Source organism: Pongo pygmaeus, chromosome 6 (assembly GCF_028885625.2).
Source record: "Pongo pygmaeus isolate AG05252 chromosome 6, NHGRI_mPonPyg2-v2.0_pri, whole genome shotgun sequence".
Classification (NCBI taxonomy): Eukaryota; Metazoa; Chordata; class Mammalia; order Primates; family Hominidae; genus Pongo; species Pongo pygmaeus.
In genome coordinates this window covers 126,440,983-126,684,775 of record NC_072379.2, presented here as the reverse complement: position 1 = coordinate 126,684,775, position 243,793 = coordinate 126,440,983, and the positions used below count along the sequence as shown (strand labels likewise).

Sequence of the window (243,793 nt, the reverse complement as noted above, 5' to 3'; positions counted from 1 at the left end):
AATAAGCCTCACACAAAAGGACACATATTGTATGGTTTCATGCATATGTGGTACCTAGAATAGGCAAATTCACATAGACAGAGAGTAGAATAGAGTTTACGAAGGGCTGAGTGGAGGAAGGGTTGGGGAGTTACTATTCAATGGGTACAGAGTGTCTGCTTGGAATGATGAAAAACTTCTGGAGATGGATGGTGGTGATGGTTGTACAACATTGTGAATGCACTTAATAGCAATGAATTGTACATGTAAAAAATGGTTAAAGAGGCAAGTTTTACGCTATATATATTTTACCACAGTTAAAAAGAGGGGCCGGGCACGGTGGCTCACGCCTGTAGTCCCAGCACTTTGGGAGGCCGAGGTGGGCTGATCACGAGGTCAGGAGATCGAGACCAGCCTGGCCAACATGGTGAAACCCCATCTCTACTAAAAATATAAAAATTAGCAGGGCATGGTGGTGGGTGCCTGTAATCCCAGCTACTCGGGAGGCTGAGGCAGGAGAGTCGCTTGAGCCCAGGAGGCAGAGGTTGCAGTGAGCCGAGATCGCACCATTGCACTTCAGCCTGGGTGACAGAGCAAGACTCAGTCTCAAAAAAAAAAAAAAAAAAGAAGACAAGAAAATTCCAGAAATAAAATTATTGTTATTATTATTGTTATTATTTTGAGACAGGGTCTCATTCTGTCACCCAGGCTGGAGTGCAGTGATGCCATCCCAGCTCACTGCAGCCTTGACCTCCTGGGCTCTGGTGATTCTTCTACCTCAGACTCCCAAGTAGCTGGTACTATAGGTGTGCACCAACACTCTCAGCCAATTTTTTGTTTTTAGTTTTTTGTTGTTGTTTCTTTTTTTTTCTTGGCTTTTTTTTTTTTTTTTGTAGTTTGTGTACAGATGGGTCTGCCTAGGTTGCTAAGGCTGGTCTCAAACTCCTGGGCTCAAGTGAAAATTAGCATTCTTTACTACTGATCCAACATAATTGTTATTCCGAGTTACTAAGATTAGCAACTTTGGGCCGGGCACGGTGGCTCATGCCTGTAATCCCAGCACTTTGGGAGGCTGAGGCAGGTGGATCACTTGAGGTCAGGAGTTCAAGACCAGCCTGGCCAACATGGTGAAACCCCATCTCTACTAAAAATACAAAACAATTAGCAGGTGTGGTGGTGCATGCCTATAGTCCCACCTACTCAGGAGGCTGAGGCAGGAGAATCGCTTGAACATGGGAGGCAGAGGTTGCAGTGAGCTGAGATTTTGCCACTGCACTCCAGGGGACAGAGAAAGATCCATCTCAAAAAAAAAAAAAAAAAAAGAAAAGATTAGCACCTTAGGACAATCATGTTAGATAATTTGATTGATCTTTTTATCAGTTGTTTTAAAATAAATTCCTGATTTTTTCAAGAAGAAGAAGAAGCATTCCATTCTCAGACCCAGCTTCCTCCAACACCCAGAGAATCTAACTCTGTTGGGTTCCAGAGCCTGTCTTTTCAGTTACATCCCTAAAGAAAATCAGACACACAGTGCAGGGTGGGGGTGTCCGGAGATCCAGTGCCGGAGGGGAACTGGGACTTCAGAGCACTCGCTGCAGCTATCTCTTTCCCAAGTCTGCACGTCCTCTTGCCCTTTCAATGCTGTCTCCCCTTCCTGTCACACTGCTGAGGCTCTCGGGGAGAAGTGGCAATGAAGGGAGCCTGGGTTGCTGACAATTACTCTCAGGCTGTGTCCCTGCAAATGCAGAGCACTGGGCAGGCTGCAGGGGGAGCCCTGGTGCTGACCTGGTGGGTATCTGCCAGGACCCCGGGTGACTTATCCAGGTAAGGTCAAGCAGCTCTACAGAGCTTTCTTTCCAAACACTGGTTGAGACAATTATAATTATGCATTCAATTATAAAAATAGAATGCTGAAGAGAAACCAGCATAGGAGGTAAAGAAAGTGTTGCCATGAAAGGTCTAAATGCTGGAGAGTGGGAGAAGACAATAAAATCAGAGAGTAAAAACTTTCCTGTAAACATTAGTGTTGGGCTGTCTTCCAGAAAAAAAAGAGAAATGTGGAGCAGGCCAGGGAGGGCTAACATCATTGATTTCAGGTAGTGGAGACTTCAGAGAGTAAGAGCTGTTTTGATCCAGAACCAAGAAGTGGACCTGAGGACCAGTAAAGAGGAATTGGATGAGCGAGGATTAGCAGTGGAGGAGATGCCAGCTAGACTGATAATGAAACCTGGGACAATGGTTCCTTTCAAGTGTGGTTATCGCATTCAATGATGCCACGCTGAAAATAGTGATGAGACTTAATTTATAATCATCTGTCTTTACATAGCTTGTTCTCTGGGTAGTGTAATGCTTTTGTTGGGCTGAGCAGGTGTTGCTTTGGGGGCCTTTGTGGGCACAGTAAAGCTGAAGAGCTCTGGATTCCTGGCAGAGAGGTAGGACCCTTATCCTTAGGGAGTGAATTTTCTTTCCCATTTCCTCTGGGTCTTGCTAAGCAGTGGAAAGTTACCCAAGCTGGAATACTGAGTTTTCCTATGTGGGGCTTGACACAGCCTGATTTTCAGTGATGGCTAGAGAAAATACACCGCCCCCCGCCACTCTAACCTAGGCCAGGCCAAGACTCCACAACCTTCAGAAAGCACACAGGCAAAGACCTGGACTATTGGTGGCTTATGCTCCCTATCCCCTTCCCTTTAAAAAATGCAAAAGTTTGGGTATTTTTCTTTTCTTTTTATTTTTTCAGAGACAAGATCTCACTCTGTCATCCAGGCTAGAGTTCAGTGGTGCAAGCATTGCTCACTGTAGCCTCCACTTCCCAGGCCCAAGGAATTCTACCTCCTCAGCCTCCTCGGGAGGGGAGCTGGTACTACAGGTGTGTGCCACCATGCCTGGCTAGTTTTTATAGAGATGGGGTCTCACTATGTTGCCCAGGCTGGTCTTGAACTCCTGGGCTCAAGTGATCCTCCAGCTTCAGCCTCCTAAAGTGCTGGGATTACAGGCATGAGCCACTGCACCCAGCCATTTTTAAGAAAGCTTTACTGCAAGTAGACTGGCAAGGAGACAGGAGGCTAATGCTTAAATCTGTCTTCCTGATCTGGGGATGGGTCAAGCTTTTATGGCATTTCTAACTAGTCCAGGGTGATGCCAATGCAGCTCGTCTGCCAGGCTGCTGGTATTACAATTATCAGGGGTTTTTTGTTGTTAGCGTTCTTTGTTTCTCTCCTTCCTTCCTTCTTTCTTTCTTTCTTTCTTTCTTTCTTTCTTTCTTTCTTTCTTTCTTTCTTTTTTTCTTTCTTTCTTTCTTTCTTTTTCTTTCTTTCTCTCTTTCTTTCCTCTTTCTCTCTCTCTCTTTTTTGAGATGGGGTTCTCTACCAAAAAACTATGTTGTCCAGGCTGGTCTCGAACTCCTGCCCTCAAACAATCCTTCTGCCATAGCCTCTTAAAATGCTGGGATTATGGGAATGAGCCACCACGCCTGGCAAAGTTTTGGTAGTTTTCAAAAGCAGCAGAAAGATAGCCACCCAACTATCTCCTAGGCAAGATAAATCTAGGCCAGAGAAGGAGTTTCATATAATAGGCTAATGATCCCAAAGATAAAAAAGGCCAACTGAAGAAGCAGAGAGACAGAAATAACGGGAGCACAGAGTTAGAGCAGGGAGGATGGCCTGGGAGTCTCCTAGACTATAACTACTGAACTCAGTCAATAGATAATAATATTAACTGTTGGTGCACAATAGTAGTGTTAATAGTAATAATATAAAACACTTATATAGAATGTTCTACATTTGTTAATTGATATAATAGTCACAACAATCCTGTGATGTAGCTACTATTGTCATTTTTATTTTATACATGCAGAAAAATGAAGCACAGGAAGTTTTAAAATGTAAGCTTAAAAAAGGATGTGGGCTCCAAGAGGGCAGAGATTTCTGTCCTTTTTATTCACTGCTGTTATCCCAGTGCCTGGCGCATGTTCAATAATTATTTGTTGAATTAACAGTTAACTGATCCAAGATCATGCAGATGGCATGACAGGCCTGGGATAGGAACTGAGGTTTGATGTCTCTGCAATTCCCACTGTTAATTACTGAGCCATACTGTCCTAGATGCTGTTATAGGAGATGAACTTCATGTGTCTCTCAGCCTGAGTTACGTCTGCTTGATAAATCCTCACCCTCAAAGCTGGCTAGCTGAGGAAACACTTCCTAACTTGTTTTATGAGGCCAATATCACCCTAATACCAAGAGATAAAGACATTGCAAGAAAGGAAAACACAGACCAACATTGCTCATGAACCTAGATACAAAAATTCTGAACAAAATATTAGCATATCAAATCCAACACTGTATAAAAAGAATTTTACACCATGACCAAGTGAGATTTATTTCAGGTTTGCAAAGCTGGTTCCACATTAAAAACCATTCAATGTAATTCACCACATCAACAAGCTAAAGAAGAAAAAAAAATCATATAATCATATCAGCTGATGTAGAAAAAGCATTTAACAAAATCCAATATCCACTCATGATAAAAATGCTCAGCAAACTAGGAATGGAGGAGAACTTCCTCAATTTGATAAAGAAATCTACAAAAATTGCACAGCTTAGCTTCATCAGTTGTAACAAATGTACCACTCTACTCTGGTTGGGGATATCGATAACAGGGGGAGTTATGCATGTGTGGGACAAAGGGTATATGGGAAATCTCTGCACCTTGTGTTTAATTTTGCTGTGAACCTAAAACTGCTCTAAAAAGTAGTCTATTAAAAAATACATATTGCCTTGGACAGGGAGACTTGATATTTTGAAGATGACATTTCTCTCTAAATTAATATTATACGTACAATTTTTTTTTTTTTGAGACAGAGTCTCATTCTGTCACCCAGGCTGGAGTGCAGTGGCATGATGATAGCTCACTGCAGCCTCAACCTCTGGGGCTCAAGTTATCTTCCCACCTCAGCCTCCTGAGTAGCTGGGACTACAGGCAGGCTCCACCACGCCCGGCTAATTTTTTTTTCTTTTTTTGTAGAGATGGGGTTTGCCATGTTGCCTAGGCTGGTCTTTAACTCCTGGGCTCAAGCGATCCATCTACCTTGGCCTCCCAAATTGCTAGGATTACAGGTGTGAGTCACTGCACCTGGCTCAAAATTTTTAATTTGACAAAATGATACTATTGCTCAACTGAAAAATAAACTTGAACGGACGAATAAGAACAGTTCTGAATAAAGAGTAATGAAAAGGGTACTAGCTCTTCTAGCTATTATATTAAAGTGCATTATAAGCAGGGTGTAGTGGCTTAGGCCTGTAATCTCAACACTTTGGGAGGTTGATGCAGGAAGATCACTTGAAGTCAGCAGTTCGAGATGAGCCTGATCAATATAGTGAGGCCCCCATCTCTACAAAAAATAAAAAAGAAATAAAAAGAAATATAAAAAACAGAAAAAGATGAAAAATTAAAAAATAAAAAACAGAAATAGGCAAAATAAAAATAAAGTAAATAAGAGAAAGAATAAAGAATAAAATGCATTATAGCACAATTATAAGTTTGAAATAAGCAATGAGCAGAATAAAATTTCCAGAAGATAAAAAAAAAACTAAACTAAAGCTAGCATCATACTTGATGGTGAGTAACTGGACATTTACCCAAGATTGAGAACAAGGGAAAGATGTTCTCTCGCACCACTCCTATTCAACATCATATTGGAAGTCCCAGCTGGCGCAATAAGACAAGAAAGGGAAATGAAAGATACATAGTTTGGGAAGGAAGAAATACAACTGTCTTTGTTGACAAAAGACATGATTGTTTATATGTAAAATTCCAAAGAACCAACCAACCAAACAGAAACCTCCAGGAATTAATTAATAGTACTTGTCAGGATACAAGGATAATTTATAAAAGCCAGTTGCTTTCCTTTATATCAGCAATAAACAGTTGGAATTAGAATTTTTTAAATGATAGCATTTATCAAAATGAAGCACCAAAAAAGTAAAATACTTAGATATAAATCTAACAAAATATATACAGGATCTTTATGGGGAAAACTATAAAACTCTGATGAAATAAATCAAAGAAGATCTAAATAAATTAAGAGATAGTTCATGTTCATGGATTGGAAAACTCAATATTATTAAAATGTCAATTCTTCCCAACTTGATCTATAGACTCAATGAAATCCCTATCAAAATCCCAGCACACTATTTTATAGATCTTGACAAATTGATTCTAAAGTTTATATGAAAAGGCAAGGACACAGATTCCAATACAATGTGGAAGAAGAATAAAGTTAGAAGACTCACTTTACCCAATTTCAGGACTTACTATAAAGCTATGTAATCAAGACAGTGTGGTGTTGGTGAAAGTACAGACACATAGATCAAAGGAACAGAATAGAGAGCCCAGAAATTGATCCACACAAATACAGCCAGTTAATCTTTGATAAAGGTGCAAAGGCAATTCATTGGAGAAAGGGTGGTCTTTTCAACAAATGTTCAACAATTGGAACATATGCTAAAAAATGAACTTAGATACAGATCTTACACATTTCATAAAATTAACTCAAAATGGTTTATAAATCTAGATGTAAAATGCAAAACTTTAAAACTTCTAGAAGGGAACACAGAAGAAAATATAGATGACCTCAGATTTGGTGATGAGTTTTTAGATGTAAACCAAAAGCATGATCAATGAAAAAATTGATAAATTGGACTTTATTAAAATTAAAATTTTCTGCTCTGCAAAAAACATTGTTAAGAAAATCAAAAGACAAACCACAGACTTGGAGAAAATATTTGCAAAACATATATCTGACAAAGGACTTGTATCCAAATATACAAAGAACTCTTAAAACTCAACAATTAAAAAAATCCAATTAAAAAGTGGGCAGGCCAGGCGCGGTGGCTCACGCCTGTAATCCCAGCACTTTGGTAGGCCGAGGCGGGTGGATCACGATGTCAGGAGATCGAGACTGTCCTGGCTAACATGGTGAAACCTGGTTTCTACTAAAAATACAAAAAATTAGCCAGGCATGGTGGCAGGCACCTGTAGTCCCAGCTACTCGGGAGGCTGAAGCAAGAGAATGGCGTGAACCCGGGAGGCGGAGCTTGCAGTGAGCCAAGATCGCACCACTGCACTCCAGCCTGGGCGACAGAGTGAGACTCCATCTAAAAAAAAAAAAAAAAAAGTGGGCAAAGCTGGGCACAGTGGAGTATGTATGCTTGTAATCCCAGCTACCTGGGAGGCTGAGGTGGGAGGATCACTTGAGTCCAGAAGTTTGAATCCAACGTGGACAACATAGTAAGACTCCATCTCTTAAAAACAAACAAACAAAAATGGGTTAAATGTCTGAACTGAAACTTCACCAGAGAATGTGTACAGATGGCAAATAAGCATACGGAAAGATGCCCAAAATCATTTGTTGTTAGAGAATTACAAATTAAAACAACAATGAAATTCCATTATATCTTTTAGGATAGCTGAAATACAAAAAACTGGCAAAACCAATTGCTGGCAAGGATGCAAAGTGACAGGAACTATCATCCATGTTGCTAGGAATGCAAAATGGTGCAGTCACTTTGGAAAACAGTTTGGCAGTTTTTTGGTTTTTTTTTAACAAAGCTAAACATAGTCTTGCCATACAACCCATTGTGCTCCTTTGTATTTAATTGAATGGGTTGAAAATTTATGTTCACACAAAAACTTGCACACTTGCACATAAATGTTTATAGTAGCCTTATTTATAATTGCCAGAACTTGGAAGCAACCAAGGCGTCCTTCAGTAAGTGAGTGGATAAACTGTGGTACATCCATACAATAAAACATTACTCAGTACTAAAAAGAAATGAGCTCTCGAGCCATGAGTAGACATGGATAAAACTTAAGCACATATTGCTAAGTGAAAGAAGCCAGTCTGGAAATGCTATATGCTCTCTAATTCCATTATATGACATCCTGGAAAAGGCAAAAAAAAACCCCAAAAGACAAAAAAATCAGCAATGGTAAAAAGATCAGTGGTTACCAGGTGAAGCATCAGGGTTTCTTACAATGGTGAAAATATTCTGTATGATACTGTAGCGGTGGATACATAACATTATGCATTTGTCAAAAACTATAGAATTTTACAGCACAAAGAGTGAACCTTAATGTATGCAAATTTTTAAAAGTCATGTCGAAGGTCAGGGGATCCTAAAATAGAATGCAGAATGTGACAAAATAATCTAACTGTATTACAGATATATGAAACCACCTAATTGAAGGGAGTGGGGGTAAAGTTACTGATTTAAGTAACTTTGGGGATGAACAGAGTCTGTAAATTTAAGGTAAAATAAATTGTACAAAAGCATTGTACTCCAGTTGATAAAGTTGTTTCATTTTTCTATATGGTTTGTGTTAACAATTCAGATGCCACAATAATATATGCTGGAATTGGGCACTTAAGTAATAGATGGTGGATTATGGGAGCCAGGGGTCTCACTGTTGGAGTGCAAGCTTAAAGATAAGCAGGGTGGAAACCAGAATGACCCATGTAATAATGTATTAGAGTTGGAGACATCAGTATGAACTCATGAATAGTTTAATTTAGATACAAGTGGTTACATATAGAAATATTAAAGATATTTGTATATACGTGGGTCAGTATACACACATATATTTCTTTGCTTGTTCAACTGAGAGAACAGAGAAGCACTAACACCCCAGTAGCAACAAGCATACCTAGGGTCCAGATCTTGGTTTCTCATACCATTCTTCAATAGAAGGAACCAGGGCTCCTTGGAGAAATCGTTGATTCTAGGACTGGGGCAGGGAATATACAAGATAACCTGGAACATCTTGCAGTTGCAGAAAGTAAAGAAGTACAAAAAGAAAAAAAAATCCCCGAAGGACCCCAAACTCAAGAAACAAACAAAAAAATTCAAACCCTATAATAATGGGGGCATGCCAAAGGACACAGGAGTCAACTGAAAGGGTTCCCAATTGTCAAAGATGGAATAATTTGATCAACAAAATAAAGTAGTATATTGTATTATAACATCGCAAAGTAAAACACATTTCTTTAGAATAAAATAAGTCCATATTGATATAAATAAATGGGAGGAAAAAAAAGAGATCGCTCCAGCGGAAAAAATCCAAATGATTTATGCAGACACTCCACTCTCAAGTAAGTGGAGCGTAACTCCTCACTCATTAAGTGTGAGCTGTGCACAATGACTTCCTTCAGAAAAGTACCATTAGGAAAGGGGGGCATAGTAATGTTAGCGGACAGATCTGAAAAACACTAACTTAGCCAGGTGCTCAAGGTCACCATCAACAGTGATAGATACACCATGTTGACAGTATGTACCCTTAACATGATGTGATGACTCAGGATTTGACCCCAAAGCCCAGGTACGATGTGATGAAAATGGTACTTTACCTCTTTAGTCTTCTTCTCCCAAATCCATAACCCCAGCCTAATCATGAGAAAAGCATAGATCCCCATTGAGGGACATTCCACAAAATACCTGACTTCTCAAAACTGTCCAAGTCATCAAAAACAAGCAAAGTCTGAGAAACTGTCACAACCAAGACAAGCCACAGACATGATGGTTAATGGAAAGCGGGCTCCTGGATGGGATCCTGGAATAGAAAAAGAACATTCAGGTAAAACTGAGAAAATCTGAAGATAGTATGGGCTTTAGGTAATAATAACATATTTACCATTAGTTTATTAGTTATAATAAATGTGCCATACCAATGTAAGACGTTAATAATGAAGGGAATGCAGTGTGGGTCATATGGGAACTGTCTGTACTATCTTTGAAGTGTCTCTGTAAATCTAAAACTGTCCTAAAAAATAAGATTCATTGAAATAATGTTTACTTAAAAACAAACATCCCGGAGTCAAACCATAGAGGTCTTAAAAAAAAAAAAGAAAAAGAAGAAAGAAAGAGTGAAAGAAAAACAAACTGCAGCTGCCTCCCCAAATCTTCCACCCCATGCAAAGTGGGGCCCAGTGGGGTGAGGAAAGCTGGGAGCGCAGAGCTGGCAGATCTCATGGAACAGACGAACTTCAGGTTTCCAGTTTCCAATTATCAGCGTGGATGTGAACGCCGCAGCCCTGAAGCAGCACCTTCCCCACACTGGCAGGTTTGGTGCACAGGCAGACCCGAGGAGGAACTCTCCAAGGGCGGGCAGAGGCGCACGGTGGCTGCAGGTCCTGGTGGCTCTGGGCTGGGCCCTGCACAGCCTGCCCTTCACATCCCCCACAGGCTTCCTCCTGGCCGCCTTAGGCCCTAGGCTCTAGCCCCTGAACAACCCAGGTCTGTTGGGAGTTAGACTGGGGAAGTGCAGACTCAACATCCGGCCTCATCTACCCTAGCCCTGAGAGAAGCATGAGGCAAGGTTGAGCTCAGAGGTTAGAAGCTCATGGTGAAAAAAAGGGGAAAAGGGAGGGCTCTTCCGTGCCCCCAGTTCAAAGTCACAGTTGGGAGGCTGTGCGCCTTCCTCCCTCCCTGGGGCGTTCAGAGGGAGGGATCCGAGTGCCAGCCTCCCAGAAGCTGAGCAGGAGACTGCAGGGATTTTGCAGGGAGGGAGTTTTGGTGTCAGAGCAGGGGCTGGGCTGGGAGAGTAGGGTAACTGCATAAAGCTTTGCGGGGGTAGCGCGACTTTAGCGTGAGGGTCTCAAGTTCAGAATTTTCAGGGAACTCAAATAGCCTCCGTATTTTTGTAGCAAGAAAATCACTTTGACTTTAAAGTGGGAGGCACAGGCCGCCAGAGAGCGGTTTTGGACAGGTGGCGCGTGCGCTCTGGAAAGCTGAGGGCTGGCAGGAGATGGGGCTTTCCGGAGAAAGAGAAGAAGGGGCCCAGGACCCCACAGCCTACGAAAATGCACCATAGGGAGGGGTGGAAACAGCCTAGAGCTGGTGTTACCTCCCACAACAGGTGCCAAGAGCCCAAGACGAGGTGTCAGACCAACGCCAGCGGGTCTCTGCGCTGGCCGCGCCCAGTCCTCTCCAGCTTTACGCACGGGCTTGGCTCGCCCTCTGGTCCCTTGAGGAAGGCAGGGGAACTCCAGCCGCCTTTCCTGAGGACAGGATTTTCCCTACAGACACGGGCCTTTCTACCAAGGACTCCTAAGGGCAGAAGAAGCCAGAGATCAGGGCTCTACATCAGGGCGAGGGACGGGCTGGAATGGCCATGGTTGGCCCCGGAGAGGGGCGCACAGCCTGTTGGCGGGTGGCAAGACCTTTGAGTTAATGTATAATTGTGAGCAGATGGCGGGGGCTGGCGGCAGCCCGGGGCCTGGGCCCAGCTAATGAGGGACAATTAGCCCCAAACCCGGTGGGGGTGGTTGAGAGAGTCAGACAGTGAAGGCAGATATTTGCTCCTCAAACAGTCTAGCGCGCTGGGCAGAGGGCTGAGTGGCAGAGCCTTTGGGCTCTCTAGGCCCCCCTGCCAGGGCCCTTTACCACTTTTCCCTCCCCCGTCACCTCTGGGTCGAAAGCCTCTGTTTGTTCAGACCCAAGAGCGCGTCATAAAGGCGGAGGGAGAGGGTAGTTTATGGGGTAAATCGCTGCCACCACCATCTGCCAGGGCTTGTCCCTGCTCCCCCTGATACCCCTATCTCCACCCTCATGCAGCTGTCTATAGGAATAGCTGGTCAGGACATAAGCCTTGAGCCCCTAGAGGCAGGGGCAGATCTAGCGGGGAAGGATGAGGCAGGAATGGGGGACTAGGAGCAGGGCTACCACAGGCCTTACTGGGGACCTCCTCCCACCCAGGCATGGCTAAGTAGAGTGACCAGCAGTCCCCAGCTGCCCCGGGGATGGAATGGGCTATAAGGACGCTTGGGCAAATGCTATCCTGCCCCAAGTCCTGAAATCACCCTCTGCAGTCTCCCCTGTACCCCAAGACCAGCCTGAGGATGCTGGAGGAGGGTGGAAGAGGAAGACAGTATGTGTCAGGGTAAAGTGGAAAACTCACTTATGTGATATTTGGCCTTTGAGAGCAAGAGTTCCCAATCCTAGGATCAAGCTGAATGCACAACAACCACTTTCACCCCCAAAACCTCAAAACATTTACCAATGACATACATCTTCCATTCTCTGATTTCTAGGTCTAGTCTTATTGCCCTACACCCTGCTTACTTCCAGTCTAACTTTTGCAATGGTTTCACAGACTCTGAGGTGTGGAATGGACCCAAAGACCATCTGCCCAAGACCCTGATAACTGGCAACAAAACTTCCATGCACTAGAGGCAGTGTTTCACTTCCAGCATCCCACTCCACGGGCACCACCTGCCCAGCTACCGATGCCTCTGACCTCGCCAATGACCCAAATAACCTGTGGTGTCTTTTGTGGAAACAGCAGTGCCATTACTAACTTAGAGTCTAAAAGCATCAAATCCCTAACAGAATGGAGCCTGATAACGTCTAAAGATGGAAGAAGGAAAATCCTGCTGCAAGCCTCCTCATAAACACCCACATGCATCTCTGACTATCCTGAGGCTCATTTCCACCACCACTACCATTGTCAGTGTTCTGAAGTCCAGGATCCTTCCATTTCCAGGCAAGAATTCACCCTTGGTGTCACCTCAGTCAAGGAGTCAGTTGGAGAATTGGTGAGGACACTCTCTGGGGACAGCTGGTGCTAGGTGACACACACTCCACACTCTTCTCCATTCACTCTCATTATCTCAGAGTGCTAGGAGCCAACTCAGTCAGTATTTAGGCAACAGTCTGTATACTCGTTTATCTTTTATAGCAACACACACGACTCAGGAGTTGACCCCAAAGCCCATGCATGTGCATTCTGGCTGGGAAGCTGTGTTGGTGGTTCGGGAAGGCATCTTTTTGCTTCTGTGTATTCAAAGCCTTAAGGACACAACCTGAAGTTCCCCATCTTCCATGCTCAGCATGCCCTTCAGGAGTACTGGTGCTTGTGTGGGTACACTTTTGCCTGCATGAGAATGGCTCTGTCCCTGCTTCAGGGTGGTAGGTGGACACAAAGTGGGCTCTGAGGATTCCCCATGGAAGGACACAGTGGGTCATTGGCTGTGGTTTGCCCTGCCTCAGGGCTGGTGTCAGTCAGCCCATGCACACCTCCCTCCTCCTCTCTCCTCTGCTCATGGCCTGTGACATCATTGGCTACTCCCAGAAGGCTGCCCTCTGCTCTTGAGCACGGGCTCTCTGTAGCTCTGGACCCCCTGGCAGGACTGAAGCAGGAGCAGAGTGGAGGCTGTTACCAAGACCAGACCACCACCACCCCTGGAGTCTGCAGGGGTCTTAGCAGCTGAGACCTCCCACTGAAGCTCCCACCTCATTTCCTCCACACAGGTAGCTCACCTGCAGGCTCATTGTCTGCCCTGCCTCTCATGCTGTCTCCATGCCTCTGTGTGGCCAAACCCGACTTCTCTCCCACTCTGCCTTTGCAGCTACCACCCTCTTGCCCCTTCCACCCCCTTTCCTGTTTTTCCATCTTGCAAGCACCAGTTATTTTTTCAGACACGTCAATATGAATGTTGGGAATGTGTGGTGTGGCTATTGGGAATGGGGTTTCTGTTTGTGAGTTGGGGCATAATGATTTAGGTTTGGAGATTATTTAGGTTTGGTTACTGAACCTGCATCCCTACTGCTCCTTTGAATTCTGGTCACTTAGGAGAACTGAGTCCCATCAAGGATTTAGGGTTTGGCTGATATTTTGAGCTCCTTCACCCTGTCTTGGCACAGCCCTTTACAGTCCCTGCTTGACTCTCCTCTCTCCATTGTTTTTGTGGCAATTACACAAACATGAAGCAGGGGTGGGAGCGGAGAAAGAGAGCCCAGGATTAGGAGCCAGAAATTGTAGCTTCTGGTGAGGAACTGGCTTCTAAACCTTGAATTTTACTCTCTGGACAGCCCCTGACTTGTGGCAATACCAATCTGTGCCTCAGTTTTCTCTTTGGAAAACCTCTGCCTTCTTTCCCGACTTTTTGGAAAGTTGAGAATTTGAAGGGGTCTGTGCCTCTACCTACCTAGAAACAAGTGAGTAAAAGCCAATTTAGCTACTGAACTTAATAAGTAGACTCTGGATTCCAAACTCTTTGTAATTCTTTGTTTCACTGGTGCTAGTCTCCTTTCTCCAGTTGCTCTGTAATCTGTTGGAGAGCAAAGACTTTACCCTTTTCTGTTTACTGCCTTCATCCTGAACAGCCAGCAATGTGTTCATGCTTAATATCTTATTCAGCATATAACTGCAGATGAATTAACTAAGCCCAGATGGTACGCTTATTATAAGAAAGTTCTATGCATAAGCTGTTCCTTGGGGTGATCTCCAGCACTACCAGGGTTCCAGGCATGAAAGGAGGCATCTTCAACTCCCATTAATTACTAATGAAAGTAGAAGAGGTATGGTGGCCTGTGGGACCTGTGTCCCTTGCTGCTCAGAGACTCTCTTGGGCTCATGACGGTTTCTGTGTTGGTCAGTGGACAGTCCTCTCCTGCTTCTCATTCCCTTCAATATGCCTTCGATACATGTTAGTTGAATGAATGAGTGTCTGATACCAGAAAGATGGTCTCTCAAATTGAAGCTTCACTGTGAGATCTAGAACTCTTCAGAGAATGAACAGAATGAACAATCTCAGCAGGTTAGAGATGCTAAGAGATGTGTCTCCTAGGAGAAGCCGGCTCTTCAGGCGTGTTCATCTCTATGCCCAGTGTGTAGGACCAGAGCCTTAATGCCTGGTGGGTTAGAGCTGAGCCCCAGTTTCCCTAGAGCTTCCTGGAGAGTATAAAAAAACAGGAGCAAGCCTTTCTGAAGTGCAGCATTTGGCTGGCAGTTTGGAGAGCCCAACCGAGGACTGCCTAATAGTAAAGGTGGACCCCTGAACTTGAGACCCCAGAATCTCTGGCTCAGGTGTGTCATCCAGGGCTGAGAAGGCTTAGGAGCAGCTAGAGACAACAGCTGTCCGTTTGGAAAGGGGAAAGCTTGAGCATTTGAAAGCATCATCCCTTTCTACCTCCCCAACCTTTTGTAATGAATGTGTAGGAAATGAGAACCTTCTCAATCCTCCCAGCCCCTTATCAGTACTTCAAGAAAGATCCAGCCCTCAGCCAACCTGCAGTGTTTTAGTTTTTATCACACAAAGGTTTAAATAAAAGGAATTAGGATTTTTTGATTTTAGCCAACCCACTGGCAAATTTTAGAAACCTGACCCTCTATCACAAAACACTACCTCCCAGGACCATTTCAAGCAAAAGACCTCACCCAAATAACCCCCTGTTATTGCAGAGCCAGCCCCCAAGCTGGAAAAGGAGCTCCTAGAAGGAACTTCCCTTCCCAGGCTTCCCAGCCGGAGTCTCATCCTTCTGAGGAGGGTCAGCCTGGAGCATGCATCAGGATGGTGAGGAGCCTGGGGGAAGTGGGAAGACAGGGAGGACAACAGAGACAGGGGATGACCTCAGGGCTTTGCTTCCATCAACTGTTTCATCTGCCGTTGGCCAATGTTCTGGGGAAGCTTTTTCCAGCCCCTCCCTTCCTGCCCTGTCCTGCTTCCCTTAGATCAGGAGAGTCGGCAGGTATGGGCAAGGAACAAAGACTCACCCGTGAGCCAGCTCTCAAAGAAAGTGGCTTGCGTTGACAGCCTGGGTGCAGCAAGGATGCAGTCTCCCAGGAGAGGATGCACTCAGTGGTGGGAAGCCAGGCTGGAGGGGCCTGAGTGACCCTCTCCACAGGCGGGCAGGGCAGTGGGAGAGGTGGTGTGTGGATACCTCTGTCTCACGCCCAGGGATCAGCAGCATGAACCAGCTGGGGGGGCTCTTTGTGAATGGCCGGCCCCTGCCTCTGGATACCCGGCAGCAAATTGTGCAGCTAGCCGTCAGTGGAATGCGGCCCTGTGACATCTCACGGAGCCTTAAGGTAATGGGCCAGCACCTTTACCCAGTGATGGGGACAGGAAACAGGGAGAAAGGGCTCCTCTGAAGGCAAGAGCCTGGGGCTGTTGCAGGCTCCGAGGGCTTTTGGGACTTGGGTCACTTCCTGGGAGTTCCTCTTGGAGGTTGAAAAGGGGAGCTTCAGGCCCTCAAAGGTGAGGCTGTACTCCCAACTCCATGGCCTGGTCCAGTAAGTCCTGGCTTTGTCTTATAGCCTCCTCCTGTCCCAGGGACACTCTCCTTCCTTCTGCCCATCGTGCCTCACCTGTCCCTGCTTCTCACCTGACTCAGGTATCTAATGGCTGTGTGAGCAAGATCCTAGGGCGTTACTACCGCACAGGTGTCTTGGAGCCCAAGGGCATTGGGGGAAGCAAGCCACGGCTGGCTACACCTGCTGTGGTGGCTCGAATTGCCCAGCTGAAGGGTGAGTGTCCAGCCCTCTTTGCCTGGGAAATCCAACGCCAGCTTTGTGCTGAAGGGCTTTGCACCCAGGACAAGACTCCCAGTGTAAGTACCCTTCCCTCCCCACACTGGGGCTGGAAAAGAGGCTTTCTGGGGAGACAAGGAACCTTTCTTATTTGGCAATGTGGGCATCCCAAGCTGGTGACAGGGCTCCTGGGCTCTTCTGACCCATAAGTTTTTCTTTTGAAAAGTGGTGGTAATAAGAGAATTGGGAAGGAGAAAGCATAGAGAGAGAGAGAGGAGGCTGCCCTTGGGAATAATGTGTAGGTGGAGACAGACAGGAAAAAGGATATTAAGGGCAATGTCCTCAGGGTATAGCCCTGAGTCCGAGCACCATCTCTCCACTCAACACCCTGACACTCCCAGGTCTCCTCCATCAACCGAGTCCTGCGGGCATTACAGGAGGACCAGGGATTACCGTGGACACAGCTCAGGTCACCAGGTGGGTCTTGGAGTTGTCCCCAGGGCTAATCAGAGCAAAATCTCCAGCATTTTATAGTTCTCAAAGCCCTTTCTCGTTCTTTCTTGGATCACCCTCACAACAACCCAATACAGAGGACCAGGCAGGGAGTCTCATTCTCTCCCAGCAGAAGAAAATTGAGGTCCAGAAAACTGAAGTGACTTACCCAAGGTCACCAGCTAGTTGATGGCAGGCCCTGGAACAGAACCCAGGTCCACTAGCCCCTGGGTTCACAGGATCTATTGAAGAAGAGGCAGGACTGCATCTCATACCCTCCCTCTGCCCCGTGCATAGCTTCTTAGAGCATCATTCATGTTCTTCGGGATAACACACCCCTGGACCAAGCCTGCTACTGGTCCCTCCAAACACCTGCACATTAAGCATGCATTTCACCATGGTATTGAGCACCCTTTCCACCAAGTGACCCTGCAGTGACCTCTAAGTAACTATGAATGCCCCACCAGCTTGGCTCTGCTCTTTTACCCATGGTGTCTCCTGGCTGCAGCCCCAGAGACTCAGGGACCCCATCTGACCAGAGGAATCACCATCACAAACCACCACAAACTGTTGTCTTCCTTTTCAGCTGTTTTGGCTCCAGCTCTCCTCACTCCCCATAGTGGCTCTGAGACTCCCCGGGGTCCCCACCCAGGGACCGGCCACCGGAATCGGACTATCTTCTCTCCAAGCCAAGCAGAGGCACTGGAGAAAGGTGCTGGGCTGGGGCAGATGGAGGGTCAGAGAGTCCTCAGTGTGACACAGGGACAGCGGCCCTGAGGCCTGTGGGCAAAGGCTGAGAGGTGCAGGCTGTGAGTGGCCCAGCCTTGAGGAGGAAGGCAGTTTGGGGTTGTAGCAGGTGGGGAGTGTTGCCTGAGGGGAGACCCATGCCTTGCTCCTCTACTGGTGCCCTTACTTTGTGAGCCTCAATCTCCGCAGAGTTCCAGCGTGGGCAGTACCCTGATTCAGTGGCCCGTGGAAAGCTGGCTGCTGCCACCTCTCTGCCTGAGGACACAGTGAGGGTGAGTGAGCTCTGCAACACTGTGCACAAACCACAAGGAGGAAGAGTGTGGGCTGGCCATGGCTTTGGGTTCCAATGTGGTAGAGAGGGGAGGTGAGAAATTGGAAGCAAACTTATTTGGAGCAACAATCAAGAGATGAGATCCTCCTTGTTCACCTTCTGCTGACTGCTCTCCTCTCTTCCCCAATCCAAACTTTTGAGTTGAGGAAGGGGCCAGAGATCAAAAGCTAGAGCAGGGAGGGAGGATGTCAGGCCCAAGGAAGGGTCAACATTCTGAGTTCAGGCTAGGAACATGTGGTGAGATCAGCAGGTGACAGGCAGCATTAAGTACAGTCAGCTGCATTGTCCCTGTCCTCGTTCAGGTCTGGTTTTCCAACAGAAGAGCCAAATGGCGTCGGCAAGAGAAGCTCAAGTGGGAAATGCAGCTGCCAGGTGATTTCTCTGCACCATCATCCATCTGCCTGCTCAGTCATCTATCCATCCATCCATCCATCCATCCATCCATCCATCCATCCATCCATCTATCCATCCTCCATTCATCCATCCATTTATCCATCCACCCATGTATCCATCCATCCATTCATCCATTCATCTATCCATCCATCCATTCAACATCCATCCACCCCACCCATCCATCCACCCAGCTACCCATTTATCCACCCATCTATCCATGCATCCATCCCTCCATCCATCCATCCATTTATCCATCCACCCATCTATCCATCCATCCAGCCAGCCAGCCAGTCACCCACCCACCTGCTCACCCACCTATCTACCTATCCATTTATCCATCCATCCATCCATCCATTCATTCATGCATCTCCCCCTGCATCCATCCATGCATCTGCTTATGCATTCATCCATCCATCCACCCATGTATCCGCCCATGCATCCATGCAGCCACCCACGCACCCATGCATCCATCCATCCATCCATCTTTCCATTAATCTATGCATCCATCCACCCATCCATTCAACATTTACTCAGCATCTCCCAAGTGCCGGACCCTGTGCTAGATGCTGGGCACACACAGTCCCGGCTCTTAAGGCTGCACTGTCCCCAGTACCATCACTGGAATTTAATCATTCTTCTCCAGTTTCTCAAGGACCTGTCTTGGGGAAGAGGACAGTTTTGGGTTAAAATATCCATCTCTTCACACCCCTGCCAGAAGTGGCTGACTTTCCTAGAACCTCTTTGTATCCAACCTTCCTGCCTCTCACCACACTCCTCCCGTCCCCAACCCCAATTCCTCCTTCTGAGTGGATTCACTCTCATTTTATAGGTGCTTCCCAGGGGCTGACTGTACCAAGGGTTTCCCCAGGAATCATCTCTGCACAGGTACTTGGGAGGAGAGGGGAGTCTGTGCCCTGGGAAGACTGAAGGGCTCATGGGCTCTTCCATTTCTGGCCTGAGCCAGGATCTCCGGCTCTCCAGGGCCCCACAGTGTTCATGTCAAGAAAGTACTATCCCGAAGTCTACTATGTGAACGGTGCCCTCTGGAGTTGTGCAGGATAGTACTTGGGTGGCAGGCAGCTCTGGGGTCCTGGTGTTCTCTACAGGAGGCATCACTGGAAGCTAAGGTTCTTCTCTTGCTTTTTTTTTAGCAGTCCCCTGGCAGTGTGCCTACAGCAGCTCTGCCTGCCCTGGAACCACTGGGTCCCTCCTGCTATCAGCTGTGCTGGGCAACAGCACCAGAAAGGTGTTTGAGTGACAGCCCACCTAAAGCCTATCTCAAGCCCTGCTGGGGTAAGAATTCAGGCCAGGCCTCAGTCCTGCAGGATGTGGGGAGGGCCGACTGACTCATCCTCCAGGAGGGCATGGATCTCCATTGGGGGTCATCAAAGGAAACTCAATACAGCTTTCCTCATTCTTTGCATGGTCCACAAAGTTAAGGAGACTAGTAACCCCTGAGTCTATGGTATCACTGACAGCCATAGCAGGTAAAGGGTGTGAGGCTGGGATTCAAGTGTGTATATGCAGGGTGGGAAACTGATGTCTCAGCCTCTCTCCCATAGTGACTTTGAGAGGTGGGGTGGGAGCAATAACCCCAAGCTCTCTCTATTTGTCCCCACAGGCCACTTGCCCCCACAGCCGAATTCCCTGGACTCAGGACTGCTTTGCCTTCCTTGCCCTTCCTCCCACTGTCCCCTGGCCAGTCTTAGTGGCTCTCAGGCCCTGCTCTGGCCTGGCTGCCCACTACTGTACGGCTTGGAATGAGGCAGGAGTGGGAAGGAGATGGCATAGGGAGGATCTAACACCATCCTGCCCATTGTCCTTACTGTCCTGCCCATACAGACTGTGGCTCTTTCCTCCTTCCTGTGATTGCTCCCTCCTGTGTGGACCTTGCCGGCCCTGCCTTGACGCCTCTCCGGTGCATCACCTGATTGGAGGGGCTAGTAAAGCATCATCCACCCACTTCTCACACTGGCCTTAAGAGGCCTCCACTCAGCAGTAATAAAAGCAGTTTTTATTAGCAGTAGTTCTGTTGTCCATCATGTTTTCCCTATGAGCACCCCTATGCCCACTCTAATATTCCACAATTATAGACAGTTTGCCCTGTCATTTATTTACATCTATGTATCTACCATCTAATCTATGCATGTTTGTATGTATGTAGGCAATACATGTATCTAAACAATGTATTTGTCAATGCATCAATTTATCTACTCTATGTATGTATCCATATGTGTATTATGTATGTCTCTATCTTGGTGTTTGGGTGCTCATATGCCTACATGTATGCACATGTGTGTGCGTGTGCGCGCGCGCGCACACACACACACACACACACAGATATTATATCATGGCATTTTATTCCTAAATCTTCCAGCATGCCTCCCCAAAAAACAAGAAACTTGTCTTACATAATCACAATATTATATCCACATCTAAGGAAATTTACTGTAACTTCTTAATCTAAGAAAATAGACATTCATTCCCTAATTGTGTATGTATTTTTGTCATAGCAGCAAACAGAGTGAAATGCCATTTTTCATATTCTGCTTTCCATTTATATGTGCTTTATTTATACATGCTCCAGGGGCATGTTTGCTTCGTTCTTTTGGCAGTAAGTTCCAAACCTTCTCAATTCTGTTCCTTCAAATAAAGGTCTAGGCCCTTCCTGAGAAGTCTCAGGATGTGGAGAAAGGGAGGAATATGGGGGAAAGGGGGTGAAGAATGGGATATTCAGCAAGGAGGATAGGCTCATCCTTCCAAATTCATTCCCTTTTGAAAGGCAGGGGATGGATAATGATGGTGCAATGCTGGTCGGTGGGTGGGGAGGTGGGGGCATTGTTTACTCTTATCTGGGATAGGTACTGATCCAGAAGACATCATTCAAGAGGCCTCTTCATTATCAAATACTGTGCTGTGCTGAACTGTGCTGTTAAATAAGTAGCCACCAACCACATGTGACTATTTAAATGTAATTCACTTAAAAAAAAAAGAAGAATGCAGTTCTTCACTCACATTAGCCACATTTCAAATGCTCAGTAGTTACATGTGGCTTGTAAGGACCATCAAGCATTTCAGTCATTGCAGAAAGTTCTATGGGACTGCACAGCTCTAGAATGAAATTTCAAGGGTAATAGAGCACATCTTGCCCCTGCCTCTGCCTTGCCTTCTCTACTTTCAAGCCGGAGGTCCTGCTAGGCAGAACAGAAAGAGATGAGGTTTTATGGGGTGACAATCTGCCAGTGCAGTCTGAGAACAAGCATTCGTTCACTTCAGTGACAGGACTGACATCGGTCACGGAAGGAGCTGTCTCAGCTGCGGCCTCATGGTTGTGGTGGTAGTGGCAGCCCATCTTGAGCTGCTGCTGTGAAGATGCTGGCTGCAGATGGGGAGGCACGGTTGGGGTTGTGTGCTCTGCAAGGACAGTGGGAACCCAGAACAGGCAGGAGCCACGGGCCCAACAGAGTTGGCAGGGTGGGAGCGTGGTGCTCCTGGACACAGCTGCAGCTGCCTAGCTGTGGCTCCAGACCCAGGCATTCCTGCACTCTCAGGGGCACAGGAAGCCCCTGCCCCACAGGCTTAGAAGTGCCTGCTCCCACTCCCTGGCTTCTCCTTGCCCCCAGAGTCCACTTGGGTGTGGAATAAAGTTGTGGCTGCATGTGGGCACTGTCATGACCTGGCTGGATGTGTGCACGCTCTGGGCGGCACTGACACACCAGTCCCCCTACCACCTTGGCCCCGTCCAGACTTTGGGTGCCAACAAGTGCAGGAGAAAGGCCAGAGGGAGGGGACTGAGGGCATCTTGGTGTGGGCCTGCAGGCACCCCTCAGCACAAACAGCCTGGGTGCCGTGGATAGCATGTTGATAGTGGGAGGCAGACAGGTTCCTGGGCAGAAAGGGGCAATTCTGCAGAGAAACCCCACCTTTAAGCCAGGAATGGCCTGAAGCCTGGGGGCCAGACTGCCAGTTCTGGGTGAAGTAGGAGGCCCAGAGTGAGGACTTCATTGATGACCCTTTGGCCAATCGGATGGTGCTTTTTCCAGACCTACCCATGGCCACTTACGGACCAGTTAGCACACACTCTTTCCTTCTGAGGCCATGAAAACCCCAGGACTCAGCTAGAGTCATGCAGACATTGGGATCACCAGCTACGGGAAGGAGCTACCCACCTCAGGTGTCCTCGACTAGTTGAAATGACCTGCCGGCAGAAAGGACATACCTACTTCCGGTCTTCTGAGAGCTGTTCTGTTGCTCAGTGAAGCTCCTCTCTGCCTTGCTCACCCTGCAGTTGTCCACATACCTCATTCTTCCTGGACATGGGACAAAAACTCCAGATCCACCAATGGTGGGACTGAAAGAGCTGTAACACCAACAGAACTGAAACACTCGCACACACACACTCACCATGTTGTGGGTGATGAGAAAGACAGAAGAGCTATGGCCTTACAGGGACCCCAGACCTAGGGGTTCCCTGAGCCAGGGCTGTGATACCCTCTTTGGGGCCCTGTGGTTCCTGGCATCTCCAAGTTTCCAGGCACCACTGCATTCCCCAGCACCTGCAGTGGAAGCTTCTTGTGGTCCTGCTGAAGCCTTGCACAGAGCCGGCATCTGTACCAGCACCTGGAGCTGCCTGCCCCCCACAGCCGGCATGCCTGGCTGTGCACAGTGGCTAGACCCCATGCTTGTTTACACACCCCTCACTGCTCCACTCCTGGCTCGCTCTTGGCAGGTGAACCAGGACAGTAGCACGAGCTGAGTGCAGCCTGCCAGGCCGAGTGTGTGGAATGAGCCCAGCAGCCTGAGCAAAACTCAGGCAAAGGCATCACTAGCCACAGAAGTTTCCAGCTGGAAAAGCAACCCCTCAAGGATCCTGTGACAGTTGGTCATGTAGGGAACAGGGCATAAGATTGTGTGTGTGTGTGTGTGTGTGTGTGTGTGTGTGTGTGTGTGTGTGTGTGCGCGCGCGCATGCATGTGTGCACGTACATGCATGCCCATGCATCTGAGTGCAGTATTCCCCCCTTTGTCCATGGTTTTGCTTTTTGGGTTTCAGTTACTTGTGATTAACTGCAACCTGAAGATATTAAATGGAAAATTCCAGAAATAAGCAACTAATTGATTTTAAATTGCATGTCATTCTGAGTAGCTTGAGAAATCTTGCATCTCCATGTTGTCTATGCTACCTGCTCACTAGTCAGTAGCAGTCTTGATTATCAGATAACTATCTTGGCATTGCAGTGCTTGTGTTCAAGTAACCCTTATTTTACTTAATAATGGCCTCAAAGTGCAAGAGTAGTGATAGTGGCATTTGTGATAATCATCCTATTTTACTATTAGTATTATTTACTTCTCACTGTGTCTAATTTATAAATTAAACTTTACCCTAGGTGTGTATGTATAGGAAAAAAGAGTATATGTATGATATTGTACTATCTGTGGTTTCAGGTATCTGCTGGAAGTCTTAAATGCATCCCCTGCAGGTAGTTGGGGGGATTAGAATAGTGAGAGAGAGATTCGGCATCAAATGACCTCCAAGGTCCTATCTCTCTGAAGAGCATATCCCACTGCACATATGTGGATATGAAATTTCGAGGTTAGTAGAGCACTATCTTTTTTTTTTTTTTTTCAAACACGTTATTTCTCTGTTGCCCAGGCTGGAGTGCAGTGGTGCAACCTCAGCTCACTGCAGCCTCGACCTCCAGGCTCAAGCAATCCTTCTGCTTCAGCCTCCCAAGTAGCTGGGAGTACAGGTGCACACCACCATGCCCGGCTAATTGTTTTGTATTTTTAGTAGAGACAAAGTCTCACTGTGTTGCCCAGGCTGGTCTCGAATTCCTGGGCTCTAGTGATCCTCCTGCCTCGGCCTCCCAAGGCTTACAGGCATGAGCCACTGCAACCAGCAAGTGGCCTATTCTTAATGCTTTCTAAGAAAGGAGATGCCCTCATCTCCAGTGTTCTCACTTTTCACTTACCTCACCTATTACTGGACTGAAATTTTTAAAAAATTCTTTTATATCTCCCGAGGGGTGATATACTTACAAAAAATAAAGTCATTTTCCTCTATCCAAACTGAATCTCTCTTATGTTCCAGTTTCAGCCTTCTCTTGTCAACGGATTTAAAAATCAGACATTCATTATGGTATGGGGCAAATTTTCCAAAGTGGGGAATAGGCAGCACTGTTGGTATTTAAGAATGTTTTAGGAAGTGTGTGTATGTTGATTCAAATAATATTGAGTCAGAAGTGAGAAAATTATTCCCTTTTCAACTCCCTTTCAATTCTGATTGTATCAAGGAGAAAGTTTCATTTTGGTCCTAGTCTTTGGTGCCACTTTAACAGTTGTTGGCTGGGTGCGGTGGCTCATACCTGTAATCTCAACACTTTGGGAGGCTGAGGCGGGCCAATCACTTGAGGTCAGGAATTTGAGACCAGCCAGGCCAACATGGCGAAAACCCATGTCTACTAAAAATACAAAAATTAGCCAGGCGTGGTGGCAGGAGCCTGTGGTCCCAGCTACTCGGGAGGCTGAGACAGAAGAATTGCTTGAGTCTGGGAGGTGAAGGTTGTAGTGAGCCCAGATCATGCCACGGCACTCCAGCCTGGGCAGTAGAGCAAGACTCTGCCTAAATAAAAAAAAAAAAAAGTTGTTCATCTCCTTTATTAGTAAAGGGAAAGGGAACCTCACGCTCTGAGCCTTGGGCAGGGAAGAAAAGTTTAACTAGGATTTGATATCATCACTTTATTTTCATTATCCAGGTGCACCTCATTTTAGTGCACTTTGACTTTGCTTTAGTGCGTTTCACAGATACTGCTTTTTTTTTTGGTAAACAAATTGAAGGTTTGTGGCAAGTCTGTTGGTACCGCTTTTCTAAGAGCACGTGCTCACTTTCTGTCTCTGTGTCACATTTTGGTAATTTGGTAATTCTTGCAGTATTTCAAACTTTTTCATTGTTATCTGTTATGGTAACCTGTGATTAATGGTCTTTGATGTTACTATTGTAATTGTTTTGGGGCGGTGCAACTCACATCCATATAAAATGGTGAACTTGGCTGGGCTTGGTGGTTCACGCCTGCAATCCTAGCATTTTGGGAGGCCAAGGCAGGTAGATCACTTGAGGTCAGGAGTTTGAGACCAACCTGGCCAACATGGGGAAACCCTGTCTCTACTAAAAATACAAAAATTAGCTGGGTGCGGCGGCACATGCCTATAATCCCAGCTACTTGGGAGGCTGAGGCAGGAGAATTCCTTGAACCCGGGAGGCGGAGGTTGCAGTGAGCTGAGATTGCATCACTATACTCCAGTCTGGATGACAGAGCGAGACTTTGTCTAAAATAAAATAAAATAAAATAAAATAAAATAAAATGGTGAGCTTAATTGATGAATGTGATGTGTGTTCTGACTGCTCCACGGACTGGCCTTTCCCACTTCTCTCTCCCTCTCCTCAGACCTCCCTAATCCCTAAGACAACAATATTGAAATTAGGCCAATGAATAACCCTACAATTCCCTCTTAGTGTTCAAGAAAGGACAGTCACATGTCCCTCACTTTAAAGCAAAAGCTATAAATGATGAAACTTAGTAAGGAAGGCCTGTTGAGAGCTGAGATAGGTGGAAAGCGAGGCCTTTTTTGCCAAACAGTTATTAGCAAATTGTGAATGCAAAAGAAAAGTTCTTGAAGGAAATTAAAAGGGCTACTCCAGTGAACCTACAAATGATAAGAAAGTAAAATAGCATTATTGCTGACAGGAGAAAGTTTTAGTGGCCTGGATAGATCAAACCAGCCACAACACTCTCTTAAGCCAAAGCCTAATCCAGAGCAAGACCCTAACTCTCTTCAATTCTATGAAGCTGAGAGAAGTGAGGAAGCTGCAGAAGAAAAGTTTGAAGCTAACAGAAGTTGGTTCATGAGGCTTAAGGGAAGAAGCCATCTCCATAATATAAAAGTGCAAAGTGAAGCAGCAAGTGCTGATGTATTATAGAAGCTGCAGCAAGATCCAGAAGATCCAGCTAAGATCACCGATGAAGGTGGCTATACGAAACAACAGATTTCAATATAGATAAAACAGGCTTCTATTAGAGGATGTCATCTGGACTTTTATAACTACACAGGAGAAGTCAATGCCTGGTTTCAAAGTTTCAACAGACAGTCATTGACTCTCTTGTGAGGGGATACTGCAGCTGGTGACTTTAAGTGGAAGCCAGTGCTCATTTATCATTCTGAAAATCCTAGGGCCCTGAAGAATAATGCTACATCTACTCTGCCTGTGCTCTGTAAATGGAACAACAAATCTTGGATGACAGCACATCTGTTCATGGCGTGGTTTATGGAATATTTTAAGCCCACTATTGAGACCTACTGCTCAGAAAAAAAATATTGATTTTAAAATATTACTGCTCATTGACAATGCCTTAATTGAGAGTTAACCCAAGAGCTCTGATGGTGATGTATAAGGAGATTAATGTTGTTTTCATGCCTGCTAACCTAACATCCATTCTGCAGCCTGCAGATCAAGGAGTAATTTTGACTTTCAAGTCTTAGTATTTAAGAAATACATTTTACAAGGCTATACCTGTCTTACATTAGTGATTCCTCTGATGGATCCAAGCAAAGTAAATTGAAAACCTTCTGAAATGAATTCACTACTCTAGATGCCCATTAAGAACATTCATGATTCATGGGAGAAGGTCAAAATATTAATAGTAACAGGAGTTTGGAAGAAGTTTATTCCAACCCTCATGGATGAGTTTGAAGAATTCAACACTTCATTGGAGGAAATCACTGTAGATGTGGTGAAATAATAGCAAGAGAACTAGAATTGGAAGTGGAGCCTGAAGATGAGACTGAATTACTATAATCTTGTGATAAAACTTGAACCGATGAAGAGTTGTTTCTTATGGATAAGCAAATAAAGTGTTTTTTTGAGAGTCTTGCTCTGTCCCCCAGGCTGGAGTGCAGTGGTGCAAATAAAGTGTTTTTTTGAGAGTCTTGCTCTGTCCCGGGTTCACGCCATTCTCCTGCCTCAGCCTCCCGAGTAGCTGGGACTACAAGTGCCCGCCACCATGCCTGGCTAATTTTTTGTATTTTTAGTAGAGATAGGGTTTCACCGTGTTAGCCAGGATGGTCTTGATTTCCTGACCTCATGATCCGCCTGCCTTGGCCTCCCAAAGTGCTAGGATTACAGGCCTGAGCCACCGTGCCCGGCCAGAAAGTGGTTTCTTGAGATGGAATCTACTCCTACTGAAAATGCTGTGAACATTTCTGAAATGACAATGGAAGATTTAGAACATTACATAAACTTAATTGATAAAACAGCAACAGGGTTTGAGAGGATTGATTCCGACTTTTTAAGAAGTTCTGCCGTGGGTCAAATGCTATCAAACAGCACCACATACTACAGAGAAATCTTCTGTGAAAGAAAGAATCAATCAGTGCAGCAAACTTTATTGTCATATTTTAAGAAATCACCACAGCTACCCCAACCTTCAGCAGCCATCACCTTGATCAGTTAGCAGCCATCAACATTGAGGCAAGATCCTCCACTGGCAAAAAGATTATGACTCACTGAAGGTTCAAATGATCATTAGCATATATATATATTTTTTGAGATGGAGTCTTGCTCTTTTGCCCAGGTTGGAATGCAGTGGCGCCATCTCAGCTCAGTGCAACCTCCGCCTCCTGGGTTCAAGTGATTCTCTTGCCTCAGCCTCCTGAGTAGTTGGGATTACAGGCATCTGCCACCACACCCGGCTAATTTTTTGTATTTTTAGTAGAGACGGGGTTTCAACCATGTTGGCCAGGCTGGTTTTAAACTCCTGACCTTAAGTGATCTGCCTGCCTAGGCCTCACTAATGCCCAACGCTAGGATTACAGATGTGAGCCACTGCACCTGGCCAATCATTAGCATTTTTTAGCAATAAAGTATTTTAAAATTAAGGTATGTACATTGTTTTAAAGACATAATACTATTGCATACTTCATAGTATAGTGCAAGCATAATTTTTATATGTCTGGGGAAACAAAAAAATTTGTGTGACTTATTTTATTGCCATATTTGCTTTATCACAGTGGTCTGGAACTGAACCCACAATATCTCTGAGGTATACCTGTATTTATTTTTATAGTCATTTTCCACTTATGGTAAGTGATTCTGGCTTTCCATTTTATGATAGTGAAAAAATATTCCTTTCTAAATAAATGTATTTAAGAGTCTATGTCAATAAAAACATTAATACGGCAGATGGTAGGTAGATAAAGGCCAAAGTCACAAAGACAGTGTAAGAATGACAGACATTTTGGAAATCCTGCTTTGATTGGAAGAATGGTGGACATTAGAGTTGGATTTGAGTCAGAAGCCTAGCTGTGCTGTGATTAGTCATGAGATCTCGGGCAAATCACTTTCGCTGTCTGTGAAAGGTAAGAAGTCTGCCGGTCATGGTGGCTCACACCTGTAAGCCCAGCACTTTGGGACGCCGAGGCGGGTGGATCACCTGAGGTCAGGAATTCAAGACCAGGTTGGCCAACATGACGAAACCCCGTCTCTATTAAAAACACACACACACACACAAAAGTAGCTGGGGGTGGTGGCAGGCGCCTGTAATCCCAGCTACTTGGGAGACTGAGGCAGGAGAATTGCTTGAACCCGGGAGGCGGAGGTTGCAGTGGGCCAAGATCACACCACTGCCACTGCACTTCAGCCTGGGTGACTGAGCAAGACTCTGTCAAAAAAAAAAAAAAAAAAAGGTAAGAAGTGGTGGAGGAAGTACCCACTTCACTGGAAAAAAGGTAATGTTGGGTAGGGAAGTTGAATAAATCATGGTAGGAGGAGGTAAAGTGGCCTATCCAGGCATAAGGTGTTATTACCATTATCCTGTGCCCACAAGATTAACAATCTTTCCTTTTTTCTAAACCAAAAAGATATTTAAAGTCATAACTGGATTCTAAACCCTTCAGGGCAATGCTGGCTGCTCATGGGTTCACTGGAAAAAGTCTAGCAGTTCTGGACAGGGATGGGGAAGATCAGTGGAAGAACTGCTTGCCATTTGGTCTCTCCTGGATAGAACTTAGAGCAGCCTGGGGCCTCTGTTTCAACCCTCATCCAGACCCCTACTCTATACTGAGTCAGATGCACACAAGGATCTTGGGGGTGGCCTGTTGTGATGTATTGTTGCATAAAACAGGGGTGTTTTGCTAAACTGGGTAGGAAAAGTTGTAACAGATATTCTTCTCTTGGATCTTGACTCTGAGGTTCCTGTTCCATTTACTGTAGTATTTTTTCCTGGAGGATTTGGATTTGGTAGGTGACATCCCATTGACCTGGAGAGGAAAGAAGAAATATAAACTGTCAGCAATCAAGTCAGTCATTTGCTGATCTCTGGCTTTTAGAACACTGGGTAAGATCCTGTGGGAGGAAAGAGAATAAAGTGATTTATCCCATTCTTGATGAGGGATCCACCCTAGACATATGTGAAGTTAACATACAGGAAGAAGCTTAATAGCTCTTGATTCCAGGTCTGTGTGATGTCAAAAACAAAGCACTTTGCACAATAAGTCAGGAAAGCAAGGTCCATTAGGAAGGGACAGGACTAAGAGCAACAAGGTGCCTGAAGAGTGTGAACAGGGAATGATGGAAGGGAAACAGCACGTTATAAAAGCAAACAGTGTGGAGATGAGATTGGATGTCGGAGATGAGATTGGATGGATGGATCTGGCAGCAGGAAATGCTTCGGGGGAGCCCTAGAAGCAGTGCTTCTAGAGAAAAGCCTGGAGCCAAATGGTGGCAATGGTAATTAAGAAGGAGCAAGCACACAAGAGGCATTGTTAAAGAAGTAGCCAAGAATTTGCAGGGTTTGATGAAGGAAGTGAAAGAAATGGTGGAGAGATGGTGCTGAGCTCTTGAGCCTGAGCATTTGGGAGGAGGGAATGCCCAAGATGGCCCTGGGGAAGGCAGGAAAACAGGATCACCTTAGGAAGGGAAGATGAACAGGCTGATATCAGCTATGCTGATTTTTGGGAACTGGCAGGACGAAGTCAAGTCAACTGTCTATCAGGAGGTTGGAGAGACATTACATTAGAGGTCAGGAGAAGGGTTGGGGCTGGGGACAAATATTCAAGAGCCCCAGGGGTCCAAGAGGTAGGGATAGAAAGTGCAAAGGATAGAAAGCACATCTTTTTTTTCACCTACACACATGATCAAAGTCATCCGTTTTCCCTAAAAATAGAATGAAATTCTGCATCTTAATGGAGATAGAAATGTACAAGAACACCTCACCCTGTCCCCTCCAGGCGTGCTTCCAAGCCCACTTATCAGTGTGGCATAGCAGTGGGAAACTGTCTCCCCTTTCTAGCAAGCCCAGGTTTTTAAGCTCTCAAGAAATGGCACAGATTCGGAATAAATGTCTGGAGTTGATCAAATTATGGGACAGAAGTCAGCCTGGGAGTGCATTTTGGTCTTCCCATCACATGCCTCCCCACCCACCTCCCTTCTCCTCTTGCTCCATGGCTTCTGCTCCCCTAGCCCCTTACCTCTTCCTCTCCCTTACCTAAAATTCCCAGATACACTCTTTGGTAATGTCTTCGCTGTCTGCCAACAGGGTGCCGCTTTGGTCGGCTCGCATGTAGAAGCCATTGGGGGCCAGTACAGTGAGTAAGTTGCTCCCCTGAAGCTCGATACAGAAGTTGAGGGCAAACTTGCCCCAAGGGCGAAAGGTGCCAAAGGATGTTATTGACCAGAAGGATCCCCCCTGTGCTGGAGAAGGAAGAGCTCAGGTTAGTGGGCCATTCATAGAGGAGTCCTCCAGCGATCTGGCCTTGGAGGGGCTTCATGGAGGCATGCCACCCTCCCCTGGCTGCCCCATCCTGCCTGCATTGGCAGGTCCTTCTATGGAAATGCAGGAGCGCCAATAGGGATTCCAGTGTTTTCTGTTCTGCCAACCCACCCTGGGGCTTTGAAGTGTGAAAACAGAGGTCTTGTTTTTCCTTTTTTTTTTTTGGAAACAGAGTTTCGCTCTGTCGCCCAGGCTGGAGTGCTGTGGCGTGATCTTGGCTCACTGCAAGCTCCGCCTCCTGGGTTCACGCCATTCTCCTGCCTCAGCCTCCCCAGTAGCTGGGACTACAGGCGCCCACTACCACGCCCGGCTAATTTTTTGTATTTTTAGTAGAGACAGGGTTTCACCGTGTTAGCCAGGATGGTCTTGGTCTCCTGACCTCGTGATCTGCCCGTCTTGGCCTCCCAAAGTGCTGGGATTACAGGCGTGAGCCACCGCACCTGGCTTGTTTTTCCTTTTATAATGAGCAAGCCCTGAGTGGCAGGCCCTGAAGTCTGAGCTGGGGCTAAGGCAGGGACTAGACTGTGAACCCTCGGGCAGGGAAGAGGAGCCACTCACCCTGGAAGTGGTAGATACCCTGTCGGCAGGGTAGTAGATGAATGCGGTCGGGCTGATCCTGGTTGCACTGTATGAGGTCATGGCCTGACGAGGAGCCCACATAGCCATAACGACCTCGCAATACAAGGAAGGAGCGATTGGCAAATAAAATCCCAAATTCCTCATTTGGGCCTGAAAGAAATAGGAAGCAGTTATCTGGATGGGCTGCCTTTAGGTGTTTTCCCAAGTGGAAGCAGGAGGGGGGACACTAATTGCAGAAGGGTGTGGTCAATATTTTAACATTGAATGAACACCTAATATGTGTCAGGTCTTATGCTAGGTGCTTGTGAAATGTTTGTGAGAGTACCCAGCACATGCAAAACCCAAGAAGCTTTAATATTCTTCCTTCCTTTGAGATATGTTGATGTGTTTAATCCTCATGACAACTCTGTGAGGCTGCAGAGTTGTAGACAATGAAATGTCCATTTTTATAGACGACAAAACTGAGGCTCAAGGAGGTGCTTTGCTCAAGTGATGACAAAAATTCAGTGACTGAACGAGTACAGACCCAAATCTTCTGACCCCAACTCCAGTGCTTTTTTTTTGGAAATGGAGTCTCGTTCTGTCGCCCAGGCTGCAATGCAGTGGCAGGATCTTGGCTCACTGCAACCTCCAAGTCCCAGGTTCAAGCAATTCTCCTGCCTCAGCCTCCTAAGTAGCTGGGATTACAGGCACGCACCACCACGTCTGGCTAATTTTTGTATTTTTAGTAGAGACGGGGTTTCACGTGGTCAGGCTGGTCTCAAACTCCTAACCTCGTGATCCACCCACCTCAGCCTCCCAAAGTGCTGGGATTACAGGAGTGAGCCACCACGCCCGGCCTTCAGTGCTCTTTTTAACAATCATATTCCACCTCCCTCTATTCCACCTTCCGAGTCTCCCTGTCTCGGAATCATCTGGCAGGAAGGCTGCTTCACTCACCTGGAAGGATGGCATTGGCCATCAGCAGGCTGTTGGGTGCAATGCCCAGGAAGCGCCCCCTGCAGGACTGCAGGATGATCCTGCCACAGTTCCAGTGCATTCGGAAGAACGTGTCAGGCTCCAGGGGGTGCCCATCAGCCATTACTGCCCTGTGGCGCCTCTGGAAAGAATGTCAGAAACAGCGATGAGGAGTAAGGACTGACAATCTCAGCTTTCTTCCCACCAGTTTTATTCCTAGACCCGCTTCCCACATCCCACCCATCAGCCTTTTTCATGCTCCCAGAGTTGATGCTTTCAGAACCTTTTTGGAAGATGTGCTGTGGCCTCAGCTCTCCCCCTTCCCCCAGTCTGTGCTGTATCCCAGAGCACAGCGTAAAAACTATGCCACAATATCATAGGGAGAGAAATAAACCTCAGTCTTCACTTCAAAATCATTTTGAAGTAGATCATAGGCATAAAAGTGAAAGTTAAACTATGAAACATCTAGAAGAAAACATAAGAGAAGTTCTTTGCAACTTTGGGGTAGGCAATGATTTCTTGGGACATGAAAAGCAGTAACCATTTTAAAAAATTGATAAACTGAACTTCACTGAAATTAAAAACTTGCTTCTCAAAAGATCCATTAAACAAATAAAAAGGTAAGCCCCAGGTTTGGAGAAAACTTTTGCAATACATATATTTGGCAAAGGATTTGGATTTAGAACACATAAAGAACTCCTACAACTCATTAATAAGACAAACAACCCAGTAACAAATGGCAAAGCATCTGAACAGATATGTCACAGAGAAGATATACAAATGGCCAATGAGCACATGAAAACGGGCACGGTGGCTCACGCCTGTAATCCCAGCACTTTGGGAGGCTGACGCGGGCAGATCATGAGGTCAGGAGTTCGAGACCAGCCTGGCCAATGTAGTGAAACCCCATCTCTACTAAAAATACAAAAAATTAGCCAGGCATGGTGGCGCATGCCTGTAGTCCCAGCTACTTGGGAGGTTGAGGTAGGAGAATTTCTTGAACCCAGGAAGCGGAGGTTGTGGTGAGCCGAGACTGAGCCACTGCACTCCAGCCCAGGCAACAGAGCAAGACTTCATCTCAAAAAAAAAAAAAAAATTCTAAACCTTACTAATTATAAGGTAAATGTGAATTAAGTCCATAAATTACACACTCACTAGAGTGGCTAAAATAAAAAAGACAATCCAAAAGCTAGCTTTACTGTTGGTGAGGATATGGAATTCTTAGAATCCTCATACATTATTGACAAGAATGTAAAATAGTATAATCACTTTAGAAAACTGACACTTTCTTCCAAAGTTAAGCACATATCTATTATACAACCTAGTAATTCCACTCCTACATATTTACCCAAGATAAATGAAAATGTATGTTCACAAAAAGACTTGTACATGAATGCTTATAGCAACTTTATTCATAATAGCCCAGACTAGAAACAAGCCAAGTGTTCATCAACAAGTGAATAGATAAACAAATCATGTTTATGAGCAGCATTATAGAATACTACTCGGCAATAAAAAGGAATGAACTACTGACACACGAACATTATGAACGAATCTTAAAAATATTGTGCCAAGCAAAAGAAACATATGTACCATACATACTGTATGTTTCCATTGATCAGAAATGCTAAAGTAGGTAAGCAAATCTAATTCACGGAGACAGAATGCAGATCAGTGGTAGCCAGGAGAGGGAGGCAAGGGTGGAGGGAAACTGACTGCAAAGAAGCAAGAGGAAATTTTGTGGTGTTGGAAATATTTTCTCACTTGTGATATGCTTATGGCATGGTTGCGTGGATGGATACATTTGTCAAAACTTACTGAATTTTATACCTAATAGGTGCATTTTATTTATAAAACATACATAATATACTTATTTGTAAATAATATACATAATTTATACATATGTATATTATATAATTTACAAACTTTCAAATTATACCTTAATAAAGTTGATTTTTGTTTTTTTTTTAAAGGAGCCCCCATTGGGTGAAAATGAATGTTTATCAACAAGTGCCTCCACAGCCCACATCATCCTCTCATCATTTGCCTTGAAAAAGGAGAAGGAAGTCTAGGGAGGGAGAGCTCAGAGCTTAAGGTTTCTCTTGCTCAGGAAGCCAAGGTCTCACCTGGGCTAGGTAGTAGCCATTGGCTGAACGAAACTGCACAGTGGGGCTCTCACTGTCACATTCAAACTGGAACAAGGACATTGGGTTTAAGTGCTCAGAAGCAGCACGCACCTCACCATCTGCAGAGGAAGCGCATGTCAGTAAAAGCCTCCCCCTCAGTCTCAGCCCCTCCTCCATGTTTTATGACTGGGGCTTCTGTCCCTCCTCTTTCCCTCCTCAAACTTCATCACTTTCTGTTGGACCCTGGTAGTTCTGGAGAAGACCCAGGCAACTTTCCCCTAAATCCCATACCCATGCTTTTCTGTCCTTCTCAATGGCACAAAAGATCCCCTTGGGACCCCAGGATCTTCCTTATTAGCAGACTCAAAAATCTGTGCTGATCCCAAACCCATTTTCCTCTTTTCAACAGCCACCCCTCCCTCCCTCCATCGCTGTGTTGGGCCCAGCACTTGCCGTAGATGACTGAGATGAACCGCCGAGTCTTTGACCTGAGGCTGAGCCAGGTTGGGCAGTGCTGTAGGATGAACCACTCCTCACCCCTCATGGGGTTGCAGCCCAGGCCCAAGAGCAGATGCGTGCCCTGTGGATATAACATGCCTCCTTCTCCATCACACAGTGCCACAAGCCCTCCAGGCCGCACTTGCATGTGAAAAGCTGTCTGTGATGAGGGTTGGGAGAACAGCCGGTCTACATGGGACAAGAAGTGGTGTGTAGAGGTCTCCAAGTGGTAGCATCCATCTCGGAAATGCAACAGGAAGCCACACTCCTCCAGGCAGGGAACTGCTGCGTCCACCCAGATGCGGCCCATAGTGGGGTCGGCCCGGGCATAGCGGTGGTGGATGGGGCTGTAGAGGATCACGTGGACATGGAGGGCTGGTCGGGGGGTCCACATGTGGTAAGCTGAGAGGACCCGGGAAGTGCAAAACACGTCCTTGCCATTGGACTCCAAATAACGACCAGAGATTAGGCACTGGAGTGTCCACTTGCTGTTCCGGTGGAAACGCAGTAGAAAGCACCCGTGGTGGCTGGTCCTTGGGTGGCCATAACACACGGTGCCATCACACTCACACAGCAGGTAGAGGCCCTGCACGCTCTTTAGTCGCACCACGGCCTGTGTCTCATGCTCATTGCTTACCAGGATCTCCCAGGTCTGGAGGCATCAGGAGGGAGAAGAGGGAAATCAGTATCACGAAGTTACCAGACCAAGGAGCCCTGCAACTGTCACGGCTGGCATCACCCTGGCACCTTCATCAGCACCAACCACCTCCTCTTCCACATCAGCCCTGGTATCTCCTTGCTGTCAGCTCTTCCACTTTCCCACTCTCCCCTCATCAAGAGATCTCTGGGCCCTTCCACCCCTGCAGCCAGATAGATGGCAAGATCCAAAGAGAAGTTCTAGATGTCTACCTCCTCCAGATAACAGAAGGTAAACCTCTCTCCTTTCTTAATCCCACTCTTCAATACCTAATTTTTAAAGAAACGCTTTGGTGTAAGTCTTACATTTTCTTCCTCACTGTTGTCCGCAGAGAGCAACTTAGCCAATACCTCCATCCCCAAAGGTTGCCTTCCAGCATGGCAAGACAGAAGCAAAAGCTCTTATAGGCAGGCCCTGGCTCCAGGGATGAAGATGGGAGCACAAACAGTTCAGATGCAACTGCCTGGTTCAGCTGTGATCAACCTTGTTATAAGAGGAAGAACTTCGCCCCTGCCTCACTCTGGCACCCATCCCAGAGGTGCCTACATTCCTCTCTAGAATGAAGACTGACACTGCTAGGGCTTCTGGAGTTCCCCATTCTCAAACCACAACCAGAACAGAAACATAGGCTTTGCAATAACTCCACTGGTCCAACTTCCCCTGGATGCCCACAATTCTGCTTTCCCACCTGGGCTCTCCACTTCTCCTCTTTCTGACACAACCACCCTGTGCTCTCCACTTCTCCTCTTTCTGACACAACCACCCTGTGCTGGGATGGGGAATAGGGACAGTTAGAGCAGGACAAGGCAGCAAGGGCAAGGCTGAGGCTTCACCTTGTGGAATAAATTGAGAGGTGGGAGATGGGGCAATAGGGTCTGTGAACAAAAGCCTAGAGTAGAAAAGTCTCAGGCCTGGCACTGGCAGAACCTAGGAAAGTGATTAGGTTGAGAGTACACCCTGCTTTCATATACAGGCAAGTGCATACACACACACACACACACACACACAGCTTGGCCACTCAGAAAACTGGTTCCAGTATACTTTCATATAGAGGCAAGTACACACACACACACACACACCCACACACACCCACACACACACAGCTTGGCCACTCAGAAAACTGGTTCCAGTATACTTTCATATATAGGCAAGTACATACACACACACACACACACACACACACACACACAGAGCTTGGCCACTCAGAAAACTGGTTCCAGTATACTTTCATATACAGGCAAGTATACACACACACACACACACACACACACACACAGCTTGGCCACTCAGAAAACTGGTTCCAGCATGGGTTTGCTTTGTCACCTGTCTCCTGCCCAAACTCTTCGCAGTTGCAGTGACTGTATTCTTGCATGCCTCAAAGGTGAGGTAGGTTCCTGCCCAGCTGATGAGCCCAACCCTTAGGTCCTCAGCCTTGGGATGTCTGTGTATCCACTCAATCTCATCCATGGGGCCGACACCACAGGTGATGACTCTGTCTGGCCCAGCCCTCCCCCCCGTGGTGAGGTTCCACAGGCCATAGGGCCTGGAATAGGGCCTGTAGTACCCACCAGATGTTTCCAGAGAGAACTTCCCAGGCAGAGGCTGGCCTGGGCCCCAGCACCTCTGTGACCCGGGAGCATTGTGACTGTGAGGGCAACCTCTTATCCCACCACAGTGGGGAAAGGGCCCTGGCCCAGCAGCATTAATCCATGGCCTAGAAGAGGTGGGTGCAGAGCCTCTGGTGTTTGCCTTCCTATTCCCCTCTGGGCACCAAGGTACGCTGAGCTGAGACCAGGATCCGGAACTTCAACCTGTGAATTTAGGCAAGTTTTTTCCTTTCTTTACCTCCATTTCTCATTCTGATATCAGGATAGAAAGCAACCTCCTTCCTCCCAAGGAAGTGAGTTCTGCCTGGCTCCCTTGCAACTGAAGTATTTTGTTAAGTTCAAGATATCCAAGAAAAATCTATCAGCTTTTATGGCCTGTAGGAGGATATGGTCAAAATGTTCCAGATGTTACTTTGCAGGGAGTATGAGGAAACCCTAATCAGTTGACATCAAATTACTCATATTCATCAGGAAGGCTGGCTCAGGACCTGGGTAAGGAGAAGGGCCTAGGTGGAGAGAGCACCAAGCACCCCTCCTCAACCCCAGCTGCTCTGCCAGTGGGTAGGACATCTGGCTGGGCAGATAGTCAGAGCTCCTGCAAGGGTATCTTTCCCCTCCAAAGAATCTCTGAGTTATAGTCTCTTGGACTCACTTCCTGCAAAGCTTGAGGAGAAAACCCAGCTCAGAACCTGGAAGAAGTGACATGAAAGAAAAACAAAGGCAAAAAGAAGTGATGATGAGTTCTGCCTAAGCCTGGCTAGGATCCAAGGGAAAATGGGCAGTCGATCACACTTGGGGAATAGGCTACACCCCTGGTTCCTTTTTTTGAGTCAGGGTCTTGCTCTGCTAGCCAGGTTGGAGTGCATCTCAGTTGACTGCAGCCTTGATCTCCCAAGCTCAAGCGATCCTCCCGCCTCAGCCTCCTGAGGTGCTGGGACCACAGGTGTGCATCTCCACGCCCAGGTAATTTTTTATTTTTGTTTTTTGTAGAGATGGGGTCTTGCCATGTTGCCCAGGCTGGTCTTTAACTTCTGGGTTCAAGCAATCCTCCTACCTCAGCCTCCCAAAGTGCTAGGATTACAGGCATGAGCCACAGTGCCCAGCCACCCCTGGTTCCTTATACCTGCTTTCCTATTCCCCATAGGAGGGGTCTTCCCAAGTAGCAAGAGTCTCAGTGGTGTGCAGCAAGGAACTACAAGCCACAGACTCCACCGATGTTTTATAAAATAAGGGTAATAGACTATCAGTGGCAGAATCCTCTGGGTAATTTTATTTATTTATTTATTTTTTTTGAGACGGAGTCTCACTCTGTCACCCAGGCTGGAATGCAGTGGCACGATCTCAGCTCACTGCATGCTCCGCCTCCTGGGTTCACGCCATTCTCCTGCCTCAGCCTCCCGAGTAGCTGGGACTACAGGTGCCTGCCACCGCGCCTGGATAATTTTTTGTATTTTTTTTTTCTAGTAGAGATGGGGTTTCACCGTGGTCTTGATCTTCTGACCTCGTGATCCGCCCGCCTCAGCCTCCCAGAGTGCTGGGATTACAGGCGTGAGCCACGGCGCCCGGCCTCCTCTGGGTAATTTTAAAGATGCATATTGTTGGGCATCAGACTAGTCCTGATGAATCACATTTTATGAAATGTACCTCAGGATTCGTATTATTAACGCACATTCTCTCCCCCTCTAATTTTAACGTGCAAGGCAAACATTAAGAACTGCTCTAAGTAGCTACGAGAACGATGGGAGACAGTTACGTGGTTCACGGAACTATGAAGGGAGATCCTGTAATCATCAGCAAAGGCTCCTTGGAGCTGGGAAGGAATGAGATTTGCACCACTGGAAACCCTACAGTATTTCCAGGCCAAGAATAAGGAGGGAGAAGCTGAGCTGAGGGTATGTGTGGGTGGGGTTGCCCTGCAGCCTTAGCTGCTTTGATCCTCTCCCATGTTGTCTCTTGGTACCCAGTAACCCAGCCTCTCCCTTGCAGGCTACAGACAACACTGTGTACAAACCACAGCAAATTTATTACTCAAGATCCAGTGCCACATTATAGCACCACCTGGAGCCCTCACCTTCCCCCCTCCCCCAACCTGGCCCCTAGAGTACACCCAAAACAGAAAAAAAAAGGAAACCCAGATCCCTGCTCCTCCTCTGGAAGAGGGGGCCTTGGCCAGGAAGCCCCTTCCATAGGTCCCAGCAGGCAGGAGAGTGGACCCCTCTGTGCCCAGAGAGCAAGGCTCCAGGCTCCAACAACAGAGAGAACATGCAGGCAGGAGCAGGAGCAGAGGCCTGTGGCTGTGGGGGAGGAAAAGTGGGAGGAAAGGGCACTGCCTGAGGAGTCCGGGAGTCTGGTCATCCCGGGGATGCACGCAGGAGCTTCCGGGCATCAGGGGCCTGCCCCTGGCTGGTTAGCGCTTTGACAGCTCGTGGGACAGCCAGTCCAGACCATCGTACAGACCTGTGCCTTGGGTGGCACAGGTGGCCTGGACATACCACTGTGGGGAAAAGGAAAGAAAGAGGTCAGCAACCAGGAACAAAAGGGATGCCTTTATATCTCTGTCCCAGCCTGTAGCTTCCCTCAAGAGGCAGGATTCAGCACCAGGTGGGCAGGACCCCTACCGTGCGGCTGCGTAAGTGCTGTAGCCCCAGTTTGTCAGTCAGCTCGCTCACGGGCATGGCGTTGGGCATATCCTGCTTGTTGGCAAATACCAGCAGCACTGCATCCCGCAGCTCGTCCTCCTGCAGCTGAGAGAGGAGAAGAGAAGGTGGGACCCAGGCTGCGTCTCCTCTACTGTGTTGGGGAATTCCCTTTCTACCTCCTAGCATCTTGATTGGAAAAAAAAAGTATTGTGCAGTCTGCCATTGAAGACAAGACATAGTTGTAAATGAGCTTGAGGTGACCTGAGCCATAAGTCCAGAAAAGAAAGACCTTTTCCTAATTTGAGTACTTACCTAGGCAAAATAACAACATTTCCAAATGGAAAAAGCAGGAATGTAAAATGTTTCTCTTTAACACATGTAAGTCCCATCTCTCCCACAACTTCTCAGACTCAGATATAAAGACATGACAATGCGGCGGGGCGCGGTGGCTCACGCCTGTAATCCCAGCACTTTGGGAGGCCGAGACGGATCACCTGAGGTAAGGGGTTCGAGACCAGCCTGGCCAACATGGTGAAACCCCGTCTCTACTAAAAATACAAAAATTAACTGGGCATGGCAGCGGGCGCCTGTAATCCCAGCTACTTGGGAGGCTGAGACAGGAGAATTGCTTGAACCCGGGAGGCGGTGGTTGCAGTGAGCCGAGATTGTGCCATTGCACTCCAGCCTGGGCAACAACAGCAAAACTCCTGTCTCAAAAAAAAAAAAAAAAAAAAAAAAAAGACATGAGAATGCACAGAAAAAGTGAAAAAGTCACTCCCATCCAAAACAGGGTGAGATACACAATGTGTCTGTCCACAAAGAAAAACTTATATTCCTGGTCTTCAATGCCTGTGGGGGGCTCCCTGACTTCTATACCACTACAGAGATCACTCTGTCCCCAAGCTGAGGGCTCAGTTCCCAGGGCTCTGGGTACTCACCATCTTCTGGAGTTCATCAGCAGATTCTTGGACCCGCTCCCGGTCATTACTGTCCACCACAAAGATGAGGCCCTGGGCAGGAAGGAAGGAAGAAAGGAGAAGCAATCACTTCTGCCTGGGACATACCGTAGTGTGGCCCTTTCTGTTTTCTTCCCATCTGTAATTGTGTCAATCTTTCCATCTAGCAAACTCTACGGAAGTTTACAGAACTCTATAGAAGCTCTACAGGAGTCATGGCACAAACTAGACACCCCACTGCAAAGAGGAAGTAGTTTATCTAAAGATGTGCAAGGAAATAAAGACATGTGATGAGGGCTAAATCAGGCAGCTTGGCCCCACAATCCTGCTTCTAAAGAGAAGTCCATGCTGGGGAAGACTAAGGTGAGTTCTGAAGAGTGAGTAGGGGGTAGCCAAACAGAAGGGGTGGAAGTGGGGAAGGGTTTTTTCCTTGGCCTAGGGGCCCAGCCTAGGCCAACAATTCTGTACTCCTAGCCCTAACACCTTTTCCAGTGGGGTTAGAAAGTCCCCTCCCAACGCTCCACCTGAGTGTTCTGGAAGTAGTGCCGCCACAGAGGCCGAATCTTGTCCTGGCCTCCCACGTCCCAGACTGTGAAACAGATGTTCTTATATTCCACTGTTTCTACATTGAAGCCTGCAGATAATTGGAAAAAAAATATGAGAAAACTCCTGAAAGAAAGGAACTCACTAAAACTACTTAGATTTCAGCAAGGACACAAAACCAGAAGGCAATGATCAAGGCCCAGGGGAACAGAACCCCAGAACTGGCGGTCAACAGGGCGGAGCTAGGTCACATCCACCCTGCCTCCGGTATCCACGTAGAGATACCCTGACCCACTTCTCAAATAGCTGTATCTGGTGTCAGGGTCAGCTCCAGAAAAGTGGCAGAACTGGGAGCAGACCCCGCGAGGGCCCGCCGCGGCGCTCCCGCTCCCTGCTTCGTCCCCGGGCTCACCTATGGTTGGGATGGTGGTGACAATCTCCCCCAACTTCAGTTTGTACAGGATTGTGGTCTTGCCAGCTGCATCCAAGCCAACTGCAACGGAGAGGGGCACAGGGATGGAGATGGGAGCGAGGGAGCCCCCTAGAGACCAGGGAAAGGGAGAGGCCACAACAGCTGATGGTGACTGGGGCGGAGAGCGGGAGCGCCTCCAGGTGCGCGTCGTTATCTACCTTTGGGGCCTGGAGGGCAGTCGGGTGGCGTGAGCCAACTCCAAACAGGACGCGGAGCGGGAGAGGGCTGGGAGGCAAGGGGCACGGGGGGTAGGCCGCGCTCCTTTTAAAAGTCGTCTCCAAGGGCGGAATCCTCCCTTCTTACCAGCCAGGCTGGGGCGGAGGGAGCTTCACCCCACCCAGGCCCGCAGCTCCGGGTGTCAGGCCCCGGGGTCGGCGCTGCAGACCGGGACCCGCCCGAGAGCAGAGGCCCCGGGGCGTTAGGAGGTGGGTGACTCGGGGCCAGAGACCCAGGTGAGCGGGGCTGGAGGAACGCGGGGGCGGAAGGGCTGCGCCGGGGCCGGCGCCCCGGTCCGGGCCGCGCGCTCGATCTGCCTCACCCATGAGAATCCGCATCTGCTTCTTCCCGAAGATCCGCGAAAAGAGCGCGGACACGGTGAGGCCCATGGCGGGGCCCGGGGAGGGGGCGAGGGCACCGACGCGGGGTGCGGGCTGGAACTGGCCGGCCGCGGGGGGATGGGGCGCAGCAGCAGCAGGAGGAGGCTCCGCCGCCGCCTCCGCGCGTCGCTGCCCTCCCGACGTCACCGCGGGCCCGCCCCCGTCCGGGCCCCGCCCCCGGCTCTCGGCCCCGCCCCCCCCGGCTCTGGCTCCTCTGGGAGCCGAAGCTCCGCGAGTTGACGCTGCTGTTCTGGGTCCCGCGCGGCCCTTACTTGGGAACGGGTCTGGGTCTCTAACGCGCCTGCCAGGCCTGTGGCTGCCGAACCGGCAGCCCGAGCGCGGCTGAGGAAAGGATTCATCGCTCCGCAGCGGCCCCTGCCCCCATTTTCAGTGGCCGGCCGCTGGGCTTTGGTTTGTTGCGTCCAGGCCCCTAGGGGCTCCGGTTTTAGCCCTTGGGAACCAGTAGCACTGAACGTGTGCACCACTCTCCTTTGGGAAGTGGAAGCTGCGATTAGGGGTTTTGGTCCTCCCTTTACTGCCTCATCTTCCACCGAGGGACTTGCGCGTAGTAGGTGGTCGTGTGAAGAATGCGCGGGGGGTAAGGGAAGATGCCCGAGTGCTAGCTAGCTTCCATGGTTCCTCAAAACGCCTACTTCCTAATTCCCAATCCGCAGAACCAGTGTAAGATTCCCGGCCTTGGGCGGCGGGGTCGCAGACCCACTCCTGGGCTGTTGGAGAAGTCCACCTTCGTTTGGATCGCTCTGCGGGCCCCGCCTCTCAGTCCAGGCGCTGGCCGCTTTGCTGAAGTTCCTCACATTGCCACAGACTTGTGGACCTGGCTTATTCTTGCACACCCATTCAGGATTTTGTGAGGATCTTGACTCCGTAGACCCAAAGAGCTTCACATGTCATTTCCCTGCCTCATTTTAACATCTGAGAGGAGAATAGCAAAATAGGAATGAAATTCTTCTGCGGTGGAGACCGGCTCATTGCCAGGCATTATTAGGCCTAACAAATGCTTGTTCAGTTGAACTGGACTGATAGATTCTCAATGGAGCAAGGGCAGGTGTTTTGTTTACTCTGGATTTCCAGTGGGCTTCTAGGATCAATTGTTTATGGACGCGAGGTAAACTGAGCTGGGAATAAAAAAACCTTCACTCATTCATTTGCTTTTTCAGCAGATATTTACTGAGCACCCACCACGTGCCAGCACGTGATTTCAGGCTTTAGTTCAAACCTTAACTCTGCCATTTCTTGAGGATTTGGCTTCAGCACTCCTCATAACTCTTCCATTATTTCGTCATCTATAAAAGGAGACTTGTTCTAACTTAAGGGGTTATGGTGAATATTAAAATGATTTGATAATGTGACTGAATGTTATGTATAATACAGCTTGATGTTATTTGGGCCACTGAGAAACGGGGTCTGAACAGACCTCCAGGGCCTGCCCCATCCTGATCTGCCAAGTCTGTAACAAGGATAGACTTTGGGAAACAGGTATGAGTGAGTGCATGACTTTCCTTTTCTCTTCAGTCATAGACTTGCATCCCTAAGAAGGCTTTTAAGGCTGAAGAGTACATTTTAGAGAGTTTCAATATAATAACAGAACTAGTGTTCACCAAGTTAGATCAGTTCTACATTTAGCTCTTTTATCAGCCTCTTTGCTTCCATCTCTGTTGTCACTACCTTCTGTTCCCCATGACTGAAAGAGTCTCCTCACAGGTTTCCTGCCCCTTGTTCCCTCCAACATGTCATACAAGTCTTGATGACATCCCACTTTTCAGATTAAAATCCATTAGGGCCTTACTATAACCCAAGATAAAACTTAAATGCCATAAGTTGGGTCCCTACCTATTGTGCCAGCCCCTCTGTTGTCACCTCCTTCACATACCCTAAGCTACTGAATGCTTTCTGGGTGAGTCAAACTCTGATACCCTACAGGTCTTTGCATTTTTTTCCACCTGCCTGGAATGCTAGTTTCCCTGATCGCTGGTTAGGTGGACAATCACGACTCATCCTTCAAATCCCAAAGTATTATTCCCAAGAGCCTTCCATGCCTCAGCTAGACAGGCCTCTTTTCTCTTAACTTTCATACCACTTTGAATATACCCAGACATACTGGTGTGATAGCAGGACATATTTGTATGTCTGGTTCCTCACTAGATTGTGAGCTCCCTGAGGGCAAGGTCGTGTCTCTTAATTGTGTTACCATCTGGCACAGCACGTGATACGTTGAGAATCAGACTGATTAGAACTCCTAAACTTACTAGGTGTGTGACCTTGGGCATGTTACGTATAACCTTTCTGCCTCATGTTTTCATATCTGTAAAATAGTGCTAATGAGTATAGTGCTTACAAGAATTATTGTAAAGACTAAATAGCAAAACTCTTGTGAGCTCCTGGTATATAGCTGGCACTCAGGATAGACATGGCTATAGAGTGCCCTCCGTAAATATTTGTGGAATCAACTCAGCAGAACTAAGGAAGGGTACTATTACGCTGTATGCCTACTAGGTACCAAGCACTGTGCTATAGAGGACTGCAGTTTTCGTGGTCTAAATGGGAGTCTTAATTGTTGCCTTTTAGGGACCATGGGTCCTGTGCTCCCAAATCGTTGGATGCGTCGTTCACCTGGGTGTTTGGTAAGAATGCAGTGCGATGTTGCTCTCTGTCGCTCGCTGAGCGTAGCCCGAGGTTAAGCTTGGGCGCCCTCACAAAACCAGTACCACTCCGGTGTCTTCGACTTTGCCGGCTTCGCCTTTCCCAAGCCTGTTTTTTGCTGCTCGCGGCCCCACTGCGTTCTCAACAGGCCGCGTCCACCCACCGGCCGACGTGGCCCCGCCTACCTCGCGCCCACTGGGGGCGGAGCCTGCGGCGCCTCTCTGACGTCACTTCCAGCGGACACAGAAGCGCCGTTGTCGGCCGGTAGCTTTGGTTAGGGAGTCGTGATGGGACCGCGCTCAGCTTAACCCTCTGGCCGACGTGGGCCGAGGGGGCCGGCCCGGGCTGCTGTGGACCAGACGAGCGGAGAGTGCGGAGCGGCTTCTGGGCCAGCGCTAACGAGCCCTGGCAGTGCGCACCTCTGGTGCCAGTGTCGCCCCGCCTCTGGGATAGAATCCGCCCCAGCTCTCCGGGCCTGGGACCCGGCGGCCGCTTTCGCCAGTCCGTCCGGCCGATCCGCATTAGGTCCGGGATAACTAGGTGGAGTAGGTGTGCGGCCCGCCGCCTGACAGCCCGCTCGCTGTTTCTTTAAGCCTTCGCCTGCGTCTTCGCGGTCGTCTCCCGTTCTGCTGGAAAGCTGACGTGGGGCAATCCGTTCAGACCCTCCATGGAGAAGTTTGGGATGAATTTCGGGGGCGGCCCGAGCAAGAAAGACTTGCTGGAGACTATAGAGACGCAGAAGAAGCAGCTTCTCCAGTACCAGGCACGGCTCAAGGATGTGGTCCGTGCCTATAAAAGCCTGCTGAAGGAGAAAGAGGCATTAGAGGCCAGCATCAAGGTGCTGTCGGTATCCCACGAGGCAGATGTGGGCCTCGCAGGTGTCCAGCTCCCAGGCCTCACCTTGCCTGACTCTGTGGATGATCGGTGCTCCACTCACAGCGAGGATAGCACTGGGACCGCCACTAGCTTGGATACTGCGGCCAGTCTCACCAGCACCAAGGGTGAGTTTGGGGTAGAAGATGACAGACCGGCCCGTGGACCACCACCTCCAAAGTCCGAAGAGGCCAGTGGGTCCGAGAGTGGCGTTAGCAGTAGCAGTGGGGATGGGCCATTTGCAGGTGGGGAGGTGGACAAAAGACTGCACCAGCTGAAGACTCAGTTGGCTACTTTGACCAGTTCTTTGGCCACAGTCACTCAGGAGAAGTCCCGCATGGAGGCTTCTTACCTGGCTGACAAGAAGAAGATGAAACAGGACTTAGAGGATGCCAGTAACAAGGCGGAGGAGGAGAGGGCCCGCCTGGAGGGAGAATTGAAGGGGCTGCAGGAACAAATAGCAGAAACCAAAGCCCGGCTTATCACGCAGCAGCATGATCGGGCCCAAGAGCAGAGTGACCATGCCTTGATGTTGCGTGAGCTCCAGAAGCTGCTGCAGGAGGAGAGGACCCAGCGCCAGGACTTGGAGCTTAGGTTAGAAGAGACCCGAGAAGCTCTGGCAGGACGAGCATACGCAGCTGAACAGATGGAAGGATTTGAACTGCAGACCAAGCAGCTGACCCGTGAGGTGGAGGAGCTGAAAACTGAACTGCAGGCCATTCGAGATGAGAAGAATCAGCCAGACCCCCGGCTGCAAGAACTTCAGGAAGAGGCTGCCCGCCTTAAGAGCCATTTCCAGGCTCAGTTACAGCAGGAAATGAGAAAGGTAATTATCCACATCTCTTTCAAACATCAGTCATTGACCTGAAGTGAGAAATATTAGGGTTTTTTTCCTCCTCTGCTAGTTAGAGCTAAGTGTCTATAGTGTCATTTTTGATGCTACCTGAGAAGTTCCACTAGTGAACCTGGGAAGTCCTGTTTTATGTGGTGCTGACATGTGTTCTTCCAGGAGGATGTGGAGCTTCTCAGTGTAGGCTGGGTTGAAGCCAGACAGCTCTGCACTTCTGGGCATTGGCATCTTAACAGCTGTGCTCTATGAAGCAGTATAGTGGCAGCTGTACAGTAAAAGGTAGCGTGTCTTCTGTTGGTATGTGCCTCTAGGGAGGGTGGCTGAAGGCAAAGGGGATTTTCTCAGAAGTAACCTCTTGTCATTGCCTTTACTCAAGATTTGCCTGTTCTGGAGAAGTGCTATTTTCCAGAACAGGTATTGAAAGGGTGCCTCCTTTCAATGTGGAGAGGGAGATCCAGTGCAGTTTTGAACTTCCAGGAATATTGGATAAGGAAAAGAATGCTGTATGATTTCTTAATAGGATTTGAGGAAGCACCTGAGAAACAGCAGTAACACACATTATATATGGTTAGGTGGAAAGCAGAACAATAGCAGATGTACCAAGGTGCTTAATATTATTCGGTATAATATGTGTTTTGCAGAACCCAAGCAGGTAATAGGAACTTTTGTTAGCTCCTGAGTCAACCGAAAAATCCCTAGTTAGCATTTTTGCCAGGCCATCCCAAACCTGTGACCCTTTTGCTCCCCTCTCCTGCTTTCTCAGTTTGCTGTGGGGCTTTTGTGGATGCATTTTTGTCTGTTCCCTTGTTTTGCAGACAGCTCTTGCAGAGGATCAACTCCGTCAGCAATCTCAGGTGGAAGAACAGAGGGTGGCAGCCCTGGAGAATCAAATATCCGAGGTATCTGAGCTGCTAGGTACCTACGAGAAAGCCAAGCAGAAGGACCAGCTGGCCATTCAGAAGCTGAAGGAGCGCATTCTGCAGCTGGACCTGGAGAACAAGACACTGGCTCTAGCAGCCTCCAGCAGGTCCCCTTTAGACAGCCATGGAGAGGAGTCCAGTCTGGATGTCAATGTCCTGAAAGATAAGATGGAGAAGCTGAAGAGGCTGCTGCAGGTTGCGGCCAGGAAAAGCCAGGTGACCCTGGATGTGGAGAAGCTCTGTGACCTGGAGATAATGCCCAGCTCGGAGGCTGCTGATGGGGAGAAGGCTACTGCACTGTATTACCAACAGGAGCTGAAACAGCTGAAGGAAGAGTTTGAGAGGTACAAGATGAGAGCCCAGGTCGTCCTCAAAAGCAAGAATACCAAAGATGGTAACCTAGGAAAGGAGCTGGAGGCAGCCCAGGAACAGCTTGCAGAGCTGAAGGAGAAGTATATCTCCCTGCGGCTCTCCTGCGAGGAGCTGGAGCACCAACACCAGCAGGAGGCTGATGACTGGAAGCAGGAGCTGGCCCGGCTGCAGCAGCTCCACCGGCAGGAGCTGGAGCGGTGCCAGCTGGACTTCAGGGACCGCACACTGAAACTGGAGGAGGAGCTGCACAAGCAGCGGGATCGTGCCCTGGCTGTGCTGACGGAGAAGGACTTGGAACTGGAGCAACTGCGTTCTGTGGCCTTGGCCTCTGGGCTGCCAGGACGCAGAAGTCCTGTGGGTGGTGGCGGTCCTGGGGACCCAGCTGACACATCATCCTCTGATAGCCTGACCCAAGCATTACAACTTGCAGCGGCCAGCGAGCCCACTTTCTTTCTGTACGCTGAACAACTGGCCCGCAAGGAGGTGGAGATCACATCACTGAGGAAGCAGAAGCACAGGCTGGAGGTCGAGGTGCATCAGCTGCAGGATCGGCTGCTGGAGGAGGGCGAACGGCATCGCGAGGAGGTTGCAGCCCTGCAGAGCCACATCGAAAAGAACATCAGAGACCAGAGCAGGGAGGGAGCCAATCTGGAGTACCTCAAAAACATCATCTACCGCTTCCTGACCTTACCTGACTCCCTGGGCCGCCAGCAGACTCTCACAGCCATACTGACTATCTTGCACTTCAGTCCAGAGGAGAAACAAGTGATAATGCGACTCCCAACCAGTGCCAGCTGGTGGCCTTCTGGCAAGAGATGATGCCATTTTCACGAATTCCTGGAATTTCTGTGCCTCTTTTATGTGGGAAAGGGCAGGCTCTGGTTTCTGCTGCCTCTTCTCTTACATTGTCATTTATTTCTTCACTGTGTTGAGCTGGGAGGAGTCTTCAATGTGGGATGGGATTTTCTGCCAAATGCCGTTAATGCTGCTTTATCCTTAGGCCCTAGAGATACTGAAAGTCCTGGGGCAGTATCTTCTGATGGTGTGCATGTGAGGAGAAGATGAGGTTAGGACTGAGAAGTGCAAAAGTTGGAACAGTGGTAAGGCTGTTTTAAAATAAGATGTTTTGTTTTAATAATATGCTCCTAGCACAAAGCTAGGAGTAAATGTGACTCCAAAGGGAGTTCAGTTAATCTCTGAAATGCACAAAAACCAGCTATTTTCTCCCTCTCATCACAGTCTGAGTCTGGTCCATTGCTGCCTCAATTCTCTGGGGACATAAAGCCAGGCTGGAAAGGGACCAGGAAGTTTGAAATAGTGACATATCATCTTACTAGTCCCAAGGGCTAAGGAATAGTGAGTTTATTCTGGAAGGAACTGGGAAGCTTAGTCTAGTTAGTGCCTGGGGATGACCTATGCAATCACACTGCTTATGACCATCCTAGAGAGGGCCCTGAGCACCAGCTTGATCTTAGGGATTTCCTAAGTAACCTGCTTTTTGCCTGAATAGGGTTAAAATAGACCTCTCTTGCCTATCCCTGTCTTAACCTGTCTGCCTGAAGTTGGCCTGAGATTGTGAGTCAACGACTTTGCTATCGTTTCCTCAGTGTTGAACTTTCATTAAGAAATAAAGTCCTAGCTTCTTACAGAGAGGGGTCCAAATGGTGAACGCTCATCCTGCCTGGATTCAAGGAATTAGCTCAGAGATTTGCCCCTAGCTTTTCTGCCTTTGTAGGGACAGCAAAAGGGGAAAATTTGCTGCAGAAAATTCCAAAAGATTGCTGTAACTCTCACAGGGAAGTGGTAAAGATCAGCTAAACCTGGGTTGGGGTGCTTTCTGCCCAGTGGGTCTTGGCATAAGTAGATTAATCCTGCTTTTTTAAGGAAAGGCAGCTTATTCAGGCAGTCTGGAAAGGGGATTCTCAGAAAACTCAGTTTCTTTGTTCCTTCTTTTCTCCCAACTACTCTTACTGGTTATAGAGGTCTTCGGACTCTAAAGACCAATGTTTGGCCACTAACTGGACTAATATGTATCTTTCTGTGATTTCATCATAGAGGTCTGTTTTGTGAGGGTTTGGGGTGCAGAAAACTTTGATTAAATCTTAGTGGGAGGCTGGGTGACCTGGATTATCTACAATGAGCAGACTTAAATGGAACAGAAGTTTATGTGTCCAAATGATGGAATCATTAAACCTGAGTGACTTGACCTGTGTGGTTCCTTAATGGTATCTATATATCTAGACAAAAATAGATTGTGAATGTAAATGGTGAATGAAAAGGATGGAAATAATGTTTTCATATGTTAATCCATGAGCTTGAATCCAGGGAGGACTACTTCCGTGCTTTAACCACCTTAGTTATAACACACATTTCTTAGCCTGGAATTGTGTGTGTATATGTTTGTGTGTGGCCACCTATGCTGGAAAATGCTTTCTTATGGGTTTAGTGGGCAGGCTTAAAACTTCCATAATTACACTTCAACCTCTATAAGTAATCTGTTTATAAATGCTTTATTATCCTTAAAATCAGGATTCATAGTATCCCGAAAAAGTGTCTCAGGACATCAAGCTAAACTAAAAAATAGTAATAAACTTGCTTAATTTTCTTACCTTGTTCTCTCTAAATGTAGGATGTCTTGTAATTGTTATTTCTAGGTAGCTGTGGACAGAGTAGAAAGATCCATAGTCACAGTTGCTTTCCTAGCGCTAATAATCCCTGTGCTTTTGACTTTTGAGAAGATACCAAATAGGAAAAGAAGCAAGTCAATTTCTGATTAATAATTTTAAAAATTGGGAGATATGTAAAGCTGTGAAGACTCCCAACTGAAACTAAAAGACTTACTCCGTTCCTGCCCTTGACACAGTCTAGAGACAGACAAAATCAATGCAGACATGCTAAATTCAAAATTCCTTATCTCCCACACCCTTCCCTGAAACAAGTTTTCCAGTTATTTGGCTGGTTTGCCTGTGACAGATACTGTAAGGAAGGAAAGGGAGAGCGAGGGTGAAAGAACTGAGATCAGAATTAGAGAAAAACACATTTTCCTTGGGCCCTGGTCCCAGAATATCAGACAGTATATGAGATGTGTCAGTAAGGTAATGAGGCTGAGCCTTACGTGATTAACCATTACCACGCAAGTCAGAGGAGGATTGCTATGAAGAAGAAGAGATGGACAGAGAATGTGGAGGGAAGGCAGTCTGACTCCTTCTTGGGCACCTCCCATCTGGGGAATAAACGTGTCCGTGTATCATGCGCTGGCTGTTGTTAAATCCCTGTCTGTTACCTAGAACTCAAGCTCTCAACCTTGTTTTGTGAAGCTACTGCTACTAAGGATCATTTTTGCTCATTCTTGTAGAGTGTCCTGGTGTCATGTTGAGCCATTTATACCTATTTTTATCATTTACTCCTCCCATGGGCTATTATCCCCCCATCTTACAGATGTTAAATTTGTGGAAGATCATGTAACTAGTAAATGTCTATGTCAGGTCTGATTAGCCACAAAGCCTGCTTAATCTGGGTATGCTCCTGCCTCCTCAGCCCTTGGGAGGGTTAGAGCCTCTCCCTAGATTTCTAGGGGTGGGGAGACTGCTCTCTAGGCTGGACTGGACTGGCTCAAATGGAGAGAACGTCTCCAGCTATAAATTGCAGCCAAGCAAAGTTGCTACGCTATAGGGTTGAACAGGCAACAGTGCTTCCTCATAAGAGCCCTAAAGCTGCTGTCCCCAGTTTCCAGATCATTGCTAACTTTAGAACTTGGGTAATTCTAACACAATAAAAGAGGACTGGGTACTAGCTGGTGTTATAGTATGTTCCAACTATCACCTCTGGGAAAACTGGGAAACAGTTTTGGGAATTGGAAATAGAATCCTAATGAATGAATCACTTTCCTCTCCCCCCTCATCCCCCTTTTCCCCCAGGCAGTCTGGAGACCTCAGATGGATGGTTTTTGGAGCAAAAAAACCCCTAATTACATAAATAGCCAGCGTAGTAACTGAAACAAGGTAGGTGCTAAAACACTCTTTTTATCTCCACCAGGAATGTTAAGTAGCAGAATTAGAAATCAGACTGAGGCCTTCTGGATTTAAATCCAGTGTTTCTTTGTCACAAGTGTGGCTGTAAACAAAAGGAAAAATGACGACTGTCTTTTATCCAAGTGTCTGCTATGAGGGAGAGTACTAATGTTTCCCCTACCTTATTTAAATCACACAACGATCAGAAGCATATCTGTTTTGCAGATGAGTAAGTGGAGACTTGGCAAGATGGGATGAATTGGCCAAGGGCCAGGGCCAGTCATGGCAGAATCAGGAATCAGACATGTTTATATGGACCAAAAGGCTCAGGCCCTTTCTGATGTCTGTGCTGTCTCCCAGCAGAGGGCAACGTGGAACACTGAAGAAGTGTTGCTCACTAAGAAATTTAGTGGGTTGAGTTGCTGGCATGGGCTAAGGAAGAAGGGGTCTTTGTTCAGGTGGTCCTCTCTTCAGTGCCAAATGACTGCCTCCTAATTTCTCGGAAACCTGCTTTCCTAGGAGCAGAGCTGTTACACACTGAAATTTATGAAATGGACTCTTGTTATGAGTCAGTTTTATGAGAGTTTGAATAGTGACAGACTGTTTTTCCTGGGACCCAGATCTCCTGGATAACCTAAATATTGACAGTGCTGACAGACTTACACTGCAGGGAGCCCATAAAAGCAAAGGACGCCTGAAGAAAATGACCCTCCTAAGAAGAAATGCCCCGTCCCTTGACTTTAGCAAGGAAAGCATCTCTGGTTCAGTATAAATTCATCTATTGCCATGATCTCCTTCCATATCTCACAGAAGGAATCTGAATCCTGATACCACTTTACATGAATGAGTTTTTAAATGTAGGTTTACACATACATTTCATACTTTTTTTTTTTTTGAGTCTCCGTTTGTTGCCCACGCAATCTCAGCTCTTAGCTCACTGCCACCTCCGCCTCCCATGTTCAAATGATTCTCCTGCCTCAGCCTCCCGAGTAGCTGGGATTACAGGCATGCACCACCACGCTTGGCTAATTTTTGTATTTTTACTAGAGACGGGGTTTCACCATGTTGGCACGGCTATTCTTGACCTCCTGACCCCAAATGATCTGCCTGCCTCAGCCTCCCAAAATGTAGGGATTACAAGCGTGAACCACCACACCTGGCCCATACATTTTATATTAACTGAGGCTGTGCTGTCCACAGTCAAAATATATGAAAGGGTAGTATTTAGAGTAGAGTCCATTGTCTTTCCCTTAGTCCAACAGCTACCAGCCTTTTGAGCATGAGGGAAGCCTCAGTCTAGGCAATTTCACAGGCCCCTTGGGAGCATTCTGCCCAGGTATCCTGTTTACTCCACTGGAATAGCTGTCCAAAATGGAGGCTGAGCCAGCTGAGTTGAGATTTGAGATAAGTCTGGAGGCCAAGCTTCTTTGGTTTGGTGTTTTTGAGTGCCTGTATTGTATTACTTGGCAAGTTTAAATTTTTCACATCTAGAATCCTCAGGCACACTGTTCCCTCTGCCTTCAAAGTCCTTCCCCACCCCATCCCAAACCTTTGTAGTATGATCTTATCCTTTAAGACTCACCTGAAATGTCACTTCCTCCATCCTGACTTTTCTGATACCCAGGGACTTCATCCTCTGAGGTCCTCCAGCACTTTGCTCAGTGCTTGGACACAGAAGTGATTTCTTGTACTTTCATTATTCAAGTTACTTCTCTGTTTCCTTGACTGCCCTATAAATCCCTGAAGGTCACTCCCATGCCCCATTCATCTTTGTGCTCTCAGGACTTTTCATATCCTGGCACATAGTAAGTGTTCAATAAATAGCTGAATGAATCAAGAAGAGACTGAAAAATACTAATCTTGTACCTTCAGAATGAGCGATTTAATTTTTGTTAGTATTGCTTTCTCCCACTGGTCTGCTTTCCTGCTCATTTTATCTTTAGCCATATTAGTGAATGTGACTAGAATTGACTCTGGGAATATGACTATAATTGATGTTAAGTAAAATAGTTTCCTTTGGTTGTTAGAGGACTTGGGGAGCTAGTCCTGGTCCCATCAAGGAATTCTCTTCAGAGCTAATTGGAAGATCGCTGAGAAAAGGAGAAAATAAGATGTGACAAGGACTCTAGGCTCAGGCATATAGCCAAACTTTGGGTCTCAGGTCTTATTATTTTTTAAATTTTTATTTTTTACCCCCATACCTAGAGGATGATTTTTTTTTTTTTCCCCTGAGGCAGGGTCTTGCTCTGTTGCCTAGGCTGGAGTGCAGTGGCATGACCATAGCTCACTGCAGCCTTGAACTCTTGGGTTCATGTGATCCTCCTGCCTCAGCCTCCTAGGCAACTAGGACTTCAGGTGTGTACCACCATGGGTGGCTAAATTTTTTTTTTTTTTTTTTGAGACGGAGTCTCCACCTGTCCGCTAGGTTGGAGTGCAGTGGTGCTATCTCGGCTCACTGCAACCTCTGCCTCCCGAGTTCAAGCAGTTCTCCTGCCTTAGCCTCCTGAGTAACTGGGATTACAGGTGTGTGCCACTACACCAGGCTAATTTTTGTATATTTAGTAGAGACAGGGTTTCGTCATGTTTGCCAGACTGGTGTCGAACTCCTGACCTCAAGTGATCCGCCCACCTCAGCCTCCCAGAGTGCTGGGATTACAGGTGTGAGCCACCACACTTGGCCCTTGCCTGGCTAATTTTATTTTTTACAGATGGCATCCTGCTATGTTGCCCAGGCTGGTCTAGAAGTCCTGGGCTCAAGCAGTCCTCCCACCTTGGCCTCCCAAAGTGCTGCCATTACAAGTGTGAGCCACTGTGCCTGGCCTCTCAGGTCTTACCCTTGATGAAGACTCCAAGAATAAGCTTCCCTGTTGGGGAACCTGTATATCAGAGGCCCCTGGACTTGAGGGCTGCGTAGAATAAGCGCCTTCATTACCTGATCTCAAGGGGATTATGGATTGTCCTTTTTTGTCTTTCTGTGGCTGTGACAAACTTCTTGACCAATGGAATTTTGTTCTCTCTCTGATGCCCAGGCTCAGTCACAGACAAAAAAAGTTGGTATTTGTCTGTGAGCTGACATTTGCTCCTTCAGACCAGCACACCCAACTTCTGGAGAGGGACTAGGTGAGATATGCTTGCCTGGCATGAGGTAAAAGTCAACCGTGGTGTGCTCTTTCTCTTCTAAGTCTTACCAGGGCACTTTTGGGAGTGCTTCTAGTGCCTTGGTTAGTATTTGTGAATGGTTGGTGGTCAGTGAGTCCCCTGGGTACAGATGGAAATGGTATTTTCAGTGGTTAGTGAACCATACTTTTGAGACACCTGGGGCCCAAATCACTCAAGTCAGCAGCCCCTGGTCATTCAGCCCTGAGGATGACTCTGGCTGTATCTGGATGTATTTTTCAAGTTGTGGTGGCTGACTTGGCCGACAGGCCCAGAGAATCAGAGCCTGATTTCCCAACCAGAGGAGATTCGCTAACCCAGTATGAGTGATGCTGCTGTACCCATCTCTCCTCCTCTCTCCATTTCAGCCCTTTTGCTTCTCCAATATAAATCATAATTCCTTCCCTGAAGTTGTTTACAGTCTGTCAAGGGTCACAGCATGTACTTCCAGACTGCAAACCCAGGAGGACTCTGTATGCTGAGAGTGGTTGATCAATGGATCGTATGACGGTGAGGAGGCAGGGAGTGATCCAGGGCGATGAAGAAAGGCTTCAGGATATGAACCTGGCTGTGAGTGATGATCTGACCTGCATAATATGGCTTAGATAGGGAAGTGCATCCACCACAGCAGAAAAGCATGGACCAAAGGCCCAGACTGTGGAAGCCCATTGTATTAATAGATTGGATATTGAGGGAGAATAACATTTGTGGAATCACAGGATGTTAGATCTGAAAGGGATATTACAGCATGTTCAGTCATGCCCCTCTCTTAACAAAGGAGGAAACCAAGACCCACACAGGACAAATTGGCTCTATCACCAGTCTGGCTAAGGAGTAGAGTAGAAACTCTTGTCCAGAGTGATGGGTCATAGCTGGATGGCTAGCAGAGTAGGATGCCAGGTTCATGGGGGGTTTGTGCACTGTCAGCCTGGGTGAGCAGAGCAGCAGTAGGCACAGACGGAGGGGGACAGCAAGGCAGCAGCTCCATTGATGTGTCAGCCTTCCCTTTCCTCGCCTGCCACTGCTCCTGGGACTCTTAAAGAGACACAAGAAGAGAGGCCAGGCACGGTGGCTCATGCCTGTAATACCAGCACTTAGGGAGGTGGAGGCAGGTGGATCACCTGAGGCCAGGCATTTGAGACCAGCCTGGCCAACATGGTGAAACCTCGTCTCTACTAAAACTACAAAATTTAGCTGGGCGCAGTGGCGTGCACCTGTAGTTTCAGCTACTTGGGTGGCTGAGGCAGGAGAATCAGTTGAACTGGGGAAGCGGTGTGAGCCAAGATTGTGCCACTGCACTCCAGCTTGGGTGACAGAACGAGACTCCGTCTCAAAAACAAACAAAAAACAAAACAAAACAAAACAAACCAGAAGAGAAAGGGGAGACACCAGAAGGATGATTCTATTGATTTGGCCAACTAAGGGTAACCTACCCAGGAACTCCCACCTGTGAGGGCTAGTGTTTATGGACCAAAATTTTAACCCTATAGGTGGAGCCTGGAACATTTAGGTTACATAGTCATGTGTTGCTGAATGACTGGAATGTGTTCTGAGAAAGGTGTTGTTAGGCAATTTTGTCATTGTGTGAACATCATAGAGTGTACTTACACAGCCTAGATGGTATAGGCTACTGCACACCTAGACTATATGGACAACCTGGTGCTCCTAGGCTGCAAGCCTACATGGCATGTTACTGTACTGAATACTGTAGGCAATTTAACACAATTCTAAGTATTTGTATATCTAAACTTAAAAAACTTAAAAAAGGTACAGTAAAAAAATACAGTACTAAAGGAAAATAAATTTTTATAAGATAAAAATGGTACATGTGTATTGGGCACTCACCATGAATGGAGCTTATAGGACTGGAAGTTGCTGTGGGTGAGTAAGTGAGTGAGTGAATATGAAGGCCTAGGAATTATTGTACACTACCGTAGACTTTATAAACACTGTATACTTAGGCTACTCTTAATTTATAAAAATTATTATATATATTTTTTGAGATGGGGTCTCCCTTTGTGGCCCAGGTTGGAGTGCAGTGGCTTGATCTTAGCTCACTGCAACCTCTGCCTCCTGGGTTCAAGTGATTCTCCTGCCTCAGCCTCCTGAGTAGCTGGGGTTACAGATGTGTGTCACCATGTCCGGCTAATTTTTGTATTTTTAGTAGAGACGGGATTTCATCATGTTGACCAGGCTGGGCTTGAACTCCTGACCTCAAGTGATCTGCTTGCCTCGGCCTCCCAAAGTGCTGGGATTACAGGCATGAGCCACTGTGCCTAGCCTATTCTTTCTTTAATAATAAATTAATCTTAGTTTACTGTAACTTTTTTACTTTATGAACTTTTACATTTTAAAAACTTTTTGACTCTTTTATAATAATACTTAGCTTAAAACACAAACCCATTGTAGAGGTGTACAAAAACATTTTATTTATTTTTAGAGACAGGGTCTTGCTACGTTGCACAGGCTGGACTCAAATTCCTGGGCTCAAGCAATCCTTCCAAGTAGCTAGGACTGCAGGTGTGTACCGCTACACCTGGCCTTTTATTTCTTTATATCCTTATTCTAAGAGCTTTTTTCTATGTTAAAAATTACTTATTGTTTTTACTTTTTAAATGTTCTTGTTTAAAACTAAGACACAGGCCAGGTGCTGTGGCTTATGCCTGTAGTCTCAGCACTTTGGGAGGCTGAAGCAGGCAGATCACTTGAGGTCAGGCATTTGAGACCAGCCTGGCAACATGGTGAAACCCTGTCTCTGCTAACAATACAAAAATTAGTCAGGCATGGTGATGGGTGCCTGTAATCCCAGCTACTCGGGAGGCTGAGCCAGGAGAATAGCCTGAACCTGGGAGGTGGAGGTTGCAGTGAGCTGAGATCGCGCCACTGTACTCCAGCCTGGGTGACAGAGTGAGACTCTGTCTTAAAAAAAAAAAAAAAAAGACACAAGCACACACATTAGCCTAGGTCTATACAGGGTCAGGATCATCAAGATCACTGTCTCCCACCTCTGCATCTTTTCCCACTAGAAGGTCTTTGGAGCAATAACACGCATGGGGCTGTCATCTATGATAACAATGCCTTCTTCTGGAATACTACTTAAAGAATTGCTGGTGGCTGTTTTACAGTTAACTTAAAAAAATATAAGTAGAAGGGGTATACTCTAAAATAATGATAAAAAGTGTAGCATAATAAATACATAAACCAGTAACATAGTCATTTATTATTGTTATTCAGTGCTATGTGCTGTACATAATTGTGTGTGCTGTACTTTTATGTGACTGGCAGCACAGTGAGTTTGTTTATACCAGCATCACCACAAACGTACGTGGTGGTTTGGCATTGCAATGGCGGTAACATCACTGGGCAACAGGAGTTTTTCAGCTCCATTGTAATCTTATGGGACCACTGTTGTATAAGTGGTCTGTGGTTGACTGAAATTTCCTTATGTGGCACATGACTGTGTTACTGCTTATTCATCCTATTCTATCCCAGGCACTATTCTAGTCACTAGAAATGCATCCTGTCAATGTTTAGCCAAGGATATAGTCTCAAAGAGTAAGGATGACAATTCAATGTGGCAAGTGCTATAATGGAGGAATACAAAGAAGGGACAGGACATGAAATTCAGTCAGCAAGGAATCAAGAAACTCATGTGAAAGTGACACTTCACTTTGCAAGCTTTGTAAGACTAGGCCCAACTGGCATTAGCCACATGGACAGGCAGAGGTGGTGACAATGGGCAGGGGGGAATGTAGCAGATGGAGTAGATTAGCTCTTCCATTTGTTCCAGTGTCCTTGTGGTTCTGTTTTCCTGGATTGCAGAGACTAGCACATCAAAAACAATGTCAGTTGCTCTTGCAACTAGGATTCCTGAGGTAATTGAAGCTACATTGGAGATTAGAATCAAGAACTGATTTGAGTGGGAGAGAGTGGGTCACAAGCTAGGCTTCCATTTTTCTGGTGTGGCTCCAGTGTCTTCCTGTTCCCCAGATTGTGGCAAAGGGAGTGCAGCTCTCTTTGAGGAACCCAAGCAGCTGGGAGGAGAATGGTGCCCATTTCATAGAAGAAAGAAGATGCCTTTAGGATGTGGGTATGTTTCACCCAGGGCACATTTGCGTGGAGATGTCTAGAAGTGAGTTGAAAATAGAGTTTTGGAATTCAAGAGCACAGGTTGGAGTAGAGATAAAGATTGTCGTAGTGTGTGATGTAGGCATTAGTGTGGGTGAGATTACTCGAGGAATGTGTAGCATCTGGAGACAAGAGGGCCAAGAGTGGCACTTGCCCCCTTCGAGAAAAACTTTTTGGAAGTAATTTCACATTGACTGCAAAGTTTCAAAATACTACAAAGAACACTCATATATTCTTTACTCAGATTCATCTATTGTTAAAATTTTGTTCCATTTGCTTTATCGTTTGCTCCCTCTGTGCACATGTGTATATTTTTCTGAACCATTTGATAGTAAATTATATATGTCATGGCTCTCTGCCCTTTAAATCTTCAGTGAGTGTTTCCTAAGAACAAAGATATTCTCTTACATAACCACAGTGTAGTTATCAACTTCAGTAAATTTAATATTTACAATTGTATTGTAGCAGGACGAGCTGCCGACAAGAACCCCTCAGACACCAAGTTGTAGAAGGAAAGGGCTTTATTCAGCTGGGAGCATCGGCAGACTCACATCTCCAAAAACTGAGCTCCCCGAGTGAGCAATTCCTGTCCCTTTTAAGGGCTTACAAGGGGGTCCGCGTAAAGGGTTGTGATAGATTGAGCAAGCAGGGGGTACGTGACTGGGAGCTGCATGCACCGGTAATCAGAACGGAACAGAACAGGACGGGGATTTCCACGATGCTTTTCCATACAGTGTCTGAAATCTATAGATAACACAAGCAGTTAGGTCAGGGGTTGATTTTTTAACTACCAGGCCCAGGATGCGGTGCTGGGCTATCTGCCTCTCTTATTCGTATGATCTAATCTACCATCTGCATTCTAATTTGTTAATTAACCCAATAATGTCCTTTGCAGGATTATTTCCCTCTCTAGTACAGAATCCTGTCTAGGATTACATATCGCTTTTAGTTGTCATGTCTCTTTAGTTGCATTTAATGTGGAATAGTTTCTCACTTTTTCACTGTCTTTTATGATATTGACATTTTAAAAATAATACAGCTTCCCACTCCCTTTTAATAGAAGGTTCTTGATTTTGAGTTTGTCAGATGTTTCCTCATGATTAGATTCAGGTTATGTATTCCCTGCCAGAGACGTTGTGATCTTCTTAAGGTATCACATCCAGACGCAAAGTATATTCATCTGTTCCTCATTGGTATATTAACTTTGATCAGTTGAACAAGATGTCTGATTTCTTCACTATAGTTAATATATTCTGTTTTGCTACTAATAAGTAATCTGTGGGGAGACGCTTAAGTCCATGCAAATATTCTGCTCCTCATCAAAGTTCCCCCCCTAAATTTAACATCTACTGATGATAATCCAATCTTTGCTATGATGGTTGCAAAATGATGATTTTTCATCTTTAGCATTGCACTGCATTGACCTTTTAGTCCTTGACATCCTCTAAGCAAGAACTCTGCCCTCTCTACCATCTATCCGTCCATCCATCCATCTATCCATCCATCCATCCATCCATCCATCCATCCATCCATTTATCATAAGTATGGACTAATAGTTTCTCAGTGGTTTGCAGTTCGTTATTTTACGTAATTATTTTGTGCTCAAAATTCCCTTTCAAATTGGATTTGGGGAACAAGAGTCCCTTCAAACTCTTGTGTTCTTGTGATATACCTCCATTATTTTTTGGAGTACTATCTTACTTTCTTGCATAAAAACATGTTTCTGGGGCCAGGTGTGGTGGCTCACTCCTGTAATCCCAGCACTTGTGGAGAGACAGATGGATCACCTGAGGTCAGGAGTTCGAGACCAGCCTGGCCAATGTGGTGAAACCCCATCTCTACTAAAAAATATAAAAAATTAGCCAGGCGTGGTGGCAGATACCTGTAATCCCAGCTACTCAGGACGCTAAGGCAGGGTAATTTCTTGAACCCGGGAGGCAGAGGTTGCAGTGAGCCGAGATCATGCCATTGTATTCCAGCCTGGGCAAAACTCCATCCAAAAAAAAAAAAAAAAAAAAAAAATCCCAAACAAACAAAAACGTGTTTCTGGCTCATCTTACACCTTCTGTGTCCCAGTCCTAGAATCAGCTCTTTGCCCACAGATTTCTGGTTCCTTTTAGTGGTGACTAGTATTAGAGACCAGTATCTGGATGGTTATGTGAGCTCATGGCTACTGGGGTGTCTTGTTCCTACGTTCCTATAGCAGACAGAGGTAGGAAATGTCTGTGTGTATTGTATATAAGTATATAATACATATGTACACTTGTAACTATACATATACACATACGCATACACATTTTAGAAATCATGAATTTATACCAATATCTCTAATTCCAGTTCATGTTCACAGGGTTTTTCTTTACCACCCCCCATTCCATATTTGTATTTCTTTTCTTCTATTGCAAGAACCCTGGGATGGAGCTTTTTCAATCTTTCATTAGTGTTAAATGTCTCATTAACATTTAAAAAGTAGGCAGTGAGAAGAGCACACAGAGACAGACAAGAAACAACAAGGCCCAACCAGAAAAGGAAGAGAAAATCAGAAGAAGGATATTAAAGAAGTCCAGGGAGAAATGCATTTCAGCCCTATCAAATTTTATTTCGACTAAAATAAGGGACAGAGGAAGAAGGACACATTTTGGGGGAAGATTTTGGCCATATTGAGATCAATTTTGGATGTATCGAGTTTGAGTGTACTGAATTTAAGACCACTGTGGGGATCCAGGTGAAGTTGTCTAGAAATAATGCTGAAGGATAGATTTGAACTCAGGAGAGAGCTCATGGCCATGAATGAAAATTTTGGAGCCTTCATTTATTCTTTTCTTTTTTCTTTTTTTGAGATAGAGTCTTGCTCTGTCACCCAGGCTGGAGTGCAATGGCACAATCATGGCTCACTGAAGCCTCAATTTCCTGGGCTCAAGCAATCCTCCCATCTCAGCCTCCCAAGTAGCTGGGACTTCAGGCAAAATCATCACACCTGGCTAATTTTTAAGTTTTTTGTAAAGACATGGTCTCACTATGTTGCTCAGGCTGGTTTCAAACTCCCACCTGGAACAGGAACAGGCCTCAAGTGATCCTTCTGTCTTGGCCTTCCAAAGTGCTAGGATTACAGGCATGAGCCACCATTCCCAGCCTTTGTTCCTTCATTGGTCAAATATTTATTAAACATTCACTCTGAAGCCACTGTGCTGGACCTTGGTGACATGTCGAGTGGTAAATAAGGCAAAGACACTGGCTGTCATGGAGTTAATCTATTGCAAGGGATGGTCGTGGGACGGGCAGGGAAACAGACCATAAACGTATAGGTAAATATGTGAGATATAACTTTAGACAGTGATACTTACTGTGAAGAGAATAAAAAAGAACGTTTAGTAAGGGATAAATTAGGGATAAATGGGAGGATTGGGTTTTTTCTTAACTTGGTTAAGGATAAATTGTTTTTTGAAAAAATTTTTTATTTTTTACTGCTTTGTGTCCTGCCATGTGTGTGTGTGTGTGTGTGTGTGTGTGTTAGTACCATAGTTATTGAAAAAAATACTTACTGAGTATCTACCCTGTGCCAAAACTGTGCTGGGCACTGGGCATATAGCAGTGAAAAAAGGAGACAGAGTCTCTCTTAAGTTGACCATACAGTGTTATGGGAGACACATATATTAAACAAATTATACATAAGTGTATAATTATCATAGTGCTATTAAAGAGGACAAGTTGTTATGCAAACATTTAGTTGAGAAATTTCCTCCAGCCTGGGCAACAGAGCGACACTCCATCTCAAAAAAAAAAAAAGAAATTCCTGGTAGACATTTGTTGTTTGCCTCTCCAGGATTTATCCTCAGACTTCCTGTAATTCCGGTTGGGGTTTGGCAACCTCACCCCACACATAATCTATCAATCAGCATCAGGGAAGACCCAGTCCTGTTTTATCAGTCAGATCATTGCTTTTCCACAGCACCAATGGTTGGTTCTAAAACAGGACTATGCCCAGAGTCAAGTCACCCAAGCTAGTAAGAATAAGCTGTGGGGCTTTTTTTGGAACCCTCTTGGAGAAATAAATCCATTCTTCATGTTAGATTTGAATGTGAAGGAGAAAGCTGGAGACAAGGCAGTCATCTTACCACTATGGAGGGTGAGCTTCTCTGAGGATGGAGCCAACATGGAGGCAATGGGGCCAAGAGATGGAGAGATGAGTAGTCCTGGTAGCACTTCTTGAGGCCTGGATCAAGCCAGAAGCTAACTCTGGACTTTACAGTTACCTGAACCAGTTTGAGCTCTCACTTGTGAACAAGGCAATTTGGAACATAAATGAGTCAGGGAAGGTTTCCCTAGGGAAGGCATGTATAATCTGAGACCTGAGGGATGAGTAGGAATTAAGCTGTTCTGGAGAGTGAGCAGAGAATCAAAGCAGAGGAGACAGTACCACATGCCCAACGGGCATGAGCAGGTGAAGCAGCAGAAAGTAAGGAGAGCAAAGAGAAAGCCTGAGTGCAGGGAGGGGATGGATCCCTTAGAAGCCTTTTATACAGAAAACTTCAAATGTATTTAAAATAAAGAGAACAGAATAATGAACAGCCACATATCCATCATCTATCATTGACCATTATTATATCAGGGCCACATGTTGTTTCATTTACACCTGCATCTCTTACCCCTCCCTGGTTCTGGATGGATTATTTTTAAGTAAAATGGAAGGTATTTTTGAGAACATGACAATTGAATTAAAATGTAAATATTTGATGAGAAGGAAGCAGCCCTTTGAAGATTTTTCAGAAAGGAAAGATTTCCAGGCAGAAGAAAAAGTAGGTACAAAACCCTTGATATTGGAACAGACTTGATTTTTTTGTTGTTGTTGAGACAGATCTTGCTTTCTCACCCAGACTGGAGTGCAGTGGTGTGAACATGGCTCACTGGACCTCCTGGGCTCAAGAAATCCTCTAACCTCAGCCTCCTGAGTAGCTTGGATTACAGGTATGTGCCACCACACCAGGCTAATTTTTGTATTTTTTGTAGAGATGGGGTTTCACCATGTTGCCCAGACTGGTCTGGAGCTCCTGAGCTCAAGGGATCCACCCACCTCGGCCTCCCAAAGTGGCAGAATTACAAGCATGAGCCACTGTGCCTGGCGAAATTTTTTGAGAGACACAAAATTGGACCAGACTGGCCATAGTGGAAGGAAAGAGGAGGAAGGGAATAAGAGATGAGTCATATAAGTAGACTGTGTCAGATCATGGAGGCCTTGGGGTCATGGTAAGGAGTTTGGATTTTATTCAAATTACTGTATGAAGCCATTTAAAACAGAGGAGGCTGTATTCTGGTTTGTCCTTTGAGAAGTTCTCTCTGGCTACTATTTGGAGGATTGAGTGGAAGGAGTCCAACAGTGGAAGAAGGGTGGCCAATTAAGACACTATTGTAGCAGTCATGGAAGGAGTTGATGATGGTTTGAAATGGGGTTTTAGCAATGGAAGTCATGAGACTTGGGATATATTTTGGAGGGAGCCTGTATGATTGACTGAATGTTTGGATGTCACCTGTGAGGGAGAGAGAGAAAACAATAATGACTACCAAGGTTTTGGCCTGAGTAAGTAGGTGATGGTGGTACTATTTACAGAGATGGAGAAAACTAAGGAAAAAAAGCAGGTTTGAGGATGGAGGTGAATGTAGGGGGCAGCAAACCAAGAGTTCTGATTTGTCAAAAGTTAAGTTTGAGATGTTCTTAGATAGGCCAAGTTGGGGAGTTGGGTTAAAGGTTGGGCATAGGAGTTTGACTTCAGGGGAGAGGTCAAGACCAGAGACAGATTTGGGAGTTGTGCTGTGTGTCTTCAATTTGCCCCTCAGAACCACTCTCCACTCTTTTTTACCCTGCACTGAACCCTAATAATCTGACCTGTATTGACTCAACAGGCTATCTTGTCCTGTGGCTTCCCATTGTGTTTGGCCAGTGAAGAGCCCTGGAAGAAGATCTGGGGGAAGGGAGCAAGGAGAGTGAGGTCAGGCTATTTATTCCTCTAGCCCTCTGTTTATGTAGTATCACTTAGGGCTGACTGTGTCCTTCAACTGAAGATTACAGCTCCTGTCTCCAAGTTTCAAGAACTACTCCCTCCATTCCCCATCAAGCCTAGGGGTGATAATGTATCTCACTGTTATTAGCCCAGTAGGGCTGAACTGTCCTTTGTGGTTTCCCTAAATCCTGCCTTTTATTAAACTTGTCTCATGACCCAGGGAGGGTGCCATACACTTCTTGCTAGCATCCTGACTTACGCTGGAGCCATTGGCATATACCTGATAGTAAAGCTGTAGGCCTGGATGAAAGCCACTAAGGAGATCAGAGGACAGAGCTTGAGGCATATCAGTTTTTAGAGGTGGGCAGGGAAGGAGGAGCTGGCATAGGAGATATGAGGGGGGAAGCCCATTAAGTAGGGATTAAACCAGGTGAGCATGGAGTCACCAAAGCCCAAACAAGAAAGCACATCAAGAAGCAGGGGTTGCCGTGTCAAAAGCTACCTGCTGAGCGGTCAGGGGTTGTAGAAACAGAGAACCCACCATCAGATTTGGCCATCAGTGAACTTTAATGTGAATGGTATAGATTTTGCAGAGCTCAGCTGCTTAAATTTGTCAGAGTCCCACAGATTTGGCCATCAGTGAACTTTAATGTGAATGGTATAGACTTTATGGAGCTCAGCTGCTTAAATTTGTGAATCCCACACCTTCAATAGGATTTATGGGTTCTTGTGTGGTTGGCCCTTAGTTTAGTCCTCTGGCCTCTCCTCCTCCAACTCCCTGCCAATCACACTGCTCCTCAGCCCCTCAAAGTCTCTGCTCTGGCTGAGGCCTCCAGGGCTTTGCTCTTGCTGTTATTTTCTACCTGGGACACTCTTTCCCCTATCTGTCACTTCTGGCTCACTCCTACCTCAGGTCTCTTAGAACCTTCCTGACCCTTGAGTCTGGAGGAAGTGACCTCCTAAGTATAGTTGATTCTCATTATCCACAGTAGTTACATTCTAGAAAGTTGCCATGAGCACTGCATTAGCGAATACTGAGCTATGGTTCCTAGAGGTAATACAGAGTTAGGTTCCTGTAAGCTTCTGGTCAATGCATTGTCATCAACTGATTAAAGCATAATCTGTTCTACGTGTGTTTCTGTTTAAAGGCATAACCTTGTTCTGTGTGTATTTCTTTTTTAATATGTTGTCGATTCATTAACATTGAACCCATAGTGAACAGCACCATGAGTCACACCTGAATGAAGCTTATCCAAACACCTGTTTTGCTCCACAGGGCACATCACAGTTTTCTCATGCTTAGAAACACTAGACAGTGCTTCAGCACTAAGTGGGGGCCATTATAAACAGTGAAATCACCAAGAAAAAGCATAAGGATACAAAAAAATGTGGCACTAAATGGACCTTGAAAAGGGCACTTGTTTATAGTGTGAGAATGGAAATAAAAAGGCAAAATGTCACCTCGTTCAGTCTCATCGGGAATATGCACATGGGGTGACTCACATTTTTATTGCCACTTTGTGCGTGTTTGTGAATGACCTTGACAGCACTGGGAGTATGGACTTGGGGGTTACAAATACATGTTAGCAAGTAGGAGAATTTGCAAATACAGTATCCATGGATGAGGATAGGCTATTCTCAGTGCACCTGTTAATTACCTCACTAAGACCCTTTCTACACTATAATAGCAAAAGATCCATCACTTACTAGCTGTGTGACTTTGGGCTAGTTCACCTCTCTGTGCCTCAACAGTATCATCAATAGTATGACAGTAATAATAATACTTAGCTCTTAGAGTTGTTGCAAGAATTAAATTAGTAAGGCTGGGTGCAGTGGCTCATGCCTGTGATCCTAGCACTTTGGGAGGCCAAGGTGGGAGGAAGGCTTGAGGCCAGGAGTTTGAAATTGGCTTGGGTAACAGAGTGAGACCCTGTTTCTACAAACAATTTAAATATTATCCGGGCATGGTGGTGCACACCTGTAGTCCCAGCTGCTTGGGAGGCTGAGGTGGGAGGATCACTTGAGCCCAGGAGTTTGAGGCTATAGTGAGCTATGATTGTGCTACTTCACTCCGGCCAGGGCAACAGAGTGAGACCCTACCTTTCTTAAAAAAGAAAAGAGAAGAATTAAATGAGTGAATTCCTATGAATAACTTAATAAGTGTGTCACACATAGTAAGCCCTTAGTGTTAGGTGTTACTATTACTGTCATATGTTTGTCTCTCTCATTGGATTATAAGCCCTGTGATGTGTTCCAAGACATTGCTCTTTTGCTAGCTGCTGGGAATGATAACACTAAAAGCTCACGCTATATGTCAGGCACTGCTCTAAGTGTTTTACATTTATTACTTCAGTTAGTATTTATGAGAGCCTTTAGTGGTGGTAGTTTCTATTTGTGATGGTGAATATTAGGTGTCAACTTGATTGGTTTGAAGGATGCCTAGATAGCTGGTAAAGTATTGTTTCTGGGTGTGAGGATGTTGCCAGAGGTGGTTAACATTTGAGTCGGTGGACTGGGAGAGGAAGACCCACCCTCCGTGTGGGTGGGCGCCATCCAATCAGCTGCCAGCATGGCTAGGACAAAGCAGATGCAAGAAGGTGGGTTAAGCTGGCTTGCTGAGCCTTCTGGCTTTCATTTTTCTCCCATGCTGGATGCCTCCATCTGTTTCTCCTGCCCCTGGACATCAGACTCCAGGTTCTTTGACCTTTGGACTCTAGGACTTAACGCTAGTAGTTTACCGGGGGCTCTTGGGCTTTCGGCCACAGACTGAAGGCTGCACTGTCAGCTCCCCTTCCTATTGAGGCTTTTGGACTCAGACTGAGTCAGTATTGGCTTCTTTCTTCCTCAGCTTGCAGATGGCCTATCATGGGACTTCACCTTGTGACTGTATGGGCCAATTCTCCTTAATCAACTCCCTTTCATATATACATACATCCTATTAGTTCTGTCCCACTGGAGAATCCTGACTAATACACTATTCTTATCTTCAAGAAGAGGAAGCTGAAGCACAGAGAGGTAAGTTACTTGCCAAAGGCCACACAGATATGCAGCCCTAGAGTGGGGATTTGCACTCAGGCTTTCTAACTTCAGAATAAAGAGCAGCTGGTTCTTGCCCACACAGAGCATCAACAGACTCCAATTCCTCAGCCTATGCTTGCCTTCTTTTCATGAACACACTTCTTTACTTAAAAAAAAAAAAGCTATTTAAGCCACTTTACAACAGTATTGTAAAAAGCTTTTAAACATTTCCCCATATTCCTGGCATCTAATTCAGTGACTGTTTTCACTTCGATGTTCCCTTCAGATGTCTGTCCATAGAATATTTTTTTTGATGCTAATTGTAGCATTATGCATTATAACTGGGTGTTTTGCTTTTCACCTGAGATTATCTTGTAACACGTGTTCATTTTCCACTTGTCTGTGTCCCTTTCATTCTGGCCTGTTTTAATGGCTCTACTGATTAAAGACAGGGAAGAAACCTTCTTCTTCCTGCTTCTTATGGCCTCACTAGCTACTCATTCCTTTGCCCCTTGCATCTGCTCGCTCCCTCACCACCCTGCTGAAAAGCCAGTGATGAACATTTATATAGTGTTTGCTAAGATTAAAACATGGAGTTGCTGATGTCACTGTCAATTACTGACAACAGCAATTTCATATGATTTTCAATCCAATATATGTCAGGTACTGCATTTACATGTATTAACTAAATCATCAAAAACATCTAAAGTGTTGAGTGTTATTATTATCATCCCCATTTACATATGAAGAAACTGAGGCAAAGAGAAGTTAAATAACTTGCCCAAGATCACATAGCTAGCAAGTGATAGATTCAGGATTTGGGCCCAGGAAGTCTGGCTTTGGAGACTGGGTCCTTTAACCACTGCCTCTCTGGAATGGCATCTCTGAGCTCAAAATAACCAAATCCAATGTTGTTAAGGGAGTGGGAGCCAGCCTCCCTGCCAAGTGAGTGCCAGTGCCCAGTGCTTCTCCCTTTTGAGAAAGTATTGTTTTATATATATGTGCGTTCAATAGCTGTATGGCCCAGAGGCTAGGGAGTGGGCCTGTTCCTCACCACAACATCCCTAATTCACTGTACAGTGCATAAAATAAATATGCTCCTCAATATTTATTGACAGAAGAAAGGAAAGAGGGAAAGTGGAAGGTGGAAGGGGGAAGGTAGGGAATTGAGGACTGAGAAGGCAGGTGAGACAAATTATATTATAGAATGTATCTGTTTGACTTGTATGGGAATTAGGCTTTGAGGGGCCACAAACAGGGTGTATTTTCTATTTCAGGGGTCCAGAGTAGGACGGACTACAGGGATGAGTTTAAGCCAGACATGCTTCTTTTTTTTTTTTTTTTTTTTTTTTTTTTTATTTGAGACAGAGTCTTGCTCTGCAACCTCCACCTCCCAGGTTCAAGTGATTCTCTTGCTTCAGCCTCCTGAGTAGCTGGGATTACAGGTGCCCGTCGCCATGCCTGGCTAATTTTTGTATTTTTAGTAGAGACGGAGTTTTGCCATGTTGGCCATGCTGGTCTCGAATTCCTGATTTCAGGTGACCCACCTGCCTCTGCCTCCCAAAGTGCTGGAATTACCCCGCCTGACTTCAAGCCAGAGATTCTTGATGTCAGTCAAATGGTGAAGCCCCTGCCCACAGGGCTGGGACCAGAGTTCAGAAGAAGGTGGAGGCTGGGTGGAAGGAGCGGGAGAGTGAGGAGTAAATCCCTGCAGGAGAGAGTTTTTGGGTCTGACAGTTCCCTTCTGCCCTGGGAAGCATGTGTGGTGCAAATCTGTCTGGAATATGTAAGCCCTGCCTTTCTACCTGATTCCAGGCCATTGTCTAGAAGCCAGATGGTTAATACTTCACGTTAATTTGATGTCTTGGAACTCTTTCCCTAAGTGCCAGAGATGGCGGCAGCATACCTACAAATATACAGGTGTCCTCAGGAAGGTGGTTTTTTTTGTTTCTTGTGCTCTGGGACCCAAGTTCTTTGAAAGAGTAAGATATAAAAGGCTAAGACAAGTCCTGAAAGAGATAAAAACAAGGTGCTGATTCTGTCATCACCTGTCTCAGAGACCTTCTTTGTGACTCATTGTTTTCTACCTGTCAAAATGGGAAGCACTGTGTCTACACAGCTTCTCAAAGTTATTATCGTGATTGAATGAAACAATATGTTGAAGGTCCTTGGGGAAGTGTAAAATATCATAAAATGCAATTATTATTAATGCCTGATATAATACACATTAGATAACATAATGCAATTAACTATGTTGGTGAACTGTCACCTAATCCCCACCTCCACCCCTGACTCCCCCATCTCACCGTCTCCCTAAGAAGCAGGTTTCACACTTTCAAAATGAAATGGGAAAAACTTTGTTAGTATATGTATTAATTTTCTATTGCTGCCATAACAAATTATCACAAACAGTGGTTTTAAAACAATATAAATTTATTATCTTACAGTTCTGGAGGAAAGAAGCATGAAAGGGGTTTGATTGGGCTAAAATCAAGGTGTTGACAGGGCTGTATTCCATTCTGGAGGCCTCTTGCCTTTTCCAGCATCCAGAGACCACCTGCATTTCTTTCCTCATGGTCCCCTTTCTCCATCTTCAGAGCCAGCCACATGACATTGCTCTGTGCCTTTCTTCTGCAGTCACATCTTCCCCTCTCTTCTGCCTCTCTCTTCCAGTCTTAAGGACCGTTGTGATTACATTAGTGTATTAGTCTGTTTGCATGCTCCTAATAAAGACATACTTGAGACTGGGCAATTTATAAAGGAAAGAGGTTTAATGGACTCACAGTTCTACATGGCTGGGGAGGCCTCACAATCATGGAGAAAGACAAAGGAGAAGCAAAGGTACCTTTTACTTGGCAGCAGACAAGAGGGCTTGTGCAGTGGAACTTCCATTCATAAAACCATCAGATCTCATGAGACTTATTCACTATCACGAGAACAGTATTGGAAAGACTTTCCCCCATGATTCAATTACTTCCCATTGGGTCTCTCCCATGGCATACGTGGGAATTATGGGAGCTACAATTCATGATGAGATTTGGGTGGGGACATAGCCAAACCATATCAATTAGGCTCACCCAGATCATCCAGCATAATCTCCCTATTTTAAAATCAGTCAATTAGCAACTTTAATTCCCCTTTGCCCAGTAACCTAACATAGTCATAGGTTCTTGGGATTAGGACATGGATATCTATAGCGGGCCATTAGTTAACTACCCCAATATATATTTTGTGCACTTTCTATCTGGAAAGAACTTTGGCAAAAGCACAATGGAAAGCCAAAATTCTTCCTAATTTGCTTCAGGTACTGCTGAATGAATCCTAACAATATCCTTTTTATGGGTAACCAGCAACACCTAGTGTCTCTCCAAATAAATTTCAACAGCAAGTTTATTTAAAGTGTCCTGTAATTAAGCTCAGTGACTGATGGTGGAGAAAGGAAATTCTCACTATTCAAAGAGAGAGAAAGCTAGCAATTCTCTTTTCTGTATGTCCTTTTGATTTATTTTGAGCCCCCACATCTGTGCATCTATCCAGAAGCATTGAAATTAATTATGTTTGGGGCATGGCACCATACCGGGCTCTGTGGAAGAAGTGGAAAGATAAAAATGTAATCCCTGTCCTCAGATTGCTTCCAGTCTTATTGGGCAGATGAGACACACTCTAGTGATTAAAGCATATGTACTCATTTACAAAGCACTGAATATTTAAGGGCACTGAATACTTAAGTGTGCTAGTTATAATTAGGTTCAGTTGTGCATACAGCAACTATACAACAGCAAAACCCCAAAGAATAGTGAATTAAACAGCAAAAAAATTTATTTCTTGCTCTTGTGAAAGAACTGGTGCAGCTACTTTGGAAAACAGTTTGGCAGTTCCTCAAAAAGTTAAATATAGAGTTACTATGTGACCCAGCAATTCTACTCCTAGGTATATATCCAAGAGAATTGAAAATGTATGTCCACACAAAAACTTGTACATGAATGTTCATAGTAGAATTATTCATAAAATCCAAAAAGTAGAAACAACCCAAATGCCCATCAACTGATCAATGGATAAGCAAAATGTGGTATATCCATACAATAAAATATTATTCAACCATAAAAATTAATAAAGTATTGATACATGGTACAGCATGGATGAAAGTTGAAAACACTATACTAAGTGAAAAAAGTCAGTCATTAAAGGCCACATATTATATGATTCAATTTGTATGAAATGTCCAGAATAGGCAAAACCGTAGAGACAGAAAGCAGATTAGTGGATACTAGGACCTGGGAATTGGGGAAGGGAGAATTGGGAATAACTGCTAATGGGTACAGGGTTTATTTTGGAGGTGATGACAAAGTTCTGATATTAGATGGTGGTTGTTATTAGTCTGTTCTCATGTTGCTAATAAAGACATACCCAAGACTGGGTAATTTATAAAGAAAAAGAGGTTTAATGGACTCACAGTTCTACATGGCTGGGGAGGCCTCACAATCATGGTGGAAGGCAAAGGAGGAGCAAAGGCACATCTTACATGGTGGCAGGCCAGAGAGCATGTGCAGGGAAACTCCCCTTTATAAAATCATCAGATCTCAAGAGACTTATTGACTATCATGAGAACAGCATGGGAAAGACCCGTCCCCACGATTCAGTTATCTCCCACTGAATTCCTCCCGTGACATGTGGGAATTATGGGAGCTACAATTCAAGATGAGATTTGGATGGGGACACAGTCAAACCATATCAGTGGTGATGATTGCACAATTTTGTAGATGTAATAGGAACCCTAAAAACCATTTAATTGTACACTTTAAATGGGTGAATTGTTTTGTATGTGAATTATATCTCAATGAAATTACTAAAAAATACCAAAAGGATCAGGGAGACAAAAAGAGTGATAAGTAATTAGAGGACATGAAGGAGAGATTAGAAAAGTGCTTCCAATTAGTTTTTTGCTCCTTGGGTTCTTTCTTCAGATCTCAGAATGGTCCCTTTTTTTCCCATGTATTTCTTTCCCTCTCCTACACCCCTACTACAATCAGCAGAATGTTTACTATGTGAAGCTGACTCTGACCCCAGACAAGGAGAGAGTTGGCAGTTCTATTCCTTATGCAGAGAAAATGGAGAATGTACTGATGAAAATAGAGAATGGAATAGGATTTATGCCCCTTACTCTTAAGGGCATTCCCTCATGAGAGGCACCTCTGGACCTGGGGAGCAAATGCCCTTGGGATGCCAGGCCCTGTGAGCCTGCCACACAGTTTACGCATCTGTTTGGAGAGTGAGGAATCTTGGGGCGGGGAAGGCTCAAAGCTAACTGTGTTCCTAATCTCCACAGTGGAGAGCTAGTAGTGTGTCTGTCCTTGCTCCCTGGCTGGCCTGCACCCAGGGCCCTCCAGCTGTCTACCTTCTCTCTGTCACCTTTGATAGAGCAGTTCCTCATTAACACACATTCTGATGTCTCCTTCCCAGCCATGTGGCTTTTTCTTGATCTGTTTCCTGTTTCTCGTCTTGTGCTGTAGAAACCAAAGTACTGTTTCTTACAGGACAAGATACAACTCTTAACACCATTGTAAAATTTATTTCACTTGTTCTAGGAGGCCTTTAGAAACTGCAGTTTGGATCAGGCTCCATGCATCACCCTGAGTGACTTATTTTCCTCTATGACCTTCCTCCCTGTGCTCATGGGTTCCTGGGGTCTAGGTGGTGTGGAGATGCATGGAGGCTGAGTCTGAGATGGCAGAGACATTGTAAAAGATAGTGTCCCAACGGTTCCAGCTAAGAGAGGCCCAAGGAGAAGTGATGACTAAATGTATTATAGTATCAGAGGACAGAAAAAGGACATTGGGTAAAAACTAATGATATTTCAGGGCTGGATATTTGTATGAGTAAAGTATGGACTTTAATTAATAATAATGTTATCAACATTAATTGTGGCAATGTGCTATACGATTGTAAGATGTTCATCATGGGGATAGCTGGGCTTGGGTATATGGGCACTGTGTGCATTGTCTTTGAGTTTTTCCTGTAAATCTAAAATTATTCTAAAATATAAAATAAGAACTTCATTAACTCCCTTGTCCTCAACAAAAAGAACGTCCTCACCCACATCATAGCATTCATCTCTGCCCTGGCTGGACTGTTTAAAAGGTGAGTGTCATTCAATATGCCTTTCTTGATGGGTGGTAATCAGACATCACCTGTATCATCAGTGCTTTCTGGAAAGATTATATTTACCTGTCCAGAAAGAATAGTTTTAAAGTCCTGAGTGGGTGGCTAGAAAGATGGAAGTGATGGAGCAGAAGTGCACATTCTGGTTCTAGAGTGAGTGAAGCCCTTAAGGACACTGAATGGCAATGAGTGAGCCTGCAGTCAACCTGGCCCATGTCCACATAGCTGTTAGGGAATGACTGATCCGTGAAGACATCATCTCAGAGAGTCGAGGTAAGTTTTGCATCCAGAACACACAGCCAAATGTCAGGAACTGAAGGTGTACCCACACTACTGTCAAATATGAGAGTTAGTCTGAAAATGAGCAGGAGCTAAGGCTATACAAGCCAGAGCAACTGAGTCAATCAGGAGTGAATTCTGGGGCCCTGAGTCCCAGGACTCTGATTCTGAGCACAATGGGTAGCACACTTCCCATGACACACTGTTAAAGACAGGCAGTCAGGCCAAACAAGATGCTTCTGGAACTATTCCCTGGCCTAACAGGGGGCATTGATGAGAAAAAAGAGGGATTGAAGAGGTGGAAGGAGATGACTTGGCAGCCAGTCCTACTCTTCAAGCTGTGACTGGTTTTCCCAGGAGGCGCTTACACATTCAGTCTAGCAGGTTGAATCGTGTCCCTCAACATTCGTGTCTACCAAGACCTCAGAATGTGACCTTTTTTGGAATTAGGGTCTTGCAGATATAATTAGTTAAGATGAGGTCATACTGGATCAGAATGGACCTTAATCCAATGACTGCTGTCCTTATAAGAGGAGAGGACATGGACACTGACAGGGAAGAAAGCCATGTGAAGACAGAGGTAGAGGTTGGAGTGATGCAGAGGTTGGAGTGATGCAGCTATGAGTCAAGGAACACCAAGGATAGCTGGGAGCTACCATTGCTAGGAAGAAGCCTCCCTATGCCTTTAGAGGGAGCATGGCTCTGCCAACTTCTTGATCTTGGATTTCTAACCTCCATAATTTTGTGAGAATGAATTTCTGTTGTTTTAAGATACCTAGTTTCTGGTACTTTGTTATGGCAGCCCTGGGAAACTAATACATTTGATGAGGACAATGCTGGAAGGGTATGGGGTACTTAGCTCTATATGTCCTTTTGAGAGCCAGGGGTTATGGGCATTCCTGTTCCTTGGAAGATCTAAGGCCTAGAGCTTGTGCCTCATACTTGTGGGTGCTGATGTGATCCAAAAATCAATAAGTAATTAGTATAGGTAATAAAATAGATTACTCCTTCCTTCCTTCCACTTCCTATATTGAAGGCTCTCCCAAGGGGGATTTCTTTATGAAACCCTTGTGCTATTATCTGAAGGAACTAAAAGGTATAGATTCCTCCAGCAAAGACTGCCTCATGGTTCCATGGTTTGTGTCCACTTTTTCTTCTCTAGAGTTACCTCTCCTGCATCTCCATACAGAAGCACCTCTCCTTCAGATTCTTGACCCATTGGATCCCTGTGGCCTCTGACACTATTAACAAGCTCTTCTGGAAACTTTTCTTCTAGGCAGCAATACCTCTTTCTTCTTTCTCCTGTAACTTCTCCTCTTATATGTATGACTTAATTGCCTCTTCTTCCTCGACCTTGCTAAGAAACGTGTGTTTGCCTGAGTTCTGTCTTTGGTCCTCTTTTGACCGCTCTCTTGAGTAAGCATCCATTGTCCTTGCTTTAATTGCCGTCCACCACATGACTCCCAAATCTCTGCTCCAGTTCAGACCTTTCTCTTAAGCTTCATCTTCATGGATTCAATGCAATGTCTCCATCTAGGAGTGCCAGGCACTTCAGACTCAGTGTGTTCCAAGGCATTTACCAATTTAGCTCTTCCCTTGGCTGGAATTATAGACTCCCTTCTTTCAGAATGAATTCATGCAGAATTTTAAATTAAGATTAAAAAGATGGATATTGGGCAGTTTTGAAGAAAGTGAAAAAGAACAAAACTCCCAAACCACACAAAGAATTATGGCTGGTGGCAGTGCAGGAATTACCCAATTAATAAACTGTCAAAGCTTATCTGTACAAACTTTCTTTTTTTAAATTTTTATCATTATACTTTAAGTTCTAGGGTACATGTGCGCAACGTGCAGGTTTGTTACATATATATACATGTGCCATGTTGGTGTGCTGCACCCATTAACTCGTCATTTACATTAGGTATCTCTCCTAATGCTGTCCCTCCCCCCTCCCCCCATCCCACAGCAGGCCCCGGTGTGTGATGTTCCCCACCCTGTGTCCAAGTGTTCTCATTGTTCAATTCCCACCTATGAGTGACAACATGCGGTGTTTGGTTTTCTGTCCTTGTGATAGTTTGCTGAGAATGATGGTTTCCAGCTTCATCCATGTCCCTACAAAGGACATGAACTCATCCTTTTTTATGGCTGCATAGTATTCCATGGTGTATATGTGCCACGTTTTCTTAATCCAGTCTATCATTGATGGACATTTGGGTTGGTTCCAAGTCTTTGCTATTGTGAATAGTGCCACAGTAAGCATATGTGTGGATGTGTCTTTATAGCAGCATAATTTATAATCCTTTGGGTATATGCCCAGTAATGGGATGGCTGGGTCAAATGGTATTTCTAGTTCTTTGAGGAATCGCCACACTGTCTTCCACAATGGTTGATCTAGTTTTCTGTACAAACTTTCAATATGATACAAGGGGATTTTAGGACACAAAATATACACAGTTAAGGAAATTGAGGTCAAATTGTAACACATTTCACAGCTCCTTCCAGATCCTTTCATCTCTCTCCTTTTTGATTCTCAGACCTGAAGTAGGAGCCACTCTTTTTGGCCACCTTGTTTCACCCTCAGGCCAGGCTGAGCCCTTTGAAGTCTTCTGATGAAAAAGCAGTCTTTTCCTGTCCCCTCCTCAACCCTGCAGCTAGGTTCTACTGATCCTGTCTGTAATGACACATTCCTAGCCTTGCTTTTGGTACATACCAGCTGATGGATGAAACTAGAACCTCTTATCTGATCCATTATCCTGAGTCCTGTGCCTCAAGGCCACCACACTTCTCTCTCCACCCTCTTGCATCACAGTCCAGACCAGCAAACACATTCAGGAAATCATAAGAAAGATAAAAAGCCTACAATGCTCCGAGGATGAATTTTTCTTTTTTCTTTTTTTTTTGAGATGGAGTCTCGCTCTGTCGCCCAGGCTGGAGTGCAGTGGTGTGATCTCGGCTCACTGCAAGCTCCGCCTCCCAGGTTCACGCCATTCTCCTGCCTCAGCCTCTCGAGTAGCTGGGACTACATACAGGTGCCCACCACCACACCTGGCTAATTTTTTGTATTTTTAGTAGAGACGGGGTTTCACCGTGTTAGCCAGGATGGTCTCGATCTCCTGACCTCGTGATCCACCCACCTCGGCCTCCCAAAGTGCTGGGATTACAGGCGTGAGCCACTGTGCCCAGCCCAGTTTTTCTTTTTAGAGTGTTTATGGATCCAGAATTGAACTGGAGAGTTGAGTGGTGGGATCATTAGGGAAGCAAGAGCCTAGGAGAGCCAGAATGACAAGATTTTAGGTTCAGGGTCATCTTGAAACTAGCAAGACACATTCCTTGCCAGTCATCACCAACGGTCCTAAGATGTTTATAGTTGAGAAAACCTACAAGGACACATTCCTACAACAGAAAGTCCAGATGTCCTAATACCCATAACAATATATGCTTTCAAGATAATTATATTTATGCTTTGATGTACTCACCCAGTGAAATGTCAAAGATAGTTTTCTTTAAATCAATGTAATAATACATTTTGTTATGCTCTCTGCTCACCTGCATGTAGTCACAGCTTAGTTTAGTCTTTACATAGACAAGACCCCCATATAAGAAAAACTTAAAACAGAGATGATGTGTTCCTTGGCCTGCTTTCTGGAGATGCCCTACTCTGCAATGGAGTAGTTTCTAATAAATTTGCTTCTTTCACTGTGCTCTGAAACTTGCCTTGAATTTCTTCCTGTGTGAGATCCAAGAACCCTCTCTTAGGGTCTGGATCAAGACCCCTTTTTCCTGTAACTGGATGGAAACCCACATAATACAATTTATTTCCAAATATGGTGTAAAGTTATCTAATTCCAGCATTTCATTGCTAAATATGTTGAGGTTCTGACATTAGAGGCTCGGGAATGTACTGATGAAGATACTCAGATGGATAACACTGGCTACTTCCTCTGGTATATTAAGCACAGTTTGTTTTTGAGATATCCAGTAATGATTTGAAGTGTCCCCATGAGCAGCTTTGGGCTCAATTCTGGCATTCATGTCTTAATTAGGTGGGTTTTGACTCATCGTGATTTAGTTACCCGTTTTTCTTTAACAGAGCGCCTTATTTATTTTATGCAAGTAGAAGGGAAATGACAGAAAAGACCATTAACTCTACCTTACTGTACAAATCCCAGAAGTAATTAGGGACTTACATAAACAGCGCATCTTAAATTATTTATTTGACAATCTCTAATAACAATGCCAGCAGTGTTGTATACTTTATTCTTCATTAAAGTGAAAGTGATTATCCTGCTATATAACCTAATCATCTGAACAATTTAATTCCCATAACAACATTTGTTATTACTGTTTTGTAGAAGGGCAGATGAAAGACAGAATTTCGACACATCAAATTGGACTGCAGCACAAAAGCCAAAATAAGTGTTTCTTCCACTAGAGGGCTGGTGCTTGGTCTGTTTTGGAAAGTCCTCCCCCGGATGGTAGCAGGTGATGGAGTTGGGCAGAATCTAATTTTCAGCAAGTTTTAATTTTTTCACTGCCTGGATGAATTCTAGAAATAAATGTTGCATAAGCTAATTTTGGTGGGGTTGGAGGGTAGTCCTAGAAAGATGATTGATTTGATAAGATAATTTGAGAGGATTTTTACACTTCCATTGAGCAAACAATTCAACATTTACTGGAATCCTCAGATCTGTGCAGATGTGGGATAGATGATAGATACCAAGTTAGTAAGACATTGTTTCTGGCCTCAATGAGCCTGGGCTACTAGTCATCAATGTTTCCAGTTCTCCTTGGGCACTTGGTCACCTGCCTGAAGTTAGGCATGGTTATATCTTTTGCTTTGACTTGTAAGAACTGTTATGGACTAAATGTTTGTGTTTCCCCACCTTAAATTCATATGTTGAAATCCTAACACTCAATATGATGGTATGAGGAGGTAGAGCCTTTAGGAGGTAATTAGGTCATGAGGGTGGAGCCTTCATGAATGGGAGTAGTGCCCTTATAAGAAGAGTCACAAGACACCTGGCTTCTTCAACCCCCCACCTTTCTCCCTGCCATGTGGGGATACAACAAGAAGTCAGCCATCTCTAAACCAGGAAGAGAGCCCTCACCAGACATTAGATCTGCTGGCACCTTGATCTTGCACTTCTAGCTTCCAGAATTGTGAGCAATACATGTTTGTTGTTTAAGCCACCTAGGCTATGGTATTCTGTTATTGCAGCCTAAACTAAGACAGGGACCCTGGGGAAGATTCCCCTTCCTTCTTATCTCTCTCCTAACAAGTAACCAGTGAGTTTTCTTTTTACTGCATCAAATCTATCCCATCCTACTTATCACAGAAAGTAAGTTAGACTTCCCATCAAACCTGGTGATGGACAGTCAGTGATGGACAGATGCAAAGCACAATGATCAGCATGTAACAGGTCTCAGCAAAGGGTATTTTTCTTCCTACTTTCATTTAAAAAAAAATCTAATGAATTTTTAAAAAAGCTGAATCTGTGTGTATTTTTCCTACAGCAATGTCTAGAAATGTTTACACGAGAGAGTTCTTCATTTTAGAGTTGGGTAACAGCCAGTATAATTTTACAATTACAATATGTGATAGAGTCTGCTAATTGTTTCCCAGTATATATTCACCTCTTCTCCCTTAGCAATAGCATCTCAGGATTTAAGTGGGCATACTGCTGCCTCAAGCCAGAAGGCATTTGCCATGCTCCTTTGCATTACCAAGTGACTACTAGACAATGAGATATTGCAACAAAGTGTTGTATGGGATCTCTGTGAAGCCTCTTTTTAAGGGAGGGGGTACCTCTGTTTTTTCTTTTGCTCTCTTCTCTTTCCTGGGATGTAGATGCAGTGGATGAAGCTCTAGTAGCTGTTTTGGACCATGAGGATGAAGGCCCCATATGAGGGATGGTGGAGAGTTAGCTGGAAGGTTCCTGGGTCCTTGGTCACTTAGTGGAGTGCCTTATAAATCATGGACTGTCTACTTGTGGATTTCTTTGATGTAAGATAAATAAATTTCTAATTTGTTTCAGCCACTGTTTTTTAATTAAAATTTTTAATTTTATTAAATTTATTTTTTGTAGTAAAAATAATATAAAATTTACCATCTTAACCATTTTAAGTGTACAGTTCAGCAGTGTTAACTATATTCATATAAGCTACTGTAGTCTTTTTAATTATATGGAACCAAACCTAATCCTAACTAAAACACGGTGGTTTTTTTTAACTGATCTTCAATAAACTAGTTAAATTAACAGACTCTCCATCTCCTTGGTAAAGTGTGCTAATCATGGCCATCACATGCGTACTCCCAGCTATTAAACTGTTCTCTAGGACAGTGGATCTCGATTTACATGTGCATCAGAATTACCTCGAGATTTTCTGATTCTGTGGGTCTGGAGTGGGGCCTGAGAACTTGACATTTCTGATAAGTTCTCAGGACTTTGATGCTGCTGGTCTCGGGACATACTTGGGGAACTACTGATCTAGGACACCATAGCCTTTGGTTTTTATCAGCAGAGCTGAATGTTAATAGGAAGCAATTGTATTTGTTCTTACACTGATTATGTGTATTGTATTTCTGATTGTCATTGTGTAATTTAACTAAATACTACATTCATCTATGAGAATTTAGTTGAAAAAATAGTTGTTTCTATGAAAACTAAATCAAATACTTTGTAACAACTTAATGTAGGTATTCATTAAAATAAAGCTACCAAGTGAGATTGGTAGGGCCACTGTTAAATATCAGAATAAATATGTATCTATCTATCTAGATATATCTATGTATCTATATCTAAAGCAATTATACATTCAAGTTGCTTTAAAAAGAGACTTTAATTTATTGTTTTACTTTAAATAAATTGTCTATAAATTGTAAATGATGTGTTAATGCTGGAATGAGTTAAAACTTCGGTGGACTGTTGGGAAGGCATGATTGATTTTTGAAATGTGAAATGGAGATGAGATTTGGGAAGGGCCAGGGGCAGAATGATATGATTTAGTCAATAAAGACAATATAGAACTTTAATCAGTGGATCCAATCTTTAAAAAAACCCCTTTGGAAAGCTGGCAAATGAGTGCATACTTAAACATTTTAAATTAACATTCTAAGTTAAAATAAAATGTTTAAATTAAAATATGCCTGGTGTGTTCTTTGCTTCCTTATTTTTTCAGTTAACTGATTGCTTAGCCTGGGTTACTATAATAAAAATGCAGAGCATATGAAAATGGCTTATGTGCTATTACTTTAATGAGGAACCCTATTTAAACAGAATGAAGAAAAGGGGAGGGAGAGCTAACATGAGAATGCTGAATTGCTCTGGACTGCACTTAGATTCACATGATTGATTTATTGATCTTGTACAACTGTTTCTGATGTGGTTTGGCTCTGTGTCCCCAGCCAAATCTCATCTTGAATTGTAATCTGAATTGTAATCCCCAGGTGTAGAGGGAGAAACCTGGTGGGAGGTGATGGGATCATGAGGGTAGTTTTCCCCATACTGTTTTCATGACAGTGAGTTCTCATGAGATCTGATGGTTTTATAAGTGTTTGGAAGTTCCTCCTTCATTGCTCTCTCTCCTGCCCCCTTGTGAAGAGGTGCCTGCTTCCCCTTCTGCCATGATTGTAAGTTTCCTGAGGCCTCCCCAGCCATGTGGAATTGTGAGTCAATTAAACCTCTTTCGTTTATAAATTACCCAGTCTCAGGGAAGTTCTTTATAGCAGTGTGAGAACAGACTAATACAGTAAATTGGTATCTCAGAGAGTGGGGTACTGCTATAAAGATACTTGAAAATGTGGAAGAGACTTTGGAACTGGGTAACAGGCAGATGTTGGAACAGCTTGGAGGGCTTAGAAGAAGACAGGAAAATGTGGGGGAGTTTGGAGCTTCCTAGAGACTTGTTGATCATTTTGACCAAAATGCTGATAGTATATGGACAATGAAGTCCAGGCTGAGATGGTCTCAGATGGAGATGAGGAACTTCTTGGGAGCTAGAGCAAAGGTCAGTCTTGCTATGCTTTCGCAAAGAGACTGGCGGCATTTTGCCCTTGCCCTAGAGATCTGTTGAACTTTGAACTTGAGAGAGATGATCTGAAACTGGAGCTTACATTTAAAAGGGAAGCAGAGCATAAAAGTTTGGAAAATTTTCAGCCTGATGATACAATAGAAAAGAAAGACCCATTTTCTGGGGAGAAATTCAAGCTGGCTGTGGAAATTTGTATAAGTAAGAAGGAAACAAATGTTAATAACCAAGATAATGGGGAAAATTTCTCCAGGGCATGTCAAAAATCTTGCTGGCAGCCCGTCCCATCACAGACCCAGAGACCTAGGAGGAAAAAATGGTTTCATGGGCTGGGCCCAGGGCCCTGCCACTGTGTGTATCTTCAGTACTTGGTGCCTTGTGTTCCAGATGCTCCAGCTCCAGATGTGGCTAAAAGGGGCCAAGATACAGCTCAGGCCATTGCATCAGAGGGTGCAAGCCCCAAGCCTTGGTGGCTTCCATGTGGCGTTGGGCCTACAGGTGCACAGAAATCAAGAATTGAGGATTGGAAATCTCTACCTAGATTTCAGAGGATGTATGGAAATGCCTGGATGTCCAGGAAGTCTGCTTCAGGGTCAGAGCCATCATGAAGAACCTCTGCTAGGGCAGTGTTGAAGGAAAATGTGGGTTTGAAGCCCCACACAGAGTCCCCACTGGGGCACTGCCTAGTGGAGCTGTGAGAAGAGGGCCACCATCCTCAGATCGCAGAATGGTAGATCCATGGACAGCTTGCATCATGCACCGGGAAAAGCTGCAGGCACTCAATGCCATCCTGTGAGAACAGCTGCAGGGGCTGAACCCTGAAAAGTCACAGGAAGCAACAGGGGTGGAGCTGTCCAAGGCTGTGGGAATCCACCCTTTGAATCAGCATGCCCTGGATGTGAAATATGGATTCAAAGGAGATTATTTTGGAGCTTTAAGATTTAATGACTGCCCCACTGATTTCGTACTTGCATGGGGCCTGTAGCCCCTTTGTTTTGGCCAATTTCTCCCATTTAGAATGGGAGCATTTATCCAATTCCTGTACCCCCATTGTATCTTGGAAGTAACTAACTTGCTTTTGATTTTACAGGCTCATAGGTTGAAGGGACTTGCCTTGTCTCGGATGAGACTTTGGACTTGGAGTTTTGGGTTAATTCTGGAATGAGTTATAACTTTGGAGGACTGTTGGGAAGGCATGATTGATTTTTGAAATGTGAAATGGAGGTGAGATTTGGGAGGGGACAGGGGCAGAATGATATGGTTTGGCCCTGTGTCCCCACCCAAATCTCATCTTAAATTGTAATCTCCAGGTGTAGAGAGAGGGAACTGGTGGGAGGTAATTGGATCATCAAGGCAGTTTTCCCCATACTGTTCTTGTGATAGTGAGTTCTCACAAGATCTGATGGTTTTTTGAGTGTTTGGAAGTTCCTCCTTTGTTGCTCTCCTTCCTGCTGCCCTGTGAAGAAGGTGCCTGCTTCCCCGTCTACCATGATTGTAAGTTTCCTGAGGCCTTTTCATCCATGTGGAAATTTGAGTCAATTAAACCTCTTTCCTTTATAAATTACCGAGTCTAAAGGAAGTTCTTTACAGCAGTGTGAAAATGGACTAATACAGTTTCCAAGAGGCTATGTAAATAAGTGCTTCTTAGGATGGTACATACAGTAAGAACAAAGAAGCATTTACTTGCAGGCATCCATCTCCCATTGGTTAAAAGTTTACTCCATGGGGCATTAATTCCCTTACACTCACAGTTGGGCATGCATGAGGACCAGTGCCAGCTTCATGGGTGCTGGCCTGTGCAGTCATATGGGGCCCTGGGATCAGAAGAGGTCCCACTCTTGGGGTTTAATGCTTTGCAGTCACTGTTTTGAAATTCTTAATAATTTTATCTCTGAATATGTGTTTTGTAAGTGAAGTCTGAGGGACAAGAAAGTATGCGCTGGTGGGTTGGAGCCTGGGCTCACAGGTAGTCCTGTCTCCCCTGCTTCTCCCTGCCTTTCAGGAGGGTGCGTTCTCAGCAGCCTGCTCCCTTTCTCCTACTGCGTCAGCCCTCTTCCTCTGTGGGGATGTGGACTCCAGCATTGGGAGGGCTGTGTTGTGTGTGCTCAGTCATGGGGAGGGTTCCTTGACTCCTGGGAGTGTTTGCACTCATCCTGTGCTCCAGGGAGTGCAACACTAAATAGAAAATAAAATAGACCATGAGAGGTCAAGAGAGACACTGTGGAAGAAAGGAAAAAGCTTTTTCCTGCTTTTTGAACAAATGACTTCACATTTTTAGTTTGTACTAGGGCCTGAAAGTCATGCAGCTGGCTCTAATGGGCACTAAGTGGGTCTGTTTGTATCATATCTTGGTGTCAATAGGGATGCACTGAGGCAAGTGGTAGGAGTGTGCAGCACAGGCATGGGGCAAGATATTACCAGGTTTTCTTTGACTGAAGTTGGTCAGAGGCCACACAGAGGTCATTACAGTTGCAGCTATGTCTGAAACAAGCGGCCAAAGGCCCAGGGGTGAGGGAAGGCCAAGATCTGAACTGGCACGTAAGAGATATTGATAAAATTCTCCCCTTGCATCACTCAAATCAGCTCTGCCCCCCCTATTATATCTGGCTTTCACACTATAATATGTGGCCTTTATTTTTGTGATGTGAAGATGTCTTTATGTCTTCCCTGAGAAATGAAGTACAAGGTCAATAATTCAGAGTCATCTTCAAAAGTGTGGCCAGCTGCAGTTTCTGAAAAGATTTTTAGTGAGAGAGCAAAATGAACTACAGCCCCATCATCTCTCTCCTCTACCACTTATTCCAGATTTCCCTCTTCCTTGGCCAATACTTTGACTGGTCTGGGTTTCTTTGCTGGTGGAGTGACCCAGACCATCCTTGAGGGGCCTCGTCCTTAGTTGCCTTAGCTTGGTCAGGCACTGGTTGTTCAGTGGTCTATTTACTGATATCACTGGGCATGGAAGCACCAGGAAATGACCCAATGAGTCCCCTGGGGTTTCTGACATACTCCTTGATCCCATTGTGTAGCATCACCTAGCTTTTCATAATAATTAGAAATAAACTCATGCATCTGCCTGTTGATCTACTGGAAGAGATGAAAATGAACAAGGAGGAGGTGAGGCTTCAAGGCAGTAGAAATCCTACTCTGTTCCCTGATGGAAGTATCCCCACCCAGGACCAGGCACCCTAGTGCAAGCAGAGCCTAAGGCTTAGGGAATGGGAAGCACACATTATGCGAATCACTGGGAATTATGATGAAAAGAGTTAATCCTTCTTCTACTCACTGGTTCTTGGACTTGGATATTCTAGTTATTGGAGACACAGAACCATGTACTATGCTTGCTGGTTCAATGCCTAGATCACAAACTGGAAAAGAGCACAGTAAGTTTGCAGAGTGTTATTCTAGCACATTAAATGAGTCCTAACGGGTTATTACACTGTCTTATTAGCCTGGATGTTTCAGGGCGATGAAGTGTGTGGTAAGACAGTGGAGCTCATGGTCACATGTCCATTGTCGCCTTCCTTTGATGTAAAATGGGTCCCTTACACCAGGCAATATTATGTGTGATACAGTGTCAACAGAATAGGCATATGTAAACCTTGGATGGCTTGGATGGTGGAGGCATTATGGAGAGGAAAGGCAAACCTAATCTAAAGCAGCTATCAAACCTGAAAAGATCTCTTTTTTTTTTTTTTGAGATGGCATCTTGCTCTGTTGCCCAGGCTGGAGTGCAATGGTGTGATCTCGGCTCACTGCAATCTCTGCCTCCCAGGTTCAAGCGATTCTCCTGCCTCAGCCTCCGGAGTAGCTGGGACTACAGGTGCCTGCCACCATGCCCAGCTAATTTTTATACTTTTAATAGAGATGGGGTTTCACCATGTTGGCCAGGATGGTCTCGATCTCTTGACCTTGTGATCCACCCGCCTCGGCCTCCCAAAGTGCTGGGATTACAGGTGTGAGCCACCACGCCCAGCCTCTATCTGAGGTAGAAGGTGATATAAGTGTAATTCCTTGAGGAGTGGTGCCATATCAATATCTCAGGGTCAGTCTCTGCTATTTGAAGGTTGGACAGTCAGCAGTGGTATTAGCTATGCTGACCTTAGTGAGGAGCAATTTATGCTACTGGGTGCATCCTTGGCATGGCAACAAGGATGGAGGCTATGTATGAGCCAAATGGCATGGGTCTATTGCACCAGCACCGTGGTGACCAAAAATGTTCATAAGACAAGTCACCCTGTTCATCCAGATGGTGAGAGCCTTGTCTAGGAGGGATGCTCTCTGGTGGGACACAAAGATCTAGGCATTTAGTACCTATATCCATATGTCCAGCCACATGCCTCTTCCCCAGACCTCCTTATTTCCAACTTTGTAATCTTGTTTTTTTCAGGACCCTGACCAAATGATTAAACCATTTTTTTTTTGCCACTTCCTAGGAATCAATATATATCTTTACTTCAGACCATTCCATATAGAGTGAATCACCAAGTATACTGCTTACAGCTATGCCTACAGGTAGAATTTTCCTTATCACTGTCCTTTAGGCCTGCTCCTGGATAATGTGGCTGCAGCATAGTTTATTTTATTTTACCACCAATGTATTATATTGACCCATCTATTATATAAATCATGGCTCTTTCCTTCCTCTGTTAATTGGTATTAGGAAACCCTTTACAAGGCTGTGAAAGTGAGTTGTGGAAGAGGTGTTACTGCAATGGAGTTAGGTGAATGGGAATCTGGACTACCTATTCATGTGATTTATTCATTACTTCTGGACTTGCTCAGGCCCAATCCTGAATATACCATTTTCATCGTACAGTGAATTGCTGCTGTGCTTGCCTGAACTCATGATTCTGTAAGTCTGCTCATATCTGGCTTGATGGGCAATTTCAGTTGCATAGTCATTTGGTGTCCCAAGGTCACGTGCTCAATCTCTACTAGGTCTCAGTGGTATACCAGCAGCTGTTTTACAAATGGAAAATAGCTCTTGGCCACAGAAGCTGTGGCCTTGCTTTAGAACCCGAGCTAACCCTCCTATTGAGGATTTCCAGATGCTTCATGAATTATTCTTATCCACCACAGATACCAGATACTTCCAGCACCAGTAGATCTGCTAAGTGATAAGGTGGCAGAGCAGCTTGCACCCCTGAGTGGATTGCTGCCTTTTGAATGCAATCACGGGGAGAAGGGTGAGGGAAAAGTGGGAGTGAGTGGGAGAAGAGAATGAGAAAAGACAAATATGTTATTATTCAACTGGTCACCACTTGTATTTGAGAATGACAGACTTCTCAATCTTGTGGGATCATTTTTTTTTTTTCAGGGCAGTACATATGGAGGTAGAAGGGAGAAGAATTTTTCTGTCAGCTGTCATCATACCTCAAAGATGCACACCACAGGGCATGAATTTCCTTGCACTTCCCAAATGTAACTAGGTGGGGGCTGAGCAGGGCTACCTTAGCAGGAGGTCTTTGGTATATTAATAGGGAGTATCCCTGGAAAACTTGGGTGTTGGATGTGACAGATGTGCGATAAGGGCACGAAGGTAAGTGCTGTTGGTTTTGCAGCTGGGTACAAAGCAAGTGACCAAAATCCCTGGATTCAAGTGAGACTGACAGCCTCGAAGCAGCACAGAAGAGATGTCTGGCTTATCAATCAACTACAGGTCCTAGGTGAATTGGATCAGAGGGTTTCTGTGGCATTTATCTCCAAGATGAAGTGTCTTAATTAGAATTGACTGTGAGAATCATTCACCCTATTCTAATGATACACAAATCTCCTCTGCAACCCTGACTTGTCCTTGAAACTCCAAACTCATGTGTCCAACTGCCTACTTAATCTCTCTCCATGGACATTTAATAGGACATCTCAAACTTAACATGGCCATAATGGAACTCATTATTTCTCCCATTGCATCAGGCTTGCTTCTTCCCCATTGAGTTGCTCAATTCCAACATCTACAAGTTAACACTTGTTCTTCCCTTTCTTCTGGTATCCACCCTCCCCCGCCCCCACTTACCCCCATTACTCCAGTAACAACTCTCCCAAGATATATCTTGACGCCATTTGCTTTTCTCCATCTTTATGACTGCTTCCCAGACAAAGCCACATTCCTTTACTTGTACTATTGCAGTAACTTCCCAATACTTCTCCTTCCTTCTACACTTGCTCTGCCTGGAATCCATTCCTCACATAGCAGCAGGAGTAATGTTCTAAAAATGTGAAGTAGGCCGTGCGCGGTGGCTTCCGCCTGTAATCACTGCACTTTGGGAGGCTGAGGTGGGCGGATCACGAGGTCAGGAGATCGTGACCATCCTGGCTAACACGGTGAAACCCTGTCTCCACTAAAAATACAAAAAAAAAAAATTAGCTGGGCATGGTGTCAGGCGCCTGTAGTCCCAGCTACTCGGGAGGCTGAGGCAGGAGAATGGCGTGAACCCGGGAGGCGGAGCTTGCAGTGAGCCGAGATGGCGCCACTGCACTCCAGCCTGGGCGACAGAGCCAGACTCTGTCTCAAAAACAAACAAACAAACAAACAAACAAAAAACAACTGAAGTAGATTATGTCACTGTCCTGCTTAAAACTCTCTAATATGCTCCCTCCTGTAGTTAGCAGAAAATTGAGTGATGGACAGGGTCTGATTCCTGCTTTCCTCTCTAGCCACACTGGATTTCTGTCTTTTTATTTGTTTGTTTGTTTTTTTAGGACTTTCTGAAGTGGCGTCGTTGTCTGGGGTAAATACGTAAATACCTGCAGTTTGTCATCTTGTGCCAAGAAGATTAAGGACACGGACACACACAAGGAGTGAATTTAGGAGCAGAGGTTTAACAGGCAAAAGAAAGAGAAGGGAGAACAGCTCTCTCTTGTGCAAGAGAGAGCAGCGCCCAAAAGGGAAATCTGGCCCGAGGCAGTTGCACACCAGATTTTATAGGCAGGCTTGAGGAGATGGTGTCTGATTTATATAGGACCCACAGATTGGTTGGACCAGGTGTGATGTTTACACAGCATGAAGGAAGGCTGGCCATCCCACCCTAATCTTATTATGCAAATGGGCTTTCCACTTGGTCAGTGCCATCTTATCTGCTCCTTACTGTACATGTGGCTGACAAAGAGAAGGGAACGTGGAGCTGCCATTTTGAAGATGCCTAATCCCAGGTGGCCTTTTCCTATTGGCACAAATGCTAGCATTCATCCATGCAGGCTTCCAGCTTGCTTGTCTATGTCTGCAGTTCGATTTTACAGGCTGCTCTTTGTTAGAAAAGACAATGATTTTGGGGCTGCTTTTCATTAAAAGGAAAACCTTACCGAGGACTCCCATACCCTCACTATCTGCCTAAATAATTTCTTTTTAAATCTTATATCATTTGCACTAGCTGTTCCCTCTGCCCAGAATGCTCTTCTCCCCGATGTGTGCATGACTGGTTCTTGTGATGCGTAGCTTAGCCTAAAGGTCATCTCAAAGAGTCCACCCGGTATCTATCACATCTCCCTATCTCTAATTTTATCTTTGCTTGTTTATTTTCTTTGCCTCGCCCCCATTAGAGCATGAGCTCCGTGATAGCAGAGAACTTGTCATTCTTTTTTGCTCTTATATTTACTTACCTATAAATATAAGAAGAGTGCTTGGCACAAACTAGGCACTCAATAATAAATATTTATTGTCTGGGCGTGGTAACTTACGCCACCCAGCACTTTGGGAGGCTGGGATGGGTGAATCAGCAGTTCAAGACCAGCCTGGCCAACATGGTGAAACCCCATCTCTACTAAAAATACAAAAATTAGCCAGGCATGGTGGCACGCACCTGTAATCCCAGCTACTCGGGAGTCTGAGACAAGAGTATAGCTTGAACCCAGGAGGCGGAGGTCGCAGTGAGCCAAGACTGTACCATTGCACTCCAGCCTGGGTGACAAGAGTGAAACTCCATCTCAAAAATAAATAAATGAATAAATAAATATTTCTTGAATAAGTTCATGGATACTGATACTGGTAATGGAAGTATTTATAACTAAAGACTTCTTCTTTATAAATACAAAATGCCCAAGAGATGTATTTGTCAAATAATTTTTTTTTTAATGGCGTCCTGTTTTTCCATTTGACAGAAGAAGACATAAAGGCTGTTTCCAGAGGACTAACAGTTGGAGGCTGGTGGCCTTGATAGGTAATGCAGGATTTCCTAAGGAGGATTCGGATTTTGGGTCAGTTGGTTCAGTTAGTCGTGACTAACATGGCTGAAAATTTTAAATTGACCACATTCAAGTTAATTCATTTGTGTAGCATAGAGAAGACTGGAGCCTCTAAGAGGCTAAGAGAAAACCTTCAAATCTCCATACTGTGCCGGGAAGGTGCTTCTGTTATGTAGAAAGCACACAAAACAAGAAGCATATTCTAGAACCATTATATTACAATTATATGCACTCTCCAGAGGAATGCCCTCATCATTCTTTGATGTTATGTTTGGGGCTGTCCTTGGAAATCATCGAGTTTAGTTTTCTCATTTTATAGATGAGGAAAGTAAGGACTAGAGATAAAGTGACTAGTTCAAGGTCAATTCTGTTACTTAGAGGCAGAGCCAGGACTAGAATTCAGAGCTCCTAAGAAGACTTTTACAATATACCATGGCATCCTTTCTCTTATTCTCGCGTTCCCATGGAAAACAACAACAACAACAAAAAAAACAAAAAACAAACCTGCTTAGATTTGTCTTAAACAATGTCCTTATGAGTGCTGGTGGAATCACCTTGCTCTGTGAAGCCTGCAGTGGTGGTAATGAGGAAGGTGCTGATCTTCCTTTCTCATTTTGCTTAGAATATTCTTGACTCATCATCAAACAAATATTTATCATCAAAAGGAAATCATTGTATTTTCATCTAGGGCTCCAGTGAGACTTAAAAAGTCACAGCAAACATTCTCATTCTGACCAGTTAACATTCTATTGAAACTCACTAAAAATAAATTCCTTGGAGTGTATTTTCTCACAGTGACATAGTTTGTCTCCTAAGGAATCAACACATGTGGTTGCCTTTCTACCTTTGCTTGACAGGTTTAGGTTTGCAGAATTTCAGAAAGTTTATACAGCTCTCAAAAAATCAGAACTCTTTTTCTTTGTACTGTATTGCTGTAATTAATAGTTAGGACTATCAGGACTGCAAATAATTTAGAAGATTTGGGGAAAACTGAATATTTTCCATCGCTGAAAACAATTCAATTCCATATTCTCTTTCCTGTGTATGTGCTCACCACTGACTTCTTTCCCTGCCTTCCTGACTCCAGCGGTGGAGGTGGGGTAACATTTTCAGTTTGCAGAGTTTTGCATCCATATTTGTTTTCTCTAGATAATTCTCAAGATGATTAGAAGGATTTGGTGGCTGGGGGTGGTGAACACCTATGTGCAATTTGAATATCTTATTAGCTCTGTCAATTTCTAGCTAAGCATGTGACCAAGAAGTTTGGATCAGGGTATTAAGATTGGAGCCCCTTGTAATAGCGCCCTTTCTAAACATTTTGTGTGATGATTAGAGCAGCATCATGGTCTTTTGTTTCCAGAGTGGGTTTGGGGAGCAGCAGACAGTCCAGGATTTTGAGTTCATTTCTTCTGGTGCAAAAGATTGAGCCCAAAAAACTGGCGAAAATCATCCCTGGTTGCTCATTCCTGCAGATGACTTTCATATTTTCTGGAGCTGCCTATTTTCAGTGCTTTCTGGGTCCTGCTCAGTCCTTGAAGAGGCAATTGCACATCTTGCTGCACATGCCCTGTAGCCCTACCTTTGTGCAGCCGTTCCCTCCTCAGTAAAATGTTCTCAGCACACAAAAGCAGCCGTTGAAGGGTACAGCTTCGGCGCAGCATGCCGGCTGCAGCGCGCCGCTGCACCATCTTCAGTGGTGACAGACGCTGCAAACCCTGCCTAGGAAACTAATGGAGCGTCCCTAAGAAATCCAAACTCCAGCTTGGCTCACCCCAACCTTCTCCCCCACCTTCAGACCCCCAGGTGAGACTAAAACAAACAGCACACCACGCGACCAGCAGACAGCCCGGTCAGCGTTCCTGTGAGAACCTGGGCTTGCAGCACGCCGGATCATCGCGGAATTCGACCTGAATCCTAGCATGTTTTGTTTTGCTGAAAGAAATGGTGTCATCATTGTTTTCCAGCAATTTATTTTCTTGTGGTAACGTAAAACATTTCCTCTGGGATGGGCTGAGAAAAGTCAGATAGACATTTTTACAAGTGTAAAGTACTTTGGCTTGATTCAGAGTGTGAGATTTCAGAAATGCCTCCTACTAACCAGGTTACCCAGGCAGGGCTTCAAGCTGCCCCTGAGAGTGGTGGCTGAAAGCAAATGGGATGCTGCAATTTGTGGGGATCTGTTTCAGCATTTATATTTAAATACATTTCCCTCGAAGAATTCTTAATTGGAGATTGCGCCTTGAGATGCTCAAATAAATCAGGGAGCCAAACCTAGTTATTTCGCTTCGTAACCAAGCTTTATTTCAGGACTTTCTTTCCCCTGCGGTTCTTGCCCCAAAGCGATCTGTAAAGCGAACCCACTCTGATACAGTTTGAAAAGTGCATTTTGTACTTGGCTCTTTCTTTGATCGAATTAATCTGGGCTTTTTTGTAGTTCTAAATGAGGCCTATGGGCTGACAATGTAGCTGTTTAAAGGGGATTTTAGGGGATAATAGCCAATGCAAATAGTGCCATGAGAATGGCAACTTGCTTTTGCACTTTCAATCACATAATAACAGCAAAGAAAGCTTTTAAAATGAATTGAAATTTTGTGGCATGCCATCTGGGATTATTTGGGGAAACAGTTCTGAATACTGCAGTTGGGCAAAAGAATGGAGGTATGGTCTGCTCTTAAGCTGACATGTTTCAGATGGCAACCTTATGCTAACTGGTGCAAAGTTGGCTAGCATTTTTTTTTTCTTTCTCTTGGATTATCTGCAAAAATTCTCTTTGATTGCTGGTATTTGGGTCTGAAAAACTTTTCTATTGTTGAAGAATTCAATTCAACTCCTTGCAGCTGCTGATCCCCTTATTGTTCTACTGGTTATGTGTACGCGTCTCAGATGAATGTAGCCAAGCCTTTTAGTGCCTTAATAGGTGTCTACATAAAGGTCATTTATTCTGTCGTACTTGTTTCAACAAAAGTTTATACACAAACAACAACCACAGCTAAAACATTCACATTAATCAATTTCCTCCTGATGCAGAATGCAAAAACCGCCTCAAGCCATGTCTAGGCAAGAAAAATGTTTTCCGTATATGATGTTGTAAAGCAGCAAATAGTTTAAGCAATTTCATCAAGAGCAAAGCATAATTGTTTCAGCACAGTTTCTACCTGAGAGAGCCCATTCTGGTGCTTCTGTGTCTCTGCCACCACACTCAGGTTAGGGTTGAGGGCAGAGAGGGACTTAGGATGAAGTTTGTTGAGGTTTTAGCTCTTTCATCAATGTTTACCCTAGTTTGGGAGCTGTTCTCTATAAACTTGTGGTGGACATAAGCTATTGTCTCTGCAGGAAGGGATGCATAGATAATACTAGAATCTAGAGAAAATTGCATAAAGGAGTACAATCAGGTATCTAGAATTTGCAAAAAATAAATTATTTCCTTGCAGGTATAAGTGCCCCTGATGTACAAAATGACCACAGCCATCCCTTTTCATCGTCAAACTCCAGCAATGGCTGCTTTTAGAAAGAAGTAAGTGATGAAAATAATAAGCTCCCAATTGTAAACACTAGTGAGGATCCCGAAATGCTAACTAAAATGCTGGACGGGACAGAGACAAGCAAGGGTTTCTAAGGGGCCTTGTGCTGTGAGGGGACTGCCCAGCACAGCGGACGTCATGTGGGAGTTACAAAACTCTGGCCACGTGGGGGAGGGAGCGAGGAGGCCCACCCACCCTACCTCCCACAGCAACTCCAGGGAGCTTGCCTCTGCTGCCGGGTAATTCAGAGACACTGCCACGTTCTCCAGTCCATCTCAGGATGATACTTAGCCCTGTCATCACCCAAATCCTTCAGGAAATTAAAAACACACGACACGGCATCTGCAGGTTCTTCTTCTCTGCTGCGTCCATTTGCTTGCTCATGAATCTTCCAAGCTCAAGGCTTAGACTTGAAAGGTTAAGGATTCAAGTCCTAAGATGCCTCACAGGATTTTGTGAAGGCCAATAATGCTGTGATTTGACCTCTGTGTATGGCTCCACCCCTTTCTCTTTCCCCAACCTCATTGAGGGTCTCTTTCCTTCACAGGCTTGGTTGGGGCGAGGGATGCGGGGTCGTTGCTCTCCCAGGACAGCTACCTGATTCTCTCCCACGATCACTTCTCAGTCATTTGGTTTGGATGGGTGCTTCCCAAATTTTAGTGAGCATGTGGATGACTGGGGTTCTTGTTAAAATAGATTCTAATTCAGTTGGTCTGGAATGGGGTCTGACAATCTGCATTTCTAGCCAGCTCCCTGGTGAGGCTGATGCCGCCAGGGGCTCTGGATGCTAACTCACCTGGAGACGAGGTACACTCTCACTATCCCAGAGCCAAATATCCATTTGTAACATGATGGGAATAAAAATGCCCATTGATGCAATAAGGAATTTCTTGACTTTTCAACTCCAATAGCTTTTTTGGGAGATTAGGAAGGGTGTGGGGACAGTCTAGTTTTAGGTAGGCTTATCTTACAGTTTATCTTGCACCTGATTTGATTCTTCAGTTTCAAGCAGCAGAGACAAAGTAAGTGGTATTTGGTCCCAGTCTTTGATCATTTCTGTATTATTCACTCATTTAAAAAATTACCAAATATATATCAGAGGCCTACTACAGGTGGGCGCTGTACCAGGTGCTGTGGGTACAGTGGTAGCAGACAGATCTTATCCCTGCTCCCCCTCGGTTTACACTCCTAGAGCCTGGAGCAGGGAGGCTCAACCCTAACCACACACTGGAATCACTTGAGGAATTTTTACAATTGATAAATGCCTGGGCCCCACTCCCACTCCCAGGGAATCAAATTTAATTGGTTGGGGAGGAAGCCCAGTCATCAGCATTTTTGCAGAGCTACTCAGGGGATTCTGGTGTGCAGCCAGGATAGAGGACCCTGGCTCAAAGGATTGAACTACATGGGGGAGGTTGTGGGTGGGAATTGGGAGAAGAGCTGTCCCAGGTCCAGACTCCAGAATGGGGGGCGCAGGATCTAAGGGATGAGCATGTAAGTGAAGCTCTCTGTTTCCCTGCCAGCCCACCTTTCTAGAGCATCAAGCCCATTATAGTAAAGGAAGAAATGGCAAAGTTACCATTGCACATGGCATAACCTTGCAGCATCACAATATACTCATGTATAGTGATCTCATGTACTGGTTCTAAGTCACAGTATATGCTGTCTTCCTGTTCCTAAAAGTGAACTACCCCCTTCACTGTTGCTGTGGTGCAAAAGAGGGGCAGGTTCTAGTTTGGGTGATTGTCGTGGTTTCTCTGGAACTGAAGGGTTTCCCGGAATGTGAAACTTTCAGTGCTAAAATCAGGAAAGTCCTGGGGAAACCTGGATGAATAGGTCACCCTAGTTCTAATGTGATGACTATTACTGTGGGGTTCTAAATTTGACATCAAAAGCATAATTCATAAAAGGGAAAATTGATAAATTGGATCTTAAAAACTTTTGCTTTGAGAAAGTCTATGTCAAGGAGATGAGAAGATACGCTAGAGACTGGGAGAAGATGTTTTCAAACCACATATCTGATAAAGGACCAGTATTTAGAATATATAAAGAATTTCCAAAACATAGCAATAAAAACCAAATAATTCAATTAGAAAATGGGCAAAAGGCATGAACAAGTATTCACTGAAGAAACTACACAGATGTCAAATCAGCACATGAGAAGATGTTCAACATAACAAGGCATTAGAGGTATGCAAAGTAAAAACCACAATGAGATATCTCTACATGCCTATCAGAATGGCTAAAATGAAAAATAACAGTGATGAATGCTGGTGAGGATGTGGACAAAATGAATCATTCATGTATTGCTAGTGGCAATGTAAAATAGTAAAGCCTCCTCCACTCCCTCCCTCCTTCCCTTCCCTTCTCTCCCCTCCCCTCCCTTCCCCTTCCCCTTCCCTCCTTCCTTCCCACCTTCCCTCCTTCCCTCCTTCTCTCCTTCCCTCCCTCCCTCCTTCCCCCTTTCCCCCCTTCCTTCCTTCCTTCCTTCCTTCCTTAGTCTTGTTCTGTTGTTCAGGCTGGAATGCAATGGTGCAATCAGCTCACTGCAGCCTCAAACTCCTGGGCTCAAGTGATCCTCCTGTCTCAGCCCCCTGAGTAGCTAGGACTACAGGTGTGCATCACCACACTTAGCTAATTAAAAAATTTTTTTTTATGTTTGTATAGACAGGGTCTTGTTATGTTGCCCAAACTGGTCTTGAGCTCCTGGCCTCAAGTAATTCTTCTGTCTTGGCCTCCCAAAGCACTGGAATTACAGGCATGAGCCCCCAGCACCCAGCCAAGTTGTTATCTTTCTATGCATGCCTGTATCCCTATAATATGGTGATAACTATATTAGTCTGTTCTGGCACTGCTGTAAAGAACTATCTGAGACTGGGTAATTTATAAAGAAAAAAGGTTTAATTGGCTCACTGTTCCACAGGCTGTACAGGAAGCATGGCAGGGGAGGTCTCAGGAAACTTACAATTATGACGGAAGGCAAAGAGGAAGGAGGCACGTCTTACGTGGCCGGAGCAGGAGGAAGAGAGAGAAGAGGGAGGTGCCATATGCTTTTAAACAACCAGATCTCGTGAAAACTCACTCACTATCATGAGAACAGCAAGGGGGAAATCTGTCCCCATGAACCAATCACCTGCTACCAGGCCCCTCCTCTAACACTGGGGACTACAATCCGTCATGAGATTTGGGCAGGGACACAAATCCAAACCATATCAATAACTAATGCTCATAACAACAGTTCTGAAATATTATTGAATCTTGAAGTGCTTTTCAATTATCGAAAATGTTTTATAAGTGTTATTATCAGTAGACTCTACTGTATCACTCTTTTCTGCAAAGTGGTATCCATAGATGGTCTCTTAATGGTGTCTCTTCATTAATTACTGGCTGCTGATCCAGAGCATGCTCTTCTTCAGCACCTGGATGTTTAGGGTTGAAGGCATTTGGAGGAAAGAGAACTCCAAGCTCATTATGTTGCTAATAGAAGGGCTCATCTGTTAGCCTACATCATTAGCCCAGTTGGATCTTTGGGTTCAGGAATCCTGAAGTGCCAAGCCAAGGGACTTGTCTGTATTGGTCATGCTAAAATGGCACCCTACTGGAGCTCCTACCTCTAGTACCTGAGAAGTAAAAACAGCTGATTCCCATATAGTATTTACTATGTGCCAGACACTATTCTAAGTATTTTACACATGTTAGCTCACTTTTAGTTCTCCTTACAACCCTATGATATGTACTGCTCCTATCCCCACTTTACTAATGAAAAAACTGAGTCACAGAGAAGTTAAATTTTCCAGTGTCAAAGCTTAGTAGAACTTAGTTCATCTGGCTCTGGGGTCCAGTCCCTTTCAAAAAGTATACAAATATGTAGGCTTTATAACAGGTCATCTATTTGAATGCCAAATGTTTTAACATGCCCCAAATTTTCTGGAATTTGTCTTGGTTCCCTTTTCTAAATCAATTTATCCATTAAGTGTCTACATCACAAAGCCTTTGGACCTAAATGCAATATTCCAGTTTGACAAAATAGTAAAGTTACAGCAGGATGCATTAATTGTAGAGTCTTGCAGATGGCAAAACAGTATCAAGATAGAGTAATATGATTCTAAATGTCATTGTGCATGTTATCTGTTTTGAGAAATCCTGCATAATTTACTGGTACTATGGAATATATGTATTTTTCAACTTTTATTTTAGATTCAGGGGTACATATGCAGGTTTGTTGCCTGGATATATTGCATGATGCTGAAGTTTTGGGCAAGAATGATCCTGTCACCCAGGTACTGAACATGGTACCCAACAGTTAGTTTTTCAACCCTTGTCCCCCTCTTTCCCTTCCTGCTCCAGTAGTCCCCAGTGTCTATATTGTTGTCATCTTTATGTTCATGAGTACCCAATGTTTAACTCCTATTTATAAGTGAGAACATGTGGTATTTGGTTTTCTATTCCTGTGTTAATTTGCTTAGGGAAATGGCCTCCAGCTGCATCCATATTGCTGCAAATCACATACTTTCATTCTTCTGTATGGCTGTGTAGTATTCTATGGTGTATATATACCACATTTTCTTTATCCAATCCACCACTGAGGGGCACCTGTGTTGATTCCCTGTCTTTGCTATTGTGAAGAGTGCTGTGATGAACATGCGAGTACATGTGTCTTTTTGGTAGAATGATTTGTTTTCCTTTGGGTATATACCCAGTAATGGGATTGCTGCAAATGGAATTTCTGTTTTAAGTTCTTTGAGAAGTCTCTAAACTGCTTTCCATGGTGACTTAATTAATTTGCATTCCCATCAACAGTGTGTAAGCATTCCCTTTTCTCCATAACCTTGACAACATCTGTTGTTTTTTTGACGTTAATAATAGCTGCTCTGACTGGTGTGAGATGATATCTCATTGTGGTTTTGATTTGCATTTCTCTGATGATTAGTGATGTGGAGCATTTTTCATGTTTGTTGCTGGCTTGTATGTCTTCTTTTGAGAAGTATCTGTTCATATCCTTTGCCCATTTTTAAATAGGGTTTTCTGTGTTTTGCTTGTTGAATTAAATTCCTTATGGATTCTGGATAGTAGACCTTTGTTAGATGCATAGTTTGCAAATATTTTCTCCTATTCTGTAGGTTGTCTTTTTATTCTGTTAATAGTTTTTTTTTTTGCTCTGCAGAAGCTCTTTAGTTTAATTAGGTCCCACTTGTCATAATTTTTTTGTGATTGCTTTTGAGGACTTAGTCATAAATTCTTTCCCAAACTCAATGTCCAGAATGGTTTTTCCTAGGTTTTCTTCTAGGATTCTTATAGTTTGAGGTCTTACATTTAAATCTTTAATTCATTTTGAGTTAATTTTTGTATATGGTGGAGGTGAAAGTCAAGTTTCATTCTTCTGCATATGGCTAACCAGTTATCTCAGTATCATTTATTCAATAGGCAGTCTTTTCCTCATTGCTTATTTTTGTCAACTTTGTCAAAGATCAGATGGCTATAGGTGTATGGCTTTATTTTTTGATTCTCTCTTCTGTTCCACTGGTCTATGTGTCTGTTTTTGTACCAGTACCATGCTGTTTTGTTTACTGTAGCCTTATAGTATAGTTTGAAGGTGGGTAATGTGATGCCTCTGGCTTTGTTCTTTTTGCTTAAAATTGCTTTGGCTATCTGGGCTCTTTTGGTTCTGTATAAATTTTAGCATAGTTTTTTTTCCTAATTCTGTGAAAAATGACATTGGTAGTCTCATAGGAATAGCTTTGAATCTGTAGATTGTTTTGGGCAGTATGGCTATTTTAATAATATTGATTCTCCCAATTCACTAGCAGGGATGTCTTTCCATTTGTTCGTATCATCTATGATTTCTTTTAGCAGAGTTTTGTAGTTCTCCTTGTTGAGTTCTTTCACTCCCTTGGCTAGATGTGTTCCAAGGTATTTGTATGAGTGTGTGTGTGTGTGTGTGTGCGTGTGTGTGTGTGTGTGTGTGTGTGTGTGTGTGTGTGTGTGTGTGTATGTCAGCAGGGGGCACTATTGTAATTGGGTTTGCATTGTGGCTATTGTAAATGGGTTTGCATTCTTGATTTGATTCTCAGCTTGAACATTATTGGTGTATAGAAATGCTACTGTTTTTTGTACATTAATTTTATATCCTGAAACCTTACTAAAATGATCAGTTCTAATAGCCTTTTGGCAGAGTCCTTAGGGTTTTCTAAGTATAGAATTATATCGTCAGTGAAGAGAGATAATTTGACTTTTTATTTTCCTATTTGGATCCCTTTTATTTCTTTCTCTTGCCCAGTTGCTCTCGCCAGCAATTCCAGTACTATGTTGAATACAGGTGGTGAGAGTGGGCATCCTTGTCTTGTTCCAGTTCTCATGGGAAATGATTCTAGTTTTTGCCAATTTGGTGTGATGTTGGCTGTGAGTTTGTCATAGATGGCTCTTATTATTTTGAGGTATGTTCTTTGATGCCTAGTTTCTTGAGAGTTTTTGTCATGAAGGGATGTGGGATTTATCAAAAGCTTTTTCTGCATCTATTGAGATGATTTTATGGTTTTTATTTTTAATTCTGTTTATGTGGTCAATCACATTTATTGATTTGCATATGTTGAACCAACCTTGCATCCCAGGAAACAAGCCTACTTGATAATGGTGAGTTAACTTTTTGATGTGTTTTGAATTCAGTATTTTGTTGAGGCTTTTTGTGTCTATGTTCATCAGAAATATTGGCCTGTAGTTTTATTTTTTCATTGTGTCTTTGCCAGATTTTGATATCAGGGTGATGCTGCCTTTGTGGAATGAGTTAGGGAGGAGTCCCTCCTATTTGTTTTTTTGGAATAGTTTCAGTAGAATTGGTACCAGCTCTTCTTTGTACATCTGGTAGAATTCAGCAGTGAATCTGTCTGGTCCAGGGCTTTTTAGGATTGGTAGGTTTTTTATACTGATTCAATTTCGGAACTTGACATTAGTTTGTTCAGTGTTTCAATTTCTTCCTATTCAATCTTGGGACATTATGTGTTTTCAGAAATTTATTTTCTCTAGATTTTCTCGTTTGTGTGCATAGAGGTGTTCATAATAGTCTCTGAGGATCTTTTGTATTTCTGAGGGATGAGTTGTAATGTCACTTTTGTCATTTCTGATAGTGCTTGATTGGACCTTCTCTCTTTTTTTCTTTGTTAATCTAGCTAGCGGTCTGTCAATTCTGTTTATACTTTCGTAGAACCAACTTTTGGTTTTGTTGATTCTTTTTATGGATTTTTGGGTCTCGATTTTTCTGGTCTCGATTTCATTCACCTCAGCTCTGATTTTAGTTATTTCTTTTACCCTGCTAGCTTTCAGATTAGTTTGTGCTTGTTTTTTGCCAAGGAGAAACTGCAGCTGTAGTAGCCTCTTCCTGCCCCAGGCCTGTGACTGGAGAGAGCCCAATTCTAGCCCTACTGCTGAGGCACTTTCGACAGTTCTGGCTGTTGAGGCCCCTTCCATAGTTCAGAGTAGGTGCTTGAGACTAAAATGCCTGCATGGCCATGCTGCCGGGCTGCCTAAGAGTGGCTGATTGTTATGTGCTTGGATTAAGAATGGCATCCTGCTCTCAGTCCTGGGTCTAGAAAAATATCTGCAGCTTTTCCTGGTGTCTTTCCCTCACAGCATCTCCAGGCCTCTCCCCAACTTAGCTCCAGGGCTTGGGAGAAACAAAGTGGTCTCCCTCGGCCTGGGTTGCTCAGAGCCCCAGTGGAAAGGTGAGTCACAGAGAAGGGGGTCTCTGCTTCCTCATGTACTGGGGCTTCACTTATTTTTATCAACCAGACATTGTCACAGGGGCTGTTTGCTGGCGTTCTCCTTTCAGGGATCTGGGGTATCTTTTATAATTCTGGTGGATTCCCATTTTCCTTCTTGAATTAAAGCTCACAGACTTGATCTTTATGTACTGTCTTACTATTTGCAAGTGGCTGAGGCATGATGAAAGCCTCTAATCCACCATCTTAGGGAAACAATGGGAATAATTTGTTGTATTGTGTCATTTTCATTTATTTGACATTATAAGTTCATTAGAATGTGTCATTTGTTTACGTTCACTGATTGTTATTTTCCCATGGGACCTTTGATGATGAAGGAAAATCTTGATGTGGAAATCCTAATAAGTTTTAGAGGAATTATCTGAAGCATGTATCTGTTCTCTGTCTTCCCTAGTTAGCAAATTCACTACAGATGTGCTTACCTATGAATACCAGAATGTTTTTTATTTTATGGTATGTTCGTAGGCTTGGAGAGATTTGAGTGGCTCTAGATTTAACCACAAGCTGCTGTTTCTTCATATGGCATGTATTCACTTAATGAAATGAGGCTTCATTATCTCACGACTAAGTCTAAGTGTTGGTTTTTTTTTTGCAGGAATTGTTATTGTTGGCATTATTATTATTATTAATATTAATGAAATTAATAGTAATTTCTCCTTTAGTCATTTCTGTTTCTCTATTTTCTGAGAAAAATTGGTGGCTGCACTGGGGGTAAGTTGCATGATTTTCCTCTTTTTTCACTCTTTATTTAGACTACTGGGCTAGGTCCATGTGGAAACTAATGATCGGTAACTAACTTTTTGGTAAATTACCACTTGAAGTAAAGGGGAGACACCTTGAGAACAAGAAGTCAGTCTGTCAAAACAGTAAATAGAGACATCCCTGTAATTTTGTCATTTTTCAAATTATGCCAGTAATGTTTGCTTGATGATGTAAGAAATAGCATCTCAAGCACACAGGCATCAAAATTAGCTGGAAAAAAACCCGCTAGGCCATCATCAAAGTGTCTTCTGTCTGACTCGGAACATAAAGGGCAGAGACAACAGTGTCTGTTGCTGTGACTTGCCACAGACTCACATGTGCACATCCATCAATTTTGTGACCCACAGGAGCAATAAGAGAGTCGTGGCCCAGAATTTAGCTGCATTATAGAAAGAAAATGTTTCTGTATTCAGGGACAACTGAACTACACATCAAACCTTATTAGGCATTCTTTCTCATCTGAGAAATCTGGCAACTGGCAAAAGATGGAAAAAAGTACCGAGTACACACTGTCATAATGGAAGTGTTTGTGCAAAATGATCAGAAGACTTCTTCCACATTTTCTTATTAAGTTCTGCATTATGTCATCATAAGCTATTATTCTATGTTGATTACTATTTTTGTAATATATATGACTTAAATATAACTCTATTTGACATCTCAGAGAATTTTAGAACTGGAAGGGGCCTCTGAGATAATGGCTATAATTACAGAGTGTTCAATCCCTGTCAAGACCCCAATTAGTGCTCTGTAGATTGTTTCATTCTCTACAATGTGTGAGGTGGGTATAATTATCCGTCACATTACAGTGAGCATAAGTGAGGCTGGCAAGGTTAAATAACATGACCAGAGTCTCCCAGCTGGATGAGCTGAGATTAAAATAGTAGCCCTGCTGAGTCCATTGTGTGTGCTTAATATCTAGGTTACGACTCCCCTGGGTGAATACCTTAGAAAAGAAAACTGAGGTCAGAAGAAGTTAATTTACCTAAAGTAACATCAACACACCGCTGATTTTTTGAATTAAAAAGAGAAAGAGAGGGGAAGGCCAGGGTCAAGAACCTGGTGCTCTGAGAGGAATGATATTCTAACCCCTCCAGGGGTTAGGAGTCCCACTCCTATCTCTTTCTGGAGGGTCCTTCACTGATCAGAACACAATCCTCTTCCTATCTACAAGCATTTGCAGAGAAATAACAGCTTTTTTGAGATAATATTGACATACTATAATGTTCACACTTTTAAAGTATACAATCCAGTTGTTTTTAGTATGTTCATGGAGTTGTGCAACCATCACTGATTTCTAATTCCAGAGTATTTTAATTGCTCCAAAAATAAACTCCACACCCATTAGCAGTCAGTTTCCATTACCCAGCTTCCCTATCCCCTGGCAACTACTTTCTGTCTCTATGAATTTGTCTATTCTGGACATTTTGTGTAAATGGAATCACATAATATGCAGGTTCTTTTGTGTCTGGCTTCTTTCGCTTAGCATATTTTCAAGGTTTACCTATGTTGCAGCATGAATCAGTTGCTTTTTAAAGCTGAATAATATTCCATTGAATATACCACATTTTATTTATGTATTTATCAATCAATGGACATTTTTGGGTTATTTCCACTTTTTAGCTATTGTGAATAGTGCTGCTATGAACATTCATGTGCAAGTTTTTGTGTGGATGTGTGTTTTCAAATTTTTTTGTATATATATCTAGGATCGGAATAGCTGGGTAGTATGTAACTCTATGTTTAGCTTTTGAAGAGCTTTCAAACTGTTTTCCACAGTGGCTGCACCATTTTACATTCTCACCAGCAATGTATGAAGGTTTCAATTTTTCTGTATGCTTGCCAACACTTGTTATCATCTATCTTTTTTATTGTAACCATCCTACTGGGTGTGAAGTGGTATCTCATAAATGTTTTTATTTGTATTTTCCTTTTATTAGGAAAATACAATTTATGTTGAGCATATTTTCATGCGCTTATTGCTATTTGTATATAATCTTTGGAGCTATGTCTATTCAAATCATTTGCCCATTGTTAATTGGGATCACTTCCGAGAGTTCTTTATATATTCTGGATACTAGACCCTTACCAATTATGTGATTTGCAAGTATTTCTCCTATTCCGTGGGTTGTCTTTTCACTTTCTTGATAGTGTCCTTTAAAGCACAAAGTTTTTAATATTGATGAGGTCCAATTTATCTATTTTTTTCTTTTGTCACTTGCACTTTTAAAGTAATATCCAAGAAAATATTACCTAAAGTCACAAAGATTTATTCTTGTGTTTTCTTCTAAGAGTTTTGTTTGTAGTTTTAATTCTTACATTTAGGTCTATAATCCATTTTGAGCTAGTTTTTGTATATGCTGTGAGGTAATAAGCATTTTCTCTATTCACACTTTTTTTTTTTTTTTTTGAGACAGAGTCTCATTCTGTTGCCCAGGCTGGAGTGCAGTGGCGTGATCTCTTCTCACTGCAACCTCTGCCTCCCAGGTTCAAGCAATTCTCCTGCCTCAGCCTCTCAAGTAGCTGGGATTACAGGCGCATGCCACCACGCCGACTAATTTTTGTGTTTTTAGTAGAGACGGGGTTTTGCCATCTTGGGCAGGCTGATCTCAAACTCCTGACCTCAGGCAATCCTCCTGCCTTGGCCTCCCAAAGTGCTGGGATTACAGGCGTGAGCCACTGTGCCCAGCATCTCTGTGCAAATTTATGGGAGTTAATCATGCTGGCGGATATCACTTTGATTACTAAACTGATGTATATTAAACAATATAGTCAATTACTTGCAATTATGTTAATCTATTAATCTGATGTTCAAAAAGATAGAATTTTGACTCCAAATTTAGGATTGATCCTAGCTTTGTCTTTTTTAAGTTTAATTTTTCTAAAGCCAATAATAGTAAATGTTCTGATTCTTTGATTCACATCTATTAAACCGTTATGTTGGGGTGGGAAAGAATTTCTATCAAGGAGCTTTTGCTAATTCACAGGAAAAAAAAAGAAATTCAGAAGCCACAGAAATAAAATGAAACTTTATCATTTTATTATATTTTCCTACAAAAGACTAATTTTTTTTCAAATTATTTTATTTTATTTTTTCAACTTTTATTTTTGGTTCAGGGCGTACATGGGCAGGTTTGTTACACGAGTAAATTGTCTGTTGCCGAGGTTTGGTATATGAATGATTCCGTTACCCTCATAGTGAGCAGAGCACCCAATAGGTAGTTTTTCAACACTCAGCCCCCTTCCCCCTCCCCCCTCAGTAGTCCCCAGTGTGTATTTTTGCCATCTTTATGTCTGTGTATACTTGATGTTTAGCTCCCGCTTATAAACGAGAACATGTGGTATTTGTTCTTCTGTTTCTGCATTAATTGGCTTAGGATAATGGCCTCCAGGTGCATCCATGTTGCTGCAAAGGACATGCTTTTATTCTTTTTTATGGCTATGTAGTAGTCCATGGTTTGTATGGACCACATTTTCTTTATCCACTCCACCATTGATGGGCAAGTCAGAATGGCCATTAAAAAGTAAAAAAATAACAGCTGTTGATGAGGTTGCAGAGAAAAGGGAATGCTTATACACTGTTGGTGGGAATGTAAATTAGTTCAGCTACTATAGAAAGCAGTTTGGAAACTTCTCAAAGAACTTAAAACAGAACATCCATTTGACCCAGTAATTCCATTACTGGATATATACCCAAAGGAAAATAAATCATCCTACCAAAAAGACACACAAACTCGTATGCTCATTGCAGCACTACTCACAATAGCAGAGATATGGAATCAACCTAATTATCATTTAAGATAAGATTGAAAAAAAAAAAGAGTCCACCAATATAGGTCTTGAATTAGGAACAGGCAATTTAAATAACTGAGTACTTAAGTATTAAGTACTTTATTTTTTTTTTTTAACTTTTATGTTAGATTCAGGGGTACACTTGCAGGTTTGTCATATAGGTAAACTTGTGTCACAGGGGCTTATGGTAGAGATTATCTAGTCACCCAGGTACTAAGCCTTGTAACCAATTGTTGTTTTTCCTGTTCCTCTCCCTCCTCTCACCCTCCACCCTCAAGCAGGCCCCAGTGTCTGTTGTTTCTCTCATTTATCCATGTATTTTCATCATTTAGCTTCCACTTATAAATGAGAACATGCGGTATTTGGTTTTCTGTTCCTGTGTTAGTTTGCTAAGGATGATGGCCTCCAGCTCCATGTTCCATGTTCCTGAAAGGACATGATCTTATTCTTTTTTATGGCTATGCAGTATTCCAGAGTATATATGTACGTTTTCTTTATCCAGTCTGCCATTGATGGGCATTTAGGTTGATTCCATGTCTTTGCTATTGTGAATAGTGCTGCAATGAACATATGCGTGGATGTGTCTTTATGACAGAATCACTTATATACCTTTGGTATATACCCAGTGTTGGGGTTGCTGGGTCGAATGGTAGCTCTGTTTTCAGCTCTTTGAGAAATCACCACACTGCTTTCCACAATGGTTGAACTAATTTACACTTCCATCAATAGAATATAAGTGTTCCCTTTCTCTGCAACCTTGCCAGCATCTGTTGTTTTTTGACTTTTTATTAATAGTTATTCTGCCTGGTATGAGATGGTATCTCATTGTGGTTTTGATTTGCATTTCTCTAATGACCAGTGATGCTGAGATTTTTTCTTCATATGCTTTTTAGGAGAAGACATTTTTAGTTGAATGTCTTCTTTTGAAAAGTGTCTGTTCATGTCCTTTGCCCACTTTTTAATGGGGTTGTTTACTTTTATCTTATAAATTTGTTTAAGTTCCTTATAGATGCTGGATATTAGACCTTTGTCAGATGCATAGTTTGTGAATATTTTCTCCCATTCTGTAGGCTGTCTGTTTACTCTGTTGATAGTTTCTTTTTTTAAAAATTATACTTTAAGTTCTGGGATACATGAGCAGAACGTGCAGGTTTATTACATAGGTATACACATGCCATGGTGGTTTGTGGCACCCATCAACCTGTCATCTACATTAGGTATTTCTCCTAATGCTATCCCTCCCCTAGCCCCCCACCCCCTTGACAGGCCCTGGTGTGCTATGTTCCCCTGCCTGTGTCCATGTGTTCTCATTGTTCAACTCCTGCTTACGAGTGAGAACATGTGTGTTTGGTTTCCTGTTCCTGTGTTAGTTTGCTGAGAATGACAGTTTCCAGCTTCATCCATGTCCCTGCAAAGGACATGAACTCATCCTTTTTTTTATGGCTGCATAGTATTCCGTGCTGTATATGTGCCACATTTTCTTTATCCAGTGTGTAATTTGTGGGCATTTGGGTTGGTTCCAAGTCTTTGCTATTATGAATAGTGCTGCAATAAACATATGTGTGCATGTGTCAGAATAGTAGAATGATTTATAAATCCTTTGGTTATATACCCAGGAATACAACTTACAAGGGATGTGAAGGACCTCTTCAAGGAGAACTACACACCACTGCTCAAGGAAATAAGAGAGGACACAAACAAATGGAAAAACATTCTGTGCTCATGGAAAGGAAGAATTAATATTGTGAAAATGGATATACTGCCCAAAGTAATTTATAGATTCAATGCTATCCCCATCAAGCTACCATTGATTTTCTTCACTGAATTAGAAAAAACTACTTTAAATTTCACATGGAATGAAAAAAGAGCTCATATAGCCAAGATAATTTTAAGCAAAAAGAACAAAGCTGGGAGCATCACGCTACCTGACTTCAAACTATGCTACAAGGCTACAGTAACCAAAACAGCATGGTACTGGTATCAAAACAGATATATAGACCAATGGAACAGAACAGAGGCCTCAGAAATAATGCCACACATCTACAACCATCTGATCTTTGACAAACCTGACAAAAACAAGCAATGGGGAAAGGATTCCATATTTAATAAGTGGTGTTGGGAAAACTGGCTAGCCATATGCAGAAAACTGAAACTGGACCCCTTCCTTACACCTTATACAAAAATTAACTCAAGATGGATTAATGACTAAAATGTAAAACCGAAAACCATAAAAACCCAAGAAGAAAACCTAGGCAATACCATTCAGGAAATAAGCATGGGCAAAGACTTCATGACTAAAACACCAAAAGCAATGGCAACAAAAGCCAAAATTGACAAATGGGATCTAATTAAACTAAAGAACTTCTTCACAGCAAAAGAAACTCATCAGAGTGAACAGGCAACCTACATAATGGGAGAAAAATTTTGCAATCTATCCATCTGATGAAGGGCTAATATCCAGAATCTACAAGGAATTTAAACAAATTTACAAGAAAAAAAAACCCCATCAAAAAGTGGGTGAAGGATATGAACAGACACTTCTCAAAAGAAGACATTTATGTGGCCAACAAACATATGAAAAAAAGCTCATCATCACTGGTCATTAGAGGAATGCAAATCAAAACCACAATGAGATGCCATCTCATGCCAGTTAGAATGGCGATCATTAAAAAGTCGGGAAACAATAGACACTGGAGAGGATGAGGAGAAATAGGAACGCTTTCACACTGTTGGTGGGAATGTAAATTAGTTCGACCATTGTGGAAGACAGTGTGGTGATTCCTCAAGGATCTAGAACCAGAAATACCATTTGACCCAGCAATCCCATTACTGGGTATATACCCAAAGGATAGTTTCTTTTTCTGTGCAGAAGCTCGTAAGGTTAATTAGATCTTATTTGTCAATTTTTGCTTTTGTTGCGATTGCTTTTGGCATCTTTGGCAAGAAATCATTACCAGTTCCTAAGTCCAGGATGTATTGCCTAGTTTGTCTTCCAGAGTTTTAATAGTTTTGGGTTTTACATTTAAGTCATTAACCCATCTTGAGTTGATTTTTGCATCTGGTGCAAGGAAGGGGTCCAGTTTCAATCTTCTGCATATGGCTAGTCAGTTATCCCAGCATGGAAGTCTTTTCCCCATTGCTTGTTTTTGTCAGCTTTGTTGAAGATCAGATGGCTGTAGATGTGCAGCCTTATTTCTGGGCTGTCTTTTGGTCTATTTGTCTGTTTTTGTAGCAGTACCATGCTGCTTTGGTGACTGTGGCCCTGTAGTGTAGTTTGAAGTCAGGTAACATGATTCCTGCAGCTTTGTTCTTTTTGCTTAGGATTGCTTTGGGTATTTGGGCTCTTTTTTGGTTCCATCTAATTTTTTTTTTTTTGAGATGGAGTCTTGCTCTTTCGCCCAGGCCGGAGTGCAGTGGCGCTATCTCGGCTCACTGCAAGCTCCGCCTCCCGGGTTCATGCCTTTCTCCTGCCTCAGCCTCCTGAGTAGCTGGGACTACAGGCGCCCGCCACCGCGCCCGGCTAATTTTTTGTATTTTTAGTAGAGATGGGGTTTCACCGTGTTAGCCAGGATGGCCTCGATCTCCTGACCTTGTGATCCGCCTGCCTCGGCCTCCCAAAGTGCTGGGATTACAGGCATGAGCCACCGCACCCGGCCGGTGCCATCTAAATTTTAAAATATTTTTTTTCTAGTTCTGTGAAGAATGTTGTTGGTAGTTTGATAGGAATAGCATTGAATCTGTAAATTGCTTTGGGCAGTATGGCCATTTTAATGATATTGATTCTTTCTATCCATGAGCATGGAGTGTTTTTCCATGCGTTTGTGTCATCTCTGATTTCTTTGAGCAGTGTTTGGTAGCTCTTCTTGTAGAGATCTTTCACCTCCCTGCTTAGCTGTATTCCTAGGTGTGGCAATTGTGAATGGGATTGTGATTTGGCTCTCGGCTGGGCTGTTGTTGGTGTACAGGAATGCTAGTGATTTTTCTACATAGATTTTTGTATCCTGCACCTTTACTGAAGTTGTTTGTCAGCTGAAGAAGCTTTTGGGCTTAGACCATGGTGTTTTCTAGATATAGAATAATGTCATCTGCAAACAGGGATAGTTTGATTTCTTCTCTTCCTATTTGGATGCCCTTTATTGAAGTGCTGTAGTTCTATATTTTGACCAACTGCTGAGAAAAAAAGGATAGAAGGGATTGGGAGGGAAGGATGAGGTAAAATGAAAAAGAAGAGAAATGGATAGTCATTCCTGTCATGCAGATGGCAGTGCACATGGTTTGGGAGGCAACAAGGGGGTGAGCAATAGGGAGTGGGGGACTGTGGGCCCATCCTGATGAGTGGCACTTGATGGCAAACATGTAAACATTCCTGTGCTGTTAAAAATACAAAAGTAGACAATAAAGAGGAAAGAAAGAGACTGGAATAAACATAAGAATTATACACAGTGGTGAATAGAAAACCAAGTTTCATGAGTAATTAGCATTTTGGCATTTTAAAGGAGGGTTCTCTTTATACAGTCAAAAGAATAGTTACAGATACCCTATTTGGGTCCTGCCACCGTGGGTAGAATGATACTAAGAGCCAGGTCCAGCTCCATACCGTGCCTTTATCCTGGAAACGTCTCTCTCTTGCATGACAGCTAGACCACAGTGCAGAGGATAGAATTTCTTCTAGTTTTTAGGCATTATAGTTGTACATTATTCCACTTATTTAATATATTTCATGCAGCCTTAGCACATGAGACACTTAGGATCTTATATAAACAACCCCCCCATCCATTTTTTTTTTTTTTTTTTTTTTTTTTTTTTTTTTTTGCTTTCAAGAAACTCACAGTTATAATGCAGGTCAGTAGGCAAAAGATTCTAGGTCTTCAATACGTGTACAGCTGTAAACATGTAATATTACCATTGCAAACACTAATTCAGATTGTAAACTTACTAGAATTCAGTTGTACTGAATTGGTTTGGACTACAAGCTCTGCAATTTGATAAAGGGTGTGAAATGATTGAAACAAAATGTTGATAAATACCCAACAATGTGAGACTCTATCAGTGTGCGACAAGTTGTTAATTTAAGAACATTGCATTCTTTTATATCAAGTCCTTAGATAATATTAATTTTCAAGAACATTAAATTCTGTCTAGCGTAGTGAAGCTGATAATTATAATGCATAAAAATAGCTGAATAACCAGGGTAGTGCCAATTATTCTGTCACTCATGAGTAATCAATTATTTTTGTGCAGTACAATATAGATAATGCCTGCACACAAAGTAATAATGTGCAGCACATAAATGAAAAATAATTTTTCAAAAACAGGGTGAGGCATGCCTGAAAGCTTTAACAAATTTACTTGAGAGCTAGGTTACATCTCTTTGAGGAGGGCTAAATTGAATAGTTTGAAGACATTTTGGTCGTGGGCTGGCCTGTGTGTCAACATCCCAGGAATGTGGGGTGCACAGCTTCTGTGTGGTTAAGATGACCCATAACCATTGGGAAGACCAAATGTCAGACACTGGTATATAGAGTTGTGTGATGAGTGGAGCACAGGGACTGGGTGGATGGCAGTGGTGATGATGATGGCGGAATAGGTCTCACACTGCCAGGATTTCCTTGCTGCCCCAGCAGCTACCCTACAAAGACAGATGCATCTTCTCTGAGGCTGATCCCAGGTGCCTCTTCTTCAGCTGTTTTCTGGCATACTCTTTTTTTTTTTTTTGAGACAAGTCTGGCTCTCTCACCCAGGCTGGAGTGCAGTGGTGCAGTCTCGGCTCACTGCAGGCCATTCTCCTGCCTCAGCCTCCCTAGTAGCTGGGACTACAGGCGCCCGCCACCACGCCCGGCTAATTTTTTGTATTTTTATTAGAGATGGGGTTTCACCGTGTTAGCCAGGATTGTCTCGATCTCCTGACCTTGTGATCCGCCCACCTCGGCCTCCCAAAGTGCTGGGATTACAGGTGTGAGCCACCGCGCCCGGCCTCTGGCATACTCTTATCTTGGGAAGACCTAGGCAGTGAGCTTTTCAGATGTCTCAAGTGCAGCCCCCTTCCTCAGTGACGAGCTCTTTCAAGAAAGCAATCCCGGGAAAAGGCAGATAAAATTGAGGCCAGAAGGAAGACCATTTGACAGAGTTGTTGTTGGAATTAAATGAGATGTTTATAGAGTATTTACTATGTGCTAGGCACTGACTTAATAGACATTCAATTACTATTATTAATTGTCATTAATAATTATTATTAACTGTTAATAATAATTATACGGTATACCTAATTGCTTATTTCATGCTCTAACAATCGATTTCCCCTTTGTGGGAAACTACATAGCCACAAAGGAGGTAATAGAAAGATCCCTTTCTTTGTAAATACTGTGTTTCATTTTATATTTACGTATAATTTCCACTAAAATCCCTCACATTGAAGTATATTAAGAAAAGATTGGACCCAGAGGTACTCCAGAAGATGCCAGATAGAATAGTACACAAAGCAAAGTATTGGATTCAGTGGGTGACATTTATTGAGCATTCACAGAAGAGCTCTGTAAAGAGTGAACCTTGATGCTTTCCTCTGTGAGTGTGTAATACAGTGATGGAGGAAAGAACACACACCAGGCACAAAGGACTTATCACAAATGTAAGGAGAAGCCTAGGACAAGGTACATAAGGCAATGGGATAACTCAGTGTTAGAATAATCAGTTTTGGATGAAGTCAGGGAAAAGTTTATGGGCCTTGATAGGAAGGAATGAGAGGGGGCGGGATGTGAGGGAATCACCAGCAACTGGGACTAGAAGGAGGGCTCGAGTCAACCCGCCATGAATGCGTGTGTGCGTGCGTGTGTGTGTCTGTTGGGATAAGAGATAGGGAGAGAAACATTAGGTAGTAAAATCCAAGAGTGGAAGGTATGAGCTAGGAAGTAATTGAGAAGAAAGATCCTGGTTATTTTTATTGCGTATTAGCCTCTGTGCTGCATGATGGGGGTACACTGTGAACAAGGCAGATCCAGCCTCTGCCTTCTTAGAATTTACAATCTAGAGGAGGACATAGATAAGGACCAAAGGCACAGAGATCAACTGGGACCACCTGCAATTGTCTGGGGGAGAATGATAGTGGCCTGAACTAGGTAGTGTCAGAATGTTGTAGGCACTAACAGGTAAGCCCAAATTTCTCCATGGCTTGACATGATAAAGTTTGTTTTATGCTGTGTCATAGCCCAACATGGGTATTGCTTGTAGATGGCCTTCTAAGTACTCAGTCACAGACCCAGGCTCCTTCTATTGCATGGCCCTATGGTCCTCTGAGACTTCAGAGTCTGCTCCATTCAGCTGGTAGATGAAGAAACAGCCTGAGGAAGGCCCATCTGCTTCTTTAGTATTAAATAGTACAAGTAACATCAGCTACACTCCATGAGCGAGAACTACTCATATGCTCCCTTCTCCACCCCAGACACTAGTGATTTCCATGTAACAATTCCATACTACAGAAGAGGAGCACAAATCTTGGATGGTCAGACGGCAGTCTCTGCCACAGTTGGGTTGGTGAGCCACGAATGAAATAAAGTTACTCAGGAGCCGGAATCAACAGGCACATTAAACTTCTGTGATTGATTGGATATGATATCTGAAGGACAGGCAGGAGTTGTAGATGACTCCCAGGTTTCCAGCTTGGATAATAAATCACTGGTCCTTCCATTTACAGAGATAAAGAATGGGGGAGGTGCAGGGGGTAGGGAGGCAGGTTTGGAGGGGAAAGGGGAGAATAGAAATTTGATTCTGGATATGTAGAATTTCAGATATCCTGGGGTTATCCAAGAGAGGATGACCAATAACTGTTTGGATTATGTAGGTCTGACAGTTAGGTGAGAGGTCTGGGCTGGAGATGGGGATTTGGAAGTCATCAATCAGTACATCGTGATTGGTTTCTTGAAAGAAGATAAGCACTCCATTATTTCTGTCTAGGTGAAAGGCAGTGGGATTTGAGATTAGAACTCTTACTGTAGGAAGGGGTACAGGGGAAGAGAGGAGCCAGCCTCAGTATCCATGACAAGGCTGGGAAGGTTATTCTGCATTTGATGAAATAGGGGAGTTGGAAAGGGGTGATGATTCAGTAGGGAGAGAATTCTTAATTTTTAGCCATTAAAGCAATAGATATTGATAGGGTATAAAATTATTGCATCAAAGAAGGGACTGTGAAGGTAATCCTCTTATTCTAAGCCTTTGAAACATCAGGAGATATTGACTAGGAGAGAGAAGGGAAGGTCAGGACTGCGGGTATTGATTTGTGCATTCAGATTATATTGCAAATTAAACCATATGCTTAGACGCAGTCCCCTAGATACTAACTGTTGGAAGGGAACCTCTGAAGGCCTGGATAGGGGGTTTTTCTGCATCCGCAGAGTTAGTAGGCAGAGGAAAAAAAGGGGTGTAAGATCACAGAGAGGAGAACACTTAGTGGAGGATGGGGTAAAGAAAGGAGAATTAGAGGAGAGTCAAGGAGGAGAAAGTAGTCAGCAGCATGAATGGCAGGAAGTATTTATATGGGAACACATGATGTTTCAAAAAACGTGTGTGTAATCTTTCTCATAGGTTACCTTTTATAATTCTATCAGTAAAATGACAGCTCTCATTTGTGTAGCTTGTGCCTGAGTTAATGGGGTGTTGCATAGATGGGTGTTTGATTTTGGTTTAGAAAATAATTGACATGGCATAAAATCTTATTTCCTGAGAGAGTGAAAGGCTAACATGAGGAACCAAGAATATGAGTTTGTAATCTTTTAGGAATGAAGGACATAACACACATTAAATGGTTTAGGGTCAGTAGGAGATTTGATTTAGAAGGAGCTGTGAAAGCTGCAGAGAAAGAAGGGACAGGACACAAGGAGGATTTAGTACACTTGTAGCCAACAGATGTCAGTGTTGTGATACAATACACAGCAGGGTTTGGGAGTCTCATGCCATGCTTTAGGCTCTGATTTAATGTATGAATGTTGTCAGCTACCTCTCCCCCTTAAAAAGTGTCAACACAAGTTCATTATAATGAAAGCTTTTCAATATACAGAGAATAGCTTCTTACATTCTGGAAATTTCATCTGCTCATGAGAATGGAGGAGAGTTGATGCCATTTCAGTACATCTTTTTGCAACAAACTGCAGCATGAGAGCAGTTGGGTGAAATTGTCTGATAATGAATGTCTTGGAATGGACCAGGGTTTTGTGCAGGGAGGGGCTAGTTAATGGTAAAGAATAAATTGGCTAAATGTTAGCAAATATATGTTTTTTGGACACAGTCACTGGCACTTAAGAATGCCATATTTACCCTTTCATCAGGCTCCATTGTGTCCTTTGAAAATTTATGCTGACTTAAGAGATGCAATAGATCTATGGTATGTTCAGTTCTTCTTGCCTCATGCCTACAGGTTACAGGTCCTTGGGCCCAGTGGTTTTGTGGGATTTGTGCAGCTCTGAGAGTACCAAGAGTAGGATAAGCAGTTGATTTCTTTCATTGTGACTGCCTGATACCATGACCAAAAGCACATGTTAGAGGCTGATCTACATGTTATCACTAGGCTGCTGTTCTTTGGACCATTATGCAAAGTAGCGACCTGGATATTAAACTTTTTTTTTCTAAGATGGAGTCTCACTCTGTCTCCCAGGCTGGAGTGCAATGGTGTGATCTTGGCTCACTTCTACCTCCACCTCCTGGGTTCAAGCGATTCTCCTGCCTTAGCCTCCCAAGTAGCTGGGATTACAGGCACATGCCACCATGCCCGGCTAACTTTTGTATTTTTAGTAGAGACAGGGTTTCACCATGTTGGCCAGGCTGGTCTCGAACTCCTGACTTGTAATCTGCCTGCCTCAGCCTCCCAAAGTGCTGGGATTACAGGCGTGAGCCACTGCGCCCCGCGGATATTAAACTTTTAATTGAATGACGATAAGCTTGCAGACAGAATTATTTTTGGCTAAGTCCAGTTTCTTTTAGGCTTTGTTCCTGTGGCTATTGCTGACAGCATAAGAAACTGTCTGGTGAAAGTGCAGGAAAGAATTCAAGGATGAGCTGGTACTGCTAGCAACTTTTATTGAAGCAGCAGTGTACAGCAGCAGCGGCAGCAGCAGCAGCAGAGGTACTGTTCTTTGCACAGCAGGGCTACCCCACAGGCAGTGTGCCCAGAGTAGCAGTTCAGAGGCAGTTCTGCACTCATATTTATACCCACTTTTAATTTTTAATTTTTTGATTTTTTCTCTGTTCCCTGTAACTTTATAATAAATAATCCAGCACCCTCACCCCTCATGTGGGAGAACTCTGAGTCATGTTCTTCACTGTCTCCCAGAGGCCCCCAGTGGGATTGAGCCCCAGTTGCTCACACTCATAATCTGCTCATTTTTCCTTTCTTGTCTCCCTTCCCCATTCCCCTACTAGTTCTTTTTCTTTTTTTTTTTAATTACACTTTAAGTTCTGGGGTACATGTGCAGAACATGCAGGTTTGTTACATAGGTATACACGTGCCATGGTGGTTTGCTGTACCCATCAACCCGTCATCTACATTAGGTATTTCTCCTAATGTTATCCCTCCCCTAGTCCCCCACCCAATGACAGGCCCTGGTGTGTTATGTTCCCCTCCCTGTGTCCATGTGTTCTCATTGTTCAACTCTCACTTATGAATGAGAACATGCTGTGTTTATACCCGCTTTTTAGAATATGTAAATTAAAGGGCGGATTATGCAGAAATTTCTAGGAAAGGGGTGGTAACCTCTGGGTTGTCAGGTCATTGTCATGGAAAGGGGTGGTAACTCCCAGGTGTTGCCGTGGCAATGGTAAACTGACATGGCACTGTGGTAGGTGTGTCTTATGGTAAGCTGCTTCCACCCTGTCCCTATTTTAGCTAGTTCTCAATTTGATCCAAGCCCTGCCTAGAGTTGAGTCCCACCTCCTACTTCATTTTGGCCAACATTCTTCCAACTTCTGGTTGGAAGAAGTTCTACTCTCCGCTTCTGTGAGTTCATCTTTTTTAGATTCCACATATAGGTGAGATCATGCCATATCTGTGCTGGCTTATTTCACTTAACACAATGTCTTCCAGGTTAATCTACGTTGTTGCAAATGACAGGACTTCCTTTTTAATAAATGTCTCTTTTAATTGAAATTTTGAGATAATTATACATTCATATACATTTGTAAGAAATAATATAGAGAAATCCCATTTACCCTTTATTCAGTTTTCTCCAATGGTAGCATCCTGCAAAACTATAGTATAATATCACAAGCAAGACACTGATGTTGATAAAACCTACCTTTTTAAATTTTAATTTTTAATTTTTTTTTTAGAGACAAAGTTTTACTAGGTCACTCTGGCTGGAGTGCGGTGTTGCAATCACAGGTCACTGCAGCCTCAAGCTCCCAGACTCAAGCAATCCTGCTGCCTCAGTATCCTGAGTAGCCAGGACTATAGGCGTGTACCATGACACCTGGCTAATTAAAATTTTTTTTTTTTGTAGAGATGGGATCTTGCTATGTTGTCCAGGCTGGTTTCAAACTCCTGGCCTTAAATGATCCTCCCACATTGATATCTCAAAGCACTGGGGTTATAGGTGCAAGCCATTGTGCTTGGCCCTTCCTTTCTTTTTCAGATTTCTCCAGTTTTATTTGTACTTGTGTATGTGTGTATTTTGTTCTATATGATTTTATCACATGTGTTGGTTCACACACCCACCACTGCAGTCAAGATCCTGAACAATTCCATCACTGCAAGGATCCTTCATGTTGGCCTTTTATAACCACACCCACCTTTCTCCCTCCTGCCATACCTTCTATTCCTAATCTGTTATCCATTTCTATAATTTTGTAATTTCAAGAATGACAAATGGAATTATACAGTCTGTAAGCTTTTGGGATTGGCCTTTTTCATCAGCATAATTTTCTTGAGGTTCATTCAAGTTGCTGCATGTATCAATAGTTCATTCCTTTTTATTGCTGAGTAATATTCTCAGCAATAAAAGGTATGTAGGTATGATATATGTATGTACAGCTGTTTGTTTAACCCACCGGTTAAATGACATCTGGACTATTTGCAGCTTTGACTATTACAAAAAAGGCTGCTGTAACAATTTGTGCAAACATAAGTTTTTCTGGGATAAATGCCCAAGAGTACAATTACTGTGCTGTATGGGAGTTGTATATTTAGTTTTATAAGAACCTGCCTGTATTAGTTTCCCATTGTTGCTGCAAACTTGATGGCTTAAAGAAAACATAAATTTGTTCTCTTGAAGGTCTAGAGGTCAGAAGTCTGCAATGAGCCTTACAGGGTCAGTAGGGGCTAATTTTTTTTTCTGGAGGCTCCAGGGGAGAATCTATTCCTTGTCTCCTTTAGCTTCTAGAGGCTGTTTGTGGTTCCTTTCTCCGTGTTTAAAGCCAGGTTTGTAGCGTCTCCTCCTCTCTCTGACCTCCTGCCTTCCTCTTAGAAGGAGTCTTGTGATTATATTGCGCCTATATATCTACCTAGATAATCTCAAGATTTTAACTTAATTACATCTACAAAGTCTCTTTGGCCATATAAGGAAACATTTTCAAAGGTATAGGAGATTAGGACATGGACATCTTTGAGGGGGAAAAATTCAGCCTCCCACACTGCCAAACTGTTTTCCAGAGTAACCAAACCATTCTACATTTCCACCAGCAATGTATGAGTGATTTTTTTTCTGCATTTTCACTAGCATTATTTGATGTTGCCACCATTTTTCACTGTAGCCATTCTGATTAGATGTGTAGTGATATCACATTGTGGTTGGCTCTTATTTGCATTTTCCTGATGGCTAATAACATCAAACATTTTTTCATGCTCTTATTTACCACTGTGTGTCCTTTTCATTGAAATATCCATTCATGGCTTTTGCCCATTTTCTAACGGATTTTTAAAAAACAGAATTCGGAGAATTCTTTACAATTTTAAATACTAGCCTTTTGTCAGATATGTGGTTTGCAAATATTTTCTCGCAGACTGTAGCGTACTTTTCATCCTCTTCACATTATCTTTTGAAAGCAAAAGTTCTTAACTGGATAAAGTTCAATTTATCACATTTTCCTTATATATATCATGCTTTTTTGTGTCAAGTCTGAGAACCTTTTGCCTAGCCCTAGACCTGAAGTTTTTCTTCAATGTTCTTGTTTCTAAAGTTTTATAGTTTTATGTTTACATGGAAGTCCATAATCAATTTTGAGCTAATCTTTGTAGAAGAAATAGATACTTTTAATAGAAAAAATTAGGTGATATGTGCTGATGTTAATATCTTTTGGGTCCTGAAGACTGTATTGATGATGACACTAGTTTAGTAAGACTGTTAGTTGGTTCTGATGTAGCTATGTACTTTGCAGATAAACTGTGCCTGATGGCAGGTGTTTTTTTTTTTTCTTTTTTTTTTATGGAATCCCACTCTGTCACCCAGGCTGGAGTGCAGTGGCACGATCTCGGCTTATTGCAACCTCTGCCCCCCAGCTTCAAGCAATTCTCTGCCTCAGCCTCCCGAGTAGCTGGGACTACAGGTGCGCACCACCGCGCCTGGCTAATTTTTGTATTTTTAGTAGAGACGGAGTGTCACCATATTGGCCAGGCTGGTCTCGAACTCCTGACCTTGTGATCTGCCTGCCTTGGCCTCCCAAAGTGCTGATGGCAGGTTTTGACAGCAGAAAGAAATCCAAAATGTTCCTTATTACCCTGGGCATAGTCCTGGGCCCTTTTTCATGTGTACCTGTAACTTTGTAGTTCCTTTCTGAAGAAAACTAATGAAAAAGATTCTGTGACATTTTGAATCTATGACATCCAACTCAATTGGTTTCGCTATGGGCTTGAGTAATTTTAACTGATGTCTCATGAGAAAGCTCTGTGAACTGGTTTAATTTTCTTGGTACTGGTTGTTTCAGTACCCATTCTTCTGGTTTTGAAAGTGGGAAGTGCCCTTTTCAGTGGTTAAGCATCTAAGTTCCATGTCATATTGTTGGACTATGGCTAGAAGGTACTGCTGAGGCATGTGATAGAGTGAATTTTGGAAAGGGATCAGGAGGAGATTGTAAAAGCTTAAAGATATTATCTTGAAGGATAAGACAAAAACATAAGATTTACATATATTAATGCATATCAATATTAATGCATTATTATATTGTTATAATATAACATATAACCATATATTATATTGTTATAATATAACAATATATAACCATATATTATATTGTTATAACAATATATAACCATATATTATATTGTTATAACAATATAGAACCATATATTATATTGTTATAATATAACAATATAGAACCATATATTATATTGTTATAACAATATAGAACCATATATTATATTGTTATAACAATATAGAACCATATATTATATTGTTATAACAATATAGAACCATATATTATATTGTTATAACAATATAGAACCATATATTATATTGTTATAACAATATAGAACCATATATTATATTGTTATAACAATATAGAACCATATATTATATTGTTATAACAATATATAACAATATATAACAACATAATATAACAATATATAACAATATATAACAGACTGGTAGAGGTAATAACAGACTGGTAGAGGAAACAATCCGATGCCTTTGACTCCATCCCAGGTTACATAATAAAGAAGTAAACATAAACTTGTATCTTCCTCTGAAATATTCAGGAGCATTCACTGTCATCAATTCAGACAAATTCTTTTTCTGGTTATTTTATATTACAGATTTCATGATGGATTTTACATTCTGCATATGGGAGAAACAAATCCAATAGAATACAATGTATGTACTCTGAGTTTCAAAAAGCCAGTGTGGAAAGTGGAGTGGCTTTTGTAATAAATATAGCAACTGTATTGGTAAAGATAATTATGGAGCAATTCTACCCTTAGCCCTTGAAGATAGATTCCACTGAAATCAATGGAATTACATGCATGGATCAAAGATAGAATGTTGATGAATTTTCACAGGTCAAATTAAATCAGCTCACAAACTAGAAGCTACATGTGCTGGAAGAGCTGTTTTAAAATACTGTATATAATCATATCTTTATATTTTTGCAAAAATTATTAGTTTTAAAGAGAATATTTTATACATGTTATTTTGTTGTCAAAAATACGATAAAATAGTATGCATATTATTGCACACATATCTTGAAAACTATGAACGCATAATTTCAAGAACCTGAGTGATGTATCTATTCTCCATAATTGTAACTTGATTGTAGATCATCAAACAGGAATAAGCCTCCAAAAGTAATGAAGGTACTATTATAGTTAGCATTTTTCTTTCAAAGCAAAGAGGGGTTCTTGAGCTAACAGTGAAGTTTCCTCCTGTCACTTGGTCTCAACTTAATGTGCTAGTCATTCCTCATTCTCAGTCTTAGAGAGAGCACAGAAATGTTATATGACATGCAGACTCCTTCATTAAATGACAGCTCCGTAACACTATGTGTCCAGATTAGGTGGGACCAGATCACACCTTCTAAATATCCTACTTAAGACATGAATCTAGAGCTAAAGAACCCCAAATAAAATATCCTGTGTGACGTTAATTACTCCACCAGGGTCTCTGCTTTTGTCTTTTTGGATAACTCGATCATATTTTCTGAAGTTGCCTCACCATCTTTTGCTTGTAGACATTTCCATGATAGACATACCTTTATAATTTTATTTTTGTATAGTTTCTGCAAGCAGAGTTTGTATGAATGAAGTGGGACTGCGTCCGTGCCCAGTGATTGAGTGTGACAAATATTCACGTTAGCTTTAAAGGGCCCTTCCTGTGGCTTTGTATGGCCATTTGGTTGAGGGCAGTGTTTGACTTCCCCGATCCCTCCTTGCAAAAGTAGTAGCTCCCTTCTGTGAATTTCCTGAGCACTTTGATTCTCTCTTAGAGATTTTCTGAAGTTACCTTGATATAATAGCCATCTATACACAAGTCATCTTTCTTAGTAGACTGGAAACTTCTGAAGGGCTCATGCCTTGTCACAGTTACTTTTGCATTCTCACATGGCACCTGGTTGGGGCATAGAGCAGATTGGGCGCAGGATAACTGTGGACAGGTCATGTGTGTGTTTTCCACATATTCTGAAGTCTGAGTGAGGCATGTATGCTACTTAGCTGAGCTGTGTATGTTGTAACATTTTAATGATAAGAATTTTATTGGTCTAGATTATGGCTTTTAGATCAGTGTGTCTGCTATCCTTTTGACTAAATTCTCTGCATTTATGCCTTCGAAAAGAGAAATTCCTATCTTCTGTCTTTGCTCTCTTGTTTTTCTTAGGATACAAAACATGCTAATTGGTGCACTTCTTGCTAATCATTACTTTGTAACTAATCATCAGAGACCTTAAATTTAGAAGAAAATGTGTAAAATTCATGCCCTGAATTTGTTTTGAGGAGGTCACTCGGGTATTTTCCTAAAAAAATTGCAGTCTTAATCCTTTTATCATTAATATTAGATGATCCTTAGAATCAACATATTATATAGTGAGCATGAAGAAACAGCATAATATTCTTACAGAGAAATTATCGTACAAAAAAGAATGCCTCCAGTTTTCATGCACAAGTGTTGTATACATCCAAAGTATGATTATTATTATTTTATGTTTTTAATTATTATTAAAAGTGGGTCTATAAAGCCAGGAAGTTTTATGTTTTTCAGGAAAACAGGAAACAAATCTGGTTTTACTAATCATACCTAGAAGAAAGCTACTAATTTTCTTCCAAAAATAAAATAGAATTGCAAGTAGGTATTTAAAAAATGCATTAAAATGGCAATGTGCACATAATTTAAATGAGCCAAGAGCCTGCTAATTATTCTGGCATGTGTTCAGTTACTTTTGTACTATTTCTCCTCTAATGTAAACAAGAGAATTCCTCCTAATTGCCCAAAATAGCTTTCAGTAGATTTTTTTTCTATTTTTGTATAAAAACTACAGTTTGCATGTTTAATAACTAGACACAAAGTGTGATTATTTAGAATTTTTCTCTAAAAAGAATACACTATTACCTATATTTTTCAGCCTTTAAAATCAAATTAAGGTGCTAATTAAGCTATTAATTTACTAGAGCAGAAAATAACTATACAATGTGTATCTGGAGGAATAAATGGCCTCATGTGCATCCAAATGAGGTAGAAGTGGTCTCAGACATACTCATGTAACATAGTATATGAAGTACAACGTAATGAAGAAACCAGGCCCTTCTCTATAGTATTCTTGATCATTATTTTCTGGACATGACATCGATTTATGGTTACCCTCTTCCTCACAGCTCAGGGCCGTTAGCATAGGACTAAATAAACACTGCAGCCTTATTCCTTATTTTTATTTTTTAATTTTTTTGAGACAGAGTCTCGCTCTGTCACCAGGCTGGAGTGCAGTGGCGCAGTCTCAGCTCACTGCAATCTCTGCCTCCTGGGTTCAAGTGATTCTCCTGCCTCAGCCTCCCTAGTAGCTGGGACTACAGGCACATGCCACCACTCCTGTCTAATTTTTTGTATTTTTAGTGGAGATGGGGTTTCACCATGTTGGCCAGGATGGTCTTGATCTCCTGACCTCATGATCCGCCTGCCTCAGCCTCCCAAAGTCCTTATTTTTAAATCAGTTTGTCATATATTTATGAAACGTAAATGAGTTATTTCACATCAAGTTTATTAGAACAGTATTCTGCTTCCTCCAGTATGTTGAACTAAATACACAGCTACAGCATGGATTAAAACATATTTATGATGAGTAACAGGATGTTGGACTGAAATCCTTCCCCTTGAGGTTGACTGAAACACCAATATGATAGATACTAAAGAGAATGTGAATATTTGGAGAACCCACTCCATGACGTGGTAGACCAATAATATGAAATGGGGTTAGCGCAAGGAGAGATGAAAAGCATTTAGTGAGGAAGTATCTTTGGAGAAAACAGTAAAGTCCCACTTCCTCCCCCGACACAGAGGGAGATACTTTCTTCTTCATCTGAAGTCTACTGAGGAGGACTACCATGGTACCTGGAGAGCTTTGATATGTGTGGGCTGGGGCTTGACTCTGATTTTGGAAATCTAGAGGGCAAGAAAAGAGCTGACTAACCACTCTCTTGGCAGATGTGGGAAGGGGTTGGCCTAGGATTTCTTGTGTTTTGTTTTTTAGCAAAGGCTGTCTCATTGGTCTCATTGTTTCAAAGGGACTACATGTGTGTACTGAGAGCCAGCATGGGTTCTCTTAGAGCCTGCCACCTGGAAGAAAGGAGTGATTTCTGAAGATAGAAGCTGGTTACGTACTGCTGATGTACAAAAATGAAGAGAGGAATCATGCATGATCATTCAGGCTAGAAATGCACCTGCATGGGGCTAGATGTTGCAGGAGAAAGGAGTACAGAGATAGGAACCTTTGAAGAGCTCATGACCCTCAGGGCATGAAGATATCAGTTCATAGAATATTTTGTCCTTTTCCTGTCTACCATCTTCCTGCTTTGACTTTGAGGACACGAAAACAGCTGGGAGAGGGAAGGGGAAGGGGGAGAAGGGAAGCACAAGGCAGTAAATCAAGGAAGAAGCTAATCAGCCACTCTTTCTCATTGTAGGCTTTCAGCCTGAAGCAGAACCAAGCTGGGGGAGGAGGAGTTTTACTGTAAGTCAAGCCCAGAGTTATAATTATTATACAGAATTGGACAATCTAGTTTTTGAATCAAGATTGTTTTTCATCCAGGCTCAGGGAAACTTTACTCCTGCTAAATAAAGCCTAATGGAACAGTGGGAGGAAAAAATAAAGTTGTATTTTGATTGCATTATATCTGCTTGAGTAACATTGTAATTTCAAATGCAGTGCTAGGTTTGTAGGAAATGAGAGAAATATCCAAGGGTGTTAAAAAAAAAAAAAAGAGAGAGAGAGAATACTCGGTTGAAATCTGAAAAGGAGATGCAGTGAGCAGTAAGCAAATGCAATCAGGACACTAAGCTTTGGGCTCAACCCGAGGCCAGTGAATGGAACCTGGAAGGGAATAAGGCAGCTGGGGTCTGGCGCCCCCTGTCCCCCAGTGGAAGCAAGGATAAAGCTGCTCTGGAGGAAGTCAACCTCAATTAGCCCCTACCAAACATGGGCTCACCATTGAAGATCAACAACATGACAGAAGAAAAAGCCTCTGTCTCACCATGGGGAGAGTCAGCAGAAACAATAAACGAAGGATTTAGAGTCCTCATGAATTCTGATTTTGGAATGATCAAGATGTAGAATATCAAACAATTATGTATACCCAGGTATCTCACAGAAATGTAAAGCAATAAGGAACTACCCAAAATAAGCAGGAATATATAAAAGAAACCACACAGAATTTGCAAAATAGAAACAGGCTTGTTTGTGCTAAATTGTCTTTCACTTTTTCCATCTCCTTGTTTTCTCTGCTGTATTATGAGTACTTTTAAAAAAATCCATGTATCAATAATTCTCTCTTCAACTGTTTACTGTTTAATTAACCCATTAATTAAAACAATTTTAACTATTATACTTTTCTGTTTTGAAAATATCGATTCATTGAATTAGGTAGATCTTCCAAACATTTATGCCAAAATTACGTTCATTAACATCACCACTGATCTCATTAGAAAAGTCCAAGTATTGGGAAGTTGTCAGACCCATGGTGGCAAATACAAGTTTTCTAAAATTCTAATTTTTGCTTAAAAACTTGAATTTTATCATTGGCAACAAGTTCTGTTGGTTGTTTTTCTTGAAGTAACAGGCTCACTTCGTTCCATTTTGAGAAAATGTCTGCCAATTATCCAAGTCTGAATAGCCATAGTTCATCTGTCAGTCATCCTTTTAAGTAAAGATAGCGTTCCATGAAAAAAACGGTTACGTCAGCTTGCAACTCAATCACAGAAGTGTTTTTCCTTGAGAAAACGATCATACTTCAGTATTCAGAAGAAGTGCCTTTTGTAGTTCCCATTTTGTCACAGAGAATATTAAAAAGACATTGCTTAAAGGTCAAGATTTAATAAAATTAATATATATTTTTTCTGCGTCACCAAGCACATTGTTAAGCATAACTGATGTTTTAGAAATTTACTGTGAGTGTGTGGCAGTGAAGAATGCAAGATTACCAGCATCGTTTGGTGCCATTGTCTTGATTCATGCTAAGTCACCAGACGTTTGAACCCACCATTGCTTCTGCACCGCCAGTGTACGTGTCAACACAGTGAAAAAGACTAATAACATATTGGTATTATTATGAAAGTAGTTTTGACCTTGTGGGCCCCAGAAAGGGTCTCAGGGTCCCTACAGGTCCATAAACTACACCTTGAGATTACGATTCTGAAGGAATAAGAAAAATGCCTCCGGGAGTAAGGTCTGAAATAGAAGGTCTGGTGGGCAAAAACAGTTGGTAATCTAACAAATCTTATGTATCTAAAACAATAATGTCTTCTGTGGGGATTAAAAAATTAAAGTTAAATGATAGACAACAGTAACATAAATTGCAAAGGGTAAAAATAGCATGCGAGTTGGGGGGGTTGCCTAGGAGTGACACTTTAGAATTTAACTTAAATATGAAGGAAAAATTTTAAGGATGGAAAATGTCCAGTTACAGATTATGGATTGAATGTATGCATTCACTTCACTCCACTCCCTCCCCCAAATTATAAAAATGACAACCAATGGATGTTTTTTAAAAGATAAAAACCTATAAGAAAAGTGAGGAGACAATAGCAGTCAAAAGTAGGAAGGTGGAAAGCAGTTGGATGAGTGGTAACTGATTTTGACAACCTGGGAAAACTGAGCTCCAAGCTTGCAAGAGAAGTCAGCAGAAAACATATGACAAATTCAAAACCCATTCATAATTTTAAAAATTTGCATGAAGCTAAATATTGAAGGACAATTCCTTAACCAGGTAAAGGGTATCTAAACAAAACCAAATCAAACCTACAGTGAACATTATTCTTTTTTTTTTTAACTTTTTCTTTAGGTTTGGGGTACACATGCAGGTTTGTTGTATGGGTAAACTCATGTCACAGGGATTTGTTGTAGAGATTATTTCGTTACCAAGGTACTAAGCCCAGTGCCCAATTATTTTTTTTGCCTCTCTTCCTCCTCCAACTTTCTCCCCACTCAAATAGGCCCCAGTGTCTGTTGTCCTCGTCTTTGTGTCCATGTGTTCTCATCATTTAGCTCCCACTTATAAGTGAGAACATCTGGTATTTGGTTTTCTGTTACTCTGTTAGTTTGCTAAAGATAATGGCCTCCAGCTCCATACATTTTCCCAGGAAAGACATGATCTCGTTCTTTTTTATGGTGACATAGTATTCCATGGTGTATGTGTACCACATTTTCTTTATCCCATCTGTTGTCAATGGGCATTTAGGCTGATTTTTGTCTTTGCTATTGTGAATAGTGCTGCAATGAACATTTGCATGCATGTGTCTTTATGGCAGAATAATTTATATCCCTCTGGGTATACTTAGTAATGGGATTGCTGGGTCAAATGTTATTTCTGATTTTAGCTCTCTGAGGAATTACCACACTGCTTTCTACAATGGTTGAACTAATTTACACTTCCACCAATAGTGTATAAGTTTTCCCTTTTCTCTGAAACCTTGCCAGCATGTGTTATTTTTTGACTTTTTAATAACAGTGATTCTGACTGGTGTGAGATGGTATCTCATTGTGGTTTTCATTTGCATTTCTCTAATGATCATTGTTATTTGAGCTTTTTTTCACATGCTTTTTGGCTGCATATATGTCTTCTTTTGAAAAGTGTCTGTTCTTGTTTTTCACCCATTTTTTAACGAGGTTGTTTTTATCTTGTAGATTTGTTTAAGTTCCTTCTAGGTACTGGATTAATATCTTTGTCAGATATATAATTTGCAAATATTTTCTCCCATTCTGTATTAATTAATTAATTTAATTAATACATTAATATAGTAATGTATTTAATTAATACATTAATTAAATTAATTAATTAACATATCCCATGTCTGTTGATACTTTCTTTTGCTGTGCAGAAGCTCTAAGTTTAATTAGATCCCATTTGTCCATTTTTGTTCTTGTCACAATTGCTTTTGGCAGCTTCGTCATGAAATTGTTGCCAGTTCCTATGTCCAGGATGGTATTGCCTAGTTTATTTCCAGGGTTTTTATGGTTTTGGGTTTTACATTTAAATCATGAATCCATCTTGAGTTGACTTTGTATATGGTGTAAGGAAGGGGTCCTGTTTCAATCTTCTGCATATGGCTAGCCAGTTATCCCAGCACCATTTGTTGAATAGGGAGTCCTTTCCTTATTGCTTGTTTTTGTCAGCTTGGTTGAAGATTAGGTGGTTGTAGGTGTGCGGCCTTATTTCTGGGCTTTCTATTCTGTTCCATTGGTCTATGTGTCTGTTTTTGTAGCAGTACCATGCTGTTTTGGTTACTGTAGCCCTGTTGTATAGTTTGAAGTCAGTTGAAGATAACGTGATACCTCCAGCTTTGTTCTTTTTGCTTAGGACCTTGGCTATTTGGGCTCTTTTTTTGGTTCCATCTGAATTTTAAAATAGTTTTTTCTAGTTCTGTGAAAGTGCCATTGGTAATTTGATAGGAATAGCATTGTTTCTGTAAATTGCATTGGTCAGTATGGCCATTTTAATGATACTGATTCTTCCTATCTATGAGCATGGGGGATGTTTTTCCCTTTGTGTTATCTCTGATTTCCTTGAGCAGTGTTTTGTAATTCTCATTGGAGAGATCTTTCACCTCCCTGGTTAGCTGTATTCCTAGGTATTTTATTCTTTTTGTGGCAATTGTGAATAGGATTGTGTTCCTGATTTGGCTCTCAGCTTGGGTGTTGTTGGTGTATAGGAGTGCAAGTGATTATAGTACATTGATTTTGTGTCCTGAAACTTTGCTGAAGTTGTTTATCAGCTGAAGGAGCATTTGGGCCAACATTATGGGGTTTTCTAGGTGTAGAATCATGTCATCTGCAAACAAGGATAGTTTGACTTCTTATTTTTCTATATGGATGCACTTTATTTCTTTCTCTTGCCTGATTGCTCTGGCCAGGACTTCCAATACTAAAACATTATTCTTAGTGAATAATAGAACATTATTCTTGGTGAAATTTTAGAAGCATTCTTTTAAGAACAGGAAAAGGCAAAAACCTTCCACCACTGTCAGTTTTCATCAACATTTTATTGGATTTTCAGTAAGGCAAGAAATAAATGAGTCACAAAATGGTCATTGCAGATAATATGACTGTCTACCAAGAAAGTTCAAAGAATCTATTGGCTTCTTATGGAATTAATGAGAGGATGGTTGGATATCATATTGTTGTATAAACTTTTTTGCCATCAACAAATAGAAAGTGCAACAGAAGAAAGAAAATCTCATTTACAATAGCAACAAAAAATATGGTACTTAGGAATAAATCTACCAAAAGATGTATATGACCCCTTTGAAATAAATTATAAAAGTTTATAGAAAGACATTAAAGAAGATCTAAATGAGTAGAGATATATGTTGATATATTAGAAGACTCACTATCATGAGACATTGATTCCTTCCACAGTGATTTATAGCTTCAATGGAATTTTAATAAAAATTTTCAACAGGGTTTTTTTTGTTTCATTTTTGGTGGAACTTGAAAAACTGATTGTAGGCTGGGCACAGTGGCTCACACTTGTAATTCCAGCACTCTGAGAGGCCAAGGCGGGAGGATTTCTTGAGTCCAGGAGGTAGAGACCAGCCTGGGCAACATGGTGAAACCCTATTTCTACAAAATTAAAAAATTAGCTGGGCGTGGTGGCATGCGTGGTGGTGTATGGTGGTGGCACACACTTGTGGCTTCAGCTACTTGGGAGGCTGAAGCAGGAGGATTACTTGAAACCAGGAGGTTGAGGCTGCAGTGAGCCATGTTCATGCCATTACACTCCAGCCTAAGCAACAGAGTGAAACCCTGTCTAAAAAAAAGAAAGAAAAGGAAAAAGGAAAACTGAATGCAAATTTTATATGAAAGAGCCACAAACCAAAAATAGCCATGATACTATTGAAGAACAGCAAGATGAGGGACTTGTCCTATCAGATATCAGGACCATTTATAATTGTATAGTACAATTACAATTATTTAGAGCAGGAACTGATCCAGATTCAGTGCTCAATAAATGTTATTATTATTATGTTATTCACATATTTTCAATATTTATTTCCTTTGCAACATTCTAAGGATTGCTTATTTTCCCAGTGCTAGAATTTCAAAACACATACCCTGGAAATTTTTAGACTGTTTATAAGGCCTGGAGTATATATAGCTACTGTCCAAATTACATGGCTCCTAACAGTTATGGAACCAAGTTTCCCATTTCCCTTGCCTTTCCTGCCTGCTTCTTCCTCTTTTTTGAGTCTGAAGAGGGAGTGTATTGGGATGATGTCTATCTGCAAAAGAATAAGGAGGTAAGAAGTAGTATCCAGAGAACTGGTATCAAAAAGGGAAGAAATAAACTTGTATTCCTTGGGTGTGGAAGAGGCACACATAGTAGACCAAGCAAGATTGGTCAAAAGTGATAAACTGCTGAAAAAAGTTACACCATTTATTCAACAAAACTCTACTTATCTCCTATGTTTCAAACACTGTGGCTGGCACAAGAGATACAGACAGATGTAAGAGATGCATCAGACAGATTCCTAACTATGAAGCACTCATAAACTAGACAGCAGGGCATACCTGGAAATTATTAAGATATAGTATGTCAACTACTAGAATATAGTAGGTACCAAGCCTAGTGCTGCTAGAACAAGGAAAGCTGGAGCACAAACTCTGTAAGGGGAAGTGGAGGCCGTTTTTTCAAAGGGGGCATCATTTATGCTTGGTCTTGGTCATCTGTGGTGTTGATGGAGGAGATGGCAGAGGTATATGCCATAGAGATGGAGACAGGGAATTTTCCAAGCGTGCTTTAGTAATTAGACTCAACCTCCATCCTCTAAGCACGGTTAAAAGTTTGTAATGATTGTTTACACTGATTATGAGTTTTTAAATCCTGACTTTCTTTCCTCCTACTTGTTCCAGTAATTTGTAGCCAAATGACTAAAAATTGGGCCATGTTGGGGAGGAGGGGGAGGACCAGGGCCCCTGGTGATAGGCTGGCTCCTGGATGTGGAGTAAAGAAGAATTCAGTATTACAACTTCATTGATTTGTACCATGTAAATGTTTAGGGAATGATGTAATTTTGTAATTCTATGATTCTGTGACTTAGGGTGAGTTTTTTTTGTTGTTGTTGTTAAACTTTATGGTCCTAGTAAATGTCAGAGCATAGCAGCCTGAAAATTAGTACAAATTTTATAAGTGACCTTTTGTGAATTCTACTCTGGTTGGCATAGTTTTTCCTCATCTGATCATACACTCAACAGAGTGGAACTGAGACAGAGCAAGTGAATTACATGGATGGAAATAGCACTGCAATGAAAGAAACTTAATGACGAAAGGTAGAATCCTAAGATTTGAGTAAGCTTCATTTCTGGAAGGGACTGCTTTTACAGGGAGTGTTATAGGACACCTTAAGTGTGGGAAATAGGCTTTGGGCCAGGAAAAATTGGGGGAAGGACAGTCTAGGGGAACATGTACAAAGTAAGCAAAGTGCTTAAAGCCAAATGTTGAGAACTTAATGAAAGAGATTTCTCTCTTAGCTGTCTAATTCCATAAAGTCAAGAGTATCTCTCTAAGACAAACACCTTCCACCTGGAATTTAGGATGCCACAGGTCCCATAAGATTTGATGATATGGGCAGAGTGGTAAAGCTTTAGGTGCTCAGGGGTTCACCTGAGTTTCCCCACAGGTATACTCTACAAAGTGTACTTATTCTCTCTATAGCTCGAGTTCCTGCCTGGAGATTACAATGTGTGTGATGTTTCATTGTATTTGAGATCTCTAGACTTGGGAAGCAGTTGCTTGGTGAGCTGTGGCTCAGTTCAGGCTGTGATAATGTTTGCTTCAAAACCTGTGATAGCTTTTAATGATAACTGAGTCTCCTAGAGTTAAATGAAGAAACAGAAACCATATGGGAATAAGTAGAAAAATTTAACAGAAAGAGCTATAAGTATGCAAATACATTTTTATGAAAGTTGTTGAAATATTTTAAAATTTCCTCTTATATCCCTCTATGAAATCCTTCAGTTTCACTCCCACATTATTAATCTACAAGCCCCCCAACATGTGTGATAGTGGTCACGAATCACTATTGGTTTACAATCACCTTCACTGTCTTCGGGAATTCATCCACTCACTGGTTTATGTACTAGCTTACATAGGTAAATTGTATTTCTACATCTCTTGCCCCAATATCTTATATTCTCTGTCAACCAAGGATTCTGGATCTCTAAAGGACATTTCTGCGTGATTAAAATTCTGTTAAGTAAAATAAAAAGGTTAAATTGCTTTTTCCTATCAAAGAAATTGTACCAACAGGTCCCCAGTGCTATAGAACCATCCTACTGTGGAACTTTTAATTGACTTTATGTCTTCCTGATAATTCTTCGTCTAGAACTGTACTGCCTGCTATTACAGCCACGAGATAGCCACATGTGACTATTTAAATTTAAATTTAAATTAATTGAAAGCAATGCAATTAAAATTTAAGTTTCTCTGTCACACTAGCCACATTTCAAATGTTCAACAGCCTCATGTGTCTAGTGGCTACGGAATTGGATAGGGCAGATATAGAACATTTTCATCATTGCAGGAAGTTCTCTTGGACAGTGCTGATTTAAAACATTTCTCATATTTATCTTGAGCTTTTAATTTTCTCCACCAACTCATCTAGGCAATACTCACAATACGTCTAGACTTTTGCAACAAACTCTTTATGTTTTCTGTCTGATTCCTCAGTCCTTGCATCTACTTCCATGAATCATCCAGAATCTCAGGGTCATACCTGGGCTTGTCATCATCCAGAATCACTCTGCCTCTGGCACTTTAAATCTAAGAACTAGTTCTTAGCTCCTTTTTTCCTTCTAATACCTGCTACACCTATTCTTCAGTTACACTGAGACTGCAGTTCCTGGGCCTCTCCCTTTGTTCTCATATGACTTCTTTCTTATTCAGCCAGTGTCCATCTTTGTACATTTCTCTTGCTATTATCCTAGAATATATAAACCCTTGTCCTCATGCTACATCCTCCTTTAGATCTCTGGTCCCATGTCAGGTAGGTGGATCAGGAAAACTGAGAAAATTATATGCACCTGAAGTTAGGTGCTCTATACTAGTGTTTTTTGAACATTGGATCACAGCTCATTGATGGATCATGAACTAAATTTAGTGAATTTTCAAGAATTAACATTATTTTGAATTGACAAATCATACTTGTATACATTTATGGGGCACAATATAATGCTTTGATATATGTGTACAATGTGGAATAATTAAGTCAAACTAATTAACATATCCATCACCTTGCTTACCTATCATTTTTTGTGGTGAGGCATTTGAAATTTACTCTTTGTTATTTTGAGATATACAATGCACTATTATTGACTGTAGTCACTCTGCCGTGCAACAGATCTAAAAAATTATTCCTCTTTTCTGAAACTTTATATCCTTTCATAGAAATTCCCCATTTCTTCCCTCCCCAATCCCTTAGCCTCTGGTAACCATTTTTCTACTCTCTACTTCTGTGAGTTCAACTTTTTTAGATTTCATATAAAAGTGAGATCATGTGGTATTTGTCTTTCCATGCCTGGCTTATTTCATTTAGAATAATGGCCTCCAGGTTCATCCATGTTGTCACAAATGACAGAATTTCTTTCGTTTTTAAAGTGGAATAGCATTCCATTGTGTATATATACCACATTTTCTTTATCCGTTCATCCATTAATGGACACTTAGGTTGATACCATATCTTGGCTATTGTGAACAATACTGCAGTAAATATGGGAGGGCAGATATCCCTTTGAGATATGGATTTCAATTCCTTGGGGTATATATGCAGAAGTAGGATTAGTGGATCATATGGTAGATCTATTTTTAGTTGTTTGAGACACCTTCATACCATTTTTCATAATGGCTGTGCTAATTCACATTCCTACCTATAATCTGCAAAAGTTTCCTTTTCTTCACATCCTTACCAATACTTGTTATCTTTCATCATTTTGATAAAAGCTACTCTAACAGGTGAGAGGTGATATCTCATTGTGGTCTTAGTTTGCATTTCCCTAATGATTAGTGATGCTGAGCATTTTTGCATGTACCAAGTACCAATTAGCTCTTTGTATGTATTCTTTTTTTTTTTTTTTTTTTTTTTTTTTAGTAGGAGTTTCACTCTTGTTGCCTGGGCTGGAGAGCAATGGTGCGATTTTGGCTCACTGCAACCTCCACCTCCTGGGTTCAAGCAATTCTCCTGCCTCAGCCTCCCAAGTAGCTGGGATTACAGGAGTGTATCACCACGCCTAGCTAATTTTTTTTTTTTTTGTATTTTTAGTAGAGATGGAATTTCAACATATTGGTCAGGCTGGTCTCAAACTCCTGACCTCAAGTGATCCACCTGCCTTGGCCTCCTAAAGTACTGGGGTTACAGGCGTGAGCCACTGTGCCTGGCCTGTATGTATTCTTTTGAGAAATATCTATTCAGGCTTTTTGCCCATTTTTTCATTGGGCTATTTGCTTTCTTGCTAATGAGTTGTTTTAGTTCTTTATATGTTTTGGATATTAACCCCTTATTAGATGTATGATTTACACATATTTTCTCCCATTATGTTGGTTGTCTCTTCACTCTGTTAATAGTTTGTCTTGCTGTGCAGAAGGTTTTTAGTTTGATTCCGTCCCATTTGTCTACTTTTGGTTTTGTTTCCTGTGCTTTTAAGGTCATATACAAAAAATGTTATGGAACTTTTTTGCCTATGTTGTCTTCTGCTAGTTTTACAGCTTCAGGTCTTACATTTAAGTATAATTCATTTTGAGTTGATTTTTATATATGGTGTGAAATATAATCTAATTTTATTCTTTTGCGTGTTGATAGCCAGTTTTCCCAACACCATTTATTGACGAGAGTGTCCTTTCTGCATTGTGTGTTCTTGGCACCTCTGTTGAAAATCAATTGATCATAACTGTGGATTTATTTCTGGGCTTTCTATCCTGTTCCATTGGTCTATGTGTCTGTTTTTATGCCAGTACCATGCTGTTTTGATTACAGTTGCTTTATAGTAGGTTTTGAAATCAGAGAGTGTGATGCCTCAATCTTAGTTCTTTATGTTCAAGATTATTTTGGATATTAGGAGTCTTTTATACAAATTAAGGACTGTTTTTTCCTACTTCTGTGAAAAATGGCATTGAAATTTTGATAGAGATTGCATTGAATCTGTAGAAAGCTTTGGTAATATGTATATTTTCACAATGTTAATTCTTTCAGTCCATAAACATGGGATATTTTTCTATTTATTTGTGTTTTACAAATTTTCTTTCATTAGTGTCTTATAGTTTTCAATATACAAATCTTTTACCTCCTTGATTAAATTTACACTTAAGTATTTTTGTTGTTGTTTTTGATATTGTAAATTGTTTCTATTGTGAATTGTTTTCTTAATTTCCCTTTTAGATAGTTTATTATTAGTATATAGAAATGCTACTGATTTTTGTGTACGGATTTTGTATTGTGCAACTTTACTGAATTCATTTATCAGTTCTAATGGTTTTTGTGGTGGAGTCTTTAGGGTTTTCTATATATAGCATCATGTCATCAGCAAATAGAGACAATTTCACTTTTTCCTTTCCTATTAGGATGCCTTTCTTTCTTTCTTTCGCCTAATTGCTCTTGCTAAAACTTCTAGTAGTATGTTGAAAAGAAGTGGTGAGAGTGGGCTTCCTTATCTTGTTGCTGATCTTAGAGGAAAAGCTTTCAACTTTTGACTTTTGAAAATAATGTTAGTTATGGTTTTGTCACATGTGATCTTTATTGTGTTGAAATACATTCCCTCTATCCCTAATCTGTTGAGGGTTTTTATCATGAATCGTGAATTTTTTAAAAAGTAAATAGAATAGAGTAGAAAATATTCATTTCAGAAATTAAGTGTAAGTATTGTTTCATAATTTTTAAAATTAGTTATACACATATATATGTATGTATGTGCTGGGCCATAATATAAAATGTATGTCTTAATGTAGAATAAAAATGTTTGACAGCTAATGCTCTGTATTGTCTAGCAATTCTTCAGTGTGCCCAATGCCTTCCACAGCTATTTAAAAATTTCCCTTCAGTCTTTGACTCTGTTCTCTATTGCCTCCTTCACAACCCTCGGAGAGTTTGCCTTCATTTTGCATTGCAAATAGAGGCTATCAGGTGAAAACTCCCTGGAAAAATTCTTCTCCTTCACCAAGAAATACACATCAATCTGCCCTTGTTCTTTCTTCTTTTCTGTCTTAATGGGAGAGATGGTACCACTCTCCTATTGAATTGGAGCTCATCCTTTCCTTTTTCTTGGTGATTACCATGGGTTCAATATTCATGTCCACTTGAAATTGATGTGTTGAAATCCTAACCCCCAAGGTGATGGTATTAGGAGGTGGGGCCTTTGGGGAGTGATTAGATGACAAAGGTGGAGACCTCATACATGGCATTAGTGCCTTTATGAAAGAAGCTTGAGAGGGACCCCTTGCTCTTTCCACCATGTAAGGACACAACCAGAAGATGGCCATCTCTGAACCAGAGAGTGGGTCCTCACCAGATACTGAGTATCCCGGTACTTTGATCTTGGACTTCCCAGCCTGCAGAACTGTGAGCAATACATGTATGTTGTTTATAAGCTACCAATCTAAGGTATTTTATTATAGCAGCCATAACAAACTGAGGCAGGAATCCTGTTGTTGCCCTTTTCACAGCCATCCCCTTGAAAGCCTCTGTGGTCTGGTGTCAGCTCCTCCCTTTCACTGAAGCTGATCCTGTCCCTTACTAGTGACTTCTACATTTTCTGGTTCTTGCTTTTCCTCTTGATGATAAGTCCTGTTGCCCATTTCTTCCATGTTCAAATTCTCCCCTCATTTAACTTTTGTAACACCATTTTTCCTCAATTTTTCTCCATCCTCCACAGTCATGCCTTCTCAGTGTTTCTCATGATTTCCTCTTCCTTTGGTTGCCCCTTAAAGGTTAGTGTTTTCTCAGGCATTCTGCTTGGATTTCTTTTCGTTCTATGAAGCCCATTGCTTCAGGTACCATTTGCACACTAATTATTTGTGCCTATAGCTCCAACCTAATGTTTAAGAAACATCTCCACTTGAGTTCTCCACGGCATCCCAAAATATGACTAAAACTGAACTCATTATATTTTTCTCTAAACCTGCTTCTCTTCCAAGGCTTTTCTTTTCAGTATATGGTACCCTCCACCAATTAAATTACTTACATATCTTTTAGCATTCCTCCCTCTTCATGCCCATACCTGAATAATCACCATTTCCACTTTCCTATCTCTCTTGAATCCATGTCCTCTTTATCCCATTGCCACTCCCACCCTGGGCTCCCATCTTTTCCTTTTTGCATAATGACAGCATCCTTCTCATTGGTCTCCCTGTTTCTAATCTTACTCATCTTTAGTTTTTCCTACTCTGCCATTGGAATAATTTTTATTTTTTGAAATTTATAATAGGATCATACAAATAGACATTAGCATATTTTTGTTGTAAAAATATTAAACAAAACAGTTGAACAAGAAATGAAAGTCTCTTTTCCCCAATCCTGCTCTTCTCCAGAGGCAATCAGCATGAACAATTTGGTGTGCATCTTTCCACTCCTTTTCCTATGCATTTACATATACTTATTTCATAAACAAAAATACAGGATTAGATTTTACATAAATGGGATTATACTGTTCACTCAAGTTCACTTTTTCTCTTAATATATCATAGCACACTTTCCATATCAGTATAAACATATCCACATAATTCTTTCAAATGGCTGCATTTTATGTAGCATAGGCTTAATTTTCTTTCTCCTACTAATGGACATTTAGATTATTTTCTTTTTTTGGCCATTGCAGACAATGCTGATATAAAAATCTTTGTACATATATTGTATCAAAATTGAGAGTGTATTTCTGTTGGGTAGATACTTAGAAATGGAATTGCTGGGTCAAAGAGCATACGCATTTAAAATTTCAGCAGATACTGCCAAATTGACTGCCAAAAAGCTGTAGTCAATTTGTATTTCCATAAACTGTTTTGTGAAATTTTTATACCAACACCAAATATTTAATATTTGCAAATCCAATTGTAAAAATATTCAATTGTTGCTTTTATTTGCATTATTTTGATCAACAGTAATATTAAACATCTTTTCACATGTGTAGTGTGAAACATTTTGGTAAAATTCTTGTGTTATCCTTTGCCTATTTTCAAATTGGTTTGTCTTTTTCTTACTGATTTTTAGGAGCTCTTACAGATACTTTCTCACAGTCTGTTGCCCCTTTCCCCCCCTTTTAAAGGTACCTTTTATTATATAAAAGTTTAAAATTTTAATAAAGTCAAATGGTCAATATATAGCCTCTGGGTTTGATAAAAACCTTCCACTTCAAGATTATATTAAAATTGTCTTGTATAGTTTTGATTTTACATTTAGCTCTTTAATCTATGTGTATTTATTTTTGTGGAACATAGGTTGTAGGGATCTAATTTTGTTTCCAAATGGTCAGCCAATTTTACCCATGCCATTTGATTCACAACAGAAATTATGAATATGTGTCTATTTCTAGAATCTCTCTTGTCCTCTGTTGTCTATACTACATATTTTAAATATTAAAACTTTAGCTTTGAAGTCTGGTATAGAAAATGCTGCATGAATGTTCTTTTTCAAATGTTTTCTTGTATGTTTTCTCTTCCAGATGAACTTTGTAAAAAGCTTGTAAGTTTCATAAAATAATTATGCTTTCATCTTCATTGAGATTTATTGGATTTATAGATTTATTGGGTAGCTTTACTGTGTTGGGTTTTCCCATTCAGAAACATGGTATATTTCATTTACTTAGGCCTTCTTCAGAGTATCCTTCAGCAAATTTTTGTATTTTCATTTAGATGAGTTGTATGCATTTCTTGTTAAGATTGTTTCTGAGTATTTCCTAGGTTTTGCTGTTTCTGTAAATGGATTTTTTTCTCATTACATTTTCTACTTGGTGATTGTTGGTATATAAGAAATTTATTGAATTTTTGGTTTGATCTTGGATTCAGCCACTTAAGTGTACTTGTACTAATTGTGAATATAATTTATTAATAATTTTCAGTTTATTCTATTAGAATTTCCAACTTGACTATTATATTATCTTCAAATAATGAATGTTTAATTTATTCTCTTAAGATATTTACCACTTATTTCCTTTTTCTTTCTCTCTCTCTCTTTTTTTTTTTTTTTTTGCCTTATGATACAGGCTAGGAAGTTGTGCAAGAATTTTTGTTTGTTGGTTTGTATCCCAGCATCCTACAGTGCCTTCACCAATTGATTGATTTTTTTTTTTCAAATTATCTCTCCTCTATTGCAGGCAGTCATTGAAGAAAGGTAGATCCAGGGGACCCTGTTTTCCTATCATGGAAGGAAGGGATCTTGGACATTTCTTTTATTAGATCTTTTCCATCAGTGGTTCTGCACATCCAAAGGGAAGGCCCGTGATCTAAGCTTAGTCAATTGGAGTTACTGTCCTAGGACTTTGGCCCTTAAAGAAGGTAACTCATGTGTAAGCAAGCAAGAAAAACTAGAATTTATTATTTCCAGAAACCAGGTAATTCCATGTCTGCTTTTGAGCCTTTTCTCCAGCCTTCTGGTTGATTTTGTGAGCTTTCTAAAAGCTTTCCAATAAATCCTCCTTTTGGGGGGATTAAATTAGAATTGATTTCTGTTTTTGCCCATTCAGTATGACATTGGCTGTGGGTTTGTCATAAATAGCTCTTACTATTTTGAGATACGTCCCATCAATACCTAATTTATTGAGAGTTTTTAGCATGAAGGGCTGTTGAATTTTGTCGGAGGCCTTTTCTGCATCTATTGAGATAACCATGTGGTTTTTGTCTTTAGTTCTGTTATATGCTGGATTACGTTTATTGATTTGCGTATGTTGAACCAGCCTTGCATCGCAGGGATGAAGCCCACTTGATCATGGTGGATAAGCTTTTTGATGTGCTGCTGGATTCGGTTTGCCCTCTCTCACCACTCTTATTCAACATAGTGTTGGAAGTTCTGGCCAGGGCAATCAGGCAGGAGAAAGAAACGAAGGGTATTCAATTAGGAAAAGAGGAAGTCAAATTGTCCATGTTTGCAGATGACATGATTGTATATTTAGAAAACCCCATCGTCTCAGCCCAAAATCTCCTTAAGCTGATAAGCAACTTTAGCAAAGTCTCAGGATACAAAATCAATGTGCAAAAATCAAAAGCATTCTCATACACCAATAACAGACAAACAGAGAGCCAAATCATGAGTGAACTCCCATTCACAATTGCTTCAAAGAGAATAAAATACCTAGGAATCCAACTTACAAGAAATGTGAAGGACTTCTTCAAGGAGAACTACAAACCACTGCTCAATGAAATAAAAGAGGACACAAACAAATGGAAGAACATTCCATGCTCATGGGTAGGAAGAATCAATATCGTGAAAATGGCCATACTGCCCAAGGTAATTTATAGATTCAATGCCATCCCCATCAAGCTACCAATGACTTTCTTCACAGAATTGGAAAAAACTACTTTAAAGTTCATATGGAACCAAAAAAGAGCCCGCATTGCCAAGTCAATCCCAAGCCAAAAGAACAAAGCTGGAGGCATCACGCTACCTGACTCCAAACTATACTACAAGGCTACAGTAACCAAAACAGCATGGTACTGGTACCAAAACAGAGATATAGATCAATGGAACAGAACAGAGACCTCAGATATAATACCACACATCTACAACCATCTGATCTTTGACAAACCTGAGAAAAACAAGCAATGGGGAAAGGATTCCCTATTTAATAAATGGTGCTGGGAAAACTGGCTAGCCATATGTAGAAAGCTGAAACTGGATCCCTTCCTTCCACCTTATAGAAAAATTAATTCAAGATGGATTAAAGACTTAAATATTAGACCTAAAACCATAAAAACCATAGAAGAAAACCTAGGCAATACCATTCAGGACATAGGCATGGGCAAGGATTTCAGGTCTAAAACACCAAAAGCAATGGCAACAAAAGCCAAAATTGACAAATAGGATCTAATTAAACTAAAGAGCTTCTGCACAACAAAAGAAACTACCATCAGAGTGAATAGGCAACCTACAAAATGGGAGAAAATTTTTGCAATCGACTCATCTGACAAAGGGCTAATATCCAGAATCTACAATGAACTCAAACAAATTTACATGAAAAAACAAACCACCCCATCAAAAAGTGGACGAAGGATATGAACAGACACTTCTCAAAATAAGACATTTATGCAGCCAACAGACACAAGAAAAAATTCTCATAATCACTGGCCATCAGAGAAATGCAAATCAAAAGCACAATGAGATACCATCTCACACCAGTAAGAATGATGATCATTAAAAAGTCAGGAAACAACAGGTGCTGGAGAGGATGTGGAGAAATAGAACCACTTTTACACTGTTGGTGGGACTATAAACTAGTTCAACCATTGTGGAAGACAGTGTGGCGATTCCTTAGGGATCTAGAACTAGAAATACCATTTGACCCAGCCATCCCATTACTGGGTATATACTCAAAGGACTATAAATCATGCTGCTATAAAGACACATGCACAGGTATATTTATTGCGGCACTATTCACAATAGCAAAGACTTGGAACCAACCCAAATGTCCATCAATGATAGACTGGATGAAGAAAATGTGGGCCGGGTGTGGTGGCTCAAGCCTGTAATCCCAGCACTTTGGGAGGCCGAGGCAGGTGGATCACGAGGTCAGGAGATTGAGATCATCCTGGCTAACACACTGAAACCCTGTCTCTACTAAAAACACAAAATATTAGCCAGGCATGGTGGCAGGCGCCTGTAGTCCCAGCTACTCGGGAGGCTGAGGCAGGAGAATGGCATGAACCCAGGAGGTAGAGCTTGCAATGAGCCGAGATTGTGCCATTGCACTCCAGCCTGGGCGACAGAGCGAGACTCTGTCTCAAAAAAAAAAAAAAAAAAGAAAATGTGGCACAAATACACCATGGAATACTATGCAGCTGTGAAAAAGGATGAGTTCATATCCTTTGCAGGAACATGGATGAAGCTGGAAACCATCATTCTCAGCAAACTATTGCAAGGACAAAAAACCAAACGCTGCATGTTCTCACTCATAGGTGGGAATTGAACAATGAGAACACTTGGACACAGGAAGGGGAACATCACACACTGGGGCCTGTCGTGGGGTGGGAGTAGGGGGGAGGGATAGCATTAGGAAGTATACCAAATGTAAATGACGAGTTAATGGGTACAGCACACCAACATGGCACATGTATACATATGTAACAAACCTGCACGTTGTGCACATGTACCCTAGAACTTAAAGTATAATAATAATAAAAAAGAATTGATTTCTGTTGCTTGCAACCCAAGAACTCTTATTTGATACATTTTCTTTTTCCTGTTCAATTAGAATGCCTCCAATATTTCACCATCCAAAATGATTTATGTGTTTCTGATAGTTATTTAGCTTCTATCCAGAAACAAAATTTTCTTTCCATTCCTACCTCATAAAAAGTTTTTTAAAATGTAGAATGTTATTTTTAGTTCAAAAAGATTGCTATATTCACAATGCAGTTTGAATATTAATTATTATTAAAATGGGGAAATCCTGATATTTTCCGCTTTGTTAATGAGATTTCTTAATGCTGAATCATCTTTGCATTCCTGCAATAAGCCTTATTTCGTTATGATAAATTTTCCCTCCCTCCCTCCCTCCTATCTTCCTTTCTCTCTTTCTGGGTTGCACTCTGTCACCCAGGCTGGAATGCAGTGGTATGATCCTGGCTCATTGCAGCCTGACCTCCAGGGCTCAAGTGATACTCCCACCTCAGCTTCCTGAGTAGCTGGGACTACAGGCGTATGCTACCATGCCCAGCTAATTTTTTGTATTTTTTGTAGAGATGGGGTTTCACCATGTTTCCCAGGCTGATCTCAAACTCCTGGGCTCAACCAGTCCACCCACCTAAGCCCCACAAAGTGCTAGGATTATAGGTATCTCTATTTTCTTAATCGTTATCTTTAAAATTTTTATCCCATATATTTAAACAAAAATTGCTTTCAACCTACCTTTAGAGGAGCAACGTTGTCCAATAGAAATTTCTGCAATGATGAAAATGTTCTATATCTCTGACACTGTCTTGTACAGTAACCACTAGCTACATGTGGCTATTGAGTACTTGATGTGTGGCTAATATGAGGGAGAAACTGAAGTTTTACTTTTATTTAATTTTAATTAATGTAAATTAAATAGCCACATGTAGCCACTGACTACTATTGTATTAATTTTCTTGGGCTGCCATAACAAAATACTATAGACTGGGTGACTTAAACAACAGAAATTAATTTTCTCACAGTTCCGGAGACTGGAAGTCCAAGATCAAGGTGTCAGCAGGCCTGGTTTCTTCTGAAGCCTCTCTCCCTGCTTTGCAGATGCCTCCTTCTCACTGCGTCCTCACATGGTCTTTCCTCTGTGTGCTTGCATCCCTGGTATCTCCTTGTGAGTCTTAATCTCTTCTTCTAAGGACATCAGTCAGATTAGATCAGGGCTTATCCTAAGGGCCTCGTTTTAACATAATCAGCTCTTTAAAGGTCCTATCTCCAATTCGATTACATTCTGAGATGTAGAGTTAGGACTTCAACATAGGAATTTTGTGGGGACACAGTTCATTCCATAACAACCATATTGGATAGCACCACAACATATTGGTCCAGAATTAATCTGTATTTATTGCTTTCTCACCGGATACACTGCTACTAATGTTAGGACACTTTGATTTTTCTCTTTCCCGTCCTTCATCACTATCTGCCATATTGCAATCATCTGGGATTTTAGTTCCCCATTTTTTCTTGCATTCTGCATTATCAATTATTGGACTTCACTAGAAATTTTTCACATTTCTTTTTCATCATTTTTTCTTTTACGCCATACAGTCGTCTTTCTCGAATACATGTATCTTGTTGCCATAGTAGTGCCCTCCAGTAGTTCTTTCAGAGATGGGCTTGAGGGCTAGGTATAGGATTCTAAGTTCAAAGTAACCTATATTAATAATTTGAAGACATTTTATACACTGCTGGTGCCTCACTCAGATCCCCTTTACCACCCTATGTCATCCATCCTTCAACTGTTGTGAGCATTGGCTCACTCTTGCCCCTCTAAAGAATCGCTCTTTACTCAGTGAGAGCTAACTCATTTGGTGAATTACTCACCTATTCCCCCTAGTGGCAGGCTCCAGCCAATTGCTGGCTGATAGAATGAGTACAAAAGGCTTTTCCCTTTGCTTCAACATGGGAACTACCTGGGCGAATGTTCATGCTCTAGGGCTCTCTGTGGGATAGACTGAAGCTAGACACCTGTGGATACCACTTAGTTACTTCCCCTGCCCTATTCCATTTTCCTTATTCCCTCTCTCAGAGCACTGCCTTAATAGCCATGTATACCCAAATTCCTGTCTCAGGCTCTGCTTCTAGGGAAGATGACTCAAGACAACATTATTTCATTGTCAGTTCTATTATTTCATTATTTCATTGTCAATTCTATTATTTCATTATTTCATTGACAATTTCTATTGTCCCATGCCCTCATGCTTGGCCCAGGACACAAAGCCTGCTATGCCTTCAGAAAATGTTCACCAAATGAACATATAAAGTAATCTTCCTTGGGCAGCATGCTGATCATATTACACTTTATCTCCAGTCCTGACTTCTAGTTATGAAATTAAAATTCCTGATTTTGGCTTTAAATCTTTTTCCAGTCATTGTTCATATCAAGCCCATCTGTTTTTGTTTGTATACTTTGATTTTTGTTCACTGCTTTTATGATCTCAAACACAAATTTTTACACCCCAATTACATATGAACAGTAACATACTGCTTGTACATTGTGTCATGCATCTTATTTCCTTAGCTAAAATACAATTTCTTGGTCTTTGTCTTCTCTGTTTTGATTAGGACCTAGCACCTTTCTAGTTGCACTGTGCTCAACCAATAATTGTATGATTTTATATGACAGCTTAACTAAAAGGGATTATATTTGGAAACAAATTTTCTCTTAGAGAATACCTTTTTTCTTTCTTTATTATCCCTGGATCATTAATCCGTGTTTGGAAACTCTATTTCCATAGCAACAGATTATCGTAAAAGAAAGAGGATGATATAGTCTTTACTTTTAACAATGAGAAAGAGAAGGATTCTGAGAAGAAAAGTTGTAATTGCAAAATTATAAATAAAATGAATGAATCAAGCAGAGGGTAACAGCATGGAGAAGGATAAATCATTTCTAACAATGTTAATAGTATTGTTTTACTTCAAGATGATTAAACTAGCCAGCTAGATTAGAGACCCAAACATTAGTAATGTGATAAGCTTCAGAAGCTGAAGGCGAAAAGCATTAGGTCAGTCCCGTGGGTCCTTGCTGGCTTCAAAGGAGTGGCCTCTATTTGATCAGTGAGGGCAGGGGTACAGAACCTAAGTTCTTTAATGATTTGCAGTATCATCAAGTCCCCAATAAGCCTCTATTTGAAAGTTGCCTGAGGTGACTTTCTCTTTAATTTGCAAAAAGTGTTCAATATCCAAGTAGTGACAAATTGAATCTGGCCCATAAAGAGGGGAGAAAATAATGTGACATAAAACAAGCTTGTCTTTGGAGACCATAAAGAAAGGGCAGAACAACCTTCAGCAGTTGGAATTCAGTGGGTATTCCTTTAAGCTTTTTGTGGTATGGTTTATGCTTTATGTGGCAAATTTATAGATTACCATCAAACAGACTTTCTTGTCATTGAACATGCTCATCTTTTTTTTTTTGAAGCTGAGAACTTTTGGTTGGAAAAAAGAAGTGCCAAAGGGATGAGACCACGCCTGAAGCTCAAAACTGAACCAGACTTGGGGGTGCAGAGATTCAGAAGAGGAAGCAGTGTGATTGGGGCACAGGGCATGCCGTGCAGCCTGCCCTGGGCTCCTTGGTTCTTGGCGTGCTCAGCTGTGAAATAAAGAGATTGGGTAGTTAGCATGATGATCTCTAAATAGCACTGAGTTTGGCGATTCCACAGTTCTAATAAAACCGAAAGCTGTTATTCTCCATATTACTAGTTGGAATTTTTCTTAATTTCATTATTCTTCCTGTCAACTATAGTGCTTTGTATATTCTGGATACTAGTCCTTCACTGGTTACGTATGATGCAAATATCTTTTCCTGCTCTGTGGCTGCTTTCATTTTCTTATGGTGTCTTTCATGAACAGAAGTTCTTATTTAATGTAGCATAATTTATTATTCTCTGTTGTTACAGTTTCTGCTTTTTATGTCTTGTTTAAGGAACACTTCTTTATCCTGAGGTCATAAATATATTCTCTTTTGTTGTTTATATGATGTTATGGGGTTTTTCCTTACCACACTTAGATCTTTAATCCATCTGGAATTGATTCTTATATATCATGTGATATAGAGGTGCAATTTAATATTTTTCATTTGAATAACTTATTGTCCCATTTTTTGAAGACCTACTTGTCTTTTCCTAATTAAACTGCCATACTACCTCTCTTCATTATAAATTGTCTATATATTAGTGTATCCTTTTACGGACTCTCTCATTTTTTGTATTTGGCTATTTCTGTGCAAATACTACATCATCTTTGTATTAGTCCATTTTCACACTGCTGATAAAGACGTACCTGAGACTGGATCATTTATAAAGAAAAAGAGGTTTAATGGACTCACAGTTGCATGTGGCTGGGGAGGCCTTACACTCATGACGGAAGGCAAAAGGCACATCTTACGTGGTGGCAGACAAGAGAGAATGAGAACCAACAGAAAGGCGTTTCCTCTTATAAAACCATCAGATCTTGTGAGACTTATTCACTACCACCAGAACAGTATGGGGAAAACCGCCTCCATGATTCAATTATCTCCCACCAGGTCCCTCCCACAACACCTGGGAATTATGGGAGCTACAATTCAAGATGAAATTTGGCTGTATGGGAACACAGCCAAACCATACCAATCTGACTTGCTATAGTTTCATAATAGGTACACATCTGTTGGAGCAAGCTCTCCTAGTCCTAATATTTTTAACCATCACAAATGAATGTTAAATGTTATCAAATGATATTTTTCAGTACCTACTGAGATGTTCACATTGCTTCTTTTACTCTAATAATATAGTAAATTATACCAATAGATTTTTTTTTGATGGAGTCTCGCTGTGTCACCCAGGCTGGAGTGCGGTGGTACGATCTTGGCTCACTGCAACCTCCGGGTTCAAGTAATTCTTGTGCCTCAGCCTCCTGAGTAGCTGGGACTACAGGTGTATGCCACCATGCCTGGTTAATTTTTCATATATATATATATATATATTTTTAGTAGAGACAGGGTTTTGCCATGTTGCCCAGGCCAGTTTTGAACTCCTGAGCTCAGGCAATCCGCCTGCCTCCACCTCCCAAAGTACTAGGATTACAGGCCTGAGCCACCGCAACTGGACCAATTGATTTTTCTAAGGTTAAAATAAATTTTCTTCCTGGAATAATCTAACTTTGTCATTGTATCAGTTACTGATTGCGGCAAAATAGACAACCCCGAATCTCAATGTCATGTATATCCGTATTTATTCCGAGGAATCTTGAGTCATCTAGGTGCTGGCTGATCTAGGCTGGGTGTCTTTGTTTCAGGCTGTGGCAGCAGGGACACCTCAGCCTCTCACTGCATACATGTGGCTGTACTGGGGCAACTATACTCTGCATGTCCCTCACCCTTCTTGGATCAGGAGACTAGAAAGGGCACGTTCTTCTCATGGCATGGTAAGGCACTATCAGGAAATAAACACTGATCTAGTACTATTACGTAATATTCAGACTTTATCTACATATCACCATGGCTCTCTAGTAGCCTATATTTCAAAGGAGAAATATTTTTCTGGTTTAGGATCCAATTTAGGACTCGGTTTTACATTTACTTGTCATATTTCTTCAGTCTTTTTGACCAGGAACATTTGCTCAGTCTTTCTTTCATGTTCTTAATATTTATGAGTGGTACACGCCATTTCTTTTTTATATACTCTTTTGTGGATATCTTGTAGATAATCCATTTATTTTTTTTAAAATACAGTTGAAAAATATATTTCTTCCACTTAGATATCTCATCCATTGACATTTATTTTTGTAATTATTAATATGTTTGGATTTATTTTTACCATCTTATCGTGGGCTTTTTATTTGTCCTGCCTTTTCTGTTTCTTTTTCATTTTTTTCCTTGGATTCTCTTGGATAGAGTATTTGTTTTTCTTATTCTATTTTCCTCTTTTACTAATTTAGAAGCTATATACTTTGTTTCTATTCTTTTAATTGTTATGCTAGACATTTTAGCATACATATTTGGCTTCTCAAGTGCTAAAGTCAATCACATTGTCACCCTCTTCTCTAGCAATACAATTATCTTAAAATGCGTGAACTCTAATTATTCCGTTCCTGAAATGTATTATTTTTGTCATGCATTGTAGGTTTATTTTATTTTTATTTTAATCCCACCAGATAATAGTATTATTTTATCTCTATATTTATTTTAGCTATATATTTATCTCAATGTTTATTTGGTTTTATCTATATACTTACTGTTTTCTTTATTGATCATTTCTTTTTGCATCTTAGATCTTTCATCTGGGATCAATTTCCTTCTGCATAAAATATATTCTTTAGAATTTCTCTTACTTAGTATTTATAGCAGTCAATTAGGATATTTTTGTTTAAATATATCTTTCTTTGTCCCACTTTTTGAAAGATGTTTAAAATAATTAAAATTTTTTTTTTTTTTCCTCAGCCCTTTGAACACATTGCTCTGCATTCTTCTGGCTTTCATTGTGTCTGACTTTGTCCTTCAGCTAAAGTTTAGTTATCTTTTCTCTCTGGCTGTTTTTCAGATATTTCTTTTGTCTTTGTTATTTACAGATTCCCTATGATGTGTTTAGCCATGAGTTTGTTTTTATTATTAAGCTTGGAATTCACTGGGCTTCTTCAATCTGTGGAGAAGTGTTCTATTATTTCTGAAAAATTTTCAGTAACCATTAATCCAAATATTATTTCATGTATCCTTTTTCTCTCTTGCCGTTTTGGAGCTCGGTTTGACATGTCTTTCGATCTCCGTTTTATAATTTCTATCGTGATCATTCTATGCTGCATTCTGGACGATTTATTTGGATCTATCTTTCGATTTCACATGTCAGCTTTTTCTAATCTGTCTATTGAGTTTTAAGCTTTCTTTATTGTATTTTTAAATTTTTAGAATTATATTTGTTTTTTTAAAATCTGCTTCATTTCTATGGTGTCTTTCCCTTTCCTTATATTTTAAATCACTTTTAAATTTATTTAGACATAAAGTCTTTTAGACATTTTCTTTTTATTATTATTATTATTATTATTATTATTATACCTTAGGTTTTATGGTACATGTGCACAATGTGCAGGTTAGTTACATATGTATACATGTGCCATGCTGGTGCGCTGCACCCACTAACTCGTCATCTAGCATTAGGTATATCTCCCAATGCTATCCCTCCCCCCTCTCCCCACCCCACAACAGTCCCCGAAGTGTGATGTTCCCCTTCCTGTGTCCATGTGTTCTCATTGTTCAATTCCCACCTATGAGTGAGAATATGCGGTGTTTGGTTTTTTGTTCTTGCGATAGTTTACTGAGAATGATGATTTCCAATTTCATCCATGTCCCTAGAAAGGACATGAACTCATCATTTTTTATGGCTGCATAGTATTCCATGGTGTATATGTGCCACATTTTCTTAATCCAGTCTATCATTGTTGGATATTTGGGTTGGTTCCAAGTCTTTGCTATTGTGAATAATGCCGCAATAAACATACGTGTGCATGTGTCTTTATAGCAGCATGATTTATAGTCCTTTGGGTATATACCCAGTAATGGGATGGCTGGGTCGAATGGAATTTCTAGTTCTAGATCCCTGAGGAATCACCACACGGACTTCCACAATGGTTGAACTAGTTTACAATCCCACCAACAGTGTAAAAGTGTTCCTATTTCTCCACATCCTCTCCAGCACCTGTTGTTTCCTGACTTTTGAATGATTGCCATTCTAACTGGTGTGAGATGGTATCTCATTGTGGTTTTGATTTGCATTTCTCTGATGGCCAGTGATGGTGAGCATTTTTTCATGTGTTTTTTGGCTGCATAAATATCTTCTTTTGAGAAGTGTCTGTTCATGTCCCCTTTTTGATGGGGTTGTTTGTTTTTTTCTTGTCAATTTGTTGGAGTTCATTGTAGATTCTGGATATTAGCCTTTGTCAGATGAGTAGGTTGCGAAAATTTTCTCCCATTTTGTAGGTTGCCTGTTCACTCTGATGGTAGTTTCTTTTGCTGTGCAGAAGCTCTTTAGTTTAATTAGATCCTATTTGTCAATTTTGGCTTTTGTTGCCATTGCTTTTGGTGTTTTAGACATGAAGTCCTTGCCCATGCCTATGTCCTGAATGGTAATGCCTAGGTTTTCTTCTAGGGTTTTTATGGTTTTAGGTCTAACATGTAAGTCTTTAATCCATCTTGAATTGATTTTTGTATAAGGTGTAAGGAAGGGATCCAGTTTCAGCTTTCTCCATATGGCTAGCCAGTTTTCCCAGCACCATTTATTAAATAGGGAATCCTTTCCCCATTTCTTGTTTTTCTCAGGTTTGTCAAAGATCAGATAGTTGTAGATATGTGGCATTATTTCTGACGGCTCTGTTCTGTTCCATTGATCTATATCTCTGTTTTGGTACCAGTAACATGCTGTTTTGGTTACTGTAGCCTTGTGGTATAGTTTGAAGTCAGGTAGCGTGATGCCTCCAGCTTTGTTCTTTTGGCTTAGGATTGACTTGGCGATGCGGGCTCTTTTTTGGTTCCATATGAACTTTAAAGTAGTTTTTTCCAATTCTGTGAAGAAAGTCATTGGTAGCTTGATGGGGATGGCATTGAATCTGTAAATTACCTTGGGCAGTATGGCCATTTTCATGATATTGATTCTTCCTACCCATGAGCATGGAATGTTCTTCCATTTGTTTGTATCCTCTTTTATTTCCTTGAGCAGTGGTTTGTAGTTCTCCTTGAAGAGGTCCTTCACATCCATTGTAAGTTGGATTCCTAGGTATTTTATTCTCTTTGAAGCAATTGTGAATGGGAGTTCACTCATGATTTGGCTCTCTGTTTGTCTGTTATTGGTGTACAAGAATGCTTGTGATTTTTGTACATTGATTTTGTATTCTGAGACTTTGCTGAAGTTGCTTATCAGCTTAAGGAGATTTTGGGCTGAGACAGTGGGGTTTTCTAGATATACAATCATGTCATCTGCAAACAGGGAGAATTTGACTTCCTCTTTTCCTAATTGAATACCCTTTATTTCCTTCTCCTGCCTAATTGCCCTGGCCAGAACTTCCAACACTATGTTGAATAGAAGTGGTGAGAGAGGGCATCCCTGTCTTGTGCCAGTTTTCAAAGGGAATGCTTCCAGTTTTTGCCCATTCAGTATGATATTGGCTGTGGGTTTGTCATAGATAGCTCTTATTATTTTGAGTTATGTCCCATCAATACCTAATTTATTGAGAGTTTTTAGCATGAAGGGTTGTTGAATTTTGTCAAAGGCCTTTTCTGCATCTATTGAGATAATCATGTGGTTTTTGTCTTTGGTTCTGTTTATATGCTGGATTACATTTATTGATTTGCATATATTGAACCAGCCTTGCATCCCAGGGATGAAGCCCACTTGATCATGGTGGATAAGCTTTTTGATGTGCTGCTGGATTCTGTTTGCCAGTATTTTATTGAGGATTTTTGCATCAATGTTCATCAAGGATATTGGTCTAAAATTCTCTTTTTTGATTGTGTCTCTGCCTGGCTTTGGTATCAGGATGATGCTGGCCTCATAAAATGAGTTAGGGAGGATTCCCTCTTTTTCTGTTGATTGGAATAGTTTCAGAAGGAATGGTACCAGTTCCTCCTTGTACCTCTGGTAGAATTCGGCTGTAAACCCATCTGGTCCTGGACTTTTTTTGGTTGGTAAGCTATTGATTATTGCCACAATTTCAGCTCCTGTTATTGGTCTATTCAGAGATTCAACTTCTTCCTGGTTTAGTCTTGGGAGGGTGTATGTGTTGAGGAATTTATCCATTTCTTCTAGATTTTCTAGTTTATTTGCGTAGGGGTGTTTGTAGTATTCTCTGATGGTAGTTTGTATTTCTGTGGGATCGGTGGTGATATCCCCTTTATCATTTTTTATTGCATCTATTTGATTCTTCTCTCTTTTTTTCTTTATTAATCTTGCTAGCGGTCTATCAATTTTGTTGATCCTTTCAAAAAACCAGCTCCTGGATTCATTAATTTTTTGAAGGGTTTTTTGTGTCTCTATTTCCTTCAGTTCTGCTCTGATTTTAGTTATTTCTTGCCTTCTGCTAGCTTTTGAATGTGTTTGCTCTTGCTTTTCTAGTTCTTTTAATTGTGATGTTAGGGTGTCAATTTTGGATCTTTCCTGCTTTCTCTTATGGGCATTTAGTGCTATACATTTCCCTCTACACACTGCTTTGTATGCATCCCAGAGATTCTGGTATGTTGTGTCTTGGTTCTCGTTGGTTTCAAAGAACATCTTTATTTCTGCCTTCATTTCATTATGTACCCAGTAGTCATTCAGGAGCAGGTTGTTCAGTTTCCATGTAGTTGAGCGGTTTTGAGTGAGATTCTTAATCCTGAGTTCTAGCTTGATTGCACTGTGATCTGAGAGATAGTTTGTTATAATTTCTGTTCTTTTACATTTATTGAGTAGAGCTTTACTTCCAAGTATGTGGTCAATTTTGGAATAGGTGTGGTGTGGTGCTGAAAAAAATGTATATTCTGTTGATTTGGGGTGGAGAGTTCTGTAGATGTCTATTAGGTCCGCTTGGTGCAGAGCTGAGTTCAATTCCTGGGTATCCTTGTTGAATTTCTGTCTCGTTGATCTGTCTAATGTTGACAGTGGGGTGTTAAAGTCTCCCATTATTAATGTATGGGAGTCTAAGTCTCTTTGTAGGTCACTCAGGACTTGCTTTATGAATCTGGGTGCTCCTGTATTGGGTGCATATATATTTAGGAGAGTTAGCTCTTCTTGTTGAATTGATCCCTTTACCATTATGTAATGGCCTTCTTTGTCTCTTTTGATCTTTGTTGGTTTAAAGTCTGTTTTATCAGAGACTAGGATTGCAACCCCTGCCTTTTTTTGTTTTCCATTTGCTTGGTAGATCTTCCTCCATCCTTTTATTTTGAGCCTATGTGTGTCTCTGCACGTGAGATGGGTTTCCTGAATACAGCACACTGATGGGTCTTGAGTCTTTATCCAATTTGCCAGTCTGTGTCTTTTAATTGGAGCATTTAGTCCATTTACATTTAAAGTTAATATTGTTATGTGTGAATTTGATCCTGTCATTATGATGTTAGCTGGTTATTTTGCTCATTAGTTGATGCAGTCTCTTACTAGTCTCGATGGTCTTTACATTTTGGCATGATTTTGCAGTGGCTGGTACCGGTTGTGCCTTTCCATGTTTAGCACTTCCTTCAGGAGCTCTTTTAGGGCAGGCCTGGTGGTGACAAAATCTCTCAGCATTTGCTTGTCTGTAAAATATTTTATTTCTCCTTCACTTATGAAGCTTAGTTTGGCTGGATATGAAATTCTGGGTTGAAAATTCTTTTCTTTAAGAATGTTGAATATTGGCCCCCACTCTCTTCTGGCTTGTAGGGTTTCTGCCGAGAGATCCGCTGTTAGTCTGATAGGCTTCCCTTTGAGGGTAACCCGACCTTTCTCTCTGGCTGCCCTTAACATTTTTTCCTTCATTTCAACTTTGGTGAATCTGACAATTATGTGTCTTGGAGTTGCTCTTCTCAAGGAGTATCTTTGTGGCGTTCTCTGTATTTCCTGAATCTGAATGTTAGCCTGCCTTGCTAGATTGGGGAAGTTCTCCTGGATAATATCCTGCAGAGTGTTTTCCAACTTGGTTCCATTCTCCCCATCACTTTCAGGTACACCAATCAGACGTAGATTTGGTCTTTTCACATAGTCCCATATTTCTTGGAGGCTTTGCTCGTTTCTTTTTATTCTTTTTTCTCTAAACTTCCCCTCTCGCTTCATTTCATTCATTTCATCTTCCAGGGCTGATACCCTTTCTTCCATTTGATTGCATCGGCTCCTGAGGCTTCTGCATTCTTCACGTAGTTCTCGAGCCTTGGTTTTCAGCTCCATCAGCTCCTTTAAGCACTTCTCTGTATTGGTTATTCTAGTTATACATTCTTCTAAATTTTTTTCAAAGTTTTCAACTTCTTTGCCTTTGGTTTGAATATCCTCCCGTAGCTCGGAGTAATTTGATCGTCTGAAGCCTTCTTCTCTCAGCTCGTCAAAGTCATTCTCCGTCCAGCTTTGTTCCGTTGCTGGTGAGGAACTGCGTTCCTTTGGAGGAGGAGAGGTACTCTGCTTTTTAGAGTTTCCAGTTTTTCTGCTCTGTTTTTTCCCCATCTTTGTGGTTTTATCTACTTTTGGTCTTTGATGATGGTGATGTACAGATGGGTTTTTGGTGTGGATGTCCTTTCTGTTAGTTTTCCTTCTAACAGACAGGACCCTCAGCTGCAGGTCTGTTGGAGTACCCGGCCGGCCGTGTGAGGTGTCAGTCTGCCCCTGCTGGGGGGTGCGTCCCAGTTAGGCTGCTCGGGGGTCAGGGGTCAGGGGCCCACTTGAGGAGGCAGTCTGCCCATTCTCAGATCTCCAGCTGCGTGCTGGGAGAACCACTGCTCTCCTCAAAGCTGTCAGACAGGGACATTTAAGTCTGCAGAGGTTACTGCTGTCTTTTTGTTTGTCTGTGCCCTGCCCCCAGAGGTGGAGCCTACAGAGGCAGGCAGGCCTCCTTGAGCTGTGGTGGGCTCCACCAAGTTTAAGCTTCCAGGCTGCTTTGTTTACCTAAGCGAGCCTGGGTAATGGCGGGCGCCCCTCCCCCAGCCTTGCTGCCGACTTGCTGTTTGATCTCAGACTGCTGTGCTAGCAATCAGCGAGACTCCGTGGGTGTAGGACCCTCTGAGCCAGGTGCGGGCTATAATCTCCTGGTGCACCGTTTCCTAAGCCCGTCAGAAAAGCACAGTATTCGGGTGGGAGTGGCCCAATTTTCCAGGTGCCGTCTGTCACCCCTGGAAAGGGAACTCCCTGACCCCTTGCGCTTCCTGAGTGAGGCAATGCCTCGCCCCTGCTTTGGCTGGCGCATGGTGCACTCACCCACTGACCTGCGCCCACTGTCTGGCACTCCCTAGTGAGATGAACACGGTACCTCAGATGGAAATGCAGAAATCACTCATCTTCTGCGTCGCTCACGCTGGGAGCTGTAGACCGGAGCTGTTCCTATTCAGCCATCTTGGCTCCTCCCCCAGACATTTTCAAAAAGGTCTGTTCTATTGGCTTTTGCTCTTCATACTGTTCTCTCTCTCTCTCTCTCTCTCTCTGTGTGTGTTGATATGGTTTGGCTGTGTCCCCACCCAAATCTAATCTTGAATTGTAGCTCTCACAATTCCCAGGTGTTGTGGGAGGGACCTGAGGGCAGGTAGTTAAATCATGGCAGTGGGTCTTTGCCATGCTGTTCTTGTGATAGTGAGTAAGTCTCACGAGATCTGATGGTTTTATAAAGAGGAGTTCCCCTGTGCATGCTCTCATCTTGCCTGCTGACATGTAGATATCCTTGCTCTTCTGCCATGATTGTGAGGCTTCCCCAGCAATATGGAACTATGAGTCCATTAAGCCTCTTTTCTTTATAAATTACCCAGTATCGGGCATGTCTTTATTAGCAACATGAGAACAAATACAGTGTTTACTGTGGCCTCATATTTTTGTGAACTTTTTTTGCATGAATTCGTTCAGACTGTGATAAAACTAATACTCCAAAGAGGATTGAATTTGTTTCTGCCAGGAACCCAGAAAACTACCAGCCCAGGACAACTTTAACTGACTTCTTGGCTTGAGATTTCTTGGCCAAGAAGTGTGAATTTGGCCTGCAAAACTGCATGAAGACTGACTTATGGTTAGTAGTTTTAGGGACGAGTCCCTCTCTTTCCACTGCTAAATTTCTAATTAGGCAATCTTGCTTTTGGTGTGTTTGGTGGCAGAATGTTTTTCTACTTCACTTTTATGATGGAGGTGTGGCCCTTTGCAGTCTTAGTTTTATAAAGGGGGACCTTGAGTGAATCTTGGGCTTTATTTTCTCTCTTCTATAGCTTTATAGAGCTGGAAAGCACAAAGGTGAAGTACATTCAGTTTGAAAAATGGTCCACAAGGCACAAGATGGCTTTATTTCTCTGATTACCTCTTCGGGTCTACTTTCATCAAGTTCCCTTTACTAATTAGCCATGTAATTAATGTATTAAAATCTTTTTATTGTGTTTTACCCAGTATTTTGATCTGTTTTCCGCAGGAGGACCAAGCAGGTACTTTATTCATCATACTGATGGAAATAGAAGTCCGGATACCAATTTGAAATTATATTGGGGAAAACTTTACTAATAACTAGTTAGCAATTGACAACCAGAATGTGAAATGTCTGATAATGCTTTTGATGGGGTTAGGGCTAGGGTTAGTAATAACTGTAGGATTAATACTAACTATAGCAAACACAAATATTGTAAATATGTAAGAAAAAGAGCAAAGCAGTACCCAATCAGTATTTTTTTTTCTTTTTTTTTTTTGGGATGGAGTCTCACTCTGTCACCCAGGCTGGAGTGCAGTGGAGTGATCTTGGCTCACTGCAACCTCCGCCTCCCAGGTACAAGCAATTCTCTGCCTCAGCCTCCCAAGTAGCTGGGATTCCAGGCACCCACCAGCATGCCTGGCTAATTTTTGTATTTTTAGTAGAGATGGGGTTTCAGCATCTTGGCCAGGCTGGTCCTGAACTCCTGACCTCGTGATCCACCCTCCTCGGCCTCCCAAAGTGCTGAGATTACAGGCGTGAGCCACTGCGCCCAGCCCCAATCAGTATTTTTTTTAAGAGACAGGGTTTCATTCTGTTGTCCAGGCTGGGGTGCAGTGGCATGATCATAGCTCACTGCAAACCGGAACTCCTGGGCTCGAGCAGTCTTCCCACCTCAGCCTTCCTAGTAGCTAGGACTACAGGTGCACACCACCATGCTCGGTTAATTTTTTAAAAAAATTTTATTTGTAGAAATGGGGTCTTGCTATGTTTCCCAGGCTGGCCTCAAACTCCTGACCTCAAGCACCAACAAGGATTTTAATGAAAACATAAACATTTGTCTGTGTCATTTAATTCGTTGTGTGTGTTAATGATTTTGTAATAGAAAGAGCTGGGATTTTGTAGGGGTGGCATATTTTATTTTCCTGCCTTCCAGTCTTCAAAGATCCTCTAACATCCTTGGCCTGGAAATCAAAGATCTTCAAAATAAGAGCTTATTTTGCTTTATGTTTCCACCACTCCCCTGTAAAGCACTGGTGCCCTGAACTCCAGCCAGAGTTTACCACCAGTGGATCCTGTCTGTGTTCTTTGCATGGCTACTTCAAAGCCTTTGCATCTGCTGTTCCCTTGACTCGAGATGCTCTTCCTCCTTCTCCCACCAATGCCTTGATTATGTTTTGAAATAACATAGTTTTGGCAAGCAATGTATCCTTTCTTTGCCATCTTTATTTCCTCTTCAAAGTTTATTTAGAAAGCATCCTTTTGAAACCTCACACCAACAAGATGTGATCTCTTTTTTTTTGCCACTCAGAGCCTTTTGAACCACCCTTACAATCTTTCTATTCTGCCTTCTATTGTTATTTACCTTTATTTTCTTATTTTCTCTCTTAGAATGTAAGCTTCTTGGATGCAGACTCTTACTCCTAAGCGTGTTCCCTCCAAATGCCAAAACCAGTGCCAAATATATGTGCTGTAGGATCAAGAAAAGCACCAGATATAATTTTTAAAACCCATATAGACATGAAGTCCTTGCCCATGCCTATGTCCTGAATGGTAATGCCTAGGTTTTCTTCTAGGGTTTTTATGGTTTTAGGTCTAACATTTAAGTCTTTAATCCATCTTGAATTAATTTTTGTATCAGGTGTAAGGAAGGGATCCAGTTTCAGCTTTCTACATATGGCTAGCCAGTTTTCCCAGCACCATTTATTAAATAGGGAATCCTTTCCCCATTGTTTGTTTTTCTCAGGTTTGTCAAAGATCAGATAGTTGTAGATATGTGGCATTATTTCTGAGGGCTCTGTTCTGTTCCATTGATCTATATCTCTGTTTTGGTACCAGTACCATGCTGTTTTGGTTACTGTAGCCTTGTAGTATAGTTTGGAGTCAGGTAGCATGATGCCTCCAGCTTTGTTCTTTTGGCTTAGGATTGACTTGGCAATGCGGGCTCTTTTTTGGTTCCATATGAACTTTAAAGTAGTTTTTTCCAATTCTGTGAAGAAAGTCATTGGTAGCTTGATGGGGATGGCATTGAATCTATAAATTACCTTGGGCAGTATGGCCATTTTCATGATATTGATTCTTCCTACCCATGAGCATGGAATGTTCTTCCATTTGTTTGTATCCTCTTTTATTTCATTGAGCAATGGTTTGTAGTTCTCCTTGAAGAAGTCCTTCACGTCCCTTGTAAGTTGGATTCCTAGGTATTTTATTCTCTTTGAAGCAATTGTGAATGGGAGTTCACTCATGATTTGGCTCTCTGTTTGTCTGTTATTGGTGTAGAAGAATGCTTGTGATGTTTGTACATTGATTTTGTATCCTGAGGCTTTGCTGAAGTTGCTTATCAGCTTAAGGAGATTTTGGGCTGAGACAATGGGGTTTAAAACACCAAAAGCAATGGCAACAAAAGCCAAAATTGACAAATGGGATCTAATTAAACTCAAGAGCTTCTGCACAGCAAAAGAAACTACCACCAGAGTGAACAGGCAACCTACAAAATGGGAGAAAATTTTCACAACCTACTCATCTGACAAAGGGCTAATATCCAGAATCTACAATGAACTCCAACAAATTTACAAGAAAAAAACAAACAACCCCATCAAAAAATGGGTGAAGGACATGAACAGACACTTCTCAAAGGAAGACATTTATGCAGCCAAAAACACATGAAAAAATGCTCACCATCACTGGCCATCAGAGAAATGCAAATCAAAAGCACAATGAGATACCATCTCTCACCAGTTAGAATGGCAATCATTAAAAAGTCAGGAAACAACAGGTGCTGGAGAGGATGTGGAGAAATAGGAACACTTTTACACTGTTGGTGGGACTGTAAGCTAGTTCAACCATTGTGGAAGTCAGTGTGGCGATTCCTCAAGGATTTAGAACTAGAAATACCATTTGACCCAGCCATCCCATTACTGGGTATATACCCAAAGGACTATAAATCATGCTGCTATAAAGACACATGCACACGTATGTTTATTGCGGCACTATTCACAATAGCAAAGACTTGGAACCAACCCAAATGTCCAACAATGATAGACCAGATTAAGAAAATGTGACACATATACACCATGGAATACTATGCAGTCATAAAAAATGATGAGTTCATGTCCTTTCTAGGGACATGGATGAAATTGGAAATCATCATTCTCAGTAAACTATTGCAAGAACAAAAAACCAAACACCGCATATTCTCACTCATAGGTGGGAATTGAACAATGAGAACACATGGACACAGGAAGGGGAACATCACACTCTGGGGACTATTGTGGGGTGGGGGGAGGGGGGAGGGATAGCTTTAGGAGACATACCTAATGCTAAATGACGAATTAATGGGTGCAGCACACCAGCATGGCACATGTATACATATGTAACTAACCTGCACATTGTGCACATGTACCCTAAAACTTAAAGTATAATAATTAAAAAAACCCATATATTTATTTATTTTTCAGAAACAGGGTTTTGCTCTCTCACCTAGGCTGGAATGCAGTGGCATAATCATAGCTCCCTGCGGCCTCAAACTCCTGGGCTCAAGCAATCCTCCCACCCCAGCCTCCTAGGCAGCTGGACTACACATGCATCTACAGGCATCTGGGCTCCTGGGCTCAAACTCTTGGGCTCAAGCGATCTTCCCACCTCAGCCTCCCAGGCAGCTGGACTACAGGTGCATACTACAGGTGCCCAGCTACTTAAATTTTTTTTCTGTAGATATGAGGGTCTTGCTATGTTGTCCAGGCTGATCTTGAACTCCTGGCTTCAAGTGATCCTCTTTCCTTGGCCTCCTAAAGTGTTGGGATTATAGGTGTGAGTCACTGTGCCCAGCCCCATCTGTTGAATTGAATGAAATACACTGGCTTGAATATGGAGCACTCCTTTTTTCAGTGTTAGTGCAGGCGAAATTATGTATGGAGATACAATTATTTGGGGAAAAATGTGTGGCTTATATGTAAACAGGATTTAGAAGGCTTGTACTATGCAGAAGAAAGAGAATCATTATTCGGAAAGTAGATGAAAAAAATCGTTGATTCATTATTGTTAACCTTGTGCCTAAGTCTTTGTAAATGGAGCTAAGTTAAATTTTGCAAAATTATTGTCATGAAAGAGAATTCAAGGAATTCTTCTAGGACAGAGTTACTCATGGGCTACATGCAAATTTCATAGTTTGAAGTCACCCAAGAGCAGCTTAAATTTAACATGACGATTTCTCAAAATATTATTTTCTTATGTGAAAACTCCAGACTAAACACAACCATTTTTGCAAACAGCATGTCTTTTCATTTCTGCTCTCTGTTAAGTCTTTGTGTTTTAAAATGCCTTTGCTTTCATGTGAGACATCACCAGCAGCCTTGTGGCTGGGCGGTAGAATTGCTGCTGCCACATCACAGATTCTGCCTTTTTATACTCTTCTTCAAGTAGAAAGCACCTTGTATTTGCACAGCTCTTTTAACTTTTTCAAAGTCTGTTTACATCTTTTATGCTTATACCTCTGTGAAGTAGGAAGCATGGGTTTTTCTACCCACATTGTAGAGATAAGAACAGTGAGCCACACAGAGGTTAAGTGATAGGTTAAAGGCTGCAGCATCCTCCCACTATCCCATGCTGTTTTCCTTCCTAGAGTGGAATTACGTGGGTACACAAGTTCTCCTGAAACAAACACTGAGCAAGGCTATGCGTGACTGCTTGATTCACTTGTGTGATTGCTCTCTATGGCATGGACGGAGGAGCTGCAGGAAAGCTAATTAATTTGTTCAGAGAAAGCTGTGTGTGACTTCACGTGTTTTATCTATTCTGTCATTCAAACTCTGTGGACAAGTCAGTTTTCATAATGACTTTAGATCATTGCACTAAGACTTACTTGTTTTCCAAATGATTTGGTGATCTGTTCACTTAATTTATGCCAGATGCTTCCTTACTGTTTAATTGCCACCTGCAAAATAACATTTAGATATGAAGATTTTAGTTTTAAAGTTGTTTTGGGCTCTCAAATCAAAAACTTGCAAGACTGGTTAAGTTGCTTTTTGTTCATAGCAAAGTAAACACACCTCTAGCTGAGAAGCAGGGGCTTTTACAAGTCATTTGCTTCACCTAGAATAAAATCTGTGAGTTATCCCAGTGGTTACGATGATGTGATTAAAAAATTGGGGGAAGAAATAAAGGATAACCTGTTCGCATCTTCTTTCTCTTTCGATAATTCCTATACAAATATCTTAAAAGATGAGATTTTTCATGGTACATTTGGCAGAGCCTTATTCCTTCTATTTTAATCCGAGATTTCCATTTAAATTTTTTTATCCAGTTTTCTAGCATGTGTTCAGTTTTGTCATTTGAATCAATTTCATTCCTCAGGAATTAACATAAACCATAATGTTTTCTATGAATAAGAACGTTAGTTCTAACATCTGTTTTTGACTAATGATTAACTTCTCTTAATCCTTTGATAATTCTTACTGTTTTCCTCCAGACCATGTAAGTTTGTTTCCGTTTTTCTCATTATGATGCTCTAAATCAAGATGCAAACCAGAATATTCATTTTTCATATAAAATAGGTCTTACCTTTTTATGTTTCTACTAGCTGTATTCAATTGATTCACTGAAAATGATTCCTGGCTTTAGTTTTTGCAGAAAGAAAGTAACAAGGTGAACTCACTAGCAGGCCAGGAAGGAGCTGGGAGGAGACTCTTTCTCAATAAAGCAGTGCTGGAGGTTGGTAACTAGGTCAGCAAATAGGATCTGGGAGGACTAGGATTATCAGTGACCTTTTACTAGTTGAGTGGAGGTTGTGTAAATGCAGCCTAGTGTAGTGCAGAAGTGCTGAACTTGGGGACAGACTGAAGTTCTGGGCCTCTTTTTGCTGCTTTCTAGCTCTAGAACCTTGGATAAATTTCCTAATCTATCTGAACTTAACATTCCTAATTCATGAATAGGAATAATAATACTATTTCTCAGAATCATTTTGTGTATCAGTTATCTGGTGCTAAGTAATAAACCATCTCAAAACTTGGTGGCTTAAAACACAATAATTTATTTGCTTACATTTGGACTGGGTTCAGCTGGGTAGTTCTTTTGTTGATCTTTCCTGGGGTCCCTCATATAGACACAGTGATCTGGGGGTTTGACTGGAATTGGATGATCCAAGCTGGCCTTACTCTCATATGGCAGTCAACTGGGACTGTCAGCAGAATACCTCAGTTCTCTATATGGCTGCTTTTGCAGTGGAGACCAGGTTTCTTACATGACAATGGCAATGATTTCAAGAGGCAAATCCCAGTGTAAGTGTTTACCTATCCTCTCCTTGTGTCATATTTGCTGATATCTTGTTAACCAAAGTAAGTCACATGGCCGAGCCCAGGGTCAATGAAAGAAGGAACGATACTGAGGGTAGAGGCTTTGTTTATGTGGAACCATTAGTGTAATAATCTATACACTGTGTCAGTCAAACATGACAATACATGGGAAATTATTTTTGAAGTGTTACATCAGTGTAAACGTTGTATGGTGTGTGTCTGCGTGTGTATGGGTGGTGGCAGTTGGCGAATGGTGATGGGGAGGCATGTACCTGAAAACTTTAATAGACATTGAATTTACAGTCCTGGAAATAATTGTTTAGTTTTACCTCTGGCTTTCATAATTACATTAAACATATTTAACTCAGGTGCGCTCAGGAGTGTAGCATGCTGGAACCTGGGTAATGGGATCAGTTGGGAGGGGAAGAGATGTGAAGCTTGGAGAAATGGACTCAGCTACAGAGAACCGGGCATCCAACGCTCAGCGTTTCAAAAATTTACCAAATTAATGGATAAATTGGTCATTCCTCAGACATAGAGGTTCATTCTAGGTGAGTTAATTTGAAAGTCAGGAGGATAGAGGTCATGAGAGCTTTTCACACATCCTGACCATGGAGGGAGATTATGGAGATGAGGATCCATCTGAGGCAGAGGAATAGGAACTAGCCCTAGAACCGAGGGGATTAAGGTGAAGACAAGAGGCTTAGGAAGGCAGAGACCAAGGCAAATGCCTATTTCTTTGGACTAGACAAAAATACAGGAAGAGGAGGACAAACAGCATATGAATTTGGGAGTACTGTGCTCAGGGCAGTGTTAGTCAGGTGTGTAGACTTTACCTGTCATGAGTGCCCTTAAAGTTGGTCTTCAAGGAATCTTGGAATGCAGGGTGGGGGGTGGTGGTGGTTGTGGAAGCTTTGCAACCATCCTGAGCCACTGGGTCTCAGGTTTGAAGGCAAGGCCGACAGTGAGGCTGAGGCTATTAAACACACTAAGTCGGGATGAACCTGAGGACGAGGTGAAAGTGGCAGGCATTAGTGGGCACAGGTAGGGAATTTTAGAAGGCTGACACAAATGCCTGGTAGGATATTGGTTCTCAAACATCAATAAGCACAGGAACTTCTGGTTAAAAATGCCCATACCTGAGCTTACCTCAGAGATTCTGATTTTAGTATATCTTACATGGTACCCAATAATTTGTGTTTTCAGTAAACAGCTTAGTATTGATGATCTAACCTGTGTTGTCCGATGTGGTACACATGTAGTTATTTCAATATAAATTAGCTAAAGTTAAATAAACTTAAACAATTAGTTGTCTACTGGTCAAATTTCAAGAGCCTAATAGCCACATGTAGCTAGTAGCTACTGTATTAGACAGTGCAGAATTAGAACACTGCCATAATTGCAGAAAGTACTATTGGACAGTGCTGTTTAAGCCATCAACTCTGTGCTTCAGTTTCCTTTGATGACCTCTGGTTCTGCTAGGTTTGGTGTCCCTATTCCAGGTCCATAGCCACATCTACTTCCCAGAGAAGCAATCCATAATGTGCATGCTGTTTCAGGACCATGGACAATAGCACACATTGGCTATCCCTCCCCTCAAATAGTTTTGCTCACACTGTACTTAAGTCTAAGCAAGTGAGAAGCCGAGAATGGGTGGCTAAAGAAGGCAGCAAGCAAAGTAGACACAAGAGACTTCGACCTGTTCTGAAAACTTCACTCCATAATCCCATAGCCCAGTTGCACTGACTTTGGTCTCTACCCACATCAGCTCTTCTCCTCAAAGAGAAGTAGGGGGAAGGGAAGCTTGAGCTACTATTTAAAATATATCACTAAGACGTAGGAGATAAACATAGATAAAGTCAAGCAGGATTAAATTCTGAGCTGCCATTTACTTGGGTGCAACCTTGGAAATGTTACTTAATCTCTCCAAGTCACAGTTTTCCGATCTGTAAACGACTATAATAATATTATGATAATATGAAATGAGCTAGGCACAGAAAAGCAAATATTGCATGTTCTCACTCTTATGTGGGAGCTAAAAAAATTGATCTCGTGGAGGTAGAGTAGAATGATTATCAGAGGTTGGGAAGGGTAGGGGGAGGACATGATAAAGAGAGGTTAGTTAATGGGTACAAAAATATGGTTAGATAGAAGGAATAAATTCTAGTCTACAATAGTATAATAGGGTGACTATAGTTATCAATAACTTATTGTATATGTCAAGATCGCTACTAATAGAGAAGATGTGGAAAGTTCTCAGCACAAAGAAATGGTAAATGTTTGAGGTGATGGGTGTACCATAACCATGATTTGCTTAACAGGAGATGCGTACAACATATGCATGCATTGAAATATCCCAAGTACCTTATAACTATGTAAAATTATGTACCAATAAAATAAAAATAATATTATGATAATAATTTAATAATAATACAAGTGACAAAATATATCTAAAGCACTTAACATAAGACCAGAAACCTAGTAGGTAACCAACAAATATTAGTTCTATTTCCACTCTTGGTAAGTTGAACTTCATACTCCTAATGAGGCCAGCCCCAACTTATTGTACAGAGTCTGCTCTCTGGTGGCAGTGTCTATATTTAGTGACAGAAATGACGTAGTCATTTTTTTTTTTTTGGTCTAGCCCCAAGTAGGGTCTAGTAGAGCGATGTAAATCAAGTACTCAGAAAAACGTGGAGGTGTTCCAAAGATCTGTGAACAGAATTCCAAATGGTTATCTGGAGTTAGACTATCATAGCAGATTATCATTCTCCTGCCTCTTTTCTTGTTTCTTCTTCTCCGCTTCCTCTTCTTCCATCATTCCCTTTCTTCTTCCTTTACCTCTTCTTCTTCTTTATTTTCCTTTTCTTCCTTCTTCCTTTTTTCTTTCCGCGTCCTTCCTCTTCCTCCTCCTTATTTTTATTCTCTTCTTCTTTTTTTCCCTTTTTTTTTCTTTCTGCTCCTACTGTGAGAACTGCAGTATGTCCAGAATCAGAATCTTGTTTATTACTGGAACACAGGGAGTTTTGTCAGTGCAGTGTTTTCCAAAATCTCAAACAGTAATGTGCAAATCTATTTGAAAATAGAGGTGGTTATATTATTTTCCAAAGATGTCTCTTTTATGTAGGATTCTGAGTTTAAACTCTTCAAGTAAAGATCAGTTTAAAATTGTGCTTTGAGTTTTAGTGGATATATAATATCTTTATTGAATATTGTGTTTCTAGTTAACTGTCAGCAATAATATTTACAACTGACTGCTAGTCTAGAACATTCACCTCCATCAACCTTTGTGTTATTGTAAGGGTGGTAGCTATATGGATGAATCTATGTTCTAATCAAGTTTCAAATAGCAGAAAACACTCCTTGAGAGTCGAAACTTTTAAAATGATCATCTTTGGGGAACATTACAAATTTTCTCATCTGTGGCAGGCATTGCTGTGTTAAAGTTGTTATAATAAAAAAAACATATATTTTATTTTTTGAGATGGAGTCTCGTTCTGTCACCCAGGCTGGAGTGCAGTGGCATGATGTCGGCTCACTGCAACCTCTGCCTCCCGGGTTCCAGCAATTCTCCTGCCTCAGCCTCCCAAGTAGCTGGGATTATAGGTGCCCACCACCATGCCTGGCTAAGTTTTTTGTACTTTTAGTAGAGACAGTGTTTCACCATGTTGGCCAGGCTGGTTTCGAACTCCTGACCTCAAGTGATCTGCCTGCCTCGGCCTCCGAAAGTGTTAGGATTACAGGCGTGAGCCACCGCGCCTGGCCCAAAAGCTATATTTTTAACTTAAGTATAAATAAAGTAAGTATAAATAAAGTAAGTTTATTTATACTTATTTAAACATAAGTATAAATAAAGCTCTTGGATTATAACAACTTTAACACATTCCATAATAACATAGGAGCAATGGAAGATCTGGATTCAAATCCCCATCAGGTCATTTGCCAGCAATGCAGTGTTGAGCAAGTTGTTCAACTTCTCTAATCCTCAGTGTCCTCACGTATAAAGTGGGAATAGTTCAACCTTGCATGGATGTTCCAAGGGTTAGAGATAATATACAAGGCTTAGGACAAAATGGTAGAATTGATTTTATATTACTTATGTTCCCTATTGTCTAGGAAAGATTTAGGAAATCTAGTATTATATTAATAATGATAATGAGTGTTACTAGGGAATCCTATTTAATACTACTAAAGGCAAACATAAACCCTCATCATATATCTTGATTTTGTTCTTTACTTTGAAAATAGTTATCTTAAGCATGTGTAATAGAAAATCACATGATTTGGGAATGTATTTTTTATAAAATTAAAAAGAAATGGAGTATGTCAAGAATATGTCAAACTACCAAGTTTTTTTTTTTTTTTAATTTATTCTTGAGATGGAGTCTTGCTCTGTCACCAGGCTGGAGTGCAGTGACACGATCTCGGCTCACTGCAACCTCCACCTCCTGGGTTCAAGCAATTCTCCTACCTCAGCCTCCCGCATAGCTGGGACTTGTGGCATGCACCACCACTCCCAGCTAATTTTTGTATTTTTAGTAGAGAAGGGGTTTCACCATGTTGGCCAGGACTGTCTCAATCTCTTGACCTCATGATCCACCTGGCTTGGACTCCCAAAGTGCTGGGATTCCAGGCATGAGCCACCGTGCCCGGCCAAACTACCAATTTTTTGTTGTTTGTTTTTCTGTTTACATAGAAAAAACAGCATGATTAGATCTGAGTTCTAAAACATAACTTTGAGGAAACTGTTACAAAAAAAACACAGTTTGGGAGAAAGTTCCTCGAGATTCAAAGGCCATTTATTTAGAAGATTGTCTCTTAGAGTTAACAGAGATTGTGAGCTTGGACATAAGACACATTTAAAAAAGAATATTTCAGAAGTATAATCAATAAGACTTAGTGAATCATTGCACATGGGGGCGAGGTAAAGAAAAGTTGATGCCACCAATCTAAAAGGAGGAATACAAAAGGAGGTTCACAAAGAAGGTGAGGTTTTCATTTGGGAATGTGTTGATTTTAGGACATTCAGATGACTATCCAATGGACTGTAAACCCTGGGCCAATAGGCTCTCGGTAAATATAAGACACAGTGTTCCAGTGGGGATAAATGAAAGCACCTGAAAATGTAGAGAGAAGAGAAGAGGGCACAGGACCAAACCCTGAGAAGATTCATCCTTTGTGACATGTAGAAGAGGAGTTCAGAAGGGAAACCAGAGGAGGAAGAGCAGAGAGGGAAACTGGAGAAGGTGAGGACAGATTTTACCCACTTCCAGCTTTGTAGAGACTGACACCAGTCTCATGTGGCTTCTAAGATTTATCTTTTTCCTTTTTTTTCACTTTCCCCATTACTTGTTTTTGTTTTTAATTTACAAATTTTATTTTTGTAAATTGGCAAAAACTAATTGTATGTATTCATGGGTGCATAGTGATGTTTTGATGTATATAATGTATAGTGGTCAGATCAGAGTGATTAGCACATCCATCATCTCAAACATTTATCATTTGTTTGTGTTGGGAACATTCAATATCCTCCTTTCAGTCATTTGAAGCTATATAATATATTCTTGTTAGCTATAGTCATCTTACAGTGCTAGAGAACCCTAGAACTTCTTCCTCCTATCTAGCTGCAGTTTTGTGTACTTTAACAAATCTCTCCCTATCCCTTCCTTCCCTTGCCCTTCCCAGTCTCTAGTATCCTCTCTTCTACTTTTTACTTCTATGAAATCCACTTTTTAAAGCTCCCACGTGATTGAGAACATGCTGTGTTTAACTTTCTGTTCCTGGCTTATTTCACTTAACACAATATCCTCCATCCATGTTGCTGCAAATGACAAGATTTCATTCTTTTTTTATGGCTGAATAGTATTTCATTGTGTGTGTGTATATACACCACATTTTCTTTTCTTTTTTTTCACATAAACATACATCAATTTATTATTAATATATGTTAATATAGTATATTTTTTCATAAGTAGTGAACCAATATTGATGTAGTATTATTAACTAAAGCCATACTTTATTCAGATTTTCTTATTTTTTAGAAAACCAGTTTCTTTCTTTCTTTTCTTTTTGCTTCTTTTTTTGAGACAGAGTCTTGCTCTTTTGTCCAGTCTGGAGTGCAGTGGTGTAGTCCCGGCCCACTGCACCTTCCGACTCCTGGGTTCAAGCAACTCTCTGTCTCAGCCTCCCAAGCAGCTGGGACCACAGGCATGCACCACCACACTTGGCTAATTTTTTCCATTCTTAGTAGAGACCGGCCTTTACCATGTTGTCCAGACTGACCTTGAACTCCTGACCTCGTGATCCACACACCCCAGCCTCCCAAAGCTCTGGGATTACAGGCGTGAGCCACCGCACCAGGCCAGAAATATACACCACATTTTCTTTAGGCATTCATCTATTGTTGGACACCTAGGTTGATTCTATATAATGGTTAGTGTAAATACTGCTGCAATAATCACGGGGGTGTAGATATCTCTTCAATATAATGATTCCCTTTTCTTTGGATAAATACCCAGTAGTGGGATTGCTGGATCATATAGTAGATCTATTTGTAGTTTTCTGAGGAACTTCCACACTGTTCTTCACAGTGGCTGTGCTAGTTTACCAACAGTGTCAAACTGCCAATTTTTAAAAGTTTCATGAGGGAGAAAAATACTTTCTTATTAAATTGCTCTAGAAGCATAATTTTTCTTACCTGATGCATAACTTACTGTCTCATTTTAATCTGGTAGAAGTGTGACCTCCAGGGAATATATTTTAATTTGCTTTGTTTTGACTTAATAGTTACCTGTTGAACTAAGAGCTATTAGGGCCTTGATATGAGGGAGAGAGAGTTGTAATGTTAAATTCTTCAGTTATTTTGACATTAACTTATTGTTAAAGGGGGAAAAACCCCTAAGAAGTCTTTCTGCTTTGCTTTTATGCCAACAAGCAGAAATAAAATATATTTCACTTGGATTTTTCTAGTTATCATATTTATTTCCTTTGTGGAGTGGAAAACTGATAATTTTAGAAATCTGTATTTGCTCTAGCATATCTATTAGCAAAATAGAATGCATTATTTAAATGCATTGTTTACTTTTCTAATGATTTTGTTTTTCTACACTGGGGCAGTGAAATTTCCCATCCTCTTTCATTACATCTATCTGCAATATCAAGCTATAAACATGTTTTTCCTGTTCTTTGTACATGACAAATATAGACAAATTTACTTACAGTGAAGACTATGGTTACTCTTTCTGTATAGATATAATGAGTCTTTTGCTTCTAAAGTAACATATCTCACAGTGGCATGTGGTGATGGTTTAAAAAGTGAGATGCAAAGGAAAACTTGAGAATAATATATTTTACCAAAATAAGTTAAAAAATAAAAAAAGTTCTTTCATGGAGATTTATTAGAAAAGCAATAACCTATCTTTTTGTGTAACAGATCTTCAAACACATATTAAAGCAGATTGCCCTGGTGTATTAATGGACCTTCGGTGGGAGCTGGCCAGTGTAGGAGCAGGGACATCAATCACGGTAGTTCATCCTGCCCAGTCATGCTGGATGGATGATGGGAAAGCAATCAACAGATAGCTGTAGTGTGGCTAAGTAGCTGTGGGTATTGAAGCATGGTAGGAGAACAACTGAGATAGTTAGCTATATAAAGAATGAACTTTTTAGTCAGAAGAAAAACAGTGAAACAACTCCCACCTCGGTCAAGAGATAAACTGCTGTCGTATTCTGGATGCCCCTTGTGTGTTCCTGTCAGATCACATCCCTCTTCTTCCTGGCTGAATTCTGTGTTTGATCACCTTACTTCTTCATAGTTTTATCCTCTATGTTGCATTTAAACTACTATATTGTTCTTTTTTTCCCTGTTTTTATGCTTTATGCAAATGGAATCCTAGCTAGGGATTCATCTTTGGCTTACTCCAGTGTCTCAGTATTAGATTTCCTTTTTTTTTTTTTTAGATTTTTTTTCATGTTACTATTTATTTTTTCTAGATTCAGGGGTACATGTTCAGGTTTGTTACATGGATATGTAACAGATAAATACCTATGATTCCATTTGTATGAAGCTTAAAAACATAAAAAATGAATAATATGTTAGTTAAAATACAACATTGAGGATAAAACTATGAAGAAGTAAGGTGATAAAACATAAAACACAAAATTCAGCCAATATACAGGAATATATTGCATGATGGTGAGGTTTGGGCTTCTAGTGTACCCATCACCTAAACAGTGAACATTGTACCTAGTGGGTACCTTTTTTAGCCCTCTCCTCTCTCCTTCCTCTTTGGAGTCCCCAGTGTCTATTATTATTATTGGATTTTTAAGATTCATCCTTGTGGATGCATGCTGTTCCATGTGTTTCATTTTCACCTCTGCATATTCCAGTGTATGAACACACTACCACTTAGCTATCTGTTCTACTATTGATTGACATTTGTGTTGTTTCCTGTTTCTTTGGTGTTACTAACAAGTTACAAATACATGTACACATCTTCTTGTGTGTATGTGCATGAGTGTCCCTAGGAAATTTATCTGGTATTGGAAATACTGGGTCACCCAAGATATGCTTTTGAATAAGTGTGTTCCAAATTGGTTGTAATGACTGCAACAATGTATGCTTTCCTCAGCTGTGTAGGAGAGTTCCTGTTGCTTCAAATTCTTGCCAATACTTATTTCTCTACTACATTTGTAATGTGACTGTAGGCTTTACAGTCATAATGAACCTGGCTTCAAATTCAGGTCATGGTTGGTGAGGCTAGGCTAATAATCTCTGCTTGCCAAGTTATTGTAATGATTATGTAATGCAATGTATTAAGAGATGCCTCTATTAGTCTATTTGGGCTGCTATGCCAAAATGCCATAGACTGGGTAGCTTATAAAAAACACAAATTTATTTTGCACAGTTCTGGATGCTGGGAAGTCAAAGATTAAGTCACCAGCAGATTTGGTGTCTGGTGAAGGCCTGTGTTCTGGCTCACAGATGACACCTTCTTGTTGTGTCCTCACACAGCAGAAGGGGCGAGGGGTCTCTCAGGCTTCTTTTATAAGGCACCAATCTTATTCATGAAGGCCTTCATGACTCAATCACCTCGTGAAAGCCTCACTTCTTCTTCTTCTTCTTTTTTTTTTTTTTGAGATGGAGTCTTGCTCTGTCGTCCAGGCTGGAGTGCAGTGGCACGATCTCGGCTTACTGCAACCTCCCGCTCTTGGGTTCAAGCGATTCTCCTGCCTCAGCCTCCCAAGTAGCTGGGACCACAGGTACTTGCCACCATGCCTGGCTAATTTACTTACAATGAAGTAATTTTTGTATTTTTAGTAGAGATGGAGTTTTGCCATGTTGGCCAGGCTGGTCACCATCACCTTGGGGCTGAGAATTTCAACACGTGAATATGATGAATGCATATTCCATATGATGCATACGCATATATTCATATGGGCAAACTGAGGAACAGAACACTTCATATGTGCCTGGGAATATTCTTTTTGTTGGGTTAAGAACAGGAATATTCACAGTGAAACCCCGTCTCTACTAAAAATATAAAAAAAATTAGCTGGGTGTGGTGGCGGGCGCCTGTAGTCCCAGCTTCTCGGGAGGCTGAGGCGGGAGAATGGCATGAACCCAGGAGGCAGAGCTTGCAGTGAGCCAGGATCGCACCACTGCACTCCAGCCTAAGCGACACAGCGAGACTCCATCTAAAACAAAACAAAACAAAACGAAACAAAAAAGAACAGGAATATTAAGGTATGTAGAACTAGTTATCTACATAACTAGACTAAAAAAGAACTTAGTCCAGGAAAATTTCATTCTGCATTCATCCTTAAATGCAGATGGGGATATCTTTCAGTTCCTGACAGTTTTTTTTAAGGGCATCTGTGGTGAATTAAAGATGGCCTCAAGTTATTTAAAATTCCTGCCATTGAGAGATCCATTTCTTCTCCCTTTGAATCTGAGCTGGCCTGGATTACTTTGATCAACAGAGTACAACAGAAGTGACATGATGCCAGTAGTGAGCCTGAATTTTAAGAGGTCTGACAGCTTCCTCTGTTCTTGGCATCTGATCTTACATCAGCCATCAGATAAGAAGTCTAACTACTCTGCTGAAGTAAACGTGTGGAGAGACCCTGATATTACATAGTGAGGGAGAGGGGCTCAGCAGAACCCAGCCTTTTGCAATCTCTGCTGAGACATCAGGTGCATGAAAGAAGCATCATGGGCACTCTGGCCTAGCCCAGGCACCAGCTGAATAGCACGAGTGACCCCAGTTGATGACACATGGAGCAGAAGAATCACCTAGTTGAGGCCTTCTCAAATTTGTGACTTGGAAAATTATGAAACAAAGTGGATGCTGTTTTATGGCACTAAGTTTTGTGGTAGCTGTTACGCAGTTACATATCTAGAAGGGCAGGTTTTCAGGGGATGGTGGCTGGGATGGCACAATGCCCCATAATTCTGCTCCTGGCTAAAGTGTATTCTTATGTCTAACTCTAGAAATGGAGACTCTTTGTATATACAAGGACCAATAGCCATTCTAGCAGTGACTTGTGGGTTTTATTCACATCTTGAAAACTTAAGAACTGCAGTATATAGCAACACAGATGATCTGTCCAACTCAGCCTTGGAAGTAGTGCCAATGGATACATAGTAAAAAGCTTAGATGACTTTCATGATGTCAGCCTCAAAATGTTTAGGATTTTCTTTTTTCTCAAACACCCTACCTTACTTTAATTGTATTTTATTATTTGCTAGTTAAACCCTGCATGAGCATTTTCCTGTTTTTAGCTAAAATGTTCTTATAAAGTAGTACCTCCTTTCATTGAGATAAAAGTATGTCTTTTAAGCTTTGAGTTGTATCCTGTAGGTCTGGCATATTAGGATTTAGTGAAAAAGTCTATATTACCATATTTACATTTCTATGAATTTACAGCCTTCAAATCTCCAAAATTGCCATATTTTGGTCTCTTGTTGTCATAGATTTTCATCGGTTTTCTAATAAAATAATTAGTTATCCTTCTCTATTTTTTTTTTAATTTCTAACATGTATTTTTTGAGGATTGGCAATTAATGTAAGGGATGGAATAATTTTGTGTTCCATGTTGTGTCTGATCCTAGCATTCTGTTGGGTTTATGACTCACAGCAGCATGTTGGAATGATGTGGTGACCCTCTCCCTTCCCATTGATTGTGGATATTCCCAAAATATTTCTCATTGGCAGGGATCCTACAAGTCTACGTAGCCCTTTCCTTTCCCCAAGGGTTTGAATACTGTCTTTTGAAGCCTCAGTTTTTGCCTTGGGACCCAGTTCAAATAGCATGGACACAGATTAGTTCAGAAGCACAAACCTGTATCCATCAGACTTTGGGTGTCACCTCTGCCAGGTGATACCTGCTGAATTTGCCACCCAATCAAATTAAATCCTCTGGAGAGACCCTCAGCATAGAATAGATGATCACCCCTGGTGATTCTGCTGCCTAACCCATTCCCTTGACCTAAAAAGACACTTTTAGAGAGCCTAGTTTCAACTTATTTTTATTTCCTTATGGACCATGTAGTTGAGTCCAGGGTGACGCCAGGCCAAGCTCATCTAAGTGAAGACAGATTTTTTTTTTTTCCTAGAAAACTAAAAACAAACAAACTGAACTTATTATTACGGAAATGTTCAAACATACACTGTCTTAGTCTTAGTCCATTTTCTGCTGCTTATAACAGAATATCTGAAAGTGAGTAATTTATATAAAAAAGGAATTTATTTCTTACAGTTATGGAGACTGAGAAATCCAAGGTCAGGGGAGCCACATCTGGTGAGGGCCTTCTTGTTGATTGGGACTTTCTAGAGTCTGGAGGCTGCACAAGTTATCACATGGCAAGGAGGTTGAGCATGCTAACATGCTAGCTCAGGTCTCTCTTCTTATAAAGTCACCAGTTCCTCTCCCATGATAACCCATTGATCCATTAACCTATTAGTCAATCAATTCCATTACCTTTCAATAGCCCCACTTCTCAATACTGACTGCCACACTGGGGATTGTTTCAACATGAGTTTTGGAGGGGATAAATATTCAAACCATAGCATACACAAAATAAAGAGAATAGAAAGGTAAACATCATGGGCCCATCACTCAGCTTTAACAATTATCAGTACATATCTAATCTTATTGCATCCATGTTCCTAGACACTCCCACCCCTAACTTCTCCCCACAACCCCACTGAATTATTTTAAAGCAAACCCCAGATATCCTATAACTTCATTTATAAATACTTCAGTATTTACCTCTAAAAGATAACAAATTCTTTTTTAACCAGAATACCATATCATGTCTACAATAGTTATTAATATTTTCAGGAAACAGTTTAATGTATTCCAATAAAATAACTTGAGCCCTTATGATAGTATTAATGTAGGCTTAAATGGCTTTTCCTAAAATGCATTACCTATCTTTATGCACTCAGTATGAAATCATCCAGCAATTCATCTTCATCCACTTGACATACACTATTGAAGGAAGTTTAAAGCTTATCTACAACCTCTGCTTTCTACACAGTCACCTTTCTTTATATTAGCATTAAATAAGTTCGATTTGAGCACTAATCTCTAGGGGAAGAAATGTTGTTCTTGACACATCTCCACCCAGGGAAAGTTGTACTCAGTATTTACCCTGTCATCTCCCATCTTTATAAACCAATTCCCCATCCACATCAAGACATTCACATCAGAATATTTCTTTCATCTGCTATTTAAAAAAATAAAAAAGAAACTATTATTATCTAGAGAATTTTCAATCAGCTTTATTGAGGTATAATTTACATACAATAAAATCCACCTATTTGATGTGGACAATTCAATGAGTTTTGAAAATGTGTGCAACCATATAACAGCCACTACAATCAAGATATAGAATACTTATTCCAAAAAGTTCCCACACGTGTCCACCAATACTCTACAGCATGGCCTATGGTAATAACCAATCTGCTTTCTATCATTATAGTTTTATTTCTAAGATTTCATAGAAATGAAATATTTTGTGTCTGGCTTCTTTCACTTAGCCTAATGCTTTTTAAGTTCATTCCTGTATCAGTAGTTTGTTCCTTTTTATTGCAGAGTAGTATTGCATTCTATAAATATACCACAATTTGTCTATCCATTCATCAGTTGATGAATACCTATGTTTGGGTTGTTTCCAGTTTTGGGTCATTATGACTATATCTCCTATGAACAGGCATGCCTGTTTCAAAATATCTCATGTAGTCAGGCACGATGGCTCACGTCTGTAATCCCAGCACTTAGGGAGGCAGAGGCAGGAGGACAGCTTGAGCCCAGGAGTTCTAAACCTGCCTGGACGATATAGCAAAACCCTGTTCTCCCCGCCCAAAAAAAAAAGACCAAAAAACCCTCGTGTATTCTGTAAATATATATATCTACCATGTACCCACAAAAATTTAAAAAATAAAAAACAGAAAATCTTATTGATCTTGGGTTAGGCAAAGATTTTTTTAATACAACACAAAAATATATATATGTATATATGTATATATATTTCTGCTGTGCAGAAGCCTTTTAACTTGATGTGATCCCATTTGCCCATTTTTGCTTTGGTTGCCTATGCTTATGGGGTACTGCTCAGGAAATTTCTGCCAGACCAATTTCTTAGAGATTTTTCCCAATGTTTTATTGTAGTAGTTTCATAGTTTGAGGTCTTAGATGTAAGTCTTTAATCCATTTCGATTTGATTTTTGTGTATGGTAAGAGATAGGGGTCTAGTTTCATTCTTCTGCATATGGACAGCCAGTTTTCCCAGCACTATTTATTGAAGAGATTGTCTTTTCCCCAGTGTATGTTCTTGGGATCTTTGTCAAAAATGAGTTCACTATAGGTAGGTGGATTTGTTTCTGGGCCCTGTGTTCCACTGGTCTATGTGTCTATTTTTGTGCTAGTACCGTGCTGTTTTGGTTACTATAGCTCTGTAGTATAATTTGAAGTCAGGTAATGTGATTCCTCCAGTTTTGTTCTTTTTGCTTAGGATAGCTTTGGCAATTTTGGGTCTTTTGTTATTCCATATGAATTTTAGGTTTGTTTTTTCTATTTATGTGAAGAATGTCATTGGTATTTTGATAGGGATTGCATTGAATCTGTAGATTGCTTTGGGTGGTAATCACATTTTAACAATATTGATTCTTCCAATCCGTGATCATGGAATCTTTTTCCATTTTTGATGTCCTCTTCAATGTCTTTCATCAGTGTTTTCTAGTTTTCGTTATGAGATCTTTCACTTCTTTGGATTAAATTAATTCCTAGGTATTTAATTTTATGTGTGGCTATTATAAATGGGATTACTTTTAAAATTTCTTTTTCACATTGTTCACTGTTGGTATATATATAAACACTATTGATTTTTGTATGTTGATTTTGTATCCTGCAACTTTGTTGAATTTGTTTATCAGTTCTAATAGTTTTCTTGTGGAAAACTTGGGTTTTTCCAAACATGGTATCATATCATGTGCAAACAAAGATAATTTGGCTTCTTCCTTTCCAATTCGGAAGGAAAGGAAGTGTGTCTTTACAGCTTTCTCTTGTCTGACTGCTCTAGTGAAGAATTCCAGTACTATGTTGAATAACAGTGGTGAAAGTGGGCATCCTTGTCTTGTCCAGATCTTACAGGAAAATCTTTTAGTATTTTCCCATTCAGTACGATAGTAGCTGTGGGTCTGTCATATATCCCTTTTATTTTGGTGAGGTGTGTTCCTTCTATACACAGTTTTTGAGGACTTTATCATGAAGAGATACTGAATTTTGTTAAATGCTTTTTCAGCATCAATTGAAATGATCTTGTGGTTTTGTCCTTCATTCTCTTGGTATGATGTATCATATCGATTTACATATGTCGAACCATCCATGTAGTCCTGAAATTAATCCCATTTGGTCATGATGAATGATCTTATTAATGAGTTGTTGAATTTGGTTTGCTAGTTTTTTGTTGAGAATTTTTGCATCAAGGTTCCTCAAAGATATTGGCCTGTAGTTTTCTTTCTTTGATGTGTCTTTGCCTGGTTTTGGTATTAGAGTAACACTCATAGAATGAGTTTGGAAACATTCCTTCCTCCTCTGTTTTTTTGAAATAGTTTGAGTAGAGTTAATGTTAGTTCTTCTTTAAATGTTTGGTAGAATTCAGCAGTGAAGCCATTGGGTCCCAGGTTTTCTTTGCTGGGAAACGTTTTATTACAGTTTCAATTTCATTACTTGTTATTGGTCTGTTCAGGTTTTTGATTTCTTCATGGTTCAATCTTGGTAGATTGTATGAGTCTAGGAATTTGTCCATTGCTTGTTGGTTTTTCAATTTATTGGCATATAGCAGCTTTTAGTAGCCTATAATGATCCTTTGAATTTCTGTGGTATTTGTTGTAATGTCTCCTTTTTCATCTCTGATGTTATTTATTTGAGTCTTCTCTGTTTTTCTTTGTTAGTCTGGCTAAAGATCTGTTGATTTTATCTTTTCAAAAAACCAAGTTTTTGCTTCATTGATCCTTCTGTTGATGAAATCTGTCAGCTTTTATTTGTCTGGGAAAGACTTTATTTCTCCTTCTTTTTTTTTTTTTTTAATAGAGACGGGCGCTCTCCATGTTGCCCATGCTGGTTTTGAACTCCTGGGCTCAAGTGATCCACCCACCTCAGCTTCCCAAAGTGCTAGGATTACAGGTGTAAGCCACCAGGCTTGGCCTCTCCTTCACTTTTAAAGGATATTTTCGCTGGATACACTCTTCTAGGAAACCTTCTCTTTAATGCCAAGAACTCTTAGATTTGCCCTTTTGAGGTTATTTTTTAGATTTCCTAGGTATGTTTCATTCTTTTAAATCCTTTTTCTTTTGTCTCTTCTGACTGTATATTTTCAAATAACATGTCTTTAAACTTACTAATTCTTTCTTCTTCATCAATTCTGCTTTTAAGAGACTCTGATGCATTTTTCAGTACGTTAATTGCATTTTCAACTCCAGAATTTCGCTTGATTCTTTTTAAACATTTCTATCTCTTTGTCAAATTTTTCTGAGAGGATTCTGAATTCCTTCATGTTATCTTAAATTTCATTGAGTTTCCTCAAAACAGCTATTTTGAATTCTCTGTCTGAAAGATCATGTATCTCTTTCTGTCCAGGATTGGTCCCTGGTGCCTTATTTAGTTTGTTTGGTGAGGTTATATTTCCCTGGGTAGTCTTGGTGCTTGCGGATGTTTGTTGGTGTTTGTGCATTGAAGAGTTAGGTATTTATTGTAGTCTTCATAATCTGGGCTTGTTTGTAATCATCCTTCCAGATATTGAAGGGACTTGGGTATTGTCATCTAAATTTTTGGTCACTGCAACCATATCTGCATTAGGGGGCATCCCAAGTCCAGTAATGCTGTGGCTCGTGCAGACTTGTAGAGGTACCACATTGGTGGTATTGGATAAGATCCCAAAGAATTCCCTGGATTACCAGGGGGACATTCTTGTTTTCATCGCTAACTTTCTCCCAAACAAATGTAGTCTGTCTGTGCTGAGCTGCTTGGAACTGGGGGAGGGAGTGACACAAATACCCCGTGGCCACACCACTAGGACTGCACTGGGTCAGACCTGAGGCCAGCACAGCAGTCAATATTACATAAGGCCCATGGTAACCACTGGCTGGCTACTGCCTATGTTCCGTCAAGACCCTAGGGCTCTAAATTCAGCAGGTGGTGAAGCCAGTCAGGCTTGTGTTCTTCTTTTCAGGGTAGTGAGTTCTTCCTGGCCCTGGGGGGTCCAGAAATGCTGTCCAGGAGCCAGAGCCTTGAGTCAGACATCTTAGGACTCTACCTGGTGCTCTATTCTACTGTGGCTGAGCTGGCACCAATGCAACAAGACAAAGTTCTTCCCACTCTTTCCTCCTCTTTCCACAAGTAGAGGAGTTTATCCCTGTGGCCGCCACCACCCCAGGCCCATGGCATGTACTGTTTGGCTCTCACTGATGTTCACTCAAGGCCCAAGGGCTCTTCAGTCAGCATGTGGTGAATGCTACCAGGCTGGGGACTCTCCCTTCAGGGTAGTGGGCTCCCCTCTGGCTCAGGGCAGGTCCAGAAGTGTCTTCTAAGGGCCAAGACCTCGAACTAGGGATCCCAGGAGTCTGCTTGGTGCTCTAACCCCACTGAATTCAGCCATTTTTGCATTGCTATAAAGAAATACCTGAGACTGGGTAATTTGTAAAGAAAAGAGGTTTACTTAGCCCATAGTTCTGCAGGCTTTACAGGAAGCATGGTACCCACATCTACTCAGTTTCTGAGGAGGCTTTAGAAGGCTTCCAATCATGGCAGAAGGCAAAGAGGAAGCAGGCATGTTACATTGCAAAAGCAGGAGCAAGCAAGACAGAAAGTGGGGAGGGGGGTGCCACATACTTTTAACCATCCAGATCTCATGTGAACTCAGAGTGAGAGCTCACTTACCACCAAGGGGATGGCTGAAGCCATTCATGAAGGATCCACAACCATGGTTCAAACACCTCCCACCAGGCCCCACCTCTAGCATTGGGGATTACATTTCAACATGAGATTTGGGTGGGGACAAATATCCAAACTATGTCAACCACTGTGGCTGAGCTGGTACCTAGGCTGCAAGGCAAAGTCCTCTTTACTTGTCCCTCTCCTTTTCTCAAGCAGAAGGAGTCTCTCCCTATAGTGACCACAGCTGGGAAGCTGGCATGTCTCTGAATCTTACCCAAGCACCACCTGGTGCTTATTCATCAGTGCTACCACTGATGATTATTCAGGGCCCAGGATCTCTTTAGTCAGCAGATGATACATCTTGTGAGGACTAGGACCTTCCCTTCAAGGGAGTGGGTTGCCTTCTGGCCAGTGATGTGTCTAAAAATTTCATCCAGGAGCTAGGGCCTGGAATGGGGCCTCAAATCTCTGCCTGGTGCCCTATCCTACTGTGACTGAGCTGGTATCCATGTTGCAAGGAAAAGTCCTTTTTACTCTTCCTCCTCTGCCTCTCAAGTAGAAGGAAGGAGTCTCCTGAAGCTGTGAGCTGCACTGCCTGGGGTAGGGAGAGGGGTGGCGTATACACTTCCTTGGCTGCCCTGGCTAATGTCTCACTAGGTCACATTCCCCACAAGTCCACTGGCTCTGAGCCCAGCACAGCACCAGGCTGTGCCCAGGAATTTCAGTCCTTATGGCATAGACTGCCTTTCAAGCTTATTTAGAACAACAGAGCATTTTACCTCATGGTGGCAGAACTTGCTGGAATTCAACTTTTGCCTGCTGGGATGGGTAGGGCTGGTCTAAATCCTCCCTCTGTGGGTGCTAGGTGAATTCTATTTGGTGTTCCTTTCTGCTGTGACAGGACAACAGTGAGTTCCAAAGCCCCACAATTACTGTGTTCTTCCTCCCTCAAGCACACTGATTCTATCTGTGTGCCACATGGTTGCAGCTGGGGGTGGAGAAGGGGTGGGGCTGGCAGTTAAAGACTGTCTTTCCTAGCCTCTTTAGTGCCTCTTTCAGTGATATGAAGTAAAACTAAGTACTGTGACTACTCACCTGATTTTTTGTTCTTATGAAGGTGGATTTTTTTTTTTTTTTTTGCATGGATAGTTTTTCAGTTTGGTATTCTAGGGTGAACCATTGATAGAGGCTTCTATTGGGCCATCTTACTCCCAGATTTTCAGTTTTCTTCTAGATATTTTATAGTTTTAGCTTTTACGTTTAGGTATATGATCCATTTTGAGTTACTTTTTGTAGAGAGTTGAAGTTCATTTTTATTTTTATTTTTATTATGTTTTTTTTATTATACTTTAAGTTCTAGGGTACGTGTGCACAACGTGCAGGTTTGTTACATAGGTATACATGTGCCATGTTGGTTTGCTGCACCCATTAACTCATCATTTATATTAGGTATTTCTCCTAATGCTATCCCTCCCCCTGCCCCCCACCCCCACGACAGGCCCCCATGTGTGATGTTCCCCATCATGTGTCCAAGTATTCTCATTGTTCAATTCCCACCTATAAGTGAGAACATGCGGTGTTTGGTTTTCTGTCCTTGTGATAGTTTGCTCAGAATGATGGTTTCCAGCTTCATCCGTGTCCCTGCAAAGGACATGAACTCATCCTTTTTTATGGCTGCATAGTATTCCATGGTGTATATGTGCCACATTTTCTTAATCCAGTCTATCATTGATGGACATTTGGGTTGGTTCCAAGTCTTTGCTATTGTGAATAGTGCCATAATAAACATACGTGTGCATGTGTCTTTATAGTAACATGATTTATAATCCTTTGGGTGTATACCCAGTAATGGGATTGCTGGGTCAAATGGTATTTCTAGTTCTAGATCTTTGAGGAATCGCCACACTGTCTTCCACAATGGCTGAACTACTTTACACTCCCACCAACAGTGTAAAAGCATTCCTATTTCTCCACATCCTCTCCAGCATCTGTTGTTTCCTGACTTTTTAATGATTGCCATGCTAACTGGTGTGAGATGCTATCTCATTGTGCTTTTGATTTGCATGTCTCTGATGACCAGTGATGATGAGCATTTTTTCATGTGTCTGTTGGCTGCATAAATGTCTTCTTTTGAGAAATGTCAGTTCATATTCTTTGCCTACTTTTTGATGGGGTTGTTGTTTTTTTCTTGTAAATTTGTTTAAGTTCTTTGTAGATTCTGAATACTAGCCCTTTGTCAGATGGGTAGATAGCAAAAATTTTCTCCCATTATGTAGATTGTTTGTTCACTCTGATGGTAGTTTCTTTTGCTGTGCAGAAACTCTTTAGTTTAATTAGACCCCATTCATCTATTTTGGCTTTTGTTGCCATTGCTTTTGGTGTTTTAGTCATGAAGTCCTTGCCCATGCCTATTTCCTGAATGGCATTGCCTAGGTTTTCTTCTAGGGTTTTTATGGTTTTAGGTCTAACATTTAAGTCTTTAATCCATCTTGAATTAATTTTTCTATAAGGTGGACGGAAGGGATCCAGTTTCAGCTTTCTACATGTGGGTAGCCAGTTTTCCCAGCACCATTTATTAAATAGGGAATCCTTCCCCCATTTCTTGTTTTTGTCAGGCTTGTCAAAGATCATGTGGTTGTAGATGTGTGATGTTATTTCTGAGGTCTCTGTTCTGTTCCAGTGGTCTATGTATCTGTTTTGGTACCAGTATCATGCTGTTTTGGTTACTGTAGCCTTGTAGTATAGTTTGGAGTCAGGTAGTGTGATGCCTCCAGTTTTGTTCTTTTTGCTTAGGATTGTCTTGGCAATGTGGGCTTTTTTTTGGTTCCTTATGATCTTTAAAGTAGTTTTTTCCAATTATGTGAAGAAAGTCTTTCATAGCTTGATGGGGATAGCATTGAATCTATAAGTTTCCTTGGGCAGTATGGCCATTTTCATGATATTGATTGTTCCTACCCATGAGCATGGAATATTCTTCCATTTGTTTGTGTCCTCTTTTATTTCATTGAGCAGTGGTTTGTAGTTCTCCTTGAAGAGATCATTCATATCTCTTGTAAGTTGGATTCCTAGGTATTTTATTCTCTTTGTAGCAATTGTGAATGGGAGTTCACTCATGATTTGGCTCTCTGTTTGACTGTTAATGGTGTATAGGAATGCTTGTGATTTTTGCACATTGATTTTGTATCCTGAGACTTTGCTGAAGTTGCTTATCAGCTTAAGGAGATTGTGGCTGAGACGATGGGGTTTTCTAAATATACAATCATGTCATTTGCAAACAGGGAAAATTTGCCTTTCTCATTTCCTAATTGAATACACTTTATTTCTTTCTCTTGCCTGATTGCCCTGGCCAGAACTTCCAACACTATGTTGAATAGGAGTGGTAAGAGAGGGCATCCCTGTCTTGTGCCAGTTTTCAAAGGGAATGCTTCCAGTTTTTGCCCATTCAGCATGATATTGGCTGTGGGTTTGTTATAAATAGCTCTGATTATTTTGAGATACGTTCCATCAATACCTAGTTTATCGAGAGTTTTTAGCTAAAGGGCTGTCGAATTTTGTCAAAGGCCTTTTCTGCATCTATTGAGATAATCATGTGGTTTTTGTCATTGGTTCTATGTGATGGATTACGTTTATTGATTTGCATAGGTTGAATCAGCCTTGCATCCTAGGGATGAAGCTGGCTTGATCGTGGAGGACAAGCTTTTTGATGTGCTGCTGGATTCGGTTTACCAGTATTTTATTGACAATTTTCGCATCGATGTTCATCAGCGATATTCATCTAAAATTCTCTTTTTTTGTTGTGTCTTTGCCAGGCTTTGGTATCAGCATGGTGTTGGCCTCATAAAATGAATTAGGGAGGATTCCCTCTTTTTCTATTGATTGGAATAGTTTCAGAAGGAATGGTACCAGCTCCTCTTTGTACCTCTGGTAGAATTTCGTTGTGAATCCTGGATTTTTTTTGGTTGGTAGGCTATTAATTATTGCCTCAATTTCAGAGCCTGTTATTGGTCTATTCAGAGATTCAGCTTCTTCCTGGTTTAGTCTTGGGAGGGTGTGTGTGTCCAGGAATTTATCCATTTCTTCTAGATTTTCTAGTTTATTTGCATAGAGGTGTTTATTGTATTCTCTGATGGTAGTTTGTATTTCTGTGGGATTGGTGGTGATATCCCCTTTATCATTTTTTATTGCATCTATTTGATTCTTCTCTCTTTTCTTCTTTATTAGTCTTGCTAGCAGTCTATCAATTTTGTTGACCCTTTCAAAAAAAAACCAGCTCCTGGAGTTATTGATTTTTTGAAGGGGTTTTTGTGTCCTCCTTCAGTTCTGCTCTGATCTTAGTTATTTCTTGCCTTCTGTTAGCTTTTGAATTTGTTTGCTCTTACTTCTCTAGTTCTTTTAATTGTGATTTTTAGGGTATCGATTTTAGATCTTTCCTGCTTTCTCTTATGGGCATTTAGTGCTATAAATTTCCCTCTACACACTGCTTTAAAGTGTCCCAGAGATTCTTGTACTTGGTGTCTTTGTTCTCATTGGTTTCAAATAACATCTTTATTTGTGCCTTCATTTCCTTATTTACCCAGTAGTCACTCAGGGGCAAGTTGTTCAGTTTCCATGTAGTTGTGCAGTTTTGAGTGAGTTTCTTAATCCTAAGTTCTAATTTGATTGCACTGTGGTCTGAGAGACAGTTTGTTGTGATTTCTGTTCTTTTACATTTGCTGAGGAGTGTTTTACTTCCAATTTTGTGGTCAATTTTAGAATAAGTGTGATGTGGTGCTGAGAAGAATGTATATTCTGTTGATTTGGGATGGAGAGGTCTGTAGGTGTCTATTAGGTCTGCTTGGTGCAGAGCTGAGTTCAGGTCCTGGATACCCTTGTTAGCCTTCTGTCTCACTGATCTGTCTAATATTGACAGTGGGGTGTTAAAGTCTCCCATTATTATTGTGTGGGAGTCTAAGTCTCTTTGTAGGTCTCTAAGGACTTGCTTTATGAATCTGGGTGCTCCTGTATTGGATGCATATATATTTAGGATAGTGAGCTCTTCTTGTTGAACTGATCCCTTTACCATTATGTAATGACCTTCTTTGTCTCTTTTGGTCTTTGTTGGTTTAAAGTCTGTTTTATCAGAGACTAGGATTGCAACCCCTGCTTTTTTTTGCTTTTCATTTGCTTGGTAGATCTTCCTCCATCTGTTTATTTTGAGCCTATGTGTGTCTTTGCATGGCAGATGTGTCTCCTGAATACAGCACGCCAGTGGGTCTTGACTCCATCAAATTTGCCAGTCTCTGTCTTTTAATTGGGGCATTTAACCCATTTATATTTAAGGTTAATATTGTTATGTGTGAATTTGATCTCATCATTATGATGTTAGCTGGTTATTTTGCCCGTTAATTGATGCAGTTTCTTCCTAGCATCGATGGTCTTTACAATTCGGCATGTTTTTGCAGTGGCTCATTCTGATTGTTTCTTTCCACGTTTAGTGCTTCCTTTAGGAGCTCTTGGAAGGCAGGCCTGGTGGTGACAAAATCTCTCAGCATTTGACTGTCTGTAAAGGGTTTTATTTCTCCTTTACTTATGAAGCTTAGTTTGGCTGGATATGAAATTCTGGGTTGAAAATTCTTTTCTTTAAGAATGTTGAATATTGGCCCTCACTCTCTTCTGGCTTGTAGGGTTTCTGCTGAGAGATCTGCTGTTAATCTGATGGGCTTCCCTTTGTGGGTAACCCGACCTTTCTCTCTGGCTGCCCTTAACACTTTTTCCTTCTTTTCAACCTTGGTGAATCTGACAATTATGTGTGTTGGGGTTGCTCTTCTCGAGGAATATCTTTGTGGTGTTCTCTGTATTTCCTGAATTTGAACGTTGGCCTGCCTGCTAGGTTGGGGAAGTTCTCCTGGATAATATCCTGAAAAGTGTTTTCCAACTTGGTTCCGTTCTCCCTGTCACTTTCAGGTACACTAATCAAACATAGATTTGGTCTTTTCACATAGTCCCATATTTCTTGGAGGTTTTGTTTGTTTCTTTTTACTCATTTTTCTCTAACCTTGTCTTCTCGCTTTATTTCATTAATTTGATCTTCAGTCACTGATACCCTTTCTTCCACTTGATTGAATCAGCTACTGAAGCTTGTGCATGCGTCACGAAGTTCTCGTGCCATGGTTTTCAGCTCCATCAGATCATTCAAGGTTTTCTCTACACTGTTTATTCTAGTTAGCCATTCGTCTAATCTTTTTTCAAGGTTTTTAGCTTCCTTGCGATGGGTTCAAATATCCTCCTTTAGCTCAGAGAAGTTTGTTATTACCGACCTTCTGAAGCCTGCTTCTGTCAACTTATCAAAGTCATTCTCAGTCCAGCTTTGTTCTGTTGCTGGTGAGGAGCTGCAATCCTTTGGAGGAGAAGAGGCACTCTGGAATTTTCGGCTTTTCTGATCTGGTTTCTCCCCATCTTTGTGGTTTTATCTACCTTTGGTCTTTGATGCTAGTGACCTAGAGATGGAGTTTTGATGTGGATGAACTTTTTGTTGATGTCGATGCTATTCCTTTCTGTTTGTTAGTTTTACTTCTAACAGTCAAGACCCTCAGCTGCAGGTCTGTTGGAATTTGCTAGAGGTCCACCCCAGACACACTTGTTTGCCTGGATATCACTAGCGGAGGCTGCAGAACAACAAATATTGCAGAACAGCAAATATTGCTGCCTGATCCTTCCTCTGGAAGCTTTGTCCCAGAAGGGCAGCTGCCTGTATGAGGTGTCTGTCAGCCCCTACTGGGAGGTGTCTCCTAGTTAGGCTACACAGGGGTCAGGGACCTACTTGAAGAGGCAGTCTGTCCGTTCTCAGAGCTCAAATGCCATGCTGGGAGAACCACTGCTCTCTTCAGAGCTGTCAGACAGGGACGTTTAATGATGTTTAAGTCTGCAGAAGGTGTCTGCTGCCTTTTGTTCAGCTGTGCCCTGCCCACAGAGGCAGTAGGCCTTGTTGAGCTGTGGTGGGCTCTGCCCAGTTCGAGCTTCCTGGCTGCTATGTTTACCTACTCAAGCCTCAGCAATGGCAGACGCCCCTTCCCCAGCCAGGCTGCTGCCTCACAGTTCAATCTCAGACTGCTGAGCTAGCAGTACACAAGGCTCTGTGGGCGTGGGACCCACCGAGCCAGGCACGGGAGAGAATCTCCTCGTTTGCCTGTTGCTAAGATCTTGGGAAAAGCACAGTATTTGGGCAGGAGTTTCCCATTTTTCTAGGTAGTCTGTCAAGGCTTCCCTTGGCTAGGAAAGGGAAATCCCCCGAACACTTGCATTTCCCAGGTGAGGTGATGCCCTGCCCTGCTTCGGCTTGCCCTCCATGGGCTGCACCCACTGTCCAACCAGTCCCAATGAAATGAACCAGGTACCTCCGTTGGAAATGCAGAAATCACCTGTCTTCTGTGTCAATCATGCTGGGAGCTGCAGACTGGAGCTGTTCCTATTCAGCCATCTTCCGTACCTCATTTTCTTTATCCAGCCCACCATTGATGGGCACCTGGGTTGATTTCATGTCTTTTATATTGTGACTAATGCTGTGTTTAACAGGCAAGTGCATGTATCTTTTTGGTAAAGTGATTTATTTTCTTTTCTATATATAGCCAGTAATAAAATTGCCAGGTTGAATGGTAGTTCTGGTTTAAGTTCTTTGAGAAATCTCCAAACTGCTTTTCACAGTGGTTGAACTAATTTACTTTCCCACCAACAATGTGTAAGTGTTCTCTTTTCTCTGGAGCCTTGCCAACATCTTTTATTTTTTGACATTCTTATAGTACCCATTCTGACTGGTGTGAGATGGTATCTTCTTGTGGTTTTGATTTGCATATATCTGATTATTAGGGATGTGGAGCATTTTTTTCATATTTTTGTTGGCTGCTTATATATCTTCTTTTAAGAAGTGTCTATTCATATCTCTTGCCCATTTTAAATGGGATTATTTGTCTTTTGCTTTTTGAATTGTTTAAGTTCCTTATAGATTCTGGATGTTAGACCTTTGTTACATGCATAGTTTGTGAACATTTTCTCTAATTTTTTAGGTTTTTTTTTTTTTTGCTCTGTTCATAGTTTCTTATGTGGAGAAGAATCTCTTTAGTTTAATTAAGTCTCACTTGTGATTTTGTTTTTGTTGCAATTGCTTTTGAGGACTTAGTCATAAATTCTTTCCCAAAACTGATGTCCAGAATGGTGTTTCCTAGGTTTTTTTCTAGGATTCTTATAGGTTGAAATCTTATATTTAAATCTCTAATTTATCCTGAGGTAATTTTCATGTATGCTTACAGGTAGGAGTCCAGTTTCATTCTTCTGCATAATGGCTAGTGAGCTGTCCCAGCACCATTTGTTGAATAGGGAGTTGTTTCCCCATTGCTTATTTTTGTTGACTTTGTTGAAGATCAGATGGCTGTAGGATATGGCTTTATTTCTTCATTCTCTATTCTGTTCCACTGGTTTATGTGCCTGCTTTTGTACCATCCTGTTTTGGTTACCATAGCCTTATAGTGTAGTTTGAAGATGGGTAATGTGATGCCTCCAGCTTTGCTGTTTTTGCTTAGAATAGCTTTGGCTATTTGGGCTCTTATTTTGTTCCATATGAAGTTTAGAATAGTTTTTTCTAGTTCTTTGAAAAATGACACTGATAGTTTGATAGGAATAGCTTTGACTCTGTAGATGGCTTTGGGAAGTGTAGACATTTTAATGATGTTGATTCTTCTAATCCATGAACATGGCATGTTTTTCCATTTGTTTGTGTCATCTGTGATTTCTTTCAGCAGTGTGTTGTAGTTCTCCTTGTAGAGATCTTTCATCTCCTTATTTAGATATATTCCTAGGTATTTTATTATTTTGTGGCTATTGTAAATGGGTTTGCATTCTTGACTTGGCTCTCAGTTTGAACACTATTGGTTTATAGAAATGCTACTGATTTTTTGCATGGATTTTGTTTCCTGAAACTTTACTGAAGTTGTGTATCAGTTCCAGGAACATTTTGGTGGAATGTTTAGGGTTTTCTAAATATAGAATGATATCATCCATGAAAAGAGATAGTTTTACTTCTTCTTTTCCTTTTTGGATCACTTTTATTTCTTTCTCTTATCTGATTGCTTTGGCTAGCACTTTCAGTACTATGTTGAATAAGAATGGTGAGAGTTGGTTTTTAAAATTTTGAGATATGTTCCATTGATACCTACTTTGTTGAGGGCTTTTGTCATGAAGGGATATTGGATTTTATTGTAAGCGTTTTCTGTGTCTATTGAGATCACCATATAGCTTTTGTTTTAATTCGGTTCATGTGATGAATCACATTTTTTGATGACCTTGCACCCCAGGATAGAAGCCTACTTGATTGCGGTGAATTAACTTTTTGAGGTCCTGCTGGATTTGGTTTGCTAGTATTTTGTGGAGGATTTTTGCATCTATTTTCATCAGGGATATTGGCATGTAGTTTTCATTTTTATTGTGTCTTTGCCAGGTTTTGGTATCAGGGTGATGTTGGCTTTGTAGAACAACGTAGGGAAGAGTCCTTCCTCCTCAATTTTTTGGAACAGTTTTGGTAATTTGTACCAGCTCCTCTTTGTATGTCTGGTAGAATTCAGCTGTGAATCCATGTGGTTCAGGGCTTTTTTTGGTTGGTAGGTTTTTTATTACTGATTCAATTATGGAACTCAATATTTGTCTGTTCAGCATTTCAGTTTCTTCCTGATTCAGTCTTGGGAGATTGTGTTTTCAGGAATTTACCCATTTCCCCTAGATTTTCTAGTTTGTGTTCATAGAGGTGTTCATAATAGCCTCTGAGGATCTTTTGTATTTCTATGGGATTCGTTGTAATACCACCTTTGCCATTTCTGATTGTGTTTATTTGAACATTCACTCTTTTTTCTTTGTTAATCTAGTTAGTGATCTATTGATCTTGTTTATCCTTTCACAGAACCAACTTTTGGTTTTGTTGATTCTTTGTGTGGATCTTTGGGTCTCAACTTCATTCAGTTCTACTCTGATTTTAGTTATTTCTATTTTTCTTTTTCTTTCTTTCTTTCTTTCCTTTTTTTTTTTTTTTTGAGACAGAATGCTTTGTTACTCAGTCTGGAGTACAGTGGCACCATCTTGGCTCACTGCAACCTCCACCTCTTGGTTTCAAATGATTCTCTTGCCTCAGCCTCTTGAGTAGCTGGGATTATAGGCACATGCAACCACACCTCACTAATTTTTGTGTTTTCAGTAGAGATGGGGTTTTGCCATGTTGGCCATGCTGGTCTCGAACTCCTGACATCAGGTGATCCACCCGCATCAGCCTCCCAAAGTGCTGAGATCACAGGTGTGAGCCGCTACTCCTGGCCTGATATTATTATTTCTTCTGCTAGCTTTGAGGTTAGCTTGTCTTTGTTTTTTTAGTTCCTCTGGGTGTGATGTTAGGTCATTAATTTGAGATCTTTCTAACTTTTTGAGATAAGCTTTGAGCACTATGAACTTTCCTCTTAACACTGGTTTTGCTGCATTCCAGAGTTTTTGGTATGTTCTGTCTGTTTTCATTCATTTCAAAGAAATGAGAGACCTTCTTGGTATTGATGTCTATTTTTTATTTCACTATGGTCCAAGAATATGGTGGGTGTGATTTTAACTTTTAAAAATGTATTGAGACCTCCTTTATGACCAAATATGTGGTTGTTCTTCAAATATGTCCTGTAGGCTGATGAGACAAATGTTTATTCTGTGGTGGATGGGTGGAGTATTCTAAAGATGTCTATTAGATCCAACTGGTGAAGTGCTGAATTTAAGTCCAGAATTTCTTTCTTAGTTTTTTGCCTCAATGATCTGTCTAATGCTATCTGTGGAGTGTCGAAATCTCCCAATATTATTTGTGGCTGTTTAAATCTTTTCGTAGGCCTAGAAGTACTTGTTTTATTAATCTGGGTGCTCCAGTGTTGGGTGCATATGTATTTAGGGTAATTAAGTTTTCTTGTCGAATTGAACTCTTTACCATTATGTAATGCCCTTTTTTGTCCTTTTTTACTGTTGTTGGTTTAAAGTCTACTTCATTTGATATAAGAATAGAGATCCCAGCTCTATTTTGTTTTCCATTTGCATGGTAGATCTTTCTCTAACCCTTTACTTTGAACCTGTGGGTGTCATTACATGAGATGGGTCTACTGAAGACAGCAATTAGATGGGTCTTGTTTTTTATAATCCAGTTTGCCACTCTGTGCTTTTTAGGTGGGGTGTTTAGACCATTTTACATTCAAGGTTAATATTGATATGTGAGGTTTTGATCCTATCATGAAGTAGTTAGTTGATTGCTTTGTAGTTTCTAGTATGTGGTTGGTTTATGGGATCTTTGGGCTATGTACTTCAGTGTGTTTTGTGGTAGCATGTGTTCTTTTTTCCCCATGTTTATGACTCCCTTAAGGATCTCTTGTAAGGCTGGTCTACTGGTAACAAATTCCCATAGCACTTGCTTGTTTGGAAAAGTTTTCCTTTCTCTTTTGCTCATGAAGATTCATTTGGCAGAATATGACATTCTTACTTGGAATTTCTTTTAAGAATGCTGAACACAGTCCCCCCATCTCTGCTAGCTTGTAAAGTTTCTACTAAGAAGTCCACTATTACCCTAATGAGGTTCTCTTGGTATATGACCTGACCTTTTTCTCTAGCTGACTTTAAGATTTTTTTCTTTAGCGTTGACCTTGGACAGTCTGATGACTATATGCCTTGTTGATGTTCATTTTGTATGGTATCTTTCAGGTGTTCTCTGGATTTCTTGTATTTGGATATCTACCTTTCTTGCAAGATTAGGAAAGTTTTCTTGAATTATTTCCTTAAATATGTTTTCCAGGTTGTTTACTTTTTTCCTTCTCTCTCAGGAATGCCAATAGTTGATAGGCTTGGGTGCTTTACATAATCCCATATTTCTCAAAGACTTTCTTCATTTTTTAAAATTCTTTTTTATTTTTGTCTGCCTGGGTTCATTCAAAGGACCAATCTTCAAGCTCTGAAATTTTTTTCCCCTGCTTGATCCAGTGTATTGATAAAGCTTTCAATTGTATTTTGAAATTTCATAAGTGTGTATTTCATTTCCAGAAGCTCTGATTTATTTCTTTTTAAGATGTTTATCTCTTTCTTCATTTTTTGGATTCCTTTAGAAGTTTATTTGGGTTGATTTTCAACTGTGTCTTGGATGTCATTGAACTTCCTTGTAATCCATGCTTTGATTTCTCTGTCATTTCTGAGTTTCCATTTTGATTAAAGACAATAGCTGGAGAGCTAGTGTGACACTTTGGTGGTGTCACTACAATCAGATTTTTCATGGTGCCAGAATTCTTGTGCTGGTTCCTTCTCATCTGGAGATACTGTCACATCTAATTTTTGTAATTATTTCCATGTGGGTAGGGTTTTTTTGTTTTCTTTCTTTCCCTATAATAATATTATTATTTTTTCTTTCATTTCCCTTCCCTCCACCCCAGGGGTGTGACTGTAGAGAATGTTGGGTAGGGTCTTTTGGCTTTGCTTCTATAGCCCTATGCACTTCTTTCAGCAGGTTTTATATTGGCCAGTGCAGTTTGACCTACAGGCCAGTAGATGGCAGTTATAAGTAAGAGCTGCTATGGCCAGTGTGGCTGGGTATGTATTTGATCCTTGTTTACTAGCAGAAGCTCTCTGTTGCCCTCTGTTGCCCGGGATGAGCAGTGGTCTGAGCTACTTGCTCAGCCCTGGAGAGGCAGGGTCCATGAAGCATGGGGCTGGACTCAGCAGATCCACCTATAGATCTCCTGATGACAGGCACAAGCACCAACACCATGGGGGAATCCAGTAGGCAGCCACCAAGCACCCAGAGGTGTGCCTAGGCATGGAGCAGGGAAACCTCTTCAGTCCCAAGTTCTCTGCATGGGGATGGGGGGAGTTTAAATTCCTAATCCAGGAGAGTGGGTGTTCCAGATGCCTGAAAATCTGCCTGGATATGGAGTAGAAAGGGCCCCCCTGCACCAAGGTTTCTGCACAGGAGGGCTGGGGTGACTCAGGCTGCTGAATCAGGCAAGCAGGTATTCTGAATGCCTGGAGACCTGCTCGGGCATGGAGTGGACAGTCACTCACTCTACCACTATGTATGTCCAGGAAGGGGGTGTGTGTGGCTCAGGCTGCTGAACCAGATGAGCAGGTGCTCTGAATGCCATAGATCTGCCTTGGCATGAAGCAGAGACAGCAGAGAGGCCCCCCTGAACTAGGATCTCTGCACTGGAACAGTGGGGCAAGTCAGGCTGCTGATCCATATGAGCAGGATCCAAATGCCTAGAGATCTGTCTGGGTGTGGAGTGGATAAAGCTCTGCTGCACCATGATCTATGCCTGAGAAGCGTGAGGTGGCTCAGGCTGCTGAACCAGGTGAATGGGTGCTCTGAATGGTAGGAAATCTGACTTGGGGTGGAGTAGAGAGGGCCCCACTGCACCACAGTCTCAGGGGAGCAATCTAGTGTACCCAGCAAGGCACATGAAGATCAGTTCCAGGTCATCAAGCTGGCCCTGGCTGCAAGACTGGTTGCTGAGGAGAAACTGCAGCTGTAGCTGTTCTCCTCTGGTTCCAGGCTTGCAATGTGGGAGAGCACAATTGCAGCACCTGTTGCTGAGGTGTTTTTCACAGTTCTGGCTGTGGAGGCCCCTACCTTTCTCCAGAGCAGGCACTCCAATCTCTGGCTTGAGACTAAAATGCCTGCACAGCTATGCTGCTGAATTGCCTAAGAATGGTTGCCTTTGTATGCGCCTGGATTAAAAATGGCATCCTGCTCTTGGTCCTAGGTCTGAGAAAATGTCTGCAGCTTTGCCCACTGTCTTTCCCTCACAGAGTCTCCAAGCCTCTCCCCAGGTTAGCTCCAGGGCTTGGGAGAAACAAAGTTTCTCCTCGACTGGGTTGCTTGGATCCCCAGTGGAAAGGTGAGTCACAGAGAAGGACTCTCTGCCTCCTCACACACTGGGGCTTCACGTACTTTTATCATCCAGATGCCATTATGGGGGCTGTCCCCACATTGTCCTTCACAGATTCTGAGGTGTCCTTCACAATTCTGGTGGATTCCCATTTTCCTTCTTAAATTAAAGCTCACAGAGTTGATCTTTATGTACTATCTTGCTATTTTCAAGTGGTGGAGGCACACTAAAAGCCTCTAATCCACCATCTTGGGAAAAAAACCATACTATCTCTTTTAAAACTCAAGGACAGAATATCTGGATGAATCTGTCCAAATTTCATGTCTGCACGTGGTATATTTTCACCAAGTGCTAATGAGCCTTCAGCCATCCCTAATAAGACAGGGTGAGATGTCTTCCAAGAAGTTTATAAGGGCAAATGTCAAAATTTGCACGTGTATGACTATTGCTCAATCATTAATTCTATAAATATTTATTAAGGGCATACTATGTACCAAGTATTGTTCAGATGCTGTGGTTGCAGCTGTTAACAAAGCGGATGACAAAAATTCTGGCCCTAAGAGAGCCCATCTTCTCGCCTTGTGGAGAACTACCACTCTATAGGCTTGATTAAAAGTAGAACCTTAAAAATTATTCTTCTATCCCTGACCTTCTACAATCTCTTCTAAGAATTAACAACCAAAGAAAATAATGTCAGAAATTTATGTAAAATGTTAATTGCAGCATTTATGATGACATTCTCTAGAAAAAAAATAAATATTAAGGCCGGGCACAGTGGCTCATGCCTGTAATCCCAGCATTTTGGGAGGCTGAGGTGGGTGGATCACCTGAGGTCAGGAGTTCGAGACCAGCCTGACCAACATGGAGAAACCCCATCTCTACTAAAAATACAAAATTAGCCGGGCATGGTGGCACATGCCTGTAATCCCAACTACTCAGGGGGGCTGAGGCAGAAGAATTTCTTGAACCCAGGAGGCGGAGGATGTGGTGAGCCGAGATTGTGCCATTGCACTCCAGCCTGGACAACAAGAGCGAAACTCCATCTCAAAAAAAAAAATTTAATGGTAGGGGAATAATTAAATAACTAGTGATATACACATTTGATGAAATATTAGGTAGTTATGTAAAAATTAAATAAAAATTGTAAGACCATAGGATAGATAATTTAAAATGCCAAATTGTTTTCTAGTAAGGTTGAACCAAGTTATTTGTCTACCAGTGGTGTTTGAGAGTATCCATCTACCCTTAACATTGTTGCAGTGAGTACTTTAAAAAAACAGGACATGGTATAATCCTATGTGTGTGTGGCATAATTAGATGACAAAGCCAGTTTGGATGGCAGAAATGGTATTTCACTTTAATTTATAAATATCTGATTATTTGTCAACTGTTTTTTAAGGGAATTTGGATAAAATTAGGGTTTGATTTATTGAGGGCATACCTGGTTAGTGAGGTTTTGGTATTAAGAAGTTTACTTATTGTGCCACAATGTGGTTTACAAAAGATACTTTAAATTTTTACTTTAAAATTCTTGAAAGTTTTAAAGTATTCTTTAGGTTTACTGGGAAAGTCACTAGCTTACTTTAAATACTTTCAATTTGAAGACATTCACATCCAAACTAACTTGAATGGTAAGTATTCATTATTTTCTACCCATACTTCTTTGTTGTTTAAAAAGTCTGTTATTAGGGAGGGCAATGGTTGTTGCATTGTTGATTTTGCTTATTATTTTAGATATTTAAAAATACATATTTCTTGCATATTTGAGTACTATATATTTAACTGCTCTATTCTTCCTGTTCTTGGGAGAATCTGCTTCTATAACTTTCGACATTAAATTTTTGATTGGATGAATAAAAAATAAAACTAATAAGCTAGGCCAAAAGAAAATCGTTAAGTGTATAGCTAAGAAATGGAAAGCATTCACCATCTGTTACTAAATTGTTTTTCTAAAATATAATGACAGGATGTAGAAACATACTACATTATTGAGTTCAAGCATTGAGTTTAGGCATAGCTTCTTGACTTCCCAACTCAGTCATGTGCCAGGAGCTTGAGTTGCAACATAATTTGAAAAAGCAGAGGGCGGGGGAAGGGGAATCTGTTCAGAGGGAGAAAAAGGCAGATAGCTCCAGCAAATGCAGAGTTGGGAGTTAGTATAACACATTTGGGAGGCAGAAGAGATGGATACCAGGAAGAGTGTTGGTACTGAAAAAAGATGAGGGAAATCTGGGTAGAAAAGGTAGAACCAGATCACAGGGGCCATAGACATGCTGAAGAGCTTGAAGTTCTTTCTGTAGGTGATTGATAGCAATAGAAGCATAAGTTTAGATATGATGAATAAAATATAAACATGTTTTATTGGTGGTCTTGGTTTTATTTATAGCTAGACTGTGAGGGGTCCTTCCTTTAATATCTGGGTTACTCCTTCCTCTCCAGACCACTTACGTTTTTTCTAATTAGTCTAAGCAAAGCAAACAGAACGACTCCAAGCACCATTCACTTAAGCAAAAGAAGATTTAATGCTTAAAGAAATCCTGTTATAACCCCAAACATTAGAGGGTAAGAGGTCAGCAAAGAAGAGTTCTAGTTTGTGGTGTCTTTGGTGGATCATCACAGTGATGAAGGCATCAGTGTCTGAGCCTTCATCACACTAGTCTTGTATGATCCTCGATTAACTGGCATTCATCCTCAAGATGAAGATAATTCAAAAACTATTGAATTATACACTTTATTTATTTATTTTGAGGTGGAGTCTCACTGTGGCTCTGTCACCTAGGCTGGAGTGCAGTGGTGCAATCTCAGCTCGCTGCAACCTCTGCCTCCTGGGTTCAAATGATTCTTCTGCCTCAGCCTCCCGAGTTGCTGAGACTACAGGCATGCACCACTTCACCCAACTAATTTTTGTATTTTTAGTAGAGACAGGGTTTCACCATATTGGCCATGCTGGTCTAGAACTGCTGACCTCAAGTGATCCACCCGCCTTGGCCTCTCAAAGTTCTGGGATTACAGGCATGAGCCACTGTGCTTGGCTGAATTATACACTTTAAATGGCTGAATTGTATCTCAATAAAGCTGGTGTGTGTGTGTGGGTGTGTGTGTGTGTGTGTGTGTGTGTATTAAATAAGAGTCAGAGGGAAGGAAGAAATAAGGGAAGAAAGAGAAAAAGATAGAAAATAAAGAAAGGAGGAAAAGATAAAAAGAAGGAAAGAGAGAAGAAAAAAGAATCCAGTGGGAAGGCCATTACAACGGGAACAAAGAGGAAGAGATGGCAGTGATAAAAAACATACAAAGAAACCAGTGGATTCAGTGCCCAGCAGTGTTCAATTCTCTGTTTCTAGGAGAATGATGTTAATAGATAGAATTAGGGAATGTTTGAAAAGAAACCTTGTTTGAGTAGAAAAGCTAATGGTTTTAATTTTGAATAAGATAATAACAAGCAAGGGGAGTCATCCTGTTGGGAGCTGAAAATGTGTGAATAAGCATGGGTGAAAATTGGCCATGGAGATAGGAATATGTGCCTTATTAGCAAGGAGATGGTGGGTTAAATCATCGTAGTCAGACTGGCTGAATAGAGAACACAGAGTGGAAAGCTCAAAGGTCAAGGACATGCACCTTGAGGAATAAACACTGTCAGGCAGCGGGAGTAGAAGCCAGCAGAGAAGGAAGGCAGAGAAATAAGTGAAGGCAAGGTGTCAAGAAATCCAAGAGAGAATTTCAAGGAAAGGGATGATTGACTTCATTAAATGCTGCAGAAAATTAGGGAGAAAGAATTGAGGAAAGGCCATTGCATTTTGTGAGCAGGAGTCAATTATGATATTTCAGAATGTGTTTTGTAGAGTGGCAAGTATGCCAACTAATTGTTATCCTTTCTCTGTGAGCTGGATCCTTGCCGCTAGAATTTAAATGCGTGCCAATAGCTTCTGAATTGAAAAGTCACACGTTGACCTCCATCTCTCCGTAGCTACTTCTCTGCCTCTTCCTTCACTGCCAAATTTTTCTGATTTTACACTTGTCTCTACCTCTTCCCCTAATATTCACTCCCCAGTCAGGTATTCTCTGATTTCTGTATTGAAACTTCACTGAATCTGCTGGAGCCAGGGTCACCAATTGTCCTTGTCAGTTTGGGCTACTTATAATAAAGATGCCATAGATGGGTGGCTTAATCAACAGACATTTATTTCTCACTGTGTTAGAGACTGGGAGTCCAAGATCAGGGTGCCAGCACAGTTGGGTTCTTGGTGAAGGCCCATTTCTGGATTGTAGACAGTTACCTTGCTGAATGTTCATATGGCAGATAGAGGGGGAGGGAGAAGCAGGGAAAGAGGGAGGGAGGGAGAGAGAGAGAGAGAGAGAGAGAATCTTTCACATCTCTTCTTATAAGGACACTAATCTGTTTATGAGAGCTGTGTCCTCATGACCTAGTTACCTCCCAAAGTCCCACCTTTGAATCATTATTTTGGGGATTAGAGCTTCAACATATGAATTTCTGGGGACACTTTCACTCTATAGCACCAATGATCATTTTGTTGGTAAATGCAAGAAATAGTTGTATTAGTGCATTTACACACTGCTGATAAAGACATACACAAGACTGGGTAATTTATAAAGAAAAAGAGGTTTAATAGACTCACAGTTCCACATGGCTAGGGAGGTCTCACAATCATGGTGGAAGGTGAAAGACATGTCTTACATGGCAACCAACAAGAGAGAAGTGAGAACCAAGTGAAAGGGGTTTCCTCTTATAAAACCATCCGATCTCATGAGACTTATTCACTATCATGAGAACAGTATGGGAGAACGGCTCCCATGATTCAATTATCTCCTACCAGATCCCTCCCACAACATATGGGAATTATGGGAACTAAAATTCAAGATGAGATTTGAGTGAGGACCACAAGCCAAAGGGGAACAGCATGGCATGGTGTCACCATTGCCATGGGAAGAGAAGAATGGACTGGCAGACTGTGACAGAAGTGGCAGAGATACCTTCTTCTGTCTTTCAGGGGTGCCTCTGTTTCTCTTTGCAAGTCAATGTTTTTCTTAGTTCTGACCTTGCATCACTTCTCTTCTTATTTACAAATATTTCCAAGGCGATCTCAACTAGTTCAGTTACTTCATTGACCACCAATAGGCTGATGACTCCCAAATCTCTATATTCTATCCAGATAGCTCTGTTAAGCTACAGATGCTGAAATGATGATTAAGGGATTATATTGTTGGAAAGGTGCTAGGCAAGGGTCTTACTGGGATGAAATGTGATATTTTGGCTAAAATATTTATCTATTTTAATGTGTGTATATATTTAAACTGGTGTTTTCTAAAATCCGTGATAATCACATGAGACTGTTCTAAAGGCCCTGGGAATATCTTTAATTTATACCAGTAACACATAAATACATTCTTGCTGCAAATCCTCCCCACTTCAATTCAACACAGTTTACCAACAGTAAGCAACATGGGGAGTTGGATGTGTATTCTTCACAGATTTTTGTATACATGTCCATCTATTCCATATGTACATATTGAATTATGTCATTTGGTTTGTATTTTTCCCCACAGTGTGCATTTTAAACAGTTATGACTAGCTAAGGAAGAGGACCAGAGGCATTGGCTGCAGGTGGGATCCTGATAGGTGTGGAGAGGAGAAGGAATTTTTTTTCCTTTTCTTTTATACTGAAGGAGGGGGTCAGAGGAAAGTTGTCAAAGAAATGCTCTGTGGGGAAGACAGTAAGTGAAGGAGCTCATGCTGAGGGCTTCTTTTGGATACCAGGTAACTGGTGAGACTGGAGACTTGATAGGAGTGGAAGAGAAGTGGGAATCGTTGTGGAGTAAAGTACAGAAGGAGCGAACAATTGGTGCTTAGCAGGAACCCTACCTTCCTCCTCTCTGTAGTTAGAAAATATCAACCTGTGGAGGTAAAAGGTATTCTTGGTATTTTGCTTTTCTGGTATCCAAGAAGAGGAACAGAAAAAGTAGACTATGAGGCCAAACATGGTGGCTCACGCCTGTAATCCCAGCACTTTGGGAGGCCAAGGTGGGAGGATTGCTTGAGACCAGGAGTTCGAGGCCAGTCTGGGCAACACAAGGAGACCCCGTCTGTACAAAAAATAAATTTAGCCAGGCATGGTGGCATGCACCTGTAGTCCCAGCTACTTGGGAGGCTGAGATGGGAGGATCCCTTGAGCCCAGGAGACTGAGGCTGCAGTGAGCTGAGACTGCACCACTGCATTCCAGCCTGGATGACAGAGTGAGACCCTGTGTTAAAAATAAATAAATAAATAAAAAATAAAATACACCATGAGAATGAGCCAGTTGGGAATTAGCATAGCATAGCTGGCATTGGCATTGTAATACTTACACCCAAGGAACATAGACACTTAAGCCGGTGGAATGAAATGCACTTTGACAGGGGCTTAAATATGGAGGGAAGTAGAAACTTGATGAAGGGGAAGAAAACCAGGTTCGCTGTGTACAACAGTGTGAGAAAGATGGCGACATCCATGAGGGCAGGATTAGCTGTGTCTTGGTTATTGCTATACCCTCGTGCAGAGCACACAGTTGCAGTCCACATTGCTGGTCAAACAGATGAATGCAAACAGGCAGACAACTGCTATTTCATTGGGAGAATTCTGAGTTGTTAGATGTGTTTTAGGGCTGTGTGATGATGGAGTCCGGAATGTTGACCATCTGGGGATTGCAAGAGGTGGGAAACAATGAAATTCACTGGAGTCAAAAAGATTAAGGGGCTGAGATTAAGGAGTTATATGGTTCATCACCAGATAACCAAAATTGCAAAGGGTATTAACAGGAATATGAATGTGGAGCAAAGAATAATATCCAAGTGCCAAGAGAAGCAAATGTCTTGAAGGGATAAATGTTGGTAGAGATTATTTGGAAGTGACGGTAAAAGTGATATCATGGCCTTCAAATGAGGAGGTGTAGAAAGGGCTTTGGGTAAATGCATCAGACTCAGCTCTGGGTCACTGAGGCTACAGAAGTGAGACCATTCTGAAAAGGAAGTTCTCATCCCATTTGTTAGTGGGTATGCAGCTACAAGTCAGACCTGCTAGGGTTACTGGGAGCCCTAGATCTTTTCTCCACTTCCCTAAGATAGATCAGGCTTGGCCATTTGTGGGAGACACTGATCTTACTCCTATCCCAAATTATGTGGCTAAGCTTTCCCCTCTGGTCTGGGAAATTCCTTTTCAATGAGGGGTAGGGACCATGGAGAGGACCAGGGTGAAGACAGATTGGAAAGACACACTGGTGGACAATGGAATGGAGGCAGGGAAGAATACGTCAGCTTTTGATGAAGGAAAATATTTGAGACAGAGAGATAATCTTTGGCCTCTTGAATATGTAAACATAAATCATAAATTTGCTTTCAAAAGCCAAACTCAAAACAATTTATCATAGACTTTTCAAGTGAAATAAACTTTACATGTTTTTCAAATCACTGTCAAATTTATATACCTAAATCATATCATATATTTTAAAAATTACAGTGATTCAAGAAATCCTCCAAATTATTATGTGGGGGATGCTAATAAATACTTTATCAGACAGAAAGCAAAAACGAAATGGAAACAATTCAAAATTCGGTTTGATACTCTGAGATAAAACCAACATTGACTAATGATGAAAACATTTTTGACGCAATTGGTTTCAAACCATAACGTTATTTAAACTCTCAATTACTATCCATAAAAACAAGGCAAAAAATGACATTCTACTCATTTTCAGCCAGTATGGAATCAGTCCTCGCAAATTCCAGCAAAGGTTCCCCACCAAGCTCAACCTGGGGTACAATTTACCAGTTTCTACTTCTGGTTGCTGACTCTCTCAGCTTGATATTTTTCTGCCTATAGTGTCTCAATTCCTGCCTCCTCCTATGTAGAAGTTATAGGATTTGACTGAGCTGTTTGCACTTGTGGGGTAAGTTTTTCTTGAAATACATTTATGAGCATGAATTTTGTAATCAGTAGAGCTCCCAACATTTGCCTTTGCACACTGTGCCAGCAGCTTCCAAACTTTGCTGCACGTTCCCCATTGGAATCTCCTGGTGCTCTTGGAAGTATACTCATGGTCAGCTCCAGCTCTCAGATACCTTGATTTAATAGGTAGGGGATATAGCCTGAACACTAGGATTTTAAAAATTCCCCAGATGATTCTCATATGCAGCAAAATTTAGTCACTACTGTGCTATATAATCATTTAAGGAATTTAAGCAGCCTGTGAAGGAAGAGAATTAACCCATGTGAGTCACTAGGACTGGGAGAATATAACTATCAAATTACACAGTAGCCTGTAAAAGCAAGTGGTAAGAGATGGGCGAATGACACCATTTAAACAATTTTTACTACAGCTGTTTTCAGTTCTTAATGTATTAAATCTCATTATTCTTAGCTCTGGGCTAAACATTTTCTCTTTCTTCTTGGCATTAATATCTTTTACATATTTTTGTACCATTATCTCTTCATTCTGTCATCTCTTGGCAGGTTCTGCATATTTAATTTCTTTTTTTTAAATGAATGAATCCCTGAAGGCTCCTATTTATATGCTTTGCTAGACCTACTGTTTTCAGGTGTCTTGTGTCCCCAGTTTGAACATTGCATAGGACTAGATGGTCTCAGCAGGCAGTCTTTTGCCGCTATACCTAGTCCAAATCAGCGCTGACCTGTTTTTCACTTACGTCGTTGGAAACTAATCTCAAACTTGTTGTTCATTGTCATTCAAAGATCTTACCCTGTTTCTCCATTGTTTTTCCTCCTTGCCATTTGTTGCTTTCCAGGCTTCTCTATTATTGAATAACTATGCAGAAAAGAATTTCCCCAGAGGTACTGGATTGCATTTTTTCCAGATTTAAAAATGTCCATGTTTATTAATGAACAATGTGGGCAGTCTGTGTCTGGGTTGGCCTGTTTTTGTAGCACTCCCTATTGCCTTGCCAGGATACTATTTGAAATATGACTTAATATTCCTTGAACTTCCTTTTGGAAACTGTTAATATATTATATAATGTCAGGCAGGGCATGGTGGCTCACACCTATAATCTCAACACTCTGGGAGGCCAAGGTGAGCGGATTGCTTGAGTCCAGGAGTTTGAGATCAGCCTGGGCAACATAGCGAAACCCTGTCTCTACTAAAAATACAAAAAATTAGCCGGGCGTGGTGGCACGCGCCTGTAATCCCAGCTATTTGGGAGGCTGAGGTGGGGCCATCACCTGAGCCCAGGAGGTCAGGGCTGCAGTGAGCTGTGATTGCGCCACTGCACTCCAGCCTGGGCAACCAGAGTGGAACCCTCTATGTCTCAAAATAAAAAAAAAAAAAAAAAAAAAAAAAAAGTCAGAACCAAAGCAACTATAGCCCATATCACAATTGCCTTAAATGGATAGAATTAAGGCTTTTTATTTTTTCACACACAATTCTACCCAATGCCTGCATTTTCTTTTCTTACCTTTTCTGATTATAAAAATAGCATATTATAATTAAGACAAATTGGAAATTACAGATTTTTTTCTATAAAAATCAAATTTATTTTTCAGCATGTTTTTAATTTAATTTAATTTTTTTTTTTTTGAGACAGAGTCTTACTCTGTCATCCAGGCTAGAGTGCAGTGACACTATCTCAGCTCACTGCAGCCTCGAACTCCCTGGCTCAAGCAATCCTCCTGCTTTAGCCTCCCTCCCAAGGTGTTGGGATTACAGTTATAAGCCACTGGGTGAAACCTGTATTTTTGTTTTGATGAAGTCTTTGATAAAGTATGCACCAATGTGGATATATACATAAAGACTGTTCACCCACTTATTCAGCATATTTTCAGTGATTACGACAGTAGTTATTTGCTTTTTATTTTCTATTTTCTTAAATTATACTTCTATATAAATATCACTTATACTTTTAAATTATTTTGAATTGAATATGATTTTTTGTGTTGATCTAATACATTTCAATTAGACTTTTCTGGAAAGTGCAATGTCTCTATAGAATTTACCAAGCTTTCAGAAATTTATAGCAAAATTTCCTTTTAAACTGATGACATTGATTCTCTGTACTTAGTAGAAAAATATAAGCTGTCAACAATATAATTTCATGAAAGTCCTCAGTATAAAAAGTTTTAAGTGGTTGTAGTATGAACTTTTGAAAATGATTTTATCATAAAAAGTTTAAATATATGTGTAGAAAAAACAATACCCAATATACCAAAATATTGACAGTAGCTACTTCAGCATAATTGTAGGCAATTTCCCTCTTGATTTAAAAAATGTGTGTGTGTTTTTTTTTGAGACAGAGTCTCACTCTTTCACCCAGGCTGGAGTGCAGTGGTACAATCTCGGCTCACTGCAACCTCCGCCTCCTGGGTTCACGCCATTCTCCTGCCTCAGCCTCCTGAGTAGCTGTGACTACAGGTGCCCACCATCAAGCCCAGCTAATTTTTTGTATTTTTAGTAGAGACGGGGTTTCACCGTGTTAGCCAGGATGATCTCGATCTCCTGACCTCATGATCCGCCTACCTCGGCCTCCCAAAGTGCTGGGATTACAGGCGTGAGCCACTGCGCCAGGCCAAAAAATGTGTGTGTGTTTTTTTAAAAGAACCAGGATACAATCAAGTATGGCCATTAGGTTGTTATGTTTCTTTAGTCTCTTTTCATGACACTGACATTTGAAAAGACCAGTCTTATATAATGCCCTATATTCTGGTGGGTGACTATTTCCTCAAGGTGACGTTTAACTTGTTTTTCTGCTCCCTGAATTTCCTATCAATGAAGTTAGATAAAAGGCCTTGTTTACATTTAGAATAATGTTTTTGGCAAGACCATTTCATAGATGATGCCTCAAGCAATCCTCCTGCCTTGGCTTCCTAAAGTGTTGGGATTACAGGTGTGAGCTACCACCCCTGACATATACTTCTTTTTAATTAGTACACTAGAGTTAGCATTTTCTCATACTTGGGAAATACTGACTCGTACTGATTTGTAAATTTCTTCTTTAATGATTACATACAGTTTTTCCATAGTGTTGCACTAAAATTTTCTTTACTGTTCTTTTCTAGTAAATATTTAGAATGTTTTCAGTTGGTCAATGTCACAAATAATGTTCTAGAACATTTTGTGACTGAATCTTTAAGTGTTGAATTACTTTCACAGGATAGAATCTTTCTATTTTCTTAAAATTCTAATTAAGCATGTAACTACATAAAGTACCCTGGTTAGTGACTGGCTTATAGACATATAATAGGCTTTAATTAAATGCTAGCTTCTTTTTCTTTGTATCTAGTGCCCATCTAGTGCTATAGTTTGCCTCATGCTACCTTATATTTTACTTCACTTTTTAATGTATATGCTCTTTTTTTTCAGCAGCCTTAAAAGCTCTTTGAGGTCAGATATTGTGTTTTCCCTACAGCATTGATATGGTTTGACTCTGTGTCCCCACTCAAATCTTATCTTGAATTGTAATCCCCATAATTCCCATATGTCATGGGAGGAACGTGGTGGGAGGTGATTGGATTATGGAAGTGGTTCTCCTATGCTGTTCTTGTGATAGAGTTCTCACGAGATCTAATAGTTTTATAAGTGTTTGGCAAGTTCCTCCTTCCCTGGTCTCTTTTCTGTCCTGCCGCCAGGCGAAGAAGGTCCTTGCTTCCCCTTTGCCTTCTGCCATGATTGTTAGTTTCCTGAGGTCTCCCCAGCCATGTGGAACTGTGAGTTAATTAAACCTGTTTCGCTTTTTAATTACCCAGTCTTGGGTATTTCTTTATAGCAGTGTGATGGACTAATACAAGCATGTATTATGTTTTACTCATCATAGACACTACAGAAATGTTTGTTGATGATAGTGATTTAGTGATATTTAACTTTGTTGTGGCAAATTTAGTAGCTTTAAAGTGAGTTTTAAAGTGATTAGGCCCAGGTGCAGTGGCTCACATCTGTAATCCTAGCACTTTGGGAGGCCAAGACAGGTGGATCACTTGAGCTCAGAAGTTCAAGACCAGCGTAGGCAACATGGCGAAACCCTGTCTCTATTTAAAAAAAAACAATTAAAGTGATTAGAACAACCTCTGATTTTGGGGGCTTATGTCTAATGGAAGGGTTGCTTAGGTCTGTTCCTCCTGTTAAAAGGCTTCATCGTTTTGTATGTATACAGTGGGAATGGGGAGGATGCTACTAATGTGTTTCTTAAATCAGTTCCATGTCCTGCATAAGATATTGTTAACTTTGGTGGTCATAATTCTTTTATTTTAATCACAATCTACCATATATTTTGTGGTATGCTGGTAAGAGGCCCTTGGTGTGGACCAATTAGTAAGTAATGTGGCTGGGTGTCACCCTCCATAATGTGGCAGTATCTTCTCTTGGGAAGATTTCATTGACAGATGAGTCTGCACAAAAGTGGTTAACATGCATATTGGGACAGCCAAATTAGGGGATGTAAAATCTTTATTAATCTAGAACAGTTATTATTTATTTGATATTGATAGACATTAATGATACCCTAAAACAAATACTTTAGAAACTTTTTTTTTCTTTTTAATTTTTTGTAGAGATGGAATCTCTCTATGATGCCCAGGCTGGTCTCAAACTCCTGGGCTCAAGTGAACTTCCTGCCTCAGCCTCCCAAAGTGCTGGGTTACAGGCATGAGCCACCATACCCAGCCCCAAACAACTACTTTTTAATGCCTTATTTTTATGAAAGGAGGGTGGACCAGTGGTAAATCTTTCTCTTTGAAGGTCCTTTGGTATTACTTCAATTGAATTAAAGTTGATATTTAATACAATATTATTACTTATAATCTATTAAATAATTTTTCTTGGTTATAGTTCACATCTTTTTTTTTTAACAGTTTACAGTTTTTAAAATACTTCTTTTAGTTTGAAACATTTTATATTCAGAAATGTTTAGACCAAAAATTACAAATTGTCTTTCAAATTAAAACTGACAGTCATTCTCCTCCATGAGCAAACTATATTTTTGTTGCATAGACCATACAATAAATTTTGAAATGGATGATTACATTTTATTTTTTAAATTATTTTAGAATGGAAGAGAATTTTTTAAAAATATACTTAATCTATATTGATAACAGGAATCATGTTATTAATAAATAGAACTACAAATAAATGCTCAATAAATGTTTCTTGAGTAAATGAATGAGTTTTTTCTCTGCTGATATTGGTAAGGCCTAATGAAAGAACAAGCACACAGTCTATGAATAACATAAAATATTTTGCAGTCTTTAGAATAGAGGATAATAATACCTCCTTTTAACTTTAAAGAAGCATTTAATCTGCCTTTTGGGCCTACAAGATGAATATTGTCATTTTTCTTTTCAAGATGAGAAATGTTCACAAAACTTCCCCCTCTCTGCCCCCATGGTGGAAAAGCTCATCAAAGCAAATTAACCGTCTGTATTTTCAGTGTTATAAGCATTAGCCCCACTCACCATCATAACATCTTTATAAAATAAGTATTATTATTTTTTGCACCTAGGTAGATAAATTGAGGGACCATGTCTCAATATGAATGTATTGAGTTATTTAGTGTCATAAGAGTTTTCTCATTCTTATATTTTTATATTAGGTACACAGAATCCATGCATACTTTTGATAGAATGCTGTTTTCCATTATTATTAATTGTAGTTAGTACAAACCAATTTCTCATTCTGCAAAATACCAAAAGATCTTAGAAAGTAAATCAAGTATCTTCCAATGGACAAATGCTTTAATTAACTGGGGGAAATAATACAATGAAATAGAAAGACTAAGCACCAAATTGCATCCCTTCCTGTATTTGTACTTACCAACTACCTTGTCATTATCAAGTTCATTTCAAACTCCTATATTAGTTTGATTATACTTTTGTTTAATCAAACTGGGATTATTACTTTTGTTACCATTCTCTCAGACCTTCCCACATAAGTGTTTCTGTTTGATTTGACAAACTCCTAGAAGTTGCTCTGGGACCACATCTCTCACACATTTTATAAAGTTCATTTGTTCCTTTCCTTCTAGTACTCCACTTGATCTCCATAAGACTAAGTGAACCTATGTACATCTAAATATATACATGCAAAGCCATGCATCAGTTTTTATTTCTAGCTCAAAATCCATATGTATCCCCAACCTGTCTTCAGGAGAGAATGTGGCAGTGATTTCTGGAGGGGAACTAGATAGGTTGGACAGATGGCAGTGCTAGGGTGCATTTAAATTTTGTTTTCTTCTGGTATTTTTTTTACCACCAGCACTCAACCTCATCCTAGAAACTCTTCAGTTTAGAAAATCTTCCCAGGCCTGGTTAAAAACTTCAAGCAAGCCACCTGAAAAAGATCACAAGCTGAAAAAAGATAAGGTGTATGTAAAGTAAGTGCAGGATGTATATGTGGAAATGAGAATGTGTCAAGGACAAATTCTAAGCTCTATTCTGAAGGCAGATTTTATTTCCTTTGAATTATACTCTTTCTATTCCCTTTACTTCATGCTACCTGGGGCACTTGAGTCAAGACAGAAAACAATAAAATTAATCACTCTAAAATGTTACAGCATTACTAGTATATTATTTGTTTTTATAACCTCTGTGATGTTGTTAATATGACTCCCATTTTACAGCTGAGAAAAGTGGAGTTCAAAGAAGTTAAGCGATTCATAGAATCAGTAAGTGGTGGAACTTGGACTTAATCTAGGGCTTTTGACTCTACTTCTGTGCTTTCTTTAGTAAGTCATAATAGGAAGACAATAACACAGTATTTGGGAATTGCCAAAAATGAACATAAGAAAAAACACCATATTTGGAATTTCAAAGGTTATTCTAACAACATTACATACAGAATGATTATTTGGGTAGGAAATTGTAGAGAAATAGAATGCCAAACTTTCTTCTAGCTCACTAGATTGTTACAAGGCAACCCTGTAAAAGGCTATGCTTCATTGGTTTCAGAAATGACAACCACAACAATAAGAATGGAGACCCATAAAATTCACAGGAAGTACCTAAAAGAAATCTAAATGAAAAACATTTAAAAATGAAAACAATAGATCTATGTAAAAGAAAACATCTTAAAGAATCAAAGTAAGGAAAATAAAAAACTTCAATCTCAGTTGCAGCAATAAAAGGCAAACAGCTAAAATATGAACTCCCTTTTATTACGGTATAACTGCCAAGCAGCCAAAGAGAGGAGCAGCCCATGCATGACAAGGGATTATAGGCAGTGACTCTGTGTATTATATGAAGAATTTATCTATAGATTCCAAAACATATTCTTTATTTGGAGTAGGAAATATTTCCATATTTTAACAAATTCAGTTATAATTAAAATAAGTCTATTTGGACTTCTTCTCTAGAATAATTTCTGCCTAATTCTCACCTAATATTATCAGCCCATTCATCACATATTAGAAGGCAAAAAAAAAGATAATGGAAAATAATGTGTTTGTTCAATTCAGTTTATTAAAAATGCTTTTTATGTCAGTTTAAAAAACCTGGGGTAGCTGGCAAGATGGCCAAATAGGAACAGCTCCGGTCTGCATCTCCCAGCAAGATCAATGCAGAAGGCGGGTGATTTCTGCATTTCCAACTGGGGTACCTAGCTCATCTCACCGGGACTGTTTACACACTGGGTGCAGCCCACGGAGAGCAAGCAGAAGCAGGGTGGGGTGCTGCCTCACTCAGGAAGCGTAAGGGGTCAGGGAACTCCCTTCCCTAGCCAAGGGAAGCTGTGTCTGGAATTGATGGGTTCTTGGTCTCACTGACTTCAAGAATGAAGCCGCGGACCCTTGCGGTGAGTGTCACAGTTCTTAAAGGCAGCGTGTCCAGAGTTTGTTCCTTCTGATGCTCAGATGTGTTCAGAGTTTCTTCCTTCTGGTGGGTTTGTGGTCTTGCTGGCTTCAGGAGTGAAGCTGCAGACCTTCACAGTGAGTGTTACAGCTCATAAGGCTGTGTGTCTGGAGTTGTTCATTCCTCCTGGTGGGTTTGTGGTCTTGCTGGCCTCAGGAGTGAAGCTGCAGACCTTCGCAGTGAGTGTTACACCTCATAAAGGCAGTGCGGACCCATAGAGTGAGCAGCAGCAAGATTTATTGCAAAGAGTGAAAGAACAAAGCTTCCACAGTGTGGAAGGGGACCCCAGCGGGTTGCCACTGCTGGCTCGGGCAGACTGCTTTTAGTCCCTTATCTGGCCCACCCACATCCTGCTGATCGGTCCATTTTACAGAGAGCCGATTGGTCTGTTTTACAGAGAGTTGATTGGTCCACTTTGATAGAGTTGATTGGTGCATTTACAATCCCTGAGCTAGACACAAAAGTTCTCCAAGTCCCCACTAGATTAGCTAGACACAGAGCACTGATTGGTGCATTTACAAACCTTGAGCTAGACACAGGGTGCTGATTGGTGTGTTTACAAACCTTGAGCTAGACACAGAGTGCTGATTGATGTATTTACAATCCCTTAGCTAGACATAAAGGTTCTCCAAGTCCCCACCAGATTAGCTAGATACAGAGTGCTGATTGGTGCATTTACAAACCTTGAGCTAGACACAGAGTGCTGATTGGTGTATCTACAATCCCTTAGCTAGACATAAAGGTTCTCCAAGTCCACACTAGACTCAGGAGCTCAGCTGGCTTCACCTAGTGGATCCTGCACCAGGGCCACAGGCGGAGCTGCCTGCCAGTCCTGCGCCATGCACCCGCACTCCTCAGCCCTTGGGTAGTTGATGGGACCACAGAGCAGGGGGCAGCACTCGTTGGGGAGGCTTGGGCCACACAGGAGCCCACGGCGGCGGGGCAGGGAGGCTCAGGCATGGTGGGCTGCAGGTCCTGAGCCCTGCCCCGCAGGGAGGCAGCTGAGGCCTGGCAAGAATTCGAGCCCAGCACTGGTGGGCCGGCACTGCTGGGGGACCCGGTGCACCCTCTGCAGCTGCTGGCCTGGGTGCTAAGCCCCTCACTGCCCAGGGCCAGTGGTGCCAGCCAGCCGGCCACTCCAAGTGTGGGGCCTGCCGAGCCCACGCCCACCCGGAAGTTGCGCTGGCCTGCAAGCGCTGCACACAGCACCAGTTCCCACCTGCGCCTTTCCCTCCACACCTCCCCGCAAGCTGAGGGAGCCAGCTCCGGCCTCTGCCAGCCCAGAAAGGGGCTCCCACAGTGCAGCGGCAGGCTGAAGGGCTCCTCAAGTGCAGCCCCATGTTGGGCACCCAGGCTGAGGAGACGCCAAGAGCGAGCGAGGGCTGTGAGGGCTGCCAGCACGCTGTCACCTCTCATAGCCATGAGGGACTGTGCCGTGAGGAATGGTGCATTCTGGACCAGGTACTACTCTTTTCCCACAGTCTTCACAACCCACAGATGGGGAGATTCCCTCGGGGCCTGCACCACAAGGGCCCTGGGTTTCAAGCACAAAACTGGGAGGCCATTGGGGAGACACCAAGCTAACTGCAGGAGTTTTATTTTTCATACCCCAGTGGTGCCTGGAATGCCAGCAAGACAGAACCGTTCACTCCTCTGGAAAGGGGGCTGAAGCCAGGGAGCCAAGGGGTCTATCTCAGCAGAGAGCCCAGAAAGCTAAGATCCACTGGCTTGAGATTCTTGCTGCCAGCACAGCATCTGAAGTCGACCTGGGATGCTCCAGCTTGGTGGGGGGAGTGGTGTCTGCCATTTTGGAGGCTTGAGTAGGCAGTTTTCCCCTCACAGTGTAAACAGAGCCTCCTGGAAGTTCGGACTGGGTGGGGCCCACCGCAGCACCACAAAGCCACTGTAGCCAGACTACCTCTCTAGATTCCTCCTCTCTGGGCAGGGCATTTCTGAAAGAAAGGCAGCAGCTCCAGTCAGGGGCTTACAGGTAAAACTCCCATCTCCCTGGGACAGAGCACCTGGGAGAAGGGGCAGCTAAGGGCACAGCTTCAGCAGACTTAAACGTCCCTGCCTGCTGGCTCTGAAGAGAGCAGCGGATTTCCCAGCACAGCACTCAAGCTCTGCTAAGGGACAGAGTGCCTCCTCAAGTGGGCCCCTGACCCCCGTGCCTCCTGACTGGGAGATACCTCCCAGAAGGGGTTGACAGACACCTCATGCAGGAGAGCTCTGGCTGGCATCTGGTGGGTGCTCCTCTGGGACGAAGCTTCCAGAGGAAGGAACAGGCAGCAATCTTTCCTGTTCTGCAGCCTCTGGTGGTGATACCCAAGCAAACAGGGTCTGGAGTGGACCTCCAGCAAACTCCAGTAGATCTGCAGCAGAGGGGCCTGACTGTTAGAAGGAAAACTAACGAACAGAAAGGAATAGCATCAACATCAACAAAAAGGACATCCGCTCAGAGACCCCATCTGAAGGTCACCAACATCAAAGACCAAAGGTAGATAAATCCATGAAGATGAGGAAAAACCAGTGCAAAAAGCCTGAAAATTCCAAAAACCAGAACGTCTCTTCTCCTCCAAAGGATCACAATTCCTCACCAGCAAGGGAACAGAACTGGATGGAGAATGAGTTTGACAAATTGACAGAAGTAGGCTTCAGAAGGTGGGTAATAACAAACTCCTCTGAACTAAAGGAGCATGTTCTAACCCAATGCAAGGAAGCTAAGAACCTCGAAAAAAGGTTAGAGGAATTGCTAACTAGAATAACCAGTTTAGAGAAGAACATAAATGACCTGATGGAGCTGAAAAACAGCACAAGAACTTCGTGAAGCATACACAAGTATTACTAGCTGAATCAATCAAGCAAAAGAAAGGATATTTCAGATTGAAGGTCAACTTAATGAAATAAAGTGTGAAGACAAGATTAGAAAAAAAATAATGAAAAAGAACGAACAAAGCCTCCAAGAAATATGGGGCTATGTGAAAAGACCAAACCTATGTTTGATTGGTATACCTCAAAGTTATGGGGAGAATGGAACCAAGTTGGAAAACACACTTCAGGATATTATCCAGGAGAACTTCCCCAACCTAGCAAGACAGGCCAACATTCAAATTCAGGAAACACAGAGAACACCACAAAGATACTCCTCGAGAAGAGGAACCCCAAGACATATAATCATCAGATCACCAAGGTTGAAATGAAGGAAAAAATGTTCAAGGCAGCCAGAGAGAAAGGTCAGGTTACCCACAAAGGCAAGCCCATCAGATTAACAGCGGATCTCTCTGCAAAAACCCTACAAGCCAGAAGAGAGTGGGGGCCAATATTCAGCATTCTTAAAGAAAAGAATTTTCAACCCAGAATTTCATATCCAGCCAAACTAAGCTTCATAAGCAAAGGAGAAATAAAATCGATTATAGACAAGCAAATGCTGAGAGATTTTGTCACTACCAGGTCTGCCTTACAAGAGCTCCTGAAGGAAGCTTTAAATATGGAAAGGAAAAACTGGTACCAGCCACTACAAAAACATACTAGATTGTAAAGGCCATCGACACTATGAGGAAACTGCATCAACTAACGGGCAAAATAACCAGCTAGCATCATAATGACATGATCAAATTCACACATAACAATATTAACCTTAAATGTAAGTGGGCTAAAAGCCCCAATTAAAAGACACAGACTAGCACATTGGATAAAGAATCAAGGCCCAGGTTGAGCGTGGTGGCTCACGCCTGTAATCCCAGCACTTTGGGGGGCTGAGGTGGGCAGATCATGAGGTCAGGAGATTGAGACCAGCCTGGCTAACATGGTGAAACCCTGTCTCTACCAAAAATACAAAAAATTAGCTGGGTGTGATGGCATGCACCTGTAGTCCCAGCTACTTGGGAGACTGAGGCAGGAGAGTTGCTTGAACCTGGGAGGCAGAGGTTGCAGTGAGCCAAGATTGCACCACTGCACTCCAGCCTAGGGGAAAGAGCAAGACTCAGTCTCAAAAAAAAAAAAGAGTCGAGGCCTATTGGTGTGCTGTATTCAGGAGACCCATCTCACGTGCAAAAACACACATATGCTCAAAATAAAGGGATGGAGGATCATCTGCCAAGGAAATGGAAAGAAAAAAAAAAGTGGTGGTTGCAATCCTAGTCCCTGATAAAACAGACTTTGAACCAATAAAGATCAAAAAAGACAAAGAAGGGCATTACATAATGGTAAAGGGATCAATACAACAAGAAGAGCTAACTATCCCAAATATATATGCAGCCAATACAGAAGCACCCAGATTCATAAGTTCTTAGAGACCTACAAAGAGACTTAGGCTCCCACACAATAATAGTAGGACACTTTAACACCCCAATATCAATATTAGATCAATGAGACAGAAAATTAACAAGGATATTCAGGGCTTGAACTCAGCTCTGGACCAAGCAGACCTAAAACACATCTACAGAACTCTCCCCCCCAAGTCAACAGAATATATATTCTTCTCAGCACCACCTTGCACTTATTCTAAAATTGACCACATAATTGGAGGTAAAACACTCCTCAGCAAATGCAAAAGAACAGAAATCATAACAAACAGTCTCTCAGACCACAGTGCAATCAAATTAGAACTGAGAATTAAGAAACTCACTCAAAACTGCACAACTGCATGGAAACTGAACAACCTGCTCCTGAATGACTACTGGGTAAATAACAAAATGAAGGCAGAAATAAATAAGTTCTTTGAAACCAATGAGAACAAAGACACAACGTACCAGAGTCTCTGGGACACAGCTAAAGCAGTGTTTAAAGGGAAATTTATAGCACTAAATGCCCACAGGAGAAAGTGGGAAAGATCTAAATTCGACACCCTAACATCACAATTAAAAGAACTAGAGAAGCAAGAGTAAACACATTCAAAAACTAGCAGAAGGCAAGAAATAACTAAGATCAGAGCAGAACTGAAGGAGATAGAGACACAAAAAAACCTTCAAAAATCAATGAATCCAGGAGGTGGTTTTTTGTAAAGATTAACAAAATAGATAGACCACTAGCCAGACTAATAAAGAAGAAAAGAGAGAAGAATCAAATAGACACAATAAAAAATGATAAAGGGGATAGCACCACTGATCCCACAGTAATACAAATTACCATCAGAGAATACTACAAACACCTCTATGCAAATAAACTAGAAAATCTAGAAGAAATGAATAAATTCCTGGACACATAAACCTTCCAACACTAAACAAGGAAGAAGTCGAATCCCTGGATGAATCAATAACAAGTTCTGATATTGAGGCAGTAGTTAATAGCCTACCAACCAAAAAAAGCCCAGGACCAGATGGATTCACAGCCAAATTCTCCCAGATGTACAAAGAGGAGCTGGTGCCATTCCTTCTGAAACTATTCCAAACAATAGAAAAAGAGGGAATCCTCCCTAACTCATTTTATGAGGCCAGCATCATCCTGATACCAAAACCTGGCAGAGACACAACAAAGAAAGAAAATTTCAGGCCATTATTCCTGATGAACATTGATGTGAAAATCCTCAATAAAATACTGGCAAACCGAATCCAGCAGCACATCAAAAAGCTTATCCACCACAATCAAGTCAGCTTCATCCCTGGGATGCAAGGCTGGTTCAACATACACAAATCAATAAACGTAATCCATCACATAAACAGAACAAATGACAAAAACCACATGATTATCTCAATAGATGAAATAAGAACCTTCGATAACATTCAACACCACTTCATGCTAAAAACTCTAAGTAAATTAGGTATTGATGGAATGTATCTCAAAATAATAAGAGCTGTTTATGACAAACCCATAGCCAATATCATTCTGAATGGGCAAAAACTGGAAGTATTTCCTTTGACAAGACAAGGATGCCCTCTCTCACCGCTCATATTCAACATAGTGTTGGAAGTTCTGGCCAGGGCCATCAGGAAAGAGAAAGAAATGAAGGGTATTCAGAGAAGAAGAGAAGAAGTCAAATTGTCCGTGTTTGCAGATGACATGATTGTATATTTAGAAAACCCCATTGTCTCAGCCACAAATCTCCTTAAGCTGATAAGCAACTTCAGCAAAGTCTCAGGATACAAAATCAATGTGCAAAAATCACAAGCATTCCTATACGCCAATAATAGACAAACAGAGAGCCAAATCATGGTGAACTCCCATTCACACTTGCTACAAGCAGAATAAAATACCTAGGAATACAATTTACAAGAGATGTGAAGGACGTCTTCAAGGAGAACTACAAACCACTGCCCAAGGAAATAAGAGAGGACACAAACAAATGGAAAAACATCCATGCTCATGGATAGGAAGAATCAATATCATGAAAATGGCCATACTGCCCAAAATAATTTATAGATTCAATGCTATCTCCATCAAGCTACCATTGACTTTCTTCACAGAGTTAGAAAAAACTACTTTAAATTTAATATGCAGCCAAAAAAGAGCCCATATAGCCAAGACAATCCTAAGCAAAAAAAAAAACAAAGCTGGAGGCATCATGCTACCTGACTTCAAACTATACTACAAGGCTACAGTAACCAAAACAGCATAGTACTGGTACCAAAACAGATACATAGACCAACAGAACAGAACAGAGGCCTCAGAAATAATGCCACACATCTCCAGCCATCTGATCATTGACAAACTCGACAAAAATAAGCAATGGGGAAAGGATTCCCTATTTAATAAATGGTGTTGGGAAAACTGGCTAGCCATATGCAAAAAACTGAAACTGGGCCCCTGCCTTACACCTTATACAAAAATTAACTCAAGATGGATTAAAGACTTAAATATAAGACCTAAAATCATAAAAACCCTAGAAAAAAACCTAGGCAATACCATTCAGGACATAGGCATGGGCAAAGACTTCATGACTAAAACACCAAAAGCAATGGCAACAAAAGCCAAAATTGACAAATGGGACCTAATTAAACTAAAGAGTTTCTGCACAGCAAAAGAAGCTATCATCAGAATGAACAGGCAACCTACAGAATGGGAGAAAATTTTTGCAATCTATCCATCTGACAAAGGGCTAATATCCAGAATCTACAAGGAACTTACACAAATTTTCAAGAAAAAAACAAACAGCCCCATCAAGAAGTGGGCGAAGGTTATGAACAGACATTTCTCAAAAGAAGACATTTATGTGGCCAAGAAGCATATGAAACAAAGCTCATCACTGGTCATTAGAGAAGCGAAAATCAAAACCACAATGAGATACCATCTCAGGCCAGTTAGAATGGTGATCATTAAAAAGTCAGGAAACAACAGATGCTGGGGCGGATGTGGAGAAATAGGAATGGTTTTACACAGTTGGTGGGAGTGTAAATTAGTTTAACCATTGAGGAAGATAGTGTGGCGATTCTTCGAGGATCTAGAACCAGAAATACTATTTGACCCAGCAATCCCATTACTGGGTATATATCAAAAGGATTATAAATCATTCTACTATAAAGACAAATGCACACGTATGTTTATTGTAGCACTATTCACAATAGCAAAGACTTGGAACCAACCCAAATGCCTATCAATGTTAGACTGGATAAAGAAAATGTGGCACATATACACCATGGAATACTCTGCAGCCATAAAAAAGAATGAGATCATGTCCTTTGCAGGGACATGAATGAAGCTGGAAACCATCATTCTCAGCAAACTAACACAGGAACAGAAAACCAAACGCTGCATGTTCTCAGTCATAAGTGGGAGTTGAACAGTGAGAACACATGGACACGGAGAGGGGAACTTCATATATATATATATATATATATATATATATATATATATATGATTGCTTTATCTATTTGGGACCTTTTGTGGTTCTATATATATTTTGGAGTTTTTTTATTTCTGTGAAAAATGCCTTTGGAATTTTGATGGAGATGGAATTAGCTCTGTAGATCACTTTGGGTGGCATGGGCAATTTAATATTAATTCTTCCAATTCATGAACACAGGATACAATTTTACTTGTGTGTTCTACATTTTCTGTCATTAATATTTTACAGTTTTCAATGTGGAGATAGTTCACCTCCGTGGTTAAACTTATTTGTAAAAATTTTGTTCTTCATTAAGAAGCAAACAACAGACACTGGGTTCTACTTGAGTGAGGAGGGTGAGAGGAGGGAAAGGAGTAGGAAACATAAATATTGGGTACTGGGTTTAGTATCTGCGTGATGAAATAATATGTTCAACAAAGCCCCAAGATACGTGTTTACCTAATGTAACCTAACGTACATGTTAGGTAAACATGTACCTTCACATGTACCTTCAAATGTAAAATAAAAGTTAGAAAAAAAACATTTCTCTACTATTAAAAGTGGATCTGGCTATAGCTATTATGAATAATGGCTTTTTATTGAGTTTGATAGAACCTCATATTGCTTATTTAACCTTACCTTAATATTTTAAGAAAAAATATTTATATAAAATATTAAGATGAGAATAAAATTCACCCATAATTCCCCTGCTCAGAGATAACCGTTGTTAATATCTTGGTGTATTCCTTAGATTTCAGAATACTTAATGGAATAGATAATGTTCCAGGAGGATATTTTTGTAGGAATATCAAAAATTTAAGAAAATTAAGTGCCAATGATTTATAATTACACAATTATTTTTGTGTATTGTTCTCCCTCAATACTCACAGACTCTTGGTGTTCAAGGACACCTAAAAGGCCAACATACAGGAATCACTTCCATAGATTGTGTTGCGTCTTTGATGGAACATGATTGAACAATTGGTAAGGGTCATTCTGACACCTTTCCCTTTAAAATCAGTTATTAAAGATTTTGGAGTTCGGTATTTCAAGACGTTTAAAAACATTTTAGTACCTACGGAGCAGCGTTTCTAATGCATATATGTGTGTCAGAATCACCTGGAAGGCTTATTAAAGCACAGATTGTGGAGTTTCTCATTCAATATGCCCAGTAGAGGAGCTTGAGCCTTTGTGTTTCTAAGTTTCCACCTGAGTGATACTGATGCTGCTGGCCTGGGAACTACACTTTGAGGACTACCGACAGGTGAATGCAGCTTAGAGGAGGCAATTTCTCCTGCAAACCTAGTTTCATTTTTCATTTGCGATACTTCACACCACAGTCATAAACTGTACGTTTTATTATGGATTTTTAAAATGAAATTTTATAATCCAGCTTTAATGAGAATGTCAAGAACAAGCTTGAATGTAGACTATAGGTGTTCAATTTAAAGTGGAGTTCAACTTAAAGCTCTAGAAGCATGAGAAAGGAAAAGCAATTCCTTCAAAAGAAACCCTCCTAAATCCCAGAATTTCCTATTTACGTACCAATTGTATAAAAGCATTTAGGGTATAAGTGAGCTTATGAATCTGCAGGTATGGTGAAAACTGTTCCTTATCTTCTAAACCCCACTACTTGAATATTGCTCTTCAAACCTTAAACCTTATTGGCATGGCCTCTCCTGCCTCTGTTACTTTTGTTCAGCATCCAGACACTCTCACACATGTCCCTAGACCTCAGAAACTTCAGACACTTTCCAACGTACTCATCCTTGGATACTCATTGAAATATTTGTAAAGATACTGTAGAGCATGAGGCACATCCAGTGGGTCTCACAGCTTTACCAGGCAACATGTGCCAGCCCATTCATTTTATAAAACTTTGTATTTAAAAAAGTCCTTACAGTAATTGAGGCAGGATATGGTTTGGTAGTTAGGTGACCTCCATTCTAGGTCTAGTTCTGCTGTGACTTAGTTGTTAACTTTATGCAAATTGCTTAACTCATATCTATGTAGTGTTCCAGAGTTCAGGAATTTGGTGTTAAGCAAATCAGAGTTTGAATCCAAGTTTCTGGTGTTCACTGGCTCTGGGAATCTGTAAAAATGGGGATGACAGTAAATACACAGCAGAGCTGATGTAAATATCAGAATATATTATATGTCCCTTACAGTGTCTGTCACACTAAGCACTCAATACTGCTAGTTATTATTACTATACATAAAATGATAGGTTGGACTGAATAATGGATGCTTGGGCACTTTCCAGCTCTACAGTGCCATGATTTTAAGTGAAAATACTGTTGAAAAACAATGATGGCCTGTACTAGTTTGCTAGGGCTGCTGTGGTGAAGTACCCACAAACTGGTAACTTAACAACCAAAATTTATTTTCTCACAGTTATGGAGGCTAGAAGTCTGAAATCAGGGTATCAGCAGGACTGGTTTCTTCTGAGGCCCCTCTTCTTGGCTTATAGATGGCTGTGTTCTTCCTGTGTCTTCACATGGTCTTTTCCCTGTGTGTGTCTGTGTCCAAATTTTCATTTCTTATAAGGACGGCAGTCTTTTGGGATTAGGGCCCACATTAATGACCTCATTTTACCTTAATTACCTTTTTAAAGACTCTATCTCCAAATACAAGCACATTCTTAAGTACTGGGAGTTAAGATTTCAACATATGAATCTGGGGAGACACAGTTCAACCCATAACAATGGCAAAGCATGCAATTTTGGCCTTTTTCCTCTTACTGGGGTTGATGAAGGATTATGATGAATTTGTCCTTAACTTTTGTTTTTCAGTTTCTGTTTTGGTGAGTCATTTCACGGTGAACTTTTGTCTATATAAGAGCAAAAAGCAAACCAAAGCACCACCACTACCACCATCAAAACCCAGAGGGAAGCATCTGGTTGTGACTTTGCTTTTGTTACTAATATATGTCTCAGAACAGATGTGCTTATTTTCTGCAAATGAATACTGATCATCCACTAATTAAATGCATTAGTGGCAAGAAGCAATGTTCGCATCCCACGTTTTCTGCTGTGTGGGCATTCATTAACCAACAAGGTAATGCCCTGGTGAGTAGTTCCCTGGCAAAGCTCTGAGATCAACTGGACTGCTTGTTCCTGCCTCCTGCTCTTAATTTATGAGGCATTAATGATTGCCTGACCAGTAACTGTGCTTGTTAAGACACATTTACACATAGTCCATTGGCAAACCAATTATTTTATCATTAGAATTGGGAAGAATTCCTTGGCTTACCTTGGCTTGGAAGCTATTACAACAAGGAGGTTCTCCTAGGTATGAAAGAGATCATGTTTAAACGAATGCCAGCCTTAAATTGCTTGAGATATACTTGGTGCTCAGCGAATGTCATCTTATTGAATTTATTATTCATTCTATCAGAAAGTCCCAATTCATTGTGGGTATAAACATGAAATGGTTTTATTTTTTCAAGTGATGCTCTGTCTTTGGGTAATGGGCTCCTCTGAGGCATAGTAGTGCACTTCCACAACTTTGAAGACACACATTTGTTAAGACGGTTTATTAAACATGTTTTAAGATTCAGTAGTATTTGTTTTTAAGTATTAAACTCATGCTAGGCCCAAATCTCTATCCACCCCCTCACATATACCAGTAAGCCCTCTGGCTCTAGGCTGCTTGGTACTGATAGTGATGGTGGGGACAGTGGTGGTTGTGGTACGGTAGTAGTGGTAGTGTTGTGGTGGTGGTGGTGATGCTAGTAGTAAAGGTGGCAATGGTGTGGTGGTGGTGGTGATGGTGGTGATGATAGTAGTGGTGGTGGTGATGGTGGTGATGATAGTAGTAGTGGTGGTGGTGGTGGTGATGGTGGTGATGATAGTAGTGGTGGTGGTGGTGGTGGTGATGGTGGTGATGATAGTAGTGGTGGTGGTGGTGGTGGTGATGGTGGTGATGATAGTAGTGGTGGTGGTGGTGGTGGTGATGGTGGTGATGATAGTAGTGGTGGTGGTGGTGGTGGTGATGGTGGTGATGATAGTGGTGGTGGTGGTGGTGGTGATGGTGGTGATAATAGTAGTGGTGGTAGTGATGGTGGTGATGATAGTGGTGGTGGTGGTGGTGGTGATGGTGGTGATGATAGTAGTGGTGGTGGTGGTGGTGGTGGTGATGATAGTAGTGGTGGTGGTGATGGTGGTGATGATAGTGGTGGTGGTGGTGGTGGTGATGGTGGTGATGATAGTAGTGGTGGTGGTGGTGGTGGTGATGGTGGTGATGATAGTAGTGGTGGTGGTGGTGGTGATGGTGGTGATGATAGTAGTGGTGGTGGTGGTGGTGGTGATGGTGGTGATGATAGTAGTGGTGGTGGTGGTGGTGATGGTGGTGATGATAGTAGTGGTGGTGGTGATGGTGGTGATGATAGTAGTGGTGGTGGTGGTGGTGGTGATGGTGGTGATGATAGTAGTGGTGGTGGTGGTGGTGGTGATGGTGGTGATGATAGTAGTGGTGGTAGTGATGGTGGTGATGATAGTGGTGGTGGTGGTGGTGATGGTGGTGATGATAGTAGTGGTGGTGGTGGTGGTGATGGTGGTGATAGTAGTGGTGGTGGTGGTGGTGGTGATGGTGGTGATGATAGTAGTGGTGGTGGTGGTGGTGGTGATGGTGGTGATGATAGTAGTGGTGGTGATGGTGGTGATGATAGTAGTGGTGGTGGTGGTGGTGGTGATGGTGGTGATGATAGTAGTAGTGGTGGTGGTGGTGGTGATGGTGGTGATGATAGTAGTGGTGGTGATGGTGGTGATGATAGTAGTGGTGGTGGTGGTGGTGGTGATGGTGGTGATGATAGTAGTGGTGGTGGTGATGGTGGTGATGATAGTGGTGGTGGTGGTGGTGGTGATGGTGGTGATGATAGTAGTAGTGGTGGTGGTGGTGGTGATGGTGGTGATGATAGTAGTGGTGGTGGTGGTGGTGGTGATGGTGGTGATGATAGTAGTGGTAGTGATGGTGGTGATGATAGTAGTGGTGGTGGTGGTGGTGGTGATGGTGGTGATGATAGTAGTGGTGGTGGTGATGGTGGTGATGATAGTGGTGGTGGTGGTGGTGGTGATGGTGGTGATGATAGTAGTAGTGGTGGTGGTGGTGGTGATGGTGGTGATGATAGTAGTGGTGGTGGTGATGGTGGTGATGATAGTAGTAGTGGTGGTGGTGGTGGTGATGGTGGTGATGATAGTAGTGGTGGTGGTGGTGGTGGTGATGGTGGTGATGATAGTAGTGGTGGTGGTGGTGGTGGTGATGGTGGTGATGATAGTAGTGGTGGTGGTGGTGGTGGTGATGGTGGTGATGATAGTAGTGGTGGTAGTGATGGTGGTGATGATAGTAGTGGTGGTAGTGATGGTGGTGATGATAGTAGTGGTGGTGGTGATGGTGGTGATGATAGTGGTGGTGGTGGTGGTGGTGATGGTGGTGATGATAGTAGTGGTGGTGGTGGTGGTGATGGTGGTGATGATAGTAGTGGTGGTGGTGGTGGTGATGGTGGTGATGATAGTAGTGGTGGTGGTGGTGGTGGTGATGGTGGTGATGATAGTAGTGGTGGTGGTGGTGGTGGTGATGGTGGTGATGATAGTAGTGGTGGTAGTGATGGTGGTGATGATAGTAGTGGTGGTAGTGATGGTGGTGATGATAGTAGTGGTGGTGGTGATGGTGGTGATAATAGTGGTGGTGGTGGTGGTGGTGATGGTGGTGATGATAGTAGTGGTGGTGGTGGTGGTGATGGTGGTGATGATAGTAGTGGTGGTGGTGGTGGTGATGGTGGTGATGATAGTAGTGGTGGTGGTGGTGGTGGTGATGGTAGTGATGGTGACAATGGTGTAGTGGTGCTGGTGGTGGTGGTGATAGTGGTGGTAATAATGGTGGTAGTGATGGTAGTGATAGTGGCAATAGTGCAGTGATGGTGGTGGTGGTGATGGTAGTGGTAATGGTGGTGGTGGTGGCAGTTGTGGTGGTGGCAGAAGCTGGAGTGGTGGTTTGGGCATGGCTGGCAGGAGTGTGGAGAGAGCACACCAAGTGGATAGTATGTGAGACACCTCTCTTCATCCCTCCTTTCTCACTGCTTCCCCTCTGGTGCTGGGGTGGGAAGTGAGTGGGAAAGGTAGAAGCAGAGGTCTTCTTACAGAATGACTTATGGTGAGGTAGTAGTTTCCACTCCATTTGTTGTGACTGAGTTACTGATTCTCTAACACTGATTGGTGCTTAACACATTTGCATTTTTGGTAGCAAGCGCATACGGATTCTCTGAGGTGCGTTTGTTGGTTCCTGTAAGGGTGCTAATAGGGACCTCGTCTTTGCATAGTCCCTGGCATTGGGGATCTGGCTTGGACTCCACAGCTATCATGTCTGCAGTCCCTGTCCCATTTGGTTCCCGCCACTTGCCTCTTGATGTTGGGGTTCCATTGTCTCTTTGGCCATTGTTCAGTGGAGTAGGTCGCTAAGGATCAGGCTCCTTTAGCGGTGTCATCTTGGCCCACAGGCATTCAAGAATCCTTGTTGCTGCCGATAGTGGAAATGCAGGTTGCCCCTCACAGGCAAACCTCTAAGATCTATCATCAGTCTGTGAAGCAGCATCAGGCCCTTTGCTAATCCAGTTCTTGATCCACTCTTAGATAAGACGCTAGCTCTAGTCCCTAGCTTAGTTGAGGTCGGGGGAGTTTGGGAATCCTCAATCTCTCTGATGAGCTTTCTTCGGCTTCCTAGAGGCAAAGGAAGAGAATAGCCTCATTTCAATAAAAGTGTAGCCTCCCAAATTGTGACCTCTCCTCTCCCAGGTCTTTCCTCCTTAGTTCTTCCAGAATGGTGGAGCCCTGTGGGATGGTATCTTGGCCCTCAGCAGCTGCAGCTGTGACTCAAAATGTGGGGATTTTCTGGATCTTCTTTTTCAGCAGTGGCTCTGAGCTGCCAGTTCTGTCACTCAGAAGAAGGCCATGTGCTTGCTTTCATTTTGTTACCCTAAGCAGAAATAGAAAATGAAAGGGTTGGATCAGATGGTCTTGAACATCTCAACTAACTCTGAGATATGAAAATCACTTGCTAAAAAAAGAGGATGAAACCTCGAGAAATAGTTTTGCTAAAGAAAGTGTAGTATTAGATTTTATAGGGCTGGGACTACCAATACATTAGGTAATGCTCCAAATATAATCAGAATAGGTGGCTACTTGAATAACAGCTTTTCATTTGTTGGGTGCTCTAGGCTAAGATTTATGCAGTCTCTCATCTTTACAACATACTGCAAGGGGGTGTGGTGGGGGGTGGGGGTGGGTGGTTACTATCAACTCCATTCATTCCATGGATGGGGAAATTGAAGTTCAGAGAAGTTAAGTGGTTGTCCAAATTATGCAAACCTCTTGACTAACAGCATCAGGAGCGTTATATTCTCATTCCAACATTTGTATTATGCTATACAAAATACTCTTCCTAAATGTGTAAGGGTAGTCTAAGTTTATTTGGTAGCAAATAAACTCAAGTACACAAACTCAGCACAATAGAAGTTGATTTCTCTCTCACATGACAGCCCTGGGCAGTTGTTCAGGTTAGTGGGTGGCTCCCCTTGAAGACAACATGCCAGCTCCTTTAATCTTGCGACCCTGCTATCTCCTAGCAGGGCTGTTTTTTAAAAGTTAAATTTACAAAATTTAGGTATAATTTAGATATATTAAAATTCTGTCTTTTTAGGTGTACAGTTCAATGAATTCTGACAAATGTCTACAGCTGTGTAACCACCATCACATTCAAGATATAGAATATTTCCATTGCTTCAAAAAGTACTCTTGTGCCTCTTTGTAGACAGTCTCCTTCCTTCCTCACCAATTTCTGTCCTGATAAGTTTGCCTTTTCCACAGTGTCATTTAGATGGAATCACATAGTAAATAACCTTTTTTTTTTCCTGTGTAGATTTTTTTCTCTTTAGCATAATCCTATCAGGGTTTCTAAACTCTTTGTGTCATGGGCCATGTTAGGCGGTCTGGTCAAGCCTCAAGATTTCCTTCTTGGAATAATGTTTACAAATGCATAAAATTAAATATTAAGATGACATAATGAAAACTATGTTGAAATATAGTTTTAAAAATATTAAAAGATCTAATTTGTCACATATAGTATATGTGCTTTTATTTCATGCTTAAATAATAATTAGCAGTGGATCTAATTATTACTCTAATATCACAGTAGTGATGAGAATACATTGTATTTTGAGATGTCTGCAGCAACTGTAATAAAATATGACAGCACTGGTGATTTTTATTGGTTAAAGAATCAGTTACTGCTCATCACACTGTGCTTTGTTGCTTATATTAATAGTGAAAAGAAATGCTACATCCCAAATAGAGATCAGTGAAAAAAAAAGTAAAGATTTTTCTCATCTAAATCATAGAGTCCCTGAATTCTATCTAGAGAATTTCTGGGGTTCCATGTGCCCCAGTTAAGAATTCCTCTTTCTAGGGCCCTGTTATCACCTACAACCAATCTAAGAAAGGCACCGAGAAGCAGCTGTGGGAGATTTTTCTGGGCCTGGCTTGGACGTAGCATATGTCATTTCCGGTCACATTCCATTGGAGAGAAGTCAGTCATAGGACTCCACCTATCTGTAAGAAAGTCTGGCAAATCTAGTCTATCTTGTACCCAAAGATGAGATGAATGGATTTTGGTAGCTAGCTCATGGTATCTGTGACACTAACCTTATTCTGTTTAGCTGTTAGAGGATACCACCTAATATGAGACCATCATAAGATGGAAAACGCATGGTTTTGTACAGTTTAATGATAATATCATTTCTTTAATGATAAAGTAAGTCTGAAACTCAGGACACAAATCTGGATCTTCTCACTCCAAATCCTATACTCTTTGCAGGATGTTTTGGTGTCTCTTATGATGACACATGATTGAAGAAATACCACAAAGGTCTACTTGTATGAAAACATTGTTCCCTTTTCTGTGGAGTCCCTGCACCTGGGGTTTAATGCTCTGTGGCTGCTGTCTTAAAACTTCAATAATTTTATATTTGATTTTGTGTTTTGCAAGTGACGTCTGATAGGACAACGGAGCATTTGCTGGAGACATGGGGCCTAGACTTACACAAAGTGCTGCCTCCCTACCTCCCCTGGACAGGTTCTCTGGCTGCCTGCTCTCCAGCCCCTGGTGCCCTAGTCCTGCCCTGCTATCTCCTTCCTAGTCTCACCTATGACCAGTGCCACCCTTTGCCTGGGCCAGGAACCAGGTCCCGGGTGCAGGTGCAAGGAGGGCCAGAATCTGGTGCATGCCCTGTGGTATCTCAGGGCAGGACAAGGTGGCAGATGTCTCCATCACAAGCTTGACACCATTTCACATTGTGAAATGCCACAACCCATTTCACAGGTGACTTGGTGGAAGCCTCTTGAACACACCCGATACAGGCACTGAGTATATATTGACATGAAAGTGACAGTCCTTTGGGGTTGCCTGTTGCCCCGGGGTTGGGATGCTGACCATGGGACCCTGCATTTTCATTTTGCACTAGACCTTGCACATTATGTAGCTGACCTTGCCTGAGATTCCCAACTAAAGCCACTATGCTGAATTATATAACAGGGCCATCCCCATTGTCTCCAGAAGTTCTTTTTTTTTGACACATAGATTTACCTAGAAGGTATGGAAGGATCCTGGGTAACTCCTTTATCTGTTTTCCACTACCACATTCGTATGGATCAATTCATGATTTTGCTAATTGTGATCAAAGAAGGCATCTTAGTCTGATCCTGAGGAAATCCAGGGCTGTCAGATTTCTGCAAGTAAACTCATGATAACAAATCCTGAGTGGTAGAGGCAGGCTGGGCCAAATTGCAAGGCTGAGGCGGAATAGCTAGAGGACCTCAGAGGATCCTGGCTGGGAAAGGCAAATGAGACACAGTGAAGTGCCCCAGGCATGCTGTGCAAGGAGAGGAGACGCAAGAGTGGAGGGAAAGGGGATAGGCAAAAAGGGAATTCTCCTTTGCCTGACAACTTTGCTTGGGCTGAGCTTTGCTTTGAAGATTCTTAACCTTGAGGAAAATGGCGGCTAGAAGGTGAGGTGTGTATCAGCAGTGTTCATATGCACAAATCTAAAAGAATCTTTGAAGTTTGGCTGGTAATTTTGCATATTCTTCTATGACAAGTAGTTGTAGCTCTATTGGTATTATGTTACCTCTCACACAAAAACAAGCCAGAGTAACTTATAGACACATAATTGTGCCAGACTTCTGGTGTTTTTCTACTTCAGTATCAAGAAGAAAAATAAGCAGGAGGACTAGAAATTGAAACTAGAAGTTGTGGTTGCTATACCACTATTCAAAACCACTATTTTACTTCCTTTTGTATAGCCATACTTTCTCAGACAAGGCATTACTGTTTTTAGCAAAAAGGTGTTTTGGGTTGGATTGTGTTTCCGCCCCCAAGAAATTTATATGTTGCGTTGTGAACCCACAGTATCTGAGAATGTAACATTATCTGGAGATAGGGTCATCGCAGAGTAATTGCTTAAGATGAGGTTATACTGGAGTAGGGTGTGTCCCGAATTTAATATGACTGGTGTCCTTATAAAACTGGGAAATTTGGACACAGAGATACATACAAACAGGGGAAATACCATGGGAAGATTGGAGTTCTGCTTCCACAGCAAAGGAACTACCAGAAGCTAGGAGAGAGGCCTGGAACAGATGCTTCCCTAGTGCCTTCAGAGGGAGTATGGCCATGCTGAGGCCCCTAGTGTCCAAAACTATGAGACAATACATTTCTGTTGTTTAAGCCACTCAATCTGTTTGGTGTGTTGTATTGCAGCCCCAGAAAACTAATACAGTAGGCAGAAGTATTGCTGAATCTGTAAGATAAGAAGTCATATTTCATAAAGATTCTCCATTTTATTAGGAAGTGACTGATTCAAACAAGAGAAAAGAAACAGGAACCATGTGTCACTAAGGTATACAGAATAAACCAGCAATTTCAATAATATAATCCGCCAGTAGATGACTCAAAGAACCCTAAATCTTTCTATTTTAGTTACAGTTCTTAAAGAATCACAGAACCCTCTGTCTGAAAGGGACAAAGAAATCCAGTACTCCTGTCCTCTCTATTTCCAATACACATAAATATATTGAATATTTCCCATGAAAAGATTCTATGATCCTTCTCAGAAATTTTTCTTGCTGGTCATTTGAACTTAGTTATTCCATATCTACAGTTTATACACACTTTCTCCCCAAAATGATTCAAAGTAGTTGATGACCCTATTTCCCTCTAGTCTGGAAAGTCATAGCCATGTTGGTGGCTGGATCAATAATACAATCTTCATTAAACCATTTACAGGGACCAATGTGACTCTTCTTGCTATGAAACCAGGTAATAATTATAGGAGATGTCTTGATATTGGATTTAATTCAACTTTATTGAATCATATATTAAAACAAACACAATGGGAAGATTCAGGGAGAGAAGGCGAGATGCATAAAGCCTCCGTATTTTCCAGTTCATGCAGCAGCAACTAGACTCCTCCCGTTCGAGTCTCTCCCTTTATTAGTGAGATGTGCAGAGCCCCAGACCACAGCTGAGCAACTATGTTACTTGAAGATAATCAATATATAAAGTTAGGATATAAAGGAGCTGGATTCTTAACATCATTCCTTCACAGCAGCTGGAGATTATCGTTGCTTCCCACCCTGCTTAAAACATTTATAGCTAGCAATCATTAAAATAATACATTTGAATCTGTCCCTTAAATCATGAGTTTTATTGTCTTCCCCCTCTGAAGCTTAGCCTTGAGACTCACTGCAGTGGGAATGAGAGAATAGTTACTTGACTTCTTTCATCATGAAACTAGGCTTGGGCTACAGTTTATTACCTAAATTCCTTTAGCATATCAAGAGCCAAGCCTACTCACCTGAGATCATTGTGCCTGCCATAGTGCAGAGAAAATGTCCTTTTCTTGTGTGACAGCCAGCCCATGAAGCTTGCAGCACTGGCTTGGATAAAGATACAATGTGACCAGTGATTTTTAACCCAGAGTCCCATTTTCATAACTAATGTTTTATAATACCTCCTTTCTGATTCTGAAATGAAAGTCATAGGTAACAGAAATTATCTCTACATATAATTTTCAAAAGTCAATATAATAACCTAAGCCTAATACAAAAGAGACATAGAGGGAAAGCAATTTGTTATAAAATAATAAGTCTTTCAATGTGTAAATGCCTGGGCATGTCTAGACTAGAAGATATAATGAAGCAGTTAGATGCTTCTCTCTTATAATGAAGAAGTTTGAATTTAAGAGAAGTAAGAAACTTCTGTATAAGAAATACAAGAAAATGAAAGAGCAGAAGTACAATGGAAATGAAAATGTAAACTAGAATTAGGATATGTAATAAAAGATCAGACTTATTTGTATGTGATAAGAGAAAGAGGGGAAATAACCATAAAGGATGAAGTGTGGATAACAGCTGAGACAAATTACAGACAGTTGAAAAGGAGAAAATGAGGAAGTATGGTATTTGTACAAATGAGTTTGGTCTTGTTTGTTAGTACAATGTAAAATGAGTCTCTTTATTATGACATTGGACAGATTGTATCACACACACAGAAAACATATCTCCTGTCTTAAAATCCTACTGCATTCCATTTTTGGTATTTAAAAAGACTTTGGATACTATATCCTTAGATAGGCAAAGAGGAAGAAGGCAGATTGAAAAAGAAAATAACATCAGAAGAGGCTTCCAAAAGGGTTGCTTGACAGGCTTCTGGGAACAGAGTCAAAAAAGATTGAAAACCAACAGACCATTAAAAATTACTTAATTTTAGTAATTAAGTAACTTTCACAACATAGGTAACATTTTATACAACATTAAAATATCTAAGTTGGAAATCATATAAAATATTTTTAAACAACCCTTATTGTTAACATTCAATTATAGTTTTGGGTTTCTAAGTCTATTAAAAGTAGTCTCAAATTCCATCTGATACATATTTGCATCTCACAGCAACAAATGCAGACTGATAAAAAAAAGCATGTTGCATCAGCAATTCAAATACCATGAGGGCACTGCCACTGGTGATGAGGTATTCTGAAATAATGAACAAATCTTGCTAAGCTTCCAAATAAAACAAGGTATAATTGACACACAATTTAGATGGTGGTTGCATTCCTTGAATTCACTGCATATTAAAACCATGCAAAAATACTTCATGATTCCATGTAAACTGGAGTTAGATTCTAGGCTCAGAAAATGATAAGCAATGTTTTCACCTCTATGAAAGTCTAGTGAGATATTCAAAAGTCAGCCATGATATTTCTTTAGAGAAAGTATACAAATGGCCAATAAACACATGAAAAGACGCTCAACATAATTAGCCGCCAGGGAAATGCAAATCAAATCACAATGAAAAAAAATCACAATGAGATACTACTTCACACCAAGTAGGATGGCTATAATAGAAAAGACAGACAACAACAAGTATTGACAAAGATGTGGAGAAATTGGAACCCTCATATGCTGCTGGCAAGATTGTAAAATGGTGCAGCTACTTTGAAAAACAGTCTGGCTTTTCCTCAAAAGGTTAAGCATAGAGTTACCATATAACCCAGGATTATGCACCTAGGAATATACCCAAGAAATGTCCCCTCAAACACTTGTACTTGAATGTTCATAACAGCATTGTTCACAATAGCCAAAAGTGAAAACAACCCAAATTTACCAAGGGATGAATGGATAAATAAAATGTGGTATATCAATACAATATTGATGTATTTTATCAATATTTTTATGTATATCATCCAGCCATAAAAATGAATGAAACACAACGTGGATGAACCTTGAAAACATGCTAAGTAAAAGAAGTAAGACATGAAAGGTCACATATTGTGTGATTCCATTTATATGCAATATGCAACATAGATCATAAAGGCAGAAAGTAGATTTTTGGTTGCCTAGGGATAGAGAGTTCAGGGGAAATAGGGAGTGATTGCTAATAGGTACAGGATTCATTTGGGGGTGATGAATGTTCTAAGATTCTGGCGATGGTTGTGTAACTCTGTGAATACACTAAAAACCATTGAATAATACTTTAAATAGATGAATTGCCTGGTATGTGAAATGTATGTTGATAAAACTGTTGCTAAAAAAGCATAAGACACAATGCTGCAAGGGATGGTACTAAACACCGCGAGACATCTGGTATCCCTGAACCTGTTCAACTAAGTGTTAGTCACACTTCCCAATCATTGTGCCAACTAATAATACCTCCACAGAGTTCCAAAACACTCCCTAGTGAGAATCATTGAGACATAAAAAAAATTATACCAATTTTGGTGGACTAGAAGGGAGGAGACAGAAATGAGGGTGGGAAGATTGTTGAACAAATTCTCATCTTTGTTCCGAGCCCTTGAAACTCTAAATGGAGAAGAGATATGCTGGCCTTCTCCTAACCTCACCAATTGTGGAAAAATATATTAGATAAATTGAGGAAAGCATCACAATTGGATGAATTATCCTTCCACTCACTGTTCGGGATCCCGGGAGGAAACCGTAGTGCAGGGCAGTCCTGCACCCACTTGAGGGAGTGCATACCATAGTTAAAAGGGTTATGTGGTGTGTTCTGTAAGAGAGAGGTTTAGTTTGCATTCCTGATTCTCTCTCAGTTCCTGTGTGGCCTGGATGCTGAGTTTAGAGCTGTCAGGGCTGCTATGGATGGTCTGAGCCAGGAGCTAGATAGTGTATGTGGCAAACACACAGGTGCCAGCATGATCCCAGGAGAGGCTGAGCCTGGACCATGGGGCAGTAATGGGCTCTAAGCAGAGTGAAAAACAGGCCAGAAATTCATCTAACATAGATGTTAATAGTGAACACTAGCAAAAGATCCACATGACCCAGAAATTCCACTCCTAGGTATACACCCAAGAGAAATTAATATATACATCCATGTAAAAACTGACACACAATGTTCATGCCAACATTATTCATAATAGCCAAAAAGTGGAAACAACCCAAATGTTCATCAATGGATGAAGAGATTAAAAAAAGTGATGTGTTAGTACCATACAGTATTATTTGGCATTCAAAAGAAATGAAGTAGTGATGCATGCTACAACATCGGTGAACCTTGAAGGCATTAGGCTAAGTGAAAGAAGCCAGACACAAAAGGCCACATATTCTATGATCCCATTTATATGAAATGTCCAGAATAGGTGAACTCATAGAGCTAGAAATCAGATTAATGTTTGCTAGAGACTGGAGGAAGAGGGTAATAGAAAGCAACTGCTAATGAGTACAGGATTTCCTTTTGGGGTAATTAAAAGGTTCTGAAATCAGATAGGGGTGATGGTTGCACAGCTCTATAAGTGTACTAAACCCCACTGAGTTGTTCATTTTAAAAGGGCAACTTTTATTATATGTCAATGATATCTCAATCAAAAAGTGCACACACACATAACAACTCCACATTTTGTGTGCACATTTGAGTTTAGTGAACAAATCTATGCATTTGCTACATACTCTGATGTTTTTACTTTGCTGTTAAGATAAATGACCTCTGTACATGGCCTATAAGGGTCTTCTTGATCTCATCCCATACCATGCACACTGTGCAGCAGTCACACTAACTTTCATTCTTTCATGAAGACTTTTGAACTTGCCAGACCCTCTGCCTAAAACATTCTTTCTACTACACTTTAATTGGGCAATTCCTTATTTCCTTAAGCAAGCCTTCCCTGACCTCCCTGGCAGGGTCAAATCTCTCTGTTATACCCTCTTCTAGCACCATATCTCTTAGCACACCACTGATCATATTATGCATATTATATTTGGTGATTTTGGATTAATATCTGTCTCTTCAATTAGACTGTAAACTCCTTGAGGGCCAGTTTAACCATGTCTGGTTTTGTTTACCCATACATACCCTAGAACAATATCTGACACATAGTGCCTAATCTATGGAAATCAGTCAATATTTATTAAATGAGTCAATGAGTGAGTTATTTTTCTCCTTAGTCCCTATTATGCCATTTCTGAGTTTACTTCCACTTCTGTCCATTTGTGCCTTCATTCAAAAATGTTCACTGAGGCTGGGCACAGTGGCTCACACCTGTAATCCCAGCACTTTGGGAGGCCAAGGCGGGAGGACTGCTTGATCAGTCTGGGCAACATAATGAGACCTGTCCCTACAAAAGAAAAAAGAAATTAGTAGGTGTGGTGGAGCACGCCTGTAGTCCCAGGTACTCAGGAGGCTGAGGTGGGAGGATTGCTTGAATATAGGAAGTCAAGGCTGCCATGATTGTGCCACTGCACTCTAGCCTCTGGGTGGCAGAGCAAGTTCCTGTCTCTAGAGTATATATAAATATATATATATATATATTTTTTTTTCATTGAGTACCTACCACATGTCAGACTGTATGATTGCCTGTGACTGATTAAATGATAACTGGTCTAATCAACTACTGTTAGGTAGAAGGAATCATTTTACCTGCAAATGATTCTGGATGAGCCCTGGCAAGTATACAGGAATTCATCTCCTTAGCATGTGACTGTGTATATGGCAGAAACTTAAGCCTTCATGGACTATCCCTATGGACTCTTCAGTATATTATTATTGATAATGTTAGTCAACTGAATTATCTAATTTAACCTTGAAAGTTTTTTTTCTAGCTCCTAACCTAATCTTACTTCCAGATTTCTTGCTCAACTGCAAATTTAGTTTTGTAGCAAATTAAACTATCAGTATATGTAAGAACTAGATAAAATAACCACAAATGTTTCAAATCCTGACCTAGTCATGTATTACCTATATGAAGACTGCAAAAAGCCAGCTGATTAACTTTCATCAGTGACTTTTGATTATACAAATAATTGTATTCTCTTAATGAAATCATATTTTAGGCAAATGATGTACTCTGTATAAATGAGTCATAGCAAAACAGATTCTTACATATTATGCATATTTGTACTAACTCCATGATTATAAGCAGTAAGGTATTTTTGGTAGAAGTAGAGGTTCTCCAATTATGTAAATTGGACACTTCTGGGTTGATAATCATGAATTTTCTGCTGAGTGTTTAATAGAAGGAAAATGCTTTTTTCTTTTAAAAATTATTTTGAAAAACTCATCATTTTTAATCAGAAATTAAATTAATGAAAACCTATGCTAAAAACAGCAGACTTCATATCATCTGTAGGAGACAGCAATTATACTAGACTATAAATGCCATGAAGATGGAGATCACGTTTTTTTGTTGTTGTTCACCATTATAGCCCCCAAACTTTAGTACCATGATTGGCATATAGTAGGTGCTCAATCAATTGAATTGTGTACTTGATATTTATAGAGGATAAACTAACAATGCTTGATCTCAGTGTTGGTGTTAACAGGTCAAGTTGCTGGCTTGTGTCTCAGTTAATGAAAGAAACCTCAGTACAAGGTATATTCTAACTTTGAATTAGGAAGATCAAAACAGTAAGTCTGACTTCTTATTGCATGGTTCATGTGAGAAAAGTTTATTCAGATTTGTTATATTTCTACATATATGAGTTCAGAGGCATGAAAGTTTGGTTCAGTTACCAGTCTTATCCCTTTCATTTTTGCACACTGTCAGGGTCGGAATTAACTTTAAAGCCACCCCTTTTTACTCCAAGTTCCCATCAAGTGTTTGAATCCCTTTCACCATACTTCTACTAATGTCCTGGCCAAAGTCTGAACATTTCCTAGTGGTGGGAAACTTAACACCTCCTGAGGCAATCCATTCAATTATAGGACAGCTTGGTCAGAAGATTCTTTATTCTGTTGCACTGGAATTAGTATTCCTGTGCTTCTCACACCCCAGCAAGGATGACTATATAGAACACATTCCTTTTCCATACAACACTCTCATATAGAGTTGAAGACTTTGCTGGCCAGGCAAAATCTCCCTACTTCATGCGAACATTCCATGCAGGGCATGGTTTCAAGTCTCCCTCTCCAGGTCCTCTCCCAGTGTGAATGTGTATCCATTTGTTTATATCTCTTTTAAAGTGTGGTGTTCGGACAGATCTCAGTATGTTAGGTGTGGTTTATTTGCAGCAACCATGATCCTTGCCAAAATACTGGGTTTGTAGATAGCCATGTGCGTCTCAGACATTTTATTCTGGGTGCATAGTGACAATTTCTATGAATCTGCAACAACCTCCTGTGTAAGTAAAGCTAAAGAAAGATTGGAGAAATTCCAATCTGATTCTTTCCTAGGTCACATAAAAAACTACTGGAGAGACTATGTAACTCCTTTTATCTCCATGCCCAGGGAACAAATGAAGGTTAAAATAAATCTGGTTAATGCTTTTGCTTTGTTTTGGTTCATATTTCCCTAAGTAAGATAATGGATATAAAGTGTCTGGCCTGGTGTCTCAGACAGAATAGTGACTCAACAAATGTTAATTAGCTTTTTCTTTCTCTTAATCTCATATGTATGTCTATATATATGTACATATATGTACATATAGGTACACATCATATATGTACATATAGATAGACATATATGTACATATATAGGTACACATCATATATGTACATATAGGTACACATATATTAATGTGTAAATATCACATATATGTACATATATATTTTTTGAGACCATCTCACTCTGTTGCCCAGGATGGAGTACAGTGATGTGATTATAGCTTACTATAATCTTGAACACCTGGGCTCAGGTGATTCTCCCACCTCAGCTTCCTGAGTAGCTAGGACTACAGGAAAGTGCCAGCATGCCTAGCTAATTTTTAAAATTTTTATGTAGAAATGAGGGTCTCCCTATGTTGCCCAGGCTGGTTTCAAACTTCTGGCTTCAAGCTATCCTCCAGCCTTGGCCCCCGCAAAGTGTTGGGATTATAGGTGTGAGCCACTATGCCCAGCCTGTCTTCATATTTTTTCTTTGATTTTTTCTGTCTCTTTTAAACACAAAGATAATGTAGGGATGAACAAGTGGACTATAAAATATCTTCTGTAGCTGCTTTTAATTATTTGAAGACAAGACGTCTTTGTTTTCTTTAAGTGAAATCCTAAGGAACAGTTAAGTGAAATACAAGTCTAGATATGTTTCAAACATATCCAAATAAAATATAGCACTTTCACAATATTTATTTTTATTTGTATAAATTTAAGGGGTACAAGTGCACTTTTGTTATACGGATATATTGTGTAGTCTTGAAGTCTGGCTTTTAGTGAATAATCTTTAAGACATTAATTCTATTTACCTAGCTGACTTGAGCGTTATTTTGTATCTTCATTCATTTGGCTGGGTTATGTGTTTAAAATGAGTTTCTTAAGACTAGAAAAACAAGAGTTTAAAAAAATGAGGGGTTTCAATGATATATTTTCACACCTTCTTGAATTATAGTTGTCAGTTTAATAACTGATTAAGAAAAGAGAACTAACATTGATAGGGGAATTTTTAAATATCCTGTAATAGTTGTTCCTTAAAAAAAATCTTTTGAGAAACGTAAAGCTATTTCGTTCCCATAAATGAAACTGCCGTTAATGACAGCTAGGGTACATGGTCTCTTCTAGCAATGAGATCATTATAAACACATTGAACTTTGACCCACTTTTTTTCAAAGGCATTTATTTTATAAATGAGAGTGACACTAGATTTAGGTATTCAGCCACAAAGAACCAAGAAGAAAATGTCATTCTATGCCATTGAAAACAGTGCTATTAACTCCAGCATCTAGGTGTTATGGGATAATTTAGTACTGCCTGGCATCACAGGTCTTGCCAAGAATGTGGACACTATGGATTCTGTGGGGCTTTCTCCTAACTAGATAAAAGCAAGTCTGCCTGAGTGGAGGAGGTAATTTCCTGTTGTTCTTTTTCAAAATGCTCAGCGATCTACCTTTTCTTTACTCTGTATATGAAGATCACAACACTGAAAATTGCTTTCTAGTCTGTTGACTGTCTGTAGCTGATGACTTGAAAGTAGAAGTAACACTTACCAAGCTCCCTGACTTTTTGTAAAGTACCTTCGTATGCTCTGACTCTAGAGATTTCTCAGATTCAAGATGTACAACTTTCATCTGAATAGAATATAAAGAGTTTGAGAAAAATGAATGTCAGTTGAAAAAGATAAAAAAAGATCAGTTTGTAAATCAGGGTACTACTTGAGAAATTATTTAAAATATTAGAGAGATCATATATGCATATACCAGACATCTAATTAACATTTTAATTTTGTTGTAGGTTATGGTCTGGTACGCAGTAGTCTGTGTGTTTAACCGGAATTAAGACTTGAGATATGGGTATGAATTTTTAACTTTTCACTCAGTTCCTATATGCCAAAAGTGAATATTTTTTTTTTCTGACACTTTGTCATTAGAGATGAGACATAATCTCACTTTTCCAGATAAGATTTCAGATTTGCTGGTTGAGAACAGGATGTGACTGAAGTTAGAGTAGCAGGTTCATGCATATAAAAGAGCTGACTTCATTCTATTCCACAGTCTTGAACTGCAGCCTTTTTCTCAGTCTTGCAAGTAAGTCTCCTTGGCCATAAGGAGGAGCAGTTGAGAGAGTCAATGAAAAACTGAAAATGCCTTTTGATGATATGATATCAAATACAAAGCTCTCCAATAATTACCTATTCAAATAGAATCACACAGCATTTACAACTTATGATTTAGGATAAATTACCCTGCTTATATGTAACAATAGATAATCCATTAGTCAGGTGTCTTTAAGAAATAAGTCTTGGTAACATGATACTATTTACTTGGAAACAAACCCACATTATTATCATGAATTATTATTATCTCTTCCCTAATTCAAGTGAGTTTAAAAACTGATGCTGCAAACACTCCTTCCCTGTGTCCAAAAGCTGCTGTTGTCTACTAAGAACCTTATAAATTCCATGGCTTCAGTCATCTCTTGTGCCTGGCTTATGTGATTATCATGAAAAAATACACCCCTTACATGCCTCCATTGTTAGGCTGGGAGCACTTCAGTAATTAGACTAGAAACCCCAGGAGCACAGGAACTTCCTGTCTTATTTATGGATGTATTCCTAGGACCTAGCACATAGGCACTAAGTAAATTTTTGTTGAATAAAGGGAAGAGACCTTGTCTTACTCATCAGTTTCGAATGATGTTTGGAATATAGCAGATACTCAGAAATATTGTTTGAATGGATTTACTGATAATTATCACAGGGTAATGATATGCTTTTTCTAACTTTATCTTACATACTAGTATAACAAAAGGTAGTTTCCAGTTATATAATTGATCATTAATTTCTAATTATATTACAGATTCAATTCAATTCAGTTTACTCTTTTGCTTTGACCCTGATAATGTCTAAAACCTAAGTAAGATGATCAAGATCATTATTTAAAAGGAGTTTCTGTGATAAAGCCGTTGTTTCCTCCTCATAAATTACTTGTTAATAACAAAAGGAAAAATAGTAACTATGCAGTGGAGACACTAAATAACCCCTTAAGCCAGTGATGAAGATTACTATCAGACATCGCTTGCCTCTGGATGTGATACCTCTTTTAAATATGCTGTCAATATTTTTTCATTATCCCAATAGAAATGGAAAGTCATTCACTCAGGCCCATGCAGTAACTTTCAATGATTGCCTGTTATGTGCCAGGTACTGTGCTAGATGGTGGCAAAACAAAGGGGAATATGTTTATTGAGGAAATTGAGACTAATGGGAGAGTCAGATATTTAATCAGAATGATGTAGTACAGGAGCAGGAGGATGGAGAAATTAGTTGTCTGTGGGAGCTAGTTTCATAGGAGTCACATCTGAGGTGGATCTTTAAGGGTGGAATAAGAGTTCTCCAGGTGGAGGGGAAAGATATCTCCAGGCAGGAGGAGTAGCATGTGTAAAGGAACAAAGCCTTGAAAAATTCAATAATCATGTCTAATTTTATGCCAGTTATAGTTCAGAGGCATTAAAACTGAGTTCAGCTACTTAAAAATACTTCCACTATGAAATATTACACACATAATAAAAGTGCATAAAACACTATCAGCTTACTGAATTATTATAAAGCAAATATGCATGTAACAATCATTGAGGTCAAAATCTACAAAATGTCTAGTAACCCCAAAATCAGTACCCCTCCATTCAATACCACTTCTCTTCCTCCAAAGGTAACTATTCTTCTATTATTTTAATAGTTGCTTTAGAGTTATAGAAGGTAGTCTACCTTCTAGTGATAGACCACTTTGCATGTGGTATAAGACACTATTCTGATTTATTCATGTCTTTACATTTATTTATTTTGAGATGGAGCTTGCTCTGCCACCCGGTCTGGAGTGCAGTGCGCAATTTCGGCTCACTGCAACCTCTGCTTCCTGGGTTGGAGCCATTCTCCTGCCACAGCCTCTGGAGTAGCTGGGATTACAGGCACACACCACCACCTCCCTGGCTAATTTTTGTATTTTTAGTAGAGATGGGGTTTCACCATGTTGGCCAGGCTGGTTGCGAACTGCTGACCTCAAGTGATCCACCTGCCTCAGCTTCCCAAAGCGTTGGGATTACAGGCGTGAGCCACCATGCCCGGCCCAATTCATGTCTTTACTATTTAGAAATGCATTTCTATGCAAATCAAAACCACCATGAGATACCATCTCATGCCATTTAGAATGGTGATCATTAAAAAGTCAGGAAACAACAGATGCTGGAGGATGTGGAGAAATAGGAATGCTTTTACACTGTTGGTGGGAGTGTAAATTAGTATAACCATTGTGGAAGATAGTGTGGCAATTCCTCGAGGATTTAAAACTAGAAATACCATTTGACCCAGCAATCTCATATATCCAAAGGATTATAAATCATTCTACTATAAAGACAAATCCACACGTATGTTTATTGCGGCACTATTCACAATAGCAAAGACTTGGAACTAACCCAAATGCTTATCAATGTTAGACTGGATAAAGAAAATGTGGCACATATACACCATGGAATAGTATGCAGCCATAATAAAGGATGAGTTCATGTCCTTTGCAGGGACATCGATGAAGCTGGAAACCATCATTCTCAGCAAACTAACACAGGAACAGAAAACCAAACACTGCATGTTCTCACTGATAAGTGGGAGTTGAACAATGAGAACCCATGGGCACAGGGAGGTCAACATCACATACTGGGGCCTGTCAGGGAGTGGATGGCAAGGGGAACAAGAGCATTAGGAGAAATACCCAATGTAGATGATGGCTTGATGGGTGCAGCAAACCACCATGGCACATGTATACCTATGTAACAAATCTGCATGTTCTGCACATGTATCCCAGAAATCAAAGTGTAATTTAAAAAAAAGAAATGCATTTCCAAACACTAGTTAGTTAAACATTTTAACAGGTATAAAACATACAGAGAATTATGCACAATCACATATGACAGCTCAATGATTTACCATAAAATGAACATGGCACCATCACACAGCTATTGGAGTAGAACATCACCAATTACCCAGAAGCATTTCTTGTGATCTTTTCCAATCAATTACTGTCACTTTCTTCTTCCTCACAGGAATAAAACCATTCATTAGTTTTGTGGAATCATATAGTCTATGTGTAGAATTATACATTATCTGCATATTTTGTGTTTAACTTCTTTTATTCCACATTGGTTTTTTTAAGATTTCATCCACTGTTTTGTGTAGCCATACTCTTGCATTTTCATTGATCATATTCCAGTGTATAAACTTAACATAATTTATCCATTCAGTTGAAGAACGTTTGAAATGTTACTAGTTTTTGGATGGCATCAATAAAGTTTCTGTGAAGGTTATTGTACCTGTTTTTTGGTGTTTATGTGCATACATTTCTGGTGTGATATATACCTTAGGAGTAAAATTACTGGGTCAAAAGATAGTGGCATCTTCACATTTAGTAGATAATGTCAAAACAGTTTTGTACACTCTCATCAGCAATTTATGAGTGTTCCCATTGCTCCACATCCTCTCAATAGGAATTCCAAATCAGCATTTGGAATTGTCTTTAATTTTAGCCATTCTGCTGGGTAATAGTGGTATCTCATTGTGATTTTAATTTGCATTTATTTGTTAGTAAGTTTTAACATATTTTCATATTTTTTAACTTACAGAAAAATTTAAACATATGCAAAATAAACAGAATAGTATAATAAATCTTCCTGTACTTATCACACAGCTTCGACTGTTATCAACATTCTGCCATTCTTGCATCATCTATATAGCCACCCATATCCACTCCCACTCTATTACTTTTTACATTTTTTAAAGCTAAATTTGCTTACATTGAAAAATGTTAGTGGTCCAATTTTAACAAATGGATATACTTATGTAAACAACAGCTCTATTATCTTCCCCTAAAATTCTCCTGTGTCCCATACTCCCTCCCCACCCAGTTTAATTAATTTTTGCTTTGTTGAATTTCTGCACAGGGTAAGAATCTAGTGTGTTTGGAACATAAAGTGTGTGAAGTTGTGGCAGGACCAGGTTTAATAGTATTTTTTTGTGTACTGTATTTTAGGTCCTGCTGAGTGCTTTCTTCATTAACTGATTTCTCAAGAGAGGGTCTCATTAGAGTCATAAAACTTGTGAGTGATGGAGATAGGATGCTCAGATTTTTTCTGACTCCAAAATACAATCTTTGTACTAATGCTTTTTGTTGATTTGACTTATTAGTCTATGCAGTTGGCAGTCAAAAGGGATTTTGAAGTGCAGAGTAACGTCAGGTTTGTTTGGACTATAATTCTGTTGATAGTGTGGAATATTGGAGTGAGGTAGAGATCAGTGGTAGGGAGAGCACAGAGGTGTTT

At 41.5% G+C, this 243,793-nt stretch overlaps 5 protein-coding genes across 15 annotated transcripts; 2 read left to right on the top strand and 3 right to left on the bottom strand.

Annotated features, from left to right (window-relative positions):
- Window positions 1-10,482: 10,482 nt before the first annotated feature.
- Window positions 10,483-20,275, top strand: PAX4 (paired box 4). 6 transcript variants are annotated; one of them, XM_054495316.1, is made up of 14 exons: window positions 10,483-11,916; window positions 12,130-12,571; window positions 13,108-13,286; window positions 13,848-13,973; window positions 15,220-15,331; window positions 15,716-15,846; window positions 16,152-16,367; window positions 16,689-16,764; window positions 17,366-17,491; window positions 17,716-17,798; window positions 18,160-18,229; window positions 19,080-19,135; window positions 19,402-19,543; window positions 20,093-20,274. In XM_054495316.1, exons 5-14 carry the CDS (start codon window positions 15,319-15,321, stop codon window positions 20,179-20,181), a joined length of 1,002 nt encoding a protein of 333 aa, XP_054351291.1. In that variant the 5' UTR covers window positions 10,483-11,916; window positions 12,130-12,571; window positions 13,108-13,286; window positions 13,848-13,973; window positions 15,220-15,318; the 3' UTR covers window positions 20,182-20,274. The 6 variants fall into 6 exon arrangements, with proteins under 6 accessions (XP_054351291.1, XP_054351287.1, XP_054351289.1 ...); XM_054495312.1 differs by lacking the exon at window positions 13,848-13,973 and having other exon boundaries at window positions 11,494-11,916; window positions 19,872-20,275; XM_054495314.1 differs by lacking the exon at window positions 13,848-13,973 and having other exon boundaries at window positions 11,494-11,916; window positions 12,715-13,286; window positions 20,093-20,275.
- Window positions 20,276-28,273: 7,998 nt separating this feature from the next.
- On the bottom strand, window positions 28,274-37,717 carry FSCN3 (fascin actin-bundling protein 3). Of its 3 annotated transcripts, none has more exons than XM_054497029.2 (7): window positions 37,499-37,717; window positions 35,189-35,885; window positions 34,736-34,854; window positions 32,592-32,751; window positions 31,632-31,802; window positions 30,789-30,989; window positions 28,274-29,562 (listed from the first exon to the last, which is right to left on the bottom strand). In XM_054497029.2, the coding sequence occupies exons 1-7, from the start codon at window positions 37,568-37,570 to the stop codon at window positions 29,507-29,509; spliced, it is 1,476 nt and encodes a 491-aa protein (XP_054353004.1). In that variant the 5' UTR covers window positions 37,571-37,717; the 3' UTR covers window positions 28,274-29,506. The 3 variants fall into 3 exon arrangements, with proteins under 3 accessions (XP_054353004.1, XP_054353002.1, XP_054353003.1); XM_054497027.2 differs by having other exon boundaries at window positions 37,254-37,563; XM_054497028.2 differs by lacking the exon at window positions 28,274-29,562 and having other exon boundaries at window positions 30,789-30,994; window positions 37,254-37,562.
- A 1,824-nt stretch (window positions 37,718-39,541) lies between these two features.
- On the bottom strand, window positions 39,542-42,903 carry ARF5 (ADP ribosylation factor 5). The gene is made up of 6 exons (XM_054497031.2): window positions 42,686-42,903; window positions 42,088-42,168; window positions 41,657-41,766; window positions 41,115-41,186; window positions 40,156-40,281; window positions 39,542-40,031 (listed from the first exon to the last, which is right to left on the bottom strand). Exons 1-6 carry the CDS (start codon window positions 42,750-42,752, stop codon window positions 39,945-39,947), a joined length of 543 nt encoding a protein of 180 aa, XP_054353006.1. The 5' UTR covers window positions 42,753-42,903; the 3' UTR covers window positions 39,542-39,944.
- A 2,431-nt stretch (window positions 42,904-45,334) lies between these two features.
- GCC1 (GRIP and coiled-coil domain containing 1) lies at window positions 45,335-147,427 on the top strand. 4 transcript variants are annotated; one of them, XR_008503881.2, is made up of 5 exons: window positions 45,335-47,103; window positions 47,943-49,519; window positions 52,337-52,420; window positions 64,588-64,678; window positions 65,612-67,515. XR_008503881.2 is itself a non-coding variant. In XM_054497020.2 (2 exons), the coding sequence occupies exons 1-2, from the start codon at window positions 46,072-46,074 to the stop codon at window positions 49,236-49,238; spliced, it is 2,328 nt and encodes a 775-aa protein (XP_054352995.1). In that variant the 5' UTR covers window positions 45,335-46,071; the 3' UTR covers window positions 49,239-50,625. The 4 variants fall into 4 exon arrangements, 1 of the variants encoding a protein (XP_054352995.1); XR_010126986.1 differs by having other exon boundaries at window positions 64,569-64,678; window positions 65,612-66,831; XR_008503884.2 differs by lacking the exons at window positions 64,588-64,678; window positions 65,612-67,515 and adding an exon at window positions 147,155-147,427.
- A 75,445-nt stretch (window positions 147,428-222,872) lies between these two features.
- Window positions 222,873-230,934, bottom strand: LOC129041588 (uncharacterized; the record flags this gene model as incomplete). Its single annotated transcript, XM_054497076.1, has 5 exons — window positions 230,913-230,934; window positions 225,502-225,723; window positions 224,919-225,011; window positions 224,181-224,836; window positions 222,873-223,637 (listed from the first exon to the last, which is right to left on the bottom strand). Coding segments are annotated over exons 1-5 (1,758 nt in total), but the record flags the coding sequence as incomplete, so codon positions are not given.
- Window positions 230,935-243,793: the final 12,859 nt, after the last annotated feature.

What these genes read in the sequence shown, in the direction of transcription:
- PAX4 (XM_054495312.1), top strand. An exon ending in GACACAGCTCAGGTCACCAG is followed by an intron (nt 16,765 to 17,365) that starts GTGGGTCTTGGA and finishes CTTCCTTTTCAG; the next exon opens with CTGTTTTGGCTCCAGCTCTC. An exon ending in CTATCTCAAGCCCTGCTGGG is followed by an intron (nt 19,544 to 19,871) that starts GTAAGAATTCAG and finishes TTGTCCCCACAG; the next exon opens with GCCACTTGCCCCCACAGCCG.
- FSCN3 (XM_054497027.2), bottom strand. Translation starts at nt 37,397, where the DNA reads ATGGATGAGATTGAGTGGATACACAGACATCCCAAGGCTGAGGACCTA. An exon ending in GGGTATCTACCACTTCCAGG is followed by an intron (nt 30,990 to 31,631) that starts GTGAGTGGCTCC and finishes TCTCCAGCACAG; the next exon opens with GGGGGATCCTTCTGGTCAAT. An exon ending in AGTGTATCTGGGAATTTTAG is followed by an intron (nt 29,563 to 30,788) that starts GTAAGGGAGAGG and finishes TTTCCTCTCCAG; the next exon opens with GTCAATGGGATGTCACCTAC.
- ARF5 (XM_054497031.2), bottom strand. Translation starts at nt 42,752, where the DNA reads ATGGGCCTCACCGTGTCCGCGCTCTTTTCGCGGATCTTCGGGAAGAAG. An exon ending in GCAGATGCGGATTCTCATGG is followed by an intron (nt 42,169 to 42,685) that starts GTGAGGCAGATC and finishes TCTCCGTTGCAG; the next exon opens with TTGGCTTGGATGCAGCTGGC. An exon ending in CTGATGAACTCCAGAAGATG is followed by an intron (nt 40,282 to 41,114) that starts GTGAGTACCCAG and finishes CTCCTCTCTCAG; the next exon opens with CTGCAGGAGGACGAGCTGCG.
- GCC1 (XM_054497020.2), top strand. Translation starts at nt 46,072, where the DNA reads ATGGAGAAGTTTGGGATGAATTTCGGGGGCGGCCCGAGCAAGAAAGAC. An exon ending in TACAGCAGGAAATGAGAAAG is followed by an intron (nt 47,104 to 47,942) that starts GTAATTATCCAC and finishes CTTGTTTTGCAG; the next exon opens with ACAGCTCTTGCAGAGGATCA.